Raw genomic sequence first — 221,222 nt, forward strand, 5'->3', positions numbered from 1 at the left:
ACCTGTCTTTTAGGTTGGCCAAGTGCTGACTTGGGCAAATTTTTAGATATGTTTATGTTTTAATTATGAGCCCCTTAGCCTATAGGGAGAGGTGGAGACAGTGGATGATGCAGATGGGCAGACTGAATGGACCATTTGGCCTTTATCTGCCATCATGTTTCTATGTATATTAGAAATGAGAAATAAATACATACAGCATGCACCAGGAATAAAAGTTTCCACCTCATTGGTGCTTTCGCTGTCACCGTAGTTATGAATCTGTCCACTAAACTCTACCAGTTGCAAATTAACTGAGAACCAAGGTTCCTTAGCCACAGCTAGAAAATAATCTCTCAGTGATCTGAATCCTCCGGCCTCTGTCTTTCTCTGCCCATCCCCTGAGGCCTTCAGTCCTATAGGTGAGAGGCTCTGTGTTTGGAATCACTCAGGCCTAGATTCTTAAACAACCAGGTTAAAAAGTGACGGGATGTTATCGCAGCCATTCTGGTAGCGAATTAAAAGACGCAAGTCATTCTCAAAAAAAAAAAATGCTCATGTAAATGAGGTTGGCGGAGAGTAGAGAAGACACGCTAGATTTGCATGTGCCCATCGCTGGTGACAGCAATGCGCAGAAAAATATGCAAAAATAAAAAAATCCCACAACAGCAGCAGGTTGAGGCATTTGCTTGGCAGTGGGAGAGAGAGAACATCTCTTCCACTTTCACACAACCCCCCCTCCCCCCGGCAGCAGGAGAGATGCCCTCTCTCTCCCACTGCCAAGCAAATGCCCCACCCCACCCCCTTGGCAGAGGGAGAGATGCCCAGTCTCTTCCACTGCCATCACAACATCCCCCGCTCCCCCCACCCTCCAGTCAGCTGGCCTGCCTCTTCCAAAATGGGCTTTCCCCTCCCTGGTGCTCTAATTGGACCAGGATGTTTAAGGCCCCTCCCATAGGAGGGGTCTTATACAACTTGGGCCAATCAGAGCCTCAGGCGCCTCCCAGCTGCACTGGGAACGGGCCTAAAGCTCTGATTGGCCTGGACGTCCCATACAACCTGGGCCAATTAGAGCCACAGGCCCCTCCCCCGGTGCATCCCATGTTGCACCAAGGAGAAGGCCCTTTTTGGAAGAGGCGGGACAGCTGGCCAGAGGGAGTAGGCATCCCTCTGGTCAGCCATCAAAGGCACGAGGGAGAGAGGTCAGAAGCAGGGGGTGGTGGTGTGATGCAGCAGGAGAGAGTGGGCATCTCTCACAGTGCAAGGGGAGGTTTGCTTGGCAGCGGGAGAGAGAGGGCATCTCTCCTGATATAGAGGAGATGTTTGTGGCAGCAGGAGAGAATGGACATCTATTCCGCTGCTGGGGGGGGGGGGGGGGTTGCGTCTCAAAACAGCTTTTTTAGCAGTCTCCAACACTGCCATGCTTGGGTTTTAAAAAGTGCTGTCACTGTACCGGCACCCCTGGACCAGTCGCTGATTTTTGTCGGGAAAAGCCAACGCCGCTCTTAGAAAATGGCTCAGAGATTTTAAAGAATCCACTGGAGTGTTCATTATAATGCTGAAGAGCCCATTTGCATGTCAGTGTCGGAGACGGCTAGAAACTCACTAAAAATAGAGATAAGCTGTTTTGATAATCCGCCGCTAAAATGCATAGAGGCTAAACCATCGGAAAACAGTTAAAGTTTTGAGAATCTGGGCCTCGTTCTTACTTCCTTATTTTGTTTACTAAATTAAAATGAAACCTCAGTCTTGGCAGAGAGCACTTCAGGTTTTAATTCTTCATATTCTGGTTATCACCTGCTCCCGTCAGAAAATGAGATCATTGTACAGTGGGGCCTGGAACGGTCCCGCGTCAGTCAGGCTGCAAAGGTTACTAAATATCTTAAATACAAAATACACACTTACATCCTGTGCGTTAACCATCTGGCACTGGTCCTTTAGCAAAAATCACATTATATATTAATACTCCAGCTGTACATTATTTATATTAAAAAAAAAACATAGCATTTAACAAACATTAAAACAAAATCAGTCCTAGAATTGCCCTTACAACAAAACAGACAGTTTCTATCTATCTTGTGCTCCTGCACTGCTGGTTTCAAGTGAGGTTGATAATCCAGTTTTTACCAAGATGAGCCAAGCTAGTCTGGCCCTGACCTGGGCCTTGTATGTTAGGGTAGAAAGACAACAGGGTGGTTTTCTGCACGTGTTGGGGAGGGGGTTGGAACGTGTATGTGTGTGGAGGGGAGGGGCATATGTGTGGTGGTTTATGGGGGCATGTGGGTGTGTGTATGAGTCTATGTGAGGAGGGGGAGTGAGTCTGTGTATGGGTTTGTGTGTGACTGGAATGATCAGGATCGGGTGCCACTGCTGGTGTAGATTTGAACATCCGATTCCCCCCACCCCCCACTTCTACCCCAGAGGGCATGACTCTTGTATAGACCAACTGCACGTGGAATTTTGGGGTCACTGGTAGCGACTTGTTTGTGGGTAGAGAAGAAAAATTCAGACTACGATGTTTAAAAGGGATGGAGGGCCGGAATCCAGTCAGGTTTTAAGGATTTTCCCAATGAATGTGCATGCACTGTTTTCAATGCATATTCATTGGGGAAATCCTGAAAACTCCGGCCCTCGAGGACCGGAATTGGCCATGTCTGCGCTAGAGGCATCGAGTGTCCGAGGCCTAGTGAAATGAGGGTGATGGTGGGTCTCTCTCTTGTTTGTTCTTTCTAAGCAGTCGAGGCCATTTTATTTCTGCAGAAAGCACTGGTCAAGGTCTTCTATGGAAAGTCCTGTGTCATTTCTCTCTTTTCTTTCAGCTAAGCTAATAATTCTAAATCCAGGAGCTTGTCCCTGTCGTCATGTCTCACCTGAGCTAGAAAAGAGATCCAGGAACACAGCAAACAGATTTTCTGTGTTTTTCCAGTCTCTGGATGGCTGCCTGTGTGCAGAGCGTGGGTAGACAGTTCCTGAAGCAGGCAGGGCGCAGACGCTCAGTTCCATCTCAGGCTCGGCCCCTTTTCAAAGTCTGCTTACAGGAGTCTAGAGAATAACTCGATCACAGCACCATAAGGAATGAACCCCCTTCCTTCTCACCCCTGCTCTAACGTCTTCTAATATCATTTCTAAGGCGGGTGAGAGATCTGATGACATTCTTATTGTGCTCCAGTTTGAAATTGCCCCCGCCAAGCCTATTTTCAACACTTCACAATTCTGGACTAGCCAAAGATGTCTCATTGTTACCCAGGCTGCTCTGCTTCTCGCACACCTTCTACAAAAGATTTTACATTTCAATTTATATAACTGAATGTAGTCAGAAAAGAGGTTCTGGAAATGTTCAGGGCCTTATTCAAGAAACTCTGCACCTTTGAAACAGGGGCGTAGCCATTGGCCCGCCCAGTTTGGGCTCAGGCCCATCCACCCAGCAGCCACTGATCACTAGCAGCGGCTCCTACACGCTGCTAGCGGCTGACCCAGAGTCTTCCCTCTGATGTAGTTGTGTTTTGCATCAGAGGGAAGGCTTCCGGGTCAGCCACAGGAACCGCTGCCGGCTGCATGGTCTATGGGATTAGGAATGGAAGGAAAGAGAGAGAGGCTGCACAGGCTCGGTGGAGGTCCACCCAAAATTAGCTGTCTGGCTATACAACTGCTTTGAAAAATAATCTCTTAATAAAGGACCCTGAGTCAATAAAGCAGGAGGAGAACCCCTCACCCCAACAAATCTTAGTAAAACCCCCTTCCACCTCTGAGAGACAACTGTGCAGAAACTCAAGCTAGCCCCTGGAAATCCTGCAAATCCTACCATTCCAGAGCTCTTGGTACATCGGGTACAGCCTTCCTCTCCTCTTCTCCCCCAGACCCACACACCCAGTACCTCCCAGCAGCCAAGGCCTGCCAGATGAGTGTCTGTACCAGCTCTTAGGGCTCCCGAGGCACAACATCACAGCATCGTGCTATGGAGAATGGATGGATGTTGGGTCTCAAACTTGCCTTTGCCACTCCTAGGGGCATTATGTCATCTACGCTATGGTGGCTCACACAGGGAAGGATCAGCTCGAGATAGTTGAGTCATACAGATATATCAACACCCTTTCTCAGACAGCAGCAGGGATCAGTTCCCAATTCCCTCGCTTCTCTTCATCTTTTCCTCCCTCTCTCTGTGAGTGGTGGGACTTCATGGAGCAGAAGGAGTGAAAGTGTCCTTGCTGCTTTCTCCTGGAAGTCACAAATTGAGGTCCATGGACTTGAAAGGTGACTCAGGAACTGCAGATCACATCTTTCCCTGCAGACTCCAGCAATCTCTAACATTGTGGCTGGATCTTCCCCAGAAAGGAAATGAAGAACTCCAGTCAGGTGGGAGAAGCAGGACACGTCTCATAGAACAGTCAGAGTTTGGTCTCTGGCCCACACGGGCTGAGGCCTGGGAAGGAATTCCGTATCCTTGCAGCCTCCTTAGCACATAGGTATCCAAAAACTTTATTGTACCAATCTGGAGAACGGCCCCTGGTAAGACAACAAGAGAGCATTGTTAGTTAACATGAAACTCAAAAAGGGGTGGGGGTGGGGGGTGGTACGGAAAGGCAGATAGAGCTACAGAGGGCTGCCGCTTGGCTTTGAGAAACAGTAGCAGTACAGTCATGGAAGCTCAATCCTCCCTTCCCCATTACTCCGCTCATCTCTTAGAACTGCTATAATATAATGTAGCTTATACATTCTATAATTCCTTATATTGTTAAGTTGCCGTAAACCTGATTAAGGTTACCACATGTCTGGATTTCCACAAACATGTCCTCCTTTTGAGGACATGTCCAGGGGTCCAGACGGCTTTTGTCCAGGTTTTGAAAAGCTTCTCGACAAAATCACGTTGGGAAGGAGCATTCATGCATGTGCGGACACAACACAGATATGTCACACGCACGCAACATCATTGCGTCACGTCCGCGCATCTGCGGGCGGGGCTGTGGGGCGGGACTGGGCAGTCCTGGGGGCATGGTAATGGGTCCGGATTTTTCCAAAGGAAAATCTGGTAACCCTAGATTAGATTAGAAACAGGTTTACAAGATCTGTTGACAACCTTTCTGCAGCACATTTCAGCCCCATCTTTGTTCAGAGTTCCCTGGAAGATGTGAGGGGTGGGAGATCTGCTTTGAGTGGGAGTGTCTCCTCCCTGAGATCTGCTCTAGACGAGGGTCTCTTACCCGAGATCTGCTCTAGACGAGGGTGAAGGGTCTCTTACCCGAGATCTGCTTTGAGTGGGAGTGTCTCCTCCCTGAGATCTGCTCTAGACGAGGGTGAAGGGTCTCTTACCCGAGATCTGCTTTGAGTGGGAGTGTCTCCTCCCTGAGATCTGCTCTAGGTGAGGGTGGAGGGTCTCTTACCCGAGATCTGCTTTGAGTGGGAGTGTCTCCTCCCTGAGATCTGCTCTAGACGAGGGTCTCTTACCCGAGATCTGCTCTAGACGAGGGTGAAGGGTCTCTTACCCGAGATCTGCTCTAGACGAGGGTGAAGGGTCTCTTACCCGAGATCTGCTTTGAGTGGGAGTGTCTCCTCTCTGATATCTGCTCTAGACGAGGGTGAAGGGTCTCTTACCCGAGATCTGCTCTAGGTGAGGGTGGAGGGTCTCTTACCCAAGATCTGCTTTGAGTGGGAGTGTCTCCTCCCTGAGATCTGCTCTAGACGAGGGTGAAGGGTCTCTTACCCGAGATCTGCTTTGAGTGGGAGTGTCTCCTCTCTGAGATCTGCTCTAGGTGAGGGTCTCTTACCCGAGATCTGCTTTGAGTGGGAGTGTCTCCTCCCTGAGATCTGCTCTAGGTGAGGGTGGAGGGTCTCTTACCCAAGATCTGCTTTGAGTGGGAGTGTCTCCTCCCCGAGATCTGCTCTAGACGAGGGTGAAGGGTCTCTTACCCGAGATCTGTTTTGAGTGGGAGTGTCTCCTCCCTAAGATCTGCTCTAGGTGAGGGTGGAGGGTCTCTTACCCGAGATCTGCTTTGAGTGGGAGTGTCTCCTCCCTGAGATCTGCTCTAGGTGAGGGTCTCTTACCCGAGATCTGCTTTGAGTGGGAGTGTCTCCTCCCTGAGATCTGCTCTAGACAAGGGTGAAGGGTCTCTTACTCGAGATCTGCTTTGAGTGGGAGTGTCTCTTCCCTGAGATCTGCTCTAGTTGAGGGTCTCTTACCCAAGATCTGCTTTGAGTGGGAGTGTCTCCTCCCTGAGATCTGCTGTAGGTGAGGGTGGAGGGTCTCTTACCTGAGATCTGTCCTACAGATATGAGTGAGTTTAGAGCGTCCCATCCCACATGGCTCGATAAGGTACTGAGAGGCGAGCACCATGGCCCTCACGCCCGCTTCCAGCCGCACCTTCTCATGTTCCACTGACATGGAGACCAAGACACATGCTCGTCGCGGCAAATCTACACGCCATTTCCTGTAATACAGACAATGCAATATTTAAGATCACACTGTCAATATTTAATTATTTAACAATTTATATACCACATAAAACTATGCAATTTACACACTGGCTACCTACATATTATCCTGATCGTCCTTTAGATGCTAAACCTTTAATACAAACATATATTTCTCAGCCTCCAAAGAAAAATTATACTATATTGAAACAAATATTGTCAAATCATAAAATCAATACAGCATTATTGAATTATAAATTCCACGAATAAAATGCAGAGAAGCATTAAATATTGCCTTCAAGGCAGAAATATTCTTAACGCTATATCTTAAAAGAGACTACTGAAGCATTAGCGTGGGAAAGCCTTGACAAAAATACAAATATGAAGAAGGCACAAAGGATCAAGACAGGCGCCTGTCACATGTCCATCACGCTTAGGCACTTATTACAGAATCGTGTCTGTAATGTTGGCCAGGGTTTTAAAGGCCTCCATTAAAGGTACCTAAGTCCCTTAGAGAATTGTGTCTAGTGGTGTCTAAGGGGTCCTTTTATCAAGGCGCGGTAGGAGTTTAATGCGTGGAATACCGCCTGCTGCGCTAGCCGCTAACGCCTTCATTGACGAGGCTTGCCGCGGGGTTAGCGCATGATGATATGTCCGACGCGCTAATCCCCGTAGCGCGCCTTGATAAAAGGAGACCTAAGTCTTTCTCTACCCCCAAACACGCCTACTTTGGAGTTATGGTGCCAATTAAATTTTAGTTTTTTCAATTGTTAAAGCTCCTTATTGAAGCCAATTTACTGCCCCTAATAGCATTTCTCCCCAAATGACCTAAAATGGGGTCCTTCCTACTCCCCGCGTAAAAAGCCAATCATGGATAAATTCAACTTGAAGCAGGCATCGGCACTGCTTTCACGCCAAGAACCCCCGAACCTTTACTGAACATTTGACAATCCACTAAAAGGATTAACATTTAGAGGTCAGCATTTTTTTTTTTTCAGTGACAGACGCTATCCAGGTCATTGGCTGTACCTGAAAGCCACCTGGGAACAATATTTAGCACCTGCATCCACCTTCCTAATGGGTCAAAGTCAAGGTCACTCATTAATAAAAACAACAAGAAGTACAAATTATAGATATATCTATATAATAAAACTGTAGGCGGCGCATGCGCAGTCTAATCCGCGTGCTTCCGTGATCCGTATGTCCGTGGCCGGCAAGAGTGCACATGCAAACTTACAACAGCTCGCACTCACGGTCTGGCTGGCTCTTTAAAGTTTTTTTCGGTGCCGGTTCATCTGCTCCGCCTTCCTCTTCCTGCCAGTCTCAGCCGGACTCAATCCTCCCCCCCTGACAGCCCTGAACCTGTTCCTCTGTTCCCCGCCCGACGGGTCGGTGAGTGCTGCGCCAGGGGCAATGCAGGTGGAGACTATCGGCGGCGGAGCCGGAGGGAAGGGGGGTGGGAGGCACACGAAGCTGCAAGTCGCCGACTCCACCCCCCCCCCTCTCTCGAACCGCACAAGGACTGCCGTTGACGAAATTTGCCCCACTGTTCCTGCTGAGGTTCGCGGCCGCTGTAACGAACCTCGCAGGCCGCTCTCCACATGGTAGCACGTTCCCTCTGACGCAATCGCGTCAGAGGGAACATGCTACCGAGTTGGAGAGCGGCCTGCGAGGTTCGTTACAGCGGCCGCGAACCTCAGCAGGCCGCTTTGAACAGGAGCGGTTGCGGGAGGGGGGGGAGTTTTAACAGGAGGAGTCGCCGAAAAAAACCTTCAGCCGCAGCAGGCCAGCACACGGGAAGGGAAGGGGGAGGGGCCGAACGGAGCAGGGCAGCTCAAGGTAAGAAGGGAATGGGGGGTGGGGGAAAATGTTTCTACTACTCAGCAGGGACCTGGAGGGGAAGGGAAAACCGCTGCTGCTTCTGCAAAGGAAAGTGGTGGTAGGGGAGAGAAGGGAATGGGGGGTGGGTGGGGGAAAATGCTGCTACTACTTCTCAGGGATCTGGAGGGGAAGGGAAATATCACAGCTGCTTCTGCAAAATAAAGTGGGGGGGAGAGAAGGGAATGGGGGGTGGGGGAAAATGCTGCTACTGCTTCAGCAAGGACCTGGAGGGAAAGAGAAATACCGCTGCTGCTTCTGCAAAGGAAAGTGGGGGGGGGGGGAGAAGGGAATGGGGGGTGGGTGGGGGGAAATGCTGCTACTACTTCACAGGGATCTGGAGGGGAAGGGAAATAGCACTACTGCTTCTGCAAAGGAAAGTGGGGGGGGGGGGGAGACACAGAAAGAAATACAGACAGACAAAGGAGGCTAGGGAGAGAGACAGACAGAAATAAAGACAGACAGGGGACCAGAGAGACACAGAAATAAAGACAGACAGGCAAAGGGTGCCAGGGAGAGAGAGAAAAAAATTGCAGGAGGGAGAAAGACAGAAAGAAAGGAAGAAAGAAACAGGAGCAGGGAGAGAGACATAAAGAAAGAAAGACAGACAGCCATATATTCTAGCACCCGTTAATGTAACGGGCTTAAACACTAGTTATAACATAAATTCACAAAAAAATAATATAAATTTAAGGACCTAATCCATTTTTCAGATATTTTTCAAAGAGCCAAGACTTCAGCAATTTCCAAAATTTCAGATAATTTGTCTCACATTAGTTTTTATCTATTTTAGACTATTGTAACATCATCTATTTAGGAGCACTCAAAAAAATTCTAAGGAAATTAAGGATAATTCAGAATACAGCTGTTCGATTGGTTTTTGGTTTAAAAGTCCATATTATCATTTACTTCCTTACCTCTCCAAGGTAGGGAGAACAAGAGGGCACTCTCTAAAGTTGAAAGGGGACAGATTCTGTACAAACGTAAGGAAGTTCTTCTTCACCCAGAGAGTGGTAGAAAGCTGGAACGCTCTTTCGGAGTCTGTTATAGGGGAAAACACCCTCCAGGGGCAGATAAAGACAGGTTGTTCACCCTCTCCAAGGTAGGGAGAACGAGAGGGCACTCTCTAAAGTTGAAAGGGGAAAGGTTCTGTACAAACGTAAGGAAGTTCTTCTTCACCCAGAGAGTGGTAGAAAGCTGGAACGCTCTTTCGGAGTCTGTTATAGGGGAAAACACCCTCCAGGGGCAGATAAAGACAGGTTGTTCACCCTCTCCAAGGTAGGGAGAACAAGAGGGCACTCTCTAAAGTTGAAAGGGGACAGATTCTGTACAAACGTAAGGAAGTTCTTCTTCACCCAGAGAGTGGTAGAAAGCTGGAACGCTCTTTCGGAGTCTGTTATAGGGGAAAACACCCTCCAGGGGCAGATAAAGACAGGTTGTTCACCCTCTCCAAGGTAGGGAGAACGAGAGGGCACTCTCTAAAGTTGAAAGGGGAAAGGTTCTGTACAAACATAAGGAAGTTCTTCTTCACCCAGAGAGTGGTAGAAAGCTGGAACGCTCTTTCGGAGTCTGTTATAGGGGAAAACACCCTCCAGGGGCAGATAAAGACAGGTTGTTCACCCTCTCCAAGGTAGGGAGAACGAGAGGGCACTCTCTAAAGTTGAAAGGGGAAAGGTTCTGTACAAACGTAAGGAAGTTCTTCTTCACCCAGAGAGTGGTAGAAAGCTGGAACGCTCTTTCGGAGTCTGTTATAGGGGAAAACACCCTCCAGGGGCAGATAAAGACAGGTTGTTCACCCTCTCCAAGGTAGGGAGAACGAGAGGGCACTCTCTAAAGTTGAAAGGGGAAAGGTTCTGTACAAACGTAAGGAAGTTCTTCTTCACCCAGAGAGTGGTAGAAAGCTGGAACGCTCTTTCGGAGTCTGTTATAGGGGAAAACACCCTCCAGGGGCAGATAAAGACAGGTTGTTCACCCTCTCCAAGGTAGGGAGAACGAGAGGGCACTCTCTAAAGTTGAAAGGGGAAAGGTTCTGTACAAACGTAAGGAAGTTCTTCACCCAGAGAGTGGTAGAAAGCTGGAACGCTCTTTCGGAGTCTGTTATAGGGGAAAACACCCTCCAGGGGCAGATAAAGACAGGTTGTTCACCCTCTCCAAGGTAGGGAGAACGAGAGGGCACTCTCTAAAGTTGAAAGGGGACAGATTCTGTACAAACGTAAGGAAGTTCTTCTTCACCCAGAGAGTGGTAGAAAGCTGGAACGCTCTTTCGGAGTCTGTTATAGGGGAAAACACCCTCCAGGGGCAGATAAAGACAGGTTGTTCACCCTCTCCAAGGTAGGGAGAACAAGAGGGCACTCTCTAAAGTTGAAAGGGGACAGATTCTGTACAAACGTAAGGAAGTTCTTCTTCACCCAGAGAGTGGTAGAAAGCTGGAACGCTCTTTCGGAGTCTGTTATAGGGGAAAACACCCTCCAGGGGCAGATAAAGACAGGTTGTTCACCCTCTCCAAGGTAGGGAGAACGAGAGGGCACTCTCTAAAGTTGAAAGGGGAAAGGTTCTGTACAAACATAAGGAAGTTCTTCTTCACCCAGAGAGTGGTAGAAAGCTGGAACGCTCTTTCGGAGTCTGTTATAGGGGAAAACACCCTCCAGGGGCAGATAAAGACAGGTTGTTCACCCTCTCCAAGGTAGGGAGAACGAGAGGGCACTCTCTAAAGTTGAAAGGGGAAAGGTTCTGTACAAACGTAAGGAAGTTCTTCTTCACCCAGAGAGTGGTAGAAAGCTGGAACGCTCTTTCGGAGTCTGTTATAGGGGAAAACACCCTCCAGGGGCAGATAAAGACAGGTTGTTCACCCTCTCCAAGGTAGGGAGAACGAGAGGGCACTCTCTAAAGTTGAAAGGGGACAGATTCTGTACAAACGTAAGGAAGTTCTTCTTCACCCAGAGAGTGGTAGAAAGCTGGAACGCTCTTTCGGAGTCTGTTATAGGGGAAAACACCCTCCAGGGGCAGATAAAGACAGGTTGTTCACCCTCTCCAAGGTAGGGAGAACGAGAGGGCACTCTCTAAAGTTGAAAGGGGACAGATTCTGTACAAACGTAAGGAAGTTCTTCTTCACCCATTGAGTGGTAGAAAGCTGGAACACCCTTCCAGAGGCTGTTATAGGGGAAAACACCCTCCAAGGATTCAAAACAAAGTTAGACAAGTTTCTGTTGAACAAGAACGTGCGCCGGTAGGGCTAGTCTCAGTTAGGGCGCTGGTCTTAGACCAGAGGGCCGTCGCGTGAGCGGACTTCTGGGCATGATGGACCACTGGTCTGACCCAGCAGTGGCAATTCTTATGTTCTTATGGCTGCCTTTGGAGGCAAGAGTATTATTCAAATGTTCCTGTATCTCCTTTATGCTGATATCGGGATTGTCTCCAGCTTCCCTTTTTCCTCATTTTGTGTTGCATAGACCATCAAGAGAAACTGAAAACTTCTACTTATTTGCTTATCCAAAAATTAATGGGTGTCGATATAAGACCTTCTTAGATAGGACCATAGCAACAATCTTGGTTAGGGAAATGAATTCAGCAATCTATGATATCGGAAATTAATTAAGACCACTTTGTTCAAGAAGTTTATTACTTAGTGAGTTTGATTATTGAAATTCTATTTTACAAATATTTGTATTTTTACTGTATTATTGTATTTCGCTGATTGTCCAGCTCTTTTTAGTGTAAACCGCCTAGAACTTTTGGTTATGGCGGTATAAAAGAATAAAGTTATTTTTTTTATTATTATTAAACTGTTACTGGCAAAAAATTCCATATAGAGGAGGAATAGCCAAGCTGAGAACTTGTATGATCGAAGGCAGTTCTAATTTAAGTGAATAGATCGGTATATCACAAACTGTGCGCCGCCTGAGATTTCAGGTGTGCTGCGACACACTGGCGTGGAGGAGAGAGATGATTAAGACCCAGGAGTTCAACTCCTCCAGCCTACTGGAGTTATCTGGCCCCAGCCCACATCCAAGCTCAAGAGAAACTGTGAAAACTGAGAGATTCATCTTTTTGTGAGTCCTGGTCGTGGGTGCCTGACCCGATGAGCTGACTGGGGTCTATGGGGTGGCCATGTGACAGGGCCAGGGCTACAATAGCATCTATTTTTAAACGGATGAGCGCTGCTGCAAGATTTTGCAAATTGTCCAATGATAATAAAGAGAGTTTTTGACATAAAACACAGATGAACAAACACTGAGCTCACAAGATAATTCATTTGTGAGTGACCATCAAGAACAGAATTTAATCACAAACCCAAGCTGCGGATCTCAGATTGTACCTTCTAAAATTGGGTTTAAGTTTGAACAAGGAAACTTCATTTGAGTGAAAGTTCTGGAATGAGAGGGCATAGGATGAAGTTAAGAGGTGATAGGCTCCGGAGTAATCTGGGAAATACTTTTTTACGGAAAGGGTGGTAGATGCGTGGAAGAGTCTCCCAGAAGAGGTGGTGGACACAGAGTTTGTGTCTGAATTCAAGAGAGCTTGGGATAGGCATGTGGGATCTCTTAAAAAGAGGAAGAGATAATGGTTACTCAGATGGGCAGACTGGATGGGCCATTTGGCCTTTATCTGCCATCATGTTTCTATGTTTCTATCCATAATAAAGATGTTTTGGGCTTGGAGAAGAAATCCATTGATGTATTTTTTGTAATATATATTCATTAAATGAGATGTGTCATGCAAAGAATTAATTACCAGAAAGATAATTTGAACATCATCAGCATAAATAAAAAATTTCAGTCCTAATAATCTGAGTTCTAGACTCAGAGCACTAAAAATATGTTAAAAATGTGTTAAACACCATAGGGGACATTGAAGGGAAAAGACCAATTGTTAGAAGTAGGACCAGATTTTAAAACTGCATAGTTACGATATTTCAAAAACCCCGAGAATCATAAAAGGACATTCCCAGTAATTCCAAAAGAATCAAATCTTAATAATAGCATTTCATGATCGACCATGTTGAAAGCTGTTAAAAGATCCAATATCCAATAAAGATTTCAATCCTGCCAACAGACAAGTAGGTTTGCCTGAAAAGTGACTGCATCTAGTCCAGTACAGAAAATGTATCTCAATAATCCTGTTATTAAGATGGACTTGAGGAAATCCACTGGGTATTCCTAGCATAAGCAGCATAAACATAGTAACATAGTAAATGACGGCAGATAAAAACTTGAACCGTCCATCCAGTCTGACATGCAGCTCCTGATTGGATAAGGCCCGACTTAGTGCAGGAAGAGGCGGTCAGAGCGAACCGCAAGTGATTTCCTGTACTCGTGGTGCTCCAGCAGCTCTCCCGCCGCCCTCTTCCAGGAACAGAACCCCTGCGAATCTCGGGGGAGTACTGTACTCCAAGTGGGGCCTCACCAACATCACCTGGTTACTCCACTCTCTTAGTCTTTACTGCCAAACCTGCTTATGTCGCCTTCAGATCCTCAGACCCTCTCACCCCAAGATCCCTTTCCCTGTCTGTGCATATCACTCTGGCACTAATCAGCAAACTTCTCCATGGTTAGACTAAATATTCGGCAGCATAGTCTGGTTAACTGGCATTGAATATCGACTCTCATTGCTCTCAGAACAATTCAGTTGAGCAGAAAGCTCTCCTGCTCAGTTAACTCACTTTGAACATCGACCTTTTAATCTTCAGAGGCATCACCATCCGTCAACAAAATGAAAAATGGAGTGGAGTTCTCTCAGGAGGCCATGTTCCTCTTCAACTAGAGCACCACACACTGGTCACTTAGTATCATTGCATCTCTTTATTTCCTCATACACAGCTGCCTGGGAAAGGGCCAGGGACCCTCCCTGAAGAGGCAGTGACTACAGGGAGGTAAAGAGACTACAATCCCAGGAGAATTACTGTTCCTTCCCTCTTGCCTTTTTTCCATCACCCCATCCCTCATCTCCCCCATCCCCATGTTGTTCCTCTTGACTCCTCCATACTCTTGGGCTCTCCCCTCCCACTGATATTTGCACAGCTCTCACAGGGAACCTCTAGACTTTGATTCAGTACAGGGGGCAGGGGCAACGGTTCATGTTTTCCACTGTACCTGAGGACTACGAAGTCCCTGCGGGGGTGGGGTGCCATGCAATCTGTCACATACTGAAAGACCTCCGTGTTCTGGTCCAGCGCCTCAACCACCTTCACCTGTAGCACGTCGTCATCCCAGAGATGCCGCTCACGCAGGATGCGCTGTAACACCGTGACGGGTGGAGCTTCCAGCTCTACAGACACTTTCCACAGACGCAAGGGATGCCCATCACCCACCTGTGAAAAATGAGGTGGAGGAGACGTGTGAATGCCAAACACACCACAGAGGATGAGAGGCCTCTCTTCCTGCCTTAGACAGTCTGTAGTGGTTTATCTGCCACCCGGAGTTTGTATTTTGCAGACAGAACACAGCAGAGGTCTATCTACATTGTCACACGCACACAGAACAAGGAAATTTTCAAATGTTGTGCATATATTGGCACTGTGTTTTATCCGGTAACTATGTGCACAGAGATGGGGTTGCTAGACATCCAGATTTTCCTGGACATGTCCTCTTTTTCGAGGACTGTCCGGGTATCTGAACAGTTTCCTGAACCGGAGGGAGTTTGTCCGGGTTCTGGACTCACTCTCTCCAGTCCAGCCCACATCATGGAGTCGGGCCTGGCTTTCGTGAGTCTCCTCAACCCCAGTACCTTCTCCGTCGCTGCAACTTAAAACTTTGGGCAGTCGGCAGTGTTAGCAACATGATCCTTCTGCCATTGGTCTAACCCGGAAGCGTTCACTCTACAGCACTTCCTGTTCCTGCATAGGCGGGATGCCACAGAGTGAAGGATTCTGGGGCAGACCGATGGCAGAAGGATCGCGTCACTAACACTGCTGGCTGTCGGCTGCCTGAAGATTTTAAATCACGCAATTTCCAGGTAACATAAATATTTATATATCGCAAAAGCCTTTCAGTTCGATGCAGTTTACAAAAGAGGTAAAGACTGATCATTGGCAGTGAACTCAACATATCTTGGTAGGAGAGTTACCCAATAATGAGATGTATGCAAATGCACAAATGCATGCAAAACACATCATTATTATGTAAATTGAATTCATGCAGACTGCACTGAACTTTACAAGCTGTATTTTTCTTGCTGGGGAGCACCAGACTGCTAACCCCAAAGCTCTCAAAGGGACCAGGGCAGTAAAATAGAATGGTCTGTGGTTCCCAGCCCCCTCCTCCCCAAAGACTTCCCCCTCCCCTTCTCCCCATCATCCCCTATCTAGATCCCAATTGACAACCTCGTTCTTAATTAGAGAGTCCAGCAAAATAGTTCCCATCACAATACACCTTCTTATTCTTTACAGTGGAGAAAGTTATTTACATCTAAGGAGGAAAAAGACCACAGTTTCTGCTGTGGTATATTAAATTAAGATAAAATACAAATGTAAATATGAACAGGAACAATCACCTTTCTAAAAAAAAACAAAAAAACCCCACTCCTCTTATGTAAATTACAAATCCCAGCTCAAAATATTTCTTAAAGAGCGTATCTTCGTTTTGCCAATAGGCAATGGAACAGGATGGGCCATCAGCAATTTGAGAAGTTGGGAGTGTGGCCAGAGAGTGGTTTGTTTAACATGATGGCAGAGAAAGGCCAAATGGCCCATCCAGTCTGCCCATCCTCATTAATCATTATCTCTTCCTCTCTCTAAAAGATCCCAGACACAGTCTCTGTCTTCACAACCTCCTCCGGGACACTGTTCCACGCATCTACCACCCTTTCCGTAAAAAAGTACTGTCCTTTGATACTCAATTTCTGGACAGATTAACCTCATTTTGGAATCGACAATCCCATTGGCTTATGAGGTAATTATTTGTGGAACACTTCTGTATGTTAAGCTCCCCATGGATCGTGATCTGATTACGACTGAGGTAGCCATACAGATGATAACTCGAAATTGGAAAAACTGTGATCGTCCTAATTTTTCTTTCTGGTAGGCGAGCTTGTGTTTAAGTTACAAGTATGAGAAGATGAATGCTGACATTCTAGGGCATTCTAGCGCGCTTGGGAATTTAACGCGCGTTCACTGGATTTGCCTCCACTTTCATTCAATCAAACTTGATCTTTGAGAACATTTTAGTTCAGGCAAATCTAGTAGACAACGGAGGCAGAAGATAATTAAGAACTGATACAGATAAGAAGATGAGGCACTGAAGACAGTGTTTTATTGAAAGGTTTCATGAATTGTAACTTTTTCTATGTGTTGGATAGATTTGGGGGGGCTTCACTGTTTGGGAGAATAATTGTGTGTATGTTTAGTATGAAATAATGTTATAATATGTTTTAAAGGTTTTGATGGTGCTATCCTATATAATAATACCCTTAGCGCGCATGCGCACTTCAATCTTCGTGGCTCCGTGCGTCTGTAGCTCCGTGGCTGGCAGAGAAATTGTAAAGCGTGCGGTGCATGTGCGTTCGGCGTGTGCGCACATGACGATTTGCTTCGAGTTGCGATTTAACCTAATCCAGCAGTGATTACTGTGTGCCGGTTGCCCTTCCCAACATAACGCGTGATAAAAAAAAAAAAAAGGTATGATGGGGCACGATAATTGACAGGGAGAGAGAGTAAAAGAAAAAAAATCAAACAGACGGGACATTGACAGACTAACACACTGAAAGACAGGTAGGTGGGAGTGAAAGACATACACAGAAGGACAGGGGGCCAGGGAGAGAGACTGAATGAAAGAGAAAAGAGACAGCGGACAAGGAGAGAGAGACAGATAGCAAAAAAAGACAGACAGACAGACAGTGGCCAAGGAAAGAGACAGAAAAAAAGACAGACAGACATCGGCCAAGGAGACAGACAGCAAAAAAAAAAGACAGACAGACATACAGTGGCCAAGGAGAGAGACAGAAAGAAAGACAGACAGACAGAGGCCAAGGAGAGAGACAGAAAGAAAGACAGACAGACAGAGGCCAAGGAGAGAGACAGAAAGAAAGACACACACACATCTATTCTAGCACCCATTAATGTAACAGGCTTAAAGACTAGAATTATTATAATAAATGATGAATTATTTATAAGCATAAAAAGCAGTGTGAAACATAGCTCTTATTTGGTATTTTGTTTATGTATTAAGTAGAGCTATTAAAAAGGCTGATAAGTCCCAGTCGGTTAATTACTATTAGATGCATATTCATTAGGGATATCCTGAAAAGCCCCGGACAGGGTTGAGAACCACTGGTCTAGAGCAGTCGGTCTCAATCTAGTCCTCGAGACCCATTTAGCCAGTCAGGCTTTCAGGAAATCCATAGTGAATATGCCTGACCTAGATTTGTATGCAGTGCCTTCGTGATATACAAATTGAACTCATGAATATTCATTGAGGGCTTCCTGAAATCCTGAGGGCTAGGTGTGCCATAAAACAGGAGCTTCTCTAAGCATTGCGCACAGGCCCTCTGCTAGGAAATTAACCCCAGAGTGTCTAGACAGTCCATGCTCTCCTCATGCCGTGCACTGTGGCACTAGTGGCTATGACCCGAACCCCTGTGGTGCCAGATGAACACGTGTGTGGTAACAGACCTTTTTACAGGCCAGCTCCGTGTTCTCAGGTCCAGGGATGCTCAGCCAACCTTTAAACTTCTCCGCAGACTCACGCAGCAAATTCTGAATACTGTCATCCAAGAAGGATTGAACGTCCCGTCCTTCCCTGCGGATCAGCTCCTCCAGTGACAGAGGGTGGGCGTCAGCCGCAATGTATGAATTCCGTGACTGCAGCATCAGGTCATGAGGAATCTGCAAAAACAGACAAATGTAATGTAATTTATTTCTTATATACCGCTACATCCGTTAGGTTCTAAGCGGTTTACAGAAAATATACATTAAGATTAGAAATAAGAAAGGTACTTGAAAAATTCCCTTACTGTCCCGAAGGCTCACAATCTAACTAAAGTACCTGGAGGGTAATAGAGAAGTGAAAAGTAGAGTTAGAGGAAAAATACAAATAAAATAAACATTTTAACAAGACAGCATTGATCTAAATACTTTGGAAGGTAGAAGAGAGGAGAGAAAGGAATAGAAGCAGAAGGGGGAGCCGTTGAACAGTAGAATTCTGGAGAAATTTAAATGATAGAAATAGAACAAAACAAAGACAAAAGGCAAAACAATAGATAAGATTAAAGATAAATCATAAGCTGGAAAGAAAAATAAAATAAAACTTTGTCTTCAATCCACGGTTTCAGCGTCAGTGATGAAGTGGAGCAAGTAAGTTTAGGAGGAGCGATTGACGTTTCCAGAAAGGGCTTCTTCAGGGAAGAGACTTGGCAGACAGTCCCAGGATGCCTATGTCTCCTCCCCTGCGATGTTCTCCCATCCATGCATTCCCTCCCAGACACACTGCCCGTGCCCCAGCCGCTCCAAGGAGGCTGCCCCAGATGAGGCCCACGGTGAATGCAGGATTCTCTCCTCTGCGGGAAAGCCGCCCGGAGCCGACAACATGACACCACGGTTATAACCGCCTCTCCTTGATCCCCTGTTTCTTCATTTCCCTCTCCAAACTGAAAATATATCACAGCCTCTGCATTTAATTAGTATATTCACATGTACAGGTTTGCAAAATGGCTCAAAACATATGTAACTGCTGACACTTACTTATGTAAACTAAGCAATGCCACTTGCAAGTTGCGAATTTCCTCCATTGATTTTTCCCATTTGCCAGGTACTTGGGACATATATTGGCCACTGTGGAAACAGGATACTGGTCTAGATGGACAACTGGTCTGACTCAATAGGGATGTTCTTATGTGAGCCAAGTATAGGACAATGAAGCCATTGTGACATCATTGATGAGGCTGACTCTTAGGCATTGGTGGAATGAGGCATTATGACATCACCATCTCAGCTCTGGAATGTTGCTACTCTTTGGGTTCTGTGTGGTTCTTGGGACCTGGGTTGGCCACTCTTGGAAACAGGAGACTGGGCTTGATGGACCTTTGGTCTGACCCAATATGACTGCTCTTATGTTCTCATGTGAGCCAAGTATAGGACAATGAAGCCATTATGACATCATTAATGAGGTTGGCTCTTAGGCATTGATGGAATGAGGCATTATGACATCACCATCTCAGCTCTGGAATGTTGCTACTCTTTGGGTTTCTGACAGGTACTTGGGACCTGGGTTGGCCCCTGTTGGAAACAGGACACTGAGCTTCATGGCCCATTGGTCTGCCCCAGTAGGGCTATTCTTATGTTCTTACTGGGTAAAGATGGCTGAGCCCTCTGGTGCTTAAACATCATTTACTGAATGGGATTTATATCACACGTCACATCAGAAAATGCCCAAAGCATGGAACATTTTACTGACAGTCCTGGGCTTCCGCTGATGAAGACTATCACTGGAGAGCTCTCATGTTTATACTGGAGTCTGTGCCCCGGAATGCCCACATCCTCACCTCACAAACTGTCACATGAACCAATGTTTCTCCAATACCTGAAAGAGCTTCTTGCACTCACTGATCATGTGCGCCAGACCCTGGGTGGCGGCCAAGTTCTCATTCAGGTCCTTTTGGTCTGGTTTCCCCATGGTCCCTCGCTTCTGAATCATCCTACAAAACAACCACAAAAGACCCCTAAGTAAAACTTGTAAAAAAATAAATAAGAAAACAAACATAACATAGAAACTTATTTCTACACCGCAATACCGTAAAGTTCGAGGCGGTTAACAAAAGAAATTGTGAATTACAAGCCAATGAGATTTATAACTACAATTATCCAGAAAACTAGCAAACAGGTTTTAAAGTTTCTCCTGAAACGGAGAAGCCCAAACTTGATAAGGTGGAGAGAAAGCCAGCATTTCTTCCTTGGCTCCGTGATATTCTCTCACTAGCCCCAGGGACCTTTTCGTTGATGCGACTTGTTTGTCATATATATTTTTATATTTCGTATTCAGTTGTGTAATTCGCCCTGGATAAGGGCAGGGAGAAATAAAACAAGAAACTGCAGCTATTTACAACCATGGACACATTTGTTTGCTTATTCCAGGCTCGAGATCCCACTTAATCCAAAATATGAAAGCGGCCTGCAATAAATATTGATTAAAAGAACGGAACGCCATTTAAAAACAAGAGAGACATAGTCTCATTAAATACTATATTAAAAAATCAAAACAAGTGTGGTGCAGAGGTTGGAGCTCTGAGGTTGTGGGTTCAAATTCCACACTGCTCCTTGTGACCCTGGACAAGTCACTTAATCCCCCCATTGCACCAGGTCCATTAGATAAGAGTGTGAGCCCCCCCAGGACCGATAGGAAAAATGTTTCAAATACCTGTATGTAAACTGCTTTGAGTACAAAAAGGTGGTATACAAGTCCCTATCCCTAAAAGCAAAACCAGAAAATGAAATCCACTGTGCCCACTGGTTATATCAAGTCTTCCAGGGGAAGTAGAAGATTATTCTAAAGAACTTTTAAATGATTTCTTGAAGAAATAAGTCTTTAACATTGACTTAAATTTGGGGAAAGATAATTCAACGCATATGTAAGGTGGAAGACTATTCCAAAAGTGAAGAGAAATTGAAAAATAATATTCTGCTGACTGTGTGGATTCATAATGGGCCAGTGTTGGGGAGGGAAGAACCAGTCTCTGTGAGTCAAGGGAGTGCAATGGTCATGTTGGCGTGTAAGGAATCGTGACATTGGCCAGACAAAGAACCTCATATTGACCTTTGAACTGGACTGGTATAATATGAATGGCAGAACGATGGACACGGTACGTAGGCTTTCCCTGGAGTGGGGGTTGGGCATTATTGCGAGGTACGCACACACTTTATAGAACATATGAGGACACACACGCACAGGTGTCACTGCATGCATCAGTTTTGTAAAAGCTGTAGAAGCCTATGTTGTCCTTATAAAATAGACCTTTTTGACTTCACATCTAAGGGTTAGGCCCACAAAGGCCTCAGCTCTGCTCGAATGATTTGCTGAGGGGTTTTGGCTAACTGTAGTCAGTTGCGTAGCGAAAGTAGGAGGTGCTTGGGCAGTGATGCCCACCACTCCTTCCCACCCCCAATGCCATAGTTGCACCCTCTCTTTCCCCTGCACATCTTTAAATCTTTGCCAGCGCGAGCAACTTCTCCGGTCTGCTGTTTGTGTCAGCACTGGCTTTTCCCTCTGATGTCACTTCCTGGCCCCGCAACCAGGAAGTGATTTTGGAAGGAAGCAAGGCCAGCGCGAGTAGCAAGTTGGAGAAGTTGCTTGTGCTGGGGAAAATTTAAAGAGATACAGGGGCAGGGAAGGTGCAAGCATGGCATGGGGGTGGAGAGGTGATGTTACACCCCCTCCTTATACCACTAACTGTACGCCATAACCAAGAGTGCACGTGGTGGTGTCTGTTCACATGGCTGTTACGTTCAGCGAGAAGCTATGCCTCAGTTCTACCTTGGCGAGGTGCTGTCCTTTTTGGAGACATTGAGATGGAAGATGGAGGGGGCAAGGCAGACGGCAAGATTCCCGGGTGTCATCTGGTTCTCTTCAGCAGAAGCAATGTCACTCAGGAAGTAGAGGAGTGTCTGAAGCACCTCCCGGTTCTCATCAGGCATCAACACAATGGCTGCCTGGACAGCCTGTAGCCTCTGCTCCTTTGGCACAACTGTAGGAACGAAAGAAGTGCAAAGGTCAACAGGAAATCCAGGACACATAAGTAAAACTTTAGAACACAAATATCTTAAGAGTCCAGCAGCCTGAATCAACGGGATCTTCAAGACGCAACAAGGATCCAAAGACCAAAGGGTCATCACTAGTGTTGTCTCCCTGCACTGGGCCCATCCAGTACCCCACCTCTTTTGGCCAGGCCCAGCTACTTAAGAATGAGGCTGGACTTACACTGATAGATCTGCAGAAACGTGTCGGTAAGCTTGCTGGTGAAAATAGGTTCGGGAAGGTCCCGAAAGTATTGTTTCAAAAGATCTGCTACGTCGTACGCCGACTGCCCCTCATATTTCACATGATCAGGAGATGCCTCATTCATCTGACGCAAGCACTGGATACGGGATTTCACCCCGGACTTCCGGAAAATTCCAACCTAAATGGAACAAGCCAAGGGATGGGTCGTGTGGAAAAGGAAGTACACTGGCACACTCTGAACCCTCAACATTATGGTCTATTTATTTAAAATTTTTCTATACTGCTTAAGAACTAAAAGGTTTACATGAGTTAAAACAAACAGGATGAAAGGTGATTAAACACTTCTGTGTTTTCAGTTCATAGTCTAAGCCCTTCAGGTAAATACAGGATCATGCCATTAGCATCACAATTTTGGACTGAATGGCCTGAATATGAGAAACGCTTTTGCCTGCTTAAGGGGGGGAAAAAAGTCATCAACAAAAATCACCTCATCTTATACTCCCAGCACGGTTACCACCTTTTCACACACTCCTCTTCCCCCCAAAACAAGTGATGGTCACCCTTCATTTCTACACCCCCCTCTCCACTTCCTCCCTCCAACCTCATCTACAGCACAGCCAGCCCTGGTATGCGATCATGGCTCGGAAGTGGTTACAGCTCAGTGTTAAGGAGCATGGACCAGAGACAGAGTTCGTGTGCTCTCTTCTGAACTGACAGCAGCCCCCCGTCTCCTCCTGGCTTTTCCATGGGGGGCAGGGACAGGGAGCGTGTTATGACCCATGATCCTTAACTACCTGTAACCACTGCCAAAACCACGCTTAAATCTCCAGATCAGTTCAACTTGGTCATCTTACACCTAGGCCAGTACAGAAGGATTTGATGCAATGGAGAATGACTATTCTGTTTCATGAAGCTGAATTGAAAATCCATGCAGCCCACACGCAGACCTCGGGGATGGCTACAGAGAGATCTCTCCGCTCTCCCGTCACCTCCTCACCTGATCCAGACACTGGCTGCGAACATATCTCATTGCCTGCTGGATGCTCTGTGGAAGAGGCTGTCCCGATCTTTGCACGTTGATTATTGGTGGAACTCCAAACACATTTTTGTCCTTGTAGTCTGGGACTTTGCTTCTCTTCATGAATTTGGGGACGGTCCTACAAGAGGTGGGGTGAGACAAAGGCTCAGACAAGGTCCTCTGCTTCCCACATATGTATTTCCCACCCCCCATATTTCTATCAAATTAAAATGCTTATCATTTGGTATGGAAATGAGAGCAAAAAGTCAGATTTCTGCTAACAACAATAAATTACTACTAATAATGACTGGGGTTGCCATTCAGCAAATCTAATATAATAAAGAGCTAGCCGCGCATGCGCACTCCTATTTGCGTGTTCTGTGCGCTGTAGGTCTGTGGCCGAAGGAGTGCGCATGCGCGCTAATACGTCACCAGCCTATCGCCTCCACAAGCCGGACCGCAGCCAGACGACGATCTCCGTTCCTCCTGCCGCCGCCGCCGATCTCCGTTTCTCCTTTGCCGCCCACCCCCTTCTCTTCCCGCGGGCCCGAATGGCGATTCCAGCAGCGTGTACATCAGTCTCCACACGCTGCTTCGGGACCTTCTACTGCCCTGATTTGTTCTGCAGCGTCTCTGATGATGTCATCAGGGACGTGCCAGAGTAAATCAGGGCAGTAGAAGGGCCCGAAGCAGCGTGTGGAGACTGATGCAAGCGCTGCTGGAATCACCACCTTTGTAGTCCGGCCCGCGGGAAGGGGAAGGGAAAGGGGGGTAGAGGAAACGCTAATGCTGCTGCACAGGGAACTGGTGGGGGGGGAGGGAAATGGAGGGGAAGGGAATGCTGCTTTGGACGGACAGACAGACAGAGAGAGGAAGGGAAACACAAAGAAAATAAGAAATACACAGGGGCAGGTGCTCAGGGAACTGGTGTGGAGGGAGGGAAATGGAGGGGGATGGAATGCTGCTTTGGACAGACAGAGAGAGGAAGGGAAACACAAAGAAAATAAGAAAGACACAGGGGCAGGTGCACAAGGAACTGGTGTGGGGGGAGGGAAATGGAGGGGGATGGAATGCTGCTTTGGACAGACAGACAGAGGGAGGAAGGGAGACAGAAAGGAAAGAAGAAAGACACAGGGTCAGGGAGATACACAGAAAGACAGACAGGCAAAGGGGGCCAGGGAAAGAGACAGACAGAAAGGACAGCGGGAGCCGCGTCAGGAGGGGTGCGGGATGCGGCAGTGGGAACTTTTCCAATGGGTGCAACTGGGCAGCTGTCGGGAACCTCTGATCAGGGGCAGAGCAAGGTAAGAGTATCATAGGGATAATAAGGAGGAGAGAGGATAAAAAAGGAAGAGATGCCTACTGCTGGACAGGGGGAGAAGGAAAGAGATGCTGGTGGACAGGGGAGGTGAAGAAAAAGGAACGGAGGACTAATGTTGGACAGGGGGAGAAGGAAAGAGGTGCTGCTGGACAGGGGGGAGGTAAAACAAAGGGAGAAGGGCTGCTGCTACATAAGGAGAGCAGTGAAGGGGTGGTGGTGGACACAGTGGAGGTAAAAGGAAGGGAAAATGGACAGGGGGAGCAGGCAAGGGGTGGTGATGGACAGCCAAGGAAAAAGAAAGGCAGAAAGAAAGAAAGCGGCTAAGGAGAGAGAGAGAAAGAAAGACAGACACACACACATATGTTCTAGCACCCGTTAATGTAACGGGCTTAAAGACTAGTTACATATAATTGGAAGGATTGGAGGAGATTAAATTATAACTTTTGGTGGAATTCTTTATGCCATATCTATAAAATGGAAAGATTTATTGCTTTACAAAGGGGATACTTTAAGAAGTTTCAGGATGTGTGGAAACCATTAACAAAATATTGTAAGGATTAAGTAAAATTATTTCCCTTTTAATTATCAGTTCAGGATATAGGGAGGGGGTATTTTTATTATTACATATATTATATAATAATGGAAGATATGGATGGGAGGGATGGGAAAGGGGAAGGGATAAAAATTTATATAATGTACCAATGATTGTTTATAAGTGATATATTTATGGTTACTGTGAATGAATATATTTTACATTTAATGTAATTTTGAAAATGAATAAAGAATTTTTTTTTTTTTTAAATGCTTTCAACTAGGGTTGCCAGATTTTACGACACTCTAGACCCGCCCCCTAGGCCCAACCATCTCTGCCCCAGCCCCGCCCCCCTGCTTTCTGGCAGATGAGGTCATGTGCAGATTGCCTCCTGCCCAACACGATTGAGAGGAGGCTTTTTAAAACCCGGACAAAGCGCCGGGTTTTGAAAAGCTGTCCGGAGCCCCGGACATGTCCTCACACGGAAGACATGTCTGGGGAAATCTGGTAACCCTAATTTCAACCCACATGAAGCATGTCATTCCTCAGAGCAGGGGTGTTGCAGTCGGTCCTCGAGGGCCGCAATCCAGTCGGGTTTTCAGGATTTCCCCAATGAATATGCCTGAGATCTATTTGCATGCATTGCTTTCATTGTATGCTAATAGATCTCATGCATAGTCATTGGGGAAATCCTGAAAACCTGACTGGATTGTGGACCTCGAGGACCGACTTTGACACCTGTGCCTCAGAGGATCATTCTGTAATAAGCCACCTAGCCTGCGCTTCAGGTTGGAACCTAAATTACACCAATTTTCAACGGGAAAGTACCTGCGTACACATTGTCCCACGGAAAGCGCACACATGCTCTCTAGTGCGCACAAATTTCCTGGTTTATTTTATCAAGTGTCTGCTTAAATCCAGACTTCTTAACTGCCTGGTCTCTTGAACAGTCGGGTTTTCAGGATTTCCCCAATGAATATGCATTGAAAGCAGTGCATGCAAATAGATCTCATGCATATTCATTGGGGAAATCCTGAAAACCCGACTGGATTCCGGCCCTTGAGGACCGGAGTTGCCCACCCCTGCTCTATGCTAAGGCAAATGCTTCTCTTCAAAGTTACTGCAGCCGACTTAAAAACAAAAATATGTATGTCTGAGACAGTATCCAGACAGGAACCTGAACAGGAGTGTCCACTGGGTGGCAGCAAAGACCCAGTCTTTATGGAGAGCAGGGGTCACATAGCTGGTCACAGTGTATTCACGTACCAAGGTGATTGATGGGGGTGGGGTGATACCTAATTATGAAAAACATTTTCCCCAACTTCCACCTCACACACATTTTTCTACTGAAGATATAATACAAAGACTTCCCCAAGCTGGTAAATAGCCAGATTCAGTTTAAAGATACTGGGGAGGAGGGAGGAGGGGGAAATTCTATAGGGTGGCAACAAGTTGTTCTATAAAAAGAGCCTAACACGATGGTGCATAGGTCAAAGGTGGGCGTGCACATGGGTGGAGTCTGGATGGTGCACAATTACACATGTATTTATCATTTAAAGCAGGGGTGTCAAAGTCCCTCCTTGAGGGCCGAATCTAGTCGGGTTTTCAGGATTTCCCCATTGAATATGCAAATAGATCTCATGCATATTCATTGGGGAAATCCTGAAAACCCGACCGGATTCGGCCCTCAAGGAGGGGCTTTGGGGACCCCTGGGCTAGAGGTAGCTTCGACTGATCTAAGAACAGATCTGGGCAGATCTCTTGGTTAGAGAATGACCTAGGGACAAATTTTGCCCCGTCCCCCGCGGGAACTCATTTTCCCGTCCCATCCCGGCAAGCTCCGTCCTCACCTGCACAAGCCTCACACACTTTAAAATCATGTTCGAGGCTTGTGCGGTTAAGGCAGAGCTTACAGCAGGGGTATCAAAGTCCCTCCTCGAGGGCCGCAATCCATTGGAGTTTTCAGGATTTCCCCAATGAATATGCATGAGGTCTATTTGTATGCACTGCTTTCATTGTATGCTAATAGATCTCATGCATATTCATTGGGGAAATCCTGAAAACCCCAATGGATTGCGGCCCTCGAGGAGGGACTTTGACACCCGTGGCTTACAGGAATGGGGCAGACACAGGGACAGCGACAAAAACTCGCAGAGACGGGACGGGAAAATCGAGTTCCTGCGGGGATGAGGAAAAATTAGTCCCCATGTCATGCTCTAGTCCAGGTCTCTGGCCCACAAATATCTAGGAAAATAGACAGTTTTGTTTATATCATGAATTACAGCGACACCCTTTGTGGTCAGTTGAATCTGACTGAACTGCAAATCTCAAGAAGACAATTTCCAGCTTCCGTCTGAGCAAGGAAACAGAACTCACCATGCCCAGCCCTGTTTGTTGGGGATAGGGTACTTCTCCATGATGGCGGTCAGGCGGAGCAGGGAGAATTTCTGCAGCAGGTTCAGCTGTGCCGACGACTGCCTATTGATCTCCAGGGAGGCAGCGTTCAGACTGGGCTGGTGAGAGTTTTGGAAGCTGTGCCAGCGGAGCTTTCTGTGAAACAGAGACAGGACAGGTCAGAGCAGGAAATAGCTCTTCGGGGAATGTTAAGTTACAAAACTAGAGCTACTTTTCTGTCACGCACCTGTAGTTAATTACCATTCATTCAAAACCCAGAGTAACCGTTTGACAACGCAGCATTTTTATCTCCAGAGGATTGCGGGCTTTGGCAGGATCAAACTTTATCACGTGGCCCTCATGTCATTTCTAAGACCAATTCCTCTGTTACCTTTACTGCTCAGTTTATTCGGCTCGGTGACTCATAAGAAAGGACCGTTTAGCCAGCCTAGGAAAGTCATGACAAATTTTCTACCCAGTAAAAGCTTTTCAAGTGGGGCTCCAGTAATACAGAGGCACAGACCGAGTGTGTCCCAAAATCTCCCAGCTTTGGGCTCTGCGGGGCCCAGTGTCGACAGCCTCAGAGGTTGGGAAGCAAGACCAAGCCAGGCAGACTACGGCCTGGGCTCTCCAAATGGCAGGACTAGGCTGGAATGGGCTTCGACAGCAACTCCAGCAGCTGGGAAGTAGGGCCAGGGGTGGGCAGACTTCTACGGTCTGCACCCCAAAATTGACAGTATTTAACTGTGAAGAAGTGGAACCTGTGCAAAGTTTCAGATTCCGCTCTGGCCTCCTTGCTGGGCAGATTGGATGTTTTGGGGTTTTGGTTTTATTTATTTACCTCCCGCCTTCCCCACAGCATATACTCAATAATAAAGCCAAACATCATGAAATCTCATAGAATAAGCGGTTCAGCGCCTGCAAATGAATCAAAAATGGTTCGCTCCTGTATTTCAACATACAAAAGAGATGTCTTTTTAACAATTTTTTGAAACTGTCTAAACTTATCTGTCGACTTATATATTGAGGAAGACCATTCCTCTCTTGGGGACCTTTGCAAGAAAACCTGATTGCTCTAGACCAGTAGTCTCAAACTTGTGGCCCATGGGCTGCATGCGGCCCGCCAGGTACTATTTTGAGGCCCTTGGTATGTTACCATTGTTCTGGAACGTTGCCCGCCTCACTGCTGTAACCTCACGCAAGCGCTTTCCTGCGTCTGTACGCGATTGTGAGGTGGAGTGGAGAGACTGGCGGTGACTGCTTGATGTAAGATGGCGGTTGTGTCCGGTGCTGGAGGAGGTGAAGAGCTGAAGGCGATTGCGGACGCGACCTCCGGACACTTAAGGCACAAGTCGGATATTGATTCTCCCCTAGAGGACTCCACCAAAATCTTGTCTCTTGCAGTTGACACTTTAGAATCTAAATCAGAGTTTTGCACGAGGTAAAACTCTTTATAGTTTATAAATCTTTCCTTAATTGCTTCGGATCATTTCCGCTATACACAGCTGAAAGCAGAGCAACATGCAGAAAGTGAAAAACTGGCTAAACAATTAAGGAAAGATTTATAAAGTAGAGCGAGTTTTACCTCATGCAAAATTGTCATTTCTTTAATAAGACATTAACTCTTTTTTCTGCGGCCCTCCAAGTACCAAAATGTGGCCCTGCAAAGGGTTGGACTTGGAGACCGCTGCAGTCTAGACCCTTTCAACCTCCGTTGTTTCACTGTCAGGATACATCTCCCATGTTACCATGTTCAGACTCGTCATTGTAATTCTACTGTGACATCATAGAGTTTTCTCCAGCCTTTGAAATCTATCGACAGTGACATCTAATGTTGTGATATATTTCTTTCATTTTTATCGTTCTTCCTAAACCAATAGAATGCTTGGGCACTGCTCCATTCAAGCTGGCCCCCCCCCCCCCCCGTCTCCACTCCATGTTAAACACGCACACACACACACTCATGAAATGAAGGTGGAAAGAATTCCAGAAGCCACACTGCACATGCTTTTCCCTCTTATCTGCTTTTCTTATGCAGCAGCTGCAAAGCTATGACGCTTTGGGGAAAATCAGCAAATTAATAAGTGCTGAATGTGTTCCTTTGCAGAGCACACTTCAGCTGTCATTTAGAATAAAATGCCTTTATATAATTTTTTAAATGTGCTGATTGAATAAAACGGGCTCTTAGAATTATTCCCAGTTCTACACAGATGCTCTGACACATTTACACTGGCTACAAGGCAGGAACAAATAAGTGTATATGTAAGTATTTTATAAAGTATGAATATGCATCGCAACTCTGCTGCTGTAAGGAAGTTCTTCTTCACCCAGAGAGTGGTAGAAAACTGGAACGCTCTTCCGGAGTCTGTCATGGGGGAAAACACCCTCCAGGGATTCAAGACCAAGTTCGACAAGTTCCTGCTGAACCGGAATATACGCAGGTAGGGATAGTCTCAGGGCGCTGGTCTTTGACCAGAGGGCCGCCGTGTGAGCGGACTGCTGGACACGATGGACCACTGGTCTGACCCAGCAGCGGCAATTCTTATGTTAAACACTGCCCCCCTCCCCCCCCCCCAACACATGCATATAATAATGTGAAAATGCGTGCACACATACTCCCCCTTCACAATTTTATGAGAGTTATATTCTGCATGTATAAATTATGCTTTACACATATAAAATTGTGTAGAAAATTATTCCCCCTCCCATCTCAGCTCATTCAAGCCTTCTTTTATCAAGCCGTGTTAGGGTTTTTAATCGCAGGCCACTATGGTTAAAGCTCTATGAGAATTGGAGCTTTTACCGCAGTGGCCAATGATTTAAAAAAAAAAACAAAAAAAAACCCTAGCACAGCTTGATAAAAGAGGGCCTCAATGACTTCTACATTTCTCCTGGTCACAAGCCCCTATCTAACACTGAAGCGTTAACATAGGAATGGGATGCGCATTGTCAGGTTTGGAACCTCCCTAGATAAATCAAACACATCTGTAACTGTCTGGAGGTTAATGACTTACCTACAAGGCCTGGTCAGTGAAGCTCCCACTCCAGAATCTCTCCTCTCCCTCATCTCAATCTCCTCTGTTTCATTCAAGGAGTTTCCAGTGCTGTCAAAGTCACTAGCTGAAGTGCCTGCGTCAGAGATGGACTGCTCCTCAAAAGCAAGATGGTTGGGAGAAAAGACTGCTTCCCCTTCGGGGTCAGTCTCCTCATCCAGGTCTGGACAAACAGCTCTTGACCAGAGATCCACCTTCTGCTGCAGTCCATGGACGTGCTCCAAGATGTCATCCAAATGCTCAAAGATATCCTCTTCATCCAAGTGAAACGCGTCTCTTCCGCCACAAGAGGAAGGCATGTTGTCATAGACGCTTATCCGACTCCCTAAGGAATTGCAAGAGCTCCGCCTCTTCCGAAGGGCAAATCCTTGAGAGTCAACACCACATCCAGAGTTCCCAAGAAACATGTTCCCTGAACTCCAGCTTGCCAGAGCATCACTTTCTGTGGGGCATAAGCTTTCAATGGAGAAAGATTTGGGGAAGGTCCCTGGCTTGTGATCCAGAGGGATATAAACATAATAGTCCCCCTGGTGTTTAGGACTATGGTGAAAATCTGTGGGCCACTTGGTGGCTTTCTGGCCCATTTCATAGTCCTCCAAATAAATCCCATTATGTGTTCTTTCATACTTAGACTTCCTCCCACTGGAACTGGGCAGCCACTTAGTCCTAAAACTTGAATGAAGGAAATCCTTTTCACAAAATGAAGGAATTCCCTTTTCAGGATCCCGTGTTGTCTCAATGGGGAGGCTCTCGTTATGGATTAGAGAATCATGACTAGCTAAAGTTGGTGGCCCACCATTAATCAACTCTTTGGCCTTAGAGTCTTGCTTCTCTTTATCCTTCCTTCGGAAAGACTCTATCCTCTTGAGGAAGCTGCGAGACTTCTTCTTCTTTGGTTTGTCCTTAGAAAGGCACTGGCTAACAGGATGGTCCCCTAGGGACTTGTCACACAGGCTTTGGTTGGATTTGGCTGCAGTTAGTACATGATTAGAAGATGGCTCTGGTGGGGTGATAACAGGAAGCGCCCCACCACTGCTTCCACAGCTGCTGGAGTGGCTGAGCAAAGAGGTTGCTTCTAGGTCCACACTGAGATCCGTTAGGATGCTCTCATGACTAGATGTTCCCCGCAGTGAGGAGCTCAGAACTTCAGAGCTACGTGAAAGGTGGTCCATAGAGCCCAGCCGGGACCACCTCTTGCTGTCCCTCTGGAAAGCCCATCGGTCACTAATGGCACAGACATCCTCATCCTCAGAATCTTCATTCTAAAGGCAGGAAATGAAAGGTTGAAACTGGTTAGCAAGAACTTCTTCAAGAGCTGATCAGACTCATGTCCTGACACAACATCTTCTAAAAGCACAGGAGCAGAAAAGCTAGAGAAAGGATCCCTCCAATCTCCGTCAGGACCAATATAATACAAGCCCTAAATGATATGCAATAGGAAACACATCAAGGGTCAAGATTTTATACAATTACCACAGTGTCTGTCTGATTCCTCAACTGTCTTGTCCATCACTCCAGATTCGACCCCATTTCTCCTCATTATGCCATTATCCTCCAAACTTGTTTTTTTCCTTTATTTATTTATTCATTTTTCTAGACTGTTCTCTGAGAATGGTTTACATGAATTTATTCAGGTATTCAAGCATTATTCCCTGTCTGTCCCGGTGGGCTCACAATTTATCTAACGTACCTGGGGCAATTTGTCCTAAGCGGTCAAGGATGCATTCACACGGCTTCATGCCAGACTCCCAAGGTCAGTTTCCAATGGGACTTGGACAACTGGAGCAACGTTCCTCCATGTCTTTCTCAATAACAGACTATGGACTTTTCCTCCAGGAAATTGTCCAAACCTTTCATAAAACCAGATACACTATCAGATATTTTGTTAACATAATATAATATTTAATCATGCCTTCATGAGTGCACTGGATACATCTCACATCTCCCAACACTGGCGTTAATAGGGCTTTATGATAGTAACTCAATATTGTCCAAATGCCTAGAAATATTAACTTTACACATTTTTTGTGGTATTATTTGAGATTTAATTCTATCATATCTAATAATACCAGTAGCTCTTCTCAATGGGAAATCGTCTTGACTCTCATAGGCAAATCTTTAGACTTTTCAAAATTGATTCTTAAAACTGAAAATTAATTAAAAGGTAGAGAGAGTAACATAGTATCAGTGTCTCGCATGAAAAACTCTGGCAGCAGAAGAGGAGAGCAAGTGCAGCAGTATCACTCTCCTCTGAAAGAGTGGGATTGCCAGAGAAGCGTAAGTGAGGGGATGGGAGGAAGAGGAAAAGGCCAAGACAAAGACTGAAGGGATGCAGTGGGGAAGCATAAGAGGAAGAGAAAGTGCAAATGAGGAGGAAGGAGAGTGTACGGTAAAGGAAGCTGAAAGGATGCAGCGGAGTGAGGGGAGAAGAAAGAAAACCTTTTTGGGAAGGTGACCAAGGCAACGAGTGAGGAATTGCAGGAGCATTTCTAGCTGGTCATCAACCCCCAAGCTTCTAGGAAGAAAAGGGGTAGGGTTTGCCACTAGATGGCAGCAGAACGTATGAACAGAGCTCCCTTTTTACAGCAGCAGAGAGACTGCTCGTTCTGGAGCCTGCCAAGGCCAAGGACTGGACTTGGACACCAGCACATGAGCGAGCCCTAGTGGCGATGCATGTCATAAAAGAAGAACCCAAAGCCCTGGCTGACTCAGTCTGAAATGCTCTCCCTGTATGTTTGAATAGCATTAAAATAGGACCCTGGAAGGATCTCTTGCTTGCAAAGAATTATTTTTCTGTACCTCTGGGGCTTATGTCCAGCTGCCTCCTGAACAGCCGAGAAAGGGTAGAACTCACTGACTGGTGCAATGAAGATCTGGCACACTGCAGGCACAGAAATCGGTGTTTTCCCTGGTATGTGTTAAGCTCCAAACTACAGCACCAAGAACTTTTTAAGAGTTTTCCTAATTCCTTTCTCACTACTCTCCACCAACGGTGCTTTCTTGCCTGGCGGCTCTTTTCTCAGAGAATCCTTACCCAATAACCTCCAGACAAGAGAAACTATTGTGAAAGGTTTCATTTCCAGGAGAAATGTTCTCTCCCCAACCCCCACCCCTAACTCTTTACATTAGAAGGAAAGACCCTGGTGACCTTTCTGCCCGATCTATGAGAAACATCTGCAGCTCCTAGACACATTTCTAAATAGGGTCCAGACACCAGACTACCAGCCTGGCCCACACCCACAGCAAGATGCAGGCTTACAAATGGCCTCGGGCTCCCAGCACATCATCCATCGGTAGAGTCTGGAAGTTTCAGGACATGGCCTTCACGCATGCTTCCCATGGAAACTCTGTAGCAACCAGCACACCTATGGTCAGGAAGTCCGTCACTTCCAATATGTCCACTCTTGCCTATAAGTCTGTAATTTTTTAATAAACTGTATATTGTAACTCGCCTTTTGTCCAGCTCTCTTCAATGTGAACCACCTAGAAGTCACACGATCATGGCGGTATAATAATAATAATAATAACTTTATTCTTGTATACCGCAATACCACAAGCAGTTCAGAGCGGTTTACAGGGTAAGAGACTGTACATTTACAGCGAAGTTACATCGAAGTTACAGCATATTGGAAACAGTTACAGCATATTGGAAACAGTTCAGAGCGATTTATACAATGCAGGTGTAGAGAATTAATTAACAATTATATGGTATAGACCGGTGGCAAATGCGAAGTGAACCAATCACTGTTGCTTGGGGGGTGCCAACCGGGGTGAAGGAGAGGGAAGGGTAGGGAGGAAGATGAAATGGGGTGTTATTTTGGGTAGGGAGGGTGGGGGTTAGAGGAATTTGTCAAAGAGGTATGTTTTGAGAGATTTCCTGAAGGATTGATAAGTTGGGGCTAGAGAGATGAGAGTGGACAGGCAGGCATTCCATTTGCCAGCTTGGAAAGAGAGGGTTTTGTCGAAGAACCTTTTGTGGATGCATCCTTTTGGGGAGGGGTAGGCAAACAGGTGTACATTGCGTGTACGGTTAGAGCCTGTAATCATGTAATGTTTCAAATTCATCAATGGGTATCTGATTCCATACAAACGTAAGGAAGTTCTTGTTATCCCAGAAAACAGGAATGCTCTTCCGGAGTCTGTTATAGGGGAAAACACCCCCCAGGGATTCAAGACAAGTTCCTGCTGAGCCAGAACGTACGCAGGTGAGGCTAGACTCAGTTAGGGCACTGGTCTTTGACTTAACGGCCGACATAGGAGTAGACTGCTGGGCACGATGGACCACTGGTCTGACCTAGCAGCGGCAATTCTTATGTTCTTATGAGGGCCAAATGACAAAATGGCCAATACAGCTCTGGTAAATGAATAGATAACACTCTTCCTTATCTTACTGATCTGCAGAGCGATGCAGTCCATGCTGGCTTAGTAGCTCTTGTGATAACTAGAAAAAAGCCAACTGCTCATTCTGCATCCTCTTCTGACCAGCTGATGAACATTACCCAAACAAGCACCCTCCCCTCCCCCCATCCTCCATAGCCTACCCTATGTGAGCACAAGCACAGTACCTTTCTCTAACTGAACACTTTTCTTTGCCTCATGTCTACTAAGGAAAGGTTTTAAGAACGGTTTGGACAAGTTCCTGGAGGAAAAGTCCATAATCCGTTATTGCTTGCCCTGGATCAGTAACATGGAATGTTGCTACTCTTTGGGGTTCCGGAATCTTTCGTTACTCTTTGAGATTCCAGAATCTTGCTATTCTTTAGGATTCTGTATTGAATGTTGCTACTGTTTAGGGATTCCGCATGGAATGCTGCTACTATTTGGGGTTCCAGAATCTTGCAATCCTTTGGGATTCTGCATGGAATCTTGATACGCTTTTTTTTTTTTTTTTTAATAAAAAGAGACCTCTCACAAGGTGCTGTAAAGATGAAATTAGTACTTCATTCATAGCTATTACCAAGTATCATATTACATTTGACAAGAAAAGATGTTTCTTCAACATTTTCTTCCGTCGAAGATATGCAGTCAACCTATTCCACTCTAGTGGCCTTGCACATGAGAACACACTTTTCCTTACTGGTTCATAATGCAAAGATTTCAGTGTCGGGGACAACTAAACCTTGTTGTACCAAAGAGCGCAAAGTCCTTGAAGGTACATAAGACCTCAGATGGTCTTGTAAGTACTTGGGTAACATTTGGTTGAGACTCAAATAAACCATCAATAAACACAAGTTCACAGAACTGTATTCTTAAAAGCAAGTACTGATGAACTAGCCAAAAAAAAGATCAGATTTAAAATCAGGCATACCTAGGTCCTATGGATAGATATATATATATACTAGTGTTTAAGCCCATTACATTAACGGGTGCTAGAGTAGATGTCTGTCTGTCTCTCTCCCTGCCCCGTCTATCTTTTTTTCTTTCTTTCTTTCTCTCTCTCCCTGCCCAGACCCTCAATGAAGCCACCCTCCAGCTGTGCCAGCTAAGGGATCCCTCACCCTTTCCTCAATCCAGCTGTGGCCAGCTTCCCGCACACACCTGCCCAGCTACACAATGGGCAAATGCATCCCATCTCCCCTCTGAACCCAGTTCGCTCACCCTTGATGCTGGATCACCACCCGATGTTTAAACCCATTACATTAACAGGTGCTAGAATAGATGTCTGTCTTTCTTTCTTTCTTTTTCTCTCTCTCCCACTGTCTATCTTTCTTTCTCTCTCTCCCTGCCCCATCTATCTTTTTTTCTTTCTTTCTCTCTCTCTCCCGCTATCTTTCTTTCTCTCTCTCCCTGCCCCGTCTATCTTTTTTTCTTTCTTTCTTTCTCTCTCTCTCCCACTGTCTATCTTTCTTTCTCTCTCTCCCTGCCCCATCTATCTTTCTTTCTCTCTCTCTCTCTCCCTGCCCAGACCCTCACTGAAGCCGCTTTCCAGCTGTGCCAGCTAAGGGATCCCTTGCCCTTTCCTCAATCCAACTATGGTTGCACTTTCCAATGGCTATCCCATGTCTCCCTCCTCACCAACCCAGTAGCAGCGGCAGCAATCCTGACCGGCCAACCGCCCATTCCTTACCCAAAGCAGCAGTGGCAGCGCTGTAAACAGGCTGTTCACAGCCAACCCCGACATGGCCTTTCTTCTACCGCATCCGAAGTGATGTTGATGGAGTCTGGCTCGGTCTCTGCTGGTTTATCCCCTGGTTTGATGAGGAATGTGGCATCCTGAGCAGTCTCTTCACCAGGGAAAGAGTGAACTTATCTGACCAGAGGTGTTTACTTTGGAGACATTGTGAGTGGCAACTGATAATTTGAGTCAAGTTCTTTCTGGAAGACTTGGCTCTTTTGAAGAACAATTAACAGGCCTCTGGGATCCTGGAAAAATGAGGGGTTTGCTGGATTTCCCTCTTTTTTGCCTGAAGGAAGAGCTGACCCGGCCACCTTCCCCCATCCCCTGGTTACCAGAAGCCTTTCTTACCTGCATACCACATCTGGCATTTCCACCTTCTTTCACTTCCCATTTCTGAGCCGTAGCCACCCCTCACTTTCCTCCTCTTCCTGTGCCAGCCTAAACTTGAAGAGGTAGCATAGAGTGGGTCTGATAAGTACAGGCTCTGTCACCTGTGGATCTGGGGAGTATAAGCCCATGCTAGGGCGCTGCTGGTTCCACGCCCTTCTGAGAGGATGCTGGCCGGTGGTAAGGCACCACTTCAGTGTGGGTTTCTGCTTTTCTCAGGGCTGGTGCGGAGGAGGTAAAGCAGAGGCAGTGGCAAGGCTCTCACATCCACCAGATCTGCACTAATTCTCCTCTCCTAGGCCCTGCCTTCTACATTTGAAACGACACCGCGAAATGTGCTAACACTTGAAAGTGCTGGCAAATGGCCTGGCCAACTCACGGCAGAAACTGCAACTGGAAAGAAAGGATTTCAGTGAACAGAGAACGGTCCCTCTAGTGGAGGGCATTTGAACTGACAGGATCACATGTCATAGGAAACTTGTGGAAAGATGATACACGTGGGGCTGAAAATGCAGGAAATGGAAGAATGAGAACAGAGGGTTTAGATTAGTGAAAATGGGTCCAAGATGTGACACACTAGAGAAATACAGCTGGAAAAATGGTAATGATACAACTTGAACAGAGAGAATTCTAACGAGGGTAAATGATGCAGAAATAACGTTTGCAAAAGATTCAGAGAACACAGTCAGTTACGTGGAAAGGACAGTTTATCAGACATTATCAGAGGCTCATCTGACAGAGAGTAGAGATAGGATGAAAGAAGAAAAGGGACACCAATACTTTCTTAGAAATGAGGAAAGATAAAGGAGATCTAGGAACCTAGAGTTTGCAGAAAAGATAAGAAACCAATGTTCTGGGTGTGACCCTTCCCATAAAAGCAGCATTCAGGAGAAAACTGGAAAATGAATATAGTTATTGAAATAATAAAGATCATAAGAATAGCCTTCCTAGGTCAGACCAAAGGTCCATCAAACCCAGTAGCCCATTCTCAAGGTGACCAATCCAGGTCCCTAGTACCTGGCCAAACCCACAGAGTAGCAACATTCCATTCAGAATCCCAAAGAATAGCAAGATTCCAGAATCCCAAAGAGTAACAAAAGATTCCGGAACCCCAAAGAATAGCAACATTCCATTCAGAATCCCAAAGAATAGCAAGATTCCAGAATCCCAAAGAGTAACAAAAGATTCCGGAACTCCAAAGGGTAGCAACATTCCATTCAGAATCCTAAAGAATAGCAAGATTCCGGAATCCCAGAGTAACAAAAGATTCCGGAACTGCTAAGAGTAGCAATATTCCATTCAGAATCCTAAAGAATAGCAAGATTCCGGAATCCCAAAGAGTAACAAAAGATTCCGGAACCCCAAAGAATAGCAACATTCCATTCAGAATTCTAAAGAATAGCAAGATTCCGGAACCCCAAAGAGTAACAAAAGATTCCGGAACCCCAAAGAGTAGCAACATTCCATGCAGAATCCCCCGAGTAGCAACATTCCATTCAGAATCCTAAAGAATAGCAAGATTCCAGAATCCCAGAGTAACAAAAGATTCCGGAACTGCTAAGAGTAGCAACATTCCATTCAGAATCCTAAAGAATAGCAAGATTCCAGAATCCCAGAGTAACAAAAGATTCCGGAACTGCTAAGAGTAGCAACATTCCATTCAGAATCCTAAAGAATAGCAAGATTCCGGAATCCCAAAGAGTAACAAAAGATTCCGGAACCCCAAAGAATAGCAACATTCCATTCAGAATTCTAAAGAATAGCAAGATTCTGAAATCCCAAAGAGTAGCAACATTCCATGCTACCGATCCAGGGCAAGCAGTGGTTTCCCCCATGTCTTTCTATAAGAGTGCTCTTTGAGAGTATTCTTTGAGATTTATTGGATAAAACCAAAGTGTGATGCTGACGACCTCTGAGAAGTTCAGAGCACACAAGAAAACTTTGCAAATGATAATACTACAGTGAGAGCCAAGAAAATTAATTCAGGAAATGTTCATACACAGCAGCAAGTATAGAAAGTGACACAGTGAAAGACACTGTGAACTCTTACAAAACTGAAAAGAACTAGGTATGCATTGTTGCATGATTTCTTGGCCTCACTGGATTTAAATTTGGGAATTATATAATGGAGGACATCATAAGATCCTTCCAAGATGAATGTAAATATGTGAGCAGAATGGGCAGACCCACTATCTTAGTGGCAGCGCATGGCAAAAAGGTCTCCGGTTCAATCCTCGAGTCAGCTCTTCGAGGTCATAGGTCTGCTGGGATTAGTGAGGGTGCAGTTCACAACCCAGCAGAGAGAGGGCGTTGTGATTATTGCTTAAGGGTGGCACCTAGTGGTCATATCCAGAGTCAATGACTGCAGGGTTCCAAGGTTAAGGGCTCCTTTTATGAAGCCACATTAGGCTTTTTTTTAATCACCGGCCATGTCAGTATTAGCTCTGAATTCCTACGAGCATTGGAGCTAATACCACCGCAGCTAGTGATAACCTAATGTGGCTTCATAAAAAAAAGGTGTGGGGGGGGGGGGAGGGAGGAAGGAAATTTAAGATAAGGAAAAATCCATGAGCTGTTGTAAATAAAATTCATGGCACCAGGTCCCTGCTCTGGATCAAACCGAGATGAAATATAAGGACCAGGAAGAAAGTGTTGGGGAGAATGATGAGGCATCGAAGTTGGAACAGATGAATTCAGAACTGTTAATGAGTGACATTTCTGTAATTAGTGCTTACAATTTAATTCATCGGGTTTGGAAGAGATGGTGAACAATATTGGAGACTCTGTTATTGTGTGAAATTGAAAAGAACATCCAGAACTAAACACCACTTTTTTTTTTTTTAAGTGTTGATAAAAGTACCTACACTATACCGTAACCTGCGTTTACCAGGGACGCGCTTAGGACAAGGGCATGTGGGTGTCTGTGGCTCCCTTTTCCTCTTTGAACACGTGGATTTTGTGCTGATGCAGCCATGTGGGTTTTGTTTTCTTCAAGAGCAGCTGCTCTAAAAAATTCATCTGATCAGATATAAAAGCAGCAAAGAAGAGCCGAAACTTGTTACCCACCGACCAGTATGTGAGGTGTCGGGGGGCTCTTTAATCAAACATCAGACCCTGAAAGAGCTCCCCTCATGCCATAGTTCATTCATCCATCACGGTTTTTGAAGAGCCCAAGAGCTGGTCTCGATGGGTCACCCAGGCAGGATCAACCCTGCCTCTCTGTCCTCAGAGGCAGCTTTCCCTCCCGCTCGCCCTTAGGTGTGTGGGTTCATTTGGGGAGGTGTGGAGTTGGGTTATCGTGGCGGCGGTAATCCCGAGCTACAAGGTTTTTGGCTCAGCAAACGATGAGCGGTTATTTGGAAGCAAACTTAGGTAAGTGGTTTCGCTTCGGGTCAGGTGATCCTAAAGGGGGCATGGAAGTCCATGTCCACTCCCAGGCTCATCAGGGGTTACTGGGAAGTGAGCAGATATTCTTTGAGGCAAGTGACCCGGAATGGGGGCATGGAGGTCCATGCCTACCCCCTAGGCTTTAGCTGACATGGCGGGGTCAGGGGCTAGAGTTCTGTATTTTGTCAATGCACTATGTCGGTAGCTCGGGAGGTGAAACAATTGTTAATTGTTTAATTAATTAGTTAATTAATTGTTTCCCAATAAACAAAGCTGCGGCCTGAATTTTACCATCAATAAAGTGTCTCTTGATTGTAACCGCTACGGCTAAGTTGTCTAAGGCTGTTGTTTACCAAGATAACGAAAGTGGGGTGGGTTTAGAGTTGTAAGGGCGCAACTCAACCCATTCCAGATCCATACGTTAACAGCCAAACCCACAGCTTTAAGGAAACTGCCTTATCTTGCCTCTTTCCCACTCTGAAATGACATTATTATTATTATTATTCTTTATTCTTATATACCGCCATACCCAGAGAGTTCTAGGCGGTTTACATCAATTAGCAAATGATCTGCATTGAATAGCAGATTTACAGCATAATTTTTAACAGTATTTTTAACAGCAAATTGCAGGCTGAATTACGATAAATTACAGTGATTTGCCGCAGTCAGCCGTGAAATTACAGCGATTCTTAACTGTCTGCAAAGAGTGCAGGTTTACAACAATATTACAGAAATTGCAGGTTTGATCTAGCTAGGTAGGGGAGGTAGAGAGTGGGGGAGGGAGGGACTGGTGAAGGCGGAAGGGGGCAGGGGTGGGGTAAGTGTCATGTGAGGTGAATGGATTATTAAGGGTCGTGTTTGCTGAAAAGGTACGTTTTTAGTAGTTTTCTGAATGATAGGTAAGTGGGGGCCTCGAGTATCATCTGTGCTAGCCATGGGTTCGACTTGGCTGCTTGGAAGGCAAAAGTTCTATCAAGGAATCTTTTGAGAGGACAGTGTTTAGGCGAAGGGAAGGCGAACAATTGAGTTCTCCGTGATGTCCTGTTGCTGCAGTAAAGGTTAAAGTGTGTGTTTATGTAACAGGATCCCCCCCCCCCAAATACAGAAGTGATCTCATTCACAATGGAGTTTAGATTAGAAATCTACATGCCCTAACACTAAACTCATTCTCTCCAATTTCTGCCTACATCGGGGAGATACAGCGATTCAAAAATCCACAGGGGTTCCAATCCCCTCCCTGTGCTTTGTGATCTCATTTTGAAGCTCGTTCCTCATTATCAAATGACAAGGCAGCAAGATTTAGCATAACAGCACAGGATTTTTTATTGCACGAGTCCACCATATATTGAGACCGTTCCCCATAAACCAGGAACTTGCTCTAGAAGGGTTTCCTGAATGCACCAGAACGTTTGGCCCTTGGCCCACACACTTACCTGCTTGCGCTGAAAGTGGACCTCCAGCTTCATGGACGCGCAAGTGTTGAGGGTCATCAGCCTCCTACAGAAACAGAGAAAAACGGAATGAGATACTGTGGTAGCTCAATAAACACACATGAAAGTCACCGTAAAAGAGAACTCCTGAATTTGCGGGATTATATAAATCATAGGAAATTTGAGAAGACGATGGAAATAATTCTGAAAATGCAGGAAAAGGAATTGTCAGAACAGAACAAAACCTGCACAGTTAAAAATGCAAATCCCTCTTATAGACCCTCAGTCAATGACTGTAATGAAAACAGACAGCCCCTTCCCCTCTCTCACTCAGCAGCTGTCTCCAGAGACAAGGCTGGGCTCCCAGCAAAGACAGGTCACGCTCTCTCCTTCCGCAGTAGAGGTCTGCACGGGAACAGGGATCGCTGGAATCCCGCAGGTCCTGTGGGAATCCCCCCTAACCCACGGGACTTCCACGGGGATCTCCCTCTGGCCCACGGGACTCCCACGGGGATGGAAGGCTTTGGAAGCAGGGTTCATCCATATAATATAATGGACACGTCAGCCTTAGTAAAAGGGGATTTATAAGTTAATTACCTGAACAGAAAACAAAAAAAGGGTTCCACCAAAGAGATTCCACAAGGAAAACAGCAGCGCAAACACAAAAGAAACTGTGGAATTGATGATCCTGTCAGAAGTAATTGCTGCTTTTTATGGGGACAGGCGGGGATGGAGGTAATTCCTTGCGTGGATGGGTGGGGATGGAGAGGATCCTGGCAGGGACGGTCGAGGATGGGTGGGATTTCTGTCCCTGCGCAACTCTCTATTCCGCAGACCCAACCAATCTTACACTTTTGTCAGGGATGGACCAAGAGAAGCTCCTGGCGCAGACTCGGGCCAGGATTTTCAAAAACCCGCGTTAGACTAGATGGACCATTCGGGTCTTTATCTGCCATCATCTACTATGTTAAAAAATGATGCTCTGCTAAGGCACCACCAGAAGCAAGAACAGGTTAAATCTAGAACTGAATTCACAACTCTGCTCTCTTTACTGTCCGTCTCTTTCTGGGGAGATCACGAGTCCTTCCAGCACTGATATGTCAGTAAAGGCCTGGGATTTAGAGACAGAGAATCCTGGGTTCAAAGAGTGGCTGGACATGCAAGACACCCCAGTCATGGCTTTATGTGTTCCCAAATTCACGGCCTCTGGCTCTGGGATCATTTGTGCATCACTTTACCGACTCTGTCGCTGGCTCTCTCGCACTCTCTGATTCTCAAGTATGTCACTGTACGCCCCTGTTTCTTAGTGAATAATATTTCTGAGATTCTCAAATTATAAACAAGTTTGAGGTACCCTGACACTGGAAGAAAACACTATTTATTTCACAATCAGGCCAGGATGATACTCCCTTCTTCCCCTTACAGAAATGTCAGACTCAGTCGAAACTGGTGCCGCCACCAAGAGACTCCCCCTCTTATTCGAATTGTGGGATTAATGATTTTGTTATTTATTTGTAAATCACTTTGACTTCCTTGTCATATGTTGAAAAAATAACACACACGGAAACAGGTAAAGAAAATTCTTTCCAGCGCACTTTGCTCCTTCCTCAGCCTCACGTGCAGAGAGGGGGTCTCCTTCTCCCCAGCCAACTCCTCAGCACCCCACCCTCAGATCCAGAAAACCCGTGCTGGAAAGTGAACTCTCTTTCCTCTGCAGGGCAGAGGAGAATTTTTCAAAGAGTAATACTTTCCAATCTCAGTGGCCAGCCACCTGCTATTAACACATTCTGAAAGGCCCATTTGTGGTACATTTTGCCCAGAGAAGATTAACCTTTCTTTCTGCAGACTGCCTGCTATTCATAACACTTTATAATATAGTGGGAGGAGACAATGGCATTAAGGGAGCTGTGTAATCCCTAATGTTCACTGAAGGCTCAGGTGTTAAGAGCTATGCACTGCCAGGCATGTGGTCCCCAATTCAATCTCCAAGGCAAGTCTTTGGCTCCCGAGGCGGTCTGGAGAGTGTTCACCCTTGCACTGCTTAAGGATGACATTTAGAAGTTAACTTTGCACAGCATTTTCTGTGTGTTAAGAGAAAATGGGGCATCATCAGAACATAAGCATTGCCGTACTGGATCAGATTGAAGATCCATTAAGCCAGGTATCCTGTTTCCAACTCTGGTCTATCCAGGTCACAAATACATGGCAAAATCCCAAAAGAGTACAACAGATTTTATGCTGCTTATCCCAGGAATAAGCAGTGGATTTTCCCAAGTCTGCCTTAATAAAGGCTTATGGATTTTTCCTTTAAGAGCTTATCCAAAGCTGTTCTTTTTTTTTTTTACCCTGCTACGCTAACCACTTTTACCAGATTCTCTGGCAACAAATTCCAGAGTTTAATTACACACTGCATGAAGTACAAGCAAACATTTAACACCCTTTTCACGTATGTCACATCAAGAGCCTGGAATGCTCTTCCAATGAACATAAGAACAGAACAGAACTACCACACCTTCAGGAAAAGACTGAAAACGTACCTATTTGATAAATTCCTTTCATGACAATGTAGCAGTCATCCTCAACACGTTGTATCTACCTCCTCTAGTCTACGATGTGACTTAGCCCTTCCCCCCATGATGCTACAAGGGCTTCTTAGTTTGTAAATCACCTTGAGAAGTGCAATTAAGAAATCCTGATTCGATATTTTCTCTGATTTCCTTTAAGTTCACTATTTAGTAACTTCACTGAGTTCACCCCTAGTCCTTGTATTTTTGGAAAGATACAACTACCTCTCCTATTTATTTATTCATTTCACTTTCTCTCCCGCTGTGCCCAAAGAGCTCAGTACGGGTTACAGGTTAATAGACATAATTTCAGTACAAGTTTATGATACAAGATTTTATCCTAACCTGACACATACTAGGAGTATAACATTAATATAGGAGGGGCCTTAAACAACTTGTGCCAATCAGAGCCTAAGGCGCCTCCCCGGTGCATCCCAGGATGCACCGGGGAGGGGAAGTTCCACCATTTTGAAGAGGTGAGTCTGCTGGCTGGAGGAAGTAGGTCATCCCTCTAGCCAGCCATCATAAGCAAGGTAACAGGGAGGGGGGTGTCATCGGAGGCACGGGGGGATGTCGGGGGGGTTCATTGCTTGGCGGCAGGAGAGAGGGGGGTGGCGGCAGGTGGAGAGGGGGTCACTTGACATCGGTGGCAGGAGGGAGTGGGCCTCTCTCCTGCTGCTGGAGGAGGGGTGTCGAGAGGAGGTTGCTTGATTTTAGTGGCTCAATTTGTAAGAGGGTTTTCTGTTTGTTTGTTTTTTCTGTTTGTGCTTATTCTGTGCATGTGCCCATCGCTATCACCAGTGATGGGTACATGCAAATTTAGCGAACCTTCTCTACTCTCCGCCAACCTCATTTGCATGAGTGTCTTTTGGAGAATGAATCACTCTTTTTAAATAGCTACAATAACGGCTGCGACAGCGGCCCTTTGGTTCTTAATGCAAATTTTTGAGAATCTAACCCTAAGGACCAGATTCTCAAAACTTACCGTGCCTTTGATGGTCGCTAAACCAGTTTCAGCCAGTTTAGCACGCCTGGATTATACTGCCTGATTATCAGAAGAGCTCACCATGGCCTTTTCCGAACTTCCTAGCAGCCTCCGACTCTGACATTACTATTAAAATGGTAGTAAAATGAGCTTGTTAATATTTAAAAGAGCGCTCTGGGCAATTCTCTATCATCGCTGGGTGATACTGCAAGTGAAGCACCGGTTTTTAATGACCAAAAATTACCGACTGGTCCGGGGGTGCCAGTACCGTGTAAAGCATGAGAATCTGCCTATGACTCATGATAAAAATGGAAAATAAAAAAATACCCCACACTATTCACATAAATTATAGTCCTATAGTGTATTAATGGCACATATATTAAAGACGTGTTTTATACGCACTTGTTGAAGGCCGATGACTGCACCTCCCCTCCCTCCATCCAATAGCACTGGCGCGCCTATGATGGATCCAATGATGTAGCGTTTGCTGGTAGTGCTCTACCCCTCCTATCCATCCATGCCATGCCTACGATATGTGCGTCAACGGCGTAGCTTTTCCCGGCACATGCGGACATTTACATCTCTTTTCCGTGGACTGTTCTTTGCATGTGCTGATTGCTGTCACTAGCGACTGATCTCATGTAAATTCAGTGACCCTCTGCCAACCACATTTGCATGCCGCGGTTCTTTGAGAATGGCTCATGTTTTGTAAATTGTTAGATTTACGGCGACCCTTTGGATTTTACTGGTGATATTAGAGAATCCAACCCTAAGAGTTAAAGGCAGCATCAAAAACGTAAGCGTAAAGCCACGATTTGAATAAACCCCTTTCATTAGGGTTTCCATATGGCTCCAGAAAAAGGAAGACCGATTTAGACATCCGGGTTTTACTTCCACTGAAAGCAATGAGGACAGATAGACACATCTGGGTTCTATTTCCATTGAAAGCAAAGAAAGTAAAACCCAGATGTCTCAATCCGTCCTCCTTTTTCTGGAGCCATATGGTAACCCTACCTTTAATCATTTTTGTCGCCCTTCTCCGTATCTTTTCTAATTCTGCTATAGCTTTTTTCAGATGCAGGGACCAGAATTGCACACAGTATTCGAAGTGCAGATGCACCACAGAGTAATATGGAGGTATTAAAATACAGGAAAACCTTGGATTGCAAGACAAACAAAACATTTGATTCAATTTTAACTTGATATACAAGCAATGTCTTGCAATACAAGTACTTACAGTATACACGCGTCACATCATCACAACTGAGCCGATGGTTCTTCTCTCTCTGACGCTGCGGGAGTGTCGTGACTGTTCTAAACGAGCGAGGTCTTGCAATACGAGTACGTACAGTATACACGCATTATATCATCAAAACTGAGCCGATGGTTCTCTCTCTGACGCTGCGGGAGTGCAGTGACTGTTCTAAACGAGCGAAGTCTTGCAATACGAGTACATACAGTATACACGTGTCACATCATCACAACTGAGCCGATGGTTCTTCTCTCTCTGACGCTGCGGGAGTGTCGTGACTGTTCTAAACGAGTGAGGTCTTGCAATACGAGTACATACGGTATACACGCGTCACGTCATCACAACTGAGCCGATGGTTCTTCTCTCTCTGATGCTGCGGGAGTGTCGTGACTGTTCTAAACGAGCGAGGTCTTGCAATATGAGTACGTATAGTATTTTGTATTAAAGTTCTTGGGTTGTGGAACGAATCGTCTGAATTTCCATTATTTCCGATGGGGAAATTCGCTTTGATATACGAGTGCTTTGGATTACAAGCATGCTTCTGGAACAAATTATGCTCGCAAACCAAGGTTTTACTGCATTCTCAGGTTTGTTCTCTGTTCCCCTTCTCTACAGCCAAATAAAAGCTTATGCTGCACTTTCCATCCTTGACAGCTGGGCCCTAAGCCCCGCTTGAACCTTCCACCTGAACAGAGACCCTACCCTGCATGTCCCCTTCTCGAACAACTGCACCTCTGCTCCACGCTGTATCTGCCTCTCCAAACCGCATGACTGTAGCAAGTGCAGAGACGTCTGTGGAGCAGCAGCCGCCACTACCCCAGCCTCATCACCCTCCCCATCTCTCTTGCAAAAGGGCAAAGACAATTTATTTGCTTTTTTTTTTTTGGCATCTGATCAAAGTCCCAAGTCAAATAATTAAAGCTGTGAACTTTTCTGGCAGGGAACCTGGAAGAGAGAGAAAGAGAGAGGCCTGGCTGTACGCAACAGAGTTTTCCTCATTCAGAAGCTAAAGGTGTCAAATTCAGCAACCAGGTGCAGGGTTTGAAGAGAACTCAAAGAAAACAGAGAAGGCGACCAGGTGGTACTCAATATCTTTATTCTGTGAAGACTCGACACGTACGTGTTTCGGCCTGAAGGCCTGCCTCAGGGAGCCTTAATGCTTTGATCAATACAATATATGTTAACTGTTCTATTTTATAAATTATAATGATTGAGTCATTCACCACAAAAAAAGAAGACCCAGCAATCCACCATAAAATCGATCCAACGAGAAGCAAAAACAGACTGTGGATGTGGAGATTAACCCAGGTTCCGCGTAACTGAAAGTGGGTTTGAAAAGAAACCAGAAGCCTATGTGGAGGACTAGCTCAGTGGTTAGTGCAGCGGCCTGAAAACTAGGGGAAGTGGGTTCAATTCCCACCACAGCACCCCCTGTCTAAAAATATTCAGTATGACAAAGCGTGTAAATAACAATCTTAAACCATAAAAGGTGTTTTATCACTTAGGTGATTTTATACATACAATACCAGTCTGTGTGTGTGTGTGTGGGGGGGGGGGTTATGCAGCCAATGATAAGGAAGACCAAAACCAATCTATTTGGGGAAAAAACCTCCCTTCCCCCACCAGAAACCAAACAAGAAACCAACCACTACTCCTGTCTCGATAGATGACCATGTTCCCCATACCAGAACCTGTACTACCGAGACTACACCAGAAATAGCCAAGTCTTCTCTCCAAATCTTACGCCTACATGAACACAAACCAAGTTATCTGGGTCGTGAACCCCATTGAAATAATGGTAATCCCAGGATGTGGCCAATCTCTTCTCAATTGTATATCGCATTGAACTTCTGGGGCATATTAGTGATCCATAAATACTAGTACTGTATAATGTAATGTAAAGAATGCATTTTCCCCTCCCCCTTTACTGTATGCTTTATTCAATAATTTTGTTAATTAAAATATTGGAATTTATTAACCACTTTTTCATGAAGAGATTCACCCAAACCAGTTTAAATGCATTGAATAGTAATCAAGTACTCTTAAATATTTCCCCTATCTGTCTCAAAAGGCTCACATTCTAACCATGGTACCTGGACAATAGAGGGTTAAGAGTCATAAGGAGCTGGCTGGGATTGAGCTCGCAACCTCAGAGTGCTGAGGCAGAAGCTTGAATAACTAGGTCACTCCTCCCCTTTTCCAGGGATCAGCTGAGCCACAGAGCCCTACACCCCTCCCCCTTACATCCCCCCTCATATCCCAACATCCTCTGACATCTTCGTACTCTCCCCCATCATGGAAATCACCCCCACCCCCCACCCCGTACCTTTGGAAGAACAAACAGCAAGAGAGAAGTTTATTCCCTCCTGCCTAAAGGGCCGCCTGCTACAATGACAGGGCTTTCTCCTCCCAATGCATCTTGGGATTTTGAGTAAATCGTAAATGGTGATTCTGAGCCAATCGGAGCCTTCGGCCCCTCCCAATGCATTATAGCACATACCAGTTGAGGATGGAAAAGGGCAATGAAAGAGAGACTGGCCCATACTGAGGAGCACCAACACCCACCAACGGATCATCCCTTCAGCCAAGGGAATGCCATATAAATGAATATTCAACACCCTTTTCATGAATGCTGCCACCAGAACCTGGAACGCACTTCCAACGCCTGTAAGATTGGAACAGGACTACTCCACCTTCAGGAAAAGACTGAAAACATTCTTGTTTGAAGATTCCACTGTGCACAGTAACTCAGCCTTCCCTCCGAACCTGGCACTGACAACTGTCCTTGCCGTCATGTCCGTTTGCATGTTTCTTATTCCAATGGTGAGCTGCAACTGTACTCAGTCTCCTCTCTGACATTGTATCTCATAGAAACATAGAAACATAGAAGATGACGGCAGAAAAGGGCTACAACCCATCAAGTCTGCCCACTCTGCTTACCCACCCCCTGTCTATGCCCTAATGACCCAATTTCCTTATCGTGATCCTCGTAGGGATCCCACATGGGTATCCCATTTATTCTTAAAGTCTGGCACGCTGTCTGCCTCGATCACCTGCGCTGGAAGCTTGTTCCAATGATCAACCACTCTCTCTGTGAAGAAATACTTTCTGGTGTCGCCATGAAATTTTCCGCCCCTGAGTTTGAGCGGGTGCCCTCTTGTGGCCGAGGGTCCCTTGAGAAAGAAAATATCATCTTCCACTTCGACACGTCCCGTGAGGTACTTAAATGTTTCGATCATGTCTCCCCTCTCCCTACGTTCCTCAAGAGTGTAGAGCTGCAATTTGTTCAGTCTCTCTTCATACGAGAGACCCTTGAACCCCGAGATCATCCTGGTGGCCATCCGTTGAACCGATTCAATTCTGCGCACATCTTTACTGTAATGTGGCCTCCAGAATTGCACACAGTACTCCAGATGAGGTCTCACCATGGCCCTGTACAACGGCATTATGACTTCAGGCTTTCGGCTCCTCATCCCTTGGCCAGCGTATCTGTCCTGCACTCTCTGGACAGCATCTTGCAACAATGTAACTTTCCCTTGTCCCTGCAAGGGCCGCTTAGCTTGTAGTGGATAAGTGCGATTCAGAAATTCTGATTCGATTCGATACGAATGTGAACTAACACAGAGTTATGGATCTGACATACAGCCTTTCTGTAATATAACTGAAAGTGGTTTTCCTACATACATTATATGCAAATACTTTCTGTTCCTAGTGGACTCCCAATCTAGGTTTTGTACAAAGGAGGGTTAAGTGACTTGCCCAGGGTCAAAGGAAGATGCAGCACATACTGAACCCAATTCTCAGCTTTCTGCACTAACCATTAGGGCTACCCGTTAGTCTTTTGGAAGACACTTGGGACAAACAGGGTTGGTGTTAAGGGGCGGAGAGGGGGGTGGGAGCAAACAGGGCAGCTGCCCTGGGCTCTAAGGCTCTGGGGGGCCCCCATGGGCTGACACGTCCTCCCCCTTCTAAGCAAGTCAGTCCAACTTTGTCTTCATTCTTCATTCAACTTCTTATCCATTTTGTTGCAGGGAAGTAGCAGCTGTGGTAGCGACTCTGAAATGCAGCCTGCGGCCTCCCTCTCTGCTCTCCTTCTGCCGTGGTCCACCCCCAATGACGCAACTTCCTTTTTCTGCCTGGGCGGACCACAGCAAAAGGAAAGCACGGAGGGAGGCCGCAGGTTGCGTTTCAGACTGTCGCTGCTGCAGCCGCCAGTTCCCTGCAACTAAAATAGATGAGAAATTGAACGAAGGTGAAGGCGACGTCAGACTGGGGAAGGGCATGTCGGGCCAGGAAGCCCCTTGGACAGTTTTTGTCGTTTTTTTTAAAAGTAGAATGGGGGGAGGGGTTTCAAAGAAGTGCCAGACTGGGGGTGGGGGTGGGTGAAGGGAAAGAACTTATAGGGCCAGAAACAGAGGGTACTAGAGAGAGAGAAATGGTGGGCAGTGGTCTGGAGGAAGAGAAGTTGAACATGGGGTGCTGTGAAAGAAAGGGGAAAGAGATACTTGAAGGGAGGATAGTTAGGAAGAGAAGGGCAGAGATGGTGGACCTGGGGGGGGAGTGATATAGAATAGGAGGAAAGGGAAAGGGAGAAAACTTGGACCTGGGGATGGAAGGAGGGAGAAATGTTAGGTCTTGGGGAATCAAACCCAATCCTCAGGCCCCTGCACTAGCCACTGGGCTACCCCTGACCAAAGCATCCTTCTAGAAACATGGCTGTGTCAAGTTCAGTCATATTTCTACTTGTTCTACCTTTGCGAACAGAACAGCGGGATCTGGACAGGCCCAGTTGATCCCATTACCCACCCCTTTGCCCCCCCCCCCCACCCAGACCCCAACCCGCACCTTTACAACCATTGAAACAGATAACACCAATCCCCCTTTTCCATAACATCAGATTTTAACACACAACTCACTTTGTTGGTAAAATAGCCACAGCTCTGTTTATTGACAACCATAAATTAAACATGGCTACAAAGAGAAGAGTTCCCGAGCTAAGAAAAAGTTAACACATAATATCTGTGACCCCCCAACCCTGCCATGTCCCTCCATGCGTCATTAACCAGGGTCACCCCTCCCATCCCCCGATGAGCCCCAGCACCCACCACCCTCCCAAGCCACTAAGTGCCCGGCCCCCTCAGCCAGTTTTCTACCTGCCCCACGATCCCTCGTGCCTTGCCCCTGCCAATGAATTTAAATTCCCTTTGCAGGAATAACCCGCCGGCCAATCCCCTGCCCTGGTGGAAACCCCCCACCCCCCCTCCCCCATCTGCTTGCTCAATGGGCAATAACGCAGGCCTCCCAGCCCCGTGTTATCCTTGCCCATCGAGACAAGCTCTCAGGCTCACTTTTTATTTGATTTGAAAAATAAAATTTAGTGAGCTGGTCACATCTTATATAGACTCTTTGGTCTTTTTTAATTATTATTATTATTTACCTCACTGTATCCCCAGTTCTATTTATCCATGAGGACCTTGCTCTCATTTCCTGTTATTACCTGTGTCCAGTTCTTATCAAACAATTGTTACATATGTTTTTTGGGTAGAATATTTGTTACCTGCAGAGAGATGTTAGGGCGTCCTGGTCCAGAAAGCTGTGATCTTTCTTCACAGAGGCAATGTCAATAGGACAGAACGAGTCTGCAGTACAGAAAAAGAGCGTTAGCGTCATCCCCCGTTTGGTTCAGTCACTGCCTGCTTCTCTTAGGTGAAATAGAACTACAAGCCCCAACATGCAATAGGGCAAAAGGAGGCGTGGTTCATTTGCAGCTTTTTCATTCACTGTGGAAGATTGTTTAGCAATAAGGAAGTCATTGCACCCACACAGAGCCAGCCGTGCCAGCAGTGACCTGCCAGGGGATATTTATTAGGGGGATTATAACTCAGAAACTGTTTACAAAGGGGACTCCAGAATGGTGAGTCCCATTTTGGTGGGACACCTGTCCCTGTTGAATCCTACCCTGCTTGTTACATTCCCAGAAAGCATGCTGTAAGCCAGGAACTCCCTATCACACCTTGCCTGTGGTCTGGTGTAGATACCGAGACCATTTACTCTCAGTTCCAGGAATAGTTTCATGGGAATCCCTCCTCCCCCCCCCCCCAACACAACATGCAGAGGTGACATCATCCCATCCCGTCATTTCTCCCCTCCCCACAACACGCACACAATGTGCGAGACGCAGATAGCCGAGTACAGGAAAACAGCATCTGACCTCTCTGCATTGAAGGGTTTCTGGGAAAGGAGGTGCTGGACGATGCCAGCTGGCCTGGCTAAGCTGTCAACAGGAAGCTGACCCCAGCACCACTGGGCCTTCAGTGGCATCTGGGTTAGAACCAGAGGAATATGGTCATGCAGGATGAGGTCACGAAAAGATAGAAATGTTCCTCAGTTCCTAGATCCAATCGCCAATCTTTTGCCCTGCAGTGCTTGCACTTTCCACAGTCTCCCTCCTGAATATCAATAATATATGTAATGGGAGGGAGATGACCATGTTCTCTTTGCCCTAATTCCATCTCTCTTTCAAGTGACCTATGAGCAAGCTAGAGAGAAGTGGCGGACCGCTGACCACTAATCCCAGTTCTCCCAGCGAGTCTCCTTGTCACCTTGAGCAAGTCTCCCCCTCCCCCTCCATTGTTTCAGGTCCAATTTATTTGGTAAGCTTGGCAAGGAATGTAACTCACCTTGAATTCAAAGTTAGAAAGGCAATGAAATAAATTTTTTAAAAACCCACTGGAAGAGAGAGCTACTAGTCAACCCTCCGACACGGTTCTTGAAAAATCAGCACAATCCCACACACCCGGTGCCAAGGACCCGTAGCCCACTCTGCCCACGGAAACAAGGCTGTCTCTGGAGAATCTGGCCTATGTGAGCCCTGACCCGAAACCGTCGAGAAAGAGCAGCCCTGTCTGCAAGGCACAGCACGAGTTACACAATAACTTCCCTTACTGCACTCTTTCCTCGTTTCACAATCTGTTCTGCCAGGGAAACGGCAGTCGCGGTCACCACAAAGGGCAAAGAGATAGGCAAGGCAAGAAAGTCGAGAGACCACCGAACAGCCAGTGAGGAAAGATATTTCGACTCTCCCAGCAGAAATGGGAAAATACACAAGAAACGCACAACAGGTTAAAGGAAGGTTTCAATAAAAAAAAAAAATCAGGAGAATTAGCAAGTGTGGTGGGGGGAGGGAGGGGGGACCCAGATTCCAGCGCGAGTCTCCCACAGAACATGAGTTCATTTAAAAAGTGGAGCAGGTTGTCCCACGCTAACCGCAATAAATAAAAGGCTTGACATCACATGACACAGAGTCTACACTTAAGTATGATATATTTTTCATTTGTGGTAGGTGCCTGGCTATAGAACACAAGCGATAAAGTGTCTGATGATTTCAATGTGGCACAAAAGTGTGAATATCTGAGCCAGGCTGCCGGGTGGCATGAGGAAAAGCAAAACCAACAGGGAAAAAAGGAGACGGGGCAGGGAGAAGGGCTCACTTGGAGCCCGTGTTCACTCTTGCAGGCCGTATTTCGGAAAAGATAGAGAGGGGTTAGAGAAAGCCAACCAAAATGGGGGGGGGGGGGGCTCTAACTCAGAACAGCTGTGAGAAGAAACACGAGGACTGATTAAACACAGACGTGGCAGTAGAAGAGGGGAGGATTGACAGATTTCCTGGTCCCGCCCCATTCCGCCTCCACATGAACCTCCCTGAGCTCGGGACCGCAAACGCGCATGTCGGCAAGACGATGTCACACGCACGCACAGATGCCCTCGACAAAGAGGACATGTCCAGGTTTCCCCCGACGTCTGGTAACCCTAATTTAAATACACGTATGGGGTAACTTTATAAAGCCTATTTTACAGGTGAAAAGGGATTTTCTAACAGTGCGCAGCCCGTGAGCTAAAAGAACGTGTCTGCACATAGTTGCTTCCAAATGTGCGGACGTGTATTTTGTAATATATCTGGGCACAGGTGTAGAGTGCACATCTTCATTTATGCCTCTTTCAGAGCAGGAGTCAGGTGTGCAGCAACCTTAGGGCAGTACTGGGCCTGCTTTTGGGAGTCTGTATTGCTACTACTGCTATTAATTATTTCTATAGCGCAACCTGACGTACGCAGCACTGTACCGGGTCACAAAGAAGACAGTCCCTGCTCCAAAGAGCTTACAATCTGAACAGTCAAGACAAACAAGATGCCATAGTAAGGGATACAGCAGAGGCGTACCTAGGGTATGTGACACCCGGGGCCCATTGTTTTTTGACACCCCCTGTCATCATTTTTGACAGCCCCCTAATGTAAAAAAAATATTTTTAGTAATGTTCCCCCCAGGTGCTAGCCATGACGGAGTGTTCTTGGCCTAGGAGTCATGGTCCGGGAACTTCCCTTCTCACGGCCCGGTGCCAAGACTCTGGATAGTCCCCGTGGCCCAGCATATTCCCAACCTTCTCTCCCTTTACGCCCCTTCCTGCTTTCCGCGTCTGCCTCTGCAATCCACCCAGGCGGAAACAGGAAGTTGCGTCATTGGCAGACACGGAAAGCAGGAAGGGGAGCCGCGGGCGAGGCTGGCAGTTTTTGCAGCTTCACGGAAGGTAAAGGGAAAGAAGGCTGGGAACCTGCTGGGCCACGGGAACTATCCAGAGCCTTGGCACCGGGCCGTGAGAAGGGAAGTTCCCGGGCCATGACTCCCAGGCCGGGAACACCCCCCTCATGGCTGGCACCCGGGGTGGACCGCCCCCCTCCCCCTTGGTATGCCACTGGGATATAGTTAGCAGGGAATAGTTAAACTGCTGGCTAGGGTGATAAGCAGAGGGAAAGGGTTATGCGTTGAAGGCAATCTCGAAAAGGTAGGCTTTCAGTTTATTTTTGACGCATGGACTCAGGTAGTCTATACCAGGGATACGGGGCAACGAAGTGAAAGGAATGAAGGGTTCAGATAAAAGTAACTTATCTGAGGAACAGAGTTCTCGTGGAAGCGTATAAGTAAAGGCAAGAGATGAGAGATACTGAAGGGCAGCAGAATGAACACACTTGTATGATAGTAATAAGATTTTGAAGTATATGCGAAGGTGGATAGGAAGCCAATTAAGTGATTTGAGGAGGAGGATAACATGAGTGTAGCAAGGTTGGCAGAAGATAAGTCACGGAGCAGATTTGCACAGATTGCAGAGGGGAGAGGCGGTTCAGCGGGAGACCTGTTAGAAATAAATTGCAATAGTCTAAGCATGAGGGAGTGAACAAGGGTCTGGGTAGTGTGGTCAGAGAGGAAGGGGCGAACTTTTACATATGCATTGCAGTAGTCTAAGCATGAGTTTACGAGGGTATAGGCAAGAGTCTGAGTAATGCACTCAAAGAGGAAGGGGTGCATTTTGGTGATGGTGTAGAGATAAAAGTGAAAGGCTTTAGCAGTCTGTTGGACATGCATAGAAAATGAGAGGTCAGAGTAGAAGATGAGTCCAAGGTTACGAGCAGAGGAGACAGGAACAATAACAATATTATTTGCAGAGATGGAGAATGGAGGGAGAGGAGAGGAGGGTTTAGGAGAAAGAGGAGCAGCTCAGGCTAACACATGTTTCGTTTCAGGTGGCGGCAAGACATCCTGGCAACAATGTTAGACTTTTTCTTGGATTTTTGTTGAAATCTTGGGTGTAGATGTAGATCTGGGAATCATCAGCATATAGGTGATACTGGAAACCATGGGAGAAAATCAGGGCGTTGAGGGAAGAGAAGAGAAGAGGTCCCAAGACAGAACCCGGGTGTATTATGCTACAACCATTTTAAAAGAACTTGGGGACACAATATGGAGCTACAGGGAGGCAGACTAAGGAGCAACACCAAGAAATATCATTTAGCAGAAAGGATGGTGGATGCCTGGAAAGGGGGAAGGAAGGGGAAGGGGAGAACATACAGAATTTTAAAAACAAGTGTCTGATAGTTAAAGATATATAATTATCTCTCACCGACCACGTGGTACCCACATTTTCAGTGGTAAATACCTGGACAATGCCACTGAAAATCTGAGCAGACCACCATGGCACTGTCTGGTTCAAACCAGGGCAGTCCAGGAGTGGATTCAGGATTTATGTGGTCACTGACAATTTCCAGTCCTATAAACGCGCAAATCCCCAGTTAAACTTAGGATACCACTCAGAGGGTGGTGGACACCTGGAATGCGCTTCCAGAAGAGGTGGTAGAGCAGAGTACGATTTTGGGTTTCAAAATGGGATTGGACGAGTTCCTGAAGGAAAAGGGGATTGAAGGGTACAATTAGAGGGTTACTATACAGTACAAAATGCTTTAGAGCATTAGATCACTTACAGGTCATTGACCTGGGGGGCCGCTGCGGGAGCGGACTGTTGGGCATGATGGACCTATGGTCTGATCTTGAATGGGGATCTGATATAGAGGGGGGGAGGGAAGCACAAGACCTCATGATGGGGGGTGACCTCAAATTGAAAGCCAACACATGAGGGGAGGAGAGATAAGGTCTCAAATCTGGAGCAGGAGGAGGGGATAATAGGGTCAGGAAGGACAAGACCTCAAATTGGGACCTAATTCACATGGGGGTGGTTGATGCACTGCAGTACATGTTTTGTCTTTTGTGAGATACTATTTTGTATATTTTTATGTAAGCATTTAAATAAAATAAAAGGCGAGTTGGGCCATGAGGCCAAGGGTCCATGTTTTTCTTGTGGTGGCAACAGAAGGGAGACCAGTGGCTTTGCGGGATTTGGCCACTGCATAGGGAGAACATATTGGAACAGTTGCTAATACGTATGTGCTGTGTGCATGCGAGTTTGCATGTGTGTGTATGTGCAAGCCTGTATATGCGGGCGTATGCGTGCTCCAACTCTGGTCTAACGAATCTGTAAATAAATGAAACCCGTTAAAGTCCAGTCCCGTCAACGGTCTCGGATCACTTGCTAGTATAGGACATAAGGGTCTCCGTACCTTCATACAGCTGTGCATACTGCGGGAATCCCGCTGCTCGCAGCCAGTCGCACGCTTTCTTGGCCTCGACCTCTGAAAAGGAACAAAACACGTTTTAGAACTCATTCAGGAAAGAAAAATCAATCAGAGAAATAGGAAGGAAAGTGGATCCTGCCCCTAGAAGCGGCAGCCACATAGCCCCATCCAGCCACCTTGTTCCCTGGACAGAACAAGCAGATCCTGCAATCTCCACAATCTAGAGCCAGCCCCAGGACTGGTCCGTGCGGAGGCCACAGTGCTCACACCCAAGAAGCAGCAGAAAATCAGTAATCATTCCAGAAAGCAGGAGCCAACAGTGACCCAAGGTGCCTCTTTCTCTTTCTCCTTCTCCCCTTCCCCTTTTCCATGAGCACCTGGCATAAGCCAGGAGGGATCCAGCGCTGCCTGGGACTCAGACAGTAGGATCACCAAAACTGCATTCCATGCCCGGGTAGGTCGCTTTCACACCCTCAGCTCATTCCCAGAGTTGCAGAGCATTAAATGATGCCCACCTTCGCTAGAACCTCTCACATTCTCAGTTGCCGCTCTCCAGACTCTTGGCACCCACTCTCTGCTTTGCCCGCCCTCCCCAAGGCTTTTGCTGCACCCTCACCCTTGAAAACTATGAAAGCATCAAATTATGAAGAGACACATTCAAAAAGGTTTATGAACTAAGGCCAGTACTGAGCAGACTTGCACGGTCTGTGTCTGTGTATGGCTGTTTGGTGGGGGATGGGCTGGGGAGAGCTTCAATGGCTGGGAGGGTGTAGATGGGCTGGAGTAGGTTTTAATGGATATTTCGGCAGTTGGAACCCAAGCACAGTACCGGGTAAAGCTTTGGATTCTTGCCCAGAAATAGCTAAGAAGAAAAAATAAAAAAATTTAAATTGAATCAGGTTGGGCAGACTGGATGGACCATTCGGGTCTTTATCTGCCGTCATCTACTATGTTACTATGTAGTTATCCACATAAATGTTCCCCCACCCCACCCCCAAATTTAGGAGCAGTCAACACATTATTTTGGGCTGGAGATATGAGGGGTGAGGCAAATCATTCCAAGGGCAATTGTATAACTGAACATCTGCACTTTTGCACCACAGAATACCAGCACTTTCACGGGTAAGTGCACCGTTACACCAGAATATGGTAGCAGTTCACCTAGGCACTATTCTGTAAGGATTCACACAAGTGTAAAGGGGCGGGGGGAGGGGTGCTCAGGTGGATGGGTCACGGGCAGTGCTGTCACTTACGCACAAGGCTTATAGAATACAGGAAGCTACAGACCCCATTGCCACATTTAAGGCCCCCAGAATTATGGCAGGGCTACGACTGGTGGAATTGTGGATAGCTAAATTTTAGGTGTGCAATGCCAAGTCACACTAGTACCCTATAATGGAGTCCAGGTGCCCCTTATAGAATCACCCCCTAGCATTATTTAGATAAGTCGCGTGTTTAAGCAGGACTGAGGAAAGAGCGCACCTAACTTAAACAGATAAGTTGTCTGCTTAAATTTAAGAGTAAATCTTCAGCAATGTGACTTAAACAGGTAACTTATACCTTTAACTTTATGACCACGCACTCAGAAGCCTGATTTATACGAATAGGTGAGCTGACAATCTAGCAGAAAAAGAAGCCGATTATGTCATCTCATCTTTACACAGCTGTCAACCTTTCGCTCTCCAGATTGCAGCAATGATTCCAGTCAGCTGGCGAGCTGAGACATGGTAAGTGCTGGTGAAGAACACCGGTACCGTAGAAATGAAATTCGGAGCATTGTGAAACTCGGGAGCAAAGGGTTTCGGTGCTCATCACTGCAGGAGACCCTGAGAAAATCCATATTTCCAGCGAGCAAACCAACTGAGCATGTCAAAGTGAACAACTGAGTGTTCGGGATAAATCGGAGCTCTGAGATTAGAAGTGGGAAAAGTCGCAGATGGTCACACTCTTTGCTGGCAGCCAGAAGGTGTCTTTAGCACTATGGATCGAGTAACTGGGCAGACTGGATGGGTTGGATGGTGTTGGGAGTTTTAATAGTCTTTTTGAAGTGAACTCTCCAGAGATTGCTGTTACAATTAGGAGAAATCAAGAATGACACATTCAACCAAGGCATCACTTTGTCCATGACGAAAGAAACTGTACAGAACATCTGTCTCCAAAGTGTCTTTCGTTACTGCAGTTGGGCAGACTGGATGGGCCATGTGGCCTTTATCTGCTATTATGTTTCTATAATCAGAAGGTTCTATGACATCACAATGCAAGTGTTAAAAGCCTTAACCAATAGGGAGAGGAGGAGATAGTGGATGCTGCAGATGGGCCATTTGGCCTTTATCTGCCATCATGTTTCTATGTTTCTATAACCAGAAAGTTCTATGACATCACAATGCAAGTGTTAAGAGTCTTAGCCTATAGGAAGAGGAGATGCAAATATTAAGAGTCTTAGCTAATAGGGAGAGGAGGAGATAGTGGATGCTGTGGATGGGCCATTTGGCCCTTATCTGCCATCATGTTTCTATGTTTCTATAATCAGAAGGTTCTATGACATCACAATGCAAGTGTTAAGAGCCTTAGCCAATAGGGAGAGGAGGAGATAGTGGATGCTGCAGATGGGCCATTTGGCCTTTATCTGCCTTCAAGTTTCTATGTTTCTGTAATCAGAAAGTTCTCTGACATCACAATGCAAGTGTTAAGAGTGTTAGCCTATAGGAAGAGGAGATGCAAATGTTAAGAGTCTTAGCCAATAGGGAGAGGAGGAGATAGTGGATGCTGCGGATGGGCCATTTGGCCTTTATCTGTCATCATGTTTCTATGTTTTCTTTTCAACAGTCTGGAACATAAGAACCTAGGGAGAGGATGAAGACAAATTATAGCATGGTGCCAGGAACAGCCAAAGCCGGCACACTAGCAGAGGAAAATCAGCCCCATGTGTGGGCGCTGGGCAGAGACTGTGCCAATATGCAATAGTACCACACAGTGACAGACAACACCGTGTAGCACAGTACACACATGAATCAAGAGGTCTTACCATAAGGATTAAGGTACAGTCAGTGCGTATACCTGGCTGCACGATACGTTCAAGGCCTCGGCAGTTCTTCATCTGAAGGGGGCCTTTGTACTCTGTGCTAGCAAGTACAGCCCAGTCAGCTGACATCCTCTTCTTTCACTTGGTTGGGTTGGCTGGAGAGACAGGGAAGCAAGATGAGCAGATGTCACGGCCTCTCAGAACAGAGGCTCCCAGGTGCTTCTACTCAAGATAATTGCTCACTAACTGGGAAATTGCTCTGGCCCTGAATAGAGGACCAGTCTCTGGCTTTCTGTGCCAAAGTCATGCAAACATTGGGATGAAAGTATGGATGTTATTTGGGATATTTGAGGTAGGCTTTCTCCTTATCTCTGAGGCGGTTGCACAATGTACTGACGTGCAGCTAGGTTTGAAGGTAATTGCCAAATCTTTCCATAGGTTAAAAAATATTCAACCCTGGAAGTGGAAACCTCAAAAATGTCATACCATCAATGCTAGTGGACTTCCCCAAGTTTTTGTTTTAGGAAATTATCCAAGCCATTTTTAAACCCTGCTAAGCTAAATGCTTTCACCACATTCTCCAGCAACGAATTCCAGAGTTTAATTACCTGTTGAGTGAAGACATATTTTCTCCTGTTAGTTTAAAATCTACTACTTAGTCACTTCATCGCATGCCACATACTTTTAGAAAGCGTAAACAAGCGATTCATATCTACCCATTCTACTCCACTCAGTATTTCATAGCCCTTTATCATACTTTCTCCAGGCTAAAGAGCCTTTCCTCATAGGGAAATTGTCCCATCCCTTTCATCACCCTTCTCTGTACCCCTCCTAATTCCGCTATATCAATACAAGGGCATTCTAACATTTTCATCTTTGTTTTCCATTTCTTTCCTGATCATTCCTAACACTCTAATTGCTGCTGCAAAGGAGCCCAACTCCAACTGAGGTTCCATGAGCTTTTAATCCTGATCTGAATTTCAAGCAGGAGGGCTCTGAATGCAGGCCTTGTAGATGGACGAGAACACCGAGGGGATGGACACATGTAATTCGTAAAAGAATGAAGGGATTGGGCAGCAGCAAAAGATAGAGTCAGAGAGGAGAGTTAAAAAGGAGCTTTTGCATAGAGAATTTTGAGTCAAGGTTAGTATCATGAACTGAATCCTACAGTGAACTGAAAGCCAAGAGGGTACTGTGGGGTTTTCAAACCTCTGACGCTCCGTCTTCCTTCCTTCCTTCCATCTGTGGGGTTCAGTGCCCAGAGTGAGCAAAGATCATCTCAGTCACACAGTCAAACGCGCGGCTCCTTCTAATGCAGGCCTGCTGGCTTAGCTGGAATACCAAAAATGATGGACCCTTTGCAAACTGCAGGACTTAAAACAGAAGAGGCGGGTGAAATGCTAGAATTTATTCTGGAATCTGGGTGTGACTTGATGAGGTCATCCAAACCTGTAAATCATCTCTCCCACCACAGAAAGTAGTACCAAAACCATCCCTCAATTAATGGTCTCCAGGGAAAGGCAGAGGAGTTTCCAAGAAGCTGCATCTCCCCTAGACAACTGCGAAGAACACAAACCCAGTGGTTCCGAGCCTTTTCAGACTGCAAGTTCTGTCAAGCGTTTGGATTCCTGGGTGCAGAAGAGCACACAGCTGGTACATACAGTACCTAAGAACAAAAGAATAATGATCCATCTAGCCCAGTATCCTGTCTTCAAAGAAGCAAAAACCCAAAGAGTAGCAACATTCCATGCCACCGATCCAGAGCAAGCAGTGGCTTCCCCCATGTCTGTCACAACAGCAGACTATGGACTTTTCCTCCAGGAACTTATTAAAACCAGCTACACTATCCGCTCTTACCACATCCTCTGGCAACGCGTTCCAGAGCTTAACTATTCTCTGAGTGAAAAAAATATTTCCTCCTATTGGTTTTAAAAGTATTTCCCTGCAGTTTCATTGAGTGTCCCCTAGTCTTTGTAATTTTTGACGGAGTGAAAAATCGATCCACTTGTACCCGTTCTACTCCACTCAGGATTTTGTAGACTTCAATCCTATCTTCCCTCAGCTGTCTCTTTTCCAAGCTGAAGAGCCCTAACCATTTTAGTCTTTCCTCATACGAGAAGAGTTCCATCCCCTTAACCATCTTGGACGCTATTCTTTGAACCTTTTCTATGGCCACTATATCTTTCTTGAGATAAGAAGACCAGAATTGAACGCAATACTCCAGGTGAGGTCGCTCCATTATGACATTCTTAGTCTTGAACCTTTTTTTTAAAAAGGTAAGATCTCAGAATAGGCTGTTCGCTGTAAATACAGCCTCTGGTACCCACAGCATAAAGGAGAAGATACATTCTCTGCCTCCAATACAGAGCCCAGTGCATTTCAACAGATCTGCTGATAACTGATAAGGCGTGATGAGGAATAATGAAAAGAAGGCAGAGGAGCTGACGGGTTCCTTATCTGCTGAAAACAACGCTGCAGAGCTGGGGCTCTGCTGATGGATTAAGGCTTTCCCACAGTGGCATTTTAGCTTGATGTAAGGACAGTTCCTTATCATGTACTGAGAACAAAAAGGTACAATCTAGTGATTACACTAGTGGGCAAAGAATACGGGAAGTGAGGGTTCAAATCCCACCACTGCCCCTGTTACCTTTAGCAACTCACTTCCCGCTCTGTTGTTTCGGATACAAATACGACTAGATTTACTAACCTGAGCTAAGATACGTCAATGCCATCGACGCAGTTTCTTAGCAAAATGGCTCCAGGACTTGGGGTTAAAACACTTTCTAATGGGGATTGGTACATCTATACCTGAATGCAATTCGCCTTGAGCTATCAATGATAAGATGTTACCTAAATCCCAGCAAACGCCACCACAAGAAGGAAAATGGAGGTCAGTAAAAAAGTTAATATTTAGCAAGTAACATTTTCCTCCCTAGGGTGGCTCCCAAGTTGCTCAAGCTTTACAATCCTATGTACACTGCAGGGCTCACATTTGCACTAGAGGTGTGCACGGGGACATAATCTGGTTCCCATCCACTAACCAGCCCCCCCCCCCCAAAAGGTGTCCTATAATGTGTTAAAATTGAACACAAAATAATAGGTGTTAGATCAGTGTCCCGCAAACTTTTCTAGCCAGCGACACACTAAATGCAGCGCCCTGACCGGAAGGCACCCGGAAGTCAATGCGATGATGTCATGCACATGCATCAAGTCATATCGTCAATGTCGGCGCATGAGCGGAGGCCCGTCTTGCCGCTACCCCGCCGTTACAGGGATCCGGGAGGTGCGGGAAGAAGAGGAGAGACGCCAGACAGGAGAGTCGTATACGCCGGCTGACTTCCTACGGGACGTGCCTCTCGCCGTGTGGACGACTCTCCTCCTCGCCAGCGTGTTGCGGCACACCAGAAATCTCACGAGGCACACAGTTTGTGATACACGGCGTTAGATACTCTGTTAAAGAAGCAATAATCCAGTCTTAACCTTATTGTCTTAACTAACAAAGTGCAGAATGTTCTCACAATCCATCATGTCAAACTGTGTAAAAAGAATCAACGGTCTGCAGATCTCGAGCTCAGTTCCGTCCAATGTTCCTCAATTGTTCATCCTGAAACTGAAAAAGAACATTCTGATCTTTGGGTGGCAGGAGCTCCACGTGGAGGTCCTCATCCCCAGTCAATACTCTTCCATCCCCCAACGCTTGCTACCGTCCCCGTCACTACTTCTAGTTTGCCCCATGCCCCCAATACACAGGAAACTGTGCCTGAATGTGAACAAACCCCCAGAAAGATGCACGGATGCACCCTGCCGAAGAATGAGACCCCACTAACAGGACATCCCACGTACTGTACGTGGCGAAAGTCTAGAATGGAAAAATCAAACTAGTCAGGTGGAAGACGGCCAGGCCAGCTCCCTCCTTCACTCATGTCCTAAATGTAACAGAGTGCCCGAGAGTCTCCCTTCCTGAGTGACAGAAGCAAATCTTTCCCATCTAGTGCAAGGAAGCTATGTATAACTCAGAGAGTCCAAAAGAGAATAAGCGAGTGCCGTGACCCTGAAGTATCCCATTCAGAAACAGTCAACATGAGGCGTCTCTGGAGCTTTAGAATGTGGGACCAAAAACAGCTCCATTTAATACTCTGGAGATAGAGCAACAGTCACTCCAGCAGCCACTGCAAGGCTCGCTGAAACCCGAGACCCAATCCCACTCTTGCTGTGTCACCTTGAGCGAGTCTCTGTTTCGCCAAAGATCCAACACTAGAGTTTTCCCAGGGATAGGCCGGATTAGGGCATCACTTCCTACAGGCACACTTCCAGTTCCGTTCACGCCACGATTCAGGAGTTGCCTCTGTCGGGAGTTTGAGGTCCTCTCCAGGTTCTGCTGGACCCAGATCTGTGCCCGTTGCATCCAATTAGGACCCAATAAGGGGGGAGGGGGTGTTTAGAAACCACGTGTAAAAAACCTGAAGAACTTTATCTTTACCTATTTTCCTAACACCGTTGCACTTCTGGACACAGAGGTGTGAGTTGGGGGAAAAGTTTAGCTGTAATTACCCTCTGATATGAGTTGTCACGATAAGTGACATCACATGATAAAATACAGACCCTTAATTTCACAGGAAGACAACTGGCTTATAAACACACACTAGTTTTATCTGAAGTCATCTGTCCCCTCCCTGCACAGTTTTTCACAGGGGAGGCACACCCTGCTGTACAAAGCCCTCTCTGTACCAGGCGTAGCGTTATTAGGGAAAGCTGCAGAGAATATCAACAGAAAATGAGATTTTATCATTCCGAGGCCTCCGCCCTTGCTCGGCAGTCACACCACAGGGAAGTCTTGACCCTCTGAATAGGGGACAACCCCCCAGCCCTGCTGGTGCGTGCTCTGGCTTTTCCAAATGCTCAACTGAAGTGCTGAACTGTTCTCTTGAAAAGCGGAAGGGGTAGATTTATTTTTTTTCGAGAGCTCAGAACGGGTTACAAGTTTACAGACATATTAACGGGTATTTGTGACATGGCAGGACATTGTGTGACAAAGATGGCAGAACATACTTAAAGCATGGTCAAACATAACATAACAAAAACATGGTATGGTAAGATATCACCTGATGGGCAAACAGAGGGTCCTTTTACCAAGGCGCTCATAGAATATAATGGGCGCCGTAGCATTTAGCATACGTTAAATCGGTTAGCATGCCTTAGTATAAGGACCCCATAGTATTATATATACAGCCCAGCATGGCAAACGAGCTATGACAAAACATAGGAATGCAGCTCAGCATGGCAAAGAGAGGATTACATATACCATTAAATTCCCCCTCCTCTCTAAAAAATAATAAGAGAATACAATTCATTAAAGCAAAAAGCAGAACAGAGAGAGGGCAGGAATCAGCCCTTTACAAGACACAGTTTATAAAATGATCTGGGAGGGTCTGCACAGCCCCTACCTCAGAGAGCGCCAGGAAAGCCGAGGGCGAGAGATCAGAGGCAGGAACCAGCTAAACGGATTGATTTGCATTCAGGTTCCGGCAGCACACGAAGACGACAGACAGTATTTTACAGCTCAATGGCCTGATCTGGGGAAGCCTTTCATGCTTGGACTTCTCGGGGGTGGTGAGTTTTCGCATGGTTCCAAATCTAAACTTGCAAGTTACGAATTAGGGCCCTGCCTTTGAAGGTTTACAGTTTAAAGTTTGTACCCAACACAACGGAGGGTGAAGTGACGTGGCAAGGCAATGGGAGACCTGGTGAGATGAACACTGGTGTCACTGGTTCTCAGGCCACTACTCCTATCACAAGGCAGCCAGGTTTTTACCCTCCGTGACCTCTTAAATCTTTTCTGGATCAGCTGAGGGTAGGCCATCTGTTAACAAACACTGCCTGGAAAGATCAAACAAGAACACATCATATTAAGAAAGACTATACCTGCAGGCACTTTGTACACCATCCAATTTGGCTTTTGGCTGGCTTAGCAAAGCCAGTCCTGGCCCAGGAGATAAAAGCCAGTAAAGGATCAAACAGCTCCATGGGTACCCTAATGAAATGTCCAGCTGATCACATCTTCTCTAGCTGACAACAGGGGAAAGGGCCTCCAGGAGCCAAGTTTAGCACATCCATGTGAATCCACCACCCACTGCAGCAAAAGAGGCCCAAATTAAATAAGCAGCCTCCAGCCCAATCTCTAAATGCTTCTTGGTCAAAAAAGGCAGAGGAAGTTGATACACACCCAAAAGCAACAGCTGCCAAATCTGCTCTTTTTAGCACCTGAGACCTGAACTCATGCACTATCATCAGTCCAAGATCGCAGCCTAGTGGTTAGAGCAGTGGTTCCCAACCCTGTCCTGGAGGTCCAATAGGCCAATCGGGTTTTCAGGCTAGCCCTAATGAATATGCATGGAGCAGATTTGCATGCTGTCACTTCCACTATATGCAAATTTCTCTCATGCATATTCATTAGGGCTAGCCTGAAAACCCGATTGGCCTGGTGGTCCTCCAGGACAGGGTTGGGAACCACTGGGTTAGAGAACCAAGGAAGTCAGGGTTCAAACTGCACTTCCGCCACTCTTCCAATGCCTTGGGGCAATGGTAGGCAATTCCAGTCCTCGAGAGCCGGAGCCAGGTCAGGTTTTCAGGATATCCACAATAAATATGCATGAGATAGATTTGCATCTCAAGGAGGCAGTGCATGCAAATCCATCTCATACATATTCATTGTGGATATCCTGAAAACCTGACCTGGCTCCGGCTCTTGAGGACCGAAATTGCCTACCCCTGCTTTGGGGGAATAACCACTGTATCTGAATAACTCACCCAAGTAAGATTTGGGAAAAAATGGTTCATCACATCCAGAACCCCATTTTAACGTTTTGTAGGTCAGCAACATAGTGAGGAGAGCAAACCATAGACCAGGTACCAGTTAGATCAGGGGTTTCAAAGTCCCTCCTCGAGGGCCGCAATCCAGTCGGGTTTTCAGGATTTCCCCAATGAATATGCATGAGATCTTTGTGCATGCACTGCTTTCAATTCATTGGGGAAATCCTGAAAACCCGACTGGATTGCGGCCCTCAAGGAGGGACATTGAGATCCCTGAGTTAGATTGTGGTCCCCAACCCTGTCCTGGAAGACCAGTAGCCAGTCAGGTTTTTGGGATAGCCCTAATAAATATGCATGGGGCAGCTCTGCACTCCTATCATCTTCATTACATGCAAATATCTTTCATGCATAGTCATTAGGAAAACCTGACTGGCTGGTGGTCCTCCTGGATAGGGTTGGGAACCACTTAGGATCGATAAGCAGTATATAAATAGAAATAGACCTGAATCAAAAGTGGGGGTCAAAGGAGGCTTCCGATCCAGAGTTTTTTTCCCAGCATTAGACACTTAAATCAGGAGCCAAGGTAGGATAAAAAAATCAAAGTTTACCCATTGACAACAGAGACTCACAACCTCTGCCTTAATTCTCCCCTTTTGGGTCGTCCCCTGGGATGGGTCACTAGGACCCTGGCTAACCAATATTTTGTCCAATGTAGCATCAGCGAACCTTGGGGCAGGGCTGGATATTGCTTTGTTTGATTCTTCCTGTGGGGATGGGGGAAAATTTGTCCCCGTGTCATTCTCTGCTCCTGCACTGCACAGCTGATGGCTGAAGAACTGCAAACTGTTTGCTAGCTTTACCACCCATTACCATCACTGAATCTTAGATCCCCGAGTCTAGGGATGAAAAAACCCAACCCAACAAAGTCTGACTCTTCTCTGCCAAGTTATCTCTGCAATGGGTGGTGACGTTTAGCAAAATTCTTCTAGGTGGGGGGGAGTCGGGGCTATTCATAAAACTCCGCAAAGCAGCTGCCCAGAGTTGCGTCTTCGGAGCAGGCCCCAGGGCTGGGTTGGGGAGAGTTCCCCGAACGTCCATAGAGAGGTTAAGCAATTGCAATTCACTCTCCAGGGAAAAGTGCTTGTACAGTCCCAGAACTCAACTCACGCCCTATGAATAGGAGATGAGGCCAGACCGAGTCCCTCAGGAGTTCACTGAATTTAGAGCAACTCCAACAGCTGTGCAGTCAAAAGAAGGAAATCCTCCATCAGTGCTAATGACAGAAGGGAAAATGGGAGGGGGAGGGATAAGACCCCAAAAAGAGTGAAAGGAAAGGCTAGCTCTCCCTCAAAATGGACTAATTCTCTTTTTAGACTTATCCAGAGAGACAGCTGTAGTAGGTTACTTTAGATCTCCTCTTGTCAGCCCCCATTTCTGGAACATAACACCATGGAGGTGTCTGGCTGCACAGCTCTTCTCTAAAACTATTAAAAGAACCAAAAAAAAATGCATTTTTTGTTGGACGAATGATACATTTTCAAGGTTTCAGGTCAGGAGTATACTGGGGAGCTACAGGAATGAGCATCTGCGGCCCTGCTCTGCTCGCTAGGAGGTATCTGGGAGCCCGAGAGGGAAGGCTCAGTCTTGCTTTGAGAACACCAGGGGAATAACTCTTGTAGTATCAGAGGGCATTAGAAAGTCTGAAAGGTGAGGGCTTTGGCACGAGAATCCCAGGAGACACTGAGAAAGCAGAGGGACCACATCGGTAGGCTGAGAACAGCACTGGGCCCCAGAACAGCTGCCCAAGCTCCAAAGACCAGGACCAAGCCAAGCTGGAATCACATCCTGTGCAGCAGCCCTCTTCCCCCCTGCCTTTGACCTACCCACTGCTCCATGGCCAAAAAGAGGCCAAATCGCTGACAGGGCTAGAAAAAGTAGAGACTGAAAGAACAACTACAGAGATGGGAACAGAGAGGGCAGAGATTTAAAAAAAAAAGAAGAGAAACAGGGGAAAGGTGCACCAAAAACTTCAAACAAATTCAAAGTATCATACGCCTAAACTAAATCCAATGGAATTCAGTTACGGAATGGGGCTGGTGGTTTCAGGATACAAAACTAGAGATGTACATGGGGAAGAGAGCAAGATGTGGTCTTTCAGGCACTCTGGCCGCAGATAACCACAGGAAACCATTCCCGTGTCATTCTTTAAGGAGAGGGGAGAATCAGAGCATGAATGGGCCCAGCCACTGACCCTCAAGCCTTGCATTGAAGAACGCAGGTGTAGAAGGACTGAGGTAGTGATAGACACTAAAGAATGACAGTCTCTGGTATCCAGAGCTGAGATTGTGATGTCATAATGCCTTATTCCACCAATGCCTAAGAGCCAACCTCATCAGTGATGTCACAATGGCTTCATTATCCTATACTTGGCTCACATAAGAATCAGAGCATGAGTGGACCCAGCCACTGACCCTCAAGCCTTGCATTGAAGAACGCAGGTGTAGAAGGACTGAGGTAGTGATAGACACTAAAGAATGACAGTCTCTGGTATCCAGAGCTGAGATTGTGATGTCATAATGCCTTATTCCACCAATGCCTAAGAGCCAACCTCATCAGTGATGTCACAATGGCTTCATTATCCTATACTTGGCTCACATAAGAATCAGAGCATGAGTGGGCCCAGCCACTGACCCTCAAGCCTTGCATTGAAGAATGCCGGTGGTGAAGGACTGAGTTGGAGATAGACACTAAAGAATGACACAGGATGGTTTCCTGTGGTTATCCACAGGGACAGTGATGGTGACAAATTCTGTCACCTTGTCATTCTCTAAGTCTCTCTGTGGTAATGTAGTCAGGTCATTTGGCTTTTCTCTATAATTTAAAAACATTTTTCATGTCATTCTACATTTGTTTGCCTAAGCTTCATTTTGTGTTGTATTTTTTTTTTAACCCAAATTAAAACTTTTGAATACCTGGTGCTAATAGGTGTGTTAAAAATGTATTTCATTTTCACCCCAAATCAAGTTAAGTCACTTTTCTCAAGACTGTCAAATGTGCATCCCTCACATTCAAGCTAAGAACAAGCAGAGCTGGGCACTGCTGGGATCCCCAAAACGGAAGGATGGGCCTGCCGTGGACACTGGCCTCCTCTGGAAGGAGCAGGAGGTCAGGAGTAACTCAAACTATGACTACGTGCTCAACCTCCACCCCCACAAACAGCTTCAGGAATTACCCTGATGCATTTTAACATGCATAAGACCAAATACACCTTCCTCAGGATGCAGTTACTCGGAAAGCACTGGTTACACAAATAGCTGGCTTAGAATTATCCAGAATAAGTTTATACAAATAATTTTCACTAGCGATGTTCAGTGAATCAGTCCTAGTTAGGTCTACTGAATAAGATATTCTAGATGACGTTACCACTGAATATTAAGCTCCCCTCTCCAAGAAGTAGGTGGGGGGGGGGAGGGAAGGGAGGAGCTTTAATTAGGCCAAAATTGACTGGATAAGGAAGCAAGCAAATTATTCCGAAATTCAAGGCCTGAGTACATCTGCACATGTCTCTTAGCAAACAAGAGCCCCTTGATTTACTAAAGAAATGGGGGGGGGGGAGTTAGAAATGTCACAGAGCTGCCAGACAGGGACAGGAAGGAAGAGCAACCCCCTCCCCCCCAAAGCAGGATACCTTCAGAGGAAGGGGCGATTAAAGAAAAAAACTGGATTTTTACAACCGAAATTGGATTTTTAACATTTTCTTTAAATGTATGAAAAAAAAAAAGTTAGTGCTTTACAATATACTATATAAACAGAAAACATAACTTCTTAATGATATTGATAGTAGAGAATGACACGGTGACAAAATTCATCACCGTTCCCGTCCCCGCGGATAACCGCGGGAAACCATCTTCATGTCATTCTTTAAGGAGAGAGGGAAGAATCAGAGTATGAATGGCCACAACCACTGACCCTCAAGCTTTGCTTTGAAGAATGCTGGTGTAGAAGGACCGAGGTTGAAATAGACACTACAGAGCAGATATTGTGATGTCATAATGCCTCATTCCACCAGTGCCTAAGAGCCAATCACATCAGTGATGTCACAATGGCTTCATTATCCTATACTTGGCTCCCATAAGAATCAGAATATGAATGGCCACAACCACTGACCCAAAAGCTTTGCTTTGAAGAAAGCTGGTGTAGAAGGACCGAGGTTGAAATAGACACTAGAAAATGACATGGGATTATTTCCTGCGGTTATCCGCGGGGACGGGAACGGTGATGAATTTTGTCGCCGTGTCATTCTCTAATTGATAGCAAAGCTGATCAGTCCTGGCAAGTGGGGCCTTTACTTCTCTGGCTAAACCATACTGAAAGTGCAACGGCAAAACATGCTTAAGAAATGGAGGGGGGGGGAGAGGATGAAGCAGACCTGATCTGGGCAGAAATGCAAGAGACGGGGGCGAGGAGCAGAAAAGTGAAACGCAATACTGCAGTGGAATGGAACGGAGCACATTTCTGGCGCATTTTGCTGTCACGAATGCTTTTAACCGAATAGTGGCTGAACGGAGCCCAGTGAAAGACACGGCTAGATTCACCCTGAATATCAGTCACCCTTCAGGGTGAAAATTTGGTTGGAGGGCTCCTTTCGCTTTCATACATTATGAATTGGGTGGATGCCTGCTGCGGTTGGTTGGCCCACTGTTGCTTTTTCACTTATTTATTTTATTTTATTTCTAGACCACTCTCCAAAGGGAGAAACATAGAAATAGACGGCAGATAAGGGCCACGGCCCATCTAGTCTGCCCACCTTAATGTCCCTCCCCTACCTTTGCCCTGTGAATAGATCCCATGTGCCGATCCCATTTGGCCTTAAAATCAGGCACGCTGCTGGCCTCAATCACCTGTAGTGGAAGACTATTCCAACGATCAACCACTCTTTCAGTGAAAAAGAATTTCCTGGTGTCACCTCGTAGTTTCCCGCCCCTGATTTTCAACGGATGCCCTCTTGTTGTCGTGGGACCCTTGAAAAAGAAGATATTTTCCTCCGCCTCAGAAGCTCAGAGCAGTTTACATGAATTTATTCAGGTACTCAAACATTTTTCCCTGTCTGTCCCGGTGGGCTCACAATCTGCCTAGTATAATTGAGGCAATAGGGGGATTAAGTGACTTGCCCAGGGTCACAAGGAGCAGCGTGGGTTTGAACCCACATCCTCAGGGTGCTAAGGTTGTACCTTTAGGATAGCCCTAATAAATATGCATGGAGCAGATTTGCATGCCTGTCACTTCCATTATATGCAAAACTCTCTCATGCATATTCATTCGAGCTAGCCTGAAAACCTGATTGGCCTGGTGGTCCTCCAGGACAGGGTTGGGAACCACTGGTTTAAAGATTATAAATACTTTCAAAGAGAGGTAGAATTGGTGGATATTGATGTGTCTTTCTTACTCCTGTATGTACATTTGGTGATGAATCCTACCATTTACCCTTCTCCATTGAAACCTACTCTCTGTTTTCTGTCTTTCCACCAGTTCTCAATCCATAAAAAGATGTTACCTCCTATCCCAGGGGTGTCCAATGTCGGTCCTCAAGGGCCGCAATCCAATCGGGTTTTCAGGATTTCCCCAATGAATATGCATTGAAAGCAATGCATGCAAATAGATCTCATGCATATTCATTGGGGAAATCCTGAAAACCCGACTGGACTGCGGCCCTCGAGGACCGACATTGTACACCCCTGTCCTATCCCATGACTTTCTGATTTCCTCAGAAGTCTTTCATGAGGTACTTTGTCAAATGCCTTTTGTAAATACACACTATCAACCGGTTCACCTTTATTACTTCTTCAAAGGAATGCAGTAGATTGGTGAGGCAAGATTTCCCTTGACTAAATCCACGGTGGCTTTCTCTCATCAATCCATGCCAGGGGTAGGCAATTCCGGTCCTTGAGAGCCAGAGCCAGGTCAGGTTTTCAGGATATCCACAATAAATATGCATGAGCTAGATTTGCACCTCAAGGAGGCTGTGCATGCAAATCCATCTCATACATATTCATGGTGGAGATCTTGAAAACCTGACCTGGCTCCGGCTCTCGAGGACCGGAATTGCCTACCCCTGATCCATGCTTATGTATATGTTCTGTCATTTTGTTCTTTATAATAGTCTCTACCACAGTGATTCCCAACCCTGTCCTGGAGGAACATCAGGCCAATCGGGTTTTCAGGCTAGCCCTAATGAATATGCATGAGAGAGATTTGCATTTGATGGAAGTGATAGGCATGCAAATTTGCTTCATGCATATTCATTAGGGCTAGCCTGAAAACCCAATTGGCCTGGTGTTCCTCCAGGATAGGGTTGGGAACCACTGCTCTACCATTTCACCCGGCACTGTCATCGGACTCACTGATCTATAATTTCCCAGATCACCTCTGGAACCCTTTTTAAAAATCGTTGTCATGTTGGCCACCCTCCAGTCTTCTGTTACTATGCTGAATTTTAAATAAAAATTAATAACAATAGCTCTGCATGCTTATTTTTTTCAATTTTATCAGCACTCTAGGATGTATACCATCCAGCCCAGGCGATTTGCTACTGTTTAACTTGTTAAATTGACCCATTACATCTTCCAGTGTTACAGAGCTTTATTTAAGTTTTTCTGATTCATCACAATTGAATACCATTTCTGTCATCCCTTTTCAAATAATTCCTAGCATCTTGTTTGCTTTTTTTTGCCGCTGCCATCGCATATTGATCGGAAGGTTTCAGCATATTGTCTACAAGATCTATTTCTTGGGCACTGACCTCTTAGGTGGACCCTAGCATCTGGCAACTATGATTTGAATTATTCTTCCCTTTGCGCATCACTTTGCATTTGTCCACATTAAATCTCATCTGCCATTTGGATGCCCAGTCTTCCAATTTCCTAAGGTCTTCCTGCAATTTTTCAGTCTGCTTAGGTTTTAACAACTTTGAACAGTTTAGTGTCATCTGCAAATTTAATCACCTCACTTATCATTCCAATTATATGCCAAATAGTACCAGTCCCTAGAACAGATCCCTATGGCACTCCACTATTTACCCTCCTCCATGGAAAGCTGTGACTGGAGGTGATCATAATCAACAGGGCTGGGCATAGGCATCCGAACGAGGGATGCCATAGGGACCATGGTCTCCCCAAATATGGCGGTCACTAGTTAGTGACCACCCTCTCACCCATTTCCCTGCGTTGTACCTTAAATCTTTGGGGCAGCCACTATGCAACGTCAACAAGCAAGCCTGCCCCGGAACCCTTCATTCTACTTCCAGGGACAGGCCTGTTCATTGATGCTGCACAGCGCTGCCCTGAAGATTGAAAGTACAATGCCAGGAGGAGGTAGGGGGTGGAGTTGGGAGCTGGTGGAGCAGGATTCTGCTGGGGCTAGGGTGGAGCTCCAGGGACTATCCAGGGACTTTTTAGGCCTCTGAACGCCGTTGTACACCCAGAGCTGAAAGGGCCATTTTAGGAGGAGCGGTGAGGGCGGGATGTGGGCCGATCTAGACTTAGTTGTATTATAGGAATAATCAAAAGTTTGACGAGGCTGCCTGGACGGAACTTATACGTTGTAGTGACTTAGGCGATCTAAAAACAGGTATAAGTGCCCAGAACGTATCCAAAGTGACCAGAAAACCACTGCAGACACAAAGTACAGACCCCCCACACACTCCCCCAGTGATCACTGACCCCCCCCGCCATATATATCATACCAAAAACATATATACCTGCCTCCAGAACATCAGCACCTGGCATAGGAAAGCCTAGTAGAGCTGCATAGCTTGGGGGGGGTATAGTGAACCATAGAGAGGAGGACCCAGGCCCATAAACCAACCTAACCACTACATTCATGGTGAAAAATGTGAGGCCATCAAAACCCTACTGTACTGCCATATAGGTGGCACCTGCAGCCATAAGGGCTATTGGGGTTGTAGATAGGTGGGTATAGTGAGTTTTGGGGGGGGTCTCACCATAACCTATAAGGGAGTTCTGGTGAGATGTTTATGTGGCTCCCTGTTTGTGAAGTTCACAGCAGTGCCCTGTAAGATCCCTCACTACTCTGTTGCCATGTCTGGGTGGCCAGTCCGTCACAATGCTGGCCCCTCCCACGTCCAAAAGGTCTTGGTCTGGGCATTTGGGACTTGGACAAAGATAACGTAGTGGTGGTCTGGATGATCAAATGCCTGGATATACAGATAGATGATTTTCGCAAAATATTTTAGATGTACTTTTCGAGAATGGACATTTTGCCGCTTTCGACTTTGAGCGACAAAATTGGACTTAGACGTATCTTTTGATTATGGTCCTCCAAAGAGTTAGAGCAGAGCTGCTGGGAATGAGAACAGTGAGCAAGCACCGGATCTTGCTTGGGGGGGGGGGGGGGACTCTGGATAGGTACGCAAGCCCCCAGAAGGTCTTCGCAGGTCGCCATTAGCTCACGGAACTTGCAATGAAGACTACTGCCTTAAGAGCTATTTACCTAGGAATAAAATTTTAAACTCTATATGTTGACCTTCAGAACGGGAGTGATTCTCTGAAAAATCTTCCTGCCAATTTTGCAACTGTAACCTTCTGGGTTCTGTAAAATCCACCAAATTCAAGAACTTACCTTCGTACCAACAAGACTTAATTAATACACGACAAGCTCTAGCTAAGAGTTAGGCAGATTTTTGGCGAAAGAGACGCAGAGGGGTGATTGCAAAGTTGTGGAAACTCCTGGACCCCTAAACTGCAAAGCTGGCTACTGAAAACAAGGAGAATTGGCCAAACGTAATCTAAGGTTTGTGGATTTAACTTTACCCTGTTCACCTTTGTCCAATTTACTGTGGTCTCAAGGCAAATATTCAGTTGGGTCAAGGCTTCCTCTGCATCGCAAGTAAAGCTGAATGGAATTAGCCCAGAAGTTGATTATTTAAACCACATTCTCCCAAATCAGCTCCTGAACATACTCTATAAATATTCTGGTAAATTGGGGGCAGGATCGGTCCTTTTAGAGCACCATAGCCCCAAAAAAGAAAGAAACAGCCCCTAAAATAACTTTTAGCATAGTTCACAGTACGTTCACCGCTTCCCCACCCAGCGCTGAAACCCTAACCCCTCACAATGTGCAAGTGGGACCCCTTGGGTGGAGCTGCCGCTTCCCGTGGATGGCCAGTGCTACAGGCGCTCCCACCCTCCAGAGAAGCTGTGGATAAACTTGAATCCTTTACATTCTCCAAAACCAAAGCAGGAAAATCCCCGCTCTGCTTACTTAATGGCTCTGAAAGCACTCCTTGCCAAACCCAGCTTTCTGCCCTGGGGAAGAGCAGGAGGAACGTGAACATTTTAAAGCTGTATTGCTCTGGGACTCAGTCAAATCTCCCTACTTCCAACAAGCGGCCTCTTTTTGGAAGTGGGGATCCTCTCAGCACCCTCAGGGACACACGACCCTCTTTCGGCGAGTCCTAGGCCGCTCATAGAAATCCGCTCCCAACTTTTAACAGCCACTTTCTCCGAAAGCAAGCAACACGCCTAGAAAAGAATTTGAGTGTGGGGAATCAGGGCAGCAGGATGTGTGCGAGCGCTCGCCCAGACCACAGGACCCCCAGAAGGAGCTCTGGAAAAGAAGAGCCCAAGGGGCTGCAAACCAAGAAATCCGATAGCCAAGAGAATCGCACTGTGTGCTCCCACCCATCTACAGAAGAATCCAATTAGGGAAGGGAAAAATGGAAAGCCTTCTCTATTTAAACCAAGCCTAGAGCTGTCTAAATAGCCCCGTTCCCTGGTGTCAATCTTTCTCTACTCTCAGTAGGACAGACAGCAAAACCCGTTGAATAAAATACATGCCAACCTGGTTCGGTTCATGTCTAGGAATGGGAGTACTGAAACATAAAGAGACTTACCATGCTTCAACATTTTAATCCGGATTTTATGCATTACAGGTCACTGAATAAATTATGTTAAGAATCCCGTTTGGGGCTTTGATGGCTACGGACCAGGCCGAGAAGATCCACTAACAAACTCTGCCCCTGCAGATCTGATTTCGAGAGAACCGGCAGCCCCTGCCCCAGTCCCACAGTCTCTCCCCCTCCGAGGAGGGCTTACAGAGCAGAGACACAGAAGGTATGTGCTAGAGAGAGCGGCACTATAACCCTTTCAGGTCAGCCCAGCTGTAGGCAAAAGGCTGAACTTCAGCACTGCCAAGAAAAGCAGGAATATTAATACTATAGACCAAGGGGATAATCCTAGGAAGGGGCACCTACATTTGGGCAACTATAAAGGCAACTTCTTGGAGCCTACTTTTCAACAGAGAATGGCAGCGTAACGGAACACACACAAAAATCTACATGAGTGGGGTAAATTCTCCAAAGGTCACCGGGATGAGGTGCACTGGGCCAGTGTTTTAACACCAATCGCACCCTCAGCTGTCATTACAGACACTAGCGCAAGGCTGCAGTTGAGCCCTTCTGCCACCTCAAAGGCTGTTGTAAATACTCACATCTAACATTAAGCAGTTAAGCACGTAGGGGTGTATCGAGAGAGGTTGGCGCCTGGGGCGGTGGCACGCCGTATGCCCCCCCACTCTTCCCCACTGCGCCATGCACCCTCCACCCCACCCCCACCCCACCTCACGGACCTCTTGAAATGCTTGCCGGCGCAAACAGCGTCTTCCACTTCTTGCTCGTGCCGGCCTCGGCTCCCCTCTGACATCACGTCCTGGTCCCGCGACAAGGGAGAAAGGAGCCGGAATTGGCGTGAGCTGCAGACGGAAGATATTGCTCAGCCTAGTTATCATTTAAAGATGTATGCGTGGGGCGCCCCCCGTGAAGATGGTGCCTGGGGCTTCCCCCCCTCCTCCCACACACACACCCCCCTAACTGGCTGACATGCTTCCAACCCGCCCCCTCCCAGGCCCACTCCCCCTTGAAGCTACATACACTGATAGTGGAGCAACTAAAGATTGCTAACTGGTGCCAATTATAAGCAATTATTGTACATTAGCATCAGTAAACGGCTCATTATTAAATTAAGTTACATGCACAACTGATCTTGTTCTATAACTTGCAAATTTGGGTATGCAACTTTCTAGAATTAGGGAGATAAGGAGTGCCCTGCCAGCTCTGCCCAAATTGCATGCACGTGAATGCCCACCTGCAAACGCCATACAATTGCATTTAGGCGCTATTTCACCATTGGCATTATGTACATATGGGTAGGCAGCACATGTAAATACCGGTATTCAGGATATTTATACACACCTAGGATTACCATATTTTTAAAAATGGCCTGCCCCATTGCGCCTCCGGCCCTGCCCCTTCTGCCTCTAGCCCCACTGCATTCTGCCCTCCAACCCCATCCCTAGAAAGGCTCCTCTCTTTGTAACGACCTCCTGCCACATCTGGAGGGCCTGGAGCATTCGCGGATGCGTACGTCATCTGTGCATGCTCAGAGGCCCTCCAGAGGCGGCCGGAGCTTGTAGGGGGGCTTTCCAAAACCCGGTCAATATGCTGGGTTTTGGAAAGTCCGTCCGGGAGCCCAAACGGTCCTCTAAAAAGCGGACACGTCCGGTAACCCTGTCCTTGGCAACCTCCTAACAGAACTCCCTCCTACTGCCTTTCTGAGGGAACTCTGCTATCCCTTCCTGGACTCTGCTTATACTAGTGACTTACAATTCGCAGTGTTCCCTGTTTGTTCTTTCCCTCCCCACCACTTTTTTTTATTTTTTAAGCTATGCAATCCTTCCCTTTTTCCCTTTTGTACCCAGTATAGTTGTATTCGTATATGTAATATCCCCTATTTTAATGCTGTTTAATTTTTACGCCCCCGAATGACACCATTCTGGAGCGCCGAGAAAAAAGATCAGCGCTTTTAGTCAGCGTGGTCAGGCACATGACAGCGTCAGAGAAAAGCGTGCAGAGAGAAAGGGGGCAGGGAGAAAATTTCAGAACTTGCGTCAGTGTGGTCAGGAAAAGCAGCAGCATTTTTTTTTTTTTAGGGGGGTGAAGAGAGAAAAGTTTAGCACTTGCTTCAGCAGGGTCGCGAATACTAATGATAAGTTTTATTCACTATTTCACGGTATCCGTGAGGGCTATACCACAAACCTCGTGAACATGAAAGTGACAAGTTATTTGAGATTTTTTTGTATTCGTGGGCCATCTTTGACCCTAACCCCCCCACTTCTCCCTCCGGATTCGTGGTTTCTGTACTCACGGTTTCACTTATTCGCGATTTTTCGTATGCTGACTCCTCCCCAAAAAATTACATCATGAGTAAAGTTCCTTTTCTTTACTGTACCGATAAAAAAGTTAAACGCTTACCAACATTCGCCCACAAAATTGCTGAAAATCGCTGCTTGACTGCTATCAGCGCCGAGAAGAGCAGCAGGAGGGAAGCGTGGGCCACTCGGGTTAAGTGACAGTGGGCTCAGGTCTCGCGAGAGGAGCGCCGGCACCAAGAGCAGCGGGAGGGAAGCGTGGGCCACTCGGGTTAAGTGACAGCGGGCTCAGGTCTCGCGAGAGGAGCGCCGGCACCAAGAGCAGCGGGAGGGAAGCGTGGGCCACTCGGGTTAAGTGACAGCGGGCTCAGGTCTCGCGAGAGGAGCACCGGCACCAAGAGCAGCGGGAGGGAAGCGTGGGCCACTCGGGTTAAGTGACAGCGGGCTCAGGTCTCGCGAGAGGAGCGCCGGCACCAAGAGCAGCGGGAGGGAAGCGTGGGCCACTCGGGTTAAGTGACAGCGGGCTCAGGTCTCGCGAGAGGAGCGCCGGCACCAAGAGCAGCGGGAGGGAAGCGTGGGCCACTCGGGTTAAGTGACAGCGGGCTCAGGTCTCGCGAGAGGAGCGCCGGCACCAAGAGCAGCGGGAGGGAAGCCCGGGCCACTCAGGGTATGTGACAGCAGCTTCAGGCTCGGCTAGGTTCAGTTCTCCAATCCTCCAACGGTGACGCAGGCTCCCCTGTCCCTCGCGCTGCCTTGTGCAGGAAAGTGCGGGCTCAGGTCCCGACTCCTTGCATTGAGTGTCTGAAGCTCAGGTGGAGCCACGCTCGGAGGAGATGAAGGATCCGGGGAGCAGCTGAACCTCGCTTTTTCATTCATTAGCAGGGACCGGGGCGCCCGCAGCCAAACTTTGCATTGGGGAGTTGGTGGACTGGAGAGGGAGAGATGGGGAAAAGTTATTCGCGGTTTCAATATTACAAACGCTGGCTGTTACAAAAAAAAGTGAATACAATTTAAAAAGTTATTCATGGTTTTTCCATATTCGCGGCTATGTTCCTCCCGCATCCACCGCAAATACGGAGGGAGCAGTGTGAAGTTGTTAATACCAATAATTGTTTAATAGTGTCTAATTGACTAACTAGTTGACACACAGATCAAGGATCCACGCCTATATTTAGGTGACCTAGATAGAATCCAGGGGTTTAACCCATTGCACCCATAACCATCAGCTGCAGAATGCAGGGCTCACTTAAGGCCACCTCAAATCATGTGGTCAGTTCTTTTGTAAGGACATTTTAAGGTTTACAAAAAGTCTGGACAAATCCACATGGAGTAGTCAGAATTGCACCCTTTTCATTAGCTGTATGAAATGAACATAAGAATAACCTCACTGGGTCAGACCAATAGTCAATCAAGCCCAGTAGCCCGTTCTCATGGTGGCCAATCCAGGTCACTAGTACCTGGCCAACACCCAAGGTGTAGCAATATTCCATGCTACTGATCCAGGGCAAGCAGTGGCTTCCCCTATGTCTTTCTCAATAACAAACTATGGGCTTTTCCTCCAGGAACTTGTCCAAACCTTTCTTCAAACCGGCTACACTATCCGCTCTTACCACATCCTCTGGTAACGCCGTTCCAGAGCTTAACTAATCTCTGAGTGAAAAAAGAGTTCCTCCTATTGGTTTTAAAAGTATTTCCCTTTAACTTCATCGAATGTCCTCTAGTCTTTGAAATTTTTGACGGAGTGAAAAATGGATCCACTTGTACCCGTTCTACTCCACTCAGGATTTTGTAGTCTTTAATCCTATCTCCCCTCAGCCGTCTCTTTTCCAAGCTGAAGAGCCCTAACCGTTTTAGTCTTTCCTCATACGAGAGGAGTTCCATCCCCTTTACCATCTTGGTCGCTCTTCTTTGAACCTTTTGTAGTCCCACCATATCTTTCTTGAGATAAGGAGACCAGAATTGAATGCAATACTTCAGGTGAGGTTGCACCATGGAGTAATACAGGGGCATTATGACATTCTTAGTCTTGTTAACCATCCCTTTTTAAATAATTCCTAGCATCTTGTTTGCTTTTTTGGCCACCACTGCCACACATTGGGCGGAAGGTTTCATTGTATTTTCTACAATGATACCCAGATCCTTTTCTTGAGCGCTGACCCCCAAGGTGGTCCCTAGGATCCGATAACTATGATTTGGATTATTCTTCCCAATGTGCATCACTTTGCATTTGCCCACATAAAATTTCATCTGCCATTTGGATGCCCAGTCTTCCTGTTTCCTAAGGTTGACCTGCAATTTTTCACAATCCGCATGCGTTTTAACAATTTTGAACAGTTTAGTGTCATCTGCAAATTTAATCACCTCACTCGTCGTTCCAATTTCCAGATCATTTATAGATAAACTTGTGCTAGGCTCCCATGATGGCTGTACCGAGCTACAAGGAGTCAAGGAGCAATTTATATGTTCACCTACCCAGACAGAAAGCGAACTGGGAGCCTGGATTGGCCAAATGGTCTTCATATGCCTCCACTTACTGGCTCACTGTAGACCACAGAAAGACCATTTAGCCCTTGTAGTCTTCCAGTTAGAAAGAGGAGAAGTGCTTTAAAAAGCAAACCACCTTTCTCACCATGGCTTTTTCATATCCTCTCTCGCAGCACCTCCATCGTATCCATTTTCACGCCTGTCATGCTACAGTCTTGAGCTGTCCGCAAATGAAGCTGTAAGGAACAATTTGACTCCTTGAGGGGGAGGGTAGGTTCCCTCATTCCGCCTCAACATCCTGAATCCATTACATATAAGAATACTGGACGCAGTCAGAGGTCAGCCTTCCTCAACTCCTTCCAGCAGGAAGCCAAGACAATAAGATCTTAACTGCATTTAAACCAGGAACCCAGGCAGTGCTCTTAGAAGGTGGAGGTTTCCTTATCCACTCCCAGTCTGCTCACAGAGTACGCCAACTGCCATTCCTCTCAGGAAAGAGCCTCTCTCCAAGGCTCGGCGCCTACTGGGCTTCCGGCCTTGCCGCACGGCTGCTGCAGCAGGAATAGATATAGCAGAGACAGAGGCGTTCATGGTCCACAACTATCCCCCAAGGCCAATCCTAGGATTCATCTTCCAAGGGTTTTCAGAATCAGGCTGGAGACCAGCAGCAAAGTGCAGACTCACATTTTCAGAAATGGCGCAAGGCTAAAACAGGAGGGTGTATGCAGGAGACACTACCATCACCACTTAAAGGGAGTGAGAGAACAGGAAGGATGTGAGAAGTGACCGTCATGGACGTTAAAAATGAAAATCGGCTGCAGTCTCTTCTACTGGTGCATTCTCCACTCATGTCACCAGCGCATCTCTCATCCTGCCTTCAGGTACTCCAGCATCCAAGCCCAAGCAGCCCAGTCAGGGCTGGCCCAAAAAAATGAAAATCGGCTGCAGTCTCTTCTACTGGTGCATTCTCCACTCATGTCACCAGCGCATCTCTCATCCTGCCTTCAGGTACTCCAGCATCCAAGCCCAAGCAGCCCAGTCAGGGCTGGCCCAAGTGTGACCTACGCACAGCTCATCTTGTACAGGGTCAACACTGCATACAGCAACTTGGCCAACTTATCAGTGCTGAAGACGAGGGCTCCAGAGAGTTTACGGTGCAGTCAGGAGAAACACACAGGACTAAGTTTTCATTTATTAAGAAAATGGATAAAATCAACAAAGCTGGGTTCAAGTTTAAAGGAAGCCACCAAAAGAGGGAGGGGGAGCTGGACCAGATTTCAGGAAGAGCAGAGAGAGAGCATGACGTACCCGCTCAGGAAGTCTGTTTCAAGCACACAATGGAGCAAGGTGGAAAGGGCAATCTGGAGCTGGCAGAGAAGGAGAAGGGCTCAGACTGACACAGCCAACAAGCAGAGTTTTCCAGGAGGGTGAGGGGTCGGGCCTGAACTGACAGCCAGGGAGCGAGAAGGAAGGCGAGTCATGAAGAGCCACAAAAAGAATACACTTGTAGTGTAGGTCAGTAAGAGAAGGGTGGAAGTAGATGAGGATTCAGTGTAGGAACCAGAGAAGACGGGACTGTGGCCATGATACTGGAAGACCATATGGTGAAGTTAAAAGTCTTCCCCCCCCCCACCAACCTCATTATTGCAAAGCCACACTGAATAGATTCTGATCTTTTTTTTTTTTTAATGTAATATTAGACCACTGGAATCTGAGGAAATACTTAATGGTTATTAAACATGTTATGTTCTGTTAATCAGGTTTTCTATTCCACCTTCACCTATCCAGTTCAAGGTCGAATTACATTGCAAGAAGTTGGGTCAGGAAGTTACAATGGACAGATTGACAAGAATATTCAATAGAGTTGCGCCCGCTTCCCTTCCCCAGAACAGCAATTCGGCTTTTCCTAGGTGTGGGTCCAGGAAGTAACATCAGAGGAAGAGTCAATGGCTGGTTGCTGCTCTGCCAGGAATATTACGGAAGTACAGGGGAAGCGTCATGCACATGTGGCGGTGAGGGGGTGTGGAAGGTGCCTGGGGGGGGCGAAGAGGAGAATGGGTGCCTGCACCCTCACCAAGACGTTGCCAGGGTAGACTGCCCCTCCCTCTTACTCGCCACCAAAGGTTTTAATGCCCATGAATACGATTCTTTAAATGGCACCTAGAAGTTAGACGACAAATGAAGTGGGGAAGGGACAGTATTCGAACCGCTGTAAGGACCATCAATTTATTAAAATATCCACAAATTTCAAAATTAAAGTGGAAGATGTGGCAGGCATTCAACAAGTCCTTTATAATGAAACTAGTCTTTAAGCCCGTTACATTAACGGGTGCTAGAACATATGTGTGTGTGTCTTTATTTCTTTCTCTCTCTCTCCTTAGCCGCTTTCTTTCTTTCTGCCTTTCTTTTTCCTTGGCTGTCCATCACCACCCCTTGCCTGCTCCCCCTGTCCATTTTCCCTTCCTTTTACCTCCCCTGTGTCCACCACCACCCCTTCACTGCTCTCCTTATGCAGCAGCAGCCCTTCTCCCTTTGTTTTACCTCCCCCCTGTCCAGCAGCACCTCTATCCTTCTCCCCCTGTCCAACATTAGTCCTCCGTTCCTTTATCTTCAACCCCCTGTCCATCAGCATCTCTTTCGTTCTCCCCCTGTCCAACGGGCGCTAGAGTAGACGACTGTTTTTTTTTCCTTTCTCTCTCTGTGCTTGGATGCTGTCTGTTTGTCTGTCATTCTTTCTGTCTGTGTCTCTGCCTTGCGCCCTGCCTGCCTGTATTTCTCCATTGCGCCATGCCTGCCTATCTCTCTGTGGCCCCCTTCTCTTCCCCGCCATGATTGGTGTGTGCCCCCAGCACACCCTTCCCCCCAAAGCAGCCCCGTTTCCCAATGCCCCTGCCCCCTTTTGTGCCATGCCTGCCTGCTCCGTGGCCCCCTTCTGTTTCCCCCCTATGATTGCTGTCTGGCCCAGCAAACCCCTCACCCCAAAGCAGCCCCCTTTCCCTCTCCCCTTGTTGAGCCATGCCTGCCTGCTCTGTGATCCCCTGCCCATGATTGCTGTGTGCCCCCAGCACACCCCTACCCCCAAAGCAGCCCCATTCCCTCTCCCCCTGCTTGCCTGCCATGCCTGCCTGCTCCCTGTGCATCAGCATCAGCATTTCCCTCCCCCCTCACCTGTTCCTTCGTAGCAGCATGCAGATAAAACGGCTCCCTTAGTTCTTTGCTGGATTTTTTTTTTTAAGTTTAAAGATGCCGACGCGGCTCCTCTCACGATCCCGCCTGCGTCGGAAGCCTTCTCTGACACAGGCCGGGATCGTGAGAGGAGCCACGGCGGCAGCTTTAAACTTTAAAAAAAAATCCAGCAAAGAATTAAGGGAGCCGTTTTCAAAGCCGCCGCTGAGGCTCCTCTCATGAGCTGCACTTATATTATGTCGGAAGATGAGAGAGGAGCCACGGCGGCGGCGGCAGATTTCAAATTAAAATAACTTAGGCGGCCAGGGAGTTTAAGGGACAGGATTGTACAGCTGGAGCAAGTCCGTCCTGGGCCCGCGTCTACCCTCCACCGACAGCCGGCTCCCTCGAAGCCCTCCCCCCCCCTTTCCCTTCCCCTTCCCGCGGTCTGTCTGGCTGCTGTCCGGCCTGTGGAGGCGATCGGCTGGTGACGTATTAGCGCGCATGTGCACTCCTTCGGCCACAGACCTACATGCACGGAACACGCAAATAGGAGTGCGCATGCGCGGCTAGCTCTTTATTATATTAGATACTAGCTGATGCCCCGGCGTTGCACGGGTATTTAATTATAGCAATAACACTGTAAATGGATTCAAATAAAGATACTTTATAGTGGTGAATGAAATTATTTTTTTACAGCTTTATAAAAAGTACAATATTCAAATTATAATGTGAAATATTTGACAAAATGAATACAATTCAACTAACGCAAAACGTGATTATAAACAACATTTTTAGTTTCACCTCCAGGAGCAAGAACATATAAATTCTTGGGTGAACCCACCCTTGAGCAAGCAACACAGAGTTGTGGGCCGCGAGACCCCCAGAACATATCACCCCAGGTAGTGAGGGATCTGCATACCAAGTTTCGTTCAAATCGGTCAAGCCGTTTTTGCGTGATCGCGGCACATACACACATACATACCTCCGATTTTATATATATAGATTTATTTATTCAGTTTTCTATATCGTTCTCCCAAAGGAGCCCAGAATGGCTTACATGAATTTATTCAGGTACTGAAGCATTTTTCCCTGTCTGTCCCGGTGGCCTCACAATCTATCTAGTGTACCTGAGGCAATGGGGGTATTCAGTGACTTGCCGAGGGTCACAAGGAGCAGCGTGGGGTTGAACCCACAACCTCAGGGTGCTGAGGCTGTAGCTTTAACCACTGGGCCACTCCAGAAATCATAATTTAGCAAAAATGAGCCAAGTACTGTATAGGACAATCCAGCCATTGTGACATCATTGGTGAGGTTGGCTCTTATTGGTGGAATGAGGCATTATGACATCACAATACCAGCTCTGGTCACCACTTTTCACACTGTTTATATATTCAATTTTCTCGACTGCTCTCCCAGGAGAGCTCAGAACGGTTCATATTAATTTATTCAGGTACTCAAGCATTTTTCCCTATCTGTCCTGGTGGGCTCATAATCTCTTTAATGTACCAGGGTCACAAGGAACACCGTGGGCTTGATCCCATAACCCCAAGGTGCTGAGGCTGTAGCTTTAACCACTGCGCCACACACTTCCCTGATATACAGTATATACAAGAACCCAGTCCTTCGGATTGTAATATGCACTAGGGTCCAGTATATGTTTCATTATAAAGGACTTGTTGAATGCCTGCCACATCTTGCACTTTAATTTTGAAGCTTGTGGATACTTTAATAAATTGATTGTCCTTGCAGCGGTTCAAAGAGCGTCCCCTCCTCACTTGATTTGTTCTCTGCTTTTACACATGGGGTTGCACTTTTCCTTTGTATTGTTTTTCATACCTAGAACTTAGGCACCATTTATAGCAGGGGTGTCAAACTCAATCACATTAAGGGGCCGAAATCCAAAATACAGGCTAAGTTATGGGCCAGACTCCGCCCCCAGATCCCGCCTCCATAATAGTACTAATTGTAATACCACTTTTTCCATTCATTTTTCTTATATACACACACAATAAAATCTTATTAACACATAATGGTTAACCACAAAATTAAACTACACAGAACACACTGTATGCTTCTAAACATTCATTCTTACCAGAACAGAGAACCCCTATGCAAATACGGGACCACAAACTAAAAGTACTAATATATACAACCGAAACCCTAAGATTCAAGACTCTGCAAGCAGAACAACCCCCAGAGAAAAAGAAACAACTGTATTTCTTCCTGAGCAGTGCAAAAGATAGACAGCAGATTAAAATGCTCAAAATTGACACAATTCAAATACTAACTTGAAAATAAAACCATTCCCCCTACCTTTGTTGTCTCCCTCCCTCCATGCTCTGCCTCCCTCCAGTGGGTGTCTTACCTTCTGGCCGGCTCCCACCTGGCCGTTTTATGCGGCCCATGGTCCGATGCCCCCGGTGTTATCTTGTGGCCGGCTCCATGCTCTTCACACGTTCTGCATATGAACCGGAACCCTTCTCTCTGGCATCGCGTCTGGATGAGACGCGGGATGTAAGAGGAGCAGGGAGCTGGCCACAAGATAACACCGGGGGCATCGGACCATGGGCTGCATAAAACAGCCAGGTGGGAGCTGGCCAGAAGGTTAAGACATACCGCGGACTGTATAAAACAGCCAGGCGAGCCTTGAGTTTGGCACCTGTGATTTATAGAATCAGGGCCTAAATCCAGAAAGCCGTAAATCTGCAAAATTGTCCACAAAGCCACTCAATTATTGTTGAAACCAATTATTAAGCTTAGGAGGCGATATGGGTGCTGGATAACTGTGTTTATTACTTAAATTAAGTAATAATTTTAAAACTGTTGTGTTCACTCAGGTTCTGTTTAGAGATCAGAAACCATTAGTTCAGTATATAGATGCAATAATAGGGGAAATCAGGAGAAGGGAAAACCATTTTCATATCTGTAAGTTGTACAGGTGAATTTTGAATAGATGGAAGGGGGGAGGGGTGGTCTAGTAGGGGACCTGTGAGGAACAGGTTGCAGTAGTCCAAGCAGGTGCTGTGGAGGGAATGGATAAGGGGTTTGGTGGTGTTTTCTGTGAGGAAGGGACAGATCATAGAGAAAGAAATGGCACATTTTGGCATATGTGAAGAGAAGAGTCAAAGATGACCCTAAGGGTGTGGACCGAGGGGATCTGGGAGGTACGGATGGGCTTTCAAGTCACATGACGTTTCCGATTTTGCGTGATTTTGTTTTGAAAATGACATGGAATTAAAAAACAAAATTGTTTTAGTTTTTTTTTATAATCTGGAAACTCCTCTCCCCAGTTAACCAATTTTTCCCCCCCAAACCTTCCCTGCTTGCTTTGAGCCATTCTCTCCTCAAAACTCCTCCAGCCTTATCTGAGCCTGTTTTAAAATTGTGACTCCTCTGGATTACAGATAATAACAGTACGCTGCGAGTGTTAATTTTTGGTATGGGGAGGTGTAAGAGCAAATCTCTGGGGTAGGTATAAATTTGTGAGTGGATTTTGGTTTTGGAGTGTGCTATACAGTAAATAAAACACATCAATACAGAAAAAAAAGTCTATAAACAAAAAGGAGACAAAGACAACCACCTATTAATGAAACATATACCCTACTAGAATGATGAGAAAAGAACAGCAGGAGAAAGAAATATTATTCTGTAAGTCAAACAACGCTGAAATGTACAGTAATGACAGGCTCTCTGTGTAGTTCTTCAAATCATGAGAACAGGTGAGAAATGAAAAGCTTATTTCCAGAACATTCCACGCACCTCATGCAGCCATCCATCACTGTGGGGGGATGTCCAGACTGCCCCAATATTGGAGTCTTCAGACTGAGGCACCCCGTGGCCGGTTTCCATTCCCACCCACATCTTCCCAGCAGTGGATGGGAGGTGGGGGCTGCAGACCAATGTTCCTTCCCTCTGGGGTTTTGAGGCCTACTTCCCTTTCATTACGAGCCATCAGACCTAAGCTAAACTGGGCCAAACAGCTTTTGGGAACAGTTTTGAAAGACTGCTACAGAAACAGAACCACAGAAAGAAAAGGCCTTTCTTGCCAAGAATGCAGAGAATGTCACGAAAATCTTTCATAACAGGATGTGATGAACTGGCTTCAAGCAATAGTACAATTTCATATTTGAAGCGGACGCGGAAGAGAAGGCCGTGACACGAAAGAGCTTGCTTTTCATTCACACTACCGTTCCCAGGCCCATCAACTGGCATGTGTGGGATAGTGGGGAGAAGCAAGCGGGCGTGCCGGAGAAGGACTCTGATCTTTCTATTAATCCTGGAAGCATTTCATGGCAGGACTCAAGGCCTCTACTAAGTAAGTTGCAGTTATTTAAGGACAGATGCGCTGCGTGTGGAAATATCTTATTTTTACAATGAATCCCAATAGGGTAAATTAATATGCCACCGTACATTACACGAGTATATATCGATCGCTAATATGCCTCAGGAGGAGTTCAATGTGGTTTACAATTTATAAGAGACTGGCCACATCCAGAATTTAGATTATTTCACTGAGGATCATGGCACAGATATTTTGGTTTGTGTTTGTGTAGGTGAATGATTACGGTCTATGGTTTGGAGAGAACATTGGCCATATCTGGTGTTGTAATATTTACATAATGGTTCTGGTATGGTGTCACTTTCCTGGTTTTTGGAGTGATAGGTGTACAGATCAGTGTCTCGCAAATTCTGCGAGCCGCGGCACACTAAACTGGCACCCACAGCTGGAGGGCATCCAGAAGTACACAGATGTTGACGTGATGATTTCCTGCGCATGCATGATGTCATACCGTTGACGTCCATGCATGCATGGAGGTCCTCCAAACGGGGCCCTGAGTCACCAGTGGGGGGGGGGGGGGTGCAGAAAAAAGAAGAGGCACGGAGAGGAGGTGAGACGCCGGGGAGCAGGAGAGGTGCTGGCGGCAGCTTACTGCCTACAGGATGTGCCTCTCATCGTGAGAGCCATGCCTCCTGTAGGCAGTCAGTCTCCTCGTCCCCAGCGTCTCGCAGCACCCCTGAAATCTTGTATGGCACACAGTTTGCGATACAGTACTCCCCCGATATTCGCGGGGATTCTGTTCCAGGAACCCCCATGAATTTCAAAAAAACGCAAATGCGGTTTTTCGCCTGTCCAAAGGCAGGGGAGGCAGGAGAGGGCAGCTGGAGCAGCGGCGGGTGAAGAAAATCACGGTCTGCTCCAACCGCCTCTTCCTGTAGTAAAGTCAGGCAACACCAATCAGGAACTGCTTTGACACGCAGCTCCTGATAGGTGTAGCCCGACTTTTCTACAGGAAGAGGTGGTCAGAGCAGACCGCGAATGAGCAAGTCCACGATTCGCGACCCCCAAATTCACGGGGGAACACTGTACACTGCTAAATTGGAACGTACACAGGTGAGGCTGGACTCATTTAGAGCACTGGTCTTTGATCTGGGGGCTGCCACGTGAGCGGACTGCTGGGCAGGATGGACCAGTGGTCTGACCCAACAGCGGCAATTCTTATGATGAACCTGACAACAGGAAATGAGCAGTCTGCAGCACTCTCACAGAAACTGCAGGCCACTGGTGCAGTTAAAAGCATGGTATATATGTGACCCGGGTGTCTTCAAGCCTGGTGTTCAGCCCTAGATGTGGGCGTGCTGGGTAGTGCAGGAAGCCTGTGCCCTGAAGCAGCTTTAGTCCACATCTCATATTTTTCCAGAAAGCAGCCAGGAGGACTGGCAGAGTAGTTTATATACATTTATGGCTTCAGAGGGAAAATATCTGTGCTGAATCTCGATAATGAAGAGGGATCATTTTACATTACATTAGTGACTTTTATTCCGCCATTACCTTGCGGTTCAAGAGGTTATCTGGACATTTCCAGAAGAGTTACAGAGTTGAACGGGTTATTTTGGAGGACTGAAGAGCTTCCTGTGGAATCAAGTTAACTAGCTAATCTTCACTGAGGGGCCAATGCTGAAAGCAGCGGTTACCTGCAGTCTATGCATATATTACCAGCCACGCAATGTAGAAAGCAGTTGAGGGCAGGAGTTAAACTGCCTAGTAAACATGACTGCGCACCTCATTAAAATGATCGGTAACGTGGTCACCATCTGTTTCCCCCTCAATAAGAACATAAGAATAGCTTTACTGGGTCAGACCAATGGTCCATCAAGCCCAGTAGCTCGTTCTCACGGTGGCCAATCCAGGTCTCTAGTACCTGGCCAAAACCCAAGAGTAGCAACATTCCATACAGAATTCCAAGGAATAGCAAGATTCCGGAATCCCAAAGTGTAACAAGATTCTAGAATCCCAAAGAGTAGTAACATCCCATGCTTCCGATCTAGGGCAACCAATGGTTACCCCTTGTCCTTCTCAATGCAGAAAATGAAAAATGGCTTTTGACGTGTGGACAAATGTCAGAAATCTTTCACTGGGATCGGGTCGGTTGACAAGAATGAGAGTCTGTCTATCAGTGGCACACCCTCTTCCCCCCCCCCCCCCCTGAGCCAACTCTCTGCCTCTGATAGCTTTTTGTATCAGTCTCTAATCTGTAGTGGCACCTCCTCCCTCCAACCCAATCTCCTGCTCCTGAAATCAAAACTAAAATCTCTGTTATTTAGCAGCTCCCACCCACCCTTTGGGTCACAGGGAGCCCCTTCTTCCCTCTGCAACTCGCCTCTGGGGCTTGTGAATTCCTTAACCTTGGATTCCTAACTCCCTTTCAGTCCACATATTTCTAATGTTGCCTGCGTTTGCTTTTTCTCACTCTGCTACATCTGCTCTCTTGATGATTCGCCCTATGCTACTCTGCTGTATGCTTTGGGTTTTTCACGTCTCCATTATTTTAACATCATCTATGCTCACCCATCCACACCGTTCTGGTCATATTTCCCCTCTCTTGGCTCAACACCACTGGCTGCCTATCTCCTTCCATAAAATCCTTCGCACTGGAATTCCGGCTTCTCTCTGTCCTCATCTGTTCCTACGCTCCCTCCTGAGCCCGCTGTTTGGCCTTTGCCACCCATCTTTCAATCCTGTCCCCCCCCCCCCCATACACTGTTCCCATCATTCTGCCTTCTTCTGCATGGTCCTCTCCCTTTGCAATGCCCTCCATCACCCTCCACTCTGAGCTTTAGGGTTGCCATGAAAACCTATTTGTTCACAATGCTCTTCCCGTCCTCTGGCACTTGAGGAACCCAGCAACAGACCTGCACCCTGGACTCTTTCTTTCTTTGGAGGGGGGGGTTCCTTTCTTTCTATATTTTTTCCTCTGTTCTTTTCCCATTTTCTAAAATTATTATATAGAGCTTCAATTTTCCTCTGAAAGGCGGTTTATCAAATGGGAAATAAACTAAAAAATTTCAGGTTTAGCAGCACCCTCCCCCATATCCTCCCCATTGTGTACCTTTAAAGAGGCAAAAGCAATGTCCACTCAGTCCTGCCTCTATGCCACCATCTTGAAACATGGCTACACCTGACCCTAAGCAGTGTATCCTGGGATGCTTCAAGTGGGGCCCAATTGCCAAATTCCGGGCTCCTTTTACTAAACCATGGTAGAGCTTCATACTGCAGGCCGGCGAGATAATGCACTGATGCTCATTCAACATTGTCAGCTAAGCATGCTGCAACTGTATCAAGGCAAACTTGTAAGTCAATGAGATTGATCAAAGAAGAGTCACAAGAGATAAGGAACAAGAGATCATTAGCGTCATAGAAAGCCCTGAAACAAAGATCTTGAATACAGTAAAGGTGGTGGTGTGGAAAACCCCAGTGGAGTCCTGGGAGACCGCGTCCAATCATCCAGACAGAATGGCTGTAAGCCAGCGAAGAAGCGTTCCAGTAATATCCTACAGAGCTAAGTCCGGACAAGAGGAGTGGGTAGTCTACCATGTCAAATGCCGCAGTTAAGTAGAGAGAGACTTCTAATGCTACATCACCAACATCAAAGGTGGATCAGACCTCGATGAGTAGGGCAGCCTAAACAGTTTCGGAAACCAGACTGGCAGGGATGCAGAATGTTGAAATTTTCAACATTTATAAACAGAGGAAGGAGAAATACAGCCTCGGGTGGACTCGTTTCCCAGGGAATCCACTATCTACTAAGACAGCCAGGGTCCTAAAATATTCCCTGTTCAGCTTAGGAAGAATCAAGCAAAAATTATCCTGTATTCTATGATGAAATCAGAAACTACCTCAAGTGTTCATATAGCTATTACTGATTGATGTATATTCCAGAAGTTTGACCCTGTATATGTGTGGACTGGACTTAAATATCAGGGCGGAAACATCGTGGTAACCGGAGATCCAGGAACAGCCTTGGAGATCCAGGAGTGACAGCCTTGGAGATCACCCTCGGCCAGGGTCCACCTGGGAGTCCCAACGTGTGGGCATTTGAATCTGCAAGGCCTATTTTTCAAATCGTTTTCACCCCTAAACACACAGCACTCCTGACATGCCATTACAGAGAACAGCGTTTTCAGAGCCCGGAGCCTAGCATAAGACTCACATGCCAGCTGCTTTTAACACAGGTCGCATTTCAACACAAATTACTTCTAAACTGGCACGCAGAGATCCCCAGGACTATTCATCCACCACGAGACAGGACAGCTGTTTCATTAATAAACCAAAGGGTAAGAGTAAAGGGGGATGGGACCTTTCTGCGTAGTTACAATCAAAGCAGTTTACACATTTTAGACGGGTACTTAATTTGTACCTGGGACAATGACGTGTTAAGTGAGTCGCCCACAGTCCTAAGGAGCTGCAGCGGGAATCAAACTCAGAACCTCAGGGTGTGGGTGGAGGCAGCTGCTCTAACCACTTGGCCACTCCTCAACTCCTCAAAGGGTGCTTATGAAGCTAAATTATTCTTTAGAAAACTCCAAACATGCATGGCGAATCACTACGAAAGAACATAAAACCAAATTCATCACACGAGTAAAAAAAATTGACAAAGATGTTATTGTAACATTCAAGTTCTGGACAAGTTCAGGTTTTGGCATGAAAACAAAACACTGGATAATTTTCTATAATTCAGAGTTACTCAATATCAGCTTCCAAAGCTGCCAAAAGTTATTTTCGGATCTCCAGCTCTAGGAGTGAGAGTGCAAAGCAGCTCAGCAAGGACCACCAGAAATGGGCCCCACTGGAGTGGCTGCACGCTGTAAAGAGCCCTGGGAGCTTGTTCAGATGGCAGCTTAAATGCCAACATCTCTCCCTCTAAGTTGAGGGTCTGAAGCCCAGGGAGGCCCCCCAGTCACTGACAAAAGGCAGGCTGCCCATAATTCAGCAGTCACTATGAATCTGTCCTCACGTCTGATATCATGAGAAAGCCAAGCGACACCCAAACCATTCCAACACTGCGTGCTGGACAAACCACTACGGGATCTTTACAGAGACTGACATGAATTTTAGTTGAGTGCAGTTTGTGATGTGGCCTACTTCACTCCTTATTCAGACTATGGGGGACCATAATCAAAAAACATAGATGACCAAACAGCATCCTAAATCAGAACTTGAACATCCTAATCGCCAGGACGTCCAAGCGCCAATAATCAAAACCATCTTTCTGTACATCTAGCAAGGTGTTTCAGCCTCTGTACGTTCAGAGCATGAGATGAGCATGGTGGAGGCATGTTATGGATGGGCTTTGGGCGGTCTCAAGGGTGTGTTAGACATGGACATTTTGCAGGAATAATCAACCATTTTTCAAGACATCCTGGATGGAGCTTATACATTTGCAACTAGACCTGTTTTAGAAGGGTCCAAGTGCCACAAAGGTGCCAAAACTGATCAGATGACCACTGCATGCATCAAGGTAAGACCCCCTCATACCCACAAAGATTAGAACACAAACGTACATACCTGTCTTCAGAACATCAGCACCTGGTATAGAAAAGCCTACTAGAGCTGCATACAGGTGTCTTAAGTAGCCTGGTGGGTGGACTACTGAACCATAGAGAGCAGTAGGAAGTCCCGTAAGCCACTCTAACCACTACATTCATGGTGGAAAATGTGAGCCCACCAAAACACTACTCTACTTCCATATAGGTGCCACCTGCAGCCATAAGGGCTACTGGGGGTTGTAGATAGGTGGATATAGTGGTTTTTGGGGGTGTTTGGGGGAGATCACCATAACCTATAAGGAAGTTCTGGTGAGATGTTTTATGTGAAGTTCACAGCAGTGCCCTCTAAAATGCCCCACTGCTCCGTTGCCATGTCTGGGTGGGCAGTCCATTACAAGATTGGCCAATCCCACGTCCAAATGGTCTTGTTCTGGGTATTTGGGACTTGGATGAAATTTTGGATGATAGACATCCCAATGGCCTGCTCGTCCAGATAGAGGAGTTTCAAAAAGAAATCATTTCTAGACGTGTGGTGGTTTGCCTTTGGAAAATAGGCATTTTCTTCCTGCCGACTTCGGACGTCTAGCACCATATGTCCAAATCGGACTTAGGGGTCCTTTTATCCAGCTGCGCTAGCTGGGTTAGCGCGTCGGACATTTCATCATGCGCTAACCCCCGCGGCCGGCTATAAAACTAATGCCTGCTCAATGTAGGCATTGGCGGCTAGTGCGGCAGGCGGTTTAACGCAAAAGGACCCCTTAGACATATGTTTTTGAAAATGCCCCTCCACAGCACATATCAGTCTGTGCTTTATTAATCTACAAAATTAGATTCTATTTTTAGGGGGAAAAATGACACAAAAGCATAAAATTAAATGCAGAAGCAGGGTCCAGATAGGGAACAGATATACTCTTCAGTTCTCCGTGCTGTATTCACGCTTTAGGTTTCTCATTGTGAGGCCTGCCATAGGGCTGCAATGAAGATCTGCTCTTCAGCTGTCCATGCTGTGTTCATGCTTTATGTGGATCAGTGTGACAGAGAATGACACGGGGACAAATTTGTCCCCATCCCTGCAGGAACCCAATTTCGCCGTCCCCGGGGGTTTTGCCGCCGTCCCTGTCCCTGCCCCAGAGCTTTCAGGAATGGGGAAGGGGCAGGAAAAAAAACTTATGGAGATAGGAAAATGAGTTCCCGCGGGGACCGGGAAAAAATCTGTCCCCGTGTCATGTGCCAGTTGCATTAGGGATCAACAGAGGGAGGAACAATACCACAATCCCTGATTTTCTTAAACTCATAATGGGGACATATAGAAAAGTGATGTTCTGACATAGTACCACTTTTGTTCAAAAATATAAATCTGAACAGAAAAAAAGAAAAGCCAAATGATTGTATTTCAAGGGCTAGCTGAACTCTTTCAAACTAATGTTCTATTTTAAATCTAGGTCTTCGTCTAATCTCAGCAACAGGGCAGCGGAATCCCTCCATCTCCCAGTGAATATTTCACCTTCAACAGTGGAATATTATAGCAGAGCTATGCTACGGCCAGCAAGGTAAGCATGCCTGCCCGTACCAGAAATCTCTAGCACAGCTTGATATAAGGGGCTGTTATATTTGTTACATTGAAGCATCTACCCCTGGAGGCAGAACTGTGAGGCAGATTACCTTCGAGACATGCAATAAATTACCATATTTTCACACATATAACATGCATCCTGCTTTACCAGTTTATTTTTATTAAGACACCTAGTTGAAAAATTAGCAAATTTGTTTTTATGGCTTTTTTTGTTTGGTTTTTTGCAGGTTTCATGCAAGAACCTAAAAAGAAAAGCCTTTTAAAAAATGTGTTAGTTTTCCAATTAGCATGTGTCTTAGAAAAATACATTGGAATAGCTCATATTATATGTGTGGAAACATACCAGGTTTTTTTCCCTTTTACTAAGCAGCGTTAGGGCTTTAACGCGCATAATAGCGTGCGCTACAATGCCGCGCATGCTAGACGCTAACGCCAGTATTGAGCTGGTGTTAGTTCTAGCCGCGTAGCACGGGGTTAGCGTGCTAATCTGCTGTGTGCGCTAAAAACGCTAGTGCACCTTAGTAAAAGGAGCCCTAAGGCACACTAGCTGTTGTAGTGTACGCTAAACGCCAACACGACTATAGGATATAATGGATGAGTTAGCGTTTCGCGTGCGCTAAACATTTTTATTGAAGGAACAAAATACATTCATATAATACATAAAGATATTCTTTACAAATAATTTCACATATTTAAAATTCCAATCCATATAATCTAAAAAATATTATCATAAAATGCTATCATTCCTCCAAACATTCTATATGACAAACCATAATCCCCCATTATCATGCCCCTCCCTTCTCCCTCTCCCTCCCTTCCCTCCCTCCCATTCCCCCTTCCTTCCATTCCATTCCATTCCTCCTCCCTCCCTCCCATTCCCCCTTCCCTCCATCCCATTCCCCCTTCCTTCCATTCCATTCCTCCTCCCTCCCTCCCTTTCCCCCTTCCCTCCGTCCCATTCCCCCTTCCTTCCATTCCATTCTCTCTTCCCTCCCAGGATGAAAGGTGACAAAACAGTTTATTTTTAGACACAGTATATGTATAAAAATACATCACCCCCCCTACAGTCCGATAAGTGATATCATGCAGACACTTGAACCTACCACATCACTGTCATATAAAATACTACAACTATTTATCATTTCTATAGCGCTGAGAGACATACACAGCACTGTACATTTAACATCAAATAGAATGGGTTCTCCTGTGAAATTAAGCAAGACAGTATCATCACCTCAAGGTAGGGTTATCATATGGTTCCAGAAAAAGGAGGATGAATTAAGACATCCGGGTTTTACTTCCATTGAAAGCCTCCTTTCCCCCATCACTTTCAATGGAAGTAAACCCAGATGTCTCAATCTGTCCTCCTTTCTCCCATCACTTTCAATGGAAGTAAAATCCAGATGTCTCAATCCATCCTCTTTTTCCTGGAGCCATATGGTAAAGCTACCTCAGAATCCAGGAGCCCCTTCTTGTATGCTAGATTATAAATCCACCACATTTTACCTCCTGCTGTCTTGAAAACACAGTCTGTAAACACACATCAGAGAGGTCATCTGGGAAGGCCACGATGGTCTCACACCAGGAACAAATCACCGAGCAGCTCCAGAATGCACCATCGCTGTAACTGGTATAGCGTCTTCCTGCACCCCACCCTCCAACATAAGGCTTCCTGGCCCAAACCCTACCAGAGAAGTCGGTGGGCTTTCCCTTTCCTTGTGGTTGGTAGAAAGTCTGATTCAGCTGGTCAGTGATAAGTCATTGTGCCACGAATCTCCACCTCCCTCCCATCCTATCCACTCTGTGGAATTGACTCAATCAGAGCCAATAATCTGGATTCAGAATGGAAACTCACAAGCATCAGGCCAGCAGCATGGAAAATCCTTCACAGGTTCCAGTACACTTCCTGATCCTGTTTCCAGGCACCTCCCAGACAACACGCATCAAGCAGAGAAGAAGAAACCCCCCTGTCAGAGCTCTGAAAAGGAGGCAGGAAGATGGAGAAAGCCTGATAAGAGACAGACAGACAGGCAGGTGATGGGGGAGGGCAGAACGACGACACTCTGTGCAGTGCTATTTTAGGAGAAGGACACAGTCTTTAAGTGACCAGAGCAGGGGTTCTTAACTCAGTCCTCAAGACACACCCAGTCAGGTTTTCAGGATATTCAAGAGATAAATTTTCATGCATTACTTCCTTTGTAGGCAAATCTAATTCATGCACGTTCAATGTGGATATCCTGAAAAACTGCCTGGCTTGGCGTGTCCCGAGGACTGGGCTTAAAGCAAAGGGCTGAGAATCGAAGCCAAGAGTTCAAATCTCAGTGCCTCAGGTACAAAATTTGATTGTAAACCCTCTGGGGACACAAAAAGGCCCACTGTGCCTCAACGTAACTCTGTGACTCGCCTTGGGCTACTGAGAAAAGGTGTGAGCTAAATCCAAAGCTAGTTCCAGCAGTGCCTGTGTAGGTGTGAAGATCTGCAGTCCTGCTTGATGTATGAGAGAAAACCATTTATAAATCAAACCCTCAGCTGTGATGGAGCTCTCTTTGGGCTGCTCCTCCAGTGGGTAACACTCGACTCCAGAGCCACAGCTCTCACATCTCCAGCCTTCTCCATCACTGAACCACGCATCGTCCAGCTGCTGTGCACACAACTTAGTGCAGAGAAAACTCCTGCCATGTCATAGAAACATGACGGCAGCTAAAGGCCAAATGGTCCATCCGCAGCATCCACTATCTCCTCCTCTCCCTATTGGCTAAGACTCTTAACATTTGCATCTCCTCTTCCTATTGGCTAAGACTCTTAACACTTGCATTGTGATGTCAGAGAACTTTTTGATTATAGAAACATAGAAATATGATGGCAGCTAAAGGCCAAATGGCCCATCCGCAGCATCCACTATCTCCTCCTCTCCCTATTGGCTAAGACTCTTAACATTTGCATCTTCTCTTCCTATTGGCTAAGACTCTTAACACTTGCATTGTGATGTCAGAGAACTTTTTGATTATAGAAACATAGAAATATGATGGCAGCTAAAGGCCAAATGGCCCATCCGCAGCATCCACTATCTCCTCCTCTCCCTATTGGCTAAGACTCTTAACATTTGCATCTCCTCTTCCTATTGGCTAAGACTCTTAACACTTGCATTGTGATGTCAGAGAACTTTCTGATTATAGAAACCTGATGGCAGATAAAAGCCAAATGGCCCATCCACAGCATCCACTATCTCCTCCTCTACCTATTGGCTAAGACTCTTAACATTTGCATCTCCTCTTCCTATTGGCTAAGACTCTTAACACTTGCATTGTGATGTCAGAGAACTTTTTGATTATAGAAACATAGAAATATGATGGCAGATAAAGGCTAAATAGTCCATCCACAGCATCCACTTTCTCCTCCTCTCCCTATTGGATAAGACCCTTAACACTTGCATTGTGATGTCATAGAAATTTCTGATTATAGAAACATGATGGCAGATAAAGGCCAAATGACCCATCCACAGCATCCACTATCTCCTCCTCTACCTATTGGCTAAGACCCTTAACACTTGCATTGTGATGTCATAGAACTTTCTGATTATAGAAACCTGATGGCAGATAAAAGCCAAATGGCCCATCCACAGCATCCACTATCTCCTCCTCTACCTATTGGCTAAGACCCTTAACACTTGCATTGTGATGTCATAGAACTTTCTGATTATAGAAACCTGATGGCAGATAAAAGCCAAATGGCCCATCCACAGCATCCACTTTCTCCTCCTCTCCCTATTGGCTAAGACCCTTAACACTTGCATTGTGATGTCATAGAAATTTCTGATTATAGAAACATGATGGCAGATAAAGGCCAAATGACCCATCCAATCTGGCCATCCACAACATCCGCTATCTCCCCCTCTCCCAAATAGATCCCAAGTGCTTGTCCCACACTTTCTTGAATTCAGACACCATCTCTGTCTCTACCACCTCTACCAGGAGTCTGTTTCAGGCATCTGTAGAAAAGTATTTCCTTCGATTCCTCCGGAGCCTATCACCTCTTAACTTCATCCTATGTCCTCTCCTTCCAGAATTTTCCTTCATTTGAAAAAGACCCACCTCCTGTACATTAACACCATGGAGATATTTAAACGTTTCATATCCCCCCTCTCGTCTTTTCTCCAGAGTATATGTATTAAGGTTTCTAGGTCTGTCCCCTACTACTTGATTTTGTAGCAACCCTCTGGACCGACTCCATCCTCTAGAACATCTCCTATGTTCATATGAAAGATTCCAAGCCACATTGAGACGGCCAGACTGTCTGAAAGCTTCAGAGCCTTGGACCTGATGTACACAGATGCAATCTTGAGAAGGGAATCCCGGCTTTGAAGCACAGGCTCATCTTCCAGATGCTGAAAACAATGATGAGCCTAAAACCTCATATACCTGTTCTCTAAGGTCACCCATGGTCTCACAATGCTACAGGTTCGAGTGGACACCACTGGGTCTCTTCCACCTCCATGGACCTAGTGTGGTGTTGGCAAAAAAATGTTGAGAAGAGTTACAACATAGCACAGGACATGCTGTGACTGAGTCCTCTCTACCTTTCGAGTAAGCACTGCATTTGGCATCCACTGGAATATTGAATGGATGCCTGCAAGTCATCCTCCGCTTGGGGGTCAGGAACTCCCGCCGAATAGCCTTCCCTTCCATCAGCAGCAGAACATACATAAGAAGCGCCATCTCCGGATCAGAACTTCGGTTCATCAAGTCCGGCGATCCGCACACGCAAAGGCCCAGCCAGGTGTACACCTGGCGTAATTTTAGTCACCCATACTTTAATAACATGTCATCTCCTGCTTCCACGATGCCAGTCTCATGATAAGAACTGCAAATTCTCACAGCTTTTTATTGCAAGACTGGCCCTACGGCTGCAGGAGATGACGCTTTATTAAGGCATCTCCAGCTACTGGAGGAGGAGGTGGCTTGTAGATGCCACGGCCACGGAACTGAAATGTGCTAGAGTTGAAGCCAGGAAGTGGATTGGTTTGGTTATGTCCTAAAATATCTCTCTCTCTCAAAAATAAGGCCCCTGGGGACTGACCATAGTAAGACAGGGGTTGGTCAGCATTCACCAGAAGAGTCAAACCTGACGGACAGGAAAGGTTTGAAAATTATTCGAGGCCAAAATTTGCCTAAAGTGATACTGACCCTGTGTGAAAACAGCACATTCACCTTGTTGCTACACAAGGGGGAACACGAAGGTGGCTACTCTCTTGAGAATACCGAGGAGGGACATTTATACTTTCTATTATTAAAAAAGGGTCCCAAAGAATTAGGGTTACCATATGGCTCCAGAAAAAGGAGGACGGACTGAGATATCTGGGGTTTACTTCCATTGGTTCTGTCCGTCCTCCTTTCAGTAGAAGTAAAACCTGGATGTCTCAATCCATCCTCCTTTTTCTAACGCCATATGGTAACCCTACAAAGAATCAGAAGCTGAAAAACCATAAAACAAGGAGTTGCTAGAAGGGATCATGGATAAATGCTGGCTGCCTCCTGTCCTAGTCAGGTTTATTTTTACCCAGCTCTGCTTCAGTTAAAGATTATGATGTTCTACTCTTAGGTCCTAAGGTCACCATTGCTCCAAATAGACCTGCAGGCAGGAAATGGCCAAAACACCACCTCCCTTGAATCCTGAGGCCTGGAGCCAGGCAGGAAATGTCAGGGTCAGGGTCAGCTTTAACTCCTTCTACGCCGAGAGATTCCACCGGGGAAGGAGGTGGGGTGGCCTCAAGGTTCCACGATGCAGAGGGTTGAGGAAGACTTTCTGCTCACAATATTTAGACATGGTTTAGGGTGTTGGGAGTTCAAGAGGACCGGACTGGGCCACACTCCTCACTTTCCTCAGAGAAAAGTGCCGGACAGAAGGGCGAGAATTTTTTCCTCAGCCTTTCGTTCAATTTTTTGTTGATAAAGGCACAGTCTGCATCGGCCTAGTACCAGAGTGGAGCTGCTGTGCCGCATTCCCAAACCACAATGCTCGTATTGCAGCTTTAGCTTGGTTTTTAATTCAATTTCTGCTCACTCAGTTATTCAGATGTAGTAAGTATTTTTTTGTCCCAAGAGGCTACAGTTTAAAGCTTTAACCGCCCCACCCCACCCCCTCTTGTTCGTTGTCTATGGGAAACTGCTTCATATATAAAGACCCTAAATATGTACTGGAGGGAGAAATGACTTCTATAAGTTAGAATAAGCATCAGAGGGATTTGAACCTGCAGAACTAAAGCCCTCAGCTCCACTAATAAGATCAGAGACCCTGGCAGGACGGAAAAGGTAAAACCATAAGAGTTCCACCCAGTTTCTACCCCAACAGACCAGTGATGGGAAATCAATTCTCACTTAAATCTCCATTGAACAGAGTCCCTTAGTGCTGCCATTTCAACAGCCACCCGGCTTTTCCCCAAGCCCTCACCCACATACACTCCGCTGGCTTTCAGAAAAGCTTCACTTTCACCTAATAGCAACTTCCCACTCCCCACCTCTATAGCCATAGGAGTCAACTTTTCAAAATGACTGGGGGTGCTAACCTTACTGGAAATGACCTCTTCCTGGACACTAAAATGGTTACTGCGACCTCTGGTGGTAGTCTTGTGAGACAGCCATTGGAAGTCACAGCAGCCATTTGACACCATTACTACTTATCACTTATATGGTGCTGAAAGGCGTATGCAGCACTGTACATTTTGACATTTATAGACGGTCCCTGCTCGGAAGAGCTTATAATATAACTTGGACAGGCAAGACATGACATAGAGTGTAGGGGATGCAGGACCCAAGGTGAGAGGAGTTAGGAGTCATTTGCATGGAAACTTGTTGGAACATCAATCACTGTTCCAGAGACGGGCAAAAAAAAATCGTCCAACAGCGACTCACACAGTCTTAACGATCGTGTTTTGCGCATGTAGCCCAGAATGACTTGCAATCACACCTTGGGATGTCTTGCCTGCAGGAGTTCTACTTACTGAAGAGAGAAGGAGGAATGTGGGGGAAGCTTGATCGCTGAGTTATCTGCCTTATTTAGAATTTTTACTGCCAAGACCAAAGCAATTCATGATGGAAAGAAGCTGGGAGATAATTTAAGACTTGGGGAAAACTCTGACTCTACCGATCAATACATATGAATAAAAGAATCCAAGAGACTCGAAACAGCTCATTTAAGCGATATTGAGAATTCTAAAATTAGAGAGCATTGGAGGCTCATGATGGCATTAAGGTTGAGGCTTTGGAAAATGCAGCCAAGTGTTGTAAGCTGTGCTTTATTAATTTTCCAAAATTACCTCTAATTTCCCCTGAAGGAATGAAATGCTGAAAAGTCTCCTGAGACTGTTCCACCCGTCACTAGGCAGTTGGCAGGAAACCTCTCAAGATGAGGATATCCTGGATGTGACGGTTTTTACTTGTGTGAGAATTCATTAGGAATTCTGCTATTACTTTCTTGGGTTGTACAGTCAGACCTGGAGTCTTATGGGGGGGGGGGGGACGACACCATTCTGCAAATGTGGTGTTAAGTAAAGTATATTTACTTTGCCCAATATCACCGCTGATGTTTTTTTGTGTTAAACAGCAAGCGGGTGGCAGGTGCCCCTCTGGCACCGTCATTTCTTTCATCTTAAGACGGCATGGCCACCAGATTGGAATGTAAGTTGCTGGCACTGCGTCCTGTAGGTCTCCACTTCTCTGCTGTGTTTGATTCATTTAATTAATCTTTCCTGCTCCATCATTGCGCACGTGAAGGTTGCACGGGAGATATGAAAGATGGTTTGTTTGTTTTTTGCTCGTCAGATTTGTAATTTATCCCCTCTTTTACAAAGCCGCATTGATGTTCTTAGCGTCGGCCACGGTGGTTATATCTCGGATGCCCATAGGAATTCTATGAGGGTCTGAGCTGTTACCGTGGTGGCTGGCGCCAAAAATGCTAGCATAGCTTTGTAAAGGAGGGGGTTAATTTGGCATTTTACCCATTTGGGGGCTTATTTGTACACAATGTTCTGCTCCGTTCTGTAATCTGCCCTGGCCGGGCAGTGTATCAAATTTTACTAAACTATATAATTAAGACAGACAGCCGGGGAGAAACCCACAACCAGGAAGACTCAAAGCCTTTCCTGGAGGTAACACACAACTCACCCATGGAAATGGGCTTTTTGATTATCGTTTAAAGTACATGCCACCAATCTGGGTATTTTAGAAACCATTTCTGGGGTGGGGTTAGGTGGGGAAAGGAAAAATGCATAGTTTTGGTTTGGGAAAACACCTGCGCAAAAAGTGCGTAAATCTATGTGGATTTTATCAAAGTTTACACACACTCTTCTTTATTGTGGCAAACCGTGTGAGTTAAAAACTACCCACTGGATTTATACGGATGTGGACAGTTAACTCTGGTGGCAGCCAAGCGAAATGCATCCTGCAGATACCACAGGCAACTTCCCTTCTGGTATGACTTCTGTCTACCCTACACCTTCCAAGGTCCACTTCTCTATCCTAGAGCACAATCAGACAGGAATGGGGTCAGGAAAGGTGGTGTACCGGTAATATATACAGCACGGCAGTACCAGAGCCAATCGCAGCATGTCCAGCTTCCACAGATCTGTACTGGGGGCACTATAAGCCCCTCCCTCCCACTGCAATGGTGTCCTTCCACCCTCCAGCAGTGTGTTCCAGTTTGTGACTCCAGATGTCAGCTGCCATTCCTGATAAGAAATCTTACATACAGCTGGTTAAACACTACAATTAATGTAACAGTTAATAAAAGCTACCAGCCACGCTCCTGAGATAATACATCACTTATTAACTCACACTACTAAGACAGAGCCGGGAAGGGGGGGGGGGGGGTAGAGCGAGGAATTTCAACTTCAGTCTTTTTCTCAGGGGAGGGAATTAACTACCACCCACCCGCACTGCATCTGAAATGCTGGTGCACCCAGAGCTCCCTTATCACAACCAGCCCCAGTCTTTTTTGTCACTGTTCCCACTAGCTAGTCACTAATTTACTAGAGGAGAACACCTTGCACGAGTAAAAAAAAAAAAAAAAGAGTTTATCTATCAAAATAAAACAATTAATCAAAAAGGCAGACTGACTCCCTCTCCCTCTCTGTAGCTACTTGTTCCAACTCACTTTTAGCTGTTTTCTCCTTTCAATGTCCCGACTGGACCTCAACGAGAAGCAGAGAATGGAAAAAGATTTGCCCAGTACAGTTTGAAACCCACCCCATGATGAATTTCAGCTGTCCTTCAGAGATTCAACCCATGGGTGGCCTGAAGGCCCCGTCTGTACCCAAACCACCATCACTACCTCCTGGGCCCAAATAGTCCAGTGTGCAGCCGCACTGGGGTCATGAAATCCTTCCTACTGGTTGAGGAGCTTGTGCTCCCTCCAGCAAAGATATCTCCAAGTTAGATTAGGAGAGTTCAGGGAGCACTTTATAAGCGTCAAGTCAGCCCTCTAGGGCCAGGGCAATACCTACCATTAGGTACTATTCGAAAGGCGTGAACCACATATAATAATAATAATACTGTCCATTGATAATTTGAGTGCTATGGAAAATCACAACTGGAAAGCTGTCTGAATTTTCAGTGAAGATATTGCCATGAAGTTTGTATTGGACAAATAGGAACACGGTTGACGTCGAAGACAGAGAAATGCCACACATAATAAGATCATTAAGGAATTGAACAATTGATTTATGTTAAACATTTAAAGCCTGTTCTATCTCAAAAACTCTAGGTGGTGTGCAATAATAAGGGACAAATGATACAAAAATGAAATCTCAAAATCAAAGACATTGCGACTTGAAAATGTAGCTTCTGTCAACATCAAACACAATCACCAAACAAAATCTCAGACAGAGGACGGCTGAAACTCTCTTTCTCAGTTGTTGCTCAGTTATAGCCATAACTAAAACCTCTACCTCCCCCCAAACAGGAGCAATTCCCCTCCATTTCCTCTCCCCGGAATCTCACCACCACCCACAGACTCTCCCCCCCCCCCAAGAGTGCTGTAGCGAGGAAGGTCTGATGTCACCACATCGTGCGCCCTCCCACCCTCCGCGTACCTCTTGAAATGATCACTGGCGCAAGCAGAATGTTGCTTGCGTTGGCCTTGGCTTCCTTCTGACGTCACAGGAGCCAAGTCTGGCACAAGCTGCAAATGAAAAAGGCTGCTCACGCCAGGAAAACATTTCAAGAGGTATGCAGAAGGATGGAGAGGAAGAGAGGCACTGGCGTCCTCCGCAAAGATGGCATCCGGGGTTATCTGCCCCCCACCCCTCCCCCCCCACACACCCTTCTATGTCACTGCCTACATTACAAGCTCTGGCAGTTCAGTGATGCAGTCGGGGCAGAAGCAATCTCCACTCACTCCTGCACTTGCCAACTCCATTGTCAAAATGGCTCTCAAGACTGCCACCAGACATCATGGCAGCCATTTTGAGGTTGGAGCCAACATAGGGCAATCACTCCTTCCCATGCTAGCTCCAATTTCAAAATGGTTAGAAACATAGAAACATAGAAGATGATGGCAGAAAAGGGCTACAGCCCATCAAGTCTGCCCACTCTGCTTACCCACCCCCTGTCTATGCCCTAATGACCCAATTTCCCACATGGGTATCCCATTTATTCTTAAAGTCTGGCACGCTGTCTGCCTCGATCACCTGCACTGGAAGCTTGTTCCAATGATCAACCACTCTCTCTGTGAAGAAATACTTTCTGGTGTCGCCATGAAATTTTCCGCCCCTGAGTTTGAGCGGGTGCCCTCTTGTGGCCGAGGGTCCCTTGAGAAAGAAAATATCATCTTCCACTTCGACACGTCCCGTGAGGTACTTAAATGTTTCGATCATGTCTCCCCTCTTCCTACGTTCCTCAAGAGTGTAGAGCTGCAATTTGTTCAGTCTCCTCCTACTGCGACCTCTGGTGGTAGCCTTGTGAGACAGCCATTGGAAGTCACAGCAGCCATCTCTCAACAGAGACGGCAAGGACAGGGGCAAGTAGAGATCGCTCCTGCCCCAACTGCACCACTGGGCTACTAGTGCTTGTAAGATAGGCCTGGGGGGGAGGGGGTTGAGTTAGGTGATGCTGGAGGAGGGGAGTTCCGTAAGAAGCTGCTCCTACTCAGGGTGGAAGGGAAGGAGAGAGCAGGGGATGCACCACAGCTTCAATTTCAGCTGAATCAATACCCAAAAAAGACCGAATTAGGATTTCAGGTTGATTTCGGTACTAAAACAAAAATGCAGTCAGTCTCTAACCTCAGAAGAGTTAGGAAAATTCTGAAGGTTAAACTCAGTGGTGGAAAAACTATCATGGTTAACAACATCCGGGTCACAGCTGTCATTAAATATAGTGCAGGAATTGAGAACTGGATCGAAAATATGGAACAGAGAAATTTGCCAAGTTCTGCACCCCCGCAACGATGTCAACAGGCTTTATCTTCCTCACAGCATAGCTGGAACTGGACCGCTGCAGGTACCGCAAACAGTGAAAGAGGAGAGACCAGGCCTGGCTACTTAAGTTAACAATATCAATGCTAGGAAGTCAACAAGGCTTCCTTAAGAACAAGTTTACAGACCAGAACAATTAAGAAATCAAAGAGAAAAGTGTCAAAATAAACCACTCTATAGACAGTATATAAAAGACAACGAAGGAAAAGTCAACAAATTCAAACTGTGGCAGTGGCTGACGAAAGGAACTGAAGGACATCATGGCAGCACAGGAAAAAGCGTTTCGAGCGAATGTAATAAAGGCTGAAATGGATCAAACAGCGAGCACCAACTGTGGAGCTGAACTAGCTACAAGGAAAGACAGATCAGAGTTAAGAGCAGATTTTCCAGTGTCTCATTTACGTGTAACCACAAAATTGGTGGGTCCACAAAACTGAAAGTGTGATATTCAATGAAGAAGCCAAAATACAAACCGACAAACACCTGCCACGCAATACACTCAGTATCACTGCGGTTGAAGAGGAGCGGGTGTGGATCCTAAAGAATAATAATACCTTTATTTTTATACCGCAATACCTCGCGGTTCGGTGCGCTTTACAATACGGAAAAAACTGTAAAATAGACAGCGATATTATATCAGAATATCGTACATTCAGGGCTCCTTTTACTAAGCTGTGATAGTGGTTTTAGCAAGTGCTTAGCGCACGCTGAATGGCCGCATGCGCTGGCGTTAGTTCTAGCCGATTAGTGCGCGCTAAAACACTATCGCAGCTTAGTAAAAAGAGCCCTATAAGTGCATGAAAAAGTACAATTATACACATTTGTCAAAAAGATAAGTTTTCAGTAGTTTTCCAAAAGTCTGATAAGATGAAGAAATTGTGAACAAATCACCAATCCCTGCCTGAAACGAAAGTGTTTAATCATTTGATATATTTACAATGAATTGATTCATCCTTGCCAGCAGAGAAAACAGCTCCTAACCTAAAATATCCATTTGGTCTCCCACTTTGCAAAGACCTTAAAAACCGTTACTAAAATAAGATAAAGTAGACAAATCACTTTGAAAACTAGAAAAGTGCTTTAGATTTTTTAAAAAGTAAAACTTCTGCCTTTCAATACAACTCTTGCTTTCTAACTTTAAACATATACATCACACCTCTACTGTATCATCCGCTATAATAATTCCCTTAGTGCGCATGCGCACTTCAAACATGGTGGTCCTTAGCTCCGTGGTCGGCAGAGAAATTGTATTGTAAAGCAGAGAAGTTGGTAAAGTGTGCGGCATGTGCGCACATTTGATTTGCTGGGAGTAGCGGTTTACTTTACCCAGCAGCGGTTATTCTGTGCCGTTTGCTGTTTCAAACACAACGCGAGGGGGCCAGGGAGAGAGATTGAAAGAAAAAAAAAAAAAAACGGACAGCGGACAAGGAGAGAGAGATACACAGAAAAAAAGCCAGACAAACAGACAGCGGCCAAGGAGACAGACAGCAAAAATAGACAGACAGACAGACAGCGGCCAAGGAGCCAGACAGCAGAAAAAGATAGACAGACAGACAGACAGCGGACAAGGAGAGAGAGAGAGAGAGAGACAGAAAGACAGACAGACAGCGGCCAATGAGAGAGAGAGAGAGAGACAGAAAGACATGCAGACAGCGGCTAAGGAGCGAGAGAGAGAAACAGAGAGAAAGACAGACAGACAGCGGCCAACAAGAGAGAGAGAGACAGACAGACAGCGGCCAAGGAGACAGACAGCAGAAAAAGATAGACAGACAGACAGCGGACAAGGAGAGAGAGAGAGACAGAATGACAGACAGCGGCCAACGAGAGAGAGAGAGAGACATAAAGATAGACAGACACACAGACAGTGGACAAGGAGAGACACAGAAAGAAAGACAGACAGACAGCGCCAAAGAGAGAGAGAGACAGAAAGAAAGACAGACAGACACATCTATTCTAGCACCTGTTAATGAAACAGGCTTAAAGACTAGTAGAAAATAAATCCTGTAACACAACTACTGCAATTTATAGAAGCATCAGTTTTGGATGGAAGCCAATGCACACAGGAAGTTTCCTTTACAACACAAGTCACAATAGGCCACAGCTCCTCAAAAAAAAATTATGAAGCCATGTGGCAATACCAACTGGAGTCCATGTTGAGAAAGAGACGATCAGAAAATATAAAGACTTGAAAGTTTAGTTTCAATCAACTTCAGCGAGATCCTGCAGTTCTGATCTCGGTAGCATTTGGTGCCCTTGAAGCAATATCGAAAGCCCTGGAAGGAACAACATCCTGACCACAAAATCAACATCTATCAACTGAAACGGCTAAATATCCTAGGTTCTTGAGAAGGACTCAATATTCACAGTGCCAAACCGAGCCAAGAGCATCTGGCAGGCTGTACAAAGCCACGACAATAACCAGACAGGTATAAGGCAGACGATACAGGGAATAATTATAGTTTACGCATAGCACTAGGCTCTCCTCAGGCTCCCAGCCAGGGCTTTTAGTATATCCTAGTACAGGGAGATCCCCCCCACACACACACACACAAATGCTGCACAGATTTGAATCCGTGTAGCTTTGGATAGACACAAAACTCGCCCTGTCCCTTTAAGATTTGCACATGTGACTGACTCTTGGGCAGGGTCACAGCTGGAGCTGAAGGTGACTTTCACAGCAAATTAAGATGGAAATCATTAACTGGGCTAGATGGACCAGGAATGGAGACTGGGACTCAAGAAAGAATGTTACTGGCCAAAGCCCATGAAAATAGCCACTGGCAAATGGGAGGGATGTGCTATCCATGCCAGCAGCGTGATTTACAGCAAGCCAAACTTTGCCAGAGGACGTGGCTAAGGCCTCTAATATATCTAAAAGGGGTTCGGACAAATTTCTAGAGATGTCCATAAATAATACCATGCATCGCTGCCCAGCCAGAGTAACCAGGCAGACAAGACAGCCACCCACCCATCCAGGATGGTTCTTTTGGTCTCAGTCAGCACGGCCCTTTACCTGAATAAATTCATGTAAACCATTCTGAGCTCAGCTGGGAGAATAGTATAGAGAATTGAATGAATAAATAGCACAAATGCTGCACAGCCTCTGATAACCAGAGCTGGTATTGTGATGTCATAATGCCTCATTCCACCAATAAGAGCCAACCTCATCAGTGATGTCACAGTGGCTGAATTGTTCTATACAGTACTTGGCTCATTTTTGCTAAATTATGATTTCTGGAGTCGCGCAGTGGTTAAAGCTACAGCCTCAGCACCCTGAGGTTTTGGGTTCAAAGCCTATGCTGTTCCTTGTGACCCTGGGCAAGTCACTTAAAACCCCCATTGCCCCTGGTACATTAGAAATATTGTGAGCCCACCGGGACAGACAGGGAAAAATGCTTGAGTAGCTGAATAAATTCATGTAAACCATTCTGAGCTCCCCTGGGAGAACAGAATAGAAAATTGAATAAATAATAAATAAAAACAGTTGAATAAGAGAAAATGACAACAGATAAGACTGAAGTAACACTGGGCTCAGCCTTTAGAGTCAGAGGTACCAAACGTTCATCAACAAAAAATGGGGAAACCATTGCTGGAAATTACACATCCTCATCATGGGGTATAAGGTGAGGTCTTTCACAGCTCCAGCACCCCATTTCTCAGACCACAGTACCTCCTCTGTGAGCAAAAGGGCACCTTTCCTGGAGTCCTGTGCATGTGATCTGCCTCTTGTGTGCAGGCGAAATGAAACCACATTTCACCAGCAACAGCGGAGGTAAATTTACAAAGGCGTTTTCACGTTTAGAGGCCTTTCCATGCACGCAAAAGGACTTTTACAAAATATCCCCTTGGTTACAAATGTAAAAAAACATGTGCTTTACATAACACACATTCAGGGGTGGAGTTTGGACAAAGTGGATGGAGGAAAAAGTCCATACTCTGCTATTGAGATAGACATGGGGGAAGCCTCTGCTTGCCCTGGATCGGTAGCATGGAATGTTGCTACACCTTGGGTTTTGCTCAGATACTAGGGACCTGGATTCACGATTCGAATCAGGTGAATCGATTCAATTAAAAAAAAAAAAATCGGCCTCCCGATTCAATGGCCGACCCTTCCCCCGTGCCTTCCTAAAGAAGGAGCTGCAGCGATGCCTCTTGCTGGCCATCCACTGCTGCTCCTGCTTGAGGGGGGAGGGTTGCTCAGAAAGGCCTCCCCCAGCTTGCCCGCTCTTGCCTCCCCGCTCTTACCTCCTTACTGCTAATAGGGCAGCTTGCAGGCTCGCTGGTGTTATAGTGATCCCTGCAGCTGCCCGTGGTCCTCAGCGGCACATTCTTCCTGCTACGTCCTGCCCCTGCTCTGATATCAGGGGCAGGATGGCAGCAGAGAGAACGTGCCGCTGAGGACCACGGGCACTGCAGGGATCGCTATAACACCAGCGAGCTTGCAAGCTGCCCAATTAGCGGTAAGGAGGTAAGAGCGGGGAAGGTGCAGGCTGCGGAGGGAGCAGGCGTTCGTTCACGGCAGGGGGGAGGAGAAAATGTGCCTATGCGGCAGGGGGGTGCAGGCATTCGTTTGCGGCAGGGGAAAGCAGGCTTTTGCAGCGGGAGCAGGCTTTTGCAGCGGGAGCAGGCCTTCGCGGCAGGGAGGAGGAGAAAATATGCCTTCGCGGGGGGGGGGGGGGAGAGCAGGCCTCATGGAGGGAGCAGGCCTTCGCACAGGGAGGAAGGGAGAAAGTGCCTTCCTGGGGGGAGCAGGCCTTCGTGGAGGGAACAGGTCTTCATGGTGGGGAGCAGGCCTTCAGGGCAGGGAGGCAGGCTTGTGCAGAGGGAGGAGGAGAAAGGAGTAAGAGAGGGGAGGGGAGATGCCAGACCTGGGGTGAAGGGAAGAGAGAGACCAATAAGAGGGGGAGGAAAGCAGAGGAGAGGTGCTGGACTAATGGAGAGAGGGAGAGAGAAATGCAAGACCACAAGGGGAAGGGTACAAGAGGGACAGATACTGTTCTAAAGTAGGTGGGCAAGGTGCAGGATGGCAGGAACGATAGTAGGAGAAAGCTTGTACCTGGGGAAGGGGATACAGGAGGTAAGGAAGAGAGAAAGAAGAAGCTGGATATGGGGAGAGATAAGATGCTGGGCATGGAGGGAGCATAGGAACAGGGATACAGAAGAGATGCTGGATGAAAGGGTAGATGAGAAAAGGAGAGATGGTGGATCTGTGGATGGTGGGGTCCATCACTGCAGCTGCGGGGGGATGGAAATGAAAAAAAGGAAAGATGCCAGACCTCTGGGGGAGGAAAGGGAAACAGAAGGGGAGGACAGAGATGGAAGATGGATGGTTAGCACAGAGAAAGAAGGAGAGCCTGATCAGAAGACAACCATTTGAAAAATGACCAGACAACAAAAGGTAGGAAAAATAATTTTATTTTCTGTTTTGTGATTACAATATGTCAGATTTGAAATGTGTATCCTGCCAGAGCTGGTGTTAGACAGCAAGCGTGAGCTAGGATTTAACAGAGAGAGGAAAAGTCTTTTTTGTTTGTTTATTTTGTTTACATCACAGGACCAGTGTGGATAGGAGAGGGCAAAGGGGGTGAAGAGGCTATAAAATAAACCCACCAGGATGTTTGGAAAAATCCACCCAAAAGGGCAGGAAAATCGAATCGAATCGAAAAATCGATCCAATAGGCTGAATCGAATCAAATTTTTTTTCCCTGAATCGGGCAGCGCTACTGGATTGGCCACCATGAGAACAGGCTACTGGGCTTGATGGACCATTGGTCAGACCCAGTAAGGCTGTTCTTATGTCACATTCCTAAAATGTGTGGATATTTTATGCCTGAACATTTCTGAAGCTTCAGTCTGCCACTCTCCCTCCCAGTACTTCATAAAAACAACCCCTACCTCCCCAAGATACATCTTTATAAAAACAGACTTGAAATAGGTCCTTACATGGCATTCATACATAGGTCACCTGTTACAACAAGGGTGGGCAACCTTTATAATCAAAGAGACGCATGAATATCAGAACCACTCCTAGTGGCCACAATATTACGTAATGCTGGAACTAGAAACGCATCCAGCCCCTTAACTAATGATGGAAATAATCTGCTACGATGCTATCTGTGAACTTCAGTATTTCAAATCAACCAAACTCAGGTTAATGATGCTTTCTGTGTTTACTTCCCAAGGACTCACAGACCAAATAAAATTCAATGGTGCACCATATTTGGCCTGTGGACCACAGGTTCCCCCCACCAAGCTATAAAATAATCTTCAGTGTCACAAGGGTGGGTAAGAAAGGCAATCGCTGTGGCCAGCAAACAGGGGTGGAGAGATGCCCCATACCACCCTGGCAAGTCAATCTGTGAGTATGAGAAGGGAGGGCTAAAAGCAACCCTAGCACAGGGGTCCATTTTGTTCCATTTACCAGGGTCTGTATTAGTATGGACCAGGAGCATGGAGACCCCACAACATACCCACAAACTATGCAACTGTGAAGAAATCCCTTTGCTTCTCTGCCTAAGGGATCTGGCCAATTGGAATCTTAGGCCACTCCCAGCGCATCCAAGAATGCACTGGGAAACAGGCCTAAGATTCCGGTTGGCCCAGTGGCTAAGGCCCCTCCAGCGGGAGGGGCCTTAAGTGCCTGGGCCAATCAGGGCCTTAGGCCCACCATTCCAGTGCCAGTGAACTTTCAAGGGGGTCGTGGCGGGGACTGGGCAGGAAGAACTGGGCATTCCTCCTGCCACGATCGTTGCAAGGGGGGCACAGCAGGTTCCGGCAGGAGGGACTGGGCATCCCTCCTACCGTGATCGTTGCACAGGGGGACAGTTCCACGATTCTCTAACCGGTGCTTATAACAGACGCCGGTTAGAGAATCGTGGTTTTAGGTGAAGGACTGGTCCCTCCCATGCCTAAAAGGTCTTGTTTTGGGCATTTGGGACTTGGGCAAATTTTTTCAGGAATAAGGCTTAAAGGTAGGCATGGTGACAGTCTGGGAGATTAAATACCTGAATGTACAGGTAGGCCATTCTAAAAAAACAAACCCATTTTGGATGGTTTTTTTTGGGCGCATAGGGCTAGATTCACAAAGCAAATCGACCGTGTACCAATCGGTTTGCGACCCCTTTACTATCAAATTTCCATCTGGCCTGATTCACTTACCTCTCCTGCGATCCGCTTCGAATCCGTGCATGCAAATGAGGTGAAAAGCATGCAAACTGGCCAGCAACCCGATTCAGTACACCAAATTTCCGATCCAACTGGGATGGCTGATCACCTGAAGAAGCGACTGCTGGGGGGCCAGTTGAAAACGTCTTTCCGACTGGAAGCCCTGCTCTCTGCCCTGCAATCTGTCCTGCTTGCTCGCCCCAAATGCCGCCCTGCTCTGCCTCGATCTTCCCTGAATCTCTTCTGCCCTTCCCCAAAGCTCTCCTGCCCTTCCCTGCCCAGCGAGCCCGTGGTTTTCACCCGCGGGTTTAAAGCGGGTAAAAACCACGGGCTTCCAGGGCTAAAAACTAAAGTTTTACGTTAAAAAAGTTTTAAGTTTAAAAAAAAAAAAAAAAGGTCGCGTCTCAGACGGGCATGCGCAGACCATCTATAGATAGTCTGGGCATGCGCGAGGATCGCTATAGAGCAATCCGTGCAGGCAGATGGGGGCGTTCCTCCGATCACCCCCATCTGCATATTTTTCATTCCTGAATTCATCGGACCTGCCCGGATCGGACACGGATCAGGCCCGATCGGGCAGGTTAGTGAATCCAGGCCTTAGTGCCTTAGGCCAAAAAGGGACTTAGATGTTTTTTTTCGATTATGCCCCTCTTAGTTATCAAATTGCATCTATGAATAAGCAATATGGAAAGAATTTTCCTGTTGGGATCTGCCAAGTATCTCCAAATGATGCATCCTGGCCACTGTGGGAAATGGGATGCTGGACCATTGCTCAGAACCAGGAAAAATGCATAAAAGTTCCCTCCTAACCTACACGTTTCCCCAAATCTTTGTTCTCTTTCCACTGAACCCCATTTTTCTCCTTGCAATGTCCCTTTGGAGTCCTGAGTACAGTGCGGAGCACAGAGAAGGTGATGGTGTCCTTAACAAACTCTACTACTTCCATAACAGCGGGATCTGGATAGGCCCTGCTGTCTGCCTACCACTTTCCCTCATAACCCTTCCCCTTAACTTTACCAAAAACACACTACAGTCTTCTGGTTGGTAAAATTAGCCACAGCTCAGTTTAATCATAAACATAAAAAAGATATCTTAACTTCATTAACATTATTAACATCATATAAAGAGCTCCTCCCGAGCTACCAAATGAATTAGTTTTTATTCCCTTGACCCAGCCACCACAGCAAGAGTCAGAGGGGTGGCATGTCCCTCATGCCCCTTTTCTGGGTCACTGGCTCCCCGCCGTCCCAACACTCATCACCTGAGGAGCCCCATCACCCAGTAGCTCAGGAGATCCGCCCCCCCGAGCTACCAACATCTGCCCCAGGCAAACCATAGGCAGGCAGATGGGAAAAGGTGCCCTGGAGGACCTGAAAAGGAGCCGAGTCCTCCAGAGTACCGGCTTTATGACCCCTTCTCTGTACCCCTCTGCCAATCATTTTAAAAAATTCCCTACCTGACAGGCCCACCGCCCAATCCTTCCCTGCTTACTTCCTCCCCCTCGGGCTCCCATTTCAATGAAAGCAGGATAAACTATATATGCCACTAGATGCACCCCAATGGCCATCTATCATCAGGGTAATAATAATAAGAACTTTATTCTTGTATACCGCCACACCCTTGCAGTTCTGGGCGGTTCACAAAAAAAGAGAACTGAACAACCAGTGAAAACACAGGTATTGGGGAAATGCAACATACTAAAGAGAGCTATCAAGTGACAAATTTATCAAAAAGATAAGAGGTCTTCACCAGTAATAGGATGAAGTGTGTGAAATAGTTTTGCTTCCAGGCCTTCATTTTGCCTGCTTGAAAAGAAAGTGTTCTGTCCAAAAATCTCTTCTAACGGCAAGATTTTAATGTCAGAGGCAAATAAATATGAAGTGCCAGCGGACTTGATGGTATGAGGCAGCTCAAAGTGAGAGGAAAGGGAAATTGGAGCCAAACCAAGAAAGGATTTGAAGCAGATGCAAGACAACTGAAAGAAAACTCTTGCCTCGATTGGAATGGTTGATAGTAAGGACTAGTGCAAGAATCGTGCAGCCCACCCAGGCCCGCCCTCTTAAGACTGGACGAGAATCGTCTGGCTGGCTCGGACTAGTAGGCTTCGTAACAGAAAAAGAGCACTGGTGTGTTAACGGAAAGAAGACGATAGTTAACGATGGGATAACTGTACACAACAGGACCCTGCCATGAACAACTTCTGTTTAATCTGTAGAGACTGTGCAAAGAGGGGGAGGGAGCTGAAAAGGAAGAGAAATGAACAGGAGAAGGGAGAGGAAAGAGAATCCTGCCTTACCAAGCCCGAAACTCCTCATCGCTTGGGTTTAACTTATAATCACTCCTCAGTTTAATCCTAAATGTTCACAGATCTGGGAAACATCTGAACGTCTTCCGTGTTCCAGATGGAAATAACATAGGCAGAACCCTGAACCTCACAAGCCCATGGCCTGCTGGCACTGGTCCTCCACTGTGCACCGCTTAGGACCTTGCAGTATCAGAGACTGAGCAACATTGGGTCATTCTTTTTACCTCCTATGTACAAATACAGATGTGCATGTGTTGTTCCAACCCCTACCATATCCCTCAATAAAATCTTGTTATTACAAAAGGTTCCTTTTCTTTTCAGGCGGCCAAATTGAATTCATGGCTTGCCAAAACCGTGTTAGAAGCCTCCTCTTATCTTGATTTCAGAAAACAAATAAAAACTCAATCACTCAATAGGCAGGGTTCCTAATGTATCTTAATATTTAACTTACTATCTTTTATTCATTCTAAAATTGTTTGTATTTCCTCCTATATCTTATGTATCTAACTTGATGGTTTTTAAATGATTTGTATTGTATGTATCATAAGAACATAAGAACATAAGCAGTGCCTCCGCCGGGTCAGACCATAGGTCCATCCTGCCCAGCAGTCCGCTCCCGCGGCGGCCCAAACAGGTCACGACCTGTCTGAATCACCAGAAGTGGCCCCTTTGCCACCTTGGTTTCCCATTGAGTCCTATCTTCCCATCGAAGTCCTAACCCTCCGGTCTTGCACATGCACGACCTGGTTGGGTTTCTATACTTATTACCTGGTTAGCTTTCTATACCTGTGTTACATCCCAGCCCCTCTCTCAGTATCCCACGATCCCTTTATCCCTCAAGAATCCGTCCAATCCCTGTTTGAATCCCTGTACCGTACTCTGCCCGATCACTTCCTCCGGTAGCACATTCCAAGCGTCCACGACCCTTTGGGTGAAAAAAAACTTCCTTGCATTTGTTCTGAACCTATCTCCCTTCAGTTTCTCCGAATGCCCCCTCGTACCTGTTGTCCCCTTCAGCCTGAAGAATCTGTCCCTATCCACCCTCTCTATGCCCCTCATGATCTTGAAGGTCTCTATCATATCTCCCCTGAGCCTCCTTTTTTCCAGAGAGAAGAGCCCCAGCCTATCCAACCTCTCGGCGTATGGGCAGTGTTCCAGCCCTCTTTCCAGTTTCGTTGCTCTCCTTTGGACTCTCTCAAGTACTGCCATGTCCTTCCTGAGGTACGGTGACCAATATTGAACGCAATATTCCAGATGTGGACGCACCATCGCTCGATACAATGGCATGATGACTTCCCGCGTCCTGGTTGTTATGCCCCTCTTTATGATGCCCAGCATCCTGTTGGCTTTTTTCGAGGCTGTTGCGCACTGTGCAGATGGCTTCAGTGATGCATCAACCAGCACACCCAAGTCTCTCTCAAGACTGCTGTCTCCCAACAATGCCCCCCCCCAATTTGTAGTTGAACAACGGGTTCTTTTTCCCTATATGTATGACCTTGCATTTTTCCACGTTAAAGCGCATTTGCCATTTGTTTGCCCAGTCTTCCAGTTTGTCCAGGTCCCTTTGCAGGTCCTCACACTCCTCCCTGGACCTAACTTTGCCGCACAGTTTGGTATCGTCTGCAAATTTTATAACCTCGCACTTTGTCTCCTTTTCCAGGTCATTGATAAATATGTTGAAGAGTAACGGCCCCAGCACCGATCCCTTGGCACACCGCTCGTGACTCCCCGCCAGTCAGAATATTGGCCCTTTACTCCGACCCTCTGCAGTCTACCCGACAACCAGTGCTTGATCCATCTGTGCACATCCCCTCCCACCCCGTGGTTCCACAGCTTCCTAAGCAGCCTTTCATGTGGCACCTTGTCGAAAGCCTTTTGAAAATCGAGGTAAATGATGTCTACGGGTTCCCCATTGTCCACCCGACTGCTTATTCCCTCAAAGAAGTACAGAAGGTTCGTTAAGCATGACCTTCCCTTACAGAATCCGTGCTGGCTTGTTCTCAGTAGGCCATTTCTCTCGATGTGCTCGCAAATGCCGTCCTTGATCATAGCTTCCACCATCTTCCCTATAATTGAAGTCAGGCTCACCGGCCTGTAGTTCCCGGGGTCACCCCTCGATCCCTTCTTGAAGATAGGTGTGACATTCGCCAATTTCCAGTCCTCTGGTATCTCTCTAGTTTTCAAGGATAGGTTGCAAACATGCTGGATTGTGCCCGCTATTTCTTGTCTTAGTTCCTTCAGAACCCTTGGGTGGATCCCGTCCGGGCCCGGTGATTTGCCGCATTTCAACCTGTCTATCTGTTTGAGGACATCCTCCTTACTTACCTCTATGTGCTCCAATTTTTCAGCCTGTTCCCCACTCATGAGCTCCTCTGCGTCCGGTATATTAGATGTGTTTTCTCTCGTGAAAACTGACGAGAAGAACGTGTTCAACCTCTCAGCTACCTCTTTATCCTCCTTAATCACTCCCTTCCTATCCCCATGGTCCAACGGCCCCACCTCCTCTCTCGCTGGTCGCTTCCCCTTTACGTAAATGAAGAATGCCTTGAAGTTTTTCGCCTCCCTGGCCTATTTAAATTGTTGTGAACCGCCTAGAACTTCCAATGGCGGTATTTAAAAATAAATTATTATTCCCATAATTCCCTCCTTCTAGGAATGCCCACCCCCACCCAAAAATGCAGCTTTTGCCTGGGGTGACCAGTTTGCAAATAGAAGTAAGGCACTTTTTACTTGTGAAAATCACTTTGCAAACTACCCTCCGGATCGTTTGATTTTCTTATTTCAGGAATCATCTAATCGTAAATTGCCGATGGTCCCCTCCCTTCATATAATAGGAACCAAAAGGCCTGACATTTTCTCAGTCGTAGCCCCTCAACTTTGGAATACCCTACCAGCTCTTGTTAGAGAAGAAGCTAATCTCGAACGTTTCAAAAGCCTACTCAAGAGTCATTTATTTAAAGAAGTTTTTAACATTTGATTTAAATTTTTAACTCCCTTTAGGAATTAAGCAGTAACGAGCCCTTTCCTTTTGTGTTTTTCCTTATTTGTCTTTCGTTCCTATCCAAATTGTATTTCCTTTTGTCTCCCGTCTGTCTGTCTCATTTATCCCTTTTTAATATGCCAATTATTAGTTGATGTTTCTTTATAATTGCTTTCTTTTTGTAAGTATTAATGGCATTGTTAATGGCATTTTTATTATGTTCATGCTCTTTTTATATATATATATATTGTAAACTTGCTTAGAAATTAGATAAGTGATTAAATCAAATTTTAATAAAACCTTGAATCATCCTATCCAGTACCAGCAGCATATCAGAACAGTAAATATTACTATCAAATACTCATGGCTGAAGAATATTACCAGGTCAGTGTAGACTGCGAATGGCCCATTTAAAGGTGACAGCTCGCCCTTCACTCTTAGGCCTTGCAGTACGAAGTACCTGTGTGTTTGCATGAGACTGTGTATTGCAAACTGAGTGCCACACGAGATTTCAGGTGTGCCGCCAGAAAGAGAGACCTGCCTTCTCATTGCTTTATTTTGCGGACTTCAGTTATTTGACCAATTGTTCAGGTTTTAACATACATATCATTCCTTATTTTAATCCTAAACCCACTGCTTATCCCTGAGATCGGCAAAATGGAATCTCGCTACTCTTTGGGATTCTGCCAAGTACTTGTGACATGGATTTGCCACTGTTGAAAGCAGGTATAGTGGATTAAATAAGACCCAGAATGGCAAGTCTTAGGCTCTTAATCAGACATAACATCAAATGTATTTATATACCTCAATGCCTGGCAGATCAGTGCAGTTAACAAATAAAAAAGGACTGAGTAATTCACAGCAGAAAACAAATCATCAATTTTCCAAACATGTAACAAATAAGCTTTCAATAATTTCCTAAAATGCAAATAAAAATTTGAATTATCTAATAGTTGGCGAAAGTCGAGAATCCCAACTCGCTGCTTGCAATTAAAGTAGACGGTGGAAATATCGTTTAAATAAACAGCCTTTTGCAGAAGGAAATGCAAATAAAGTTGTGATAGGAAATGAACGTCTCGATTTTGTAAAACTAAAATGGTCAGCAAGATAATTAGGTGCCAGACCGTGGGAGACCTTATAACGCAGGTACGAGAACAATGTATGCTTAAAGTAATACAAATGCCAAAGTCTTTCCACCCTGAAATGTTGCAAGTGCAACAGATCACAAGAAACCCCACCGTCAGTGGGAAAACAGAATCGGCACCAACAACCCAGGCACTGTTAAGGCGGGGGATGAGCACATTGTGCGGACTCCAGCAGAATTCCCCTTCAGCTGCTGACGTGACTCAGGAAGGGCAACAGGTAAATAGCACTGGGGGCCCTTAAACTAAGCACGGGGACAGAAATCCCACCCATCCCCACCAGGATCCTCTCCGTCCCCACCCATCACCGCAAGGAATTACCTCCATCCCCGCCTGTCCCCGTCAGGATCCTCTCCGTCCCCACCCATCCCTGTCAGGATCCCACTCGTCCCCGCCAGGATCCTCTCCGTCCCCCACCCGTCCCCGTCAGGATCCTCTCCATCCCCACCCGTCCCCGTCAGGATCCTCTCCATCCCCACCCATCCCCGTCAGGATCCTCTCCGTCCCCACCCGTCCCCGTCAGGATCCTCTCCGTCCCCACCCATCCCTGTCAGGATCCCACTCGTCCCCGCCAGGATCCTCTCCGTCCCCCACCCATCCCCGCCAGGATCCTCTCCGTCCCCCACCCGTCCCCGTCAGGATCCTCTCCATCCCCACCCATCCCCGTCAGGATCCTCTCCGTCCCCACCCGTCCCCGTCAGGATCCTCTCCATCCCCACCCATCCCCGTCAGGATCCTCTCCGTCCCCACCTGTCCCCGTCAGGATCCTCTCCGTCCCCACCCGTCCCCGTCAGGATCCTCTCCGTCCCCACCCATCCCTGTCAGGATCCCACTCGTCCCCGCCAGGATCCTCTCCGTCCCCCACCCATCCCCGCCAGGATCCTCTCCGTCCCCCACCCGTCCCCGTCAGGATCCTCTCCATCCCCACCCATCCCCGTCAGGATCCTCTCCGTCCCCACCCGTCCCCGTCAGGATCCTCTCCGTCCCCACCTGTCCCCGTCAGGATCCTCTCCGTCCCCACCCGTCCCCGTCAGGATCCTCTCCATCCCCACCCATCCCCGTCAGGATCCTCTCCATCCCCACCCATCCCCGTCAGGATCCTCTCCGTCCCCACCTGTCCCCGTCAGGATCCTCTCCGTCCCCACCCGTCCCCGTCAGGATCCTCTCCATCCCCACCCGTCCCCGTCAGGATCCTCTCCATCCCCACCCATCCCCGTCAGGATCCTCTCCGTCCCCACCTGTCCCCGTCAGGATCCTCTCCGTCCCCACCCGTCCCCGTCAGGATCCTCTCCATCCCCACCCATCCCCGTCAGGATCCTCTCCGTCCCCACCCGTCCCCGTCAGGATCCTCTCCATCCCCACCCATCCCCGTCAGGATCCTCTCCGTCCCCACCCGTCCCCGTCAGAATCCTCTCCATCCCCACCCATCCCCGTCAGGATCCTCTCCGTCCCCACCTGTCCCCGTCAGGATCCTCTCCGTCCCCACCTGTCCCCGTCAGGATCCTCTCCGTCCCCACCCGTCCCCGTCAGGATCCTCTCCATCCCCACCCATCCCCGTCAGGATCCTCTCCGTCCCCACCCGTCCCCGTCAGGATCCTCTCCGTCCCCACCCATCCCTGTCAGGATCCCACTCGTCCCCGCCAGGATCCTCTCCGTCCCCCACCCATCCCCGCCAGGATCCTCTCCGTCCCCCACCCGTCCCCGTCAGGATCCTCTCCATCCCCACCCATCCCCGTCAGGATCCTCTCCGTCCCCACCTGTCCCCGTCAGGATCCTCTCCGTCCCCACCTGTCCCCGTCAGGATCCTCTCCGTCCCCACCCGTCCCCGTCAGGATCCTCTCCATCCCCACCCGTCCCCGTCAGGATCCTCTCCATCCCCACCCATCCCCGTCAGGATCCTCTCCGTCCCCACCCGTCCCCGTCAGGATCCTCTCCGTCCCCACCCGTCCCCGTCAGGATCCTCTCCGTCCCCACCCGTCCCCGTCAGGATCCTCTCCATCCCCACCCATCCCCGTCAGGATCCTCTCCGTCCCCACCTGTCCCCGTCAGGATCCTCTCCGTCCCCACCTGTCCCCGTCAGGATCCTCTCCGTCCCCACCCGTCCCCGTCAGGATCCTCTCCATCCCCACCCGTCCCCGTCAGGATCCTCTCCGTCCCCACCCGTCCCCGTCAGGATCCTCTCCATCCCCACCCATCCCCGTCAGGATCCTCTCCGTCCCCACCCGTCCCCGTCAGGATCCTCTCCATCCCCACCCATCCCCGTCAGGATCCTCTCCGTCCCCACCCGTCCCCGTCAGGATCCTCTCCGTCCCCACCCATCCCCGCCAGGATCTTCTCTGTCCCCACCCATCCCCGCAAGGAATTACCTCCATCCCCGCCTGTCCCCATAAAAAGCAGCAATTACTTCTAACAGGATCATCAATTCCAGTTTCTTTTGTGTTTGCGCTGCTGTTTTCCTTGTGGAATCTCTTTGGTGGAACCCTTTTTTTGTTTTCTGTTCAGGTAATTAACTTATAAACCCCCCTCTTTTACTAAGGCTGACGTGTCCATTATATTATATGGAAGAACCCTGCTTCCAAAGCCTTCCATCCCCGTGGGAGTCCCGTGGGCCAGAGGGGGTCCCTGTGGGAGTCCCGTGGGTTAGGGGGGATTCCCGCGGGACCCGCAGGATTCCCGCGATCCCCATTCCCGTGCAGATCTCTAAACTAAGGTTCACTAACCAATGATTATCACCCGTTAAATGCTATGGTGCCATTTTGTTCCTATGGGTGTCTTAGCATTTCGCGTGCATTAATTGTTAACGGACCTTCGTAAATCTGTGACACATCTAAGTCTCCATTTCAGACTGGCTGGGTGAAAAGGATTTACGCTCATTTAGAAAATTCACCATCTCCTACTACTAATTATTTCTATAGTGCTATCAGACGTACGCAGCACTGTGTCCCTGCTCAAAGGAGCTTACAACAATGTAAACAGGACAAACAAGCAGAATGTCTGGGTGGGGGTTACAGTTAGGGGGGGGTTAATCTGCTGGCTAGGTTGGTGAGCAGTGGGGAGTAGGGCATGATGAAGGCTATATGAAAAAGGTGGGTTTTCAGGCCGCTTTTAAACAGACCCCGCTGAAGACCTGTTCATCCATTGCAAGAAAAGAAATGCCAGCTTGCCCTTTAACCTAGGTGCTGAAACACACAGCTGGCTGCACACTGGGGGGAGAGCGAGGATTCCTTTCCATAACCAGTCCTACGTCCCAGCTCTAAAAGCACTGGAGCAGATAAACTGGCCGGTGAAGTGCTAAGGGAAAATCCAGAAGGCAGCCCACACCAGAACTCCGGTTCATTCTTTCCCATGATACATGATATTCCCTAATCCCTTATTAGTTGTCCTGTCGTCCATTCTATAGAGACTGTCTCTTACGGGTTTGTGTACAGTTCTGCCGTCTGTCTAGGAGCACTACAGAAATCAAAAGCTGCCGTCCATATGGACCAGAATGATCAGCCACTGGAAAACCAGGACTTCAGACCAACCTCTGACCCTCAGAGGACAAAGCAGACGTATCACCCGTCTTGAGAGGGCTGCTCTCAACTGCACTCTCTGCTTAGTCTCAAAGAGAAGCTAAGTGCAGACAGGTCAGGATACTGCAGGAGCAGATGGCAGAGCAGTTTCGTCAGCAGGGAGCAGAGGGAGACTGGTAGGGCACAGTCACACCAACAGGGAGCAGAAGGAGACTGGCAGCACTCAGTTATGCCAACAGGGAGCAGAGGGCAGCTGGCAGGGCATAGTTACGCCAATAGGGAGCAGAGGAAGACTGGCAACACTCAGTTATGCCAACAGGGAGCAGAGGGCAGCTGGCAGGGCATAGTTACGCCAATAGGGAGCAGAAGAAGACTGGCAACACTCAGTTATGCCAACAGGCAGCAGAGGGAGACTGGCAACACACAATGCCAACAGGGAGCAGAGAGAGACTGGCAGCACACAATGCCAACAGGGAGCAGAGAGAGACTGGCAGCACTCAGTTATGCCAACAGGGAGCAGAGGGCAGCTGGCAGGGCATAGTTACGCCAATAGGGAGCAGAGGAAGACTGGCAACACTCAGTTATGCCAACAGGCAGCAGAGGGAGACTGGCAACACACAATGCCAACAGGGAGCAGAGAGAGACTGGCAGCACTCAGTTATGCTAACAGGGAACAGAGGGAGACTGGCAACACACAATCATGCTAACAGAGGGCAGCTGGCAGGGCACAGTTACACCAATAGGAAGCAGAGAAAGACTGGCAGCACTCAGTTATGCCAACAGGGAGCAGAGGGAGACTGGCAACACACAGTCATGCCAACAGAGAGCAGAGGGCAGCTGGCAGGGCACAGTTACACCAATAGGAAGCAGAGAGAGACTGGCAGCACTCAGTTATGCCAACAGGGAGCAGAGGGAGACTGGCAACACACAGTCATGCCAACAGAGAGCAGAGGGCAGCTGGCAGGGCACAGTTACACCAATAGGAAGCAGAGAGAGACTGGCAGCACTCAGTTATGCCAACAGGGAGCAGAGGGAGACTGGCAACACACAGTCATGCCAACAGAGAGCAGAGGGCAGCTGGCAGGGCACAGTCACACTAACAGGGAGCAGAAGGCTGGCAGAGCTCCCAGATAGGGGCTAAGAGCGAACGGCCATAGAAATGGGGGGGTGGCTGGGGGGATTCCCCGTGGGGTCCCCCTCCCGCTTCGGCTGCCCTTACCTCGAGGCTGTGTCCGGGGGGCACCGGGGCCGCATCTGCCCAGCTGGTCCTCGCCGTCCCGGCGGCGCCCGACACTCTGAGGGCTCAGAGCTAACTGCGCGTCACGGCCCCGCCCCTCGGCGGCACCGACCAATGGGCAGTCGGCTGGCCCAACAGGCCACGCCCCGACCGCTGCAGCTGGGCTCCGGTGCCAGATGTGCGCGAAGTGGGATCGGAACGCGGAGCTCACTGCCTCCACATCTGGGCTGCATCACGGAAGACAGGGGGCACTGCACATCCAGATGTTGCACTTGCTACGGATCCGGCTCTGAACAACCCAGCTGTGCCCAGGGCCCAGAGCCCCCAGCGATCAGCATTACTCAACGGTCTGCACCGGGCAACAGCACCACGCCATGCCATGCCACATCGAGAACTGGGTGCCAGTCTGGTCTTCTGTGTATACCAGGGGTTCCCAAACTGATCCTGCAGAAACCCCAAGACAGTCAAGTTTTCAGAATATCCACAATGAATATGCATGAAAGAGATTTGCATACAATGGAGGCAGTGTATGCAAATCAATTTCATGCATATTCATTGTGCTCATCCTGAAAGCCTGCCTGGAAAAGAACAGAAAAACTGCCATACTGAGACATCAAGCCCAGTATCCTGTTTCCAACAGTGGCCAACCCAGTTCCCAAGTACCAGGCAGAAACCCAAAGAGTAGCAACATTCCAGAGCTCAGATTGTGATGTCATAATGCCTCATTCCACCAATGCCTAAGCTCCGTCCTCATCTGCACAAGCCTCAAACGCTTCATAATCCTAAGTGGCAACATTCTAGAGCTCAGATTGTGATGTCATAATGCCTCATTCCACCAATGCCTATGAGCCATCCTCATCAGTGATGTCATAATGGCTTGATTGTTCTATACTTGGCTCACATAAGAGCTGCCATCCTGGAACAGATCGAAGCCCAATATCCTGTTTCCAACAGTGGCCAATTCACATTGTGTCCCAAGTACCTGGCTAGATCCCAAGGAGTAAAACAGATTTTATGCTGCTAATCCTAGGAATAAGCTGAGGATTTCCCCAAGCCATCTTGATAATGGCTTGGCAGATGAAATTTAATGTGGACAAATACAAAGTGATGCACATTGGGAAGAATAACCTGAATCACATACTAGGGTCCACTTTGGGGATTAGCACCCAAGAAAAGGATCTGGTGTCAGGTCAAAAGCGCACCGGGACAAAGGCGCGCCCAGACAATTGAGCACAGCGCGCGCCGCCACGCCGCTCTAAATTACTGTTTTTAGCGCTCCGACGGGGGGGGGAGGGGGGAACCCCCCCAATTTACTTAATAGACATCGCGCCGCGTTGTGGGGGGTTGTAACCACCCACATTTACTGAAAACTTCACTTTTTCCCTGTTTTTAGGGAAAAAGTTCAGTTTACAGTAAAATGTGGAGGATTCCAACCCCCCAAACCCCCCATAACGCCGGCGCGATGTCTATTAAGTAAACTGGGGGGTTCCCCAACAAAACCCCCCGTTGGAGCCCCTAAAAACTGTAATTTAGAGCGGCGCGGCGGCGCGTGCTGCACTCAATTGTCGGCGCACGCTTTTGTCTTTCGCACCGTTGTCTATGAACCAAGGATCTGGTTGTCATCATAGACAATACGATGAAATCTTCCGCACAATGTGTGACGGCGGCCAAAAAAGCAAATAGGATGCCAGGAATTATTTAAAAAGGGATGGTTAACAAGACTAAAAATGTCATAATGCTCCTGTATTGCTCCATGGAGCGACCTCACCTGGAGTATTGCGTTCAATTCTGGCCTCCTTATCTCAAGAAAGATATAGTGGCCATAGAAAAGGTTCAAAGAAGAGCGACCAAGATGGTAAAGGGGATGGAACTCCTCTCGTATGAGGAAAGGCTAAAACAATTAGGGCTCTTCAACTTGGAAAAGAGACGGCTGAGGGGAGATAGGATAGAAGTCTACAAAATCCTGAGTGGAGTAGAACGGGTACAAGTGGATCGATTTTTCACTCCATCAAAAATGACAAAGACTAGGGGACACTCGATGAAGTTACATGGAAATACTTTTAAAACCAATAGGAGGAAATATTTTTTCACTCAGAGAATAGTTAAGCTCTGGAATGCATTGCCAGAGGATGTGGTAACAAAGGTTAACATAGCTGGGTTTAAAAAAGGTTTGGACAAGTTCCTGGAGGAAAAGTCCATAGTCTGTTATTGAGAAAGACATAGGGGAAGCCACTGCTTGCCCTGGATTGGTAGCATGGAATATTGCTACATTTGGGTTTAGGCCAGGTACTAGTGGCCTGGATTTGCTACCGTGAGAATGGGCTACTGGGCTTGAAGGACCATTGGTCTGACCCAGTTAAGGCTATTCTTATGTTCTTATAGGAAATTAGCCAAACCTTTTTTAAACCCCGCTAAGCTAACTGATTTAACCATATTCTCCAGCAATGAATTTCAGAGTTTAATTACACATTGTATGAAGAAATATTTTCTCTGGTTTGCTTTAAATTTACCACTTAGTAGCTTCATCGCATGTCCCCCAGTCCTAGTATTTTTGGAAAGAGTGAACAAGCGCAAAGGGGCACTCCAGCATCGACTTCGGAAACAGTGATATACAGTAGATGACAGCAGTCCATCCAGTCTGCCTAACAAAGATAAGCATGATGTGATACTACGAGGGAGCTTTGACGGAGACTTCAGTAGTTGGAACCTAAGCACAGTACCGGGCAGAGCTTTGGATTCTTGCCCAGAAATAGCTAAGAAGAAAAAAAAAATTTAATTGAATCAGGTTGGGCAGACTGATGGACCATTCGGGTCTTTATCTACTATGTTACATGTGCATAATCCGTATTGCCAGGATGAGGCCATGCATACTTTCCTACCGGACTCAAGAGTGTGTGACACATGTCTCATACATGTGTGTGTGTGTACAGTAACATAGTAAATGACAGCAGATAAAAAGACCAGAATGGTCGTGCGCACACATTATAAATTCATGAGTAGATTAAATTGTCTTTTTTCTTTGATATTTCTGGGCCATAGACTGTAGAAGTTCACCCAGCCTATCTAAACCATTCCAATTTACTGGACTTCCTGTTGAAGCCCTGCCCAAATAGCCTCATACAGGACATAAACCATGCAAGTTTGTCCAGTACTGGTCTAAGTTATTCAACTTATATCTATTATTTTCTGATTAGAGATCCTCTGTGTTTATAGCACACCTTTTTTCATTCTATCCCCATTTTCCTCTTTACCACCTCCCTCGGGAGTGTGTGGTGCAGTGGTTGGATCTACAGCCTCAGCACCCTGGGGTTGTGGGTTCAAACCCTGTGCTGCTCCTTGTGACCCTGGGCAAGTCACTCAGCCCTCCATAGCCCCAGGTACGTTAGATAGATTGTGAGCCCACCGGGACAGAGAGGGAAAATGCTGGAGTACCTGATTGTAAAACCGCTTAGATAACCTTGATAGGCGGTATATAAAATCCTAATAAACTTGAGATCAACCACCTTCTCCGTGAAAAAGAATTTCCTATCATTACTCCTAAGTCTACCACCCACAACTTACCATTTTCCCTTCTCTGGAAAAGATTTGCTTCTATATTAATATCTTTCAAGCAATTAAACATCTGTATCATATCTCCCCCCTGTTCCTCTTGTCCTCTAGTCCAGGGGTAGGCAATTCCGGTCCTAGAGAGCCGGAGCCAGGTCAGGTTTTCAGGGATCTCCACCATGAATATGTATGAGATGGATTTGCATGCAGTGCCTCCTTGAGATGCAAATCTTTCTCATGCATATTTATTGTGGAGATCCTGAAAACCTGACCTGGCTCCGGCTCTCGAGGACCGGAATTGCCTACCCTTGCTCTAGAGCAGTGGTTCCCAACCCTGTCCTGGAGGAACACCAGGCCAATTGGGTTTTCAGGCTAGCCCTAATGAATATGCATGAAGCAAATTTGCATGCCTATCACTTCCATCATATGCAAATCTCTCTCATGCATATTCATTAGGACTAGCCTGAAAACCCGATTGGCCTGGTGTTCCTCCAGGACAGGGTTGGGAATCACTGCTCTAGAGTATACCGTACATATTCAGGACTTCCAGTCTCTCCTCAGTCTTTTGGTGCAAACCCACTACCATTTTTGTCACCTTTCTCTGGACTCCAAGTGGGGCCTCATCAAATGACTTGTGCAGGGACATCAATACCTCCTTTCTTCTACTGGTTATGCCTCTCTCTTTTCCACCTAGCATCCTTCTAGCCACCACGTTGTCACACTCTCTCTTCACCTTTAGATCTTCAGACACTCTCACCCCAAGATCCCTCTCTCCATCTGTGCATATCAGCCTCTCACCTCCCAGCACATATGGCTCCCACAGACTTCTGATCCCCAAACACACCACACTGCACTTCTGTGTTGTATCTATTCTGTGCTGGGGCTCTGTGTGTTAATGTGTGTATTCTTTCTGGGTGTATGTGTGTGTATTAATGTACCTATTAGACAAATAATGAATGGCTCGCAGTGGAAGTCACACCTCCAGCCTGAGTCCTGGAAATATGCTTGAAGACCCTCCGCCCTCTCCTGGGCATCACCCACTGATCAACTTCAAATCCAATTGCAGCCAGAAAAAATGGGTCAGACCAATCTAGCCCAGATTCCTGTTTCCAACAGTGGCCAATCCAGGTCAAAAGTACCTAGCAAAAATCCAAATAGTAGCAACTTTTATGCCATCAATCTCAGGGCAAGCAGTGGCTTCTCCCATGTCTGTCTCAATAACAGACTATAGAGTTTTCCTCCAGGAACTTGCCCAACCTTTTTTAAAGGCAACACATTCCACAGCATAACTATTCTCTGAGTGAAAACAGATATTTCCTCCAATTGCTTCAAGTATCTCCTAGTCTTGATACCTGTTCTCCAGCATTCAGGATTTGGTAGGCTTCAATCCTATCTCTTTTCCAAGGTGAAGAGCCCCAACCTCTTTAGTCTTTCTTCATATGAGAGGAATTCCATCTCCTTTATCAACTTGGTCGCCGTTCTTTGAACTTTTTCTAATTCCACTATATCTTTTATAAGATACGGTGACCAAAGTTGAACGCAACCCAAGGTGAGGGTACAGACGCATTACCAAACCTGTTCTAATGATTCCTAGCATCTTGTTTGTTCTTTTGGGCCATTGTTGCACATTGGGCAGTAGGTTTCAGCAAACTGTGACAAAGGGCTAGGAGTTGCCCTGCTTCCAGCACGTGCTTGCCCAGAAACCACAATGATGAGAGGGGAGGACATGGGGGACGATACATTAATGAATGGTTCCAGAAAGGCAAGGAGAAAGCTCTCTGTGACTGCCAAGGAGGGGAGAGTGGCAGCTGACATTTGAATACCACCTCCACCCCCGATGTTGTGAATGGACAGCATTGAGAGGGTAGCACAGAGGGAGATATTAATAGTTCTGTGGAAAATCGAAGGATGCCAAAGACTGAGCTTCCTGCTATTTTGGAATGAGGAGGCTCCTAACCCAGGCCATGAGGAGAGACAGGCAGAGAGGCTGAGGATGAGGAGAGTGTGCCAGCAAAATGAGGAAGACAGAAAATGGCTTAGAGCAGTGTTTTTCAACCTTTTTTGGGCAAAGGCACACTTGTTTCATGAAAAAAATCACGAGGCACACCACCATTAGAAAATGTTAAAAAATTTAACTCTGTGCCTATATTGACTATATATAAAGTAATTCTCTTGAATAGGAATCAAATAAACACAAAGAAAGTATTTTATAATGCTGCCACCGCCATCAACACCGTTGGCGGCGGTGGCACTCAAGTGGCTAAAGAGCCGCAGTTTGCCGGCCTAGGGACAACACTGGAGGGTGGCCAGCTGTGCACCCCCTTGGGACGTAAACCCGGGGTGGGGCAGACCGCCCCCCCCCACCCTGGTATGCCACTATCTGTACCTCACTCCCTCCCTATGACCAAAAATTCTCCTTTCTTCTATTCCCCGTGTACACAACCATCTCTTTCCCTCCCTTCCTCTCTCCAAAGTCCATGCCTTCTGTGTCCAAACACTCATTCCCTCCCTTCCTCTCTCCCAAGTCCATTTCTTCTGTGTCCAAAAACGCATTCCCTCCCCACCTCAGCATCTCTTTCCCTCCCTTCCTCTCTCCCAAGTCCATTTCTTCTGTGTCCAAAAACGCATTCCCTCCCCCACCTCAGCATCTCTTTCCCTCCCTTCCTCTCTCCCAAGTCCATTTCTTCTGTGTCCAAAAATGCATTCCCTCCCCCACCTCAGCATCTCTTTCCCTCCCTTCCTCTCTCCCAAGTCCATGCCTTCTGTGTCCAAAAACCCATTCCCTCCCCCACCTCAGCATCTCTTTCCCTCCCTTCCTCTCTCCCAAGTTCATGCCTTGTGTCCAAAACGCCCTCCCTCCCCCCTTTTGTGTTCCGTGTTTGCCTTCCAGCCCATCTTTGCAACTTTCTCAGCAAAACGAAGCTCAAGCCGCAAGGCTTGTCTTCTGCTTCTTGCCTGCCCTGCCGCGCACAAATAGCCGAACGGAAGTATTCTCCGACGTCAGCGCTGACGTCGGAGGGCAGGCTTTGCTTAAGCCCTCCCTCCGACGTCAGCGCTGACATCGGGGAACGCTTGCGATCGGCTATATGTTAGCTGCAGGGCAGGCAGGAACAGAAGACGAGCCTCGCGGCTCGAGATGTATTGAACTCCGCGGGTTCCCAGTCCAGCTCTCTCCTGTCCACGTGGGGCGGACCGCCCCTCTCCCTAGACTGGTGGTACTGCCCTGATGGCGGCCCTGACCGTACGGCACACCAGGCAACATCTCGCGGCACACTAGTGTGCCGCGGAACAGCGGTTGAAAAACACTGGCTTAGAGAATAAGGATGAATGGGGGTAAGCTCTTCCAAGCAGGGACTAGCTACTAAATGTCAAAATGTACAGCACTGCAGCTATATTAGTGATAAATACCTAGTAGAGGGATCTCGGAGAGAACAGAGGCCACAATGGACAGGAAAGAATTAGGGGAAGGGAGAAAAGAAAAAGATAAAGGGATAGAGAGGCCACATTGGACCAGGGAAGGAACAACAGCAGGAAATGGAGAGAGGCCCAGCACTAGAGAGACAGCTGGGGCACAGAAATCTCTCTCAGGCTACTTGGGAAGGGGTCAGCACCCCAGACTTTAATATGAGGGGTTTTTTTCCCCTTTGCAATACATTGATTTATCTTGGATCTAGGTCTTTTCAGTAGCAGTTCATGGAGAATTACATGTAGGTACAGGAGCTATTTCTCTTTCCTCAGAGGGCTTGTGATCTCACAGGGAACTCGGCTCAAGTGTGGCTAAGCCACGCAGAGCAGACCAGAATGCACCGCTATGCTGCAGCACCCCTTTGGGAGGTGTAATAGCAAGAGCTCCCTAGGAACAGCAGCATCAGTTCAAATGAGAGGCTCTCCATGATGAGGAGGAGAAGAGGAATGCCCCTTACCGCCACCTGGCTCCCAAACACCCAAAACGTAGAGAAAGAATGAGGCCCACATAATTTACTTTTCAAAAAGATGCAGTACCATAAGAACATAAGAATAGCCTTACTGGGTTAGACCAAAGGTCCATCATGCCCAGTGGCCCATTCTCACGATGCTCAATCCAGGTCCCTAGTACCTGGCCAAAACCCAAAGAGTAGCAACAATCCAGAATATCAGAGTAGCAAGATTCCAGAATCCCAAAGTGTAACAAGATTCTAGAATTCCAAAGAGTAGCAACATTCCATGCTACCGATCCAGGGCAAGCAGTTGCTTCCCTCATGTCTTTCTCAATAACAGACTAGGGACTTTTCCTCCAGGAACTTGTCCAAACCTTTCTTAAACCCAGCTATGCTGCTGTAACTGCATCTTCTGGGAATGAGTTCCAGAGCTTTTGTACTTTTTGGAAGAGTAAAAACCAGATTCACTTTTACCCATTCTACATCACTCACCATTTTATAAACCTCAACCATATCCCGCCCTCAGCCATCTCTTCTCCAAGCAGAAGAGCTCTAACCTCTTATGCATTTCCTCATATGGATTGCTCTGAAAAGAGAAGATGGAACTTCAATCTACGTGGGTGTAGTCTATAGACCTCCGACTCAATCGCAGCAAATTGATAAGGATCTGATTGTGGATATCCAAAAGTTTGGAAGGAAAGAGGAGGTTCTGCTGTTGGGAGATTTCAACCTGCCGGATGCGGACTGGAATGTTCCGTCTGTGGAATCGGAAAGAAGTAGGGAGATTGTGGATGCCTTTCAAGAGGCTCTGCTCAGACAAATGGTGACGGAACCCACAAGGGAAAAAGCGATATTGGATCTGGTCCTCACAAATGGAGAGAGTATCTCTAATGTTCAAGTGGGTGCTCACCTGGGTAGTAGCGATCATCAAACGGTTTGGTTTGATATAACGGCTAAAGTGGAGAGCGGCCGCACGATACTTAAAGTCCTAGATTTCAAACGTACGGACTTTAAAGCAATGGGAAAGTACCTGAAGAAAGAGCTGTTAGGATGGGAGGACATAAGAGAAGTGGAAAGACAGTGGTCTAAGCTGAAAGGAGCGATAAAAATGGCTACGGACCTTTATGTGAAGAAAATCAATAAAAACAAGAGAAAAAGGAAGCCGATATGGTTCTCCAACCTAGTGGCTGAGAAAATAAAGGCGAAAGAGTTGGCGTTCATGAAATATAAAAAAACCCAAGAACAGGAGAGCAGAAAGGACTACAGGGTGAAACTGAAAGAAGCCAAGAGAGAGATACGTTTGGCGAAGGCACAGGCGGAAGAACAAATGGCTAAAAATGTAAAAAAGGGAGATAAAAATTTTTTCAGATATATTAGTGAAAGGAGGAAGATAAAAAATGGAATTGCTAGGCTAAAAGATGCTGGGAACAAATATGTGGAGAGTGATGAGGAGAAAGCAAATGTGCTAAACAAATACTTCTGTTCTGTGTTCACAGAAGAAAATCCTGGAGAAGAACCGAGATTGTCTGGCAAAGTTACACGAGAAAATGGAGTAGATTCTGCGCCGTTCACGGAGGAGGGTGATTATGAGCAACTTGAAAAACTGAAGGTGGACAAAGCGATGGGACCAGACGGGATCCATCCCAGGATACTAAGGGAATTCTGGCGAGTCCTATTAAAGACTTGTTCAACAAATCTCTGGAGACGGGAGTGATTCCTGGGGATTGGAGGAGAGCGGATGTGGTCCCTATTCATAAAAGTGGTCACAGGGATGAAGCAGGAAACTACAGGCCGGTGAGCCTCACTTCAGTTGTTGGAAAAATAATGGAAGTGTTGCTGAAAGAAAGGATAGTGTATTTCCTTGAATCTAATGGGTTACAGGATCCGAGGCAACATGGCTTTACAAAAGGTAAATCGTGCCAAACGAACCTGATTGAATTTTTTGATTGGGTGACCAGAGAGCTGAATCGAGGACATATGCTAGATGTAATTTACTTGGATTTCAGCAAAGCCTTTGATACAGTTCCTCATAGGAGGCTGTTGAACAAACTTGAAGGGCTGAAGTTAGGACCCAAAGTGGTGAACTGGGTCAGAAACTGGCTGTCAGACAAACGCCAGAAGGTGGTGGTTAATGGAAGTCGCTCGAAGGAAGGAAAGGTGACTAGTGGAGTCCCTCAGGGTTCGGTGCTGGGGCCAATCCTGTTCAATATGTATGTAAGTGACATTGCTGAAGGGTTAGAAGGAAAAGTGTGCCTTTTTGCAGATGATACCAAGATTTGTAACAGAGTAGACACCGAAGAGGGAGTGGAGAATATGAAAAAGGATCTGCAAAAGTTAGAGGAATGGTCTACTGCCTGGCAACTAAAATTCAATGCAAAGAAATGCAGAGTAATGCATTTGGGGATTAATAATAGGAAGGAACCGTATATGCTGGGAGGAGAGAAGCTGATATGCACGGACGGGGAGAGGGACCTTGGGGTGATAGTGTCCGAAGATCTAAAGGCGAAAAAACAGTGTGACAAGGCAGTGGCTGCTGCCAGAAGGATGCTGGGCTGTATAAAGAGAGGCGTAGTCAGTAGAAGGAAGAAGGTGTTGATGCCCCTGTACAGGTCATTGGTGAGGCCCCACTTGGAGTATTGTGTTCAGTTTTGGAGACTGTATCTGGCAAAAGACGTAAGAAGACTTGAGGCGGTCCAGAGGAGGGCGACGAAAATGATAGGAGGCTTGCGCCAGAAGACGTATGAGGAGAGACTGGAAGCCCTGAATATGTATACCCTAGAGGAAAGGAGAGACAGGGGAGATATGATTCAGACGTTCAAATACTTGAAGGGTATTAACGTAGAACAAAATCTTTTCCAGAGAAAGGAAAATGGTAAAACCAGTGGACATAATTTGAGGTTGAGGGGTGGTAGATTCAGGAGCAATGTTAGGAAATTCTACTTTACGGAGAGGGTGGTGGATGCCTGGAATGCGCTCCTGAGAGAGGTGGTGGAGAGTAAAACTGTGACTGAGTTCAAAGAAGCGTGGGATGAACACAGAAGATTTAGAATCAGAAAATAATATTAAATATTGGACTAGGCCAGTTACTGGGCAGACTTGCATGGTCTGTGTCTGTGTATGGCCATTTGGTGGAGGATGGGCAGAAGAGGGCTTCAATGGCTGGGAGGGTGTAAATGGGCTGGAGTAAGTCTTAACAGAGATTTTGGCAGTTGGAACCCAAGCACAGTACCGGGTAAAGCTTTGGATTCTTGCCCAGAAATAGCTAAGAAGAAAAATTAAAAAAAATAAAATAAAAAATTTAAATTGAATCAGGTTGGGCAGACTGGATGGACCATTCGGTTCTTTATCTGCCGTCATCTACTATGTTACTATGTTACTATGACTTCCATCCCTTTTACCATTATGGTCACTCTTCAAATCTTTTCTAATTCTACTATTAGGGGCATTTTTAAAACACAGACATCAAAAAAATGGTATAAATCTGCACATGGACATCTTGCTAGGCTTCTGGCTTTTTAGCCACTGTGCAGCCAAAGTTTGAGGGGGGGGGGGGGGGGGACTGGAGGCACAAAAGTAAAAGTAAGAAAGAAGTAGGGATTTACAGGCCAGTAATGGAAATGCTTTTAAAACAGAGAATGATGAAGTTTCTGGAATCTGTTGGATTACAGGACCAGAGACAACATAGATTCAATAGAGGTAGGTCTTGTCAGACAAATTTGATCAATTTCTTTGACTGGGTGACCAGAGAATTGGATAGAGGGAGTATGCTAGATCAGTGGCGTACCTAGGGTATGTGACACCCGGGGCCCATCATTTTTTGATTTTTAGTAACAATCCACATATCGCACAACAAGAGAGTACCTAGGAAAAGGCAGCATCTTAAACACTGCGGTGAGCACTAGAACACCAACACATACATTGTAAAACTAAACAAGACAGATCCCGCAAAGTCAATTGATCCTGTAGTCAATGCCAACTGAAAACTATGTTCTTTTCATACACACAGACAGATACACCCTCGCCCAATATGGAATAATCACAAACTAAAAATAGAAATATGTAGACAAAAGTTAAACTGAACCACCAAGAAACCAGACTCTGCATACAATGCAACATCACAAAAACAGTAATACATGTCCTCTAATACTGTGAAAAATATAATGACAGTAGATGTAAATTTGAAAAAACTGATACATAACAATCACCACTTTACAAATTAACAAATAAAAATAAAACAAATAATGAGAAATAAAAAAATACCATTTTATTGGACTAATCCCCATAAGCTCGGTCCCCATCCCCGCAAACCACCTGATTCCATCCACACAAGCCTTGAATTGTTTATATTAAAGTATAAAAAGAAACAATATTCTGTACAATTGTCAATTTATAAATCAGCGTCTTCTCCCCACTCTCTCTTCCCCATTTCCCTTCAGCGTCCTCAGCCCACTCTCTCTCCACTTTCCTTCAGCGCACGCACATAAAAACAAGCAATAATTTTATATCATTTTCATTCTATTCATTCATAGAAATTAAAGTCTAAATAATGCCAGTCACATAACAAAACATGATTTTACAAAAATAATTCCCTGCACAGTCAAGCCTGCAAGGATTACTAGATGTCTTTCAGCAGCTCCCCTCCCTCCCTCCCCCTTACCTTTGTGGCCAAGTCAAAATGATCTACCAACAATAAAATTTTAAAAACACAAAGCACGCTGTACACAGAGAAAATGTTAATTATCATTTATATTCCGCGGGTTTTCAAAGAAGTCAAGGTAGATGACTTTATGCAATGTCACTTCAGTAACAACTATACAAAAATAGACAAATATTCCCCCTCCCTTTTTACTAAACCACAATAGTGGTTTTTAGCGCAGGGAGCTACGCTGAATGCCCCACGCTGCTCTCGACGCTCATAGACTCCCTGCGCTAAAAAACGCTATTGCGGTTTAGTAAAAGGGGACCATAGTGCAAAATATAGACAGCATATATAAATTCTCAAAATGGACACATTTTGATCACTAAATTGAAAATAAATCATTTTTCCTACCTTTGATAATTTCATCAGTCTCTGGTTGCACTTTATTCTTCTGACTGTGCATCCAATATTTCTTCCCTTCTTTCAGCCTCCTGTATGCTTCCTCTCCTCCAGACCTCATTCCCTCCCAAAACTTTTTCTTTGTTTCACCCTGCCCCCTTCTTTCTTTTTCTCTCTCTTCATACCCCCTTTCTTTCTGTATGTCTGTTTTTCTCTCTCTCTCCGTGCCCCATTTTTCTTTGTTTCACCCTGCCCCCTTTCTTTCTTTCTGGCTCCCTGTCCCCCCTTTCTTTCTTTCTCCCTGCCCTCCCCTATGCCACCACCATTGGGAAAATGCTGCCACCACCACTGGGGAATAGGCTGCCACTGCCGCCATCGGGAACAGGCCGGCGCCGAGTTCGCCCTGCTTCTCTTCCCCGCGGGGCCGACCAACTCTTGCCACCCGACATCAATTCTAACGTCGGAGAGGACGTTCTGGGCCAGCCAGGCAGCGATTGGCTGGCCCAGAACGTCCTCTACGACGTCAGAATTGACGTGGTTGGCGAGAGTTGGTCGGCCCCACAGGGAAAAGCAGGGAGAACTTGGCGCCGGCCTGTTCCCAATGGCGGCGGTGGCACTCAAGTGGCTAAAGAGATGCAGTTTGCTGGCATAGGGAGAACACTGGAGGGTGGCCAGCTGTGCACCCCCTTGGGGCGTAAACCCGGGGCAGACAGTCTATCTAATTATCCTGGGGCAATGGGGTGATTGAATAACTTGCCCCGGTTTTTGATATAAACACAATATCAAATATTTTCAATACGTGACTAAATTTACGTACAGCCATTTTCACCAATGAAAGTAACAAACGGGATCTGCCCACAACCCACCCGTTTTTTTTGACTTGCGTGTAAAATTTAGGAACGGAGCCTGCGCCTAGATTTACACAAAACTGATTTTAATTAGCACCAATAATTGTTTGTTAGGAAGCCATTTTTGGCATTAATTAGCTGCTTCTTCCATTAAATTGAATTTGGGGGTAAATGCTTTGGCTCACACGCAGGCTGCACAGAGGACTGCAGTCCAAGCTAATGGCAGCTCTCCTTTAATGCTCCAGGACTTCAGAGTGCCATCTGCTCAGCAGGAGGGGTTGCATATGTCCTGGGGCAGGGAAATTTTCAGAATGGAATAGTGGAAAGAACATTACACATTCTTGGTTTGAACGGGAGGGAGTCTCCTGCCTTAGGAGGGAAGGACAGATGCTCTGCAGTCATAGTCTAAGAATGTCAGCCTTTTTCAGAGAGAAGAAAGAGCTCTCAGACCTCGGAGTATGACCTCAACACTTGAAGAGAAACTGCAAAGTCCTGCTCCCAGCCAGAAGTTGTATAACCCCACATTCCAAGCCATGGCAGGATGGCAAACCCTCAGCTGCTGGCCAAACAGATTTTGAGCTGTCTGAAGAGCACAGAGCTTTAGCACACTAAGGGGCTGATTTTCCAAACGGCATCCCGATTGTAGGCAGTGGTAAACATCTCACCCAGCCAATTGGCACACATGTTAAAAAAAAAAAAAAATCCATGCCACAAAGGATGCCTACAATATAAGAATCTGACTCACCCCTACAAAGGTGTCTAGGCACGCCTACCGATGCCAAGGCTGGCATGGGTGTGGTTTCCACCGAAAGTGGCTTTGGGTGTCCATAAGCGTTCCTATGCATCTCCATAGGCGCAAGACAGATGTCTTACAAGCAGGCCCATAAAATACAGGCCTACATTTAAGGCATCTGTTAGAAAAAAAAGACACAATTCACAAACGGCAACGAAACAGTCGGGCTTTATAGAGAGAGGTGTGACCAGTAGAAGACAGAAGGTGTTGGTGCCCCTTTACAGGTTGTTGGTGAGGCTCCACTTGGAGTATTGTGCTCTATTTTGAAGACTGTATCTGGTGAAGGACATAAGACATGAAGCAGTCCAGAGGAGGGCGACGAAAATGGTAGGAAGTTTGCGCCAGAAGATGTATGAGGAGAGACTGGAGGCCCTGAATATGAATACCTTAGAGGAAAGGAGGGATAGGGGGGATATGATTCAGACGTTCAAATACTTCAAAGGTATTAGCCTAGAACAAAATATTTTCCAGCGAAAGGAAAGTGGACATAATTTGAGGTTGGGGGTGGGGGGTGGGTGTAGACTCAAGAGTAATGTTAGGAAATTCTTCTTTATGTTGAGGGTGGTTGATGCATGGAATGTGCTCTTGAGGGAGGTGGTGGAGAGGAAAATGTTGACAGAGTTCAAAAAGGCATGGGATGAACACAGAGGATCTCGAATCCTAAAATTATGGTATCTATTGAAGGAACTAAGGTCTGTGTCTCGTATATGGCCATTCAGTTGAGGATGGGCTGAGGAGGGCTTCAATGGCTGGGATGGTTAAGATGGGCTGGAGTGAGATTTGACGGAGACTCTAGTAGATAGAACCTAAGCACACTATCGGGCAAGGCTCTGGGAAAATATCTAGGAAAAAGTACCATTTAAATGAAATGATTAATTTACAGAGTATGTATGGTTGGGCAGACTGCCATCATTTGCTGTTACTGTGTTACTATGAGGTTCATAATTGAAAGAAAAATATGTCTAAAAACCCGCCTAAATTGGCACTTGGATGACCTAAAAGACCGATAATCAAAACGGGTTTTAGACATATCTAGAGGCATCTTCGTCCTTTTGACTGCCGCTGTGCGCCCAGAGCGAAAAGGGGCGTTTTTCGAGACGTGGTTAGGGCGGGAGGTGGGCTGACCAAACTTAGTCATCCTGCAGTGATCATCGAAAGCTTGGCGAGAACTTATACATTGTGACTTAGGCGATCTAAAAAGAGGTCTAAGTGCCCAGAAGGTATCCAAAGTGACCAGATAACCACTGCAGGGACAAAGTACAAACCCACCACACACTCCCACACACTGACCCCCCTCCCGCGATAAAAATCGGAATAAAAACATATATACCTGCCTCCAGAACATCAACACCTGGCATAGAAAAGCCTAGTAGAGCTGCACAGAGGTGGCTTAAGTAGTCTTGGGGATGGGCTAGTGAACCATAGAGAGGAGGACCCAGGCCCATAAGCCACTCTAACCATTGCATTCATGGTAAAAAAAAAAAAAGGTGAATCCATCAAAACTCCCCAAAACCCTACTGTACTGCCATATAGGGCTATTGGGGTTGTAGACAGGTAGGTTTGGGGGTCTCACTATGACCTGCGGTGAGATGTTTATGTGGCACCCTTTTTGTGAAGTTCACAGCAGTGCCCCACTACTCTGTTGCCATGTCTGGGTGGCCAGTCCATCACCTTGCTGGTCCTTCCCACATCCAAAACGTCCTTTTTTTTTCTCCCAGGAGAGCTCAGAACGGTTTACATGAGATTATTCAGGTACTCAAGCATTTTTCCTGTCTGTCCCGGTGGGCTCCCAATCTATCTAATGTACCTGCCCAGGGTCACGAGGAGCAGCGTGGGCAATTTTTGGACAAGAATGCAGTATAAAAATAGATGACTTGGCGGTCTGGACGATCAAACGACTGGACGTATAATTAGACGATTTTCGATAAAAAAGAAATATTTTGGACGTATTTTTTGAGAATGGGCTTTAGACGCTGCCAACTTTGGGGGACTAGCACTCTAGGCCCAAAACAGACTTAGACATTTGTTTTTATTATTCCGCTCCACGTTACTAAAGGATGCTGATGCGCGATTGAGCCGTGATTGATGTCCTTTAGAGAAACCTGTCTTAAATGTCCTGCAGAAATAATTGCTGGCTGTATGGCAGGATCACTTTAGGGAACTAAGAAGGGGAAATTAATTTGGACATGATCTATACTGGTGAGCTGTTGGTTCCTTCTTAGTTTCCAAGTTTTGGTGGACATCTCAACTTTAGCAGATCCCCTGAAGATTCTAGGGGTTGTGTTTGACTCCCAACCTATTTTTGTGTGGTTCACACAATGGGCTGGGAACAGGGTTCAATTCCCACTACAGCACCTTGTGACCCTGGGCAAGTCACTTAACCCTCCACCGCCCCAGGTACAAAACTGAAATTACAGGTAATATAATGTGTACACTGCTTTGGTTGTACCATATCAAATGCATTACCCTGACTTTTAAAATTCAAATTGCAACTGCGATATTAAAGGGATATTAAAACAATGACACCATTTCTCCAACAGAAGGCTCTTTTGTGTCTGCATTAGTGATTAGCTGTACAGACTATCACAATTCATTGTGTAATGGCGTTTGCAACTAATTCAGAACAGAGCAATTAAGTTAAATTTGGACTCCAACAGATTTTCTCCTCTTACGCCATTGTTAAAAGCATATCATTGGTTGCCAGTCAATTAAGGTGTTAGCTCGTACTCACAAGGTGTTTTATAGAGGCTTTCCAGAACCTCCACAGAGGTCATTGCGGTCGCTGGCCAAGAATCATTTGGCTCTTCCATCTCTGAACCAAGCCAGGTTAGACATTACGCTAGAGTCTGCTTTGGAATAGCATCACTGAAAACGTATTATTTTGACTTGCCATTTAAATGGTCTTTTTAATGTAAGAAATTGGGACTGGGCTGATGGACCAGGACTAGATTCTTATTTGTTTTCCCCCCTTTTGTTAATCATATTATATATATATATATTTTTTGGTCTGTTTTGACTCTTAATTTTATAGCATCATTTGCCATTATATTAATTGATTAGATTGTAAACTGCTTTGATTTAATCTTTTCGCCCATCCTGCCTAAGGAGCTCAGAATGTGTCTCTGTCCCAGTGGGTTTATAGTCTGTCTAATGTACCTGGGGCGGTGGAGGACTGAGTGACTTGCCCAAGGTCACAGGGAGCAGTGCAGGGTTTGAACCCACAAGCGTAGGGTGCTGAGGCTGGAGCTCCAACCACTGCACCACACTCTCCTCCTGAAAGACGGTATAAGTAAATGTTTTAATAAGAGTAACAGAGAAACCTGAAAGCCGCTGAAGACTATATGACCGATCTAGTCTGCCCATCCATCCCATCTACCATCCCTTCCTCTCCTGTAGACATTCAATGTACTTGTCCCAAGCTTTCTTGAATTCAGATATAGGGACCCTTTTACAAAGCCACAGTAGCAATTCTCAATGGCAAATGCACCAACGCCCAGAGGAATCAAATGTGCTTTGGTCGTAGAGAAAAACACAGGGACAAATTTGTCCCTGTGGGATCTCAATATCCCCATCCCATCTCCACGAGCTCTGTCCCTGTCCCGTTCCTGCAAGCTCTGCCTTAACCGCACAAGCCTCGAACAGTTATGATTTTAAAGTGTTTGAGACTTGTTCAGATGAGGACGGAGCTTAGGCATTGGTGGAATGAGGCGTTATGACATCACAATCTGAGCTCTAGAATGTTGCTACTTATGAAGTGTTTGAGGCTTGTGCAGATGAGGATGGAGCTTAGGCATTGGTGGAATGAGGCGTTATGACATCACAATCTGAGCTCTAGAATGTTGCTACTTAGGATTTGAAAGTGTTTGAGGCTTGTGCAGATGAGGACGGAGCTTAGGCATTGGTGGAATGAGGCATTATGACATCACAATCTCAGCTCTAGAATGTTCCTACTTAGGATTTCAAAGTGTTTGAGGCTTGTGCAGATGAGGACGGAGCTTAGGCATTGGTGGAATGAGGCATTATGACATCACAATCTGGGCTCTAGAATGTTGCTACTTAGGATTTCAAAGTGTTTGAGGCTTGTGCGGATGAGGACGGAGCTTAGGCATTGGTGGAATGAGGCATTATGACATCACAGTCTGAGCTCTAGAATGTTCCTACTTAGGATTTCAAAGTGTTTGAGGCTTGTGCGGATGAGGACGGAGCTTAGGCATTGGTGGAATGAGGCATTATGACATCACAATCTGGGCTCTAGAATGTTGCTACTTAGGATTTGAAAGTGTTTGAGGCTTGTGCAGATGAGGACGGAGCTTAGGCATTGGTGGAATGAGGCATTATGACATCACAATCAGAGCTCTAGAATGTTGCTACTTATGGTTTTAAAGGTTTGAGGCTTGTGCAGATGAGGACGGAGCTTAGGCATTGGTGGAATGAGGCATTATGACATCACAATCAGAGCTCTAGAATGTTGCTACTTATGGTTTTAAGGGTTTGAGGCTTGTGCAGATGAGGACGGAGCTTAGGCATTGGTGGAATGAGGCATTGTGACATCACAATCAGAGCTCTAGAATGTTGCTACTTATGGTTTTAAAGGGTTTGAGGCTTGTGCAGATGAGGACGGAGCTTAGGCATTGGTGGAATGAGGCATTATGACATCACAATCTCAGCTCTAGAATGTTGCTACTTATGGTTTTAAGGGTTTGAGGCTTGTGCGGATGAGGACGGAGCTTAGGCATTGGTGGAATGAGGCATTATGACATCACAATCTGGGCTCTAGAATGTTGCTACTTAGGATTTGAAAGTGTTTGAGGCTTGTGCAGATGAGGACGGAGCTTAGGCATTGGTGGAATGAGGCATTATGACATCACAATCTCAGCTCTAGAATGTTGCTACTTAGGATTTGAAAGTGTTTGAGGCTTGTGCAGATGAGGACGGAGCTTAGGCATTGGTGGAATGAGGCATTATGACATCACAATCTCAGCTCTAGAATGTTCCTACTTAGGATTTCAAAGTGTTTGAGGCTTGTGCAGATGAGGACGGAGCTTAGGCATTGGTGGAATGAGGCATTATGACATCACAATCTGGGCTCTAGAATGTTGCTACTTAGGATTTCAAAGTGTTTGAGGCTTGTGCGGATGAGGACGGAGCTTAGGCATTGGTGGAATGAGGCATTATGACATCACAGTCTGAGCTCTAGAATGTTCCTACTTAGGATTTCAAAGTGTTTGAGGCTTGTGCGGATGAGGACGGAGCTTAGGCATTGGTGGAATGAGGCATTATGACATCACAATCTGGGCTCTAGAATGTTGCTACTTAGGATTTGAAAGTGTTTGAGGCTTGTGCAGATGAGGACGGAGCTTAGGCATTGGTGGAATGAGGCATTATGACATCACAATCAGAGCTCTAGAATGTTGCTACTTATGGTTTTAAAGGTTTGAGGCTTGTGCAGATGAGGACGGAGCTTAGGCATTGGTGGAATGAGGCATTATGACATCACAATCAGAGCTCTAGAATGTTGCTACTTATGGTTTTAAGGGTTTGAGGCTTGTGCAGATGAGGACGGAGCTTAGGCATTGGTGGAATGAGGCATTGTGACATCACAATCAGAGCTCTAGAATGTTGCTACTTATGGTTTTAAAGGGTTTGAGGCTTGTGCAGATGAGGACGGAGCTTAGGCATTGGTGGAATGAGGCATTGTGACATCACAATCAGAGCTCTAGAATGTTGCTACTTATGGTTTTAAAGGGTTTGAGGCTTGTGCAGATGAGGACGGAGCTTAGGCATTGGTGGAATGAGGCATTATGACATCACAATCTCAGCTCTAGAATGTTGCTACTTATGGTTTTAATGGTTTGAGGCTTGTGCGGATGAGGACGGAGCTTAGGCATTGGTGGAATGAGGCATTATGACATCACAATCTGGGCTCTAGAATGTTGCTACTTAGGATTTGAAAGTGTTTGAGGCTTGTGCAGATGAGGACGGAGCTTAGGCATTGGTGGAATGAGGCATTATGACATCACAATCTCAGCTCTAGAATGTTGCTACTTAGGATTTGAAAGTGTTTGAGGCTTGTGCAGATGAGAACGGAGCTTAGGCATTGGTGGAATGAGGCATTATGACATCACAATCTCAGCTCTAGAATGTTCCTACTTAGGATTTCAAAGTGTTTGAGGCTTGTGCAGATGAGGACGGAGCTTAGGCATTGGTGGAATGAGGCATTATGACATCACAATCTGGGCTCTAGAATGTTGCTACTTAGGATTTCAAAGTGTTTGAGGCTTGTGCGGATGAGGACGGAGCTTAGGCATTGGTGGAATGAGGCATTATGACATCACAATCAGAGCTCTAGAATGTTGCTACTTATGGTTTTAAAGGTTTGAGGCTTGTGCAGATGAGGACGGAGCTTAGGCATTGGTGGAATGAGGCATTATGACATCACAATCAGAGCTCTAGAATGTTGCTACTTATGGTTTTAAGGGTTTGAGGCTTGTGCAGATGAGGACGGAGCTTAGGCATTGGTGGAATGAGGCATTGTGACATCACAATCAGAGCTCTAGAATGTTGCTACTTATGGTTTTAAAGGGTTTGAGGCTTGTGCAGATGAGGACGGAGCTTAGGCATTGGTGGAATGAGGCATTATGACATCACAATCTCAGCTCTAGAATGTTGCTACTTATGGTTTTAAGGGTTTGAGGCTTGTGCGGATGAGGACGGAGCTTAGGCATTGGTGGAATGAGGCATTATGACATCACAATCTGGGCTCTAGAATGTTGCTACTTAGGATTTGAAAGTGTTTGAGGCTTGTGCAGATGAGGACGGAGCTTAGGCATTGGTGGAATGAGGCATTATGACATCACAATCTCAGCTCTAGAATGTTGCTACTTAGGATTTGAAAGTGTTTGAGGCTTGTGCAGATGAGGACGGAGCTTAGGCATTGGTGGAATGAGGCATTATGACATCACAATCTCAGCTCTAGAATGTTCCTACTTAGGATTTCAAAGTGTTTGAGGCTTGTGCAGATGAGGACGGAGCTTAGGCATTGGTGGAATGAGGCATTATGACATCACAATCTGGGCTCTAGAATGTTGCTACTTAGGATTTCAAAGTGTTTGAGGCTTGTGTGGATGAGGACGGAGCTTAGGCATTGGTGGAATGAGGCATTATGACATCACAATCTGGGCTCTAGAATGTTGCTACTTAGGATTTGAAAGTGTTTGAGGCTTGTGCAGATGAGGACGGAGCTTAGGCATTGGTGGAATGAGGCATTATGACATCACAGTCTGAGCTCTAGAATGTTCCTACTTAGGATTTCAAAGTGTTTGAGGCTTGTGCGGATGAGGACGGAGCTTAGGCATTGGTGGAATGAGGCATTATGACATCACAATCTGGGCTCTAGAATGTTGCTACTTAGGATTTCAAAGTGTTTGAGGCTTGTGCGGATGAGGACGGAGCTTAGGCATTGGTGGAATGAGGCATTATGACATCACAATCTGGGCTCTAGAATGTTGCTACTTAGGATTTGAAAGTGTTTGAGGCTTGTGCAGATGAGGACGGAGCTTAGGCATTGGTGGAATGAGGCATTATGACATCACAGTCTGAGCTCTAGAATGTTCCTACTTAGGATTTCAAAGTGTTTGAGGCTTGTGCGGATGAGGACGGAGCTTAGGCATTGGTGGAATGAGGCATTATGACATCACAATCTGGGCTCTAGAATGTTGCTACTTAGGATTTGAAAGTGTTTGAGGCTTGTGCAGATGAGGACGGAGCTTAGGCATTGGTGGAATGAGGCATTATGACATCACAATCTCAGCTCTAGAATGTTGCTACTTAGGATTTGAAAGTGTTTGAGGCTTGTGCAGATGAGGACGGAGCTTAGGCATTGGTGGAATGAGGCATTATGACATCACAATCTCAGCTCTAGAATGTTCCTACTTAGGATTTCAAAGTGTTTGAGGCTTGTGCAGATGAGGACGGAGCTTAGGCATTGGTGGAATGAGGCATTATGACATCACAATCTGGGCTCTAGAATGTTGCTACTTAGGATTTCAAAGTGTTTGAGGCTTGTGCGGATGAGGACGGAGCTTAGGCATTGGTGGAATGAGGCATTATGACATCACAATCTGGGCTCTAGAATGTTGCTACTTAGGATTTGAAAGTGTTTGAGGCTTGTGCAGATGAGGACGGAGCTTAGGCATTGGTGGAATGAGGCATTATGACATCACAGTCTGAGCTCTAGAATGTTCCTACTTAGGATTTCAAAGTGTTTGAGGCTTGTGCGGATGAGGACGGAGCTTAGGCATTGGTGGAATGAGGCATTATGACATCACAATCTGGGCTCTAGAATGTTGCTACTTAGGATTTGAAAGTGTTTGAGGCTTGTGCAGATGAGGACGGAGCTTAGGCATTGGTGGAATGAGGCATTATGACATCACAATCTGAGCTCTAGAATGTTCCTACTTAGGATTTCAAAGTGTTTGAGGCTTGTGCGGATGAGGACGGAGCTTAGGCATTGGTGGAATGAGGCATTATGACATCACAATCTGGGTTCTAGAATGTTGCTACTTAGGATTTGAAAGTGTTTGAGGCTTGTGCAGATGAGGACGGAGCTTAGGCATTGGTGGAATGAGGCATTATGACATCACAATCAGAGCTCTAGAATGTTGCTACTTATGGTTTTAAAGGTTTGAGGCTTGTGCAGATGAGGATGGAGCTTAGGCATTGGTGGAATGAGGCGTTATGACATCACAATCTGAGCTCTAGAATGTTGCTACTTATGAAGTGTTTGAGGCTTGTGCAGATGAGGACGGAGCTTAGGCATTGGTGGAATGAGGCATTATGACATCACAATCGGAGCTCTAGAATGTTGCTACTTATGGTTTTAAGGGTTTGAGGCTTGTGCAGATGAGGATGGAGCTTAGGCATTGGTGGAATGAGGCGTTATGACATCACAATCTCAGCTCTAGAATGTTGCTACTTATGAAGTGTTTGAGGCTTGTGCAGATGAGGACGGAGCTTAGGCATTGGTGGAATGAGGCGTTATGACATCACAATCTGAGCTCTAGAATGTTGCTACTTATGAAGTGTTTGAGGCTTGTGCAGATGAGGACGGAGCTTAGGCATTGGTGGAATGAGGCATTATGACATCACAATCGGAGCTCTAGAATGTTGCTACTTATGGTTTTAAGGGTTTGAGGCTTGTGCAGATGAGGATGGAGCTTAGGCATTGGTGGAATGAGGCGTTATGACATCACAATCTGAGCTCTAGAATGTTGCTACTTATGAAGTGTTTGAGGCTTGTGCAGATGAGGACGGAGCTTAGGCATTGGTGGAATGAGGCGTTATGACATCACAATCTGAGCTCTAGAATGTTGCTACTTATGAAGTGTTTGAGGCTTGTGCAGATGAGGACGGAGCTTAGGCATTGGTGGAATGAGGCATTATGACATCACAATCGGAGCTCTAGAATGTTGCTACTTATGGTTTTAAAGGGTTTGAGGCTTGTGCAGATCAGGACAGAGCTTTCAGGAATGGGGCAGGGGCAGGGACAGAACTTACGCAGACAGGACAGGGAGTGCATTTGCTGTGGTGAATTGCTACTGCAACTTTGTAGAAGGGACATCATAGTCTTCATCTTCACACCAGGAGGCAATTCCAGGAATTCACCACCCTTTCTGTGAAGAAATATTGCCTTAGGTTACACTTGAGTCTAACCCCTTTCACTTTACATAGAAACATAGAAGATGACGGCAGATAAGGGCCATAGCCCATCAGGTCTGCCCACTCTACTGACCCACCCCCAAGTCTACTATCCTAGGGATCCCACTCCTGGTGACAGGTTCCCTTGGCTTAACCCTCTAAGGGATCCCACATGGGCATCCCATTTGCTCTTAAATTCTTGCACGCTGTTTGCCTCTATCACTTGCACCAGGAGCTCGTTCCAAGGATCAACCACTCTCTCGGTGAAGAAATATTTCCTGGTGTCGCCATGAAATTTCCTGCCCCTGAGTTTGAGCGGATGCCCTCTTGTGGCTGAGGGTCCTTTGAGAAAGAGAATCTCTTCTTCCATCTCGATACGGCCGGTAATATACTTAAACGTCTCGATCATGTCTCCTCTCTCCCTACGTTCCTTGAGTGAGTACAGCCGCAAATTTTTCAGCCTTTCCTTGTACGATAGATAGATCCTTGAGCCCCGAGACCATCCTGGTGGCCATCCGTTGCTCCGACTCTACTCTCAGCACATCTTTTCGGTAGTGTGGCCTCCAGAATTGCACACAGTATTCCAAATGAGGTCTCACCATGGTTCTGTACAATGGCATTATGACTTCAGGCTTCCGGCTGACGAAACTCCTGCGGATGCAACCTAACAACTGTCTTGCCTTAGATGAAGCCTTCTCCACATGATCAGCAGTTTTCATGTCTGCGCTGATGATCACTCCCAAGTCTCGTTCTGTTGAAGTTCTAGCTAAGGTCTCACCATTCAAGGTGTAAGTTCTGCACGGATTTCTGCTGCCGAGGTGCATGATCTTGCATTTCTTAGCGTTGAAGCCCAGCTGCCAGGTCGAGGACCAAAGCTCTAACAAATGTAGGTCCTGTGTCATACTATCGGGTGAATTGCCGTCTCTCACTAAATTGCATAGTTTGGCGTCGTCAGCGAATAACATTATCTTACCTTGAAGCCCCTGAGTTAGGTCCCCTATGAATATGTTGAAAAGGAGCGGGCCCAAGACTGAGCCCTGCGGTACTCCACTGGTCACCTCCGATGTTTTAGAGAGGGTACCGTTAACTACCAACCTCTGAAGTCTGCCACTCAGCCAGTCATTGACCCATGTAGTTAGTGTTTCTCCCAGCCCCATTGATTTCATCTTGCTCAACAGCCTGCGATGCGGGACACTATCGAAAGCTTTGCTGAAGTCTAGGTATACGACGTCCACGGATTCTCCCAAGTCTAGCTGTTTTGTTACCCAGTCAAAGAAGCTGATGAGATTGGACTGGTAGAACCTAGCCTTGGTGAATCCATGTTGACTGGGATCCTGTAGATTCTCCTCATCCAAGATTGCGTCTAATTTACGTTTGATTAGTGTTTCCATGAGTTTGCATATTATTGATGTGAGACTCACCGGTCTGTAGTTTGCAGCCTCTGCCCTGCAACCCTTTTTGTGCAGTGGAATGACGTTAGCTGTTTTCCAATCTATGGGGACTCTCCCCGAACTTAGGGAGAGATTGAAGAGTCCTGATAGCGGTTCTGCCAGGACATCACGCAGCTCGCTGAGCACCCTGGGGTGTAGATTGTCCGGTCCCATGGCTTTGTTCACCTTGAGTCTTGCCAGTTCATAGTAGACGTCGCCAGGTGTGAACTCGAAATTCTGAAACGGGTCTTCCACGCTGGGCCTTGCCTGCAACTGCGGACCGTGCCCCGGTGCCTCGCAGGTGAAGACCGAGCAGAAGTATTCATTCAGTAGTTCTGCTTTATCGGAATCTGATTCTGCGCAGTTCCCATCTGGTTTTCTAAGGCGTACTATCTCGTCTGTGTTCTTTTTCCTATCACTAATATACCTGAAGAAGGATTTGTCCCCTTTCTTCATGTTCTTTGCCAGAGTCTCTTCCACTCGAAGTTTGGCCTCCCTGACTGCCATTTTGACCGTTGCAGACCTCTCCCTATGTTCTAGTTTAGCTTCCCTAGTCTCCGTTTGTTTGTAGGAAGATGAGTACTTTTGTTTTCGTGTTTGATCTAGGGAAACCTTTCCTGAGGTAGAACTACACCATGTTGTGGTCGCTGGAGGCTAGCGTATCTCCTACTGAGACCTTCGAGACGCTATACCCTCATCCCAGGGCTTCCTTTCCATTGAGAGACTGGCCAACTGTGCATTTATGCAATGGAGATATTTAAATGTCTCTATCATATCTCTCCTCTAGACTTTCTTCCAAAGTATCCCTGTTGAGCTTTTGCTACAAAGTCTTTATGAGCAAACCCACTGACCATCTTCGTAACCATGCTCTGAACTGGCTCCACCACTTTATATCTTTTTGAAAGTGTGATCTCCAGAGTTGTACATAATACTCTAACTGACGTCTCACCAGAGACATCAACAAAGACATTATCCTCTCCTTTTTCCTGTTTGCCATTTCTCAAAAGTAACATAAGGAAATTCTTCTTTACGGAAAGAGTAAAGATGCTTGAAACAAACTCCTGGCGGAGGTATGGAGAAGAAAAGTTTCTGAATTCAAGTAAGCATGGGACAGGCATATGGGATCTCTTAGGGGGAGGAAGGGATAGCGGATGATATAGATGGGCAGACTGGATGGGCCATATGGCCTTTATCTGCCATCATGTTTCTACAAAAAGAATCTGCCAAATACCCACATGAACATCTGTAATGAAATCATGCTTTTACTAGTGCGTCCCAAGAAATAAATCCTCCTGTCAACTTCTAAAATTAACAAGAAACCCAGACCTCCCTCTCTTTCTGTTTGTGTAATCCGCCTTTTCCATTTCAATGACTTGGGCCGCTTTTGGTTTCACATTTTCAGCGCCCACGGTTCTACTGGTCAACCACTGCAGGATGAGGGTGAAGGATGGTTCTGGAGCTAGTGTTCGTTCAGCACCCACGAAGACCACATGGAAAAGTTTTAATTCTGCTGAGGTTTGTGTGTTTGAAATCTTCCAGTTCCTAGTCTCAGACCAGTTGACTTTAATGATAGGGTATCCTTGCCATATAGGGAAGAGGTTCCTATATCTCCACACCCTCTGGCATGGTGTGGATTTGTCCTGTTTATAAAGTGCCTTTTGACTGGACTTAACTGGGATCTGGTCACCATTTTATACTGGAAGTCTTTATAATTAGTTGCAAATGAATATTTATAACTAGAGCTTCCGAATTTAGCTTTTAATGATAATAGAAATAAACACACACACCCCCTCCCTTTTACAAAAGCAAAGCACGTTTTTTAGGGCCAGCTGTGATGGTAACAGCTCCTACGTTCATAGGAATTCTATGAGTGTTGGAGCTGTTACCGCCACGGCTGCGCTAAAAACCGCACTACACTTTCATAAAAGGGGAGGAAAGATAATAAGATGATACTTTTATATTGGACTATTTTAAATTTACATATATACAGTATCAATTGAACATTTTAGGAATAGAATTTGGTCATCTTAGGTTGTTATCTCGGTTTACATAATAGAGTTAGCATACAGAGGTAGTATACGTAGAAAGGATCCATTTCATCGCAATGGCTTAAAGCAGGGGTGTCAAAGTCCCTCCTCGAGGGCCGCAATCCAGTCGGGTTTTCAGGATTTCCCCAATGAATATGCATGAGATCTATTTCCATGCACTGCTTTCATTGTATGTTAATAGGTCTCATGCCTAGACATTGGGGAAATCCTGAAAACCCGACTGGATTGCGGCCCTCGAGAAGGGACTTTGACACCCCTTGCTTAAAGGGTGAATGATAAGGGATTATTTATTTTATTATTTTATATCCTAAGTGTTTTATATTCAGGTACTTTATTATATTTTCCTATCTGTCCCAATGGGCTCAAACTCTATCTAGTGTACCTGGGGCAATGAGGGGATTTTTTACTAAGAAACATGATGGCAGATTAAGGCCAAATGGCCCATCCATTATATTCTATGGGCGCCTTAGCAATCGGTTACCGTGCCTTAGTAAAAGGACCCCTAAGTGACTTGCCCAGGGTCACAAGGAACAGTGAGGGATTTGAACCCACAGCCTCAGGATGTTCTAACCCCTACATTCCCCACTCCCCACCATACTGGGAGATAATACTAGGAGAAGTGCTGTTTTTTATTTCACAAATAAAAGAGTCACTTAATGCCAACAAGGCTTTTGACCATATACTGTCACTAGGAGAAGTAGTAGAGGGTAATCAGCGATGGGAGTTTATGCAAAGAGGTACGTCTTTATTGCTTTCCTAAAATTCAGAAGTCCACTAAGAGATCTGATTCCTGTAGCTGGGCAGGAAATGGGAGAAGGAATGACGTCTGGCACTCTGGAATTGGAGAGCTCGGCCAGGGGCATTTGAAGGCGTGTTTCCTCCTGAGAGCGAAGTGGTCTCTTTGGGATGTCTGGAGGAAGCTTGTCTGATATTTAACTGGTATAAAGAAGGGTGTTTCTCAAATGAAAAAGGGCTAAAGCAGCTTACATGGCTGAGGGGGGATATGATAGAGGCCTACAAAATCCTGAGCGGACAAATCAGTTGTTGACTCTTTCAAAAAGTACAAAGACTACAGGACACTCTATGAAGTTACATAGGGAACATATACAAGAAAGAGGAGAAAAGATTTTTTTATTCCACAAATACCAGTAGTTCAGTTTTGGAATTCTTTGCCAGAGGATATGGCAAAAGCAGATAGCAAAGCTAAGTTTTAAAAAGATTGGATAAGTTCCCGGAAGTGTTTTCTATAGTGTTCTAAGCCCGACTTTGGACGTATCACGCAAGACGTCCCAATATCGGGGCAGGGAAACATCCATTTTTGAAACCGTTACACGTTCAGGGTTTTTTTTTTTTTCTTTTTATGACCTATTTGGACGTCTTGGCTTTAATGACGTCTAAATTTTTGGCCATTTTCAAATACACAAAGCATCCATCTTCAAAATGTCCTAATCCAGACCATTTGGACATGGGGGGGGGGGGGCAGCATTGTAATGGACATCCTAACAGAGCAGTGGGGCACTGCTGTGAACTTCACATAAAGGGTTTCAGATGTATATCTCACCATATAATTTATGGTGAGCCCCCCAAAACTCTCCAAAACCTACTATACCCACCTGTGTACCACCCCAATAGCCCTTATGGCTGCAGGTGGCACCTATATGGCAATATAGTAGGGTTTGGGTGGGCTTTGATGGGCTCATACTTAATACCATAGATGTTGTGGCTAGAGTGCCTTATGGGCCTGGGTCCTCCTCTCTATGGTTCACTACACACCTGATGCTCTACTAGGATTCCCCATACCAGATGCTGCTGTTCTACAGCCAGGTATGTACCTTTTTGTTCTCATTTTTGGGTGGTCAGTCAGTGGTGATCTGGTCAGTTTGGGCACCTTTGTGGCGCTTAAAGACACTTCGAAACCAGGTCTACCTCCAAACGTCTAAGTTCCATCCAGGACGCCTTGCAAAGCATTCCATAATCACTGCAAGACGTCCAAGTCTAAACTGCCCTTGAGACAGGCCAAACCCCGCCCCTAACACACTTCCACCACGCCCATCTTGAGCTCTGGACGCACAGAGGCTGAGACACCTCATTAGACATCCAGATTATCAGCCCTTGGATGTCCTGGCGATTAGGACGTCCAAGTGCCGATTTAGGACACTTTTTGATAGCCTATAAACGGTTATAAAAAGTAGACCCAGGAAAAGACACTGCTTGTGTCTGGGGGAAGGTAGCATGGAATCTTGCCATTTTTTGGGACTCTGCCAGGTACTTGTGACTTGAATTAAAGTGCCGATAGTTGCCCCTAAATTTGATTGATATGTGGTAAGCACCATTTCCCCATTTATAGAATCAGGGCCTGCACTCAGGGCCGGTGTTAGGGGTGGACAAACAGGGCAACTGCTCAGGGCCCCCTGTCACAGGGGGTCCCGAATTAGGCTTACCAGATGGCTCCAGAAATAGGAGGACGGATTGAGATGTCCAGGTTTTACTTCCATCGCTTTCAATGGAAGTGAAACCCGGATGTCTTAATCCGTCCTCCTTTTTCTGGAAGCCTTATGGTAACCCTATCCCAAGCCTGCCTAAAATTGACAGAGGGGCAGCCTTCAAGCAAGCTTTGGGGCCCCCTCCCTGGTGTCTATCCTGGGCCCCATCATGTCTAGCTGTGACCCTGGCTACATTATTCTCCTTATCCACACTAAAGTAGAGATTTTCAAAACTTAGAGATACGGGGCCTCTGTGAGTCACTAGAAGGAGGACAGGCTCGGTTCCTGGGACTGCCCGGGGGATTTTTAATGTTCAATTCCTTTGGGGTGGCAACAGGCCACATTACAGTCTAACCAGCACAAGAGAGAGCAGAGGGTCGTCCTGAGTGCACACACATCACCAAACTTTTTCAAAAGCGAACACAGCTATGACTTTCCTCGGTCCAATGCAGCAGAGTCAGCCCGACTCAGCTTCTTTAAGAAGAAATGGTTGTGGCTTGTCTAGGCCAACTCCTCGTCAGTGTGAGAACAAGATTCAAATACAGGTGACAGCTCAGCGGCATTTGTCCTAATGAGTTCTAGACCTTGCAGGGTTGCATTTGACTTTCACTTCCCTGCCTCTGCCGTACCGATTCCCAGAATAAGCACACAACGCTACCTTGTGACCCCTGAACAATCCCGCACAGCAGCATCACATGACCAGAGGGTGACAGAACCACACACAGCAACATGTGACCTAAATACTACACAGCAGACGCAAAGAGCTTCATCTTGTGAGTGAGTGTAATTGAAGAGAGTTGTTTAGCCCTGTGTCACAGAGACCTACACAGTACTGCTGGCTGGTGATTCAAATGTCCCAGAGCTACACCCCTCCACCTCTGCCCCTCCACGACAATGTTTCTGACCCTATAATCACTGGATCAGGAGTTTGGCCAGTTTAAGCAAACCAGAGAAATATCAGAGCAGGAAAGACTCCGTTTGCACAGGGTCCAAAGCCCGATGTGCCAGTGGTCAGAGGCAGTAACCAGCCCTAGCTGCAACAAAACACCAGCTTTTTTGTTTTAGCCAGAATGACCTAAACTTTCCAGACCAATAAGTAAAGCCTCGTTAATTATAATGTTGCCTTCCAGCCCACAAACTTAAAATAAATAGCAATGGAGCAAATGGTTTCAATCCAAGCTCTGTGTCACTCGTTGTGTGACCCTGGGCAAGTCATCATGCAATGGCCGATGCAGACGGAGGCTAGCAACCTGTGATCCTGCATTGCCCAGATATCACAAATGCTGTAATATTTTAGGCTGTTTCATATTGTGACAATTCTTTTGCCTTGGAAGGATCCTACTGAATTATCTTTGTAGCAATGGAGGGGTCAGCTATGTCCTATGGGAAACTGTTTGTGAATGTTAGGATTGGCCATGGGAGGGGGAAGGTGGTTTTGTCGGGATTTTTTGTTGCTTTCTTATAAGCTTTTGCTCACTGTAATAGTTTTGATAAAGACTGAACTCGTGTTTAAAATAAAAAAAGGACTTATAAAAAGAAGCTACTTTGAAAATTTGGCCACCACTGGATTCATTTTGTAAACTAAGGGCTCCTTTTACTAAGGGCGCTAGCGTTTTTAGCGCACGCAGGAAATTACCGTGCGCTACGCTTCTAGAACTAATGCCAGCTCAATGCTGGCGTTAAGGTCTAGTGCACACGCGGCAATGTAGCACGCGCTATTCCACACGTTAAAGCCCTAACGCGGCTTAGTAAAAGGAGCCCCAAATATACATAATAATTGCTAGAGATTGGTTTATGTTGTTTGATTTCTCCCTGTCTCAATTTCTGTTGTTAGTTTTTATATTGTTATAGGTTTATTGTTTTATCTTTATGCATGTTACTTTTTTAAAATATAAATCTCGCAATAAAAAGATTGAACAACCCCCTCCCCCCCTCCCATCCCCCACCCTCACATGCTGCACACTCCTACAGAATTAAGACTGGCTGAACCTCCCCCCCCCACCTCAGTCCTCTGCAAATGCTGTGTTTGAATTTAACAAACCTTGCACGCACCCCCTCACTTGGCTATCAAATGCTTCTACTTCTGCGCTGTACATCAAAAATACAAGAGAAGGTCCCTGCTCAAAAGAGCTTACAATCTAATTATGAAAGACACGCTGGACAAAAATGGTCACTCAATATATGCTGCACCAGAGAAATGAAAAGTCTTCCCAGCAGCACTCAGGCTGGGGTCCACTCAGGGCTTTCTCAGTTCCTTGGGAGAAGTAGGGATTGGGACTCACCTAACTTGCAGTGATCAGAGGAAGGGCTCAGCAGCTCCCAAGTCCTGGACATTCGCTGCTTCCATTTTTTCCGGAAGGAGGTTCTCATGCAGCCCTCAGCCCCGCTGGATCCCCTCTCGTCCTCATCCATCCTGCCGTCCCATCTGCTAGCCTTCTGCTTCTCCTCTCTCAGAAAGCCCCTGCTGGCTCCTTCCGTCACGTCCCTCTGCGAAGTTTCATCTGATCTCAGGGACTTTTTACTCCTTTGGTTTCAGAGAAGCTGAAGCCAAATTGAAAGTGCCTCCCCTCTGGGAGCTCTGCTTTGCTGGCACTACAGTCCAGCTCTTGCTTTTCACCTCAGCGTGGATTTTGTTTCTTTTCTCTCCACCTTCTTCTGCCTGCTTCCTTCCAGAACCTTTCTTTGTTGGATTTGTTACTCTGGATTTAAGCACCGTTCCTTTTTTGTACCTGACGGTTACCACTGCGGCCACTGCCAGAGGCAGAGAAGAGAACCACTGAGAGGTGGCTCAGACCCTGGACAAGCCAGGCAGCCACCTAGAGAAGGTGTTTGGACCTCAATTGGCCACTGCTGGAAACAAGATATTAGGCTTTATAGATCTGCAGTCTGTCCCAGTATAGCAGTGGTTATGTTCTTAAAAAGACTGGCTTTTCTCCTAGGACAAGCAGGATGAGTCAGCCACGGAGAACCTACGTTACAGGAAAGTAACTACACTTCAAGGGACCCAGGATGCAAGCTGCTCCATCAAGCAAAGGAATTCAGGCTACCAACACTACACCACCCAAACTGAGGGTTCATGTGCTGGGGAGACTGGCAGTGCAGAGAAATAGGGGTCAGCATTCATCAGCAGCAGCCAAAATATTTATTTAAATGCTGGCTGTGCTGTTAAAATACATTTCTTCAGTGGCACTGACCACCACCACCACTGTTCAATTAGTGTACACCTGGCTGAACCTATAAACCACAGGGCTGATGTTCAAAGGAACTTCTCTGGAAGTCTAGGACAATCAAGCCATTGTGACATCATTGATGAGCTTGGTTGTTAGGCATTGGTGGAATGAGGCATTATGACATCACAATCTCAGCTCTGGAATGTTGCTACGCTTTGGGTTTCTGCCAGGCATTATGACATCAGGGAAAGGGATTGAGACTTGTAATGCTGCCTTTTTGTAGTTATACAATTATACTCAAAGTGGTTCACATCCAGGTACTTCAAGCATTTTCCCTGTCTGTTCCGATAGGCTCACAATCTATCTATTGTACCTGGGGCAGTGGAGGATTAAGTGACTTGCCCAGGCTCAGCATGGGGTTGGAACCCACAACCTCAGGAGGGGTGAGGCTATAGCCAGACTCTCCTCCAATACAATGTCAGAAGTGAGCCAAGTATAGAACAATGAAGCCATTGTGACATCACTGATGAGGTTGGCTCTGAGACATTGGTGGAATGAGGCATTATGACATCACAATCTCAGCTCTGGAATGTTGCTACTCTGTGGGTTTCTGCCAGGCATTATGACATCAGGGAAAGGGATTGAGACTTGTAATGCTGCCTTTTTGTAGTTACACAATAACACTCAAAGTGGTTCACATCCAGGTACTTCAAGCATTTTCCCTCTCTATCCCGGTGGGCTCACAATCTATCTAATGTACCTGGGGCAGTGGAGGATTAAGTGGTGTGGATTTGAACCTATAACCTCAGGGTGCTGAGACTGTAGCTCTAACCACTATGCCACTGTTAGAGCTGCTATCTGAGTCTTCTAGACAGCTTTTCTGAAATATGTTTATGTGCATTGCTTGTATGCTGGGATTTAAACTAAACTAAACCTTAAGTTTGTATACCGCATCATCTCCACAATCGTAGAGCTCGGCACGGTTTACAGGAATTTAGTATAAAGAAGGTTTAGAGGAACTTAGTATAAAGATGAAATACCATAGAGGAAAGGAAGTATTAGATTTTTGAGAATAGCCAAGTTTTCAGATGTTTTTGGAATAGTTGGAGGGAGCCCAGATTCCGAAGTGGTTATTCCAGAGCTCTGTGATTCGGAAGGAGAGCAACGTCCCTCGTTTTCCTGCAAGGGATACACCTTTTAACGAGGGGAAGGATGGCTTGAATTTTTGGGTGGATCTGGTGGTATCAATGATTCGAGGAATTCCAAGAGAGTGGAATTAGGGGAGGAAGGATGTTGTGTAGGATCTTAAAAGTCAGGCAGGCGCATTTAAAGTGAACCCTGGAGATTATTGGAAGCCAGTGAAGTTTGGACAGAAGCGGGGAGACATGGTCAAATTTACTTTTTGCGAAGATTAGCTTAGCCGCGGTGTTCTGAATCCGCTGAAGGCTTTTCTTGGTTAGACTTAAGTAGATGGAGTTACAATAGTCCAATCTGGAAAGGATGATGGATTGCAAAATGTTGTTGGTGGACTGTAATATTTTAATATTTTGGTTTTATAATGTGCTATTAAGAAATCAAATCAAACTCTTGCTTGAGATTCATTCGCTTGTGAAGACGATGGCGAGGGTGGATGGGAATGTTTGGCTGTCAGCTGGACTTGCCCTGGTGACATGTGGCTTTCTGGGTTAGCTCAGTGTGTCATCATGTGACATACAGACTGAAAGGGGACAGTGTAGGGAATGACATGGAGACAAATTTGTCTCCATTCCCACAGGATCCATCTCCATCTCTGTCCCGTCCCTGCAAGTTCTGTCTTCATTTGCACAACCTTAAGACACTTGTGATTTTAAAGTGTTCGAGGCTTGTGCAGATGAGGACAGAGCTTTCAGGGCTGGGGGAGGGATGGGGACGAATTTGTCCTCGTGTCTTCTTTAGTGGGATATGTCAAGGAATGGGAAGAGTGAACCTGTCTGGTGAGACAGTGTGGTGTGAGGTTGGTGAATTCATATGGTTTGTGAGGTGTAGGGGGAGAGAAATTGCAGAAAGAATCATGCAATGATTTACAGAGCTACCTCTAGTTAACGCTAAAAGACTCAGATTGTGAAAAACTAACGATAAATCAGAGCCCACATCCAAGAATACTAAGCTTCGTCTTGGACTTATCAGAAGTGATCAACGCTTTGGGGACCAAGAGACTGACTCCTGGTGATGGGGCTCCCTCAGTTGATTATATATGTAAGAGAAGATGTTTGCAATGCTAAATGAATCTTTTCATTGCCCTCATAATTCATCATGGATGCCCTCTCTCCTTCACGGCATTCCAGCATCTGCCCTCCTGTCTCTCAAGCCCGTCCCTCTCGATATATCATATGTGTGTCCCTGGATCTGCAGTGACTCATTTTTGCTGCCGGCCTCAAAGGCTTTCCTGTGCCATGCCCCACCCTCGCTGAAGCCATTTCCTGCTTCCTGTCTGGCGGCAGAGGGATGCCTTTGGGGCCAGGGCTGGCAGCAAAAATAGGTCGCTGCAGGCAGTAGCATAGTGAGGGTAGGAGGTGCCCAGGGCAGTGGCACCCCCCCACCCTCCTCTCTGCACCCTCACCATCCATGCCACCTCTCTGTGCCATCCTCTCTGCCCCCCCCCCCGCTCCTTCCATGCCCCATGACACACTCGCACCATCCCTTCCCACCCCATACCAGCATGAACAGCTTCTCTGCCTGCTGCTCATGCTGGCTTTCCCTCTGACATCACTTCCTGGATCCACGACCCGGAAGTAATTTCAAAAGGAGCTAGGCCTGCGTGAGGAACAGGCTAGAGTAGTTGCTCGTGTTGGTGAAGATTTTAAAGAGGTACTGAAGGCAGGGAAGGGAGGGTGAGAGCGTGGCATAGGGGAGCGGAGAGGTGCTGGTGCCCCAACTGAGATGGTGTCAGGGACAGTCTGCCCCCCCCCATACTACGCCACAGGCTTCAGGCACCAGGAATGGGCGTAAGGTACACCAGGGAGGGACGGGTTTGAGAGACAGGAGGGCAGATACTGGGATGCCGCAGAGGACAGAGGACAGTGTGGTGCTACCACTGAGTGGGCCTGAACCAAAATGAGTGGGCCTGTGTCCACCCAGGCCTACCCATAACTACGCTACTGATTTATAACTATCAAAATGCTAGTTACCTTTGATGTCAATGTTAGGAAACTTTTTGAAAAGCTATTTTGATTAACAATTTTATCAACACTATTATTTAATGACTTAGAGGTTTTTATGCCTATGAGGGAGCACCTACAAATTTGTGAGAATGTGAGTCCCGGACTGGGTTCTGAGAATGACACAGTAACAAAATTAATCACCATTCCTGTCCCCGTGGATAACTGTGGGAAACCATCCCGTGTCATTCTTTAGTGTCTATCTCAACCTCAGTCCTTCTCCACCAGCATTCTTCAATGCAAGTTTTGAGGGTCAGTGGCTGGGCCCATTTAGACTCTGATTCTTATGTGAGCCAAGTATTGTGACATCACTGATGAGGTTGGCTGTTAGGCATTGGTGGAATGAGGCATTATGACATCACAATCTCAGCTCTGGATACCAGAGACTGTCATTCTTTAGTGTCTATCTCTACCTCAGTCCTTCTACACCTGCGTTCTTCAATGCAAGGCTTGAGGGTCAGTGGCTGAGTCCATTCATACTCTGATTCTTCCTTCTCTCCTTAAAGAATGACACAGGGATGGTTTTCTGCAGTTATCCGCAGGGACGGGAACAGTGATGAATTTTGTCACTGTGTCATTCTCTACCCTCCCACATCTATTTATAAATGGTCCTAACAGTTCAAATTTTTTGAGTGGAATATTGTTTGATGTTGATTCCACAGTTTCTATTTGGAGTGGAAAGATCTGGTTTCCTGACATGCCCTGTGCCACATGTACGCATCATCTCCACCCAGCTGCCCTCCTGCGGATATGCCTAACCCAGTTACTGAGAAAACGGTATTAAGTTAAACATAGAAACATAGAACATGACGTCAGAAAAGGGCCATGGCCCATCTAGTCTGCCCACACTAATGGCCCACCCCCTAACTACCTCCATGAAGAGATCCCACATGCCAAATAGAAACATAGAACATGATGTCAGAAAAGGGCCACGACCCATCTAGTCTGCCCACACTAATGGCCCACCCCCTAACTACCTCCATGAAGAGATCCCACATGCCAATCCCATCTTTTCTTAAAATCTGGCACGCTGCTGGCCTCAATTACCTGTTGTGGAAGATTATTCCAGCAACAGGTAATTGAGGCCAGCAGCATGCCAGATTTTAAGAAAAGATGGGATTGGCATGTGGGATCTCTTCATGGAGGTAGTTAGGGTAGTTAGTCCAATAATTCAATTAATTAATTAAAACAGAAAAAGTATGAAAAGTAAAAACACTGTCAGGTTGATGTTCAAAGTGATTTAATTAGCCAGAATTAGCCCCCGGAGGGTTAAAGTATCTGTTTGGGGCTAACCGCTGAAAATGTCTGCTTAGTACTGAACTGAAAAACGGCTATTTTCAGGGTGTCCCGGCGGTGGAATTAGCTCTTGGCTGGTTAAGTTTGGATATTCGGCACCTAACCAGCCAGGTTAACTGCATACATAGGACCACAGAGAAGTCAGTCCTGTCTGTAAGTGGTAACCCTAGCCCAGGGGTGTCAAAGTCCCTCCTTGAGGGCTGCAATCCACTCGGGTTTTCAGGATTTCCTCAATGAATATGCATGAGATCTATTTGCATGCACTGCTTTCATTGTATGCTAATAGATCTCATGCATATTCATTGGGGAAATCCTGAAAATCCGACTGGATTGCGGCCCTCGAGGAGGGGCTTTGACACCCCTGCCCTAGCCAGTTAAGTGCTTTAGCCGATTCCCCAAACCCAGAAATCCAGTGCCGAAGCCTGAACATGGCCTGGCGTTGGTTTCTGGGCATGGTGCTGGCAGTGGTGAGCAAAACACTGAGGGACACCAGCTGAATGTCACCTCCATGAGAATAAGGGGATGAACCAATCACATGAGGTTTCCATAGTATCCACAGAACAGAAAGGAAACGCCACATGGAAATATGGGGTCGCTATTGAAAGCAATTGAAATGGGCAGCAGAGGCTCCTGGCCACGTAAATTGCTGGTGCGTGGCTATCCACTAGAGCAGACTCAGGGGTCAGTGGCAGACAGCCTAGGCAAATCACTGCCGCTGCCTTGAACCCTCCATGGAGAAAGGCATGTTTTACGGTGGGAGAGGGGATTCAGAGACAGGGGGATATAACAGATCACCAGGAGCAGTGTTCACACAGGTACCTAGATAAAGTTAGGACAGAAATACTGCTTTCCTGACTAGATAAATTTTTCCCCTTCCTCGAAGGAACTCATTTTCCCGTCCCATCCCCGTGACTTCTTTTCCTGTCCCTGCCCCATTCCTGAAAGCTCTGTCCTCATCTGCACAAACCGTAAGTGTTCGAGCTAAAAGGAATGGCACAGGGGCAGCGACAGCAGCAAAACTCACGGGGATGGGGAAAAGTTTGTCCCCCCCCCCCGTCATTCTCTACTCCTGATTTCATGCAGTGGCTATCTGAAGACTGTGGAGTTTACAGATTTGCCTTACTAGGGAGGGAACAAAGATAATATGAGGACTAATACTCAAACGCATCTGTACATCCTTGACCCTCTCCCAAAAGTAGGTGGACTAATTATTCATACAAGTATCTGACAACAGATATTTAATTTCCAGAGACGGACAGACAAACGTCAGACCCACTTACCAGCATCCTTTTTACTCTCGGGGAACTTGAAACACTGCAAAAAGAAAAAGAAAATGCTGAAAATGAAAACCACTTTTTACCAGAGCCCTAAAGTTCAAAATCTACATTGTGTCCACCTCCTCTGCCCCTGTGTGTCTCTGCTGTGCCTGTTGCCCTCCCTGTGCTGAGAGCGGAGGTGGGGAGGGTCTGATTGCTCCCTTCACTTCTAGGAGTTGAGGGCAGCACAGGCTCAGCTGCTGGCTGGGGGTGGTAGCGTGGGCTGGGGGTTCAGACCCCACGGCAGTATTCAGCTGCTGTCATAGTCCACTTAGCACCCCGAAAGAGAAGTGAGGCAATGCTGGGGTGAGGATGGGGGACACACAAAGAAGCAGGGAGGACGAATTCTTGCCTCCTCACTCGCTTTTACGGATTTAAATCATTTCACCGGCGTAACAATTTTACACATGTGGCCAAAGCAGGACATAGAAACATAGAATATGACGCCAGAAACGGGCCGACGGCCCATCAAGTCTGCCCAGTCACGAACCCTCCCTCCTTCGAGAATCCGTCTTCTAAGTATTCCTCTGGAGCGACCCCACATTAAGGGCCAAATTCTATATATGCTAGTCTAGAAGCCACGCTTAAAGTTAGGCACGGTTTAAAGATTAGCACTTAAGCATGGCCATTTGCGTCAACGAGAATAAGCAGGCACAGAAAACCTAATTCTGTAAATATTTGTAGAATTTAAAGGAATGCCCCCCCCAATCCGCCTGATCCCGTGCCCCCTGTTTGCACTCGCACATAAAATTTAAGTGCAGGCCTGTTCATAAATTTACATCGATAATCCTTAATTGATTGTAATTAATGCAAATAATTGCTGTTTAAAATGGCAATTGCTGATTAGCCTGTGCAATTTTGGGTGTTTTTTTTTACAGAATTAAGAGGCAAAAGAGTAATTTTACGAAGGTGGTCTTACATTCGAGAGCTCTCATTGATAAAACTGCCCCATAGTGTGCATAAAGTATGTATGTTGTGAGCAGGAGTTTCCGGGGGTGTGGCTTAGACAATGCAGGGGTGGAGTTAAGCGTTTGCACACACGTACAGACCGCCCACTCATTGAGACAGGAATGTGTGAGTCGGCATTTTCATACTGCAGGTTTAATGAAGAGACCGTTCAGAGAGCAAAAAAGATACCCCAGAACACATCAGGGGAAGTTAGGGGAGGACTTCTCCAGACCACGGCATTGCATCAAGGACCTTCTGGTCAGGATATGGTCAAACCAGAGGACAGAATTTGAGGTTGAGGGGTGGTAGATTCAAAGGCAATGTTAGGAAATTCTACTTTACGGAGAGGGTGGTGGATGCCTGGAATGCGCTCCCGAGAGAGGTGGTGGAGAGGAAAACGGTGACGGTGTTCAAAAAAGCGTGGGATGAACACAGAAGATCTAGAATTAGAAAATAATAGTAAATATTGAAGAACTAAGGCCAGTACTGGGAAGACTAAGAAGAAAAAAATTAAAAATTAAATTGAATCAGATTGGGCAGACTGAATGGACCATTCGGGTCGTTATCTGCCGTCATCTACTAAGTTACTATGTTATGTGAAAAGGGAACTGAAAAACAATCCAGGAACACAAATTATTTTTGAAGTTTAAATGATCAGACACTTTGAAACTAGCTAGAAAAATCTGGGTTTCCGTTCACATTATAAATCATACAATTCTTCTGATCATCCATCCATCCTTCCCCTCCCTCCTCAGACTGTCATTAGCAGAATTTTCTTATATATTCCAAAAGCATCATCTTTTGCCCCTTTTTTTTGTAGTTTTAAAGCAGTTCACATACAGGTACTTCAAGCATTTTCCCTCTCTGAACCAGTGGCGCAGTATATCTAATGTACCTGGGGCAGAAGAGGATTAAGTGACTTGCCCAGGGTTACAGGGAGCAGCCCAGGGTTTGAACCCACAACCTCAGGGTGCTGAGGCTATGCCACACTCTCCTAGATGGAGCTGGAGTGGTTGGATTACTTGGATAATGTAGAAAATGATATGATTCTTTGGGTTAAGAAATGGTAGAGGGGGCTTCATCTGGGACAGCCCCTTTCGGTTATTAGTACTGACATACATTTTATAATTCTATAGTTAGTCCAATACAAAGGTCGTAGTTTTCATTTGCACCTCTAGTTAATACAAAATACAGCTATTAAAGTCATCACGAACACAAAGAAATATGAGCACGTTATTCCCCTCTTAAAGAAAGCCCATTGGCTTCCTGTTCAACACAGAATAACATACAAGATTGCCATGTTAATATTTAAACCCTTAAAACAAAGGAACCAGCCTTCGTAGATAAAATTCTTATTCCGTACGAATCTAACAGATCCTTAAGATCTTCCAATCAACATCTGCTTTGGGTTCCCTCATTAAAAATTAGAAACACTCGTCGGATAACATTGCACTCGATAACTGCACCCACAATTTGGAATGCCTTACCAACTCATCTTCGAGTAGAACAAAATCTAGACAAATTTAAGAACATAAGAATAGCCTTACTAGGTCAGACCAATGGTCCAGCAGCCTGTTCTCATGGTGGCCAATCCAGGTCATTAGTACCTGGCCAAAACCCAAGGAGTTATCAAACAAAAGGATCTTTATTTAAGTTATCCAGCCTACAACAATGATATCATAAAAAAAAGAAGGAGGGTTATAACGGATAATTTGTACAATATCTAATTTAATAGATTCCTTTACTACACCTCAATGTCTGACTACTCTTTTATATAAATCATCACTGAAACCATTATCATATACAAAATAACCATTCATATAATATGTTAGCCTATTGTATAAATTGAGGTTGAAGTATCATAAAGGATGCATGGTTCTCAGTAAAGAGACCTCTTATCACTTAGATGTTTTTTCAAGTCTTCATCCTGAATGCATGTAATATAATCATTTACTTCAAACCTCCTTCCTACCTTAAAAAGCTTTCTTATTAATTTAATAAGATTTAATTAGGATTAAAAACTAATGAACTAAGAGTGCAATACCTATCCCTAATTTGTATTTAAATTAAGTAATAAATATATGTTGTTAACTTAATTTGGTTTATAGTATTCTAACATTCACTCCATCAAATATAATTTTTAAATATTTTTATTTTTATAGAAGAACAGCAACACTTATCTTAATGGCTTCCCAGCCAGGACCAATGTTGGTGGGTTTATGAACTACCCGATGCTCGAACTATTCTAGAGCGTTTCAGCTATTAGCTAGCCTTCATCAGGGGACAATATTGTTGCTGTGCCACTATTTAGTTGTTCATCCTCGTTAGTTATTAAATTAATAAAAAAGCTTTTTAAGGTAGGAAGGAGGTTTGAAGTAGATGATTATATTACATGCATTCAGGATGAAGACTTGAAATAACATCTAAGTGATAAAAGGTCTCTTTACTGAGAACCATGCATCCTTTATGATACTTCAACCTCAATTTATACAATAGGCTAACATATTATATGAATGGTTATTTTGTATATTATAATGGTTTCAGTGATGATTTATATAAAAGAGTAGTCAGACATTGAGGTGTAGTAAAGGAATCTATTAAATTAGATGTTGTACAAATTATCCATTATAACCTCCCTTCTTTTTTTCTTTTTTTTTTTTTACAAAACCCCAGGAGTAGCAACATTCAATTCAGAATCCCCAAAGAGTAGCAACATTCCATGCTTCCGATCCAGGGCAAACAGTGGCTTCCTCCATGCCTTTCTCAATAACAGACTAAGGACTTTTCCTCCAGGAACTTGTCCAAACCTTTTTTAAAAACCAGCTACGCTATCCGATCATACCACATCCTCTGGCAACGTGTTCCAGAGCTTAACTTTGCGATTTTTGATGGAGTAATAAATCGATCCACTTGTACCCGTTCTACTCCACTCATGATTTTGTAGACTTCAATCCTATCTCCCCTCAGCAATCTCTTTTCCAAGCTGAAAAGCCCTAACCGTTTTAGTCTTTCCTCATATGAGAGGAGTTCCATCCCCTTTACCATCTTGGTCGCTCTTCTTTGAACCTTTTCTAGCGCCACTATATCTTTTTTGAGATAAGGAGACCAGAATTGAACACAATACTCCAGGTGACGTCGCACCATGGAGCGATATAGGGGCATTAAAACATTCTTAGCCTTGTTAACCATCCCTTTTTTAATAATTCCCAGCATCCTGTTTGCTTTTTTGGCCACTGCCACACATTGGGTGGAAGGTTTCATCGTATTGTCTACAACGATACCCAGGAGCCTTAAAAAGTTTTTTATTCAAAGAAGCTTTTGAATAATGAATTATCCTCTCTATTCGCAATGGTTCCAGCGACTAAAAATGTTTTCCCTTTTTGCCGTATTGTTTATCCCATTTACGTTCTCTTTTCTATAATTTATCCCCTTTCCTTTTGTTTATTGTATGTGTTTTTTATGTGTCCATCTTTATGTTTTTCGTTTTTGAATGTTATCTTGTTTTTAAATTTGTCCTTCCCTTTATTCTTATTTATGTAAAACACCTAGTATTTGATAGGCCTTTTAATCAAATTTTAAAATAAACTTGGAAAACTTTGAAACTTTATCTTTGCAATGGCCTAACCCAGTAACCATGCTGGACTTAAAAGAAGCCTCTTTGGGGATCTCTCATGTAAATGTCCTGCTATAATCTCAGGGCCTAAAGCAGCTAAGAAAAAAATCATCTACAGCATAGGATTAGCATTAACATAAAATTACTGGTCACAGGGAGGATAATTCCCAGGTCCTGGTGCTAGGCCTGTATTGTCCCTGACTTAGCTCGCCTGATTTTGCTGCTCTGGCTGCTGTTTCTCCTCTTTCCCCCAGGATTGCACAGTTTTCCCTGCTCAGTCTTCTGCAGAATGTCTTTCATCCTCTCGGTCAGTTTCAGCAACTTTGTATGTCTGGTATCTTTGTATTTTGAATAGTGCAGGAGGAAATGCATTTCTCTTTCAAGATCAAGTTTCAAGTTTTTGTTTAATTTAATAGAGTTAAAAAGTAAAAATAATAATTATATATATATATGGGGAAGAGTGAACATCAAAAGACAATAGACAAGGATTTACATGAATTTGAGGATATTAAAGGGATGGAAAGGTCAATAAATACATTATTAAAATAAAAGTTAAAAGAAAGGGAAGGAGGGGGAGGATATAACATCAGGAATAGGGTCGCTTTGTAAAAGCTTCTGGGGGTTTCCAGTTCTGTTTTTACCTTCTTGCTTCTATTTCTAGTCCGTAATAGCTTACTCCGTATCTGCTGAGCATCTGTCCGTGCTGTGCATGTGCAGGGATCTGTAGCAATCAAGCGTGCTCTCTTTTCCAATCTGTTTCTGCCAACAGGAGCCGTATCAGTGCTCTAAGGCACATGACAGTGCTTGGATTCTCTGGATTTCATAGACAGGGTTTCTGCTGTGGGGGTTTTATGTGTTAAAGTTTGGCATATTGAGGGAGTTGGAACCCTCAGCTCAGTGTGCAAATAGAATGTTTGGAATTGTCAGGAACGGAATCATGCTTTTGTATCTCTCTATGGTGAGGCCGCTCCTTGAATACTGTCACCGCTTGGGCATCCCTGTTTTTTTTATTATGAGCCTGCTAGTATCTATTATAATTGACGATACTGGCAATTAATATCATCTGCATGTATGTAATGCTGAATTCCCGCTTGATCCAAAACAGCGCCTAAAGACTGCATGAGTTTGTGAAATAATGTAGGAGACAGCGGGGAACCTTGAGGCACCCCACTCAGGGGGGCACCGGTGATCTGAAAACGAATTGTCCTTTGTCAAAGTATAGCGACGTTCAGTCTGAAAACCCTGGAACCATGATAAAACTGAACCTAGTATCCCAAAGTAATTCAGAAGCTCCATCGTTCGATCAAAACTGACCAAATCAAAGGCATTGTTTAGGTCAAACTGAACCACAATTCTTTGCCATGTGCAATCAATGCAGAAACCACCGTTTCCATACTATGCTTTCTTCTAAACCCCAACCGTGAGACATGGAGAATATCAAAACGCTGACGATAACAGCCAGAGCATCACACGCCGACAAAGCAGCACTTTGGAAGCACTACATTATTCATGTTTACCTAGTTATTCACCGTTGCTTCAACTAAGATGTCTCTAATAGAAAAAAAGTTACCCAAATTCTACAAATATTGAATTCTTAAGAAACACCTGATATCTGTACAATCAATATCCAGATCCCTCTAGGCTGAAACACGATCGCGTCGAGTCTTGTTCATATAATAAAGCGACTTAGCACCAGAAGTCACCTTTGCTGTTGTGGGTTTTGCCATATAATAACCCTTCATAACTTTAACAAATAATGGAATTGATGCAACTGGATGATAATTCTGATAGACTAAGTTTTAAATGTTGGGGAAAGTACCATTTGTTAAATAATTATTCAGCAATCCAATAAAAAAAACAGGAGATGCGGCTTTAATCAGGTAAGGTGGACAGATGGATAAATTTAAAAGTAACTTGAAGACCTTTCTTTTTAAAGACGCTTTCGGTGTATAATAGTCCTTCTAAGGACGGTAATGGAAATCTGTTCCTTGCCATTTTTTAATCACATTATTCTAGACTATTTATTTTTTGTTCCCCTTCCTTTTGTTCTGGTCCTTCTCTTTATACAAATTGTATTTCTGCCCTTCTCCATCCTGTATCGGTAAGTTAATGTTTGTCAGTGCGTTTGATTGTTTGCAGCATTATTTGTCATTTGTTTTTTACGTACGCTCTTTTTATACTTTGTTTTTATATTATATAAAACTGCTTTGAATTTTGATAAGGCGGTATATCCAATTTTTAAATAAACCTGAAACCTGACAGGCATCTAAACAAGAATAAGCTTTGGCATATCTTAAGAGAAGCCATCTGGTATTGCAAAACTTACAGTAATTCTATCAACTGGTATCCCATCATTCACCTTATTAGAATGGCCACGGACGATGTCAGTAGAAGGCAGCTGATTTTTATTTTAAAATAGTTCACTAAATCAGAAGCTGATGGAATGGCAAAATCAATATTATTTGTCAAGTGATTGGATGGGGAAGGGTCCTAACTTTAATTTAACCTGTAAACAGTATACTGTATTAAGAATAGTGGTATTAGATTCCTAGTATGTGTCAAGTTACGATAAAAACTTCTATAAAAAAAACCTTATAGTGTAACTAAGGCAAATTGTAACTTGTTAACTGTATTTTATGTATGTTAACCTGGAACCCATTCTGAGCTCTTTCAGGAGAACGGAATAGAAAAGAGACGGCTGAGGAGAGATAGGATTGAAGTCTACAAAATCCTGGAGTGGAGTAGAATGGGTACAAGTGGATCGATTTTTCACTCCATCAAAAATGACAAAGACTAGGGGACACTCGATGAAGTTACAGGGAAATACTTTTAAAACCAATAGGAGGAAATACTTTTTCACTCAGAGAATAGTTAAGCTCTGGAACATGTTGCCAGAGGTTGTGGTAAAAGTGGATAGCGTAGCTGGGTTTAAGAAAGGTTTGGACAAATTCCTGGAGGAAAAGTCCATAGTCTGTTATTAAGACATGAGGGGAAGCCTCTGCTTGCCCTGGATCGGTAGCATGGAATGTTGCTACTCCTTAGGTTTTGGCCAGGTACTAGTGATCTGTTTTGGCCACTGTGAGAACAGGCTACTGGGTTGATGGACCATTGGTCTGACCCAGTAAGGCTATTTATTCTTATGGACATAAATAAGGAGTGTGTGGCGCAGTGGTTGGATCTACAGCCTCAGCACCATGGGGTTGTGGGTTCAAATCCTGCGCTGCTCCTTGTGACCCTGGGCAAGTCACTTAATCCTCCATAGCCCCAGGTACGTTAGATAGATTGTGAGCCCACCGGGACAGAGAGGGAAAAATGCTTGAGTACCTGATTGTAAAAACCGCTTAGATAACCTTGATAGGCGGTATATAAAATCCTAATAAACTTGAAACTTGAAATAAACTGTGCTCTGTATCCCTTAGTGCAGAACTGAATATGCAGGATTTATGCTGGGCTTCTGTCGCATTCTGTAGAACTTGGAGATAATGATAGACCCCAGGATTCCCTCTAAATAACAGTAATAGTTGAATGATACTATCAAATAGGTTTAAGTTTTATTGGGATGTTATGTTCCCTTCAATCTGTTTTTGTGGTACAGTTGGGCTGGAGTAAGTCTTAACAGAGATTTCGGCAGTTAGAACCCAAGCACAGTACCGGGTAAAGCTTTGGATTCTCGCCCAGAAATAGCTAAGAAGAAAAAAAAAATAAAATAATAATTTAAATTGAATCAGGTTGGGCAGACTGGATGGACCATTCGGGTCTTTATCTGCCGTCATCTACTATGTTACTATGTTACTATGTAGTTGAATGGTGCCATCTGCTGGCTGCCCTTTGTGTTGCAAGAAAGACAGAGTTTGTCCCCTCTCCCCTCCAGCAATCCTATTCCCTGTTGTCTGAAGAAGAAAATGTATCCCTCTCCTAATGCCAGACACACACATATCTGAAAGAGTTAGAGCCAGCTAAAATTTAAGTGAAAAAATGTATCTTTCTGGTTAATGTGTCAGGCTTAACTTTGAGGAGAGGAGAGAACAGAACAGATATATGTTGAATTAGGATCCAGATTTGGAAGTCTAAAGTTAGCATTGCAATTAGCAGTAAGCAGAAGAGTTCAGATCAGGGTCTGATTAGGTTAAGACAGTGAGGGGTCCTTTTACTTAGCGCACGGTAAATGCTAACGCGTGGCAACACATCCGTAGGATATCATGGCTGTTAGCATTTAGCACGTGCGCTAAGACGCACTAGCTTGCCTTAGTAAAAGGACCCCTAAGTTTAATTTTAGAGTTTAAGCAGTATTTACGCTGACACAGATTTTGTAAGCCCAGGTAAATCACTTCTCCCCATGTCTCAGATTCTCATCTGGCTCGGAGAGAGCCGGAAAGTTCCACTGCCTGTTTCTGAACTCTTGAACGATGCATCCACTTCAGCAACAGGAATGCTAACAGCTCACATGAGGACATCCCAGCACTTCCTTTCAGTGAAATAGTTAAGCAGAGATGTCATCCCAGTACAGCCCAGCTTTCTCCCTTCTAAATTCACAGCTGTTCCCAGGCCCAGGCCCTCTCAGGCTACATATTTGTCCTTCAGAAGAGGAGTTTGTGTTATTCTGGGGGTGCTGCTGCATTTCTCCGCAGTGTGTTTGCTGCGAATGTGCAGTTTCCTCCTATCCTGGCCCTTCACAAACATTGCAAGAGGGAGAAATACTTGGAGCGGAAAGATTTTTGCTACAGGCCACTCAGAATCAGAGCGACCCGCTAGGGCAACTGGTCCTGTAAGGGTTTCAGAAAATTTGACATACGGGGCTCATTTCAAAAATAATGCACAGGTTGGCAACATTGGAGAGTGGAAGAAAAATGCAGAAAACTCGACCTCAGTTGCTCTCATTCTTCATAGCAAAACGAAGAAAAATCCAACGAGTCTGCAATAAAAGGCGAACACCAAAAACAAGAAAGAAACTGGAGATGGGAATGTACAAGGACAGGAATCTTTATTTTTAAAAGACCATATAAATTTGTAATTCTTTAAAAATGGCTCTTATATACATGGAATAAGGACCCTACACGGTCCGTGTTTCGGATAAACACTCCTTCCTCAGGGGTCCGAGATGTCCAATATATCACATGTAGAGAGTGATGCGGAAAATAACGTAGTAATATGGTCATCAAAATTTTCAAATCTGATGCAAAAAATTCTCCTTCTGAGCTGACACACATCTCAGACCCCTGAGGAAGGAGTGTTTCTCCGCAACACGGACAGTGTAGGGTCCGTATTCCATGCATATGAGAGCCATTTGTAAAGGATTACACATTTATATCTTTTTTTAAAAAATAAAGATTCCTGTTCTTGTACATTCCCATCTCCAGTTTCTGTCTCATTTTTTGTTTTTCTTGTTTTTGGTTGCCACTCATTCTTCACGAGAACGCTTGCCTGCATGAATATGCTCCCTCCAGTCCAGACATGAGTCCACCAGACTTCCACTTTTTTCCAAAGTTGAAACAACCTATGCGTGGACATCATTTTGCTTCTCTGGAAGAGTTTTCTTCCTCCGTTACCCGAGCCATTCGGCAACTGAAGAAAAACGGTGTCTTGGATGGAATAATGAAGCTTCCCGGATGTTGGGACTTGATCATTGCAAAGCAGGGAGATTATATTGAAGGACTGTAAAGAAATACTTTACAAAAAAAACATGTAAATAAAAAAAAATAGTGTGTATTATTTATGAAATGACCCTCGTAGAATATAACACCTTTCAAACAAAAGGTGATTTACAGTATAAAATGGTTTCCATTCTGAGAAGTAAACATGGCTTGTGAGCCCTCTGGAAACAGGGAACTACCCAGTTTTAAGCAATTACTAGAAGTTATTTGTTCTGTCTGTCTCAACTAGACTGTAAGCGCTAAAAAGAAGGGATTATTTCTATTTTCTCTGTCTGTACACTGCTGCAAACATGTAGCAGTGCTTTTAGTACTTGCAATATACAATCTGCATACATATATTTTTGTATTTATTGCGCAGTGTGCCCCTTGTCACTACATGAGCCAATTTGGAAGAGGCTTCACTTTCCTCAGTCACTGTGTATGTAGGTAACAGTGGAGCAATGGATCGCCAGTCTCTAAATGTCGCCAATCTTGGAGTAGGGGTTACTAGCTATCCGGATTTACCCAGGCGTGTCCTCTTTTTAGAGGACTGTCCAAGTGTCCAGACAGGTTTTCCAAAACCCGGCAGTTTGTCTGGGGTTTGAAAAGCATTGAGCTCAAGGCCACATCTGCAGGGCCTCTGCGCATGGGTGGACGAGACATGAGGATGCGTGCATGCGCAGAGACCCTCCAGACGCGGCCATGAAGAGACAAGGTTTGTGTTGGGCCGGGGTTCGGGGGCAGAACAGGGCAAGGCTGTGGGCAGAGCAGGGCAGGGCCACGCCTCCTTTTTTTTTTTTTTTTTTTAATAGAAGAATCTGGTAAGCCTATCTTGTAGGAACGGGGTTTTCTGCCTCTTTCCCACTTCCCAGGAGTGATTGGATGGTAAAGGGAATGAATCTGTGGAGTATATCCTGGGGAACGGGACTCAATTCCTACTGAAGCTCCATGTGACCCTGGGCAAGTCCGTTACTTCTCCAGGTGCAAAAACTTAGTGGAAACGATTAGCACGTATAGGGTGGAGGATTTACCCAAATAGGGTGTGGAGTAAAGAAAAACGTGAGCCTTCATCTTTCCTCCTGTGTGGTTCAAACAGCAAAATGGTGTGAAGTGTGCAATAGTGGCTTTCCATAGGTGAAAGTCATGAGCAAGAGCAAATACTGGAGGGTAACGAACTTTGGAGAAATAAGAATAGCCTTACTGGGTCAGACCAATGGTCCATCAAGCCAAGTAGCCCGTTCTCATGGTGGCCAATCCAGGTCCCTAGTACCTGGCCCAAACCCAAGGAGTAGCAACATTCCATACAGAATCTCAAAGAATAGCAAAATTCCGAAATCCCAAAAAGTAACAAAAGATTCCGGAACCCCAAAGAGTAGCAACATTCCATTCAGAATCTCAAAGAATAGCAAGATTCCGGAATCCCAGAGAGTAATAAAAGATTCCAGAATCCCAAGGAGTAACAAGGTTCTAGAATCCCAAAGAATAGCAACATTCCATGGTACCGATCCAAGGCAAGCAGAGGCTTCCCCATGTCTTGACGCTTGAGAGGTTCCAAGAAAGCTTGGTGTCCTGCCAATGTTGGAAGTTTGAGAGATTGACAGAAACTAGAGTCCCCTTGATTCGGGGAATCCTTGTGAGGGGGGGGGGGGGGAGAGAGAGAGAAAGAAGGACCTGAAGGGATTTTGGAAAGTTAGGAGAAACATAGAAACATGATGGCAGATAAAGGCCAAATGGCCCATCTAGTCTGCCCATCCGAAATAACCATTATCTTTCTCTTTCTGTCTCTCGCCGAGAATCCACAAGAGCCAAAGAAAGAATCAGAGATTTTGAGAGGTGAAAAGGGATCAACTGTCCAACCAGATAACAAGAAGACAATTAATCTGTAGCTTTTTGCTTATTTATACAATTTTGTTCACCTTTTACCTGTGTAAACAACAAATGAAGGTTTATCCATGTCTTTTATTCGACCACATATATCTTTACTGAGTAAATTAAAGAAATGGATTAGATCTTCGTTTGTTGTTTCCATAGATACAACAAATGAATGAAGCAGATGAAAATAACCCTGAAGATACCAGGTAAGACAGTTTTGAAATGATAGAGGTTCTGGAATTCATTTTGGCTCTGAGTCAATAGGTGCAAGGCACTGGGGGGGGGGGGCGGACTGAGGAGAGAGCTCCCCCTCCATGTGACATCTGACACCCCAGGGAGTGGCTGTGCCAACATTTCTGGCCCAGTTCAAAACATACTTTTTGTTCGCTGCACCTTGAAAAACAAAGTTGTATTAAAAAAACAAAAAAGCTACAGTGCACATATAAACCCCTTTGGATGTCAAATTAAAACAGATATAAATCCAGCAAGTGAATGTAGGGCAAGGTGCATTGATTTTTGTAAAGTCTTGGTGTTCTCTGTCTTTCTCTATATACAGTACATATGTTTGCCTGAAATACTGGGATTCCAGAGCTGAAAGCATGACATTTCCCATCCCCCAATGGGTCTGTGAGGAGCTGGAGCATTGTTTCATGCAGCTGTTTAGGGGACTGTCCAGAATTGGCTCTTTCCTGCCTGTGCTAACGAGTGGACACTCTTCCCAGGCACTGCTGTGATGTACCCTGTATGGTCCTCCTGGCCCACTTCCTGTGAAAGGGACTGGGAGCTGGCCCTTGACTTCCTCAATAGACCACCCAAAACCCAAGTGAGTCCTAGAGCACAAATTAACCCTACCATCGCCACAAACGGCTAAGACTGGAAACTCAAATATTTCACCTACTGGAAGCATTTTGGCGAAGATTAGAACATAGGAAAAGCATTTTTTTTTTAAAGTCGCAGGCGTCTCTCCCCTCCCTCACTTTGGAGGGACTGGTGAAATAAAGTTCTGTTCAGTTCCTAGCCCAGTGACTTCCTCCTCCCTCGCTTTGTGGCTTGTCAGTCTCATCTGTAGCCCAGTGACTTGCCCTGTGGTCCTGCCATTCCTGCATTCTGCTGGCATTTCCTCCGAGGGCAGGATCTGTGTGAGTCGGGCTGTGCTCAGATGATCAGATCCCAGCAATGCCCTGTATTGTTTAAAGAACTAGGTCAAAGAACTTAAGTCAAAGTAAAAAGTGTATTTAAAAACTAATTAAAATTTACTCAAGTAAAAGTTAAAAAAGTGGCTAAAATCATACTTTTTGAGTGAAAAGTAAAAGTCTTGTTAACCATCCCTTTTTTAACAATTCCTAGCATCCTGTTTGTATTTTTGGCCACCGCCACACATTGGGTTTCATCGTATTGGGCGCTAACCTCAAGGTGGACTCTAGCATCCGGTAACTTTGATTCAAGTTATTCTTCCCAATGTGCATCACTTTGTATTTGTCCACATTAAATTTCATCTGCCATTTGGACGCCCAGTCTTCCAATTTCCTAAGGTCCGCCTGCAATTTTTCACAATCCGCATGCGTTTTAACAACTTTGAACAGTTTAGTGTCATCTGCAAATTTAATCACATCACTTGTCGTTCCAATTTCCAGATCATTTATAAATAAGTTAAATAGTACCGGTCCCAGTACAGACCCCTGTGGCACTCCACTGTTTACTCTCCTCCATTGAGAAAAATGACCATTTAACCCTTCCCTCTGTTTTCTATCCGATAACCAATTCCTAATCCACAACTGAAGTTTGACACTTCAATTTTTTCTCAGAAGCCTCTTATGAGGAACTATATCAACCGGCTCACCTGGGAGAGTGGTTTTTGCCATCCTAGGCAACTGCCTGTCCTGCCAGATAGGTTGTGCCAGCTTCACAATTGTAGGCACCTGTAGTCCCTGCCCTGTCTGTGCTGAATGAGCCAAGGATGAGCACCTCTGCTTCTTAGGCACATGGCCAAAGTGGCGTAGGAAGGGGGAGGCGAGGGGGGTGGTCCGCTCCGAGCATCTGCACCCTCCTTCTCTCTGCCCTCACACCTCTTCCCATCCCTTCCCTTTTGCCTCTAGTTGAAATTGTTGTTTGTGCCGGTCAACAACGTGCTCTTCGTGACCCCATCGCCTCTCCCACTGACGTCACTTCTGTGTGCTGCGCGTAGGAATTGACATCAGAGGGAGAGCCAACGGGGTTGACTGCCGCGAGCAGCAACTTCAACTAGAGGTACAAGGGGAGGTGGGGTGCTGAGGATGGAGTCGGTCCAGAGAATGGCCACCCGGATGGTCTCGGGACTGAAGGATCTCCCGTATGAGGAACGGTTAGAAAAATTACAGCTATACTCGCTTGAGGAGCGCAGAGAGAGGGGAGACATGATCGAGACGTTCAAATATCTCGCGGGCCGCATCGAGGCAGAGGAAGATGTCTTCTTTTTCAAGGGTCCCTCGGCAACAAGAGGGCATCCGTGGAAAATCAGGGGCGGGAAACTGCGAGGTGACACCAGGAAGTTCTTTTTTACTGAAAGGGTAGTTGATCGCTGGAATAGTCTTCCACTTCAGGTGATTGAGGCCAGCTGTGTGCCTGATTTTAAGGCCAAATGGGATCGACACATGGGATCTATTCACAAGGTAAAGGTAGGGGAGGGTCATTAGGGTGGGCAGACTGGATGGGCCGTGGCCCTTATCTGCCGTCTATTTCTATGTTTCTATGTTTCTAAAGCCATAAATTTTAATGAGCCACAGTTTATAAATAGATGGTTAATCCCTTACAATACTTCTCGTTCACTTCGCTCCTCTTCTTCTAACCTTCTTACGGTCCCCTCTTTAAAGGTAATTGGTACTAGGCGTAATGATATGTTTTCAGTATTTGCCCCTCAATCATGGAATCTTTTACCTCAGTATATTAGGGACTTAAAAAACTTAGCCGTATTTAAAAAAGCATTAAAAACTTTCTTCTTTAAAGATGCGTATGATTCTTAAAGTTTTTTTTTTTTGTTCTTTTTTTACCAAATTTAACTTCCCCTCCTATTTGTTTTTTACCATAGTTGTAACCCTCTTTTTCTTGCTAAAATATTGTAATTTCTCCCCCATTTTTCCTCACAATTCTTGTATGTACTGTGTCTAAAACTAATATTTGTTTTAATATATAAGTATTTTTGTTTGTCATTTTTTTTTTTTGTTTTAATCTATAACAAAAATCAGTTTTTATATTATCACCATTGTTTATTTTACATGTTTTATGGTTTTGTACATCGCCTAGTAATTTATAATAGGCGATTCATTAAGAATCAATAAACTTGAACTTGAACTAAGCGGGAGAGTAGGCGAGGGGTACCACCGCCTCCGGGCACTTCTCACCCTCGCTACGCCACTGCATGGCCACAGAAGATAGCCCAAAAGAATTTAGTGGCTAGCAGCTAGAGGCCATATAGTGATATGGCCAGGCCGAGGCACAAGTGGCCCTGACACCACAGGGCTTCCCAAACCTGTCCTAGGGACTCCACAAGCAAACAGGTTTTCAGGATATCCACAGTAAATATATAAGGAGGCTCAGGATAGGCAGTTTTTCTCATGTATGTTCATTATGGAAATCCTGACTTGCTGTGGGGTCCCCAGGACAAGTTTGGAAAGCTCTATAATAGAGTGGCGTGGAATGCTTTTCAGCGCTGTGCATTTCTCAGTAACGTCAGCTGTTCGAGCCCGGGAGTCAGCAGACAGCTGCTATGTGGATTCATCCGTGGTGAAAGAAACTTGGCTAGTGCAGAATGAAGTGCGGCAACCAACATTTCAAACATCACTTGGGATTTCATTGGTTCTTTCTAACTAGATCAGAACTTGCATCACCCAGGCACGATCCAATCAGATACCGGAGCAATTTGTGACTCCAGTGTAGTGGAGAGTTGTGGGTGATCCCTTTAGCTTGTGTGGTTTATTACCCAGCACACAGCACGTGTTTTCTGCATATGAAAGGGCTCAAGACATTAGGTGGCCAGATCAAAGCATTTGACAACTGCACAGTGGCCAAATCGATCTGATCCAGAATTGGCCCATTTCTGGAGGATGGGTCTGAGAAGGAATTGCAGATGTACGTAGGATTTTCTAACATAGGCACAGCTCTCCCCCACCCTGTAAGTTTGACATAGTTTCAGCTGCTTCCTCTTAGAAAAGCGTTTGTAACGGTGGTGTTACAAAAGCCCCCCCCCCCCCCATCATTATCCATGAAGGTGCTCAGTGATGGTCCACCTCCATGCAGCAATCTCTTATAGAATCACTTACAAAATTGCATTATTAACCTTTAAAATCCAACTGTCAAATGCACCATTATTTCTTGACCGTCTCCTTATACTGTATACTCCAGTTAAGACACTCAGATCAGCATCTTTTGACGATCCCCTCCCTAAAAGTCATAGGCACTAGGAGATCTACATTTTTTTCAGCTCCTCAGCTCTGGAATAACTTACCAAATTATCTCATTAGAAAAATTCGAAGGCTTTTAAAAAGGTTTTCTTTATGAGGATGCATTTGAGGCATAGACATGACAAGAACATAAGAATTGCCGCTGCTGGGTCAGACCCCCCTGGTCAAAGACCAGTGCTCTAAATGAGTCCAGCCTCACCTGCGTACGTCCCAGTTTAGCAGGAACTTATCCAACTTTGTCTTGAATCCCTGGAGGGTGTTTTCCCCCATAACAGCCTCCGGAAGAGCGTTCCAGTTTTCTACCACTCTCTGGGTGAAAAAGAACTTCCTTACGTTCATACAGAATCTATCCCCTTTCAACTTTAGAGAGTGCCCTCTCGTTCTCTCTACCTTGGAGAGGGTGAACAACCTGTCCTTATCTGCTAAGTCTGTTCCCTTCAGTACCTTGAATGTTTTGATCATGTCCCCTCTCAATCTCCTCTGTTCGAGGGAGAAAAGGCCCAGTTTCTCTAATCTTTCGCTGTACGGCAACTCCTCCATCTTAGTCGCTCTTCTCTGGACTCTTTCAAGTAGTACCGTTTCCTTCATGTACGGCGGCCAGTCTACGTTTAAATCCTTTTATCTTATATCTCAAACATCTAATTTTAATCAGTTCTTATAGGACCTAATTTTCCTTTTATTCTTGTCATTCACTCTTTGCCCCCATAAATGTTCTCTTTCTGCTTTAACGATTGTAGCTCATCCCCCTTTCCTTTTGGATCTGTACTGAATTTTGTATGTAAGCATTACTTTGTAGTAAATTGTTGTAAAGTTTTTCCCCTATTTTAATTTGTACGACGCTTTGAAATAGTTGACATTGCGTGCACATCAAATTTTAATAAAACTTGAATGGGGTAATTCGTATTCAGAACGGGGTTCATTCCCCGCTGCAGGCTGTGCTGAAAAACTACCCCCAGCCCTGGATTGCATTGCCCAGGTCAGGTGGCACCATGTGTGACCTCAGCCAGGTGAGCTTCTGGAGATTTTATTATTTACCTCACACCTTTCATAGAAACATAGAAAGATGACGGCAGATAAGGGCTACAGCCCATCAAGTCTGCCCACACTATTGACCCTCCCTTTTAAGTCTAATGACCCCCTTAAGTATAATTGTAATTATACTGCCACTCTACTGACCCGCTCTTTCAAGTCTATACCCTAGTGACCCTATCCCTTGGCATGACCCTCGTAGGGATCCCACATAGGTATCCCATTTATTCTTGAAGTCTGAGATGCTGCGTGCCTCGATCACCTGCACTGGAAGCTTGTTCCAATGCTCAATCACTCTCTCCGTGAAGAAGTACTTCCTGGCGTCTCCACGAAACTTCCCTCCCCTGAGTTTGAGCGGATGACCTCTTGTGGTCGAGGGTCCCTTCAGAAGAAAGATATCGTCTTCCACCTCGACCAGTCCCGTGATGTTCAAGAGGCGTTACATTCAGGTACATCGGATCCTGGTATGGATGCTATACCGTGCACCATGTGCTCTGCGTATACGCAAACGGGACTCATTTACTGCCGGGGGAAGAGGGCAGTTCTGTAAAGACTACTACAAGTTAGGTGCCAACAGTCTAGATGCTAAGCTAAAGGTTAAAGAGGTCAGCTTGGAAAAGAGATGACTGAGCGGGAACATGATTGAGGTCTACAAAATCCTGAGGGGTGTAGAATGGGTAGAAGTGAATCGATTTGTCACCTTTTCATAAAGTACAAAAACCAGGGGACACTCAATGAAATTACAGGGAAATACTTTTAAAACAAACAGGAGGAAATATAGTTTCACTCAAAGAATTGTTAAGCTCTGGAACTTGTTTACTGTTTATGAAGTATGCTTAAGCCATCTTGTGCTACCTCTTTTACCCTACCTTTTGTTCTTTCCCTTTTTTCTTATGAAACCCGAAATTGTAACTTTTATTTTTCCCTTTCCCCTCAAGTACGTTTTAAATGTTTTTATGTCATGTTAATATAATTATTATGTTAAGTTTCTTATCTCTTTTTATTGTATTATGTACATCGCTTAGAAACCGTTATAGGCGATCCATCAAAAGATTGAATAAACTTGAAACTTGATATGGCGACAGCAGTTAGCGTAGCTAGGTTTAAGAAAGGTTTGGACAAGTTCCTGGAGGAAAAGTCCATAGTCTGCTATTGAGACATGCTTGCCCTGGGATCAGTAACATGGAATGTTGCTGCTCTTTGGGGTTCTGGAATGTTGCTGCTCTTTGGGGTTCTGGAATGTTGCTACTCTTTGGGGTTCCAGAATCTTTCTAATCTTTGAGATTCTGGACTGTTGCTACTCTTTGGGGTTCCGGAATCTTGCTACTATTTTTGGTTTTTGGCAGGTACCTGTGACCTGGATTGGCCACTGTGGAGACAGGATACTGGGCTAGATTGACCATTGGTCTGACCAGGTATGGCTGTTCTTATGCGCCTAATCCATTATAGAACTAGGTGCCACCACTTGCGCTTGCTCCATGACAGGTGTATATGTGAGCATTTGGCTGCCTGTCAGTAGGAGTTAAAAAGTCAGAGCACCCATGACCTCCCCATGTGAAGTCCTGCTGCAGTTACGCACTAGAACACTTAAATGCCAAGTAACAGATTAGCATGAGTGCACTTAAATGCCTGTTTCATCCTCCTTTTGGTGCATAGGTTGTTTGACTGCCTAATTCATGCATTATGTAGAATTAGGGGGTAGATGTCTATTTATAACATGCACAGCCTCCGACACCCAAGCACACACACCTACATAACATGGGGTTTAACAAAATGCACAGTATAGATATATAGGAGCTTCTCCGGGCCTTAGTTAACAGAATGTTTGCCAAGTCGGAGGTTTATCTGAGGTCAGGCAGAGACGTAGCCCCTCCACCTCAGGCAGTTACTAAAAGTTTGGAAGTTGAGGTCTTACCTTTGCCCGTTTGAAGCAGGCCCAGAAAAAATCCAGGAATGGCATAATGAGAGAAACCCTTAGAGGGGGCAAATCATACGGAAAGAAGCCCTAGCAGCTGCCCCCGGCTGGGCAAAAATCCTTCCCTGGCAGCTGCATGTTGCTCAGAGCAGCACCGGGCAGGGAACAGCTGGAGAACAGAGCTGCAGAGAAGGAGCCAGGGCCAGAGAGGGGAGGGACCAGGAGAGAATTTAAATGCTGCACCGTTATTCAGCTGGCTGGAAATAGCTCTGCGTTTGGCAGGAGATACTGATACTCTGAGGAAGTTAAAGGCACAGAGGACCCTTTGCTGTCCAAATGCAGGAGGCAGAATGGAGACTGCGAGACGAGAGAGAGAGACGAACACACAATAGAACTGTCAAAGAGAAGGACTGTGCCTTAGCTTTGATTTGAGCCACATGTCCAACTAGCACGCAAGTTATAGATTAGAGCCAGTTGCACCCCTAACTTACTCCCCCACTTTTACAAAAGTGCAGAAGAGGTTTTTAGCGCCGGTGCACTGAATTCTCTGCGCTGTTCCAACGGTCATAGAGTTCCCTATGAGCGTCAGAGCTGCGCAAGAGCATTTAGTGCGCTGGCGCTAAAAAACCTCTTCTGCACTCTCTGGAATGCCATGCCATCTCGCCTCCGCCATGAAAATTCTCTCGATAAATTCAAAACTTTGTTATTCCAAGATGCATTCCTTAGCGCTTGATAATAACCTTCTCCAACGGCAATGCACTCCACATAAAGAACTGCTTCTACGAAGCGACTTCCATCCCTTGGTGTTTTCTCCCCCTCCCCCCTCATACCTCCATTTACTTTTATTTTAATTATGTAATTGTTAATTTTATTTTAATTATGTAATTATGTAATTGTTGCCCCCAACCCCTTCACATCCAAGAATGTCTTTAAGAACATAAGAAATGCCTCCGCTGGGTCAGACCTGAGGTCCATCGCGCCCAGCAGTCCGCTCACGCGGCGGCCCAACAGGTCCAGGACCTGTGCAGTAAATTTCTATCTATACCCCTCTATCCCCTTTCCAGGTGTCCACCACACGTTGTGTAAAGAAGAACTTCCTAGCATTTGTTTTGAATTTGCCCCCTTTCAACTTTTCCGAATGCCCTCTTCTTTTTTTATTTTCTGAAAGTTTGAAGAATCTTTCCCTCTCTACTCTCTCTATGCCCTTCATGATCTTGTAAGTCTCTATCATATCCCCTCTTAATCTTCTCTTTTCCAGGGAAAAGAGTCCCAGTTTTTCCAATCTCTCAGCGTATGAAAGGCTTTCCATCCCCTTAATCAGTCGTGTCGCTCTCCTCTGAACTCTCTCAAGCAATGCCATATCCTTCTTAAGGTACGGTGACCAATACTGGACGCAGTACTACTTTGTTTCACCTTTTTTTTTTTTACCCCGTTTTTACGCTTTTAGCCTTGTAAACCGGCCAGATACACTTTGATGGTTGGTATATTAAAATGTAAACAAACTTGGAACTTGGTCACCCTTTTTCCAAGACTTGAGTCATATAACGCCAAAAGTTCATGATAGTCTCACAGTTTCAGTCATGTAAGACCAAGCTGATCTTCCGGCGCCAAACTCATGGATGGACAAGTTGCGGTAGAGAAGCAGGGATCCTCCAGCAAGAATCTGTTCCCCCCACCCCCAAAAATGCTGAGTATCTGTGGGCCAAGAGAAAGCTGGTGGTCCAGTTCTGGCCCATGGGCTGTAGCTCGGACAAGCCTGACCCAAATGCTATAGTGCTCAGGGCTAGATCAAGGGCATGTCTTGCAGTTGTACAATGGAGTGATGAAAAGTGCTTGGCCCAACCAACCAACTTCCTAAATTCTGAGTGTCATCTTGCCACTGTAGCTGAAAAGAGCGTCATCTTATTGGGTGAAGAGCCAAGTTGCAGAAACGAAATTCTCTGTTTTGACCTCGTTTCAGATCATTGATTGAACCTGATCCACATCATTCTCTTCTTGGTTGAGCTGAGAACTTTTCAGCCCCCAGTGGTACCTATAAGTTATATAATCCTATCACCTACGCACGCAGCTGCCAACTTTAGGTGCCACCATTTCCACCAGCCTTTGACATGGCACCTAAAGATGGATGCACACGAGCCGACTTCAGCTCTGTTCAGAATTAGCGCTTTCCAGCCATATTTCCGGCGCCTACTTTTTGGTGTTCTTTTTTGAATTTACCCCTTTTTGTGCTACTTTGGCGTTACACTTGGGAATGGTCATCCCTTCTGTAGGCTGCCGCCAAAGGTAGCACTGGTGCCTGAACAGGAGAGACAACACCCCACCTCTTCTCATCATGTCATGAAAGAAGCTGCGTTAGGAACAGGTGGAGTCGTCATGTTAGAAAGATCCCGAGATGTTCTGAAAAATTCTGCAGGGGAATAAGTCTCTCTAGGACCAAGGCGGACGACCTGTGACTGCTCCGTGGCTTGAATGTCTCCAAATATGTGACTGCTAATATAGCTCAAGGATTTTGCAGAGCCCCTTTGTACTGATTGGGGGTTAAAGTCCACACAAATGACCCCTCCTAGCCACACTAGGGAGTACTCCGGCTTCTCTCTCTGGAGAATGTTGGCCTGGACCCAGGAGAGCTCAACCTTCTTCACCCAACAAAGACAGAGGAAGTGGTAGCAGATGAGACAGAGATTGGCATTTCCTGTCACGCTCCCTTTGCTTCCGTCAGAGTTCTAGGAGAGAGACGTTGTTGCCAGTCCTAGTTTCGAGCAGTGTGGGAGTTGAAGTCCATGTTCAGGTCCCACACACACCAGCATGGGATTGTCAAAAATCTAGGAGTGGCTTCAAGATTGCTTTCAGGAACTGGATAACTTTTCATTTGTGCATCGTGGGCTCACACTCAACGGGGCAGAACGGAAATCTGGATCACTTTCACTGGTCTAAAGCTACTCCATAGGTTCTGTCCACATACAGTATGTGAATGATTCAGATCTGAAAAGAAGGCCGATGTTGTCAGGGAAACGTGTATGGGATGATGAGAATTTGTGTAGAAATATCTTATGATACGTGATCTAATTCTTCTGACTTTCCCTTCTATAAATATGAGTATGTATGCATCTGTACGCGCACACAACACACTGACAGTCTTTGCTTCACACAGGAGCTACGCGGACCTGATGGCATTATCGGAGTCACAGCACAGGGACTTTCGATCGCCTGAAATAACACTGCCTAAAGCAAAACTATAAATCATTGTGCAGGGTGAATATTCTGGGCTTTAGTGTCAAGAATTGTTGAATCTCTCAGAGAAACATGCTCCAGCCCAGTGGTCTCAAACTCAAACCCTTAGTGGGGCCACATTTTGGATTTGTAGGTACTTGAAAGACCGCAGAAAAAATAGTTAATGTCTTATTAAAGAAATGACAACTTTGCATGAGGTAAAACTCTTTATAGTTTCTTTAATAAGACATTAACTATTTTTTCTGCGGCCCTCACATTTAAAGTTTAATATCTTTCCTTTCTCAAAACTGACACATTTCAATCACTATATTGAAAATAAAATCATTTTCCCTACCTTTGTTGGCTGGTGACTTTCTTTTTCTGTGCTTTTAACTATGTTTCCAGGGCCTTCTTGTCCTTTGACTGTTTTTCTCTCCGTCTTCACTTTCTGCCTTGCATCCATCTTTGGCATTAACTTAATATTCAATTTTTCTGCTTTCTTTTCAAAATCTACGTTTCCATGTCTTACCTTCCCTTTTATTTCTCTCTTCTTCCGTCTCTATTTCCATGGTCTCACATCTCTTTCTTTCCTTTCTCTCCCTCCCTCCTTCCTTCCCCCTGGTCTGGCATCTGTCTCCTTCCCTCCCTCAACATTTTATTTTTTTCACCCTGCCCCCTTCTTTCTTTCTCTCTCTCTCCATGTCCCCTTTCTTTCTATATGTCTGTCTTTCTCTCTCTCTCCGTGCCCCCTTTCTTTCTTTCTCCCTGCCCTCCCCAAGCCACCACCATTGGGGAACAGGCCGCCACCGCCACAATCGGGGAACAGGCCAGCACCGAGGTCTTAGCTCTCCCTGCTTATCTTCCCCAGTGCGGGGCCAACCAATTCTCGCCACCCGACGTCAATTCTAATGTTGGACAGGAAGTTCCGGGCCAGCCAGGCAGCGATTGGCTGGCCTAGAACTTCCTCCCAACGTTAGAATTGACGTCGGGTGGCGAGAATTAGTCAGCTCCGAGCTGGGGAAAATAAGCAGAGAGAGCTAAGACCTCGGCGCTGGCCTGTTCCCCGATTGCAGTGGCTTGAGGGAGGGCAGTGAGACGGGAAGGGAAGCAGATTGGGGACCCCTGCTTTAGGCGAGGACAGATCGCAGGCCACAAAATAGTCCCGGGGGGGGGGGGGGGGGTGGGCCGCATGTGGCCCGTCGGCCGCGTGTTTGAGACCGCTGCTCAAGGCCATGTACAATTGCTCACATTAAACAATGTTAAAATACAAGATAAAGACATTTGTATACTGCCTTTTTGTAGTTATGCAATCACACTGAAAGTGGTTCACATCCAGGTACTTGAAGCATTTTCCCTCTCTGTCCCGGTGGGCTCACAATCTATCTATTGTACCTGGGGCAGTGGAAAATTAAGTGACTTGCCCAGGCTCAGCATGGGGTTGGAACCCACAACCTCAGGAGGGGTGAGGCTATAGCCAGACTCTCCTCCAATACAATGTCAGAAGTGAGCCAAGTATAGAACAATGAAGCCATTGTGACATCACTGATGAGGTTGGCTCTGAGACATTGGTGGAATGAGGCATTATGACATCACGATCTCAGCTCTGGAATGTTGCTATTCTGTGGGTTTCTGCCAGGCATTATGACATCAGGGAAAGGGATTGAAACATGTAATGCTGCTTTTTTGTAGTTACACAATCACGGTTTACATCCAGGTACTTGAAGCATTTTTCCTGTCTGTCCCAGGGGGCTCACAGTATATCTAATGTACCTTGGGCAGAGGAGGATTAAGTGACTTGCCCAGGGTTACAGGGAGCAGTGTAGGGTTTGAACCCACAAGCTCTAACCACTACACCACACCCTCCTCAAAAACACCTCCCTTTATAAAGAGCCGCTAAACAGATTAGGCTTCTCGGTGAAAAGACAACTGAGCGCAGATATGATAGATTATAAAATCACAAATAAGGTAGGGATAGTTAAATAAGAGACGTAACTTCCTTCTTCCTCGGGGGCGGGACACAGTGTTGGGAAGACTCTGGAGCCGGCAGAAGGTCAGTGTTTGTAAACTGCTGCTGTTGCCGACCACGTTTATAAGACCAGTGAAGGTAGAGTTGGGGGAAAGGGGAGCAGTGGGCAATTTAGAAGAAGAGTTGCTGGTATGGGAAGGAAAGGGGGGATGGAAGGAGCGGAGCCACCCCTTGGAAAGTGCTGCCTAAGGCCATCACCTCAGTTGGCCTCATTATAGAGCCACCCGACTCCCCCACAACTAAAAGCATGACTACTTCCTGTTCTGTGTACAATTCTGGAGATATCAAAAGGATGGAGTCGGTCCAGAGGAAGGTTAATTATTTAATTTAAATGGTCCTTTTCTTTAGATATTTCTGGGCTAGAGCCTTGCCCGGTAGTGTGCTTAGGTTCTACCTACTGGAGTCTCCGTCAAGGCTCACTCCAGCCCATCTTAACCATCCCAGCCATCGAAGCCCATCCTCAACTGAATCTCCATATAGGGGACACAGGCCATGCAAGTCTGCCCAGTATCTGAAGCTTGTGCAGATGAGCTTGCAGGAATGAGGTGGGGATAGGAAAATAACTTGCTGGGACGGGACAGGAAAATGAGTTCCTGCAGGGAAAGAGAAAAATGTGTCCCCATGTCTTACTCTAGCCTGGACAGCTCAGCCTCTGTAGCCCGTGTCTCCACATTTTGCTGGAATGAGCTGTTTCTTGCTGGCTGCCTGGGGGGGGGGGGGGGGGGGGTGGAGGAGTGGCTGAAGACACAGCTTCTCCTGTGGGGGTGCATGGAAAAAGTGCCACTGAGTACCCTCTGAAACAAAAGCATATTTTCAGGGCTTCACAATCAGGGATAGAGAAGATAATCAACTCATCTTTCAAGACTTGAAATCGTGTCACGAGGCAGTAATACATAGCTGGGCAGAAGCACAAGAGAGACAGCTAGGGCCATATTCTGCCTGGTGCTGGCCAAAATTAACCCCCTGTGCAGCTGCTTCCTTCCAGCGCTCCTTGCAGTCCCTCTCCCCCTCCCCTGTTTTTTAAGGAGCAGAATTCTATCTTTAGCTTGTTCCCCTGTGTGAATATGATGGGGTGAAAGAGGTCTCTTTGCAGCTGCAGTGTGTATTGGCCATGCCCTCCCGCCTCCCCCCTTCCCTGCTTCCCGCAGTCTTTTCTGCTATGTCCTTCCAGTGTGATCCACCACTGAGCGCCTTGTCAAAGAAAGAGCCACTGTTCCTTCATTCACCAAAGGCTTCTGGTACAATTAGTGGTACTGATTTGCTGTTGACCTTTGTAGAAATTCTTTGCATAGCAGAAGTGGAATGTCTCAGCCTGTTTATATCCAAAGCCACCTAGCTGCCACGCACCCCGACCAGCGATCTAACATCAATGGCTTTCTATAGAGAGCCAGAGCTGAACTAAGGAGCTCTAGCAGCCTTTGAGCACCTCCTACAGGCTGTACAAGTTTTGTGCCATGCTCCCATGCCCATATCTGTAGGAGGCATACAGTATATAAGAAACCGGTTGAATGATAAGTGACAGTGGTGATCAGTCTTAGTACTGGTTCTCTTCATGGCTGGAAGGAAACGTTTGCCATTTTCTGAATAATACAAAGATCTGCAAAGAGAATTGCTCTAGAAAAACTCGAGAAGTAGTTAATGCTTGTAAGTTAAGCGTCAATGCAAAGAACTGGAAATCCAAGTGAGCAGTAGAAGATTGGAGGGGGAGGAGGCGGAAAATAAATTTATGTGCGTCAACCAAGAGATGAGGCAGTGATCAGAGTTCAAGGGATGTTAAGGTACTTAAGGAGAGATACAACCAGCAGGTACAAGGAGATAGGAACTGTTCTAGTAGCTCAGTGGCAGTGCAGTACTATTGCCAGCTAAGACCTTCTACTCTTCAGTACAACCCAAGCTGGAGAGAGGGGAAGGGAGAAAGAGACAGTCCCAGTGGAGGGGTAACCTAATACAGCAGTAGCCTAGGAAGCAGCACTCCTTTTGAACTTAAACAAGTCATTTAACCCAGGTACAAACTTACGACCCCTTCTACTAAAGGGCGTTAAGCCCTTAAGATTGCAATAGTGTGGAAAAACATTCTTCCGCAAAATACGTTAAAGCTTAAAGTTGAAGTAGACTGATTTAGAGCTGGAGCCTTGGTCAAAGTTCAAATGATTTCACATCATTTCTCTATATTAGGTGCTCCTTCTATCAGCTTAGAATAGAGCTCCTTCTTTGCTAGATACACCTCTCTTTTGAACACATAAACCGCTTGCTTATAGATCTGACAGAAAGTAGTGGAACTATATTTCCTCCATCTGCATTCATGATGGCAAAAGTTGACATTTTATAAGGTGGGGATTGGCATTGGACCATGACTTTTTCCCTACTTGACTGGAAGGAGTTTCCTTCAGAGGGACCAAGTTGGTAATGAGCAATTAATTTATTTAACATGTTTATTACTTGGCGGTGAACAGATCAACAAACATCATAAAATATGAACAACAATAAAATAAGAATCATATTAAATGAATGCCAGGTGCACTCTTGATGCTCCAAGGATAGTCCGTTACAACGTTCCAAATCTAAGTCAAGGTCGGACCTGAGGAAATCAGTGGAGTTAGAGCTTCCAGATTCCTGATAGATCTGGAGTCAGCTGAATTCCATGAAGTCTGAGAAGGATGGGGAGGATGAATTTTAAGAAAATGCTGAAAACTCAATTATTTGCCAACGCCTTCTTATGCTAAGGTATATTTCAGTTGATAATCGGCTTTTAGAATTTTTCTGACATCAATGTATGATTTAAAGCTTGCTTGTATTTCTGAATTGATTGAATTTGTGTTTAATGATGTTGTTTAGACATGTCTATGTTATATATGATAATCTTAGGGAAACAAGATTTTATGTATGTGATATGGAAACCGCTTAGTTGTATGCGATATATACATTTTTACATAAATAAATATAAATTTAAAAAATGGTCTGTATTGGGCATTGGGTCGGAAAGATGATCTTTCTCATATACTTTTACAATGATTTGGAATGGGATTCCCTCTCCTTCCAGATTTTCTGTAAATCTATGAAAACACTTGTTTCAACAGTCTTAGAAAATTGTTCTAAGGAAAACTAGTTATCTTCTCTCTAGGATGTCGGATGAGGGTCTTCATTAATAAGTTATTTTCTCTCTAATCTAACTCCTTTCACTTTGATTATCGGTTTTTATGTGAACTGAGCTAAGCTCCTTTTGGGGAGTTGACATAGGGGCTCATAATCAAAACAGAAAAACGTCTAAACACCGGCCTAAATCGGCACTTGGACAATCAGTAACAAAAGTCGTCCAAGTGCCGATAATCAAACTGGGTTTTAGACATATGTAAAAACGACCTAGGTCTTCACAATGCTGCTGAACAACCAGAGCTAAAAGGGGCGTGTCAGGAGGAGTGTCGAGGGCGGGACATGGACCATTCTAGACTTAGTCGTACTGCACGTATAACCGAAAGTTTTCCAACACTGCCAAAACGAAACTTGGACGTTGTGACTTAGGCCATCTAAAACCAGGTCTAAGTCACAAGAAGGTATCCAAAGTGACCAGATAAGCACTGCAGACACAAAGTACAGACCCCCACACATTACCCCAGTGATCACTGACCCCCCACCCTCATAAAAAAACGTAATAACAACTTTGCATATCTGCCTCCAGAACATCAGCACCTGGCAGCCTGGCATAGGAAAGCCTAGTAGTGCTGCACATAGGTGGCCTAAGTGGTCTTGGGGGTGGGTTAGTGAACCATGAGAGGAGGACCCATGCCCATAAGCCACTCTAATCACTGCATTCATGGAGAAACATCTGCACCCCCCCAAAAAAACCCAAACCCTTTTGTTCTGCCATATACCCAGCACAAAACCTCACATCCAGGGCTCACGGATCATCCCTCCCGGAAGGAACGAAGAGTGGTGGTCATTGGAGACTCCATGCTAAGGGGCACCGAGGGACCAATCTGCAGGCCCAATTTGCAGTCAAGAGAGGTCTGCTGTCTCCCCGGAGCCAGGATCCGGGATGTCACCACCAGCCTAGACAAGCTTATAAAGCCCACTGATCATTTTCCAATGTTTCTCATCCATGTAGGCACAAACGACACTGCCAGGAGTACCACGGAGACCATTCCCAACGACTTTGGAGTACTGGGTAAGAAGCTGAAGCAGATAGGAGCACAGGTGGTGTTCTCATCGATCCTCCCAGTAAGAAACAAAGGCAGAGCTAGAGAAGAGCTGATCCAACGGACTAACGACTGGCTCCGCAAATGGTGCAAAGAAATGAACTTTGGATTCCTAGACCACGGTGAGACACTCCAGGGACTACAGGGACCAGACGGACTCCACCTAACCAGGAGAGGTAAGAATGTATTCGGATATCGCCTGGCCCACCTACTCCGCAGGGCTTTAAACTAGGTATGTTGGGGGAGGGTACATACTTATATCCCAGAGCAGTAAGAAACCACCCTGAGGAAGCGAGTCACACCCACACTTCTAAGTCAAAGGTAAGTATTCACGATAATTTAAAGGGAATTAGCAATAAAAATTTAGGAATCTCTCTAACCCAAAAGGTAATCTCTTCACAAATATGGAGGGCTATGTACGTCAATGCACACAGCTTGGGCAATAAAATTCTAGAATTAGAGACTGAGATAATAAACGCTGACCTAGACGTGGTAGCAATATCAGAAACCTGGTTCATGGACTCGCATGGATGGGATATGGTTATACCAGGCTATAACCTACTACGTCGCGACAGAGAGGGCAAGTTAGGGGGAGGGGTAGCACTATACACTAAGGATAACATCAAAACTACCAGAATCACAGATATTAGATACACTGGGGAATCCCTCTGGGTGAATCTGGCCAGAGGAAATGAAAAATGCCTATACCTTGGGGTATTATACAGACCTCCAAGACAACAGGAAGACAAAGACATAGAACTAATCGAAGACATAGAGAACATCACTCTACGGGGAGACACAGTGCTGTTAGGAGACTTCAATATGCCCGATGCAGATTGGAACACACTCTCCGCGACTACATGTGGCAGCAAAAGAATTTTGAACTCCATAAAGGGTGCACAACTCAAGCAAATGGTACTGGAGCCCACCAGGGACCAGACGATACTAGACCTGGTACTCACCAATGGAGACAGCGTCACGGATGTCTCAGTTGGAGATCAACTGGCCTCCAGTGACCATAATATGGTATGGCTTAACCTCAAGAAAGGTTTCTCAAGGTCAAACACAGCAACGAGGGTTCTCAACTTTAGAGGCACAGACTTCGACCGCATGGGAAGTTTTGTCCATCAGGAGTTACAAAAACAAGCACAACCTAACAATGTGGAGGATATGTGGTTGACTCTGAAGTCCACCCTACATGAAGCAACAAACCGCCACATAAGAACAGTAAGTAAGCGCAGGAGGAACAAAAGACCCCAATGGTTCAGTGCAGAAATTTCGGACCTCGTTAAAAAGAAAAAAGAAGCATTTATCACCTACAAACATCTAGGAAAACAAGAGGCGGAAAAAGACTATCTGGACAGGTCAAAAGCTGTCAAAATAGCAGTCAGGGAGGCCAAACTCAGAATGGAAGAAGATCTAGCACGGAATATTAAGAAAGGGGATAAATCCTTCTTCAGCTATATTAGTCACAGGAAAAGGAACAAAGATGGGATAGAACGCCTGAAGAAATCAGACGGTAATCTTGTAGAATCAGATTCTGCCAAGGCAGAATTACTAAACGAATACTTCTGCTCAGTCTTCACCCGTGAAGCGCCAGGAGCTGGTCCACAGATTCAAATGGGAGACAGCCATAAGGACATATTTCATGACTTCGAGTTTACGCCCAGTAGCGTCTACTACGAACTATCAAGACTCAAAGTAAACAAAGCCATGGGACCGGACAACCTACATCCCAGAGTGCTCAGGGAATTGAGAGAAGTCCTGGCAGAACCACTATCTGTTCTTTTCAATCTTTCCCTACGCACAGGAAGAGTCCCCTTGGACTGGAAAACCGCCAACGTTATCCCACTCCACAAAAAGGGCTGCAGGACAGAGAAGGCAAACTACAGACCGGTGAGTCTCACGTCTATAGTGTGCAAGCTCATGGAAACACTGATCAAACAAAATATTGACACAATCCTAGACGAGGAAAACCTACGTGATCCCCACCAGCACGGATTCACCCAGGGCAGATCCTGCCAATCTAACCTAATCAGCTTTTTTGACTGGGTTACTAGACAACTTGATGCCGGAGAGTCACTGGATGTAGTATATTTAGACTTCAGTAAAGCTTTTGATAGCGTCCCACACCGAAGGTTATTGAACAAGCTGAAGTCGATAGGATTAGGGGACACTCTAACTACATGGATTGAGGATTGGCTGAGTGGTAGACTTCAGAGGGTGGTGGTAAACGGTACCCCATCCAAAACGTCAGGCGTGATTAGTGGAGTGCCGCAGGGGTCGGTCTTGGGCCCGATTCTATTCAACTTATTCATAAGAGATATGACCCAAGGACTTAGAGGAAGGGTATCACTGTTCGCTGACGACGCCAAACTTTGCAACATAGTAGGTAAAAACACCTTGCCTGATAATATGACGCTGGATCTACTGCTGCTAGAACGGTGGTCAGCAACATGGCAGCTAGGCTTCAATGCTAAAAAGTGCAAGGTAATGCACCTGGGAAAGAGAAACCCGCACAGAACTTACATACTAAATGGTGAGACCTTGGCCAAGACCACGACGGAACGTGATCTAGGGGTAATCATTAGTAAGGACATGAAGGTTGCTAATCAAGTGGAGAAGGCTTCCTCCAAGGCAAGGCAAGTGATGGGTTGTATCCGTAGAGGTTTTGTCAGCAGGAGACCTGAAGTAGTGATGCCGCTGTACAGGTCCATGGTGAGGCCTCATCTGGAATACTGTGTTCAATTCTGGAGACCACACTACCGGAAAGATGTGCTGAGAATCGAGTCGGTTCAACGTATGGCCACTAGGATGGTCTTGGGGCTCAGGGATCTCACGTATGAAGAAAGACTGAATAAACTACGGCTGTACTCACTTGAGGAACGAAGAGAGAGGGGAGACATGATTGAAACATTTAAGTATATCACGGGCCGTATCGAGTCAGAAGAAGATATCTTCTACCTCAAGGGATCCTCGACCACCAGGGGGCATCCGTTAAAAATCAGGGGAGGGAAGTTCCATAGCGACTACAGAAAATACTTCTTCACTGAAAGAGTAGTGGATCATTGGAACAAACTCCCACTGCAGGTGATTGAGGCCAAGAGCGTGTCAGATTTTAAGAGACAATGGGATGTTCACATGGGATCTCTAAGGGAGTAAAATCAGAGGGGCGGGAATTTGGAATGGGCAGACTTGGTGGGCTATAGCCCTTTTCTGCCGTCTTTTCTATGTTTCTATGTTTCTATAAGTGGCTCCTGAAGCCATAAGGGCTATTGGGGTGGTAGATAGGTGGGTCTAGTAGATTCTGGGGTGTTTGGGGGGAGCTCACCATGACCTATAAGGGAGCTGTTGTGAGATGTTTATGTGGCACCCTCTATGTGAAGTTCACAGCAGTGCCTTGTAAGGTGCCCCACTACTCTGGGTGTTCAGTCCCTTACATTTCTGGCCCCTCCCACATCCAAAAGGTCTTTTTCTAAGCATTTTTGAGTTGGCAAATTTTTGGTCAAAAATGGGGTATAAAGATGGATGACTTAGCAGTCTGGACGATCAGATGGCTGGACATACAGTTAGAAACATAGAAACATAGAATATGACGGCAGAAAAAGGGCCTTCGGCCCAACAAGTCTGCCCACTCAAAGAACCCTTCCCCTCAGGTTCTTTTTTGAAGTGAACCCACATGTTAATCCCATTTGTTCTTAAAGTCAGTCACGTTATTGGCCTCAACTACCTGAAGTGGAAGATCATTCCAACGGTCAACCACCCTTTCGGTGAAGAAGTACTTCCTAGTGTCACCATGAAATCTCCCGCCCCTGATTTTTAGTGGATATCCTCTTGTCGTCTTAGGTCCTTTAAGGAAAAAGATGTCTTCTTCCACCTCCATACGGCCTGTAACGTATTTGAACGTCTCTATCATGTCACCTCTTTCTCTGCGTTCCTCGAGAGAGTAGAGCTGCAACTTACCTAGACGTTCTTCATATGGGATATCCTTGAGTCCTGAGACCATCCTGGTGGCCAACCGTTGAACCGATTCTATTATCAGCACATCCTTCTGATAATGTGGCCTCCAAAATTGTACACAGTTGGACGATTTTTGGAAAAAAAAAATAAATTTTTTTTTTTGAAAATGGACTTTTTTCTGTGTCCAACTTTGGACGCCTTGTGAGTTAGGCCAAGACGTTTCTTTTAATTATGCCCCTCAAAGTATATAAATCCAAGATTTAAATTGCCTTTAAATATATATCATGCATAAATGATAGAAAAGAGTCATCCCTATATAAATTCAGGTCCCCTAATACAATGAGATGTGGGGAGGACAGTGACCGATGGGCAGTTGTGGTGGAAGGTGGGTGAGAGAGCAAAAGGAAATCAAGGGGGCCCGTGTTCATGGTTTTAAATAAAGGGCTCCTTTTACAAAGCCTTTTCATCATGCACTAACCCCCGCGCTGGCTGAAAAACTACAGCCTGCTCAAGAGGAAGCGCGGCCAGGGATTTAACATGCGCTATTATGCGCGTTAAACCGCTAGCGTGCCTTTGTAAAAGGAGCCCAAAATGTTTTTTGTGGGTTTTTTTTTCCTTTTTTTAAATCTTCTTTATTGATTTTCCAAACTACAATAGAGCAATATATAAATTACATACATTTAATCAACAAAAGAACATTCAACTTACAAATATTCATAACCAAATCATTTTCTCCCACCCACCCAATGATTATTCAATACAACACGGGACAGATTTTTCAAATTAAGGGGCACCACAAGTACAAGGGGGCACTTGGAGAAATTGAAAGGGGACAGGTTTAGAACAAATGCTAGGAAGTTCTTTTTCACTCAGAGGGTAGTGGACACATGGAACGCGCTTCCAGAGGCTGTTGTAGACAAGAAAACATTAAATGGTTTCAAAGAAGGTTTGGATAGATTCCTAGAAGAAAAAGGGATTGGGGGGTATAGATAGGTATAGACCATTGCTCAGGAAATGGGCCTGATGGGCCACCGCGGGAGCGGACCGCTGAGCAGGATGGACCTAGGGTCTGCCTCAGCGGAGGCAACTTCTTATGTTCTTATGTTCTTATATATATATATATATATATTTTTTTTCATAACCTTACCCTAATCCGATTACTACTGTCCTCCCATCCTCCCACCCACCCCTAAATGTAAATACTCAAAGGCCAAGATCAGGACAGAAATATCCGTTCCTCCCCACCCCCCCTTCCCTGGATGTGTATGAACATAAACATAAATTTCCCAATCACTATCAAGGGCATTCCGTTAGAAGAAGTTAAAAAAATAAAAATCTTAGGAATTATATTTGATAATAAACTCACTTTTCATGATCATATCAGCAGTGTTGTCAAATTATCTTTTTTTAGGCTCAGACAAATTCGCTCTATTTCTCAATTTCTTTGTGAAAAGTCTCTTAAAATTCTTATCCATTCTTTCGTTTTATCTAAGATAGACTACTGTAATTCTCTATATAATGGTATTGCTCAAAAGGAACTTAAACACCTTCAGATTATTCAAAACACATCTATAAAATTGATTACTAAAGCAAGGAAATTCGACCATGTGACACCTCTTCTTAGGGAAGCCCATTGGCTACCAGTCACACATCGTGTAACTTATAAAATATGCCTGCTTACATTTAAAACTCTTCTTTTCAAAACCCCAGCATTTATTCATAAATATTTGATTCCATATACTACTAATCGAATATTAAGATCTACAGAACAACATCTGCTATCGGTCCCCTCTCTTAAATTCATTAATACTCGACGACAAGTTATCTTTTCTGTCTCAGCCCCCCAAATCTGGAATTCTCTCCCTATCTATTTAAGGGAAGAAACAAACATAGAAAAATTCAAAGGTAAGCTGAAGAGTTTTCTCTTTAAAGATGCCTTTTCTAATTAATCATTTCTACACTAATTAATAATAATTCTTTTACCTCCAATCTTTTACTGAAATATTCAGCCTTTTCCTTTTCCTTGTGTATTTTCCCTACTTGTTTTTCTATCTTTAAAATATATTGTAACTTTTACCCATGCTTTTCCTCATGTTTCATGTTTTTTTTTAAAATTTTTGTCAATAGTATGTTTCAGTCTTATTCAGTGTATTTTTCCCCTTCTATTGTAATTTTAGTAATATGTAAATCGCTTAGAATGTGGATTAAGCGATTAATCAAATTTTTAATAAACTTGAAACTTGAAACTGACTCATAACAAAGACCTACTAAATAAAACTGTTTTTGATTAAACCATACGGCCATACTGAAGGGTGAAGAAGAAACTGACAGACAAAACACCTCTCCTCTTATCCATCCTATCAGTATGAAGAGCTTCATATTCTGTGGGAGTGGCCTGTTTACGATACGAGCATCCAATTCTCTACCTGTGTACCAAATATAAGAACTAAGAATTGTTTGCCTCTAAGTCAAGAGTCTACAACTACGACTCCTATTTATTATTTCTATAGCAGTGAAAGGTATATGCAGAGCTCTACATTTAACATTCAATATACAGAATCTGCTCAGAAGAGCTTACAATATAATTTGGACAGAGTTTCTGGCAGAAGGAATGAGTAAAAGTATCTGAGGGTGAGTGGGAGATAAGAGCTGAAAACAGTTTCCAAACAGTGGGCTTTTAGCTAGGATTTGAAGGCTGCTAGAGACGGAACATGACGTATTGACTCTGGCAGCCTGTTGCAGGCATACAGCGCAGCAAGACAGAAGGGATGGAGTCTGGAGTTGGCGGTAGAGGAGAAGGGTACAAATAAGAGGGACTTACCTACACGAAAAGAAGTAGAGATGTGAGAAAGAGCTTCAGAGGAAACAGCAGACAAACGCACCTCTCCTTCCCTTCACCCGTCCCTCTCGTTGTTCACCGCCACCGCGTTGTCTCTCCCACTGACATCACCTCTGGGTGCATGCATAGGAAGTGACGTCGGAAGGAAAGCCGAAGGGGTCGTGAGGAGTACGCTGAAGTTCTTGTTGCTCATGGCGGTGAACATTTGGAGGCATTTGGGGAAAGGGAAGGGGGCGGAGACAAGGGCAGGGGAGGGGCGCCTCTCATGGCACTTTGGCACTGGCGGTGATGTAATGATTCTAGGAAGTTCAATCTAAAAACTTGAAAGGTTTATATTTAAGCTCAGAAAACAGGTGCCAACCTGTGAACATAAGAGCATAAGAACATAAGAATTGCCGTCAGACCAGTGGTCCATCGTGCCCAGCAGTCCGCTCACGCGGCGGCCCTTAGGTCAAAGACCAGTGCCATAACTGAGATCAGCCCTACCTGAGTACATTTCGGTTCAGCAGGAACTTGTCTAACTTTTTCTTGAATCCCTGGAGAGTGTTTTCCCCTATAACAGCCTCCGGAAGAGCGTTCCAGTTTTCCACCACTCTCTGGGTGAAGAAGAACTTCCTTATGTTTCTACGGAATCTGTCCCCTTTCAACTTTATGTCCTTCCCTCGTTTATTGAATTACCTGTAAACCGTGCCGAGCTCTATCATTATGGAGATGATGTGGTATACAAACTTAAGGTTTCATTTCATTTCATTTCATCAATGTATTACTACAGTATGTACCAGAGATAAAAGAATGAACCCCCTGCTCTCCATAATCACTGCACTATTAGGTACCACAGAGAGAAAGACAAAACCTCTAATGTACGCCAAAAGCGAGCCACTACATTACAAAGAGTGCATCACCCCATTATCCCCACCTTTTACAAAACCTTTTAACTTTAGAGAGTGCCCTCTCGTTCTCCCTACCTTGGAGAGTGTGAACAACCTGTTCTTATCTACCAAGTCTATTCCCTTCAGTACCTTGAATGTTTCAATCATGTTCCCTCTCAATCTCCTCTGTTCAACGTTATGCGGTCTAGAAGTTGATTTTTATGTTATGTTATGTTTATGTTATGTACATGACATCATCACATCAACGTCCATGGACTTCTGGACACCCCAAGGTAGAGAGAACGAGAGGGCACTCTCTAAAGTTGAAAGGGGATAGATTCCATACAAACGAAAAGAAGTTCTTCTTCACCCAGAAAGTGGTGGAAAACTGGAACGCTCATCCGGAGTCTGTTATAGGGGAAAACAACCTCCAGGGATTCAAGACAAAGTTAGACAAGTTCCTGCTCAACCAGAACGTATGCAGGTAGGGCTGGTCTCAGTTAGGGCACTGGGAGCGGACTGCTGGGCATGATGGACCACTGGTCTGACCCAGCAGCGCCAATTCTTATGTTCTTATGAAGATCTATGTGGTTTACATAAGATAACATTAAACTTACAACCGAGTGATCATCACAGAACTTAATTGCCCAAAAATCTGGAAAATAAATAAGTCTTCAAACGCCTTCTGAATTCCAGATATGAGAAAGACATAAAAGAGAATTGTTTGGATTCTTTATCCCAGCAGGCAGCCTAATATGAAAGCATGCGCTCATGGAATCTTTTGAACTTCACTGACGGATACACAAAAAAGCATCAGCTTTACGAGAATGTTTTTGAGTAGCAAAAAAGAATGAATTCATCAAATAAGATGGAGCTTGACCCAACATGACTTTTACAATATTTACAGCCCAACTTAAAAATAATACATGCCTCAACAGGCAACCGATGCAATTCACATCATCATTTCAACGTCCACGCATGTGCGAAGGCCCTGAGCCGCCAGTGGGGGGTGCTGGAAAGGAAGACGCACAGAAAGAAAGAGAGTATGGTCTTGGGTTTCAAGAAAGGTTTAGATGTTTTCCTGAAGGAAAAGGGAATTGAGGATTACTATGCAGGTCCTGGACCTGATGGGCCGCCGCTTGAGCGAGCTGCTGGGCGTAATGGACCTCTGGTCTGACCCAGCAGAGGCACTGCTTATGTTCTTATGTAGAGGTTCTGGTGACGGCTGATTGCCTGAAGGAGGTGCCTCTCGTCACGAGAGGTATGTCCTGTAGGCAGTCAGCCAGTGCCGGTGCCAATCCTTCACCCCAATGTCTCGTGACACACATGAAATCTCAGGAGGCACAGTTTGTGATACACTGGTCTAGCACTAATCAGTGTTAGGTTCTGAGCATCGCCCCCCCCCCCCCCCCTCCCCGAGGCAACCTGTTCCAAACCTCTCTTGTTGTCATTTAACTCTCATTACTACTTACCCCTTGCCCAGTATAGATAGAGAAGTGCAGATCATATCCAGGGTCAGTGCAGGGGTATTAGGTTCCCAGACAAATATGCAGCCTTCAGCCCCCTTCAATTAACTTTCAAGATGCTACAGTCCCCACCCCGCAGAGGTTTTGATCGCTCCAATGCCATCCCTTGCAGAACATTCCTGTAAAAGTGTAATTGTAGACCGGAAATCCTACTTTTAAATATTAGATTTTGTTTTGTCCATGTGCTTATACCTACTAAGTCCAAGGGTATTAACCCCGTGTAAATGGACTATTTAAAAACTGCCCGCTCTCATAATTAAGCCACGGAATCCTTTGTCATGGTACATGGTCAAAATGACCAGCATTGCACAGTTCAAGTGAGCTCCTGGAGGAAAAGTCCTTAAAAATGTTTACTCTGGTTGACTTAGGAAATAAGCCATGAGAAATTGATCTACTTTATGGGATCTGCTGGGCTGATCACTGTTGGAGACAGGATGGTGGGCTTGATGGGATTGCCAGATCTCTTGTTTTGCTTTGGTTAAGCATCTTTTGACCATACAGTTGAATACATCAATCAAATGAGACCAGTCTTCATGCCAACAGGCTAAATAACCTCATTTTAAACCTTCCTCAGCAGTCATCTTAACTCAGTAACTAATAATACTGTTTGTTAATAAATCTTGAATCTAAAAGAAGTCATGTCTACTCCTTCCTGCTCTAAAAAGACCTACGAGTTAACGGATCCTTGTTAGCAATATTCTTATCTTAGACTCGTGGACTTCCTGCTCTACTCTTGAAGTAGGGCCTGCATTTCGTCCTCCTACAAAATGGATGTCTAGAGGGGACACGACAGGCAGGGATTCTGGACAGGTAGGAGGAGAAGAAGGAAAGCCCCCCTCCCCCACTGAAAGTCAAAGGATGTTTAAGCTAAGGAACTCCCCATTCCAGTGCAAGTTGGTAGCAGCTGATTCTCTCCTCCAGGCTGTCTGGACTCGGCTGCCGTTCTGCCCAGTGCTCGGAAAAGCTGCAGCATCTGAACACCGTTATTACAATTCTTTCCCGCTGGGCGGGCAGCCTGCCAGACCACATTGGTTAGACAGAAGTGGGTATTCTTTTCCACTCTTAATCCAGGCTTGTCAGGAATTTAAGAGTGCAAGGCACTAGCAGAGCTACAGAATTTTCTCTGCTTCTAGTATGTCAGCAGTATTTGCCCACATAGAATTTACAAATGTACATTTTTGGGCTAGCCCTTGCACTGCATGGCTGTGTGGAAGACTTGAGTTTGATGTTCAGGTTGAATAGGGTGGAGGAGCCGTTGAGCCACCACTCACAGAACAAGAAAATCTCAGTCATTGCTCAATGGTGACACCTACTGGTTGAACTAGTCAGCATGTGTTCTAGAAACAGTGGGAAAATCCCAGGGCAGTTGCCAAGGAAGGCTCACGGCATCAGATCCCAAGCCTGCTTCCAAAGGAGCTGCAGGAAACTTCTGGCTCAAACATACAATTTAAAAATAGGTGAAATTATGTTGGGTTCTTTCTGGTATTTCTTTCCATAAACTTTTTGTGTAATATATTACCAAGTGGTTGCAAGATGCCACACCCAATGGGCCTGATACTTAATACCGTAGGCTTTCCCCACAACCAACATAACCACTGTCCTCTGCATCAGTGAATTAAGAGCATTGCAACAATGCAAAACAAATGCACATGGTGTTTTAACGTATAATATGATAGAGCATCCTCCCCACCATCCCAAGTAAGATACAGAGAAGGGCGACAAAAATGATCAAAGGGATGGGACATCTTCCCTATGAGGAAAAGGCTAAGCGGTTAGGGCTCTTCAGCTTGGACAAGAGACGGCTCAGGGGTGATATGATCTAGGTCTATAAAATACTGAGTGGCGTGAAAAGGGTAGATGTGAAACACTTGCTCACTCTTTCCAAAAAGACTTGGTCTAGGAAACATGAGATGAAGTCACTAAGTAGCAGATTGAAAACAGAGTGGAAGATGGCCGCAGGCTTGATGAGCTCAGCAGCACGCCACTGGGCTCCGTGGTGTTTGTGTTGGAATCGATTCTTAGCGATACTGTTTGCCTACCTGAACATGCCGAAAAGAAGAGGCTCCGAGGTGCCCACTTTCGGTAACATTGAAAAGCTCCTTAGGTGGATGCAGGGAGTCTCAATGACATTGGAAGGTAGCCCGCTAAGGATGCTGGGAACTGGCAAGACTCCAACAAAGAAACTCACTGACTCATCAATCAACCTTAACAGGAAAAACTACCCAATTGACCCCACCATAAAAATCCTTGGCTTCACCCTTGACCAACAACTTACACTCAAAGCCCACACCAACATCTTAACCAACAAATGTTTCAGCTTCTTATGGAAACTACGCACACTAAAACCCTACATTGACTCCACATCATTCAGATTACTAGTACAATCGTTAATCCTCAGATCACTGGATTACTGCAACATAATTTATCTTAGATCCCACAAAAAAAACCTTGAAAAGACAGAGATTAATTCAAAACACAGCGGTACGATTAATCTTCAGGCTAAAAAAATCAGACCACATCACCCCATATTTCAAAAAACTCCACTGGCTACCTATCGAGGCTAGAATTATCTTCAAGTTCGGGTGCCTATGTTAGAAGATACTCTTCAGCACCTCACCCACTTACCTTCTGAAACAGTTTGTACTACAAAACAAACCCCGCCTCTCTCGTAAACCATTACTATTTGCCTTCCCAAATCCCAAGAGATGTCATTACAAGAGATTTCTTGATAGGACACTATCCTTCCAAGCAGGAACCTGGAACACCCTAAGCAACCTCCTCTTGAATTCCTCGACATACCAATCTTTCAGAAAAGCAATGAAAACCCACCTATTCGACAAATTTGTTTGAACTTCCATCCTTCAAACCTCCCTTCAACTTCTCCAATCCCCCCTCTCTCACCTACCCTCTTTTCCACCCAAACTCTGATACTCATGTATAAGCTGTAACCCTGTTCTCTTAGATCTTCCCTCATGCTTGGTTTGAAGTTTAAAATCAATCAATAAATATTTTTTTTAAAAACCACAAACTGGAGAAAATATTTCTTCATACTACGTGTAGTTAAACTCTGAAATTTGTTGTCAGAGAATGTGGTGAAATCAATTTAGCTTAGTAGGGTTTAAAAAAGGTTTAGATAATTTCTGTAAGGAGTGATTGTTGATTTTGCCGTTTAATCATCCAGGGTGGGGGTGGAGAGATACCCCACCCCCACCCTGGATACTTTTAATTAGAGTGCAATTGTTGGATATGTATAAAGGGGGGGATGATATATGTATTTGTCATAAATATTATTTGATAGAATTTAAGGGCTCCTTTTACAAAGGTGAGCTAGCGTTTTTAGCACACGCTACCCGAAAAACTACCACCTGCTGAAGAGGAGGCAGTAGCGGCTAGCGCACTGGCAATTTAGCATGTGCTATTCCGTGCATTAAAGCCCTAACGCACCTTTGTAAAAGGAGCCCTAAGTGATGTTAAAGTGTAAAATGTCTGTGGAATATGTTGCACTTATTTTTGGCTTTAAAATTAATAAAGATATTTTAAAAAAAAAAGATAATTTCCTAAAAGAGAAGTCCATAGGCCATTATTGTCTTGGGGAAATCCACTGCTTATTCCTAGGAGAAGCAGCATAAAATCTGTTTTACTACTTGGGATCTAGCAGAGTACTTGGGACCTGGGTTGGCCATTGTTGGAAACAGGATACTGGGCTTGATGGACTTTCGGTCTGTCCCAGTAGGTCAATTCTTATGTTCTTATGTGCGCCGAGTAAAGGACAGTCATGCCATTGTGCCATCACTGCTGAGGTTGGCTCTTAGGCATTGGTGGAATGAGGCATTATGACATCACAATCTCAGCTCTGGAACGTTGCTACTCTTTGGGTTTCTGTCAGGTGTTGGCCACTGCTGGAAAGAGGATACTGGGCTTAATGGACCTTTGGTATGTCCCAGTATGACAATTCTTATGTTCTTATTAGTGCTGGCCTTGATGAACAAATGGATACTTCTAGTACCAATATTGTTTGGGGAGGGGCAGGAAAAAGAGATACAGTTAATAGTGGCCTTGGGGGGGGGGGGAGAAAAAAGAAGATGGGCATACTGAAGGTGCTGGCTTGTGGGAGAGGAGCAGGAGAAAGAGAAGGTGATGTTGCTAGCTTTCAGTAAATTCAGTTTTTACCTGCATATTTCTCTCTTTTTTTTTTAATTGAAAATTTTTTATACATTACAGAATAAAATCTAAAGGGAAACCATAAAGCACAAACAAGAAATTATATTACAAAGAGCTATATTAAGAGAAGAAAACACCATAAATCCAGCCTCCCATCACCGAGAGAGATCTTCTAGAAAATATAAGTATTCAGTCACAAGAGACAAGTGCATCATAGAAGCCGGTATATACCCAAAAATGTTAAAACTAATCTCCATTCAAGAAGAAAAGAAATTGCTAAGGTATTACCCCTGCCAGCTGCAAACATGTCTGGAACACTGAGAAACCTCCTTATGGTCAAGTTCAATTTATTTAGGGCTCCTTTTACAAAGCCGCACTAGCGGTTTTAACGCATGCACCAAATTAGCGCGTGCTATAGCCGGGAATCTACCGCCTGCTCCAAAGGAGGCGGTAGCAGCAATTTAGCACACTCTATTCCACGCATTAAGGCCCTAGCGTGGCTTTGTAAAAGGAGCCCTTAATATACCGCAAATATAAAACCAGAAGGCAAATCTAAGCGGTTTACAATAAAAAGTTAAAATAAATTTAAAAAAAAAAAACAAATTAAATAGGGTAAGAACAAAACGTAAAGAAAAACAATTGAGAACACGGGGAAAGAGGGATTACAATAAAAATAAAAAGGTTGGGGAAAGGGATGAACAACGTGGAAAGGGACGGAACAAAGAATTTCAATCTGTCCACACAGAAGAAAAGTCGCCATCAGGAGGAAGTAAGTGAAGAGCTAAAGGCCAAAGAGAAGTCGTAGGCCTTTAATTGTGCCTTGAAGGCTACAAATGATTTCTCTGAGCGAAGGTAAAAAGGCCAAGAATTCCAGAGAGTAGGAGCCATAACACAGAATGAAGAATTCCTACGGAAGTCCAGGAAAAGTTGTCTAAATGAGGGAATGACTAACAACTACTGTTGCGAGAAGCGTAACCTTCTTTGAGGCGAGTATGCTATATAAAATGGGGTGTCTGTGGTGTGTGTTTGCAGGTGCAAGCCCAAAGGAGCGTGCTTAGTCCCTGGTGAAGCTCCTTCGGTGCACCTGAGGACACTGGGGAGCACAAGTGTAGTTTTGAAGAGCTCACATTAGATTCTTCGTACCATATTATATCCTGTATGGTAAGGTTATGGGAAAACCAAAAATCAAAGTACACATCCGACTCCTAAAATGGCAGGTCCTGTGGATGAACATGTTGTTCCGGCCTCCTCAAGCTTGTTCTTTGAGTAAAGGTTCTCCAGCATTTGTAGTGTAGGCGTTTTTCCTCAGTTCTAGTAGAAGGTCTCCTCCCCCACCTAGGATTTCCAATACTAGCAGGGGGGGACCTCTTTGGAAGTTACAGCCATATCACCCTTTGTGTGATGACATCACCGTCTTTGGAATTTCCTATTGGTTCACCTGACAATAGTTTGGACATTTCTTTCACAGATATTTGGAAAGTTGTTTTTAGGATTAAGGATGTGTTGTAATCTATGGTCTCTCAGTTGTGCATATTTATCAGCTGAGTCAGTTACAAACTAAGCCCTGGGAAAACAGTATCTTGGACTGATGACAGATCGTCAGGTTTTATGGCTAAAGTCTCAGCTTTTTCTAAGGACACTGTGGCCAAACTCTCTGAACTCGAAAAGCAGGTGGCACCTTCTCATGAGGATGCAAGAGCTCCTTACTGCAGGCTGCTGGGACTCTCAATATAAAGGATAATTTGCTGTTATCACAGCAAGGGGAACTGATGAAGGATCAGATGGATGCTAAGAATCTTCATTTATTGAATCTTCCTAGGGCTCAGGATCTCTGTGACAAACCCAAGTCTCATCTCCAGTCACCAAATGATGAAAAAATTCACTTGGTCTTCATGGAGCATCTCCAAGTTTTCCTGGAACCTCGTGGTCTTCTGACATGGCATCAGCGCTTGGACATTTTGCAGTGATAATCATACATTTCCTAAGATGTCCAGGATGGAACTTAGATGTCCGGAGCTAGACCTATTTTAAAGGCATCTTAGTGACAAAAAGGAACCCAAACTGACCAGGGCTTAAGTAATGACCCCTCACACTCCCTCAGTAGTCACTGCCCTCCTCCCACCCCACAAAGATGTGAATGAAACAGTACATACCTGTCTCTAGACCAGCAGCATTTGGTATGGGAAAGCCTAGTAGAACAGCACAAGGGTGTCTTAAGTAGCCTGGTGGATGAGCTAGTGAACCATAGAGAGGAGGATCCAGGCCCATAAGCCATTGTAACCATTACATTTATGGTGGAAAATATGAGGCTACCAAAACCCTACTATACCACCATATAGGTACCACCTGCAGACATAAGGGCTATTAGGGTGGTAGACAGGTGGGTCTAGTAGGTTTCGGGGGAGTTTTGGAGGGCTCATCATACATTGCAATGGGTTATGGTGAGATGTGTATCTGGCACCCTTTTTGTGAAGTTCACAGCAGTGCCCTCTAAGGAGCCTCTCTGTTCTGTTGGCAAGTCTGTGTAGCCAGTCCATTACAATGCAGGCCCTTCACACACCCAAATCATCTGGATTTGGACTTTTTTTTAACTTGGAAGTTTTTGTGGTTGAAAATGGCGAAAAAAGTTAGATATCCTAAGGTTGGACATCCTGATGGCCAAGACGTCCAAATAGGTCATTAAAAAAATATATATATATATGGATGTCTAGCCCCAAATGGACTTTGGAAATGTCCAAAGTCAAAAATACCCCTCTTTGTGTCATTGATCCATATATATAATTTTTTGCTTTAGGTACCATATGTGGAATTAATATTCCAATTTTCCCTTTCTGCAATTATTTTTTTTTAAATAGATGCATTTGTATCTCCCTTTAATGTGATCTAGAATCAGAAAATAATATTAAATACTGAACTAAGGCCAGTACTGGGCAGACTTGTACGGTCTGTGTCTGTATATGGCCGTTTGGTGGAGGATGGGCTGGGGAGGGCTTCAATGGCTGGGAGGGTGTAGATGGGCTGGAGTAGGTTTTAACGGAGATTTTGGTAGTAGGAACCCAAGCACAGTACTGGGTAGAGCTTTGGATTCTTACCCAGAAATAGCTAAGAAGAAAAAATTTAAATTGAATTAGGTTGGGCAGACTGGATGGACCATTCGGGTCTTTATCTGCCGTCATCTACTATGTTACTATGTAATGGGTATTTTTGTATAATTTGCTTTAAACCCTTTGCCTGAGGATGTTATTGTTTTCATTTTGAATGGAAATATATATTTTTTAAAATAATAAAAAAAGAGAACTAATCTCTACCCAATAAATCTTCCAAAAAAGAAAATAAAGCAAGTAAAAAAAAAAATCTCAATATTCTCGATTCATCTTTATGAAAACATATGAGGGGCTTTCAATAATTTTTCTACCTGAGTATGAACGGAAGTAGCAAACATGTTGTGACATGTCTCGAAGTTACTCATGGACAGTTGCAGCTCAGTGCGAATCTAACATTCCAAGAGCAGGATGTCAGGAGAGTCCTCATGCGAATCAAGTAGGAAACTGCTAGATCTGGAGCATCGTTCAGTGATAAAATTTCTCACAAAAGAATAGAAAAAGCCAAAGGAGATCCATGAATGTATGACTGCAGTTTATGGTGAGTCTGCCCCCATCATCCTACAAAGTAAAATTTTGGAGCAAGCAGTTTAAGTGGGGTAAAGAATCCATTGAATTTGACCCTCACACTGGATGGCCTGTGGAAGCAACTTTCACAGAAATGTGCAAAAAAGCCAAGGATTTAATTTTGTCAGACAGATGAATTAAGGTTTCCCAAATAGCTGAAGAAATGGGTATATCGGCAGGTACAGTTTGGAAAATAATTCATGTCCAAGGTTAGTGCAAGATGGGTTCCAAGAATGCAGATGCCACGAGGCCCTATTGCCGTCAGAACTTGGAGAGAGAACGCGGCGAGACTCGGAAGCCTGCTACAATTGTGACACCAGCCATGGAAGCCTAAGAGAACATGTCGAGAAAAGATAAACTGAATTGCCAAGAAGCCAGATTCTGCATACAATGCAACACCACAGAAACAGTAACATGTTCCCTAATATTGTGCGAAATATAAAACCAGCAGATGCAAATTGAAAAAAGCTGACAAATCACAATCACCATTTTACAAATTAACAAGTAGAAATAAAACAAAAAATAGAAAATAAGAAAATATCATTGTATTGGACTAATCCATTTTTCAGTTCGCTTTCAGAGGCCAAAACCTCCTTCTTCAGGCCAATACAGTATACTGCTATTATGGTATCCTATTCTGACCTGAGAAAGGGGGTTTTGGTCTCTGAAAGTTAGTAAAAATGTATTAAAATGACTCCAATAAAAATATTACCTTATTTTCATTTTCTATTTATTTATAAACATGTATCAATACAACTACAGCAACAAAAAAAATCTTTCTTCTACATTTTGTCATTTCTACTTTAATCATCTTCTCTTCTTTCCATCCAGCGTTTATCCTCTCTCTCCCTTCCATGCAGCATCTGCCCCTCTCTGCCACTTCCATATGGCATCTTCCCATGCCCCCTTTCATAAACTGTCTATCCTGTACCCCTTTTCTCCTTTGTACATGATTCATTTCAGTTTTAACCTGTTACCATTTTTCTCTCTGTCTGCATCCTCTCAGAAATGGACCCCATTCCATATCCAGGTCTCAAAAGACAGGCAGAGCTATTGAATTTCAAAGCATCCATGAGACAATAGTGCAGAGAGGAGGGATTTAGATTTGTTAGGAACTAGGCAACATTCTGTGAAAAGGGAAGCTTATTCCAGAAAGATGGACTTTCCCTTTGCCAGAAGGAAGCTGGAACAATCCACTTTCTGAAGCTCTTGGAAAAGTGCCCTGTGGCCTTCTGACTCCAAAACCAGCTCCTATCAACAGAACCTGTTCCACTTTAACCCGGGGCCATCAGCCCTGCCCACAGCATTTCCACCCCTCTCAAGTGTCTTCCCTAAATGCCTCCATGTGATGCCAGCCCACAACCCTTGTTTTCTGCTGACTGACACATGTGCTTTTCTTGGCACACCAATCCTTATAATCCATAGTATTGAGTGAGAGCAGATGAAGGGAAGGATTCAGCCTTTCTATTGTGCTCTTTGGCAGAGCTAAAAAGAGCAACAGAATTTCTAAAGCGCTTCCAGAGGAGCAACGTTTGTTCATGTCGGAGAGATTTGCCACCTCCTCCCTTGCAAACTGCTCTATTGTGCCTGAGATACTTTACAATAATGAGAAAGCATTTATTCATCCTGGCGCCTGTCTCAGATGTGGGTTATTAGAACCCACAAAAACACCTGAAATATGACAGTACGGCTCAGGTTTTCTTTTCAAAGCCCACAACAGAAGCTATGAGTCGAATCATGGGAAGACAAGCAGCCAATCTGTTCTTTAGAACAGAAGAAACCCTGCAATGAAAAAACCGTGCCTGTCCCAGGAACTTTACAGCTGACATGCACTACTATCTCTTGGGAGGCTCTATAAACACAATTACAGTACCCCAGAACTGTCTCAAGGGCACTGGTACCCCAAGAGTGGGATAGAACAAAGTCTCAGTTTCCCTGCAGCTGGGGTGTCTCAGGAGCATCCCCTGGCCCGGGGGAGGGGGGAGGTTCTTAACCCAGTTCTCAGGACACATCAGCCAGTTTGGTTTTCAAGATATCAACAATGGAGTGAGAGAGAAGAATCTGAGGATGGAAGGAGAGAAGGAGAAGAATCTGAGGATGGAGGGAGAAAGGGAGAATAACCCGAGGATGGAGAGAGAAGAATCTGAGGAAGGAAGGAGAGAGGGAGAAGAACCTGAGAGTGGAGTAAGAAAGAGGAATTTGAGGATGGAGGATGGAGGAGGAGAAGGAGAAAGAGAATAACCAAGAGTGGAGTAAGAGAGAGGAATCTGAGGATGGAAGGAGAAAAGGAGAAGAATCTGAGGATGGAGGGGGAAAGGGAGAAGAACCCGAGAGTAGAGTGGAAAAGAGGAATCTAAGGATGGAAGGGAAGAGGGAGAAGAACCCAAGAGTGGAGTAAGAGAGAGGAATTTGAGGATGGAGGGGGAGAAGAAGAACCAAGAGTGGAGTAAGAGAGAGGAATCTGAGGATGGAAAGAGAAAGGGAGAAGAATCTGAGGAAGGAGGGGGAAAGGGAGAAGAACCCGAGGATGGAAGGGGAGAAGAAGAAGATTCTGAGGATGGAAGGGGAGATGGAGAAGAACCTGAGAGTAGGCTGGAAAAAAGGAATCTGAGGATGAAAGGGAACAGGAAGAAGTACCCATGAGTGGAGTGAAGAATCTGAGGATGGAGGGGGAGAGGGAGAATAACCGAAGAGTGAAGCAAGAGAGAGGAATCTGAGGATGGAGGAGGGAGGGAGAAGAACCTGAGAGTGGTATCATTCCTTCTGCTAGAAACTCCCCAACTCTGAGATGTCCTGTCTGTCCAAATGTAGATTGTAAGTTCTTCTGAGTAGGGACCGTCTATTGAATGTTAAATGTACAGCACTGCAGTGCTAAAGAAATGATAAATAGTTGTGGTAGTAGTGAGAGAAAAATCAGAGGATAGAGGGGCCGAGGGAGGGAGAGATGGAGAGTCATGCTTTAGATGAGGAATGAGAAAGGCACTAACCTCAGTGAAATCAGGGTTTGAGTTACTAAAGGAATGTACACTGCACCGATAGCATTAGGGGCATACACTGCACTGATAATATGGAGGAATTGATTTACAGAAGGAATACACACTGTTGGGCTAGATTTTCAAAAAAAACATGTAAAAAAACAGACAGGCTAGCAATTTTTTAAAAAGCGAGTCATTCTCCCAAAAACACTCGTGCAAATGAAGTTGGCAGAGAGGACTCGCTAAATTCGCATGTGCCCATCACTGGTTATAATGATGGGCACATGCCCAGAATAAACAAAAAAACAAACCAACCCACAAGAGTGGGAGAGATACCCAATGTCTCCCGCTGCCAACCAATACCCCCAACTCCCCTCGGCAGCAGGAGAGATAGCGAATCTCCTACCCAACTGACACACCCTGCTCCACAGCGGGAGAGATGCCCAATATTTCCAACTACTAACCAACCCCCCCCCCCCCCCCACATACACACACACACACTCCCTTCAGCAGCAGGAGAGTTGCTCATGCTCTCCTGCCAACATGCAACACCTCTGACAACCTCCATCTGCTCCCCCTTACTGGTGAGGGGAAGGCCCACCGTTTTGAAGAGGCGGGTCAGCTGGCAGGAGAGAGTAGGGACCCGTCAGTCAGCCATCTGAAAATAAGGTAAGGGGGAGAGGGTGGAGGCCATCGGAGGCACGGGGAGGGGTTGTTTGGTGGTGGGAGAGCGTGGGCAACTCTCCCGCTGCCGAGGGGAGTTGGGGGGATGTTGGTTGGTGGTAGGAGAGATTGGGCATCTCTCCCGTTACCGGTGGGGTGTGTCGGTTGGTGGCGGGAGAAACTGGACATCTCTATTGAGAATCTGGGCTACTGTGTGCTCTTTTAATATATCAGTGCCCTATCAATATGTTGGGTGTAGTGTGTGTTCTTTTCTTAAATACTGCCTGAACTGTGATCTTTGGTTTCTTTCCGAAGGTGTGATACTTCTTTTCAGAGACAGCTAGATGGAAATGGCAGCATTATGCTCCCGTTTTTCTCACTCTCTAAATTACCCCCCCCCCTACCCCCCTCTCCCTGGCTTAATGTGCCTTTCTAGGGCTCCTGAGGCTCAGAGGTTCCAATCCCAGCAGGGCTCATGCAGCTGCCCGTTTTTCATGCTGGAAGTGTGGTAAGATGCAGAAAAGCCTCCACATGCTCTCAGGAATTTGAGCTTTACATTGCATTACATTAGTTAATTTTTTTTAATTCTGCCAATACCTTGCGGCTCTAGGCGGATTACAAAAGGAAGAGATGCTGGTCATTTCCAGAAGATTACAGGGAAGCTATTGGCTGGAACATTTAAATGTTGCCTTATGATTGTACCCCACTTTGAAGTGTAGCTGAAAAGTGAATAGTCAAATTTAAATAAATAAATGATGGAGAAATATTCTTAAAGTGCCTCCCACCCAGACACAATCAAGTAAATAGAGGTGTGGAGACAAAAGGTCTTTACTTGAGGTCACATGGTGCACAATTTCTAGAAAAGATACTGAAAACAACTTACCAGACTATAAGGACCTTTGGCTACTCCCTGTGGGCAGGGGCTACCGCTGCAAAGGGAATTTCTGTGCCAGGCATGCAGACTCTGCCATCGCCCAGCTTCTGCTGATTCCTGGGAACCTGCACTTTCAGGTGCTTGGATGAGCTGGATTGGCTCCTGGTAGGCACTGAAGCTGCTCTCCTGGTTCAGGCTGGATGCGAGAGCTCCACTTCTCCTGGACCACACACAGTTCCTGGTAAAGACGATAGCGCTTGGCTTGTGCTTCAGGACTCTCACAAGCCTCTTGGGCGAGTGTTCCTCAAGGGAAGACAAGGCACGGTCTTCCACACTGGATATGTGGTCCGGATCATCTACTGGGTCACCCAGAGAACACTGCAGACAAAAGACCCCATATGCACCTGCCTCTACAGCACGAGGTGGCTTCAGGCCTTTCTCAGCATGACACATTGAAGAGCTCAGTGTGCTCTCTCCTTCCAAGGATACTTTCTGTGCCATTGGGAAGGAACTTTCACAGCTGCTCATCCATGGCTCACTCTTCAGAGCCTAAGATTTAACTGCAACAGAAGGAAAATAAAAACCCTTATAGCAAGATAAGGAAGAAATCTGAAAATACTTTGGTAGGGGGGAGGAGAAAGTCACCATGGGGTAAGGGGAAGAGATACTAATACAGGAATTTGTCCGTGGAAGCTCAGCTCTGCGTATGGATAATACAGGAAAGATTTCTACCTGTCTGTTGCTTACCTTCTCAAGGAGAAGTTGGGAATGCAAGCAAGTGTAAGGATCATTTCAGGACCCTCACTAGCCCAGTGTGCTTCTGTCTGGTTTCAGGACCAAACCAGCCCCTACTTTTAGAAAACTGTGAAAGCGTTTTGGTTTTTTTAGCGCTGGCTGCCACGCTGAATGCTCTGCACTGCTCCTGATGCTTTAGGAACTCTAGGAGCATCGGAGCAGCATGGAGCATTTTGCTAAAAACTGATTTTGCAGTTTTGTAAAAGGGAGGGTGGGGGCAAGCCAGAATAGAGAGCAGGTATATAACGTTTGGTTACAGCATCCCCCTCTGGATTTGTGTGGATCAGTTAAGAGAAGCAGCGAGGGTCTCAGGCTCAGTTTTTGCCTGGTGTGAAGTGTAATATCAATACCAAAAATAATCCCTAATGAAGTGGCAATCAAAGATCATCGATATTAAGAAAAAGAATGCTAAAACGTGCAAATAATAAATGTATTAATTTCAATTTAGTTACTTTTTCTCTTTCTTCTTTGCTTTGACGCCATTGCATTTCGAGCAGGACTCTCTGCCTCTGGATCAACAAATCTTTTCAAAAAGTATCAAAGCCTCTATGTTACGCCACAGTTATAGAGCTAAAGCCACATGCATTTGGGCCCCTTTCGAGCTTAAGTGCCCTCTTCACACACACATTGGCTCCCAGGAGATCTTGGAGACGAGAGAGAGCCGCATTCTCTAAAGTCACCTGTGCGTTTAATAATGACGCTAGACCATCATTAAATGCATAGATTTTATCACCCGATTATTAACACAGCTCACTGTGGTCTTTTCCGTGCTTTCTAGCAGCCTCCGATTGTACTATGCAAATATAATAATCTTTAATAATAATAATAATAATCTTTATTCATGTATACCGCCCAATCATAAGTTCCAGGCGGTTCACAGCAAAGGACTGTGCAATCAGTGAAACAGACATATAAACAGAGATACAACAATAATCAAGTTACAAACTTATCAAACAGATACATTTTTAATAACTTCCTATAAGCATAATATGATTGCGCTTGTGGAATCAGAATACTTAACCAGGAATTCATTTTTCCTAACTGAAATGCAAAAGTCTTGTCCAAAAATCTCTTGTAACGACAAGCTTTTAAAGATGGATACATAAACAAACCATTATTTTGAGTACTTTTATTCGACTTGTGTAACTTAAATTGGGAGGATAGGTATCCTGGAGCTTTAAAGCAGATGCAACCAAATTCAAACAGAGTTCTTGCTTCAAATGGCAACCAATGAAGTTGTTGATAAAAAGGACCTCTCCGGGCCTTGTAATTAATGAGGATTTTTATGCGTTTATAATGTTTGTCCTATTAATATGTAAATCTTATAACCCGCCCTGAGCCTTTAGGGGAGGATGGGATAAATAAATGAACGCTGTGGCCTGTTTGGACTCTGCCCTGTTCTTTGAAAAACACCTAAGACCATTATTAGCAGCAAATATCGCCTGGCCAAGCACAGATTCATCACATTTCCACCAAACCAAACTGGACAGCTCAGAGTTTGCATTTATCCTATGCTCAGGAAATCCGGCTTGGAAAATCCATTCTAGAAGGCAACAGACCAAAACTGCCCCCGACTCCCTGGTTTTAATGTTGCCTGTGCCAGTGCTGTATCTTCTCGCTTCTTAGGAGTCCTAATCCTGGCACGGCTAATGCGGCTGCCTTTTTCTCATGAGAACCACTGTGAGGTGGGGTAAGATGCAGAGAAGCCCCCACATGCTCTCAGGAATTTGAGCTTTAAAAGTGAATAGTCACAATTTTTAAAAAAGGGGAAATCATTTTCTTAGAGCTCCCACCATCCCAGCTCCAGCCAAGTAAATTGAGAGGTGGGGGAGACAGAAGGGCTTCACCCGAGGTTCACACAGAGCCAGTGCTGGGCTGGAGTGCATTTCAGATGTCCACCAGTCACAACTTTCAGACTCCGGACAGTCCTGTGCTAGTACAGGCAGAATCAGTGTCCTGGGTTCTCAAATCCAAAAAGTAAACATTGGATATGATTATTCCTATATTGCATGGGGGGGGGGGGGAGCAAGGTGAGTGAGCAGGGGAATGATCTATTGCAATTTCACAAAGTTGACAACCAGGACTCTGGGAAGGTAGGTTTACGCTCTCCCTACCTGAACTTTGCTTTGAATCTCTTCCTTGGGCTAGGCAGATGTCCATAGACTGTCCAGTTACACCCCAGGGGTGTCTGCACTGCTCCTGTGTCCTGGAGATCCTTCAGCTTCTCCTGGGAAGAGGAAGGGAAGGGTGGCATGACATCACCTATCTGGCTTCCACACACGCCTACCTGCGGAAAGCAGCAGCCAGGTAAGGCACCAACCGGCTTAACCCTTTCAAGACTTGCACGAGCCGAGGCAGCAGCCAATCTGTGCTCAGGGGATGGGACGAAATTTCAAATGATGTTTACCCTCACAGTACTGAGGAATTTCATTTCACCTAGAGCAGTGCATCCGAGCCCAGATGTGGAGACACACCCACCAGTCTGGTTTTCGGGGTATCCAAGATAGATTTGCATGCACATTCATTTCAGACACTCGTACTCATTGTGGATATCCTGAAAAGGAGAATCCCTGATCTGAAAGTGTTTTTATGTTGTTAACCTGTCCTAGTATTGCGGGCTGAGAGCAGAGAGCTCCTATATCTATTTCCAATTCCCCCTGTGCAACTAGCAGCTCATTGTTTAATCCTCAGGTCCAGTGGCTATAAAGAGTAAGGTGATCAACGGGGCAGGGAGCTGGGGTATGCTGGAGTGGTTGCAGGGCTACAGTCCATCTGCACCAGACCCCGCTCCATGCACTCTTCCACTGCCTGGGGTTGCTCCACCCCGGCTTCCCACCTCACCAGGTACGCCATTGTTCAGATCCAACCTTTTAGTCTTGGTTCAGCTGAACAGAGAGAGTTCTCAGATTGCACTGCATGTGTGTGGACGTAGGTCCTTAGGAATTTTCCCCATTTCAAGGGGAGGAGGGGGCAATGTTTCCTCTAGGGACTGAGGTCATGTGAGCAAAATCTGTTTTTCGTGAACAAAGGACTGAGTTGATGTAAGCAAACATTTTCCGTTCCATTACCCTTCCGGTATTAAACACACTTTACATTAGAAATTAAATTTAAAAAAATGGAAAATAGGATGATATTTTATTGAAAGGACTTAAAACCTTTTAGCTCTCAGAAGGCAACACCTCCTTCCCCAAGTCAAGATAGTAATTTGTTCAGACCTGAGAAAGGTGGTTGTGGTCTTTGACAACATATTAAAATTAGTCCAATGAAAAGATTTTCTATTTCTATTTATTCACTTTTATAAACACGAGTACCACAGTATCTTCATTTAAAAATAAAGTTCTTTATTCTACCTTTGTTTTCTGGTCATTTACTTCTCTGGTTTCTGCTTTACTCTATCTTAAGTCTCTTGCCGGGATTTTTTTCTCCTCCTTTTCTTTTCAGCTTTCTTCAGTTCTTTTTTTTTTTCTACCTCTATGTCCTGATTTAACTCTAGTCAAGTTCCCTCTTTTTTATGGCCTACTGGTCCTGACTCTTATCTATTACTTCCCCTTATTTGCAGTCTTTAACTAACTCTGCCCTGCTTGCCCTGGATCAGTAGCATGAAATGTTGCTACTCCTCGGGTTTTGGCCAGGTACTAGGGACCTGGATTGGCCACCTTGAGAACGGACTACTGGTGTGATGGACCATTGGGCTGACTCAGTAAAGCAATTCTTTTGTTCTCTCCTCCTTCTATAGCGTTTGTCCCCCTTATCTGCCCCTTCTTTCCCCTTCCATCATTATCTTCCTAAACATCTGCTCATTTCTTTACCCTCTTCCATCCAACATCTGCCCCTCTCTCCCCCTTACCATCCAACATCTCCACACACTCTCTCTCCTTCTATCAGTACCTGTCTCTTTCCCCTTCCATACGGTCTTCCCCCTCTCTCCCCTTTCACTTCCCCCTTCCATCATCTCCCTCCTGTCTTTCTCCTCTTCCATCCAGGCTTCGGTCTCCCTCCTTCTATACAGCTTATTCCCCCTCCCCTTTCCATCCAGCATCTCCCTTCTCTCTCCTTCCATCAATATTTCCCTCCTCTTTGAATCTCTCCCCTTCCATACTACGTCTGTTCTCCTTCTCTCACCTTCCATCCAGCATCTCCCCTTTCATTTCCTCTGTTTCATCATCTCTGTATCCCCCCTCCCCATCATCTGCCCTCTCTCTCCCATGTTCTAACTAGAATCTGTCTTCTTACTTCTATTCAAAATCTGCCCCTCTCTTCCCCACCCAAACCATTTCCACCAGTTTCTGCCCCCTCTCTCTCCTCTAGGAAACGTTCTCTAATGCGAGCTCAGAAAACACAGAATAAAAGCTTACAAAAATGTTTAAGGGGAAGATCTCACACACCACATGAGACTCACCTTGGAATTGGTTGTTTAGAGTTTTTTTCTTTTTAAATAATACTTTGGGTTTTTGTGTATTTGGGTGGGCTGTTGGTAGGGGCTTTCCTATCAAGCATATGGAATGATTTTATTTGAAGTTGTAAACTGCTTAGATTGTATTGTAAGTTTGTGGTATATCAAACTGAATAAATCTGTAATCTATGATTACTGGTCTCAGTTTAGGGCCCCCTGGTAAGACTTCTCTGGCCTTTTCTGTGTGCTCCCCTCAGGGCCGCCATCAGAAATTTCTGGGCCCCTTACTGAGCAATCCTATTGGGCCCCCCACGCACCCCTTCCCCCCCCCCCCCTTCTTCCATGGGCCGAATACACACATA

At 45.7% G+C, this 221,222-nt stretch overlaps 1 protein-coding gene across 6 annotated transcripts; it reads right to left on the bottom strand.

The window, feature by feature from the left end:
- Positions 1-1,729: 1,729 nt before the first annotated feature.
- On the bottom strand, positions 1,730-219,063 carry STARD8 (StAR related lipid transfer domain containing 8). 6 transcript variants are annotated; one of them, XM_033945580.1, is made up of 16 exons: positions 218,582-219,063; positions 215,682-216,232; positions 165,230-165,263; positions 57,565-57,636; positions 52,180-52,261; positions 41,825-41,888; positions 30,461-31,761; positions 27,429-27,602; positions 23,179-23,338; positions 22,161-22,359; positions 21,717-21,927; positions 19,770-19,884; positions 17,864-18,076; positions 14,349-14,566; positions 6,222-6,398; positions 1,730-4,479 (listed from the first exon to the last, which is right to left on the bottom strand). In XM_033945580.1, exons 2-16 carry the CDS (start codon positions 216,198-216,200, stop codon positions 4,362-4,364), a joined length of 3,657 nt encoding a protein of 1,218 aa, XP_033801471.1. In that variant the 5' UTR covers positions 216,201-216,232; positions 218,582-219,063; the 3' UTR covers positions 1,730-4,361. The 6 variants fall into 6 exon arrangements, with proteins under 6 accessions (XP_033801471.1, XP_033801472.1, XP_033801476.1 ...); XM_033945581.1 differs by lacking the exons at positions 165,230-165,263; positions 215,682-216,232; positions 218,582-219,063 and adding an exon at positions 158,569-158,754; XM_033945585.1 differs by lacking the exons at positions 165,230-165,263; positions 215,682-216,232; positions 218,582-219,063 and adding an exon at positions 82,263-82,406.
- Positions 219,064-221,222: the final 2,159 nt, after the last annotated feature.

Source organism: Geotrypetes seraphini, chromosome 5, assembly GCF_902459505.1.
Source record: "Geotrypetes seraphini chromosome 5, aGeoSer1.1, whole genome shotgun sequence".
Lineage (NCBI taxonomy): Eukaryota > Metazoa > Chordata > Amphibia > Gymnophiona > Dermophiidae > Geotrypetes > Geotrypetes seraphini.

Coding starts and splice junctions, on each gene's coding strand:
- STARD8 (XM_033945580.1), bottom strand. CDS start 216,200: ATGAGCAGCTGTGAAAGTTCCTTCCCAATGGCACAGAAAGTATCCTTG. Junction 57,637..165,229: donor CGAGAGTAAAAAGGATGCTG/GTAAGTGGGTCT, acceptor GTTCCTTTTCAG/AGGTCGAGGCCAAGAAAGCG. Junction 4,480..6,221: donor ATCTGTAGGACAGATCTCAG/GTAAGAGACCCT, acceptor TTGTCTTACCAG/GGGCCGTTCTCCAGATTGGT.